The 274,235-nt window shown below is 59.3% G+C and overlaps 11 protein-coding genes and 1 non-coding gene across 31 annotated transcripts in view; 6 read left to right on the top strand and 6 right to left on the bottom strand.

The window, feature by feature from the left end:
- Positions 1-38,471, bottom strand: part of GNB1L (G protein subunit beta 1 like) — a 43,972-nt gene extending 5,501 nt beyond the window's left edge. The window contains exons 1-7 of one of the 2 annotated variants that reach the window (XM_060310729.1): positions 38,333-38,469; positions 20,446-20,530; positions 14,821-14,954; positions 14,325-14,450; positions 10,769-10,931; positions 7,685-7,783; positions 4,282-4,497 (exon numbers count right to left, since the gene is read on the bottom strand). In XM_060310729.1, coding sequence (XP_060166712.1) covers positions 4,282-4,497; positions 7,685-7,783; positions 10,769-10,931; positions 14,325-14,450; positions 14,821-14,945 — 729 coding nt within the window. In that variant the 5' untranslated portion in view covers positions 14,946-14,954; positions 20,446-20,530; positions 38,333-38,469. Of the gene's footprint in view, positions 1-4,281; positions 4,498-7,684; positions 7,784-10,768; positions 10,932-14,324; positions 14,451-14,820; positions 14,955-20,445; positions 20,531-38,332 lie in introns of both variants that reach the window. The other variant, XM_030836426.3, reaches the window with a different exon arrangement.
- RTL10 (retrotransposon Gag like 10) lies at positions 20,465-38,473 on the bottom strand. Its single transcript, XM_030836425.3, has 3 exons — positions 38,333-38,473; positions 34,436-36,817; positions 20,465-20,530 (listed from the first exon to the last, which is right to left on the bottom strand). Exon 2 carries the CDS (start codon positions 36,590-36,592, stop codon positions 35,450-35,452), a length of 1,143 nt encoding a protein of 380 aa, XP_030692285.1. The 5' UTR covers positions 36,593-36,817; positions 38,333-38,473; the 3' UTR covers positions 20,465-20,530; positions 34,436-35,449.
- A 7,319-nt stretch (positions 38,474-45,792) lies between these two features.
- On the bottom strand, positions 45,793-82,595 carry TXNRD2 (thioredoxin reductase 2). 4 transcript variants are annotated; one of them, XM_030836452.3, is made up of 18 exons: positions 82,478-82,595; positions 79,704-79,769; positions 74,945-75,001; positions 74,495-74,636; positions 73,963-74,037; positions 73,345-73,423; positions 72,841-72,903; positions 70,419-70,489; positions 64,804-64,823; positions 64,028-64,119; positions 62,242-62,416; positions 54,467-54,603; positions 52,099-52,194; positions 51,770-51,862; positions 50,368-50,439; positions 50,189-50,286; positions 49,124-49,342; positions 45,793-48,268 (listed from the first exon to the last, which is right to left on the bottom strand). In XM_030836452.3, exons 1-17 carry the CDS (start codon positions 82,554-82,556, stop codon positions 49,219-49,221), a joined length of 1,539 nt encoding a protein of 512 aa, XP_030692312.1. In that variant the 5' UTR covers positions 82,557-82,595; the 3' UTR covers positions 45,793-48,268; positions 49,124-49,218. The 4 variants fall into 4 exon arrangements, with proteins under 4 accessions (XP_030692312.1, XP_030692311.1, XP_030692313.1 ...); XM_030836451.3 differs by having other exon boundaries at positions 45,793-48,272; positions 49,137-49,342; XM_030836453.3 differs by having other exon boundaries at positions 49,137-49,342.
- COMT (catechol-O-methyltransferase) lies at positions 82,494-101,112 on the top strand. 3 transcript variants are annotated; one of them, XM_030836473.2, is made up of 5 exons: positions 82,494-82,642; positions 95,347-95,676; positions 96,395-96,588; positions 96,824-96,955; positions 100,320-101,112. In XM_030836473.2, the coding sequence occupies exons 2-5, from the start codon at positions 95,388-95,390 to the stop codon at positions 100,518-100,520; spliced, it is 816 nt and encodes a 271-aa protein (XP_030692333.2). In that variant the 5' UTR covers positions 82,494-82,642; positions 95,347-95,387; the 3' UTR covers positions 100,521-101,112. The 3 variants fall into 3 exon arrangements, with proteins under 3 accessions (XP_030692333.2, XP_030692334.2, XP_060166368.1); XM_030836474.2 differs by having other exon boundaries at positions 82,500-82,642; positions 95,388-95,676; XM_060310385.2 differs by lacking the exon at positions 82,494-82,642 and adding an exon at positions 90,522-90,906 and having other exon boundaries at positions 95,388-95,676.
- Positions 101,113-102,064: 952 nt separating this feature from the next.
- Positions 102,065-138,061, bottom strand: ARVCF (ARVCF delta catenin family member). 6 transcript variants are annotated; one of them, XM_060310382.2, is made up of 19 exons: positions 137,869-138,061; positions 121,063-121,290; positions 112,656-112,814; positions 112,027-112,547; positions 110,587-111,086; positions 109,849-110,032; positions 108,942-109,059; positions 108,423-108,594; positions 107,908-107,922; positions 106,821-106,892; positions 105,436-105,563; positions 105,060-105,210; positions 104,765-104,963; positions 104,538-104,649; positions 104,347-104,437; positions 104,078-104,131; positions 103,634-103,719; positions 103,043-103,162; positions 102,065-102,679 (listed from the first exon to the last, which is right to left on the bottom strand). In XM_060310382.2, the coding sequence occupies exons 2-18, from the start codon at positions 121,270-121,272 to the stop codon at positions 103,055-103,057; spliced, it is 2,880 nt and encodes a 959-aa protein (XP_060166365.1). In that variant the 5' UTR covers positions 121,273-121,290; positions 137,869-138,061; the 3' UTR covers positions 102,065-102,679; positions 103,043-103,054. The 6 variants fall into 6 exon arrangements, with proteins under 6 accessions (XP_060166365.1, XP_030692289.2, XP_030692290.2 ...); XM_030836429.3 differs by having other exon boundaries at positions 107,908-107,925; positions 137,869-138,060; XM_030836430.3 differs by lacking the exon at positions 107,908-107,922.
- Positions 138,062-141,900: 3,839 nt separating this feature from the next.
- Positions 141,901-167,397, top strand: TANGO2 (transport and golgi organization 2 homolog). Of its 3 annotated transcripts, none has more exons than XM_030836467.2 (9): positions 141,901-141,969; positions 150,258-150,355; positions 156,218-156,306; positions 160,244-160,363; positions 160,757-160,871; positions 161,824-161,894; positions 164,096-164,249; positions 164,632-164,736; positions 165,227-167,397. In XM_030836467.2, the coding sequence occupies exons 2-9, from the start codon at positions 150,300-150,302 to the stop codon at positions 165,345-165,347; spliced, it is 831 nt and encodes a 276-aa protein (XP_030692327.1). In that variant the 5' UTR covers positions 141,901-141,969; positions 150,258-150,299; the 3' UTR covers positions 165,348-167,397. The 3 variants fall into 3 exon arrangements, with proteins under 3 accessions (XP_030692327.1, XP_069903095.1, XP_030692322.1); XM_070046994.1 differs by lacking the exon at positions 141,901-141,969 and adding an exon at positions 145,019-145,039; XM_030836462.3 differs by lacking the exons at positions 141,901-141,969; positions 150,258-150,355 and adding an exon at positions 151,948-154,963.
- Positions 167,398-170,205: 2,808 nt separating this feature from the next.
- DGCR8 (DGCR8 microprocessor complex subunit) lies at positions 170,206-191,488 on the top strand. 3 transcript variants are annotated; one of them, XM_030836442.3, is made up of 14 exons: positions 170,206-170,339; positions 174,877-175,877; positions 176,323-176,482; positions 178,306-178,448; positions 178,610-178,892; positions 180,167-180,364; positions 180,522-180,623; positions 181,183-181,281; positions 182,538-182,620; positions 186,972-187,072; positions 187,303-187,409; positions 188,316-188,443; positions 189,387-189,497; positions 189,792-191,488. In XM_030836442.3, the coding sequence occupies exons 2-14, from the start codon at positions 175,158-175,160 to the stop codon at positions 189,873-189,875; spliced, it is 2,319 nt and encodes a 772-aa protein (XP_030692302.2). In that variant the 5' UTR covers positions 170,206-170,339; positions 174,877-175,157; the 3' UTR covers positions 189,876-191,488. The 3 variants fall into 3 exon arrangements, with proteins under 3 accessions (XP_030692302.2, XP_030692304.1, XP_060167185.1); XM_030836444.2 differs by having other exon boundaries at positions 189,384-189,497; XM_060311202.1 differs by lacking the exons at positions 170,206-170,339; positions 174,877-175,877; positions 176,323-176,482 and adding an exon at positions 176,549-177,391 and having other exon boundaries at positions 189,384-189,497.
- TRMT2A (tRNA methyltransferase 2 homolog A) lies at positions 190,674-196,263 on the bottom strand. The gene is made up of 12 exons (XM_030836449.3): positions 195,988-196,263; positions 195,306-195,871; positions 195,003-195,111; positions 194,578-194,759; positions 194,285-194,399; positions 194,078-194,193; positions 193,890-194,001; positions 193,329-193,451; positions 193,071-193,146; positions 192,684-192,800; positions 192,452-192,548; positions 190,674-192,363 (listed from the first exon to the last, which is right to left on the bottom strand). Exons 1-12 carry the CDS (start codon positions 196,009-196,011, stop codon positions 192,132-192,134), a joined length of 1,869 nt encoding a protein of 622 aa, XP_030692309.1. The 5' UTR covers positions 196,012-196,263; the 3' UTR covers positions 190,674-192,131.
- Positions 196,264-196,534: 271 nt separating this feature from the next.
- Positions 196,535-202,614, top strand: RANBP1 (RAN binding protein 1). Its single transcript, XM_030836476.2, has 6 exons — positions 196,535-196,691; positions 197,757-197,893; positions 199,406-199,563; positions 200,889-201,017; positions 201,677-201,742; positions 202,202-202,614. The coding sequence occupies exons 1-6, from the start codon at positions 196,677-196,679 to the stop codon at positions 202,315-202,317; spliced, it is 621 nt and encodes a 206-aa protein (XP_030692336.1). The 5' UTR covers positions 196,535-196,676; the 3' UTR covers positions 202,318-202,614.
- Positions 201,785-201,910, top strand: LOC115842100 (small nucleolar RNA SNORA77). The gene has a single exon (XR_004035085.1). It is a non-coding gene; the product is annotated as a small nucleolar RNA SNORA77 (small nucleolar RNA).
- Positions 202,615-205,159: 2,545 nt separating the features above from the next.
- ZDHHC8 (zinc finger DHHC-type palmitoyltransferase 8) lies at positions 205,160-220,352 on the top strand. 5 transcript variants are annotated; one of them, XM_060310541.1, is made up of 12 exons: positions 205,163-205,259; positions 205,474-205,723; positions 211,959-212,080; positions 212,248-212,405; positions 212,483-212,655; positions 212,859-212,961; positions 213,393-213,484; positions 213,646-213,787; positions 213,982-214,102; positions 214,176-214,285; positions 215,610-216,610; positions 219,439-220,352. In XM_060310541.1, the coding sequence occupies exons 2-12, from the start codon at positions 205,620-205,622 to the stop codon at positions 219,662-219,664; spliced, it is 2,352 nt and encodes a 783-aa protein (XP_060166524.1). In that variant the 5' UTR covers positions 205,163-205,259; positions 205,474-205,619; the 3' UTR covers positions 219,665-220,352. The 5 variants fall into 5 exon arrangements, with proteins under 5 accessions (XP_060166525.1, XP_030692301.1, XP_060166526.1 ...); XM_060310542.1 differs by having other exon boundaries at positions 205,160-205,723; positions 212,248-212,321; XM_030836441.2 differs by having other exon boundaries at positions 205,160-205,723.
- Positions 220,353-221,042: 690 nt separating this feature from the next.
- Positions 221,043-223,217, bottom strand: CCDC188 (coiled-coil domain containing 188). Its single transcript, XM_030836700.1, is given in 9 exon segments — positions 221,043-221,229; positions 221,319-221,368; positions 221,497-221,554; positions 221,743-221,807; positions 221,898-221,957; positions 222,065-222,121; positions 222,209-222,313; positions 222,468-222,575; positions 222,681-223,217. Coding segments are annotated over 9 exon segments (1,227 nt in total).
- Positions 223,218-274,235: the final 51,018 nt, after the last annotated feature.

The raw sequence follows: 274,235 nt of genomic DNA, 5'->3' as shown, positions 1-274,235 counted from the left end.
ACTGGCATTTCAGGGAGCTGCTATCACTCAGAACTAGTTCTCCAACCACAAATGGATCAAGTTAGAAGCCTAGAAATAAAAAATAACTGGGGAAAGAATCAAACATTTGGAAACATAAAAACACTCTGATCAGCTCCGCAGTCAGAGAACAAAGAAAAATCGGGCGCCCGGAAGTGAGTGTGATGAATCCCGGTCAGAGCTGCACATCGAGCCTGGAGGACTCAGGGGAGGAAGAGAAAGGTAGACGGGAAATGGGGAAAAGATGTTTAAAGAAAACAAACGTAAGCCTGATCAGGAATGGACAGGACAGTCCTGCAGATAAAACAGGGATGCAATCACAAACAACTGAAAAAGGTCAGTGCAGCCAGCACATGGGCAGTGCCCCTGCGGCGACCCATCCAGCCCCTACACGCACGCCTGCCCTGCCTTCCTGCGGCCTCTGTCCAGTGCCCAGGCCCGTGATGTCCCGGGCCCCTTCTCCGTCCATGGCGACCAGCAGCATCCCCGCATGTCCCGCGCTCTCTGCCACTCCAGTGCTCTTGTCCAGAGGAATCCAGGCTCAGTGCCTCCTGTCTGTGCTGCACACAAGCAGCCATAACCCACTCACTGGGTGGGTGCCCAGCACGGCCCTCACCCCCACCGCCCCCTCCCTTGGAAGCTGGTGCAGCCATGCCCGCATGAGAAGGCAAAGCCCACACGTGTGCCCGCAGCAGGGGTGCGTCAGCCTGAGCCCCAACTCATGGGCAAGGACAAGGTGACTCACAGCCCCCGACTCTTCCTCTCCCAGGAACTCCGCCCTGGGCTTGGAGCAGTGGGTGCGCCAGAACCCACTCGGGGCCCTGCTTCAAGGTGGATTTGTTAACAACGGGGATGTTTCCCAGGGAGTAAAGGGCTCCCCAAATCTGCTGTCTGCTGGTGGAGCTGGGAGCCCAGGTGGTGGCCGGGAAGTTGCAGAGCAGCCTGAGCAGTGGTCTTTGTGCGGCTGGCTGCGAGTCGGGTGCGGAGCGGAGCACATCCATGCCAGTGTTGCCACCTGGGAGGGGCTGAGATGCCCAGGACGGCCCAGGGGAAAGGGGACAGGAGTGATGCACCTCCACCCTCGCAGCCCCTCCTGGAAGCTCAGAATCAAGGCACAAGGCCCTTTCAGTGGGGACCTGGACTGGAAGAGACCAGTCCTATCGGGGCCCACAGCACCCATGTATGGTCAAGGCGGCCGGAGCCCCGCCCATGGTGTCCCGAGATATGTGTGTGTGGGGGTGGGGATGGTGGTGTGCCTCCTCAGCTCGGGGCCCCATGGTCTCCCTTGCACCAGCCCAAGTGTCACCAGCTGCTGACACACTTTAGAGGGAAGCCCCCGGCAGGGCTGGGGAGCAGGCGGGCAACGGCCACGCAGCAGGGAGGAGGGGACGCCTGGCCGACCAGCCGTGGGCGTGATGGGGGGGAGTGGTGGTCTGACTCCAGCCTGGGTTGGCTGGGGTGGGGGCCTAGTTATTACTTCAGGGCCTAGAAATACCGCTGGCCGTAAATCAGCCCCTGCTTCAAGGCCGTGGACCCTGCCCCAAGTGTGGGAGGGAGGGCAGGTCTGTACACCACCTGTGTCTGACGACAGCCAAGGCCCAGACCCCGGGCTCGAGGGGAGCAGAGCGAGCAGCCCCTACAGGTGGGTGAGCGTCCAACGTCCTAGAGAGGGTGGCCGAAGGCTCCAGTTACTGCCGCGGCCTCTGGCCAAGCCCGTCTCGGACCAGGACCCTCCAGGAAGGATCCCGGCCACCAGTGGCTCTCGCAGCACATGACCTCAGGTGCCAGGAATGCGCGCGCAGCACGGCCCCATCTGGTTCCCATTACCCTCACTCCACGCAGGAGCCCCATCTGCGCCTCTGCAGCGCCCGCCCGCCCACCCGCCCGGGGAGATTGATTTGGGCTCATTAGAGCTGCTGCCGCGAGGTAAGGCACATCTTTGCCCACGTGGCTCCACGGCCAGCGCCTCAGGGCCAGTTGCGGCACCGAGGGCCCAGGGAGAGGTGCCTGCGGACACTGCGACACTGAGGCCCTCGAGGCCCTGACACCTCCTCCTTGAGGCCTGCGTTCCAGGACCTGAAGGTGTCTGGGCCTCTGGGGACATGGATGTCTCCAGCGAGGCCACAGTGGGCAGTCGGAGGGAGGAGCGGCGCCTCCTAGGATGCACGCTAAGAGAGGCCCTGGCCGCGGCACGGCCTCCACCAACCTCCCGGCTGGCCTGGCCTCCCTATGCTCTGACTTTCCAATTCATATGCACAGTGAACCTCCAGCTCTGAGCTGGAACATGCCCCATAAATTTAAGTCTGAAGTTCCTGCAGCTGTTTCTCCAACAGGCCAGGGGAGACCAGGCCGACCTGGGCCAGGACGGCAGGAGGGGCCTCTTCCCAGGTCCTGGGGGCAGGGCCTGGGGGCACCGCAGTCAGTGGGGCCCTCAGGAGAGCCACCTGGGTCTCTAGGCATTTGCAAAGTTGGGCTGAAGTTGAAGCCACAGCAGGACAGAGCACTGGGCCTCATGGGGGTGGGGGGTTGCTGCCTGGTTCCCACCAGGCAGGAGCAGAGGAGGGTGTGGGGGGAACCCCGATGCCCACCTGGCCAGGCTCTGTGTCCTTGACGGCTCAGAACATTAAGACCCAGCACCACGTGGCTCCGCCCCATTTCTAAAGATGAGCACCATGGTGACTTCCACTCCCACCACCCACATCCAGGACTTCAAGGCCTTGGAGATGCTTCCTCTGGAATGGAGGCTGGAGAAGCTCCACCCCCACAGCCGGCCCCAGCCCCGTAGGGAGGCCTGTTTGACCCCATCCTGCAGGGCCTCTGTGGACTCCCTGGGACACCGGACAGGAAGACGAACGGGAAGCTGCTTTACTGCAAGTCAGGCGAGCGTGGCACAGGCTGGTCTGCAGTGGGGGTGGGGGGGGGCGTGGGGGGCAGGAGGTGATGCCAAGGAAGTTGGAACACCTGCCTTGTCCTCATGTGTCACATGACCCCTCCCTCCCTCTCCCTCCCCGCTCCCCGGGACTCCACAGGGCTGCTCGCCCCTCAGGACCCTTCCCAGACCCTGCAGCCATGGCCACTCGCTCTGGTTCTAGCTTGGTCCTCCCATGGATTGTGCTTTTTAGGAAGCTAGAGCGGTCCCTCCAGCTGCCGCATAGAAGATCTCCCTGCTGAGTCCGCCCTTGGCCCCTAGCTCCTGCCCAGGACCCCTCACCCACCCCTGATAGCCCTGCCCCTTGCTATCCTGCACCCAGGGCATGGCAATGTCCGCTGGGCATGGCAGTGTCTCCCGATTTTCACCCATGCCTGCCCTCTCCCACCCACCCAAGTGCACAGAGCCTCTTCCCTGGCTGTGGGGGCCCCGGGCTGCTGGGCAAGGCCTCCCATCTGGGGAGGGCCCGAGAGATGCCCTCTTCCTGCGGTCTCCTGTCTGCAGGGAAGCCTGGACCACGCAGCCCCTGTAGAGGGCATAGCCACAGGCCCTGTCCTCCAGAGCTCCAGGAGGTGGGATACACAGCTCCCCACTGGGGCCCCACTCCCCCACCAGACCTGGGCTCGCAGAGCCGGCCGTGGTCAGGTCTCAGCCTTCTGAGGCTTCCTGGCTAATGGGGGCGCCCCCGCCCAGAAGCCAGTGTGCACTCAGGTCACCCTCAGGGGGCTGACAGGCACAGGGCACACCCAGCACCTCACTCCCCAGGACCTCACCCATCTGAGGCCTGGCCAGGAGGCTCCCCTCCCGGCCAACTCCATCACCCCCTCCCAACAGGGCTGAGCACTGGGCACCCAGATGTGGCCCCGAAGGGCCCCCAGCCACGTGGGATGGGAAGCCACTGAGCCGTTACGGCCCTCCCACTGCCCCCGGGCAGCTTGCAGACAGCCACAGGGGCCTCACTAAGGGATTTCTCCATGTAGGGTTTGGGGTTTTTTCTTTTTCTTTTTTTTCTTTTTGATTGATCAGTTCCTTACTGACCAAATTCCTCTGAGTTTTGCAAACGGGCTTGCACAGTCCTGGATTCTACATGCCTTTCCTCTAGATGGACGAGACGTGACCGCTATTAGCCAAGGTCTGAGGGAAACCCAAACCCTGTGAATGGCTCACGAGCGCCAGCCCCTCTACTGCCGCCCGCCAGGCCCGCCCGCGCCGGGTCCGATGATTAATTAACTGCGGACCTGCCACAAGTCCTCTTCATGCCTAAATATTGTTCCAGCCCATCAGACTGTTGGTGCAGAGCAGGATAAATGACACCTCGGGCCTGGCCCACTGACCTGCAGGGCCTGCTGCTCATCCAGGCTCCAGACGGCCAGCGCCTTCTCCGCAGAGCCTGAGACGCCCCTGGCCTCCTGGGAGTCGAAGTCCAGACCCATGACGGGCTCCGTGTGGCAGGAGACGCGGCTGCACACTTTCCGTGAGGAGACGTCCCACAGGGCCACTGAGCCGTCCTCGTAGCCAGCCAGGAGGAGAGGGCCGGGACTGGAGTCAGCCTGTGGGGACAGCTCGCTGTCAGCTGGGGGATGCTCGGGGGGCCCGGGCCTTCTGGAGGAGAAGGAGCTTGAGATAGGCCGCCTTCCCCACTGAGCCCTGGGGGGTCTGCACACCCCCAGGGGGCCGACACCCAGACTGGGGCCAGTGCGGGCTGGGTGGTGTGCCTGCCGTCGGGGTCTGGGACACTGGCTGGTCCTCCCACTCCTTCCCACCGGCCAAGACGTGCGGCCACCCCTGGGCGGGGCCGGCCACCTGTCTAGAACTGCCGGCCAAAGAAAATCTCGAGCTCCGTCTCAATGAAAAATGAACCTTCTGTACTTTGTCAACGTCGCCGCGGAAGCCCCCCAACCGTCAAGGCTGCAGAGTCAGCGCCTTGCCGGCCGAGCCGCGTGATGGATGAGGGCGTGGGTCAGAGGGCTGTGCAGCCGCCTGCAGGGGAGCATGGGGACCCTGGGTCGGCCTGGCACCGACTGAGAGCGGCCGCCCCGTGCTTGGTGCCCAGTCCCAGGACTGCCGCCAGGACCCGGCACCTTTGCTCTCCACTGAGCTCCCAGGGCTCAGAAACGACCAAGCGCCCCCTGCCAGCGGAGGATTTCCCGAGGCCAGGAGCTCAGCCGGCGGCCCTCAAACCCTGGATGGCCAGCGGTGAGCACAGGGCCTGGGGGCCGCCAGCAAGGCTGCCTCCAATGGGGACCCGCTGCTGGCAGGCAAGGCTGGTGCTGAGCCGCGTGCCTAGGCGTGGCCGACAGTACCCAGGCGGGCCCTCCTGGCCCACCTGCTGGAGCTCGCTGCCCACCCAGAGGGGCTCCATGCCTAGGTGTTGCACACCGTGAGTGTCTAACATGAGTGGACGCTAGCTACGTCCTGAACCCCAGGAAGCAGAGCTCGCCGTGCTTGGTATGAGGGGTATGTCTCAGGGCCCCGCAGAGTGAGGGGAGCCAGGGGAGCCCCGTACAGATCAGCTCTGGGATCTGGAGGACGCCTCCCACAAGCCCTTTTTTCTGATGATAACATGTGCTCCCAAAAACAAGCAGGAAGGAGGAGTCCAAGAAAGCAGCTGTGAGGAACTTGCCGGGGCCCCCTTGGGTCCATCCCCCTTGGGGCACTGCTGTGTCCTCCCACCAGCTTCCCACCGCACTGCCTGGCCCAGCCTGCTCCCCAGTCCCCACCCTGCATGTTCCTCCTGCATCCAGGGCTCCCCCACTGCCTATGGTCTGGGAGCTCTGAGTGCCTAGGCTGGAGTGGGGGCTGCACACCACTGAGCCCCCTGTGCAGGCACACAGGGCGGCCAGGGCAGGAGCCAGACCAGCCACAGGGCCCCGTGCCAGGCTCTGTCCCTGCACTGAGGCCCCTCCACCTTCTCTCCTAGCACACAGGGTCCCTGCGGCCCCCCAGGACAGACCCTGCAGGCGGGTCAGGGCTCTGGGGCCTCAGTCCTCTGGCGACCACGCCCTTGGTGCCAGGCTGACTTCTGCTCGCTCTGCGTTCCCGTCCCCACCCCAGGTGTGCCAGCCCGAGGCGCCCCCCAGCACCTCGAGGTTCCCTGGGGAGCCCTTAGCTGGGGGCGTGGGGGGGACACTGGAGGACCTGCTCTGAGGGTTGGTGTGGACAACCTCTGACCTCCTACATGACAATCATCCTAACAACACAGGCCATCCACTCTCAGGAGCAAAACAAGAAATCTCTGAATGTTTCAGAAAGGAATCCCACATTGGGCCACTCTGCCACACTCAGATCAATAAGCTATAACCTGGACCTCCAGGCTTGGCGAGGAATAAAGGGACATTTCAAATCAGCATAGTCTTTTCTTAACAGGATGCTTTGCGCTGGATCTGTATCAACTAACACAACTCGATTTGTCCTTCTGTCAACCACGTCAATTACCTTGACAAGTTTGTACATCCCATATCTGCACATTTTTCTGATGGAATTCTTACACGATTAGGCAATGACAGCATCTCCAGGGAGGGAGGGTGAGCGGATGCAGCCCCGTCCCGCCCGGGGCCTGTGAGCACCAGGCCACCTCCACAGCCTCCGCTGCCCCTCCAGGCGCCCCCCCACCCTGCCTGCTGGCACCAGCAGCTTTGCCATCCAGGTGAGTCTCAGAGTCCCCACTTCCTCACGCCCCTCCCCCATGGGCTTCTCTCAGTTCAGAGATGGCAGGGACACCAACTGCAAGACAGGGCAGGGCCCTGGAGGGACAAGAGCTGGGCCCAGGGACCCTGCGGGCACACAGACACCTCCAAACCATGCGAGCCTGGCAGGGTTCGTAAGGAGAGTCACAGCAGGGGCAGGAACAGCCTCCCCCTGGTCCCAGGCAGCCCGGGGCGGCTCTGAGGAGGCACAGGTGAGCTGCTCGGAGCTGAAAAACAGGCCGCAGGCAGCGGTCCAGGACAGCCCTGGTCAGTGACCTGCTCCCCATGGCTTCTGCAGCTGTAAAGACGCTGCCGAGACTCTTTCCACATGAATGCACCGGACCATCTGCTCTGCTGCCCCCAGGAGCAGACGCCCATTTTGAGCTGGTGCTGACCGCTGGGGGTGGGAAGCTGCCCCTCTGGTCAGGAGGGTCCCTCCCAGGCCTCGCGCTCAGCCCCAGAGCCAGAACCCATCCTGCAGGGACTCAGGCCTGTGACTCCGCTGCCCCCCGGCTTCTGCCGCAGCCTCAGGAGATGCCTCCAGACCCTCTCTAATCAGAGAGAACAGCCAAGAAAGAAGGAAATGGCGTGGATCAGAAATTCCAAGTGTGGCCGCAGGGAAAGCCAGCACATTAAGCCCACTCCAGCCTCAACAAGGCAAAGAAGTAACAAAAATTAATCCTGGCGACGCAGGGGCCGTGCAGGCTTGCAGGGTTAGTCAGCACCCCCTCCCGGCCCCACGCCAGGCCGTGCCGGTGAGCAGACCAGAGGGGAGCATGTGGCTCCCCCAGGAGGGGGTTGCTGTCTCCCACACCGCCCTGCGAGGACGAGGACGAGCCCGGCATCCCCAAAGGGTCTGTAGGCGTCCTCGCAGCAGGAGGGCTGGAGGGCTGGGGACACCAAGGCTGAGGAGGACGCTGTGCACACGCCTCCCAGGGGCCAGTGCCCGTAGGTGATGAGGAACCAAGTCCCTAATGGGCATGATTCACACCTGGCGGGCGTGGCCGGCAGGTGTGGTCGGTGGGCGTGGCTGGCGGGCGCTGGGCCTTACCTGCCAGAGCTGCAGGCACATGGGCATGCCCAGCCTGGCCTGTGCCTCGGGCTTCAGGGAGCACACTGACGTCTTGGACGGCATCTCCAGAATCTGAACCTGACAGTAAGAAAACAAGCTGAGTTGGGCCAGAGCCAAGTCAAGTCTGTGCTGCACAAACAGGAGACTCTTGAGGCCTCAGCCCGGCCACTGTGGGCCTGTCTGCGCCTTCGGGAACCCAGGCCGTGCCTCCCGCATTGACCCACGGGCTCCTGGGCTCGGGGACTGCCGGGCTGTGTGGAATGCACGCGTCACTCATGAGTGACTGGCAGGTCCCTCAAGCGGTGTCACTGCCCCGCAGCTACCTCAGGCCTCCTCTGCGTTGACCTCTTGGCCAAGCAGGCGGCCTGGCCCACGGCGCTGACTCAGCTCACTCGGCCTCCCACCCTCCTCCTGGCACTCCTTCCCTGTCGGGCCCCACACGTGGATGACCCTGAGCCCTCCAGGACTGTCGCATGGCACCCAGACCTGCACACCTGGGGCCCCAGCGCCTGCTCCTCCACCGTGTGCGGCCTGTGCTCAGTGTCGCCTGACGCTGACACAGCCCCTCCTGCGCCTGGCTGGGTGACATGTCCCCACCTGGTGGCTCCAGCCACCCTCCTGGGGACACTCCACCAACAACAGTGTGTGTACCGCAGAGCTGCAAGGCACCCCTCGTCGACACGGGGCAGCCCCAGGTTTGCAGATGAGGAGTCTGAGGTCCAGACGTGATGGGGCATCGAGGGGACAGAACCTACACCTGCTGGTCCACTTCTGACACCTGGGGCACAGAACCCCCAGGAGGAAACCCCAGGGTGAACTCAAGGTGTAAATACACAGTGTGGAACGGGTGTAGCCCTGCTGCTGCTCTCACTAACGCACGTGCACATGCGTGTACACACATGCCCACACACATGCACACACAGCCCCCTCCACCGGTATCACATTGCCTGCAGGGCCAGCACCTACCCCAGACACCTCGTTCTCACTGCCCCAAAGAGACGGAAAAGGACCTAAGTGACGTGAGCGTCATCCCGCCATGAATTAGAGGCTGCTAAAAGGAGTTCCTGTAGCACCCACGAAGCTCAGGGGAAGCTCCAGCAAAATGAAGGAGGTACAGGAGGATGCGGTGGCATGGAGTGTGGCCCAGAAGTGACCGAGCAAACCAAAGAGGAGGGGGCCTCGGAGCCCTTCTGTCCCCCAAAGTCAGCGGGAGGGAGGCAGGGGTGGGGACTGGCTGGGCCTCAGGCACCCAAGCCCGTCCCGGCCAAGGCGGGGGACCTAGAAGGTCAAGGAACGTGGTGCTGGGGGCTGGATGCCTGCCTTCCTATTTCTGCTCCGATGCCAGTTTCCTAAAACGTCACTACGTCAGGAGGACAAGCTGCTGGGCGATGGGGGAGCGGGGTCCAGGGTCAGAGAGGGATGCCCCCACCCCTGATCTGGGGGCTCAGGAAGACCCCTCTGGTGGCAGTGAGGAGAGACGCGAGGGCGGGGGGATCGGGCAGAGGTGAGTGGCCCAGAGTGAGGGCGACACCAGGGCAGCCCAGGCCTGGGCTAGGCGCCATGAGAGGGGGCACAGTGCTGGCATCCAGAACAAGTGCCCCTTGGTCCTTGTGGTCCCAGGAGGGGCTCTGCACTCTGCCGGGGCCTTCCTCACACCGGGATGCTTCCACCTGGCATTCAAGGGCAAGTTTTGTTTCCAGAAGGAAAAATGTTTGGTTCGGGCAAGTGTGGCCACCCAGACGGCCGGGCCTGGCTCTGTCTGGGCACAGGCCAGTGGTGCTGATTCCAGGTGGGAACATGGAAAACAGCCCTTTTCCCAGGATATGCAAGGTTCCCAGACCTGTGGCTCCCGGGCAGGGGGGTGGTGGTGTACCAGAAGCTGGGGAGCTGGAGAGAAGCAGAGGGGACGAGCAGTCTTGGGCCAGGCTGGTGGGGGAAGCGGAAGGCAACCTCAGCAGAAGTGTGGTCCGGCCCCCACCACTGAGGAGGCTCGGCGCCACCCGGCTGCTGCCACCAGGAGAAAGCAGAGCCCTCTCTTTTCACGTTAATAAAACTTTTAACAGGTTTTTGGCAAACTGGCAAGAAAATCGCATGTAGCTCCTAATTGGTGACTTAAACGCCATCATGAACAAATAGATGCCTGTTCCTGCCTCATTATTTATGAGCTGAATCTGCTTTAAGACTCACGACTCCTCTTGGGTGGAGGCCAAACTTCCCGGGTGCAAGGCTTGCGTCCCTGCCCAGCCCCGCCCGCCGCATAGGCCCTCAGGGCAGCAGGGGACACGGGAAGGACGGGGCGTGGGCGGTAGGCAGGGGCCTCCCTCCCCCTGCACATGTACCCCAGGCCCACGCCCACTCTCGGCGCCCCCAGGCCCCCACCCACCAGGCCATCCCACTGCACTTGGGGCTCCTTCCCCCACTGCCTCCAGCACCCCAATCCCCCTGCCCTCGGCGCTCCCCGCCGGCACCCCGTCCTGGGCTCTGCTTCCCCTGGGGATTCTGCCTCTTCTGTCCCTGGGGTGTGAACACCACTGTCCAGACTGACCAGTCCCTGCCACAGATCACTGCTGGACACTCAGCCTGAACTCCATCTGACAGTGACCTTGGGGCTCCATCCCACCCACTGCCCCCAGGAGCCCTGTCCTCTGACGGGCCCCGCTCATCTGTGACTGCGATTGCCACCCTGGTGCCAGCCCTTACACCCTGTGTCTCAGCCCTGCCCGAGACCTCTCACGCCAGTGCCCAGTTCTGACCCCAAAAGGCCGCCCTCCCCTGCTGTCCTGACTCTGAGGCCTACCTCGACCTCATGGGGTCTGCCTGGGGCTTCCCTCCATGCCTGCCTGCTCCCAAGGCCCCTGACAGCCTCGGGCCCTGAACTTGTCCATCCCGTGCTGCTCCTGGCTGGGTGCCAGGGCCTCCCAGAGACCTTGGGCCACTTCGGGCCCCTTTCCCAACCCCTAGCGCCAGGGCCACCTCAGGTGACCAGGCCAAGGCTGGCCTGAGGAGCCGCTCGGGGCACAGTATTCCTGCAGCCAGGGGCCAAGGGTGAATGGGCTCACTCACCTCATCGCTGCCTCTCCCCGGCACAGCCAGCAACCAGCGCTGCAGGCCCCCAGCCAGCACAGAGCCCCTGCAGAAGCCCACGCTCTCCAAGAGCACGGAGTCCACGACGGCGTTCCTGCCCTCCGCCAGGTCCCACACGCACAGCTTTAGGTCGCGGCCCTGGCTGCCAAAATAAGAGGAGACGGGCCGTGACCCTCCCCGGTGAGGACAAATGTCAGTGTGTTGTGGGTAGAATGAAATTCTAACCCAAGAATAAAAGAAATCTCCACGAGCTCAGACCCATGAGTGAACACATATATACACAGGGAGGAGAATTCCCATTAAACAGAAGAGTTCCAGTGAAAGTAGAATGCTATAAAAGGAGGGCACGCGGGGCCCGGAATCTACCTGCACCATTGGGAGACCTCGGTGCTGTGTGGATGGATGCCCCCCAGGTAGACCCAGGGCACCCGATCCTGATCCAGACCCCAGCTCTGTCTGGAGAACCGCTGGTGTTGGCAGGATGTGCCTGGACCCTGGGGAGCAGGAGTCATTCGGCCTGAAGCGGCAGCGACGCGGGAGAGAGAGAACGTGAGGCCTCTCGACACCGTGTCTGAGTGGAGCTCAGGAGAGAAGCAGCAGTGGGAACCGTGCTCTCACACAGAGGCGCCGGCCAAGGGCACCCACACAGGGAGGGAGGGCTGTCCTGTATCTGAGGAACCCCCAGAACAGTGGCTCCCTGCCTCCTTCGCCTGGACCCCTAACTGCTAACGCTGTACACGCACCCAGCTGCGCCGCCACCTCCACGCTTTCCCCCACAGCGAGGGACCCTGGCACAGCCCATGTGGGTCAGTGCCAGTCACGGAGAGGCAAGCTCGGGGCCCCGGGACAAACACTGGGCTGGTCAGCGCTCACCAGGCCCTTGGACTGGACGGGCCACGCCTTTCCCTGTCCCTTGTGTGTGTGCGTGTCATCCCCAGGGTGACATTTCCACGTTTGGGGAGGACAGCAAGGGGATGACACTGCACATAAGGCCGACTGCCCACCCTGATCACCTGGACAGAGGCGCCCGGCAGGTGTGTTCACTCAAAGCCCCTCCCCCTGCCGTGGGCACTTCTGGGAAAGACACTGTGACATACGCCACCCTGGCCTCAGATGACCCAGCGCCTCCACCCACAGTGGTGCTGCCCGTCAGCCCTGCAGACGGTCATCTTCCACGTCCACAAGGCACACCCACCAGACAGCGGGCTCTCGCCTCTTATCTCCCCTCCTCCCATCAGTCTGGACTCACACATTCCTGTGTTACTGATGGGTCATCACCCAGAGTTCTCATTGATTCTTGTGCCCTAACCATCCCAGACTGGCCAGTGGGAGCCCCTTCAAGGACACTGGTGGCCTCTGAGCAGCCCCACTGCTGGATCCGGGGGCCCCCAGCACCGGGAGGCCCGGTGGGAGTCTTCTCAAGCCTCATCCACAACAGCTCCAAGTGGACAACCCAGATCTCCACCGACACAGAAAGGTGAGGAATCTGGGTACACACGTCCAGAGGAATAAGACAGAAAGTCCCACACAACACACTGCAGCCGTGCACACCCTGGCGGGTCTCGCAAACACAGAATCAGACACAAAGGAAGCTGCTCCATGTCGCTCCATTTAGGTTAAAAGAAAAAAAACATAAAATGAGTCTATGCTTTTTGGAGATGCATATTCAGACGGTAAAGCAAGAATGAGGTGGAGGGGCTGCCTCCTGAGGATGAGGACAGGCCGCTGGGCGGGCGTGGGGCGGGCAGTGGCTGCCCAGGTGTCCACCCATGATAAGATGGTCTGAAACTCGTCTTATGCACCTTCCTGTAAGTACATCACGCCTCCCAATAAAGGAAGAAGGAAACAAGCCCACCCAGGCAGCTGTAGAGGCACAGGTGCATCCTCAGGGGTACAGGTGTGGCTGGGGTGTCTGCAGAGCCCTGGCTCCCAGCTTTGTCCTCCGGCCCCTTGACATGAAAGGGCACCTTCCCCCTCAAGGGCCACTTTGGAGGCTTGACTTCCAAACACAGCTGGGCCCCGGCCTCTAGTGCAGCATCCAAGCACCTGCGTGGTCTGCGCCTGCCTAGGCGGGGGGCCCCCACAGCGCCATCCATCATGCACATGAGCAGGGTGCCCCTGGAGTTGCCACCCCGCACAGCACCAGCCAGCTCTCCAAGGGGTGGAACTCCCGGCCTGAGGCTCCCCAAGGCCAGCCCAAGGTGCGCAGAGGAGCATGAGGTCCAGAAGGGCTTACACCTCGGCTCAAACCTCAGGAGGAAGTTTCCAGCAGCCTTGTGGGGTCTTCAGACACAGCATCCACTCTAATCATCAGGGAAAGAGCAAAGCCACGTGAGGGTCCTGCAGTGAGGGGTGCGTCTGGGCAACTGGGCAGGGAAGGAGCGAGGCGCTGAGATGGATGGACAAGCACACACGCCCAGGGTATGGCCTCCAGGACTCCTGGGGCCTCAGCCACCTGCAGGGAGCGGGAGCGGCTTCAGTCCCACACAAAAGTGCTTTGAAGCCACTGGGAGCCCAAGAGGCCTTGTTTAATGGGGACTGGGCTCCACGGTGCCCAGGTGTCCAAGCTCCAAGTCTGGAGCAGGAGAGCAGGACCATCTGGGAGTTCTGGGGCAGAGGGCGCCGGGGAAAGCCCTCTTTGACTTGGCAGATTTCTGACGGGGGTGGGAGAGCTGGGACCCCTGTACAGGGGCAGATGTCAGGGCCGCCCCAGATAGCAGTCGCTCTGGCTGCCAGGTGGCCCCCGCTCCCTCCTGTCCGTGCCCTTCCCTCACCATCCCCCTCTCCAGGGGAAGGAGGGAAGCCCCCTGACTTACTCCCTCACCCACCAGCGCCCTCTTGCTGCCTCCTGGCCCACCTCCCACCTGGGGTCCCAGCCCGTCACCTCCACAGGACCCTCCCTCACTGCTACCCAGCCCCCAGACTCCCCAGTCCCGGCCCACCATGGTGTCAACACATGCAATCTCCTCTGCCAGGGGGCCAGACCCCTCGCTCTGCCATCTCCCACCCACCCACGCTGGCAGCCCAGAGTTCCACGACCCTGGCACCTGCACGGCCTCCCAGTCCCCCCTGGGGCAGCCGCACTGGGCAGGGAGTGGGGCCCCATCAGCCTGGGTGAGCTTTAGGTTCAGCTCTGTGCCACCCTGGCGACCAGTCCTTCCTGCCTCGCAGGAAGGTGGCTCCATGGCCAGGGAGAAGGCTGCGCTGCAGAGCGGCTATGAAGACACCAGGGCCCGCGACTTGCAGGAGGGAAGTGGAGGCTCCTCCAAGTACTGGCCCCCAGCCCTCGCCCTGGGGGCCCCAGCAGGCCAGGGTGGGCTCGGACAGAGCCGTCCTAAGCGTCCATCGGGCTCTTCTCAATGGGCACCCGCCCGGAAGGCCCACACACCCGGGCTGCGCTGCCCTCGACAAGTCACCCGGTTTTGCCATTGTTGGGGCCGTTCTGGCAGCTGGGGGAGGCCTTCAGGGCCTCCCCTGGAAAGCTCACGGAACCCCCCCGAAGGCCACAACCTGGCTCACTGCCACCAAGACTCACCTGAGGAGCTGGGGCCCCTGGGGCAGTGTCTGCAGCCAGGTCACACACTGGCCCCCATGGCCATCCAGGGTGGCGACCACCCTCCGTGTCTGCAGGCTCCAGATGTGCACCAGCCCACGAAGGGACCTGTTCAGAGAAGCTCCAGTCAGGCTCGGGCATGGGGGGGAGCGGGCTGGACACCACGCAGCTGGTGGGTCAGGTGCTCCAGCCAGCAGCTCCCAGCTCAGGGGACAGCTCTGAACACATAACCAGGGGACACGTGCTCCTCTTACAGGGAGGGTGGCAGGGCCCTGGAGCCTCTTCTCTGGAGAGGTGGGGAGGCCGCCACTGACAGTGCCAGCTGCCTGGCGCCTCTAACGGAGACCATGTCCCTGCGTCCTCCACGGGGGAGGCCCGAGGGGACAGCGCGTCGAGGGCTCTGAAAGGGCGAGTGCCCGGGTGATGGGCAGCCTGAGCCCCTTACCCCCCGACTTCACCCTGGGCCGGGGGTACTCACCCTGAGAGGAGCAGCGGGCGCCCCTGCCCCTGGGCTCCTTCGCAGAAATGCAGTGTGTGCACCGCCGACTGGGCGCCTCGGAGGACAAACTGGGGGTCTGGTGGTGGGAGCGGTGGGGCTGCCATGCTTGTCACCTGGGGACCGAGGAAGGGCGTGAATGACTCACCTGTCCTCCTTCGGGAAGGCACCAGAGCATCCCTGGATGCTGCCCACCCCGGCACCCTCTGTCCCAACAGGTACTGTCCCCAGGCAAGGGCAGCAGTGCCCACACCCCCCACCAACTTGGGCAGGGTCCTCCTCGTCCCAGCTGTCCACACACTGGGAGCACTCATCCTGCCCTCTGCCCAGGCCTCGCTCCAGCTTCTCCCTCAGGGGGCCCTCCCCAACGAGCCCTCCCAGCCAAGTCAGAGGTGTATGGGGTCCACGGTCTTCGTCACATGGGCTGCAAACACGGCCCGCCGGGTCCCAGTCCTGCTCATCACAACCTCCAACTGTTACAGCCACCCAAGGAACCGTCCGGTGAGCTGCTCTAGGCCTCCCAGGCTCAGGTTCGAAGTGTTCCAGAGCCTGCACGCTGCCACCAAGGGGCAGAAGGGCCGGCACAGGTGTGTGTGTGGGCAAGGGGCGGGGCCCAGTTACCCAGCCACTCCCCTGGAGGGCTGCTCTCAGAGGACAGACCCTTCCTCAAATCACTGGTCCTGTGTGTAAGGCCTGCTGGGCCCACCCACCCCAAAGGAGAAGCTGCCAGGGCCCCCCCGAGCCCACCCCAACCACGCCACCCCAATTTCACAAGCAGCCAGGGCCACGTATGTCTGCCCGCAGGCCCTGGGCCGGGCCAAGGGTGTAGAGGGGACGGCTAGGAGCGGACCCCCCGGGAGCTGCGGCAGCTGGGGGGGGCCTCTCCTGCTGGGCTCTGGGACAGCCCCCACCCAGCCTGCACACAGCAAGGGGAAGGCGCCCACACAGTTGCCAGAGGGGGGAAGTGAAAGGGCCGGAGTGGGCCTTCGGGAAGGGGCTCTGGGGACAGAGGGACAGGCCACCCCTGCACAGGCTCCCACCGTGCAGCCCCCCAACACACACACACACACACACACACGTGCTCACACAGGCGCTCACGCGCACACACACACGCGCACACACACACACACACACACACACACACACACAGGCAGCACGGTGGGCCTGGGCAGCGCCAGCAGAAACCCAGCCCACACCTGCCACCTGCCTGCGGCCTGACGGGCGTTTCCACAACCTCACCGCACCAGGCTAGCTCCCAGGTGATGAAATCAAGTCCTCCTCCACTGTTTTCCCCGGACGTAGGGAATAAACCCGTCAAGTTGTTACAACAGCCGGACGCTCAGGCCAAGACGAAGCCTCGGCAATTAAGGGCTCCATCATTTCAAGCAATTAAAGTAAACACTTTATTTGAAAACTAATTAATTCTAGCTACATATTTTTCCCATGACAATACTCTATGATGACTTGATTTATGACGTCTAATTATTCTTTATTAATCTAATTGAGAATAATCGTATTATCCTATCTCCTGGCACCAGGCCGCCCGGAGCGGTGAGCACGATGGCCGCCCACCGGCCTTGCCCCCCGCTGGCCTTGCCCCCACCTCCACTGGCCTGTCATTCTCCCCCCACCCAGAGGGCAAAGGAGCCTGAAACTTAATCCATGGAGCACAACTTTGGGTTCTGCAAGACACATTCCTTTAAAAATTAAAAAGAGAGACAGTCTGACAGCCTTTCCACCATTGCTACAAATGCCCCCAGAGCCCCCCAGGCCCGGCCCACAGACGGAGGACAGCCGCAGGGTTACTCCTGTGGAGGGGGGACCCGGCCTCCCCACTACCCTGGTGTGGGAGCACAGCGCAGCGTGGGCAGGGCCACAGAGCCTGCAGCTGGCCCTGCCCTAGGGTACCTGCTGCCCTAGGGACCTGGAGTCCCAGGTCCATGAGGGACAAAGTTTGAGCCCTCTGGAGGTGGGTAATCTTGAAGGAGTATCCCCTACAGATGAGGTCCCCGGGGCCATGGGCTCAAGTGTTAGGCTGAACCAGAACCAAAGCTGTGCTCGGAGATTCTAGAACGTCACCGCCCTCAGCTCTCAGCTCCAAATCACACCACCTTGGGGCCCCCCAACTGCAGGCCGTGCATCTCTCAGAAGGACCCCTTCAACCCAGGCCTCAGTGAATTCACAGGAAAAACCCTAAGAAATGCCGGCTCCCAGCCAACACTCGTAAAAGCAGACAAGGAGGCCCAGCCCTGCGAGGACCAGGAGCACCAGGAACCGCAGGCGCAGACCTGGACCCGAGCAGAGCGTTCAGGTCTGTGAAATATAACGCTTCACGGCTTTAAAGAAATAAAAAGATGGAAATGAATGTACAAGCAGAGAGCATCACCTCTCAGATCCGGAAAATGATCCGACTGGGGAAAAGCTATTGGGAGCAGGAGATCTGCTGTGCCTACAGGTCGTTTATGAATCACAGAGGAAATGCTCCTTCATGAGGGGACACCGGGCTGTCACCACTGGCACTGTCCTTGAAGCGGGCCACCCGCAGTAAACAGCCTGCATCACTCATCTCCCGAGGGCCCATCGCCGTCCACCTATGCCAGCAACGTTCGGGAACCTCCAGACATACCCACCAGGGGCCCAGACAGGACACCCAGTTCAGACTCATGGCAAAGGTCAAGGTCAAGAGAAACAGCGAGAGAAACAGCAGGGTGACTCTTCTAAATTCAGAGACTAAAGAGCATGTCGACCAAATGCAACGTGTGAACCTTGATTAGATTCTGATCAGAAACAGGGGCCACAACTGGGGGAATCTGAATACAGGCTGCAGATAATATAGAATTAATATTGCTAAGTTTCTTGGGGAAAACAATGGTATTTTATGTAGAAGAGTATTCTTATTCCTAGGATACAGTATTTTAGAGATGAAATGTTATGTCTGCAATCTGTTTTCAAACGTTTCAGAAAAAAAACCCTCGACCTGTGTCTAGCTACATACAAGTACACAGGCAGAGAAGTAAAGCAAATGTGGCAAAATGCCCGCCATCGGTGAACACAAGTACTCACTACTCCACACTTGCCACAAACCCACACGGGACTTGTATCCAGAATAGATAAAGACACAGGTCAATAACATAAAGAAGCAAACACCAAACGTTAAATGAGCAAAAGACTTGAACAGATGTTTCACAAGAAACATAAATACCCAACAAACATAGGAAGAGATGTTTAACCTAATTAATAATCTTGGAAATGCCTGTTCAACCCTAGCGTGAAATAACTTCACTCCTAGCAGATTAGCCAAAAATTAAACAGCCTGGCAAATGTTGACCAAGATGTGGGGCAACTGGAGCCGTGTACCACATTGGAGGGGCCTATGTGGAACCAATCACCGTGGAAAATGATCAGGGACCACCTGGCACGCCCTATGACCCAGCAACCCCACGCTTAAACACCCTAAAGAAACTTGCACACAAGGACTTGTACAAGAGTGTTCATAGCAGTATTGTGCATAATAATAAAACCCAGAAACAACCCAAATAACCATCAACTGCAGAATGGGATGCTTCTGGCACATTCATATGACAGAATACTCCACAGAACTGAAAATGAATAAACTCCAGTGTCACACAGAAGAAGTTCAAAATCATGATTTTCTTCGAAAGACATTAAGGAAGTAAAAAATGAGGCTAGAAACAAGGATAAAATAGTTGCAACATATATCTGATAAAGGACTCATACTCAGAATATGTGTCAATAAGAGAAACAAGTTAAAGTGATTCCAAAAGGCTGAAATTAAAGATAGACAAAGGTATGTCAGGCAAACGGAAACAGTAAGAAAATAGGAGTTGAAACACTGACATCAAAGTTTAATTCTAGGGACTTCCCTGGTGGTGCAGTGGTTAAGAATCCATGTGCCAATAGAGGGGACACAGGTTCGAGCCCTGGTCTGGGAAGATCTCACATGCCACGGAGCAACTAAGCTCGTGCACCACAACTACTGAAGCCCGCCCGCCTACAGCCTGTGCTCCGCAACAAGAGAAGCCACCGCAATGAGAAGCCCGCGCGCTGCAACAAAGAGTAGCCCCCACTCGCCGCAACTGGAGAAAGCCCACGTGCAGCAACAAAGACCCAACATAGCCAAAAATAAATAAATAAATAAATTTAAAAAAAAGTTTAATTCTAGCTAAAAAGCATCAGATTTGACAAAGCCAGACACTTTCTAATACTAAGCTGCGGTTCACAATGAATGTATGAACATCTATGTACTAAGTAACAGAAACAACACCTTTATAAAGCACAAACTACAGGAGATGCAAAGAGGCACAGAAAAAAACTCACGAGTAATTGGAGAATGTAATATACTACCGTCAGTACAAGTCAGACCAAGTGACAAAATAAGTAAGGAGACAGAGACTCAACAAGGTAAACAGTATGGAACTGTAGGGAACTCCACACTCTGACAACAGACACTATACCTTCTCCTCAAGGGCACATGAATGCATTCTCTGTGATCAAATACTGCGTCACAATTGAAACATCAGTAAGTTCCGCAAAGAAGAAATATTAACATTATAAACAATATTCTATGATCACAGTGCAATTAAACCAAAAAATTAACAAAATAAAAACCAAAAAGATCTTTCCAACTAAAAATTTTTTAAAATTTATTAAATGATTTCTAGGTAAAAGGGGAAATACTTAAACCACAAATTTTTTAAAATGGCAAAACAACATTACATACCAAGATTCATCAGATATATTTAAAGCTTTGGTCAGAAGAAAAATAGAGATTGATATCACTTATCATACAAAAATAGCAAATAAAATATTAGCAAACAAAATACAACATCAAATTAAGAACGTAATACATGCTGACCAAGTGGAATTTATCCTAGAATGCAAAGTTAGTTCAATTAGGAAATCCATTAATGTCATACATCATATTAATAGATTTATAAAGAAAAAGCATATGATTATCTCCATAGATGCTGATAAAGCCTCTGACAACATTCAATACCCATTTTTTTTTTTTTTTTTTGCAGTACGCAGGCCTCTCACTGTTGTGGCCTTTCCCGTTGCGGAGCACAGGCTCTGGACGCACAGGCTCAGCGGCCATGGCTCACGGGCCCAGCCGTTCCGCGGCATGTGGGATCTTCCCGGACCGGGGCACAAACCCGTGTCCCCTGCATCGGCCGGCGGACTCTCAACCACTGCGCCACCAGGGAAGCCCTCAATACCCATTTTTAATTAAAATACTTAAGCAAACAGAAACTGATGGGTTTCTTAAAAATGATTATAATACATACACACACACACATACACACACACAAACACACACCCTCCTTAGTTCTAAAGCCAAAACACATTACTTTATGAAGAAATATCAGAGGTATTTCTATTAAGATCAGGATACCCACTGTCTACAATATTAGTCAACATTGTATGGGAGGTTTAAGCTTATTCAGTTAGATAAGAAAAATCAATTAGAGGCATATGAACTGGAAAAGAAGATGTTAAATTCTCTTCCAGATGACATGATGGTATACATTGAAAGCCCTAGATAATCAATGATAAAACAGATCCAAACATTAAAAGAACAGGACTTACCTGGAGGTCCAGTGGTTAAGACTCTGTGCTTCCACTGCAGGGGTCATAGGTTCAATCCCTGCTCGGGGAACTAAGATCCTGCATGCTGTGCACCATGGCCGCGGCCAAAAAACAAATAAGCAAACAAACAAATGAAAAAACAAACATTAAAGGAAAACTTCAGTGATAGTAGCAGCAAATAAAACTAGCAAAGAGAACTCAACAGCTTCCATGTACACAACCAATAACCCGTCACAGAAAATCCCACTTACAATACCAACTAAGAAGATAAAGTACTTAACAATAAATTTTTTAACTTTTACACATCAAAAGAGATAAAAATCAAAGTATCTTTAAAACACATAAAGTCTTCAAAATTAAAGAAGGACTAAATACCAAATAGAAAATTGGGCAAAAGACATGAATAGACAACTCACAAATAAAGATATGAAAATGGCCCTTAAACATAAGAAAAGATGCTTAACCTCACTCATGGAGAAATGTAAATTAATACCACCTAAAGAGGCTTCTGGTTCTGGCCAGGATGAAGTAGGCTCACTACAGCCTCTCTCCTCTCTATCTACCAGATTGCAACTAAAAACTCTAGACAAAATATACACAGCAATTACTTGAAAACTCTGAAAAGTGAACAATAGCAGATAGACTTTGGAGGCAAGCAAAAACTTGGAGAATTGATCTGAATGGGCACAAGCTTCCTGCTTTTATTTTTATGTCTTGGGGCACTGCCTTGAGGGTGGGTCTAAGTTGCACTGCTGCAAGGCAGTGGTAGCTAAAACTTGGAGAGACACTTTTTCTCTGCACTGAGATTAGTTTAAGTCCTAGATTGAGTTAAAAACATAATATATAATACAAGAAATATAGTCAAAAAGCCAATAGAATCCTAGATTCTAAAAAGTTAGGGTTTGACTCCCTGATGGCCTGTGTTTCTCTTCTCTCTTGGCCCTGCCCCGAGGATGGGCCCTGGACACGGAGCTATGTGGAAGAAGTGACTCTGAGAGACCCCTGTCGTTCTGGTCAGAGGAACCATGGAGAAAGAACCCTGCCAGATCCTATGTGGGTATAAGAATGGCAGAGAGGAGAGAGCTAAAGAAAAAGATCCCTTAATTCTGTGAATGAACCCACAAAAGCCCCAGGCTCTTCTCTGAGCTGCATACATGTGGGATAGACCCAAAGCAGCACCAGCTTTAAGACCTGAACTAGGACCTAAACCACTGCCCAAGTCTCAGGCTGAACCCAGAGTGGCTGGTGAGTGGGACAGACCCAAAGCAGTGTATCAAGAGCCTTGAAAATGGAAATGAAAGTAAAACTGTAGCCCACAGAGGGTGAGACAATCTAACTGGGTTGAATGCCTGTTAACACGAAACTCAACATTCTCCAGAGGACCCAATGTAATACCCGGTCCAGGGTATGTCTAGGATACAACACAAAATTATTTAACACACAGAACCACGGAATGAGGTCAATTCTCAAAGGATACGACAATTTACAGATGCCAACCTCAAGACAGTTCAGATGTTGGGAATATCAGATAAGGGTTTTAAAGCAGCTTTTATGATTATACTCCATGAGGCAAAGGTAAACACACTTGAAATGAATGAAAGAAAGTTCCCAGCGGAGAGAAAAATTTTTTTTAAAAAAGGAAGTTCCAGAACTAAATAATACAATATCTGAAACAAAGACATTCAATAATGGAATCAGAGATGACAAAGGAGAGAGTCAGTGACATGAAGACTGGTCAAAAGAAATTATCCAATATAAGATCAGAAAGAAAAAAGACTGGAATAAATGATTAGAGCATCAGGGACTGCAGAATAATAGAAAAAGGTCTAACATTCATGCATGGGAGTCTGAGGACAAGAGAAGGAGATGGGGTAGGAAAATTACCTGAATAAATAATGCCCGAAATGTCACAAATTTGGGAAAAGACAAAAATGTATAAATTCAAGAACTCAATGAATCATAAGCAGGATAAACTCAAAGAAAACCATACTCATGTCATAATTAAACTGCTGAAAAATAACAGCAGTAAAATCCTGACAGTAACGGCACATTACACATAGGGAAATAATCATCTGTGTGAACGTGAATTTCATATCAGAAACCAGGAAGTCAGAAGACAGTGGAACATCTTTAGAGTAAACAAAAGAACTCTATATCCATCAAATTATCTTTTGGGAATGAAGGCAAAATAAAGGTATTTTCAGGTGAAGGAAAACCAAGAGAATTTCTTGCGGGAAGATATTCCCTAAAAGAAATATTAAAGAAGGTTCTACAGCTCAAAAGAAATATCAGAAAGAAATGTGGAACTCCAAGAAGATAGAGGAAGAGAAATGGTAAACATAAAAGACAAATTTCCACCTCTTAAGTGAACATGTATATTGTTGGGGTTTGCAATCTGACAGCTATAACATGAAGGGGGGAGGGTAAGGGGACCCATATGGATGTAAGGCTTCTACTAACTATTAAAAACATAATATATAAGAGATACAGACAAAAAGCTAACAGAAAATTTAAACAGAGTATTTGAAAATATCCAAATAATCCAAAAGAAGGATGGAAAGAAGGGATAGAGGGCCAGAGCATCAGGAAAATGAGAAAACAAAATGCAAGACCTAAATAGAACCATAAAAACGACTACAATAAACATAAATGCTCTCAACATGCTATTATAAGACCCAACAACTATAAGCTAATTTTTAAAAAGCCCGACTGTAAATTATCTAGAAGAAATCTACTTTAAATATAAAAACATAGAGGACCTCCCTGGTGGTCCAGTGGTTAAGACTCTGTGCTCCCAATGCAGGGGGCATGGGTTCGATCCCTGGTCAGGGAAGTAAGATCCCGTGTGCCACACAGAGTGGCCAAAAAATAAATAAGTAAATAAAATAAAAAAATAAAAACATAGATAAATTGAAAGTAAAAATATAAAAGATATACTATACAAATAACAAAAAAAAAGGTGTAATGGATACATTATTATCAGAGAAAGCAGACCTCAAAACAAGGACTATTAACAGGGAGAAGAAAACACACAATGACACAAGCCATCAATTCATCAAGAAGACATGAAAGTCCTAAACATGTACTCCGCTAACAGCAGAACTTCACAACACATGAAGGAAAAACTGATGGAAATGAAAGCAGAAGTAGACAGATACATAATTACAGCTAGAGACTCAAACTCCTCAGCAATCAACTCAACAAATGGCCAGAAAATAGTACAGGAGACCTAATACTATCTATCTACTGGACTGAGCTGACATGAAGTGAACATTCCACCAACAGAACAACTCATACGTCTCAAATATACATGGAACGTTCATCAAGATAGACCATATCCTGTGTTTTAAAACAAACCTTAAGGGCTTCCCTGGCTGTGCAGTGGTTGGCAATCTGCCTGTCAATGCAGGGGACACGGATTCGAGCTCTGGTCTGGGAAGATCCCACATGCCACAGAGCAACTAGGCCTGAGCGCCACAACTACTGAGCCTGCACTCTAGGGCCTGTGAGCCACAACTACTGAAGCCCATGTGCCACAACTACTGAAGCCCACGCACCTAGAGCCCATGCTCCACAACAAGAGAGGCCACCACAATAGGAAGCCCGCGCACTGCAACGAGGAGTAGCCCCCACTCTCCACAACTAGAGAAGGCCTGTGCGCAGCAATGAAGACCCAATGCAGACAAAAAAAAATAAAACAAAATTTAAAAAAATGTAGAGGAACCTTTGTTACTATGTGAGGTGACAGATGTTAACTGGACTGATCATGGCAATCATCTTGCAATATATACACCTATCAAATCATTATGTTGTATACCTGAAACTAATACAATGTTATATGTCAATTATATCTCAAAAAAGTGTAGAAGAACCAAAAGCGCACAATGTTCTCTGACCTTATGGATTTAACCTGGAATCAATAACAGAAAGACAACTGGAAAAATCTCCAAATATTTGGGAAACAAACAACATGCTTTTAAATAATCAATGGGGCAAAGAAGAAGTCCCAACAGAAATTGGAAAATATTTTGAACTGAATAAAAATGAAAATATAAAATAGCAAAACTTGTCAGAAGCAGCTAAAGCAGGACTTCGAGGAAATTTATAGCATCAAATGCCAAATTAGAAAAGAAGAAAGGGGGAATTCCCTGGTGGTCCACTGGTTAAGACTCCGTGCCTTCACTGCAGTGGGCCTGGGTTCAATCCCTGGTTGGGGAACTAAGGTACTGCAAGCCTCATAGTGTAGCAAAAAAAAAAAAAAAAAAAAATTAAAATAAAGGTTTTCTTTAAAAAAAAGAAAGAAAGAAAGAAAGAAAAGAAGAAAAGTCTCAAATCAATGACCTAGCTTCTACCTCAAGAAACTAGAAAAAGAAGAAAAATAAGCCCAAAGCCAGGAAAAGGAAGGAAATAATAAGGTCAGAAAAGAAATAAATAAAACAAGAGAATTGTAAAACTACAGAGAAAAATCAGCAAAACCACAGATTGGATCTTTAAAAAGATCAATAAAATAGATAAATCGGTAGCTAGCCTGACAACTGAAAAAAGAGAAGAAACCAATTATAATAATGGAAGAAGGGTTATCACTACAGACACCACTAACCTTAAAAGGAGGATAAGGAAATACCATAAATAACTCAGTGCACATAAATACAACAACTTAGATGAAATAGAAATTGAAAACCACAGACTAGGGGGTTTCTAGGTCACCTAGAAGAAATGACCTGAATAGCCCTATAGTGACTAAAGGGATTGCATTTTTAGTTAAAATCTTTGCAAAGAAAAGAAAACTCCAGCCCACATGACTTGACTGGCATATTCTACCAAACATTTAAAGAGAAAATAGCCCCAATTCTATATAATTTCTTCCAGAAAACAGAAAAAAAGGGAACATTTCCCAATTCATTTTGAGGCCAGCATGATCCTCATACCAAAAGCAGATAAAGACAGTACAAGAAAAGAAAACCACAAGCCAATATTCCTCATGAATACAGATGTAAAAATCCTCAAAAAAAAGTAAATCAAATCCAGCAGTATATAAAAAGAATACACTACGGGGGTTTCCCTGGGGGCCCAGTGGTTAAGAATCTGCCTGCCAATGCAGGGGACATGGTGGCGATCCCTGGTCCGGGAAGATCCCACATGCTGCGGAGCAACTAAGCCCGTGTGCCACAACTACTGAGCCTGTGCTCTAGAGCCTGCGAGCCACAACTACTGAGCCTATGTGCAACAGCTACTGAAGCCTGTATGCCTAGAGCCTGTGCTCCTCAACACGAGAAGCCAGTACGACGTGCACAATGAAAAGTAGCCCCCACTTGTCACAACTAGAGAAAGTCCGCGCGCAGCAACGAAGACCTAATGCAGCCAAAAATAAAAATAAAATAAATAAGTTAAAAAAAAAAAGAGAATACACTATGACCAACTAGAGTTTACTTCAGGAACACAAAGCAGATTCAATATTCCAAAATCAATAGAGATAACTCCATCACATTAACACACTAAAGAAGAAAAAACACAAGACCATATCAGCTACACTGATACAGAAAAGGCATCCAGCAAAGTTCAACATCCATTCATGATTTTTAAAAACTATCAGTAAGCATGATCCACAATAGAAAAACGGATAAATTTCATTTCAAGAAAATTAGAAACTTCTGCTCTTTGAAAGATGGTGTTAAGAAAATGAAAAGACAAACTACAGACTGGGAGAAAATATTTGTAAATCATGCATCCACAATATATAAAGAATCCTCAAAATTCATGAGGAAAGCAAAGAAAAAGTAAATAAAAACAGAAAGTAAATTTTAAAAGAAAGGGCAAAAGATGTGAATAAACACTATAGCCAAGAAGATATGCAAATGCCAAATTAGGACCTGAAAACATACTCAGCAGCTTTGGTCATCAGGGAAACACAAACGAAAGCCACAGTCACCTGTACTACACGCTTATGGGAGCGGCCCACATTAAAGACTGACCACACCCCTGGCCGCTGGGAAGCACGTGAAGCAGAAGAACTCTCCTATGAACATACTGGTACAATGGCTTTGGAATAAAGCGTGGCTGTTTCTCCAAAAAAAGTCCCAAACTGGAAACAATCCAAACATCCATCAAGGCTGAACAAACGGTGGTATACCCATACTCAACAACAAAGGGGCACTGATCACGCCTCCCCACGAATCAACCTCAAAATCATATATCTACTAAAAGCAGCCAGAAAAAAAGAGTAAATATTCTATTCTATTTACATAAACTTCTAAAAAGTGCAAACTACCCAGTAGCGACAGGAAACAGATGAGTGGCTCCTGGGGAGGGGCGCTGCAGGGAGTGGGGAGAGGCCTTACAAAGGTCGAAGGTTGGGAGGAAACCCTAGGGATTCCCTAAGGACAGCAGGCACATTCATGTCTTGGGTATGGTGATGCTTACACAGGTGTTGGAACTTATCAAATTATCCACTTTAAATATGTGCACGTTTTAGTGTATCAGTAATATTTAAAAAAACTCAACAGCAACTAAACAAAAGATCTGAACAGACGACACTTCACCTATAAGGTGTACAGATGGCAAATAAGCACAAGAAGACGCTCAGCATCCTTAGCCTCTAGGGAAATGCAAATGAAAACAACACGATTCAAATGAAGAAGACAAACCCCCGAGGAAGCCAACGGCTGCTGAGCCACAGGTGAGGATACAAACTGCACACACGCCCTGGATGACAGCCCAGCAGGTCCCTGGAGCACAAAACAGCCGATCGTCAAGTTGCCAGCACTCCGCCGCTGGATATTTAATCTAGAGAAATGAAAACATACGTGCACACAAACACCTGTACCTGACTGGTCTGTTCTGTTCAGAATATCGCCCGAATGCGAAATGACAAGACACCCTTGAGCAATAAAATAGGAAGAAAGTATTGATGAACGCAACACCATGGACGCCTCCCCAGAAAATCAGAGCGAGTAACAGGCTACATACTGCTTGGCCCTATTCACACGGCATTCTGGAAACGGCAGGGCCAGGTAGACAGCGTGACTGGAGGTGCCAGGGACCAGAGTCAGGGGTCAGGGGTGGGCTCATGACCAAGGGGCAGCGAGAGGAGGGCTCTGACCATGGAAAGGTTTCTGTACATGTGTTGGGACTCCCTGTAAGTTCGTGTCTTAACAATCAGTCCTGATTGATACCGTGGGTCCACAGTGATGAAGGAAACGACTGAAGAAATAGATCAACAGGGAGAGCAGACAAATCTGAGCAGAATTCCAAGTGACCTGCAAGGCGGCGGAGCTGGACCCCCGCCTGCGAGGGTGTGCGTGGAGGTAGCCCTCCTCACAGGGGAGACCCGACAACCGCCACCGTCCAGGCGATCAAGGTCATGCTGACAGCACGTCCCCTGGGTCTGACACGGTGCAATGGCCCTTTATCTTGGAGGTCTTGCTCCTAGAAACCCAGACCCCAGGCTGATCTCGAGAAACACAAACGGCAAATCATAGCGGAGGGTACTCGCCTTGAAACTGTCTCAGGCATCACAGCCCACAGGGGCCCAAGGGGATGTGACCAAGTGTCACATAGTCCTAGCTGAGGTCCTGGAAAAGGACACAAGAGGAAAACTAAGGAAATCGGAATAAGCTCCAGACTTGGGTGGATCACAGTGCTCAAGGCTGTTCATCACGGGACGACCGTGCCGTCCCCACGCACAACAGTCGCAAGGGGAGGGCACCAGCACCTTCCAGGCATGGGGCAACCACTGGGCCGCCGCCCTCCTGGCCATTTTCGAGGAGGCTATTTTTCAAATAACATATATTGAACAATATTTGGGGGCTATTTTTTCTTGACCTACAGTTAATGGTATTTGATTTACCACTAAGGTATTATGAAAACCCAGTTTCCTGTCTAGATTTTTCTGGCTTTAGATCCAATTTCTCATTCCAGTTAAGGTGACTTTAAACAGATTTAATGACAATTTTTAAGTGCTTCTCCTATTTAAAGTGATTTCCCATCCTATTTTTGCCCTAATATAAATAGACTTAAATCCATCAATAGCGCCCCCAACACAAGGTAGTCAGTACTCAGCTAAGCAATTTACTGGTAACTTTTATCATCTTCATGCTCATTGTTACTCCCAAAGCAGAGTAGCACCAGGGAAGGGAGATGCTGACCCAGCAGTCCCCTCTCTCTCATGCGGCACGGCCATTCTAGCAGGAAAACTCTGAGCTGGCCAGTTCTCCAGGCCAGGAGGAACTGAGACCCAGCCCCTCTGCACCTCCCAGGCCACACCTGGACAGGCCATCCTGAGTAGGCCCCGTCGCCCTCCACCTTCCTGATCAGCTCAGACCACAGCAAGGCCCAAATCCCAGAACTGGCCCCTGGAAGTCACGTTACAGACGTGGCGGCCCCAGGGCGGTCCAGGCCAGATCACTGGGAAGCCTCCTGCTTCACAGAACATGGAGGTCTGACCACCACCCCTCCCCCATCTCTGAAACGCAGGGAGGTCCAGGGGAGTCGGCACACAGCGCGTGAGCAACAAGCCCACGACACAGGACAACGCTCTAGGTAGTTAGCCTCTTGTCACCGAGGTCCCTGTGGGTCAGCATCCGGTCCACGGTGCTGGCTCACTGGGTGAGGGCAGCCCAGTGAGTGACACTCAGGCCCCCAGGAGTGGTCCCCCAATAGTAAGGCCGAGGACACAGCCCCCTCCGAGGAGGCCAGACTGGCCCACAATGCTGTGGAGAAGCTGCGGTTCAGGGGTCCAGGTGAGACAGGGGACAGCCTGCTGGGTGACAGCCCTACCCTGTTCCCTGCAGCTCGCTCCCTGGGCCAAGGAAAACGCACCAGCCGCCCTGCCTTCCTGCGGACTGCCACGCATGGGCCCAGCCCAGGGAGGACCTGGCCTCAGCACCAGCCCTGGCCCCCCCTCCCGCCCGTGCCTGCAGAGCCCCGCCCAGGCCCGGGTGCAGCGGCAGGTTTGCCCAGGGAACTCAAACTTCACAAAGAAACCATCTCTGGAGTGGGCTCTGCGTGGCCATTCGGAGTCAAAGGCATGCTTCATAGCCCTCCTGAGCCCGTGCACGGCCAGGGCCCCTTCCCCTTTGAAGCCTCTGGTGAGTGATTGAAGCGTCTCCTTTCTGAGAGGCAGATAGCACAGTGTAATCTGACTCTAAGCCCCGGGATAAAGGTAGTTTGTTTCCTCTCAGCCTTTCTGTCAACACCTCCTCAGTAATTAGCCCTAATTATTACCAAGGGCCAGCCTCCCATTCGGTTATTAAATCAGAAATAGTATCGTGGCCGGGCATCTGTCAACGCCCGGCTGGCGACCTTGGATTCACTGAATCCTCTGTCAGTATCCATGGCTTCAAAGATGCGGATCCTGGAGAGGGGTTCCGGGGAGGCAGCTCCCTGGCCCGGGGAGGGGGTGGGGAGGAGGACGGTGCCACAAGCAGCCCCGTGCTTAGCGGGCCTCAGAGCCCATTGGGGAGGCGGGAACCGGGCACCATCCCTACACTGCCTTCCCCCAACCCAGCCATGCCTGCCTCCCGGGGCCTGACGTGTCCGTGTGTGGGGGGGTGGGGGGAGACTAGGAACACCCTCATAGCCCTTCCCTGGGCCTGCCCGCCTCTGGCACAGCGTCGCCCAGAAGCCCAGGTGGTGGCCTCAGTTGCGCCCGGTTGCGCACGGCCTGAGGCTGGCAGGCCCGTGCTGGCTGTTCTGCACGTGCACGGGGAAGACTCCTGAGCCCAGCCAGCAGGAGCCCCCCGAGTCCCGACTACAGCCTACCCACCCCGCCCCCCGTGCGCAGGGCACCTCCCTGTGAGCCAGAGGGTCCACAAGCAAACTCGGGGATGGCTGTGGACATGAGTTTCGGAAGTGGAGCTGAGTGCTGTGCTCCTGAGGCCCAGGGAGGACAGCCACCCACCCGTCCTGGGCCTGAGCCTCTTGTTCAATCCAAGAGAAGCAAGTCACCTGCTCCTGCAAAGCCTGGGAGGGACGCTGCTCCCTCTGGCAGGATCCACTGCTCAGGCAGCAGCAGCGCTGGCCTCACATCCCTGGGGCAGCATCCTGGGCCCTTGGGCAGCTGCCAGCAATTCGTGTGAAGCCCCTTGGGGGCTGTGAGTGTCCTTTCCAACTTGCCCCGTGTTTGGGGAAGATGGCCACGGAGGACCAGGCTCCTCCGCTGGGGTCAAGGTCCACGTGATATGATGGGTGCCTGGGCAGAGGTGAGCACAGCCCGTTCTCCCCTAAGCACCTCTGCGGCCTGACCAACAAAAAGTATGAAGGGCTTCCTACAGCTGAGGGCTTGGAGGCACCAACTGGACTCCTTAGGATGGGGGGACAGGCCATCATTGCCGGGCCAGGAGGAAATGCCAGGGTGAGGAGCCACTGGTCCAGGAGCTGGAGATGGCAGGAAGGAAGGCCACTTGGGTGTTCTCAGCCGGCCTGCCTGGCATTTAGGGGCCAGGGTGGGACTGGCTAGCAATGGGCTGCCGCCCTGGTTGTTCCCGGTGAATGCACAGAAAAGCTCCATGTTTTACAGGAAGTGGGACCGTTCCCAGGCACCAGCACTGGCCTCTGGGGCCCACTACCGCCAGGAGGGATGGTCCACAGGGGCCAGTTCCCCAGGGCTGACATCAGTGCCCAGATGGCCCTCCCCAGGGCCTGGGATGGGGCTGATGCCCACAGGCTGGTGCCCAGGAAGTTCCCGTGAACCCAGTCCCACTTGGAGAGGGGCCCCTAAGCATGGTGGTGGTGAAGGTCGCTATCACTTGAGGCCTCTCGGGGGCCGATGTGGCACTCCCAGCGGCCAGCAGGTGTCCCTGCACCGTGGCTGCACTTCTGCCACCCGCACAGGCAGGTGTAAGGGCGCGGGCTCACTCCCGACCGCTGGCCCAGGCCGGCACTGCTCAGACACACAGGTGGAAAGCAGCCAGGGACGTCCCTCTTCACCTTCTTACGGCCCCGCCAACAGGGAGACAGGGCACCCGGGGAGAAGGAACGGGCTGTCAAGGGCGCCCTGCAAGCCAGGAGATTCCAGAGTCACGTGAAAGGAAGAATGTTTAAACTTGGAAATATAGAGTAACATCTTCGCACCCTCTGTAGGGGTCCCAGATACAGAACTGGGCACATCCTGCTCGGGGCTGGAGCAGCTCTGCACACAGGGGCGACGTCAGAAGGATGCTCACGACAGCACTGCCCAAGACTGCAAAGATGGGAAACAAACAAACCCATGTCGGGCGTTCTGATGGCCCAGCTGTCTCCCCCAAGTTCCCATGTTGAAGCTCCACTCCTAGCACCTCAGACGTGGTTGTGTCCAGAGGCTTCAAAGAGGGGATTAAGCTTCAATGCGGTCATATGGTGGGCCCTGATCCAATAGGACCGGTGTCCTCATAAGGGGGCGAGGACACAGACACACTGAGGGAGACCGTTGGGGGACACACAGCGAAGTGAGGGGTCTCGGGAGCAGCCAACCCTGCCAACACCTGGATCTCGGATGCCCAGGCTCCAGGACCGGGAGGAAGCACCTCCTGTCGCTTAGGCCACGCAGCCTGAGCAGGTGCGCACGGGCATCTCTCCCCACAGCCCATGTGGCCCCCCGTCACGGCTGCACGGCTGTGTCCTGTGGCTCGGTGCTGAGGGCCCCACCCACTTCGCGGGAGGGCTCAGCAGCTCCCTCAGGCCAGGTGAACGGAGGGGAGTGATGCGCACCACTAGTGGTTCACAGCAGTCCTTCCCCAGTCTCTGCGGTCATGGAGAAACGTAGCCAGTAGAGCCCTGTCGGCACGACCCGAGGGACCACAATGGATGGGGTGGCCACGATGTGGAGGTTCTGTTCCTGCAGCACAGTCGGCCCGCCCTGACCAACACAGCGCCAGCAGCCTGGTGACCGCACTCCTCGCTGCCGGACCTCCAGGCTGTTAACAAGGCGGTGACCCCCACTGGGCACTCACTCAGCCCTACCCCGCCGCCTTGAGGACGGGTGATTCCAATGGCTCATGGTTCAGCCGAGACCATGGAGCGAGCAGCCGCCACCTGCACGCGGGCCAGGGTTCAGCGCGCCCAGAGGCCTCCTGCGGTTCACGGCACCTAGAATGTCTGGAATCACAGCAGAAAATCTGCCCGTACCTCCCCATGGTGCTTTTGTGACTTTTTACCGTTAAATCTTTAATCCACCTGAAGCACGGCTGGCACATAGTGAGTTTCACTGTTTTCCAGACAACTGACCAGCTGCTCCAAGTCCTCTCACTGAATGATCCACTTTACCCCCATTAATTGGAAACAGCCCTGCCAGCGTGAACTAAACCCCTGTATTTATTCGGCTTTATTTACAAGTTCTCTGCTCATCCTTCCATACCAATTTCCACGTCCTTTCGTTCCTGCAGCTTTAAAAAATGTTCTGTATCTCAGTACCTCATCCTCAACACTTCCGGTGTTAGAAGTTTTCTTGGACACGGGCGCTTTACAAACCCTCCCACAGTGCCCATCGTGTCCCAGCTTTAGAAAATGAGACCTCCGGGTATTTCCAAGGGAAGCGAGGGACAGACACAATGGTCTGGAATGCACGCCCCAGCACAGCCCACCCTGAGCACATCCAGCAACCCTGCCAGGCCCAGAGCACCCTCCTCCGGGTGGGCTGCCTACGTGTGCAGAGCCGGGAGTGGCCATGACCCAAGGGCCCTTCTCCTGCCACGCACAGCAGAGCCCCCTCTCCTGGCCCTCTGTGTTCCTTCTCCCCCCAGAGGAGAGCAGCTGGGTCATCACATCTGCCCAAAGGCAGGGCACAGTGCCAGCTAAATATGGGGCAGTCACTTTGCGGAACGATAGGCGCTGCCAGTCTGGAAGGCCAGCGCCCTCCCACCCTCTCCCGACCCCAGGAATGGGTGACCTTGCCCTCACAACTGAGGCCTGCCCTCCCGTCCTTTTCTTCATGGCCAGGGCACACGAACAGAACCCATTTTCCGCAGGTCATCTGTCCAGTCTCTCTCCAAAGCCCCCGGGCCTGCCGTTGCAGATGACCCTCACGAGAGGTATGCTGGACCATAACCTGAGCCTGCAGGAGCCGTCTGGGGCCCGAGGGGGAAAAGGCCCCCAGTGAGACCGGGGGTCAAAACGGAAGATGGAAATCTTGGGCTGAGGGAACTCACTCCAGGTCCACTAAGTGGAGACGGGAGAGGCAGCCTGTGCAGAAGGCTGCTGACTGGGCCACCCGCCCCAGAGGGCAGCTCTGGGGCCCCAATATTGCCAACGACATCAGACCCATACGTGGGCCAGGCCACAGCTGACCAGGACAGCCTGCAGGAGGAGGGCCCGGGCCTGAGCAATAGCATGGGGGCAGCAGTGTGACCAGGCTGGGCTGGAACATCGAAATTCCTCCACTGGATCAGAACCAAGGGTGCACACTGATTTCTTATCAACTTGCTTATTTCACTTTAGGGCTACATCAGCTTCCCACCTACTTCTAAGACTCGCAGCTGTTTTACTTATGAGGTGTCTGTGCCGTAAAATAACTCAGAAATAAAACCACCTGAACCCAGAACATTTTCAAGCAAATTACTAATGAAGTAATCCCAACAATGTCTATTTTACTTAAAATTTACCATTTGCTTATTACTTTCCTTCCTAAAATGACTTTCTGATTGCAGTTATATTTCCACTTCTTTTTCTTTCCTATTCTCCAGGAAGGTGTTTTGTTTTCCCAATTATAGGACCCACAGGGGTCTGAAATGTTTGCCTATCTGTCCCTCGGAGCAGATGCACTGTGCCTGTCCTGTGCTGACCTGGGCTGGAGAAGCCTCCCAGTCAGCTCTGTTACTAGAAAACCCTCCCTGTGCAGAGCAGGTACTCCTTCACTCCACCCTCGGCCCTGGGGACTCACAGCCCTGGTCTGCTGCCTGCTCACTTCACCGCTGGCCTGGAAGATAGTTCTCAAGGCCACACCCCTCCCACCAAGCCTCCCACTCCCACCCATTCAGCCAGACCCTGCAAGGATCCAAGTCCCTGCCATGAACCACACCTGCAACGCTGACCGGGTGCTCGCGGCTGGGCCCAGACTCTGCTCCCAGATGGACAAGGACTCACTCAGCCATGGATCCAACCCATGTTTAATAGCACCGACTGTGTAGCAGGGACACGAGGTTGACTGATGGAGCCCTGCCCTAGGGACTCACAGTCCATCCAGAGGCACAAGTCATTACAGCGCTGGGCGTTGAGTGCTGAAGCAGCCAAGTGCACGAGTGGGCGTGGAGGCAGGATGCTGAAGAGCAGAGGGGAGGGCAGCGCGGGCCAAAACAAGACTAGATGCTAACACTGCAGGCAAATGCCTGAAAGGGAGCTGAGACTGGCAAGGAGGCCCCCACTCCACCCTCCTGCATTAAAGCTGTCCCAGTGGGCCAGGGCTGCTGGTAAGCCCGTACATAGGGAAGCACCCTTCTCTGCCAAGACACCCTCCCACTTATACTGAATAATGAAAGCAGCTGCTTCCTCCATGCAACCTTCCTTAACTTCCAGTCCAGAGGATAGGGGACACAGGGAGCAGAGACTGGGGCAGGAGTCAAAGCAGACACCACAGGAGTTAGATCCAAAAGGGCTGGCACAGCGGACCCAGTCCAGTCCCAGCCAGCACTGAAGGGGGTGGGTTTGGGGGGGACTAGTTACAAGGACTGTACAAACTTGATGGGGACTGGTCTACGCAATTCTTTCCAACTAGCGGGAACAGGCCAAGTGAGAAGGCGCTTCCCAACAAGGTGTTGGGATGCAGCCAAGAGCCCAGTGGGAGGCAGCCTCTGGGCCACTGTGTTGGAGAATGAGGGGCACAGGGCAGAGGCCACTGTCCTGCTGTGCCCTGGGGTGGGAGTTTAAGGGGAGCTGTTTGTGCTCAGACATGGCAGACGCCAAACAAGTCCATCTCCTGCCCAGCAATGGGGCAAGTGGACAGGGCACTACCTGGTGCACCCCATCTAGAGTTAGCTGGCAATACCCCACCGTCCTGACAGGGGGGCCGTGGGGTCCCCTGGTCACGCAGACCACTTCATGACAAGGGGGCACTGCCATACCTGCCCAGGCCGTGTTCGGAATCCAGTGCTGTGGGTTGGTGCGTGGGACAGAATGGTGGCTCTTCTAGGGTGGCTGGGGTGTCCACTGCCCCCTCTGGGGTACCTAAGGATGCCTCCTGGCCTGCCTCTGTCTCAGAAACCTCCTCCTTTGTTTTCTGGGGTCCTGGACCCCCTGGGTTAGTGGGACCTGGTTTCTGGGCAGGGGGTTCAGCAGATTCTGCAACTGCAAGGACAGGTTTGGGGGCCGCCTCCCCTGGCTGGGAAGAAGATGGCCCCACGGGACCAGGACCAGCACTGCCTGCAGAGTTGGACAAGGCAGAAGGTTCCACAGGCCCAGAGCTGCTCTCCATGGCTAGCAGCTGCTCAGATAGAGCATTTCTAGATGTGGAATTGGAACTAGAAACAGTGGGGGTGGCCAGAGCAGCGGGGACAGACCTGGGGGGAGTGCCCATGTTGAGGGCCAAGGCCTCTGAGAACCTAGCTAAGTACTGTCTCACTACAGGCAGCTGTGGGGCCACTGGTGGCTGGCTCGAGGCCAGAGGCAAAGAACAGGGCCCTGCAGCGTGGTACTCAGCAAAGTTGTTTGGGTTTTGAATAACTTCCTCAAGATCCTGGCAAAAAAGCTCATAGTTGTCAGGCAGGGGCAGGTCCCCATCGAGGTAGGGGGCTGCCCACGCCCGGGCTCGGCCCGTCAGGCGCCCGAGGATCTCGCAGACGCGGCTGAGGTTGTCCCGGTAGTGCTCAAAGCGGAAGGACATGTAATCGCCCAGCTGGGCCAGAAAACGGTCCAGCAGCCAAGGGGAGCCATCGAAGGTGCCTGGGTCTGAGCCGGGCACCCAGTGGAAGTCCACCCTGAGGGGCCGCGGGCCCATGCGCATTGCCGGGGGGCCCCTCTCCGCGGGCTTACAGCCCACAGCACCACTCGCTGACCTCTTCTGCTCCATGGTCGTGCGCACACACACAGGGTCCCCACAGCAGGGCCGCTCAATCCAGGGATCCACTAGGGGGGTGTACGCAACCCCAGGAGTGGCCCCGTCCTCCTGCCAGGGGTGTGCATTGGCGTAGTTGGCTGCCGCCCGGATGGGATTGCGAGGGCCCTGGCGCCGGCCATGAGGCATGCTGGGAGCAGACGGGAGCTGTCACGTCAACTAGAGAAAGAAGGGGGAGAGGAGGGAGGGACGGCGCCCAGAGGGTGGGCAGAAGCGGCGCGCAGACACAACGGGACAGACGGTTGCGAAGGGGTGCTCCAGGCAAGTGCTGAGCGGGGAGCTGACCACTGCGGCCTCAGAAGAGCTGAGAAGAGCTGATGGGACTGTCAGACGCAGGCCACCATCCGAGGCGATCTGTCCAAAAACAAGGTGGGAAGAGTGGGAACTAGGCCCAACCACCACCACTGGGCAGCCGACCCTGGGCCCCCACCAGGAGCTCTCCATGCAAGGGGGCCCAGAGGCCTGCCTGGGAGGTCCCAGAAAGCAGGTACATGCCACCTGGGATGTTTCAAGGGCAAGATGTGATGGCGGTGATGTCAATCCCAGGAGGCCAGATCAGGGGGCCAGATCAGATCCCCCTGGGCTTCCTTGGACGGCCTGGATGGCTGTCAAAGAATTTCAGGAGTGACAATAACAACCTTCACTGACAGCTCTAGTCATGGCCAACAATGACCCCTGATGAGGCTGACCCCGAGGCACGGTGGTGAGTAAAGTCACTCGTCTGTGGCCACACACACCAACCAGTTAGTGGCAGAGGCAGCTGACCCCACCACACATCACCACGCCATTTACAAGCTACGCTTCACAGTCCTGTGAACCATCTCCCAGCCGCCCAAGCACTGTACTGTCAGGTGCAGAATGTGTCATAAGATCTTTTTACATCACAGCCCCAGAAGCATGGCAAGCACTACCTGTGTGCCTTCCAGCTTTCCCCCCACCCCCACACCCGTCCTGTGTCTCCCAGACTCATGTCGCTACTCACAGTGCAGCCACCCCCACCCCAAACATATCCTCCCTGCATTCCCCTCCCTGTCAACAGCCCAGAATCCGAACCCGAGTTAAATTTCACTTGCTCTGTCTACTCTCGCCACCCCAAGGTGGTCCCTGCAAAGGGCCTGGAGAACAGTGACCATCATCACCCCTGAGCAGCCCAAAGAAACGCAAAACAAAAAAGGAGGTGCAGTTCCCGTCGGATGCAAGGAGTCCTCCCGCAGTCCAGCCTGAGGGTAGCCACCTCCCCAGTCTCCCTGCAACACGAGGTCCACTCCCGGCCTGCACAGAGCGCTCTCTGCTTCACCCCTCCTGGCGCGATTTCCCCAACAAGCCCTCCACACACACACACACCCCGCCCCCCACTGCTCAACCGGCTCCCACCTAGGGGCGCCAGTCTGCACTCACCTTCGGGGCGGCTTCCCACGTGTTTACCTACCCCCATCTGCGGGAGCTCCTCCAGGGGGCACGGCCTGTTGGTCTTTCCGCCCAGGACCTCCCAGGGCGGCCTGCAGCATTCGGAGCCGCCAGGGGCCCCAGCACCTGCCTCCCCAACCCCCAACGCTGGTGGCGAGGCGGGAGGTGGGGGTCTTCCACCCGAAAGCCCGTCCCATCCTAACACTAAAAACACGCTAAGGAGGCAGAGACCGAAGACAGCAGGTAAATGCCGTCCGGTCCAGTTTCTCACCGAGCGCTGAAAAAACGGTGACCACGAACCACTCCCGCTCCTGCCGTGCGCGCCCGGGACCCCGCCCCGCCTGGCTCTCACTAATTCGGGGAGCGAGGTCCCCAGCCTGCCCGGCGCCGAGGGACCCGGCCCTTCCCCGGGACAGGATAGCGCGCGCCCGGTTCAGGCGCCGCCGCACGAAGCCCACCTACCTGCGGCCACGCGGCGCCACGACGGTCCGGTTCCCTCGACAGCGAGTCCGAGCGCACCTACAAAACGGACGAGACCGGCCGCCGCGAGGCGAGGCCACGGCCGGCGCGGACCGGGGTCGGGAAGGGACGGAAGGGCGTGGACCCCAACACACTAACCCGCCGGGCGCAGCCCGCGACCCCAGCCGCGAGCAGCGCGAGCCCCAGCACCGCCTTGTCGTGCGGCCACGCCCCCTGCGTGCGCGCGGCCGACCCCTACGTCCCCGCGCCGGCTCCCGGAACGCCCCTCGCTGGCCTCCCAGCCGCGCTGCGCCTGCGCCCTGCGTCGTGAAGCCTCGGTCGCGCAGGCGCTTCTGGGCCCTGCCAGCGGGGCAGCAGGACGCGAGGGTTGATGGGAGGGCGCTCAGCCGGACGCCGCGCGGAGTGCCACGAGAGCAGGTGGGGCCGCGTGCGCAGGCGCAGGAAGGGCCGGGTCCGGAGGGCGGGCGGGGTCGCGTGCGCAGGCGCCCGCGGCGCGCTGCGCTGAGGAACGGCTCGGTGCGGCGGGATCGTGGCGTCCACCTGGCTCTAGCTGGGACTCAGGGACAGACGCGGCGACAACTGCACTGAGTTAGTGCTGAGCGTCAGGAGGGATGTTGGGGGCCGAGGGCACCTGGGAGGGTTGGCACAGAGGGGCTGCAGCGTTTCCTGGACGGAGTGCCCGGAGAGTACCCGTAGCTGGAGACCAGCAGGGGCCGGGCGCGTACGTGCGCCCAGGAGCGACGGGGCGGGGCTGGCCCCGAGGACCGTCCCCTGAGGAGCCCGGTTCCCTCGCCGTGGGCGGGCTGGCTCAACTCACCCCTCAAGGCTGGACCCTGAGCGGCTGCCCAGCCAGCGCCCCGGCACAGGAGGCGCCGGTGCGGGGGAGCGCTGTTGCCCTACGTGCGAGACCTCTAGCACCTCGTGCCCCGGGGCCCCCAGGTGGGGACAGGTTGCCAGGGCCAAGGCGGCCGAGGTCACTGGAAGTGATGTAACACCAGCTCCCTTTCTGCCCTGGTCTAGCGACTTCTTTCATGAAACCATCTCTGAAATGTTATCTGCATTTACAGCCAAACTCACTTGCTTTGATCCTTGAAACAGAATCAAAGATTACACTGTACCTTCTCAGGGTTTGTGGGGCTTTCAGCAGCCTCGCCAAAAATAATAGAGGTGGCACCCAGCCAGGAAACGCCTCCTGGAAGTGTGAATGAAACTTGTATTTTTCGGTTGTGTCTTTCCTAATTGACCTGATAATTTAAACTTCCTGCTTCAAAGGAGAAGGGGAGTTCCCGACAGAGTTCCCGACAGTTTGGCAGCTAAGGCCAACTCAGGGCAGTCAGCGGAGAGTGGGCAGCAGACTTGTGCAAAACACCCAACCACACCCACCCAACTGGGCCACACCATCAGAAAATACCTTTTTGGGTCCAAAACTTTATTTTGTTATTCAGGCCATCTTCTATGTATATATATATTTTAAATTGTAAAATATACATAAAATTTATTTTAACCATTTTTAAGTCTACATTCAGTGGCACTAAGTATATTCATATTATTATGCAACCTTCACCACCATCATCTCCAGAACTTTTTCATTACCCCAAACAGAAACTCTGTCCCCATTAAACACTCCTCCTCACCACCCCTTTCCCAAGCTCCCAGTAACCTCTATTCTACTTTGTCTATATTAATTTGCCTATTCTAGGTACCTCGTATAGTTGGAATCACATATTATTTGCCATTTCACTTAGAAGAATGTTTTAAAGGTTAATCCATGGTGTGGCACCTATCAGACTTATTGTTCCTTTTTAAGACAATAATATTCCTTTCTACATATATACAACATTTTGTCTATCCATTCATCTGTTGGTGGACACTTGGGTTCCTCCCATCTTTTGGCTGTTGTGACTGATGCTGCTGTGAATGTGGGTATACAAATATCTGTTTGAGTCCCTGCTTTCAATTGTTTTGGGTATGTACCTAGGAGTGGAATTGCTGGGTCATATGGTAATGCTATGTTTAACTTTTTGAGGAACTGCCAAATTTTCTACAGTGGTTGCATGAGTTTTCATTCCCGCCAGCAATGCACAAGGGTTCCAATTTCTCCACATCTTCACTAACAGGTGTTCTTTTCTTCTTTTTCTTTCTTTCTTTTTTTTTTTTTTTAAATAATGGCCATCTTAATGGGCGTGATGTGGTACCTTTTGGTTTTGATTTGCATTACCCTAGTGACTAGTGATGTTGAGCATCTTTTCATGTGCTTATTGGACCTGGATGTGTGTTTGAACTGGGAGGCCCAGAGGCAGTCGTCAGGCTCTGAAGTGTTCAGGGTTGGTGTCAGGTCTGTGGCTCCCCAGAGCTAGGGCAGCAAGGAAACAGGGACACGCAGCCCAAGAGGTGACGCCAGCTGCCTGAGGACTGCCAGCCTGTTAAGCCTGCCTGTGCTGCTTGCCCCTGGACCTTCCTCAGGGCCCGTCCCTAGAGCCAGCTGGTGGACAGCAGAACCCAGAACCATTCCTGCCATTTCTTTGTTCAAATTTGCTCTGGTCACTCCTACCTTAGTTCTTGTAGTGCAAGCAATCACTCCAGCTGTCACCTAAGTGTCTTCATTTCTCCCTCATTTTTGAATAATATTTCTGGGTTGGCTTTCTTTCTGAATATAGATTTCATTCCATTTCTTCTCACCTTCATTTTTTCGATGTGCAGTCAGACACATGTAACGTGTCCTTATTCCTCCAACTGTTCTCACAGTTTCCTCTTTGTCTTTGATTTTCAAGAGCTTGACTGTGATATGCCTGCCTGCCTGGCTGTTTGTTTTTATGTTTATACTGCTTGAGATTTGTTGGGATTCTTGGATCTATAAGTTGACCCAAAATTAATGAAATTTCAGGTCATCATTTCTTCAAATTTTTTTTATGCCCCATTCTCTCTCTTTTCTCCCTCCGAAGCACGATTATATTAAACTTTATTTCTTTTTTAAAAAAATAATTATTTATTTATTTGGCTGTGCCGGGTCTTAGTTGCAGCACGTGGGATCTTTGTTGCTGCATGCAGGATGTGCGTTGCGGCGTGCAGGATCTTTTAGTTGCGGCATGCAGGCGCTTAGTTGTGGCACGTGGGATCTAGTTCCCTGACCAGGGATCGAATCTGGACCCCCTGCACTGGGAGCTCGGAGTCTTAACTGCTGGACCACCAGGGAAGTCCCTAGACTTTCTACTGTGGTCTCTCAGATCCATATTACCTCTATTGTTACTCTCTATTCTTTTGATTGGACAATTCTTATTTATTTGTCTTCAAGATCATTGACCCTTTCTTTTGCCATCTCCAAACTGTTCTTAAAATCCGTTAAAGTCCATCAAGTTACATTTTCATTTATTCTTATACTTTTCAGTTTTAGAATTTCTATTTGGTTCTCTTTGACCATTTCCGTTTCTCTGCTAAAATTCTCTGTGGTCATTCATTATGGCCAATTTTTCCCTTGAGGACTTACCTATATTTATAAAAGCTGTTTTAATATTTAATTCCAGGGACTTCCCTGGAATCCGCTTGCCAATGCAGCAGACACAGGTTCAAGCCCTGGTCTGGGAAGATCCCACATGCTGCGATGCAACTAAGCCCGTGCTCCACAGCTACGGAGCCTGCACTCTAGAGCCTGTGAGCCACAATCACTGAGCCCGCATGCCACAACTACTGAAGCCCACATGCCTAGAGCCCATGTTCCACAACAAGAGAAGCCACCTCAATAAGAAGCCCGCACACTGCAACAAAGAGTAGCCCCTGCTCTGCAATTAGAGAAAACCCGCGCACAGCAACAAAGACCCAATGCAGCCAAAAATAAATAAATTTATTTTTAAAAAATTTAATTCCAACATCTGGATCATCTTGGGGCTGGTTTCTAGGAACTGCTTTCTCCTCCTGGCTAGGAATCACATTTCCACGTTCCTCACACATCTAGTCATTTTTAGTTGCGTTCTGGACACTGATGGCATTTTGTAGAGCCTTTGGAGTCTGTTATCTTCTGAAGTGTGTTGGCCTTTGTTTCATCAGGCCTTCCACTTTGAACTTTTGGAGGCATTGTTTTATTTTTGTGAGGGTGGATCTGTTGCAGTTTTGCCTTTAGTCCTACACAAACCCGTTAGTCTTGGAACCTAATTTTTTCTCGCAAGGTGTGGACTTGCTGTAGGTTCAGGGGAAAGCCCACAGTGCTTGCACAGCCCCTGTGACTTGGTGGGACTTGAGATCCAAACTCTCTGTCCCCCTGCAGTGGATGATCACTGAAATCTCTGCTCTCTCCTCCTTGAGTCTCGCTCCCACACGAGCAGTTCAGTCATCAACCAAGGATCTGACGGGAGTTTACATGCAGGTTTTCAGGGATTTTCTCCCTCATTTCCAGATGCTCTGGCTGACCCCAGCTGTTCTCTGGCACCTCAAGCCAACAGGACTACAGCTTCCTATTCCCATTCTGGTCACTGGTGCCCTGCCCTAGGGAGGGCCCTCAGGGGAAAAGCATATACACGCAAATCTCACTCAGTACATTTCTTTTTCCAGTGGCTGGATTCTCTCTAGATTTTTATTGCTTTTGGTTGATCTTCAGTGCCTTCAGACAGTATCTTTTCTATTTTGTGTGGAGTTGGTCACTTTTATTTGCAAAAAAGTTAGCTTTATACAAGCTGCTCAGACACCACCCAGACCAGCCCCTCTGCCCCCTGTACATCTGTCTCCAATAGCACCAATCCAGCTATGCCTGCCTGTATTAAGACACACAGCACCTAGTGGAACACTTGGAGCAGACCTGGCCTCCTGCTCCCCTGTGTGGCCCTGGCACATGAGAGCTGGAGGAGGAAAGCTGCAGGAAGTCAGGTCAGCTCTGAGCTGCACCCCTTTCCACGGACACACGGTGTGTGGAGCTCAGACCTTGCAAAGCAGGCTCCTGGGACCTGTCAGGATGGAAAACACAACGTAAAGGCTTCACACCCAGGTTCATCAACAGCTGTGCCTCGAGCACCTACTACACACCAGGCACCATGCTGGGGACAGAGACACGAGGAAGGGAGGCTCCTTTAGGGCAAGAGAGAAACACCATTCCAGGAAGGCTTCCTGGAGGGAGAGCCTTGCACTGAATCATAACCAAGGAGGGGGGCTGGCCAGGCAGAAGGTTGGAGGCACAGCCTGGCAAAGGCTTAAGGGCCAGGCGAGTGCCGTGGGGGAAGTGATCCCACTCTCTGCCTCCCCGCGGCAGGACCTGGTCCTCGCAGCCCTGTAGGGCAGGTGGGGAGGGCCTCCCGGTGCAGTTCCTCGCCCGGTGTGCCCAGGCATGCACCTCTGGGAGGAGGCAGGCGCCGGGCGGGCCTCTGACCTGCAGAGAACGGCTGATGTGAACAACACTCCACTTGTACAATGTCTCCCCTTTGAAAACCAGATACTCCCTGAGCTATGGAAACCCAACTACTTGCTGAGCGTCAGGACGTTATTATTATAATCACCCGGCCCAGTTCCAGCCACCGGGGCAGGACAATGCGCCTTTGAGGCCGCAGAGGGCTCGCCTCCCATCCACCCTCTCCCACAGGCAGGGGCCTGGCTGCACCTTCATGCCCCACGGGGCACCTGGGGGTCTGGGCATCAGTCTTCTCACTTGTCAGGTGGGGGCCCAAAGAAGACACGTCCAGATGTTGCTTCGATTGCCTCCTGTTCTGTCCCACATCTTGACCCTGGTAGCTCAGGAGCCACTTACATCTGCTTTGGGGGAACTTATGGGTATGAAAATTCTTCAAAGATACTAAGACCATCAGGGGCCACTAGCCATTCTTGCCGTCATGGGCTGCATGCCTCGATAACCTAATTATGAAAAGGGGGCCTGTGGGGGGCCATGCCCAGTGCCTGGAGCCCTGGCCGGATCAGTGGCTGGCGGCCAGGCAGGGAGCTGGGCCCTGCAGGCTCCTGACCCCCAGCTGCTACGTAACAAGGCCACAGTGCCTGTTGCTCATGGTTCTGCTTTATTCCCAAGCTTTTGGTGTTACTTGATCATCAGATTTATGCCATAAAGATCCCAAATTTATTAGGAAAATAAAACCCCAACAAACTTAATTTCATGGAAATGCAGGCTGCATCACTGTCCCATGAAACCCTAGAGGCCAGAGTCTCAAGGCTTTAGCCAGGCCTGCCTCTCCTGTTTGCTTCTGCTGTCGCCGCTGGGCAGCCCGGGGGCAAGGCTGGAGCAGGACCAGCCAGGCAGTGAGGGCTCGGTGGTTCCTGAGCTCACCTGCGTTCGTCAGGATTGGGTGTTCACCCTGCGGGTGCCCTGTCCCCAGTGGGGGTCAGCTCCAAACAACAGGCACGCAGAGGGAGGTGGTCCTCCTGCTGCCCACTTGGACGGTGCTGGTATGGCTGCTGGGACCCGGTCTTGGGTTTCAGGATTAGGGACACCCGAGCACCATAAGCCACGTTTGGCTGGGATTAGGCGGGCTCAGCTCTAAGATGCTCTGCTGGCCCTGGGAAGGCACAGGTGCTTGGCTGGGGCCCAGGACGTGCAGGGTTCCCAGAGCCCTCGGGGCAGGCCCAGAAACCCGAGAGATCTCCAGGAGCTGGGCCGCAGGGAGGGCCGGCCAATGGGGAGGAGTGGGCCTGGGGAGAGCAAACGGGGAGAGCAGGAGTCTGCCTCGGGGCAGACTAGGCTGTGCTTCCCCCCACAGACGTCAGACCCAGGTCTGAAGGCCACAGCCCACCTGTCCTGAGGCCGAGCTCCTGCAGACCAAGAAGCAGCATCTATAAAACAGTCTTCTCCCTCCCAGTGTTGCCCAAAAGATCCGATGTGTCAGCAGGAGCGGGTCTCCTGCCGGACCCTGGCTACTCGGGGCGGACAACCCAGCTACTGTCCCCAGGCACCATGGCACCCGCCCAAGGGGATGCCATCTGTGGCCATTGGGATCAGGCATCACTTCCACCAAAGATGCTTCCTGACAGGACTGGGCCAGCAGAGGGATGTGCTGTGGGACCTTGGCACTACAGCAGAGACAGGGCAGGGGACACTCATGGGGCTGTTTGTGATGTGGCCACCTCGGGCCCAGGCACCCTGCTGGGCTTGTTTGCCCCGGGGGTGTGTGGGGGCATCTCCCAACCTGTTTCTGGCAGTGACTGGCCCACAGCGTCCCCCCACGTGCACCCGGACTAGGACCCAAGGGTGGACCGAGCAGGACCGGTGGGCGCTGACCAGAAAGGAGGTGGGCAGTGGAGGTCAGGGCAGGCTTGGTCAAGCTGGGCAGGAAGAGGCCATGGCTCAGGTGAGGGCAGCCAGGGGCCCTGGGCTCCCAGAGGGGCTCAGGGATGAGTGGGGGCAGCCTGGGGCTCTTGGTGGCCTGGCCCAGACCCGGCCAGCACGGAGGAGCCTCTCATGGTGGACTCGTAAGAACCAGATGCTTCCGTGAGTGATGTGAGTGTGGGGCACTGAGGCCTCACTGTGGGCGGTGCCCTGACTGGGGTGGGCCGGGCGCCCAGAGCCTGAACAGGGTCCACAGGGCTCAGTCATTCAGCCTGGTGGCCCTGGGCCTCTGGACAAGCGCACTGCCCAGCCTACTCATGGCGTCCCTCTTGCAGGGCCCTGGGCCACCTGCACCGCGGCAGCTCCTGGAAGCTCAGCGTCAGGCAGTGAGTGGTGGGTGAGGGCCTGCTTCAGGCCAGGACACCAGCCACATCTCTGAGCTGTTGCCTGGCTTGTGGCCACAGGACAGATGCCCCAACCTATGGGCACCACCTGACAATGGCTGTTTCTCACAGGGCAACTCCGCCTGGAGGACCCCTGGCTGGACCTGGCGGTCACCTACTCAGCCAGGCCTGCCGCCGCGTGAAACTATGGCTGAGGCATGTGTGGGGTGGGTGTTCCCTGCTACCCACCCAGCAACACTGGGGGTCACCACACGGCTGTGGGATGCTGGGGGGCACCCACGGCCTGCGGAGGGTGTGTAGCCCTCAGCCCAGCCCTTGAGGACTGGTCACCCTCCCCTGTGTATCCGTCTCCCTGGGGGCCCAGGACCTCGGGGACAGCACCTCAGGGGGCTGGGAGAGGACTGGGGTGGCAGCAGAGGGCTTCCCAACGGAGGGAGAGGCAGGGGAGGGGTGGGCTGGCCCCAGCGGCAGCTCCCCCACGTCACTGCACAACTCGCAGCCACAGATGAGTGCAGGACATCGCGGGGTCATTGTAGGTTACACAGAACAATCTGAGGAATTAAAGTCATATTTTCATTGCACCATAAAAACATGCCAAGGTGCAGGAGGCGGCCCTGGGCCCAGGTGGAGAGCACCTGGCCTGTGGGGTTCTGGCCCCTCCCTATGCTCCCTGGGAGGAGGGATTGGAGCCGGGCTTTGCCCAGGGAGGGGTCTCAGGCCACGCAGTGAGCGAACCTGGAGCCAGGCAAGCCCGAGGGACACACAAGCAGGACAGAATGCCCTGTGCCCAGCTCCGGCCTGAGACCCAAGAGTACAGCAGGTGCCTCCCCAAGTGCAGGGCGGGGGACTGGGGGTCAGCAAGGGAAGCCTGGGTCTGCACACACCACCCCACTGGAGCCCCCAGGGCAGGGGGATGGGGGACATGGCCGGGCCCTTTGTGGCTCCTGATGTTTGGGAACAGGGCCAGGCCCCTGCCTGGGACGGGGAGGGGGTGAGCCCCGCGTGGGGGAGGGGCCTCCACACTGGCGGCGCCCCAGGGCTCTCCCGAGCACCGTGGGGGCTTTGTTCTCCCTTCGGTGGCCACACAGGCTGCGTGAACTGGCCAGAGAGAGGATGTCGCAGGCACAGCTGGATCGAGGCTGCCCTGGGAAAGGGGCTGCAGGGGCACTGACATGGGGCGGCCGCCTGTCAGGTACGTGGGGCTCCCAGCCCGACTGCATCACCCGGCATCACAGTAAGCCGTGAGGCCGCGTCAGGTCCCTTTTGGCCCCATGCGGCCATCCCAGTGTCCAGGGCCCCCCTTCCATCCCGGTCAGCTGACCCCGCAAAGCCCGCCCCCTGCCTCCAAGGCTGGGAGGCCATGCCCAGCGCAGAGGGAACCTCCTCGTGGGGCCACCAGCCGGGCGTTAAACGGGACACGGCTGATCGCACTGCATTTGTCAAGAGGCCTGGCCCCTCCCGGCACTTGGCGTCTCAATGGGGCGTCTGAGGGCCGCTGCACACGCTTCACGCGAGCGGTGTCTGAGTTCCCGCAGGCCCATTAAGGCGCAAAGACATTCCTTTGTTCGCTGACAAGCAGGGTCCCACCCAGGGCTCCCGGGCGGCAGACTAAGTGATGTTTTCTTTGGGAAGACACGAGATTAACCGCCGCTAAAGCCCCAGTACAATACCGGGCCCTGCCCGTCGCTGTCAGCGCCACCTCTCCGCGGTGACTGACAGGTGCTGGGGGCCTCCCTCCCCGTCAGCCTCCATGTGCGGGATTAGCCTGAGCCCAGCCGACAAGCTGGATGGGGCCCGGGAAAGCGGAACATTCGGGGGACAGGGCCTCAGCACCATCCCACTCCTGTCACCGGCCATGACACTGGCAGGTGGCTCTGGAACACAGCCTGCGTTCCCAGGAGGCTCTGCTCCAGGAGGAAAGGCAGGGTCCTCCGGGGCGGGGTGATGGGGAGCCCCCGCACGCTGACCCCAGCACAGTATGACTCGGAAGGGATTCCCTATGGTGACGGATGGGCGGCCACCCCGGGTGCGTCGGGGACATCATGGGCAGGGCACACTTCCGGAAAACACCCTCTTTATTTGTGCCCTGGAAACGCCAGTGAACTCAGACGTGGGCAGCCCGCGGGGGGTTTCTGAGCAAGTCGTCATCATCTGGCATGGGCGGGGGTGTGAGATGCAGGCCTGGGCCATCCCTGCAGGGTGCTCGGCGTTGGTCCAGATGCACTGGGCAGGGGCGAGGCTCACCCGGGCTCGGCCTCCAGCATCCTGCCTGCCGAGGATGGGGGTCAGCATGGGGTGGCCCCACGTTCCCACACCCGCCCGCACACAGGGACTCTCGGGGGACAGAGAAGAAACCAGCCAAGGGGTGGCCCTGCCCCACCAGGTCGTGCATAACTGTTAGAAACACCCTGAAATGATAAAGCTCATCAGAGGCAGCCCTGTCCAGGAGGTGTGGAGGAGCCAGTGCCCTGGGTGCCCCAGGAGAGGCTCTGGGCCTGGCCCACTGATCCTCTGCCGTGGCTTGGCCCCTCACGCCCACCTGTGGGCATCCCGTGGGTGCCCACTGCTCTGTCCACAGTCCCCCGGGGCCCTCGGGACCCCAACCCAGGAGGAGCCGACGGCCAGGGGTTGCCCCTCTCAGGCTGACAGGCGGAAAGGCCCCAACCACAGGCATCCCCTTGGCTGGGGTCAGGCAGGGACTTGCTTATTTTCTCCTAGATGAGTCTCAGGACAAACATCACACCCCGGGGCTTCTGGCAGCCCACTCAGCCCGGCTTTGCAAAGTCTAACAGAACCAGACTGCGGGTGGCTCTGAGCACGAGCCTGCGTCTCCACCTTCTGGGCAATAGAGAAAGGAGCTGGGCTGTTCTGAGCGGGGCAGGTGGTAGGGAGGCCCAATGAGCATTCCACACCCTGAGTCCCCAACCCCCCCGCCCCCAGGACAGGCACTACGGGGTGACCCTGGCCCCCAGACACCGCCTGTACATGAGGAGCAGCAGCAACCCGGCTGGGGTCTGGAGTGCCCTGTGGGGGGTGGGGCCCTCTCGGCAGGTGCAGCTTCTCCTGCACCTGGAGAGCAATTCACAGGGGCACCCTACTCCCCTTAAACATAGGACCTACCTGGCATGCGTACCTGGCTCTGAGCCTCTGCTGAGCCTGGCCGTGGGGGCAGAAGTCATGCTGAGCACCCTGGGTCTAGGGATGGCCGCTTAGCCTCAGCAGCCGGTCACGGTGGGGTCCAGGCCCGAGCGCTTGGAGATGCGCAGCTTGGCCACCTCCTCGGCACAGGTTGGGTGGATGCCCACCGTCCGCATCACCTGCTGGTAGGAGGCCCCACACCTGCACGCCGGGGACAGGGGATTCGGGGGACGAGTCAGTGCAGGGAGGCGTGTTCCAGTCCCCCCGCCTCCATCCTCAGGTGGTAGCACACGGGGGAGAGTTGGGAGGTCACGGTCTCCTCACCGTCCCCCAGCCCTGGCCCCCCTCCTGTCTTCTCCAGCTGGCAGCCAGGAACACCTGCCAACACCTATGCTGGCCCCGCCCCACCTCCCTTGGAGCAAACACCCCGAGCCTGCAGCAGCCAGGCAGCCCCACCTTGGGGCCCACCTCCCACCTGCCTGGCCTGGCCTCCTGCTGCCCCCAGCCCACCAGGCACAGGCCCACTCGCCCTCCTCTCTGAGTTCAGCCCCCTCCCTCTGCTTCACCCCAGCCCTCCTGCCTCTGACAGCCCCTCACCAGCTGCCTGGCCTCTTCATACCCAGAAACCCACCCCCACCAGAGCTTCCACAGCATGGGCCCCGGGGCCCCGCCATGCACAGCCTGCAGCTGGGACCAGCCCCACAGGACACGTACCCCCCGGGAGGCCCTCCCAGCACACTTGATGCCGAGGCCCTGCTCCTGACTGACTGGGCACTCAGCCCCCAACCCTCATTCTGAGCAGAGAAGACCTACTGTGCCCCTCAGGCCTGGCTGGGGACATGAGCCTGTTCCCCCCGGTTGGCCCGGCCAGAGATGGACATGGCCACCTCTCAGGTGACCGACCGGACCCGTCCCATTGGGCAGACACTCTCTGAAAACATGACCATGAGTGACCCTGATGTGGCAGACTTCCAACAGCGGTGCCGCTGACTTTCGGGGGACCCCAGCCTGAGTGTCACGTAACGGCCCACATTCCTGTGGACTTACTTGATCCCCAGAGCAAATCCTTGAGTAACTTCGCCAGCATTGGGGCCAAGGAAGTGCAGGCCCAGCACCAGCTGTGGGGGCTCCCGCAGACACACCATCTGAAAGGCACACGGTCAGCAGGGGCGTGCGCGGCCGTGGGGGCTCTCTCTCATCCCGGCCAGGCCCACGGGGATGCTCACCTTTATGTAACACTGGGACGCATCCCGTTCAGGCACCACGAACTCCAGTGGTTTATAATACGCGTGATAAACCTGGGTGACAAGACACGGATTCCTGGGTCAGCGGCTGCAGCAAACTAAGCCCCGGGGGCATTTTACAGCTCGACAGGCTGTGGGCACGGTGGGGGGTGGGCCGGAACTGCCCGCTCAGCCTGCAGGTTGTGGTCTGGGGCAAGGACAAGGCTCGGCTGGCCTCGGAGGCACCCCTCTCCTCCCGGCACGGCAGCCTGCAGACAGACGCTCTCCCACCAGGCCCAAGACCCCCAAGAACTACAGCAGCGGAACGGGTGCCAGACTGGCCACCCTCTGACTTGCCCCAGAGCCCGAGGCTCAGTGCAGGCACGGGCACCGCCCAGGAGCACAGCCCAGGTGGACGCTGCAGAGAACGGACGGGGCAACCGCAGGCAGTGGAAGGGGGGCCCGGCCGCCCGTCTGGCCTCCCTCGGGCACCTCGGTTCTTGCCGGGCCCTCACTTGAGCCAGCAGGCGGGGCGGGCGCGGCCCCCACCGGAGCTGCTGGACAAAGGCTTTCAGCGCCTGAGAAGGGCCGATAGCGCATTCGGGGCTGCGGCCGAGTAAAAAATGAGCAGAGCCCTCACATGTGCTGCACAGCCATTATTAATTAATGCAGCTTCAGAGAATATTGTTCTAACGAAGACAGAATTGAAAAGAAAACAAACAAAGGGCATTTGGCCATTCAACATTGTGAAACATAAAACAACATCACGGAATGCCACGGACACATGTCCCAGGGCACTTGTGATGAATCGAACAAAAATAGCAAATAAAGTGCCGTTGATGGAGGGAACCGGGGCGCAGGGATGCAGGGCAGGCACTGGAGCCCGGGGCGCTCATTCCCAAAGGGCCCCCGGCCGCTCTGGTGGCCACGTGGGTCCGGTTTCTCCCAGCCCGCCTGCAAGCTGCCACAGCACCCACAGCCCACCAGGCAGACCCCAGAGAAACCCCTCCCTCCGGGGTGGGTGCCTGGGTCTGGGCTGACAGAGGCCCACGAGGACCAGACTCGTGGAGGAGGCACAGGGCCAGGCGGGGGCAGAAGGGCAGGGGTGGAGGCGAGCAGAGGTCGGAGGGCAGGAGGAGCCTTTCAGGTCAAGGCAGACATGCACCCCCCTGAGGTGGGCCGCAGCCCAAAGGTCCCGTCATTCCCGGGGCTGCCCGCCAGCACCGCCAGCCCATCACAGCCATCGTTCCGGGCCCCACGCCCCGCCCTGCTAAGCTGCAGGCCCCAGGAAGCAGGACGCCAACACTCCCGCTTGCCGCAGGCCTCTGTGGGGGCCAGCCATGATGGGGTGGAGGGCCACACAGGCCTGTGTCCTGGCAGCCCCCTCCCTGGGGCCCTGACTCACCTCCACACGCTCCTCTCCATGGCGAGCCACGGCCTCCTCCTCTGACAGCCCCACACAGCCATACTCCAGCGGTGTGAAGACCGTCGTGGGGACCTGGAGGGTGGGCCGGGATTAGGCACCAGAGCGAAGACCCCACTGGGGTACACCGAGAGCGGTAGTTGCAGGCTAGTCCCTGGACAGGCAACCCCCTCTCTTGTTCCCGGGCTGCACCTCACACACAGGTGCACACGCACACGCACATGCTCGCATGCACAGACACACGTGCACCCCCAGAACGAGCTGCAGCTCCCACAGGCTGGAAGTGGCGTCTGAAGAGGAGGGGCACTCACGTTGTCATAGTCCATCAGGTCTGAGGACCGACTGCAGAGCCTCTGGGCTAAGAGCCTCCCGGCCATGATAGCCGTGGGCGTCAGCTCTGGCCGTCCCTGGGAGGTGGGAGCACGGGGTTACTTCAGCTTGACCCTCAGTGGGGGTACCACCTTCCCAGTGGGGCGTCTCCCCCAGACGCATTTTGCCTCTACTTGTCCCCGCATGCTCCCCTCTGTCCTGCTCAGGGGGGAGACAGCTGTGGTCACGGCCCCTTCCCTGGAAAAGGGGGTGAGCCGCTAACAAGCCTGGCCACACCGCCCGTACCCACTTGTGACTTCTCTCAGGACCCCTTCTTCACGTCAGTGCCTTTGCAGAGCTGCCCCCACAACAAAGCTCAAAAGGGACCCAACCACCATTTACCCATTCGCACTAACGGATTCGGGCTAAGACGGGCCCTGGGAGCAGCAGTGGGCTCCGACACACAGCTTGTCTGGCACGTCAAGCCCATTACCGAGCCCAGATCGGACGCCGTTTCATGGAGGCCTCTGCCCCAGGGTGTGTCCTGCCGGGGAGCAGGGGGTGGCACAGCCCCCGTGTCCCCACACGCATCGGCCTGGGGCTGGCTGCCAATCACCCCTGCAGCAGCAGGAAATGCAGATGTTGTTTGACATTCCAGAAATGAATGGAGATCGGCAGCGATAAAGCTGTGTAGGCAGCCCGTGCATTCCACCGGCCTGACTAACTGACTAACGGGGACATAGCCCACACGGCACACGAGGTCTCCCTGAAGCACGGCTTCCCCTCGCCAGACCCCTGGGGGTTAACGCTTCTTGCTGCTCAGAGTGACCTTTCTGAGGGAGCAGGCTGAGTGTTTTAAGACACAGCACTGCCCAGCTAAGCAGCCAGGTCCCCAGGGCAGTGAGCAAGCATGAAGCCTCGTCCACACCAATGGGTCGACTAGGTGGCCAGATGACCCAGCGGGGGGAGCGGCTGGAGCTCTGACGCACCCAGCGGGCTGTCCCCGTGGTCGCGACACAGGGGGCTGTTTCCGACACAGCATCTCATGAGCCTGGGTTCATGGGGGGCTTGAGGCTCAAGCGGCAGCCAACTGGCTCCCATCTGAGCACTGGCCACGGCGGGGGCGGCCCCTCTGGTACAATGGGGACACCGGGGCCAGGCTGTAGTGCAGGACAGACTGTCTCCAGATGAGCAGGCTGGCCCTTCAGGAACAAAGGGAGGCCCAGCCGTGCATGGCCTCCCCGCGCCCCCTGCCCCATCTCCATGTGTGTGCCAGGCTCTCTGGAAGCCCCCCACCTATCACAAGCTGCAGCAGAGGCTGGGGAGGCTGAGGGAGGGGTGGTCCCACAGCATCGATGATGACTGCCGCCTTTCTGACCCCCACACTGAGCATCTCCTGACACCTGAAATAGCTCATCTGCTTGTCACCTGTGACTGTGACAGAACATCACCTCCACGAGGGCTGGGACTTCTGTCTGTTCCTGCAGTGACCCCAGAACCCAGAAAAGTGCCTGGTGCTCAATGTGTGAAGAATAAACATAAACTAACACCACGGTGGGTTTCACAGCACCCCCAAACTCATATCCCCCCAGTACCTCAGACTGTGCCCTCCTGGGAAGTTGGGGTCTTCGCAGGGATAATTAAAGTGAGGATTGACATGAAGTCAGCCTGGATTCAGGTGGCCCTAAATCCAGGGACAGGCAGGCCCCAGAGGAGATGCTTGTGAAGATACCCGGGGCCTCAGAAGCTGGACCTGGTGAGGAGGGTCCTCCCCAGAGGAGGGAGCACAGCCCTGATGCCTTGACCTCGGGTTTTGGGCCTCCAGAACAGGAAGGAACAAATTCTGCTGTTCTGACCACCCAGTTCGTGGCGCTTTGTGGCGGCACCGTGGAGAGGCCTGCTAGGTCTGGGGGCCCAGCCTATGATTGGGACCCTGCCCTGGCTGCCCTCCTCGGGACGCGATGCACGTGTGCAGGACAGGCCGACCGATCCTGAGGCGCCAGGGCTCATAGCTGAGCAGCCCCCGGTGTTTCTGGGCCCTTAAGGGGGGGCCACTGACAGATGCCTCCCAAGCCGGGCTCATGGGGGTCCGGACTGCCCAAGATCAGAGGTAAACCGAGGCCAGGAGGTCGAGGCCACTCCATGGTGTGCAAACAGACACCATCCCTCAGAGCTGACCCGTGAGGAGCTTCACGGCAGGATCTGTGGACGGTGCCCCCTTGTCCGCCCACCCGTCCACAGAGAGGAGGAGCATGGAGGCGGGGGTGATGCCAAGTCCTCCTGGGGCTCAGCGCAGAGCCCGTGTGAGCCACAAGGCAGGGGTACAGGGTCGGGGGACGGGGTGGGGGCAGGCAGTGGCGCAGGCCGTACCTCTGCCACGTCTCCGATGGCATAGATGTGGGGAACGGAGGTGGCTTCCTGGGCATCAACCAGGATCTTCTGAGTGTTGGGGTTGGTACGCACACCAGCCTTCTCCAAATTCAGACCTCTGGTTTCTGGAACTCGGCCTGAAGGACACAAAGAGCAAGGCTGGGAGGTTTTCATTAGTGGTTCTGACCGAGATTCCTTGTTTTATTTAAAACCCTTCTCAGAATGTCCACTTAGAATTGGTAAGACATCAAGCACCAACAGCGCCAAGGGCCTCAAACACGCGCTCACACATGTATGTACGTACACACACACGTGTGTATACATGTGCACACACAAACACCTGCATAGAGACTCAATGAAAGGACGGAGCAGGAATGGGGAGGAAATGGGGTGGATGGAGAGTCAGCAACAAGACCCTCCTAACCACATCCTATGATACAATTTTGTTTCTTTAAATCATATACACAGTTTATACGTATACATATTCAAAAAGTAAAATTAAACGTGGAAAAAAATCCCTATAACGTGTAAACAACCTAAAACAAAGGGGCCTATTGTAACAGAACACGTGGAAAGACAACTCGGGAGACCCTGCGAACCCACATTGGAACTGTACCTCCGAGGGTCACGTCCCCACAAGTGAAGATACTAACAGGTCCTACGTGTCACTCAAAGAGGATGGTTCAAACTCCGTAACGTCAACTTTGAATTGGAAATTCATGATTTTTTAAAAATACAAGGCTCCTGGCTCTGACCACAGAAACGGTGTAGAAGCAGCAGCAACCAAGTGCGATGTGCCCCCAGCCCCAGACTGTGATCCCTAAGCCCCTCCCCGCGGAAGGGGCCGGACTCCGCGGGGCCAGGTACCCCAGGCCACATGGTGGAGTGATGGACAGGAAGGATCAGCATGGCCGCAGGCTCAGCCCGACAGGACCTTGCAGCCTCTGAAGGCATCAGCCCAAGGGGAAGTCGGAAACAGGACCCAGGCCTCACAGACACTGGGGCCCCATCCCCTGTGTGCATTTCCCGGCAGGGGTGTCTCAGGGTCCTCACGTGGTCCCCCGGGCTGGCCTCCGCCCCCACCAACACACCCCTCCTGCAGCTTGTGCGAGGCAGGACGGTGCTCCACGTGGGTTTACCTCTCTCTGCCACCAGGCTGTGGCCTCGTGTCCCCACATCTGGCAGCGGCCGTTCCTCCAGCACCCGTGGCGCACGAGCTGACCCAAAGGAGGCAGACAGTGCGCACAACCTCACCCCCCCACTCCCCGGGCAGCCCCAGCTCCGAGACCTCCAGGGCCTACACTGCACACCCACCCATCCCTGCAGGCAGTCAGCGCACGAACCCTGCTCTTGGGGGAGAGGCCAGAAGGGGAAGTGCCAGGCACTGCCGGCTCCGTGTGCTCACAGCCTGCGCCCCGTCACAGCTGAGCTGCCTCACCACCCTTTCTCTCCCAGTTCAGACGATGTGGCCTCGTCGAGCCAGGGCGGCAAGGGCCACTCTTCCTGCCCGACCCCAGGGGGGCAGCGGGTGGCCCCCGTCACCGTGGCTGGGGGATTCCGACGGCAGGACGCATGGCTTCAAAGGCACAGTTCCCACAGCTTCCATGGCTCAGGCCCCAGAGGTCGGGTGGTGGCTGGTGGAGCCCGGGGAGGGGAGCCTTAAGTCTCCAGCTGCTCTCCTGGCGGGAAGTCAAAACACAGGCTCAGCTAAGCCTGCTTCTTGAGCGGATGGCTCTGGCCTCTGCATTCGGCTCGGCCCCAGGAATCGGGGACTGAGGGCTGGCGCCCTTCGCCGTCAGATTGGACACGGGTAGTGCAAGGCCAGGAGGGCCCCACCTTCTGACGGCACCAGTACTGGCCCTATGGTCCTGATGGAGACCCATGAGTGCAGAGTGGGACCTGCCGCCTGCCCAGCATCCTGCCAAGGTGCCTGGGGACCCAATGGGCACCTGGGAGGGGACTGGACTGTGCTCCCAGAGAGGAGGGAGCTGGCCCCACAGGCAGGACTGGAGGGCATGGGCTTAGTGGGCGACAGTCCCTTATGCAGGGGCTCATAGCTCAGTCCTCAGGTTCCTCCCCAGGCCCCCGGGCCCTGCGCCTCCCGGTGACACTCTGGGCTGGGGCTGGAGAGTCCAAGGGCAAAGCCGGCAGCACTTGGACCAGCTGCTCTGACGCCGGCCATGCTGTCCCAGGCTCTCCCTTGCACCCCTGCCTGGCTGGTCACAGGAGGTCAAGAGTGCTTCCTCCTGCGCCTGTGGTAACCATGGTAACTACACACCTTGCAGATGCCAGCAAACCATATCCCAGATCCCGAAGGAAATAAAGATAAATTTGAAAGTAGTAACAGGAGACGGTAACATATGCTGGAGTTAGGTGGCCTCTGCAGTCCATTTTGAAGCCAGGATTTTTTAGGACGTTCTGCATACATGAACTTGTAAAGTATGTGGGATGTGTGAGCCAAGCCACTGGTAAAAAGAATAAATGGATGGCTCATGGGGGGTGCGGGGCAGTACAGTGAAGAACAGGCCGCATGCAGCAGGCACTCCACTGACGCTTCCAGAATGAAGACTGAAGGAAGGGAGGGGCTGGAGCAGGCGAAGCCCCAGGGGCAGCCGCGGGCACCTCAGGGCTTGGAAGCTGGGCCTTGCGGGTGAGGCCTGGGGTGGGCAAGCCCTCAACAGGGGTCACACAGGGAGGGACAGGCCCACGCCCTCTGCCGTGCTGCCCCCTCGTGCTCAGAGCAGGGGGTCATGCCCTCCCTTTCAGCTCAGGCCCAGAGCCCCAGAGGAAGATGGAGAACGGGTGTGGGGTCCGGGGGGCTACCCAGTGGCTGGTCGCTCGGGCGCCAGCTCAGGCCCAGGCTGGGCTTACATGGCAACGGTCACGTCATCCTCCGACTGCCTCCCTCGCACCTTGTGTGCAGGTAGTGCTCCTCCCACGATTGGTGGAGGCCCGTCCCGGTCACCCTGCATGTCACGGTCACACACTGCCCTGTCCGGCACGCGGGCTGCCTGCTCCTCGCCCTGCACGGGGTTGGTGGGCCCCCAGGATGAGGATGGCACCCTCAGGGGGGCTTCGGGGCGCAGGCAGGGCTGCCCCTCCTCAGTGGCAGTGGGCTCTGCTCATTTGCAGGGCGGTGGAGGGGGGACTGTGAGGATTGAATTTGCGCTTCTTTGACTACTAGTAAAATTCGGTGTTTTTTTGGCCACATGTTAAATTAGCTGTATCTCCTCTTGAGAATGCCTGATACTGCCCTTTTCATTCATTTATACGCATCCTCGTGATTCTCTTCCCTTGAAAGAGTTTCTTCCTTAAAACCCACGTGACTCGCTGCCGTGCTTATTACAAATGACGAGAGCACTAGAACTCCACATACGAGCAGACACCCGGCTTCCTCCTTGGAGGCGATGTCCACACACCCTGCCCTTGGAGCTGCCCCTCGCCTGCTGGCCGGAGTCCCTCGGGGGGACTGTGTGAGCTCCGGTGCCTCGAAGCTGGGATGGCCCTCCCTCCCAGCGCCGACTGCCCAGGGCAGCATTGCGCCCGAGAGCGCTCGATGCGGCCGGGCCAGTCCAGCCTCCTCTGGTCGCACTGGGAGAACCACCAGCTGGTCATGGCTACTTGCTCCTCAGCACACGGGGACGCAGACAACCAGATACACGTCCTCTCACGTGCCCCTTGCCTCCCGTTACAGGAAGACGGGCATTCCCTCCAACTTCATGCCTCCTTGGAGCACACTTCCCGACGAGCAGGGGGATCGTGCAACGAGGGAAGATTTCAGTGCCGGCAGGAGTGTGAATGGTGAGCACAGGCTGTGGTCAGACACTGCAGCGAGGGTGCACAGGCAGCAAAGTGCCGGGAGGCAGGGACCCACCCTGGGCGACCCTCCCAGGGGGCACAGCCAGGCCACTGTGGGGTCCCCACCTAAGAGAACACAGCCACACAAGGGGCTGTGTCCTCGGGCCCAAGGGCTTCAGTGTGGTCGTTGGGTGCTGCTGGGAAGCTGGCCTCCAGTCCTGAGCCAGATCTCACGAGCTCCCTTTTCCCATGTTTGAGGCTCAAACGTGACACAGGTAAACGGCAATGGCTTTTTGCTAAGACAAAGCCTGAGGAAGAGGAGATGGCTTCAGGGGCTGACTCCCCCTGCCTTGTCTCGAGGCAGGCACTCTGGGCCCCGTAACAGTGGCCACCTGGGTGGGCTCTTCCAACTTGGGCAGGGCTCCTGTGGCCCAGGGATGGACGTGCCAGAGCCTTCATCCTTCCCTGGAGGCTGGAGATGCTGAGGGGCCCGGGACCGTTTCAGCTCCTGGTTTTTCCGAGGTCATGGTGCTCTAGCCATTCTTTAAAATAAGAGGAAGCTGAAGGCTCCTGCTCGGAGGTGTCCACTCAGGGCCAGCCAGTCCTGCTCCCACCCCCCACCCCCCCACCACCACAGCCAGGCTCCAGGCCACAAGTGGTTAACTGTGCGGGTGAACACGAGCCTGCGGCAGGCGGGCTGACTGTCTTCACTCAGCACCGTAATCGGCACATCTGCAGACAGGAAATCCTCCTCCTGCGAGTTCCCAGCCTGTTATCTAAGACACCTGGTGTGGGTGGGTGATTCACAGACAAACAATGAGCCGGCCCCCTGCACAGCAATTAACTGCTTTAGCTGCTAATGTGTTTAATCCACCACGTGGAGATCAAGGCTGCACCGAGGAAGAGGCTGGCAGACTGCAGGGCCCACGTCCCATCCCCGCATCTGTGAGCCTCGTCGGCTGTGGCCAAGGCCGTCCACGTGGACCGTCCACAGGGCACGAGGCGCATCTTTCCCTTTTCATTTTTAACACGTCAAGTCCAGACGGTGTGGATGCAGCACTGGCGTCTGGGCAGACCTACAGTCTGCGAGCTCTTTGCCTCCTCGGCCGTGCCGCCCAGGTCGTTGTATTTTGACCTCCAGGATCACCCTTTGTTGCAAGTAGAAATAACGCTTGGTTCAAGGCTTACCTGGTAAACGGGCGGAGAACATTCCCGGTTGTTAAACTGGGAAATGGTTCCTGAATGTTTACAAAACCCGGCGGGAGCAGTGGCCCCGCCAGCACTTGCCCGTGCAGACCCAGGAGGCGTGCCAGGAACCCGCCACCGCAGCGCCGCCTCGGAAAGCAAGGTCAGAGGCCAAGGACTGTGAAAAGCTTCCACCCCCAGCATCAATCACGCCCGGCAGACTGTCTGGGGGATGCTCTTTTTGAAAATACAGAAAACAAAACCAGTTGGGGAGGGCTCCCGGGGCCTTGCCTGCCGCCCACCAGGGTCGTCTGGACGCTGGGAGGACCCTGAGGCTTTCCGAGGGCCCAGCCCCTCACCCTCTGGCTGCTGCCAGCAGCGTGGGCTCAGCTGATGGCATCTGGGTGCAGGCCGGCGCCTCAGTACAAAGGCGTTGGGGACCAAGCGGGAGGATGGGGTGCGAGTAGGAGGGGGAACCAGCCACCTCGCCAGTTAGAACGGATTTTAAATTAATAACAATCAGTTTATGTTTCTGGGTCTGAGTAGCGTTCATCAAAATAAACCTACGTAAGATTTACTTTTACAATTTGGTCAAGAACATTTCCTCTGGTAATCTAGCGGATCTTGGTCAAGAGGCAGTAAGTTCACTCCGGGGCATTTCAGATCTTTGCCTCGTTCCTCAGAAGTGAATTGCTGACTCCTCCAGAGTTTATTTCATTTTCTGATTTCCCACTACTCTAAGCACCGCAGCTTCTCAGAAGTGCACTGCTGCCCGGGCCCACCTCCGGGGACGTGGGGGCCTCGGAAGCCGGGGTGGACAAACGCTGGGGGACAGGCCCTCTGAGGGCTCGGTACACTCGCCGAGTGCTGTGGAGCCGGACAACAAGTTTGACGACCACACGGACTCAGAGCCCAGGCCCAGACTGTGGACGAGTGACCGGGCTCAGCACGAAGAGACCCATGGGCTGGAAACACGGGAGAACGAAGACACTGACCGTCCCTACGTTTAAAATGCAAGTTGACAGATCAGGAAAAAGGGTCCCAAGCCCACGGGCCACAGGCACCAAGGCAGGTGGGTGTCCCAGCAGGTGAGCCCACACGCCCTCGGGAGCAGGACCCGCAGCCCCTCTGTGGGGAGCCCCTCGCAGCGCCTGCACTCTCTGCTCCATCCTCAAAGCCCATTCCTCTCCAGGCTGACCGTCCCAGCCCTGGCAGGGGCCCCCCAAATCCACTCTCCCCTTCTCTGTGGGGGCAGCTGGGTGCAGGGAGGGCCCAGCCTGGGAGGGAGTGTGCCCGACAAGGTCACCAACAAGCCGTTTCTGCATGGCCACACTTGCTTGGCCTTCACCCCCACAAACAGGTGGACCCATGCCTCTCGGGGAGCGGGAGGCAGGGTGGCAGCCAGCCCACGCCTGCTGGGAAAGGCCCGGGGCCTCTGCCCTATCACTAGACACTGCCTTTGCAAATCTGCAAAGTGTGATTTCTGGCAAGGCCGGGAGGACACCCACTCCCAACACGAGATGACCCACAGAGCTGAAGGCAGCCAGGGGGACGCGTCAGAAGCAACAAGAAGCCGGCTAGAAGCTACACGTCTCCATTACGTTCACATCTCCATTACGTTCACGTATTAACAGCAGCTGGCTTCTGCATGCCACTGTCCACAGCAGCATTTTCCAAGACACCCAGAAGATAGAAGCAACCCAAGTGTCCACTGGCAAATGCCCAGATGAGCCTAGTGTGCCATATGCAGCACTGCCCACCTTCACAGGTTATGACACGGACAACCTCCAGGACACAATGCCAGTGAAGTAAGTCAGACACAAAAAGGGAAACACTGTAGGGTCCCACTCACTTGAGGGACCTGGTCATCAGAGTCACAGAGACAGAAAGTAGGAGGGTGGGGACCAGGGCCTGGGAGGGGGTGGGGGGTTATCTGATGGGGACAGAGTTTCCATTTGGGACGATGAAAAGTTCTGGAGATGGAGGGTGGTGTGTGAATGTACTTAATATCACTGAACTGAGCACTTAAAAATGGTTAAGATAGTAAATTTTTTTTTTTTTTTTTTTTGCGGTACGCGGGCCTCTCACTGTTGTGGCCTCTCCCGTTGCGAAGCACAGGCTCCGGACGCGCAGGCTCAGCGGCCATGGCTCACGGGCCCAGCCGCTCCGCGGCATGTGGGATCTTCCCAGACTGGGGCACAAACCCATGTCCCCTGCATCGGCAGGCGGACTCTCAACCACTGCACCACCAGGGAAGCCCAAGATAGTAAATTTTATGTTACTCACACGTTAAAACAGTTTAAAAAAGGTAAAAACTCCGTTATCGTTTGTATGTTATAAACAGCTATCTTGAAGCTACGGTGGAAAACAAGTCTAATTTACTAAAAAAAACACATCTACACCAAGGTTTAAAATTAGTAGGAAATGTACGCGAGGCCTCGATAAACCGCCCATAGGACTAACTAGTCTCCCCGATGAAAACCCAGCTGCCTGCGACCCACCATCCACAGCTCTTCCTTGGTTTTCATTTCCAGTGCGAGGAGCGCTGGGGAAGAAAGACCAGGAGAGCACAGTGTGCTCGGACGGAGGAGGAGCGAGGCTGGTCAGGGCCGCCTCATGGCCTTTATCCAGCCCCCACCCAAGAGCCAGCAGGGTGACGAGCGCCAGGAGTGGCGAGAAGGGGGCCAAGATGCCCAATGGAGGGGAAGGCGGTACGCCTTGTCCCCCGAGTGTGCGTAGGAGCACCTGGTCCCCGAGTGCGCGTAGGAGCACGGGGTCCCAAGCATCCTTACCTACGGCCCACAGGACGGTGTCAAAGGTGCCTGTGTCCTTCTTGTCGGAGGCGAGGTCCACCCAGGTGACCTGGAGTCGCCCGTCTGAGAGCCTCTCCACTCTCAAGGGGGTGCAGCCCCTCAGGATTCGGGTGCCATGAACAGCCATGTGCTCTGTGACCAAGGAAGCCATTTGCTGCAAAGCACAAGAGGACATGCCTTGAGGACCGGGCAGCAGTGGGAGTGTCACTGCTGAGGCCTGTGGAGAGGACCTGGGCCTACAGCCTGAAAAGACCCGGGGCCCCAGGGGAGTCTGTCCAATGGAAGAGGTCAGGGCCCCACGCCTTCTTCCAGGATGCCTCACACAGGCCACCCCGCTCCGAGTGCCCTGCTTTCCACGGAGCTGAGGGCCGAGCCGGGAGAGCCTCTGGCGCCCCGACCCCCTCCAAATCTGAGGACCCAAGCCCCTCGGTTAGGGTGCATGTGATCTCTGGACTCTCTTTAGATGTTAGTTAACTGAGTCTTCACTGAAATGGCAGAGACGCACCCCTTCTCCCGGGCTCTGCCTGCCTGGCCCTCCGGCTGGCGTCAGCAGTGGGGTAGCTGGGAGTGGAGGTGGGCACCTCCGCTTCCCACCAAGAACTGCTAGGGGAGGTGGCATGGCATGAGGAGGCGCTGCAGGGGGTTCCTCCCTCCCAGCCCAGGCAGCTGTGCCCCCAGGGCCACGGTGGGGGCTCGAACAAGCCATCAGGAGAAAATACAAGTCACTGTTTAACTCTCCTGACTCAGGGGCCACCCCAGCATGAGGAGCTTTGTCCGTGCCCCAGGAACAGGTGGGCAGGCTACAAGGCCTCACCTGGAGCCTGCTCTCCCCCCGCTCCCCCGACTCCAGCCTGGTGACCCCACTGTCTCTGTGTGCCAGCCACATGCAGATTCTCCCTCTCCTGCTACCATGACCACCCGCCAACCGGGCTCTCCAGCTCAGCCTCATCGGCCCCCTTCTCCACGTCCCTGCGGGCCTCTGCCTCTCGGGCCCCATCTCCACCTGCGTCCAGCATGAGGCTCGAGGCCTTCCCTGGACATGTGTCCCCGTGACAGGTGCTCGGGCGTGTGTACTGAGCAGGTGACAGGACCGAGGGGTGCACTGCCCCAGAGCTGTGCAATGGACAGTGCCCATCTCTGCAGGGCACCGGGAGCCTGGTGTCTTGACAATGACAACCCAGACCTGGATTTTAAAGTGACATCTCCTCGGAGGGTTTTTGGTTTAAAAAAACTCCACGCGCTCATTATGTGGGCACATCCACCATCAGGGAGAGAGTCTGCACCCCAGGGCCGGTGCTGCCCCGTGCGGTGGACGGGGAGGTGGCGAGGCTGCAGTGGCCTGGCTCAGCATCACGTCTTTCCAGTCCATGGTGGCCGGGCCACCATCTCCCGTGACGGTCACCCAGGGCCTCACCAGCTGCCGCCTGCTCCCTGTCCATGCTACCCTTGGATAGTGGAGCTCCTCGGACCTCAGGGGGCTCAGCGAGGAAGCCAGGACAGCACTTCTGCCCACCGGCTGCTTACTATTGGGTGACCTGACCTCACGGCCCGTGAGCTGGCCAGCGTGCCCACAGTGTCCCTCTGGTCCCTGCCACGCTCCCCACGTGCTGACCCTTGCTGCAATAGGCTGGCAGGTGTTTATTTTGCCAACAATCTCCTCATTCGACTCAAGGGCCAGTTTCTAAAGACTGAGACCTCGCTCCCAGCCCACACCTGCACCTGCCCAGGGGGGCCACAGGTGGAGGGGACACCGGCCCGGCATTACCTGGTCGAAGGCCCGGAGAGGGACACTGCGTATCATGACAGTGGTATCCAGGCCGAGCCCAGTGAGGAAGCCAGCACACTCCAGGGCCACGTCTGCCAGAGCAGGCTAAGGAACGCTAACGGAAGCTAGGCAGCAAGACCCCCGGTGCCCCCGCCATCAGCCCCCGTCTCCACCAGTCCCCAGCAGCCCAGAAGAGTCTCCAACACTGGCTACAGAAACACTCTCCCCACCGCCCCCATCTCTCAAGCACACCTCCAGGGCAAGGTGGAGGCTCCCTTCAGCACCCACAGGCCAGGCGGGTTCTGCCTCCACGGGGCCTCTGTCCAGACTCCCTGGAGGTTAACCAAGGGACCTGTGTGGTGAAGGACAGGAGACGTGCCCAGACCTCAGTGTCTCCATCTTCCTGCAGACACACCCTCCACCCTCCCTGGTGTTACTGCTCCCTCTTAAGGAACCGGCCTGAGTGGGGCTGCTCTCCAGGGAGGACCGTCTGCCTCACGGCTGTGTCCAGCTGCCCAGCCAGCGAGTGACTCAGGAAGAGCCTCCAGGAAGCCCCAGCCTCAAAGGTCAACCTCAAATTGTCCCTCGAGCACAGGTCATCCGCCCTGAGTGGGCCTGTAAGTGCCTGTAAGTGCCTGGTTCCAGGTGGCAGAGGGCAAGCCCCATGAGAGAGAGTGCAGTGACGGGGGGAGGTGGGCCTGGGGCCTAAGCTTCCACTCTCAGGATGGTGAACACAGCTGTCTATCTGTCTGTCACCTGCACGAAGCAAAGGATACAGCTGGCCCCAACCACCAACCTGTAAGAAAGATGGACAGAGAGAGAGAAATTGAGTCTCACACGTGGCAGCCATGATGCACGCAGCCGTCCCTGTTGGGGCTCTGAGGGGGACGGGGCCCTGCAGCCTTCATGCAGGGCGCCTGTCAGCTGACATGTCACTATTGCAGAGTCCCTGCGGCTAACTGTTCAAACAGGCTGTCCCAATGTACAAAACCCACTTCCCAGAGCTCCAGCTGTGAATGACAAACAGAGCTGCTGGTTTGGGAAATTGCCTGGTGGCGAAGGAATGAGTGGCCAGGGACAAAAGAGCACGTCCCAGGGATGGGACTGGAGGCGGGACAAACATGGACGAAGCCCAGTCAGAAGAAGCAGGAGGATTTTCCTTCTCTCCTAAGGAAAGTTCTGCCTTGGGTTCCTCTGGACCTCCTGCAGCCAGGCTGGAAACAGACGGGGAGGCGCCAGACGTGGGGCGGCTCCTGGAAGCCCTGTCTGTGGGCAGAACACTCTGGGACCACGGGGCCCAGGCAGACGGCCCACCCCATGCCCACCCAGCCCCACTGCACACAGGCCTGTGGCTGGGAGAGTCAGCTCCCCGAGCAAGGGCAGCCAGGGAGAGGGACACAGGATGCTGGGAGCCAGCAGATCCTCTCCTGTTATTCAGCTGCACACACTCTGCATGCATACACGTGCATACACACACACACACTTGCACACGTGTACACATGAACAGAACTGAACACAGAGTGGAGACTGCCAGCCCAGGCGGCGTGTGGGTGGGCTTGTCAGATCACCCCTCAGCCTTTGAACGAGAGGAGGTGATGCAAGGATGGATAAGCAAATGTCAGCTCTGATCCCAGCAGGTACTAATGATATAATTCCATTTCAAACAGCGGCACATCTCTGGGAATACTGTTGCCAGTGCCCTGCGGGAAGCAACTGGCATACGGCTTCCTCTCAGGAGCTGGGACAGGAGTGCCGGCATCCTGTGCAGGGTGAGTGGGGAGAGCTCAGCGTGTGAGGCACACACACATAGGCACAATGCACATGTCTGCGTGTGGGTACACTCAACGTTACACAATCTGCCCTCCCTCAGTCTCGACGTGTATGGGGGAGGGGACAAGCCTTTCTTTAAAATATGAAACTACGAGTTACTTAAAATGCAAACAGGCTTGAGCTGCTTTGAACATCCTGCCCCAATGCAAGGACCAATGAAGAGCATCTGTGTGGACCTCACAGTGCCCTGTGCTCCCACTCAGGGTGGCCATGGCCTGGGCAACCGTGACATGCAGGTGCCAGGGAGCCCACTGCCCGCCTGCTGGGCTGTCCTGCTCGTCCGAGCCTTCCTGTCTCCGAAGAGCAGACCCTCTTGGGGGGGGGGGCGGTGGCTGCAGCCTGAAGCCCACAGCCCAGCTCCAGGCAAGGCAGCAACATGGTCTCCTGATTTTGGCAAAAGCATTTTGTTCCTGCAGCCCCTGGGCACCTCCTCAAGCCCTGCAGGGAGCAGGGTAGGGAGGCGGGGTGGGCCCCCCACTCCCACCTCCAGGTCATGGTACCCCCAGCCCCAGGCTACTGGTTCCGAGCCGCCAACAGAGGGCACATCTGGGGGATAGGCACCAGCCAGGCCGGGCCTCAGTGGGCGTCCTTGACCAAGCATGGGTGGCTGAAACCTCAGAGCGGGCAGGCATCCAGTGGCCCTGATGGTCACCTTGGGCCTCATCTTGTCTCCAAGAGGAAAGACGGTCAACAGTGTTGGTTTTCAAACCACCCTGCCCCCAATTCATCAAATAAGTATTATTCTTCGAAAAATGCAGGATTCAAGGTCTCAACCAGAGAACTCCCTTCAAATAGACTGGAGTAAGAAAACAGCAAAAACGGAGCTGGCGCCTGCAGGTGGGGTGCAGGCAGCCCTGAAGGGACGCTGCGTTTTTATTGGCAGGTTTGAAGCTGCAGATGGGCTTTGCCGGCCACCTAGGAGACCCCAGCCTGGGTGGGGCTGAGGCTGGTGCCAAGGCACAGTGCCCACGGCAGGCCCTGCCGGCAAAGGGAGGACCTGGGGCAGCGGGACCTCTGAGGACTGGACACACGGCCTCACACTGCAGCAGGACACCCCACGGGGGCTCCACCTGCACCCAGAGCCCCACTCAGCTGTGTGTGTGTTCGGGGAGCCACCCTGTGTGCCCTTCAGTGCTGCAAACACTGTACTCCAAGGTGTAACTGCCGTGGGATTAGCCTGATCACAGGGCTGGCTCTCTCCTTAAAGTTTGAAGGGGGAGGAAGCAGAAACAAAGCCTTCCTTCAGGCCTTGGAGCCCCAGCTTAAAGAGCTCTCCACCTGCCTCTTGAGTCTGAAGGCCCCAATCCGCTCCCCGGGGGTGCACCCACACAGCGTGGGGGCCCTGCAGCTGTCCCGCCAGCACAGGAAATGCTGGGGCCACAGAGCTCGGGGCCCCCAGGAGCAGCTGGACACAGGATGTCCAGAAAGCACCAAGACCCTCGGGGGCAAAGGCGGGTGGGGCAACAGCGGAGGCTGAGGGCCGGCTCTCCAGGCCTGAGCTGCTGGCCACCCAGTCTCATGCAGATGTCCCTGAGCCGCCAGCCGTGGCCCGCACCCTATCGTGGGGAGGAAGACAGGACGCCACGGAGCCCATGGGCCCTTGGGAGCCGGCTAGTGGAGGTTCCACCGCTGCAGGCCGAGGCCAGGCACACTGGGCACCCTCAGCCGCCGGCTGGCCTCCTGGCCGGGGCCAAGTGGGAAGGTCCTGGCCGGCTTCGGGAGGCCTCCAGGGCCGGGGGCAGCCCTGGGGTCCATATTCATTTCAGCTCCATTTTAAAGGCGAGTTAAAATAAACACGGGGAATATTTATAAGGCAAATAAATCTGGCAGAAACAGCCCCTCAGAGTGTGAGCAGAGGCCCCCCCGGCCCAGCCCAAGCTGATAAAATACAGAAATGCTACTGTAGACCCTCGGGCTTATTTTGACTGCGGGCAGGAATGTAAGGAGTAAACACTGACTCCCGTATCACACTGTTACAACTTGCATCCACAGCTCCGCACAAAAGCTGCGTTTCACAGAAGCATCGTACAGGGATATATCTCCAGCTTAATTTTTAAAAAAACCATTTCCTCACATAAATCATGCTCAGAATGGAACGGGTGACTGATACATTGCAAACACTTTTTTCCTTAAACAATAACATACCTAGATTCCTTCTAAACGAAAGAGCTTTTTTAAAAAAAGTCTTCTAAACGTTTTTTTTTCTGAAGAAAATAAACACTTTCCTGACCCCAATATCTGGGGCTGTCTTCCTGGCCGCGCAGGCCGCTGCCCCAGCACGTGGTCACTGGGGGCAGCTGCGCGGGGCCCCTGCGCCCGGGCCTCCTTCCGGCCTGTGCGGCCTCTCCGCACACCAGCCTCCGGTGAGCAGTGGGCAGTGAGAGCCGCCAAACACCGGCCCCCCTGGAGGTGGACTTGGCTCTCAAAATGTAACGGGGAAATAGCAAACAAGAGAAAATAAAACACACAGGGACTAATTTAAGAAAAGACCAAGATTCAGAAACTGCTGGCCTTCGCTGATGGGCGGAGATTACCGGGCCACACGGGTGGCCTCGGCCAGGCCAGAAGCACAGAGCGGGGAGCCAGTGTCCAGGCGGCCGCAGGTTGAAGGCCATCGGCACCACGGTCTCCACAGTCCACCTCGGAGAGGCTGGCAAAGTGCCTCAGTGACCCAGAGAAATCAATGCGCAAGAAAACTACGCAGGTCTGAAGACCACGCTGGGCACTTGCGCAGCGGTAGGGACCCCAAATCAGCGCCAGAGCAGGACTGGGCTCTGCTTGGAGGAGCTTCCAGGCTGGTGGGAGGGGCTGGTGGTGGACGCATGGGACCCCGTCTCTGCCACAGATGTGCTGCAGACGCCCCAAGGCCCTGGGACCCACAGGAAATCCAGGGCTTTTGTCAAAGATTTTGGTGGGGAAAGGCCCTCCTGAACATGCAATAAATCTAACAGCCATTAAGTGTAAAAGAGCCTAAGCTACACTTAAAAAAAATAAGACCAAAACATTTGTATGTCACATTTGTATGTTACATGAATTGAAAGGACAAGCTGAGAAAATCTGCAATTGTAAACAACACGGGATCTCAGCCCTGACAGCAAACCCGCGGGAAGATAAGAAAGAGAAAAGCCAGAGAGAAGGCCCAGGAGCGAGCAGCCCCCATTCACAGCCACACACACTCACACTCACAGACATAGACACACGCTCACTCACAGACACACACTCACAACTTACACACTCAATTTTAAACGGCCAATAATTACACAAAAGACCACATAATAGCAAATGCAAATGAAACCAGGCCACATTTAACCTACTAGTCAGAGACAAAACAACAAATAACCCAGATACTATGGCGTAAAGAGAAAACGTGATAAATGTGACATCAGGAAAATTAACAACTATTGCCAAGTCGAAGCACCAACCACAGCCTGGGGGCCCTGTGGGAGGCGAAGCGGTGGCCAGGGCCAGGAGCCTGACCGCAGATAGAAGTGGCTGTGCTCCCTCCACCCCCCCACAGGGAGCAGGAGAGGCTCCCTTCCCTTCAGGCCCCATGGAAATGCCGAGGCAGCATCAGGCAGGGAGAGCAGCACAGGCGCCCAGCCGGGACCGCAGTTCTCTACTGTGGACACAGCCCTGACCGTGCACACGACACATAAGAAACACTGAGACAACAAGAAGACGCACGTCGGGGTTTTCACTGCAGCCTTTCACAAAGAGGTGGCCGCGAGTGGTGGGAGGTCACACCAAGCCACCCCCATGCCAGGGGCCGTGCCCAGCCCTGAAAAAGGACACCTCGTGAGGCTGGGATAGCAGGGACAAGCAGAGCGCGGCACGAGCACACGCGCAAGCTCTCACACATGTGCTCACGTGTTCACACACGTGCTCACATGTACACATACATACCCTCACCCATGCTGACACATGCACACTTGCACACGCCTGCCCACCCCGGGGCATGCCCTCGGGCCATCGGCAGCTGGTCCCCCGCAGCCCAGCACTGTGACAGCCAAGCCTCTGTCGCCCTCTGGTGGCCTCTATGGTCCCTGCGAGCATGAGGTCTCCTCAGTGCCCTGGCAGCAGCACCCAGACCCGGACCCCATGCCAGGAGTGAACCCAGCCCTTGGCCACGGGGGTGCCAGTCACGCTGCGGGCCTGGCTTCACAGGTGGGCTCTGGTTTCTGGCAGCCCGAGCCTTTGCTGATTTCAGGGAAGCCCAGGTGACAAACAGATGAAAACGGGGACGTTCAATTGGAGCCGGAGGGGGACCAGGGCTTTCCCCCAGGGCCCACCCACCTACCCGCATACCCAGATGGCCCTGAGGACCCACTGGGACCTGCGGCTCCTGGGAACCCTGGTGAAAACCTGCGCCCCAGACAATAACGGCCACGCACTGTGACTCAGTCCTGGGAGAGTGTCAGCCCCAAATGGGCACAGGGCCAGGCTTTTTGCCCTTCCCTCAGGTAGGTGGGAAAGAATGCGTTACAGAGGGGCAGTAGCATGTGCTCCCCGCCTGGCTGTGTGCACAGGGGAGTGGGGCCCCTTGGGCACCCCCAGGCCTTACGTTTTTCCAGGGGACTCCTTCAGCCAGAAGATGTCATCACTCGTAATCCCGTATTCCAAGGCACCTTCGATCTATCCGGGAAAAGGGTCAATGTGAGGCCTGCGTCCCCGGCTGCCCCCGGGGCTCCCTCTGAGGACGCCCAGTTTGTAGACACAACTGGGCCAGAACCACCTGCCCACATGTGGCTGCACCTCCTCGGGTGCGGCCTCTGGGACAGGGGATACGGCCGCTCCCTTGGGGGCCCGGGGCAGCTGCTCCTTCCTCTTGCTCTCCAGGATTCCCCCCAGATCCAGACCCAGGGCTGTGGGGAGCAAGGGGTGAAGCGGGGTGGGCCGGCTCCCAGGGCGCCAGGCTGGAGGCTGGATGCGACCAACCGGGGGCCCTTGAGGGACAGCATGGTGGGCCCTGTGCCCGGGAGTTGTCCAGGTCACCCCATACCCCAGCAGGTGGGGGACACAGGACACGTCCTCTCTATAGCCCCTGAGAGTCAGATGTGCTGGGAGAGAGGAAACGGATTTCAAACAGTTTACGGTTCCAATTGGCAAAAAAAATAAAGTCAGGAATTTCTTAAGTTTGCTCAAGAAGATCGAAAGGTCTGGATATCAAAGGGACTAAAACACAAAAAGTGTTGGCAGGCTCCGGGGCGGGCAGCCAAGAGCAGAGTGGCCACTGAGCGGCTTCCCCAGGACCCGAGGCTCCCACTTCACCCACCCCCCACCGCCCCTCAGGCAAGCGGACAGCAGGGAGAGGCCGGGCCAGTCTCCTCGCAGGCACTCTGGCAGCCACGTGTAGGGTGGAGCTGAGCTGATCTCTGGGTCCCAGGAACTGACCTCGGCCATCAGGGGCTTTGAGTGGAGCCAATGTGGGCCCAGCTGTGGGTGAAGGATCACTAATGGTCACCACTTGACCCCTGTCTGTGTGGCTACTGGAACAAGAGCCCTCCCCTCCTACGGAGCCACACATCCTGCCCAGGGCCACCTGGCACAGCTGTCTGGTCCCCTCTGGAGGCTGCTCTTGCTGGGCTGACAGCGGCAGGGGCCACGTCACGGTCTGAGGACTGGAGTGGGCACTTGCCTTGGCACCCTCCTAGCTCCTGTTTCCAGTGGAAGCACAGAACTGGACGGAGGTTCAGATTTAAGAGTCTGCAAGGAAGCAGAACCACGCCCTTGGTCCTCCCCATCCACCTGTCTGGGCCTATGTCTGGGTCTGGGGCGGCCTTGAGCACTGGCCTCCAGGCCCCGCAGAAGCAGGTGGTGGGGGCGCAGGCAGAGCGCCCCCCACCAGGCTGAGCACTGAGGGTGGGGAGCCTCGCAAAGACGGGGAGACTTCCTGGGTCTGGTGTTTAAGCACATCTCTGCCCAGTCACTGGCTGGCCACTGAGCAGAGACCTCAGTAGCCTCACAGGACACAGAATAAAAAGTTTACAAAATCGGTCCAGAAAAATCACCCAACAGACAAGCAGCAATAAACGAAATCCCAAAGTGGAGGGAGATCCTAGCTTCCAGAGTGAACATGTCATTTTGTTTGAAATGATCACTTTTCAGTAAAACATCACAAGACACGAGAAGAAACCAAAAAGGATGAACCCCACGCACTGCAGGTGGGGATGTAAACGGTGAGGCTGCCCCCCCGCCCTGGGGGCCTGGGACCTCCACCCCCAGACACCCCCAGGTGTCTGCCCAGGAGAAGTGACAACTCGCATCCACATGAGCTCCCAGCAGCATCACTCATAACAAAGTGGAAACAACCCAGAGGTCCACCACGCAAGCGGACAACAGAATGTCACACCCACCGCGGAACATCACTCAGCCGTAAGCTGGTCAAAGAGGCCATGCATCTCATCCCACTGATGTGAAACGTCCAGAACAGGCAAATCCACAGAGACAGAGAGCAGGCTTCTGGGGCCGGGGGAGGGGGGCAGGAGCGACGGCTGATGGGGCCAGGGTTTCGTTCTGGGCGAATGAAACATTCTGAGATTCAGTAGTGGGACCGACGGGTGAACGACTCTGAATAAACTGGAACTCACTGGACTGCACCCTTTGAAAGGGTGCATTTTATGGTATGTGAGTTTCACATCAACTAAAGAACAAGATTTGGGTTTGGGGGAGGATGAACCAGGCTTAAGTCCCAAAGGCTCCAACATTCTGAGGCTAAAAAGGAGGAATCAACAAGGGAGATAGAGGAGAAGTGATGTGGGGACAGGAAGAGGGCAGGCGGGGGCTGGCCCAGCAGCTGAGCCGCTCTCGGGACTCAGCCAAGTGGGGATGTGGGAACCTGGCTCAGCAGAGGGCACTCGAGAGCACGGGCAGTGGAAAGTGACAGCTGTGAGCACAGGGCCACTTGGAGGACAGGGGCGAGTGGGAGGTGCATGTCACCAGACCATGAACGGGGTAGGGGGGTGGGGGCTCCTGAGGACACTCACGTGCGTGGGGTACCTTGGTCGCCCTCCGGTGGCGATGACAATGTGGTCGGCCGAAAGCAGAGTCTGAGAAGAAACCGAGAAAGCCACAGTCACCCAGGTAACCTGCAGTCCCCATTCGAGGGCTCCACCAGCTTCCCCATCACAGCCTCTGCCCTGCAGTATGGACCCTGTGGCAGCAGCCCCAGACACTGGCAGGAGAGCCTCTAAGTCCAAGCACTTCACAGTTTACACAGGACTGCACGGGTGGTAAGGTCTCCTGGAATCCCCGCAAACCCCTGCAGGGCTGCAGCCGCCCGAGCAGCGGGCAGCCTGGCGTGGTCACTTCCTCCTTCACAAAGAATTAGACTGGCCTCAGCCCAGAGGAACGTCGTATCAATCCCAGCAGCGCTGATCTCCAAGGACAGCACTGAGACCGAGCAGAGCTGAGGTCCACCCACCTGGGCCACAGACTGACCCACGGACTGGCCCGTGCTGCCCCAGGGGCCCCGGGAGGAGGGCGCTCACCTCTTCCCCACCTTTTGAGACACCACAAACCATGTGTGGGTTGACAAAGCTGGCCTTGAAGTTAAAGTACTTCACTTTTCTGCAAAATAAAAATAGGATGTTCAAACATTTCCTCTGCAAATGAGGCATCACCTCAGGATTAAATAGGGAGCACTAGGCAGATGGCTACAATGTGAGCTCGGGCCACCCACGGCTCACGAGGGGCAAAAGGAGTGTGCGGACCCGCACCGGGAAGCATGGGGCGCGGCTGCTGTCTCCCCAGGGTTCCTCGGTACGTGGTGACCACAGCTGCCATGCAGGGGCGTCTTAAGGGCCCAAGCTCAGCCCTGGTGTGTGAGGACGGAGGTGGCCGGGCCTCCCCCGAGGTCAGTCCTGTCACCTGGACACCCTCCACCAGGAAGGGGAGGCCCCCACATGCACCCAGTTACCCTCCCCCCAAAACACCCATGGACCTCCTGCTGGTGAGGGGGGTGCCCAGCAGGGAGGGGACAGTGAGGATAACAGGCACTGCGAGGGGCGAGGGTGGCCGGGCTTTCTAACCCGGGTCTCACGCCTCCTCCTCCTGGGGAGTCCTCATGTGCCCCAGGACCTGCCCAGAGCCTAGCGCGGCGTCAGTACCTGTCCTGCAGCTGGACCCGGTGCCCCCAGTTCAGGGACTTCACGTGGTTTTGAACGGCTTCTGCCATTTTCCCCCTGTTGACACAAAGCACGATGCTTAAAGCCACCACACAAGTGTCAGCTGCGGGTCCCGCCACAGATTATTAGAGGCAAACAGCCCTTAACAGAAATGCCCAGAGGCAGAGGGGTTTCTCAAGGTGGTAAAGGTGATGTCTGTCCCCACGGCTGCTGCCCCCGGGCCAGGTTTGGGGCTTCAGACCGAGGGGCTCCAAGCGGACCATGCGCCACCCGCCAGGCCTGAAGCACTGCAGACTTTGGGCCGAGCGTCCTTCCAGGGGTGTCCTGGGCGCCGTGGGGCAAGTGGCAGCGTCTCAGGCTCCACCCAGGGGATGTGCAGCCCCCACTGTGGAGATCACCAAAAACGTCTCTAGACTTTGCCCACTGCTGGGGGCCCAGAGGTGCCCCCAGGTGAGAATCGCGCCCACAGCTCCTGCGAGGCTGATGGGATCGGCCGTCCCCCACGTGCCCTCACCAGTCGTGCGGGGGCTGGGCCACCTTCCAGCCGTAGTGGGAGGCGTCGCAGATCATGCCCCCTAGCAGCGCCGCCTGGTGCATCAGCTTCTTGGGGATGCAGCCGACGTTCACGCAGGTGCCGCCAAGGCCCCACCGGGTGCCTGGGGAGGTGGGAAGAGCACACAGGGTTCAGGTGAGCCAGGCCAGCCCTGCTCTATAGCTGTTTCCAATTCCTTTTAGTTGCTTTAACTCCAACGCGGCCCAGGTGAACCTGCCGTGTGGACGCGCCGGCTGCGGTTGCATTCAGACTTGGTTTAAATGAGAAGGATGAGGAACCTACAGTGATGGCAGCTTCCCCGAGAAGCAGGACGCTGTCCAGAGACTGGGCAGTAGTCCAGGGCTCAGCCACCCTCTGTATGTGAACCCCCACCTTCTCCAGGACACGTGGCTCCCGGCAGGGGCTGCCTACCTCGGGGGGAAGGCTCCACGTAGTCCACCACAGCCACCTTCTTCCCCAGCTGAGCGGCTGGAAGGACCAGAGAAACAGGCAGGTGAGTACAACCAGGGACTGATTCAGGGTCGGGGACCCCAGGAGCCCATGAGGCCCAGAGAAGGCTGGGGAAGGACCAGGCCAGCAGCCGCCCATGAGCTATGCAGCCGGGTCTCCCACTGCCTCTGCTCCCAGCTATGCTGCCCCTAGATGGGCACCCCGACCTCTTCCTGACCTCAGGCTCTGCACCACCCACCAGAGCAGTGCTGGGATGCGTCCCCCGCCCCCCCGCAACCTGGTTGCAGGTCCAGCACAGGCCCAGGGCCCACCCCAAGCACACTCCCTGGAGGCATCACAGGGAGGCCCCCGGCTCGCTCCCCAGTCCTTCCCTTACTCCTCTCTTCCCCAGACACCATGTGGGGTGGCCCTCGGTCTACGCTGGTCAGAGCCCCCAGGTGGACGTTTGCTGCTTCCTCTCAGGGTGAGGAAATGGAAGCTCGGAGGTCAAATGGCAGGTTCAGGTCAGCCAGGCCCCAAGACCAGGGCTCCAAACTGCACCCTTGCCTGGAGCCCCCAGCTATCAGCAGGCTCCCCCAGCCACAAGCCCCAGGTTCTGAGGTCAGGACTAATCACGGGCTTCCTGCTGGCTCGCCTGTGGCACTGCATCAGCCAGCCCTGGTCCCTGGCCGTGACGGCCCCGAGGGCACGCCCCACTTGTATGTCACGAGCCCACGAGTGTTTGAAACACTACAGAACATGCTTGATTCATGGCTACCAGCTACCAAGATTAGAACCAAATTTTAGAAGTCTTCATTAACAAAACCATTTCATTCAACTGAATCAAGATGGGATCCCAGTGCTTGATCTGAAGTCTCCGGCCAAGGGGACACCTCAGACATAACAACGCCCGGCTCCCAGATCTGATCAGGATGGAGCAACAGGGACCAGAGTTAGCCTCCTGCTCAAAATAACCAAAAATCCTGACAAAATACGTGAAATAATGGTTTCAAGAAACTGAATAAACGAAAACAAAGGCCAGCGATCTCTGAGAGACAGGAAAGGGACGAGGTGAGCCCCGCGACCAGAGAGTCTGCAGGACACAGCATGGAGGGGGCCCAGCAGGCTCTCGGGCTGAGAGTTCCTGGGACAGAGGAGAGAGAGGGGAAAGTACCTAAGGCCGGGACAGTGCTGCTCCCAGAAGCCAGCCTGGAGAAACGTTAACTCCTGGAGCACTGGGTGAGCATTAGGAAGGTCATGCCTCAGCAGTTGAGAATAATTAGCCCCAGACTGGGCACAGCACCAGAGCGCCTAACAAATCTTAAGCAGAAGTCTCAAAAAGATCAAACTGTCTGCAGCTACATCCCAGAACGTGCTCAGAAATATTTCTAGGAAGATAAAAATATCCAGAAACCAGCAAGGTAAAGTCCAAAGTGTCTGGCACTCAAACAAAAATTACCAGGCACGCCAAGAAGCAGGAAAATACAGCCCTTAAAGGGAAAAACAGTCAATGGAAACTGACCAAGAACTGACACCAACGTCAGAATTAGTGGGAAAAAAAGTAAAACAGGTGTTTTAACTGTATTCCACATGTTCAAAAAGTCAAGAAGTAACATGGAAGATAGAAAAAAGGACCCAAGTTGAACTGTAGAGATGAATACTGCACTGAGTGGGGTTCATGGTCGAGTAGACATCGCACACTCTTTTATTAGTGAATTTGAAAACAGGAATAGAAACTATCCACAATGGCAAGAGCTCTCATGAGCTCTGGGACAACCCGGAGCTGCCAGATGCTCAAGTCCCTTATAGAAAATGGTGCAGCATCTGCAGTAACCTTTACCTTAAATCATCTCTAGATTATAACACCTAATACAACGTTAACACTGTGTAAGTAGTTGTAAATACAGTGTAAATGATAAATAGTTGCCAGTATGCGGCAAGTTCAAGTTTTGCCTTTTGGAATTTTCTGGAATTTTTTAAAAAATATTTTTTTGATCTGTGGTTGGTTGAATCTGTGAATGTGGAGCCTGTGGATACAGAGGGCCGGCTGTACTGTTCCCTTGAATTCTATACTCAGAGAAAATATCTTTTTAAAATGAAGGCAGAGTAAAGATGTCTTCAGACTCACAAAAGCTGAAAGAATTTATAACCCCTAGAGCCACACGACAAGAAATGTTCACGGACGTCCTTCCAGTAGGAGGAAAATGATGCCGGGTGGAAATTCAGATCCACAGAAAGGAACGGAAGCCCCAGAAATGACAACCACATGGGCAGATGTGTTAGCTTTTTCCTTATCACTGAAATCTCTTCAGAAGGTCACTATTTAGGGACTTCCCTGGTGGCACGGTGGTTAAGACTCTGCGCTCCCAATGCAGGGGGCCCAGGTTCGTTCCCTGGTCGGGGAACTAGATCCCACGTGCATGCCGCAACTAAGAGTTTGCATGCCACAACTAGGGAGCCAGTGAGCCACAACTAAGGAGCCCTCCTGCCACAACTAAGACCCAGCGCAACCAAATAAATATATAAAAATAAAAACAACAAAAAAATAATCAGTATAAAAAAAAGATCACTGTTTAAACAAAAGTTGTACAATGTGCTGTGGGGTTTGTAACATGTAGAAGTGGAACGTGACTGGTGGGAGAGTGTCTCCTGAAGGGGGACCGTGACATGGAAAGGTGCATGTCTCAAACCCGGAGGCAATGACCTCACCACGTCTGCACGTTAATCCACAATGTCCCAAAGGCCTAAATGTAAGAACTGAAGCTGTGAGGCTCTCAGAAGAAGACAGGCCTAAGTCTTTGTGACCTTGGATCGGCTGTTTCTTGGATGTGACACCAAAAGCACAAGAAACAACAGATCAACTGACTTCATCAAAATTAAACACTTTTGTGCTGCAAAGGACACCATCAAGAAAGTGACAAGATAACCCCTAGGATGGGAGAAAGTAATTGAGAATTATGCATCTGATACGGATCTAATATCCAGAATATACGTGTGTGTGTATTCTCATAACTCAATAATGAAAAGACAACCGAACTTAAAAGTGGGCAAAGGTTCTAAATAGACATTTCTCCATAAATACAGAAATGGCCAATAAACACATGAAAAGATGCTCCATTAACCATGAGGGAATTATAAGTCAACCACAATGAGATACCACTTACTTCCCACCTACTTAGGATGGGCTATGATAGAAAAGACAGTAACGGGTGCTGGCGAGGATGTGGAGAAATTCGAACCCCACACTTCCTAGTGGGAATATAAAATGGTGCAGACACTTTGGAAAATAGTCTGGCAGCTCCTCAAAAGGTTAAACCTTGAGCTACCCTATCACCCAGCAATTCCACTCCTGGGAATCTGCCCAAGGGAAATAAAAGCACACGTCCATACAAAACCTGCAGAAATGTTCAGAGCAGCATTACTCATAACTGCCCCAAGCAGAAATAACCCAAAGATCCACCAGCGGACAAGTGGATAAACACAATGTGGTTCATCCACACTATTCAGCCCTAAAAAAGGAACGAAGTACTAACACACGCTGTATCACAGATGAACACTAAAAACATCATGCTGAGGGAGAGCAAAACCACACGTTTCTATGAAACATCCAGAACACAGGCCAGTCCATAGAGGCGGAAAGGAAACTAGTGGTAGCCTGGTGCTGAGGAGGGGAGGGAGACAGGTGACTACCAGTGGGTACAGAGTACCTGGGGGTGATGAGATGTTCTGAAATTGGTGGTGGTGATGGTTGCACAACTGTGAATATAAAATCCACTGAAATAGGCAGTTTAAATGAATGATCTGTATGGTGTGTGACTTGTACCTCAGTAAAGCTGGGGTTTTTTGTTGTTGTTTTTTTTTTTGCGGTATGCGGCCTCTCACTGTTGTGGCCTCTCCCATTGCAGAGCACAGGCTCCGGACGTGCAGGCTCAGTGGCCATGGCTCACGGGCCCAGCCACTCCGCGGTATGTGGGATCTTCCCGGACCGGGGCACAAACCCGTGTCCCCTGCATTGGCAGGCGGACTCTCAGCCACTGCGCCACCAAGGAAGCCCAGTAAAGCTGTTTTAAAAATATGAAACACTAGGGATAAATCTGACATAAGATGTGAAAGACCTGTATATTGAAATGACAAAATATTGCTGAAAGAAATGAAAAAATACCTAAATGAGAGATACACCACATGACCCAGCTGTTCCACTTTTAGGAGATTATCCAAGAGATTTAAAACACACATCCACACAAAGACACACACACACACACACACACACACACACACACACACACACACGAATGTTCATAGCAGCACTGTTCACAACAGCCAAAAACTGGAACAACCCAATCCACAGGCTAATGAACCAACCAAACGTGGTCTAGACATACAGTGGAATACTTATCAGTAATGAAAAGGCGTGAACTCTAGATACACACAGCAACACAGATGAATCTCCAAATAATTGTGCTTGGTGGGAGAAGCCCGGAAAGTAAGAATACACACAGCATGATTTCACTTAGACAGAATTTTAGAAAATGCAAACTAATCTACAATGAGAGAAGGCAGATCAGTGGTTGTCCGGGGTTGCAGCGGGGAGGAGTGGGCCAAATGCAGAGACAATGCATTCAGCTCGTAGCTGCTCAGGAGGATCCCCACCCAGCCCGGAGAGCACCACTGCCCTCTCCAGGGGACCCGGAAGCCTGGAGGCCCTGCCATGCTGGCGGGATGCAGGACACAGGACACGTACCTTCCTTGGCACAGGCTAGGCCGCCGGATCCCCCGCCAATCACCAGGAGGTCATAGCACTGCCGCCCTGCAGGGGTGAGGGGGAGACGTTGAGAAGGAAGGACCAGGAGCAGCCTGGGGCGCGATCCCCCAGGAGGCCACAGTTTCCAATGTGGTACAGGGTCCACTTTAGGGGATCGGAGTTCCGTCCTGTGATGGTATGGGGTGACCACACATCCCCCAGCAGGCAGGAGGCAATGACGGGGTGCATGTTGTCTGCCCAGATCCCGAGACTAAGCAGGTGAGGCTGGCAGGGGTGTAGTCCCCACCTCCCCACATCAGGAAGGTAATTGAACTGGCAGGACTGCCCTGAACTCAACTTCACCCAACATTCTAGTAGACACGGGATTAAAACGTTTGTCTTGACTCCACCTGTCTTTCCGTTGTAAAGGTCACCCTCTGTCACCAGCGAGGGAGAACAAGGGCGGCCCCTGCATTGGGCAACACGGCCTGGCCTCTCTCAGTGCCCAGCAGGGCCTGGCAGGACAGCGGCTCTGAAACGCCTCTGGGTTCCTTGGAGGCCATTTGCACCCTCCACCCCTGCCCCCGGCACACAGGCCGCTGGAGTCCTTCCTCCCTGCAGAAGCCGCTATCCGTCTCCTGTAAATGCTAGCACAGAAGGCAGGCCAGAGACGACTGAAGCAGGGGGATGGCAAGGGCAGGTGTGTCCTTAGGTGTGGCCAAACTGTGAGAGCCCCGAGCTGGGGACCCTCAGCACCAGGCTCCGGCCTGCTCCCCGTGGAGGGAGGAAGAAATAACAGAAGATCATCAGGACGTGGGGAGGGAGGCAGGGAGGTCAAGGCAGCTAGGGGCTGCATCCAGGTGCTCTCTCATATCCGCTGCTCAGGGAAGCTCTGACCAGGAGAATATCCCTACCTTCCATGGCAGATGCCCATCCCTCCTGCCGCCACTACAGGGTCTAGGCTGTGTCACCCCACAGCCCCACTCTATCAGGCAGAGGGCAGCGCGAGCAGCTGGCCGCGTGGATTGTGGGCTTATCTTTGGCGGTGGGCTCTCCCCACATGCACACCCAGCAGCCCTCTCTGTCTGATAAGCACTTGGCAGAGGCCTCCGTGGGGCCTCTGTAGGCTCCACTGCAGGATATCTGCCTTTAAACACCTGTGGGGTCTGGGTAGCCTGTGGAGGAGGAAGGACTCTGAAGGACCCTAAGACGGGCAGGGAGGGTGCTGCCCTTAGGGTGTCAGCTGGGGACGCACCCGTGCACTCTATGGGGTACCCTGGGGCACCTCACAGCCTGGCTCCCTTCCCCGCATGCAGGGGCTCAGCCGGGAAGGTGTGTCTGCCCCTGTGTCCTGAGCCCACCCTCTTCTGATTTTCTGCTCCTTCCTGAACTCAGTGGCTGGTACAGGGCCTGAAAAGAGCGGAGCCCCGCCAGGACGGCGAGGCCTCGGGCACAGCGTTCTGGGGAGGTGGAGGCCCCCGTGAACCCACAGGCCGCTGGCCACCTCGGGAGCCACCTGGGGGAGCGTCCGCATAGCTGTCCCCCCTGCTCGCTCTCTGCTGGCAGCAGGGGTTCGGGGGCAGGTGACACCAGCATCATGGTCACTCTGGCTCCTGTTCAGGGGCCACTTCTGCCACCCCCCTGCCTGGATGGGGCAGGCATGTTCCTATCAGGAGCTCCGGGGCTGAAGTGGAGGCTGAGGCTCAAAATCAGACCCTGCTGACTAGGTGTTGGCACCGTCCCCAGGCCCTACTGGCTCCTCCTCACCCTGGCCCTGGGGGTCCCCCTTCTGCCCTTGAGCGTGGGGGCAGAACTCTGGGTGCGTGGCCTCCTGCCAGCCTGCATGGTCTGGGCTGTCACAGCAGCTGCAGCATGAGGGCTGAGGGCTTTAATCGTGAAGGTCCTGCCTGACACGTGCAGCAAGGGGGGGCCCAGGGGCCAGCAAAGCCACCAAGAGCAGCCCTCCGTCCCCACCTCAGGAGCTGGTGACCGCCTCCCCAGACTCCGCAGGGCTACCTAGCCCTGCTCCCCAAGGCCAGGGTGGCACACAGCTGGCCAGGGCTGCCAATATTCCTCCCACAGCACCCTATCCGTGAAGAAGCCCTCCCCCTGTCCCTGCTCCAGCACCTCAGCACTCATTCCCTGTGGGGCAGTCCAGGGGTAGGGTCTGGGGGATGGTCCCTGCAGGGATGTGGTGGGGAGCATGTTGTCATGCGTGGGACCGGCCACACTATGGTGGCAGATATGGTGGCACTGTGGCCAGCTCTGGGGGAGCCCCCCAACCGGGAACCACCACCCCACCCCACCCCACACACGCCCTGTGTGCCCAGCCGGTGCTCAGGACCCTAGCAGGCCCAGCACTTGCGGTCATCGGATTGCTGTCTGGTTTGGTCCATGACCCTTGGTGGCTCCAGGAGGACCAGCAGTGTGCTCCGCTCCCCCATGGCACCCAGAGCGCAGACCGCCGGACTCAGCGTCCCCTCCTTGATTCCCTGCACGTGCATCTATTGAGCACCTGCTGTGTGCGCCCACGGGGCCTTGGGGAGGAGGTGGGAGGTCTGGCTAGTGGGGTGCGCAGGGTGCGAAACCTGGTGACCTCGGGAGATGAGCCACCGTCGGGACCATAGGTAATGCTGGGCCGGGGGATCGGGAGGCGGCCACTCTCCCCGCGCTGTTCCCAGCGGGTAAGGGCGCCGGCGCGGACCCCTCCGGCCCCCGTCCCGCCTCCTCGCGCGGACCCCAATCCCGCGCCCGTCAGCCCGCGCCCCGCAGACCTGCCGCGCTCCGCGCTCCGCCCGGCACCGCCCGCACACGCCACCGGAAGCGCCCGACAGGTCCCAGCAGCGCCGCCATAACCGCCGCCGCCGCCGCCTGGGGCCTCGGCCGTGTCGGGCTGCCCGCCGCGCTGCCTGCGCCGACGACCGACGGAGACGCGAGAGGTTGGTGTGCGCGGCCAGGGGCCCACCCGGCGGCGGGGTCCGGACGGGGAGAGGGGCTCCGACCCGGGGCGAGGAGCCTCGAATGGGGGGCGGATCCGGGTGGAGGTATCCCCCTGGGGGTGGGGGCTCCGACCTGGGCGGGGAATGTCCCTGGACATGGGGTGGGTCTCCGGAGGTGAGGTGGGGTCTCCGGACCCTAAATGGGGGGGCGGGTCCCCGGATCTGGGGCGGGGTCTCCGGATATGGAGGGGGGCTTCAACCTGGGGTGGGGTCCCGGGACCTAGGGTGGCGAGGTCCCCGGATCTGGAGTGGGTCTCCGGACATGAGGTGGAGTCTCTAGACCTTAAGTGGGGTGGGTGTTGGGGGGGGTCCCAGGACCTGGGGTGAGGGGCTCTCTGGACAAGCGGTGGGGTCTCCTGACATGGGTGGGGGCGGTGGCACCAGGCTGGTGGAGGAAGGGGGAGTCGTGCTGCAGAGAGAAAGTCCACTTGGGCACAGAGGCCACCACAGGGCTTGAAGACCCCGACCCCAGGCGTGGTGGTTTCTGGGAGGGCTTGGCCATGGGAATGGGTTGCAGAGTCAGGGTCTGACTGTCCTTGGGTCCTCGGAGAGGGAGAACTGTGGGGGCCTGGGCGAGGGGCTCAGCCAACTGGCAGCTCTGACAGGCCCCGGGGTGCCCTGGGGCCTTACCTTTTGTGGGAATGGTGGCCCTACCAGGAAGGGGAAGCCTGGGCCCGGACCTGCCCCAGACCAGCCTTTGAGTTTTGAACAGTGGGATTCCTGCACGCTGCTGCCTCCACTACTGGAGGGGTCCGAGGGGCTTGCCAGGAGAGTGGGTCAGATAAACACAGAGGACATTGGTAATGGCACAGTTGGGGAAAGACCCCAGCACCCTCCAAACTTGCTCAGAGGCAACTGGGCCTTTTAAGTGTGGGTGGGGGGGGGCATCGGGGCTCAAGACTCAGGGGGTGGAAAATACAAAAAGTGCCAAGAGGTGTGGGTCCATGTGATTCCCACCTGAGCTTGCCAACTGGATTTGGACTCCTGCCCTCCTGCAGAAGCTGGGCGGTGTTGCTAGAAGCGATGAGCTTGTCAGGTGGGCACTGTGGGAGGCCAGGGCATTGTAGGGAAGTGGCCTCTAGCTGTGAAACGCAGTCAGTGTTTGTACCAGTCTTTACAGGAGGCCTCTTGGAGAAGAGGGCTCAGAGGGGCCTGGCTGAGTTCTGTCAGGGAGCGTCTCCTTAGTGAATGGTCGGAGCCAACAGTAAACCCGGGTTTTGAGTCCTGAGGCCGGCCAGTTGAGAAGATTTTAGACGTTGAGCTCTCAAGTCTCTAGGTGGTGGAGTGAGGCTGCGGTGGCAGTCCACTAGATTTCCTGGTTTGCCTGTGAATGTTTGTGGTGACGTGGAGACCTCAGAGTCGCAGGCAAGGCTACTTCCATCCGCAGCAGAGCCCGGGAGACGTGGGCATCCCAGTGGGCTCACACAGTGGCCCACATGTGATGGGCAGTGGTGACCGGTTCTCTGAAGTTCTTGCCACCTTATCTCCCTTCAGCTTCCAGGGCTTTTTCAGACCCTGGAGGAAAAGGGCAGCTACACGACACCTGAGTACCAGGATGGTCTGGGCAGTCACACCAGGAGAGAGGGAGGAAAATGGGAAAAATTTATATTTGGAGAGGTGTATCAGATATTGAAGGAAATGGAAAGGCCTGGGGATCTGTTGAATGATGACAAATGTGTAAGTTGGCAGTGCAGTCCAGCGAACAGGTGGATAATAAAACCTCAAAGGCAACAGACAGGACTGGACTCTGATGACCCACAAGGTGTATTATTTTCTCCACTGAGACAAAATTTCTGTCTGTAGTCACTTCCATTTTTGATCAAAGATAAAGTAAGATTATTCTTGTTTACAAAATAGCTCCGGTCTCACTAGATTTGGGCTGATTCTTTATGTAAGTGCAGCAAGAATAATGGTTGACACACAGCCCTTTTAAAGTTTGCCTCGTGGAATTTTTTGCAGGGAATCTCAGATTGGACATTTAAAAGCTTCCAAGACTAGGAAGTCAAGAAAGTGCCAGCAGAATTCACCTGTAGACTCGAGTGAACTCCTCTCTGCTCAAGGTTCCCCCAATATCCCAGGGTTCCTAGACCTGTAGGAGGCGACCTTCCTCGCTCCCTGGGAGACTGGGGACCCTGGATGCCCAGCACCAGGCTGGGTTTTCCCAGAGGGCTTTTTAAGCCTTGGTTCCATAAAGTGACTGCAGTTCCTTAGAACCGTCTGGTCATAGCTGAGTCCATGTGTCATTTTCAAACATGACATTCCTTGGTAATACAACCAATGTTTTCAGTTATGTCCTATCACAAAGAAGACAGAGTCTTATTAAACCTATGCAAATAACTATATTGCCATGAAAATAAGGATACCCAATAATAGTTTCTGATTTTTGGAGGGATCAGGTGCAGAGAAAAACAAATGCTTCAATTTTGTTTACAGAAGTATAACTTACTAGATTGTTATGAGTCATAGACAGCTTAAGAGAAAAGGGAAAGTTTTTTTTTTTTCTCTAATATCCAGAAAATGGGACATTAAAAAGCCAACAAGGGACTTCCCTGGTGGTACAGTGAATAAGACTCAGCACTCCCAATGCAGGGGGCCCGCGTTCAATCCCTGGTCAGGGAACTAGATCCCACATGCATGCTGCAACTAAGAGTTCTCATGCCACAACTAAGGAGCCAGTGAGCCGCAACTAAGGATCCCTCGAGCTGCAGCTAAGGAGCTGGCCTGCCACAACTAGGACCTGGCACAACCAAATTAATAATAATTTAAAAAATAAACAAATAACTCTTAAAAAAGAAAAGAGCCTACAGTATTCTAAACAGAAGCCATAAAAATTATAATCATGCTTTGTCAGTTTACTTAGTCTCATGTAGTTAGTTTTTTTTTTTTTAACATCTTTAATGGAGTATAACTGCTTCACAATGGTGTGTTAGTTTCTGCTTTATAACAAAGTGAATCAGTTATACATATACGTACATCCCCGTATCTCCTCCCTCTTGCATTTCCCTCCCACCCTCTCTATCCCACCCCTCTAGGTGGTCACAGAGCACCGAGCTGATCTCCCTGTGCTATGTGGCTGCTTCCCACTAGCTATCTATTTTACATTTGGTAGTGTATATATGTCCATGCCACCCTCTCACTTCGTCCCAGCTTACCCTTCCCACTCCCCGCGTCCTCAAGTCCATTCTCTACGTCTGTGTCTTTATTTCTGTCCTGCCCCTAGGTTCTTCAGAACCATTTTTTTATTTTTTTAGATTCCATATATATGTGTTAGCATACAGTATTTGTTTTTCTCTTTCTGACTTCACTCTGTATGACAGACTCTAGGTCCATCCACCTCACTACAAATAACTCAATTTCGTTTCTTTTTATGGCTGAGTAATATTCCATTGTATATATGTGCCACATCTTCTTTATCCATTCATCTGTCCATGGCACTTAGGTTGCTTCCATGTCCTGGATATTGTAAATAGAGCTGCAATGAACATTGTGTCATGTAGTTAGTTTTCGTTCTGCTTGATCTTGGGAGAGCAGTTCCTGGGCCCATGGGTTTCTCCACTAGAGTTCTGGGTTCTGGGTTCTGATCCTTAGTCCAGAGGGATGGCGCTGCCCGAGGTCCCTGCCCAGTCCTTCCGCAGGTCTCTGAGGCAGGCCCTTTTTGTTGAGGATGAAGCCCCCTGGCCTGTAGCTGATTTCAAATGCTTTGGAGAAACATCAGAGTGAAACAAAGTTACCTGCAGCTGACAAAAGACTTAAAATGGCTGTGGTTAAAGAACTGATGAGAGGGGCTTCCCCTGGTGGTGCAGTAAGAATCCGGCTGCCAGTGCAGGGGACATGGGTTCGAGCCCTGGTCCAGGAAGATCTCACATGCCATGGAGCAGCTAAGCCCGTGCGCCACAACTACTGAGCCTGCGTTCTAGAGCTTGCATGCCACAACTACTGAGCCCGCATGCCACAACTACTGAAGCCCGCACGCCTTGAGCCTGTGCTTCGCAACAAGAGAAGCCACTGCAATGAGAAGCCCGTGCACTGCAGCAAAGAGTAGCCCCCACTCGCCGCAACCAGAGAAAACTCATGCACAGCAACAAAGACCCAACACACCCAAAACTAAAAACTAAAAAAAAAACAACTGATGAGAGGTCATCATAAAAACACAATTGACAAGGAAATTTGGGTGTTTCTGTAACATACACACCATTTTAAATATTAACTATAATTATGAGTGATAACATTATACCAGAACATATGGAAAACAAGCAAAATTTCTAAAATATTTATATTAATAGCGTTTACCTGTACAAATATAACATATGGAAAGTTAAGATTCACTTCTTATTTGACAGTGCTTCCCATGCAGTTTACCATAACAGACAGACCTAATTATTTTTAACATCCCTTCTTTTACAAGGTAAAAGTACAAACCACTGAGATTTTCCAAGGACCCTCTGGGAAATCCCAAAGCCATTTTGAGATCCAGACTTCATTTAGGATTGATTTGGGGAAGACAGAGTTGTCCCAAATGTCAGAAGGTTTGAACACTTGATTAAATAGGATCCCAGCTCATGGCAGGACAAGACTCAGTTATCTCCTTAACCAAGTGACAATATGGGAGCTCACAAGTAGGAACAGGAGGAAACAGGACTGCAGACCTGGGTTTTTGACCAGGGGGGACACTCAGTTCTCCCGAGTGGCAACTAGGGGTACAGGGAATTATTTTAAGACACAGATTTTTTTCCTAGGAAGATTATTCAAAAGGTAGAGAGAAACCTTTTACAATCTCTTTTTAAAAGCAGACCAATAATCCAAGAAATCTCATTTTAACAGAGAGGAAACCAAGCTCTAGTTTTGTATCAGTATGCTATTGATGGTAAAGCTCATTTAAGAAAACTTCGTATACAAATCCATTTAACCTTAGCCAGCTGTAACCTCACAACACAAAATTCCTTTTCCACAAAGCTTCCACCACTTTCTATGTCCATTCAGGTTTGTTTCCCTCTTTTTTATTTTACTTGAGGACAAAACGACTCTCCTTCCCTAACAAAAACACATCCTACATTCTCTGCATACTTTTCACATAAGAACATATCCTATTTTCCAACTTTGTGTACCAAGTTGTTTCCCTTTGCTTTGTATCTAGTAGTAGTTTTATTCTCACACATTGATTATAATTTTTAACCATTAGCAACCTTTATTTTACAGAGAAAACTAGGAAGTAGGCAGTTGCAAATTGTCTGTCATATCCCAGTATTCTGTAGCAGATTAGCAAATTTTATGCATATAACATCTCGTAATCTGGACGTAGATGCTTTTGACAGTACAAATTGTTTAACTGTGGCAAGAATATGTTTATTAACACACCCAAATGTCTTTAGCTTCTTTGTATCATATAAACATGAGAAGCCAAAAGTATATAAACTTATGCCTAATAATGAATGTTTCAGCACTTTATCTTTTTTAATTAATTGATTGATTAATTATTTTTGGCTGTGTTGGGTCTTCGTTGCTGTGTGCAGACTTTCTCTAGTTGCGGCGAGTGGGGGCGACTCTTCTCTGCGGTGCGTGGGCTTCTTTCTCATTGCGGTGGCTTCCCTTGTTGCTGAGCACAGGCTCTAGGCGCGCAGGCTTCAGTAGTTGTGGTGCACGGGCTTAGTTGCTGCGCGGCATGTGAGATCTTCCTGGACCAGGGTTTGAACCCATGTCCCCTGCATTGGCAGGCGGATTCTTAACCACTGCGCCACCAGGGAAATCCTCAACACTTTATCTTATTTAGATATTCAATGAATATCTGTTATTTAACTTAACTTGGCATAACTCTAAGGTTGCAAGTTACCAAAAAGATTTTGGAAACTGTTTTTAGGCAGACACATTATAAAACACAATTATTATTGAAATAAAGTTTGTCAGAATAGTGACTAGATTTGATTAAAATCAAACTTATGTGTAAAATCTTAAATGTCTAGTGGATAAAATATTAGCTATTTGACCAGTAAACCAAGTAGAATAAAAATGTATATTTGCACTATGTTTAATGTTGACAACTCTAAAGATACACCTGTTTTATGAAATGAACAATATTAAATTAGTTTTATTTAGCAAAGATTTACCAAATTACGGGAACTTTATTTAGCAAAGATTTACCAAATTACGGGAAAAACAGTTGAGTTGGTTCTTATATTTCGGGAGTTTTAGGAAGATTTAATTTATGTAAGTGCTTGTTCCTCTCGAAGCCAATTAGGATAGAACTCCTTTAAGGAATTTTATAACCTGATTTGGTAATACCATCTGGAGGTAGGGAAATATCATATATATATATATATATATATATATAAAAAAAAACATACAATCTTACATAAACATACAGACAGATGCAAACAGGGATGGTTTTCTTTAAAAAAAATTTTAGCTATGCGTCAGGCATAAATACAATTATATAAAACTCACTAGTTTATATAAGAGTTGGACCTTGTCTTTGCTTCGTTTTATATTTTTATCCGAATCGTGTTGTGGCAGGTGGGGCAGGCTAATTACCTGTTCCATATGAGGCCTTAAAGCTTCCCACCAGCATCTGTGGGGACACCTTTAAGACTTTTTCTTCACTGATATATACGTAGGGAGGCGTAGACTAAATGTTTCCAATTCACTTTTTTTTCCTTTTCAGCCTCAAGTGATTGCTTTCCGGGGTCCCTGAGTCCCTTGAGAGCCCCCAGTGGGGCAGGGCCCAAGGTTTCAGGGACTGGGGGATTTTAGGGGCTGGGGGGAGGGAAAATGCTGGGAAGGGACAGAGGGCAGAGGAGGCAGGGGCTGGGGGAGGAGGGAGTGCGAAGGGGAGCCACTCAGACCACCTTATCCTTAGCAAGGATGCTGTGTCGACCAGGAGGAAGTGGGCAGAGGCAGCCCGAGTGCTGCTCCATCAGCGGGGCTGCAGGGAGTCCCCAGGGAGGAGCAGAGTGGCCCTCAAGGGCCAGGAGGGACTCCAGCCCAGGAGGTGCCCTGGCCTTCCCCTGCCCCCTGCTTCAGGGGCAGCACCTGTCCTCACTGTGGTCTGCGGACATGTCTGGAGCCAGAATCACAAGGAAGGGAGATGAGCCTGTGGTCCCTGGGCCTCCGCGTCCCACGGGGTGTACACGAGCAGTGCCTGAGCGCACAGCTTTGCGTGTCCCCGGCAGACCCCCAGCTTGGGCAGCCAGCCCCTGGACCCCCTTCACAAGGACCCTGGCCAACCCACCCTTTTGTCCCCAACTGTTGCCTGTGCTCTGAGGCCTGCCTTCTGGGGACGCTGCGCCCCTCAAGCCCTTTCTCCGGGAGGCTGGCCGGCCCTGTGTGGCTCCTGGAGCCCCCACACAAGTGCCGTATGCCCCCCCCCCCCGGCTGCCCCACGAGTGTGGCTGAGGCCCAGGCGTCTGCTGCTCTCCAGACAGGGGGAGGGCCACCCGGGTGCCACAGCACATTCAGCTCTTTGCAGAGGGGCCAGAGGCATTCCCAGTGTCTTGATGGACCTTTCAGACAAGCCTTGGAACCCCGGGACTGAAGATCCCATGGCTCTGGTTGTCCGTGCCCTGAATGCCGGTCCCCACCTGGGTCTGAGGGGGGCCAGGGCCCTGGCCAGTGTCTGCATTGGGCCCTTAGGGGGATTATCTCCAGGAGGATAAGTGGTGATAGGAGATGAGGGAGGGCGTGGTTTGGGGGTTGCAGGGAGAACACTTAAGAACGGGCTTGGGACTTCCTTGGTGGCGCAGTGGTTAAGAAGCCGCCTGCCAGTGCAGGGGACATGGGTTCGAGCCCTGGTCCAGGAAGATCCCACATGCCGCGGAGCAACTAAGCCTGTGCGCCATAACTACTGAGCCTGCGCGCTAGAGCCCGCGAGCCACAACTACTGAAGCCCGTGTGCCTAGAGTCCAGGCCCCGCAACAAGAGAAGCCACCCAATGAGAAGCCTGCACACCGCAACGAAGGGTAGCCTCTGCTCGCCGCAACTAGAGAAAGCCCGTGAGCAGCAATAAAGACCCAACGCAGCTATAAAAATAACGGGCTTATAATAAGGAAGGTTTGCGGGGTGAGCTGTTGCTGTAGTGGTTTTGGGAGAGAGGGCCTGCCCCTCACCCAGGTCCACGTGCTGTCTCTGGGGAGATGGATGCAGGGTATGTACATACACTGGAGGTGTCGGAGGAAGCTCAGGACAAGAAGGCCTTCCCCTCCTCCCAGAAGCGGGTGAGTGTGCACTGTGGGCGGGCAGCAGGCTGCCGCCAGGCACCCAGTCTCAGGGGGCAGGTGGCCAGAGGACAGAGAGACTGGGAGCTGGGCTGGTTTTTCTGGATCCTGCTTCCTAGTGAGGAGTGGTGTGTCCCTTTTTCTTTTTGGAATAGGGAGGACCAGAAACAAGGTGGCTTGTTTTCTTGGTTTTCCACTGTTTTTACTGTAGTAAAACATACATAAGTTAAAATTTACCATTTTAACCGTTTCTAAGCATACAGTTCGGTGGCATTAAGTGCATTCACATAGTTGTGTAACCATTGCCGCTATTTTCAGCACTTTCTCATCATCCCAGGCAGAAGCTCTGTCCCCATTCAGCAGTAATTACCCTCCTCCTCCCCAGCCCCTGGCAACTTCTGTTCTGCTTTCTGTCTCTGTGGATTTGCTTCTTGTAGGTATTTCATATGAGTGGAAACATTCAGTATTTATCCTCTTGTGTCTGGCTTATATCACTGAGCATAATGTCCTCTAGGTCCATCCGTGATGTAGCAGGGTGTCAGCACTTCCTTCCTTGTGGGATATGAATCAGGGCTGCATTCATCTTAATAGCCAAGTGATGCCCCAGTGTGCAGATAGATCACACTTTGTCCGTTCGTCCGTTTCCATTCGTTCGTCCCTCGGCTGCTGTGACTCACACTGCTCAGAACGTGGGTAGACAAGTGCAGGTTCAAGTCCCTGCTCCTACTTCTCTTGGGTCCACTCCCAGAAGTGGAATTGCTGGGTCATATGGTGACTCTAGATTTAACATTTTTAGGAACCACCAGCTTTTTTCCACAGCAGCTGCTCCATCTTACGTTCCCATCAGCCGTGCACGAGTTTCCGATTTCTCCACATCCCCGCCAACACTCATTATGTTCCCTTTTTTTGGGGAAGTCATCCTAATTGGTGTGAAATTGTACCTTGTGGCTTTGATCTACATTTCCTTAGTGACTAGTGATGTTGGGCACCTTTTTGTGTGCTTATTGGTTGTTGGTGTATCTTTTTTAGAGAAATGTCTATTCATGTCCTTTGCCCATTTTCTAACTGGGCTGTTGTCTTTGAGTTGTAGGAATTCTTATATATATTCAGCATTTTAAACCCTCATCAGATATGTGGTTTGCAAATATTTTCTCCCATCCCCTGGGTTGTCCTTTGCTCTCTAGATAGTGTCCTTTGATGCACAAAGTTTTTAATTTTAATGAAAGTCTATCTGTTTTTCTTTTGTTGCCTGTGGTTTTGGTGTCATGTCAAAGAATCCATTGCCAAATTCAAGGTCATGAAGATTTACTCCTACGTTTTCTTCTACAAGTTTTATGGTTTTATCTCTTAAAATTAGGTTTTGGATGCATTTTGAGTTAGTTTTGTATATGGTGTGAGGTAAGGGTCCAAGTTCATTCTTTCACAGGTGGAACTCTAGTTGTCCCAGAACCATGTCCTATGGAGTGGTCTTGGCACCTTGTAAAACAATCATTTGATCATAGACGTGAAGGTTTGTTTCCCGCCTCTCAGTTCTGTCCGTTTGTTCCATGTCTCTGTACCACAGTGTGTTAATTACTATAGCTTTGCAGTAAGTTTTGAAATTAGGAAGTGTGAGTTCTCCAACTTTGTTCTCTTCCAAGATTGTTTTGGCTATTGTAGGTCCCTTGAGATTCCATATGACTTTTAGGATGGATTTTTCTATTTCTGCAAAAATGCTATTGGACTTTTTTGGTGAGAGTGGCATTGTATCTGAGGGTCACGCTGGGCACTATTTACATCCTGACAATGTCAAGTCTCCAGTCCATGGACATGGGATGTCTTTTCATTTATCTGTGTCTCCCTCAACTTCCCTCTCGCTATCATGATGCTAAATGTGTCACCTGTGGAGGCCTCATGAAGGTCCTGCCTCCTCAGCAAAACCGGATCTCCACGGCAGCCTCTCCCAGGACTGCCCCTGTCCTGAGGCGAGAGCCACCAGGAACAGGATACAGCATCCTGCACAGAGCTTTGCCCCTTCCCCTCACTGTGGTCGGGAACCATGTTTGGAAAGTGCACTTTGCAAGCCCCTTAAAACCTTCCATCATGCGTGTTTAGGACACACAGAAACAGAGGGCTTGAGGGTGCCCCTCGGTCATCGGCTCTTACCTTCTGGCCAACGGCCCCTTTGTCCTCCTCTCAGGGTAACTGGGGCTCTTTATCTCCCACCCTGGGCCCAGAGCCAAGCAGGGTGTTGGGATCCTAGGGTCCCAAGGCCACCGCTGGGTATACCGAGTGACCTCACCGTGGCTCTTTGGAAGGGCAGAGCAGAAGACACTTGGGTACGAAGACCTGAAACAAGAGGAGCCCTCCATGTTTTGTTTCCCCACAGAGGGTTCTCCACGGCCCTGAAGCGCTTCCTCCAAGTGTGGCTTCCTTCAGTGGCTTTATTCTTTTTATTTTTTTTTAATAAATTTATTTATTTTTGGCCCCGTTGGGTCTTCGTTGCCGGGCATGGGTTTCTCATTGCGGTGGCTTCTCTTGTTGCGGAGCACGGGCTCTAGGCACGTGGGGTTCAGTAGCTGTGGCACATGGGCTCAGTAGTTGTGGCTTGCGGGCTCTAGAGCACAGGCTCAGTAGTTGTGGTGCACGGGCTTAGTTGCTCCACGGCATGTGGGATCTTCCCAGACCAGGGCACGAACCTGTGTCCCCTGCATTGGCAGGCAGATTCTTAGCCACTGAGCCACCAGAGAAGTCCCCGGAATATTCTTTCTTATTTTTGATATTTATGTGTAACATTTTTTAGTTTTTTTCATCAACCCAGAGAATAAATCAAAATGATCCAACATCTCACCACCGCTAGTGAAGATAGTCATGATACATAAAGCAACACAGGTGTGGTTAGGGGCTCCTAAGCCCGCAGAAAGGAGCACAGTGAGCAGTTCTGGTCACTTCAGGCCACTCGGCCCCTCCTTGTTGAGTCCTGTCACCTGTCCCTGGAAGAAAGCGCTGTGCCTTAATCCACGGCGCCTCCCCTGTGATTCCCCCACCTGCCTCCTGGGTGGTGGTGCGTCCTGCCCCATGGGGCATGTGCCTCCTTAGCCTGCAGGGCAGTGCCAGGACCAGGGAAACCAGGGAGGCTGTCCCTGGTGTCCGGACTGGGGGACGCTCCAGGCTATGTCTCACTGCCTCTCTGCTCTCACTTGAGGGCCAGGCCGGCCTCCGGGAGGGGCCCACGTGCCAGGACTCTGGTCACCTTCAGGTTATGGTTCCTGCTTAAATTACCTAAAGGCAGGAGAACCCCGCACAAATTCCATCTGCTTTGCTGCTGAGCTCAGAGGAGGGACGTGGTGGGCAGAGCCGTCTGAGGAGGCAGGTCTGGTCAGTGGCCTGGGAGCAGAGCAGGGCGTGGGCCCCACCTGTGTCTTTGTGTGTGCAGACTCTGACCTGCTGACCACGTGCTCACTGTGCCTGGTGTAAATAGGCCATGTGGCCTGAGACCACTCAGACATCTGGATGTCCATGCTCCCCTATTCATCCCTGCTCTGCCCACCAGGCCCCCTCCTCGTGGTCCAGGGCGTTGGGGTTTGAAGCCCTGAGCTGTCCTCGAGGGGTCTCCCCTCCAAGATCCTTGGCCTGCCCGCTTTCCCATGTGCCTTTCCCAATGGGAGCTTCTCGGGGAGCGGGGTCCTGTGTGGCCCCTTCCTGTGCATGACCCTTGCGTGACCGCAAGCCCCGATGGAAGCTTCCCACCTTCCTCTGTCTTTCATCCTTTTCCATTTTAAGGTCTCTGCTCTGTGCCAGCTCAGCCTTACCGTGTCTCAGGGGCCCCGGGCCCCTCATCTGACTGGGACCCCAGCTACCTGCCCAAAGGGTCACTTGCCAGGGGGAGGCCTGTCTCGCTTCCACTGTGGTGTGGGTGGCAGGGTGGCCTTCCTCCTCAAAGGGGAAGAGGGGACAGACTGACCCTGTGTGGTCGTCCCCTACGGGAAGAGCCAATGGGCTGTGCCCTGTGTGCCTGACTTGGGGGCTTCCTGTGTCCTTCTCTGGAAACTCACAGGGCCACACAAGCTCCTGGACTGTCCCGAGTGTGAGTGCCCAAGGGGGCTGTGCGTGAGGCTGGCTTCCCCTGTGCTGTGTAAACAAGCCTCAGGCCAGCTGTGTCCCTTGTCAGGGCTGTCTGGGAAGCCACGGGGCTGGGGGAAGCCAGACACGCCCGCTCCCGACCCCCCCCCCCCCCCCCCCGGGACGCAGCCCCAGCAGGAAGTGGTTTGCAGGTGGGCGGGGCTGTGGCTGTGCTCACCTGGAGCTGGCCACCAGGCATGTGGCTGGCCTCTTGAACCTTGTACCCCCATCAGCACAGGGGGGTGGTGGGGGGGGTGGCAGTGGCAGCACCCCCAGACTGAGAGCGTGGGTCAGCCAGGAGGGCAGGTTACTAACACCGTGGTGACCACGTGCTCCCAGGAGTCCCGCCGGGTAGAGCCCCGCCCATTGCCCCATCACAGATGCTGGAGGCCCCACCCCTGCTGCTGGCAGCTGGCGCCCTTGGCCTGGTGTTGCTGGCGCTGCTGTGGCTGCTGAAGGCCTTGCGACTCTGGGGCCTGTTCATCATTGGCTGGAACGAGCTTGTCCTGCACCCCGTCCGCAACCTCCTCATGGGCAACAGCAAGGAGCAGCGCATTCTGCACCATGTGCTGCAGCACGCTGTGGCCGGGGACCCGCAGAGCGTGCTGGACGCCATCGACGCCTACTGCTCGCAGAAGGAGTGGGCTATGAACGTGGGCGACAAGAAAGGTGGGCAGTGCGACCGGCACAGGTGAGGGTCAGGGGCTGTGCAGAGCCCCGACGCCCACGTCACTGTCCCCACGGGAGGGTGGGACATTTGATAAACCCCCCCTCCAGGAGGTGCTGTTCAGGGGGCCCCTTGCCATCGCCAGTCAGAGGCAACAGCAGAGTCTCCACGTGGGCCCTGCACTCGCAGGCCGTCAGGCAGAGCCAGGTGTCAGCACAGGGTGGGTAGTGGGTCCTTGGCTGTCCTGGCTGGGCCTGACGGTGTATGGAGACCCTTGGACTCTGCCAGGCACAGGCACCAGCCCCCCGGGCTGCCTCCTGACCTTTGGACTCCAGCCTGGGGCACAGGCAAGTGCCACACTACACCCCCTGGAGTCAGGCCCTGGGGACAGACATGACAGCCACTGTCCAGCCCCCTTGGACCTTCTGACAGTGTCCAGCTCAAGGGAGCCAGGGAGGCTCTGAGTGCAGCCTGGGGGCAGAGTGGGGGCTGGACAGTGGTTGTCACGTCTGTCACGTCTGGGGGCTTCCACAGAGGGCAGCTCTGGGTTAGGACAAGTTGGGGGCAGGGAGGAATGGTGGAAAAGAGAGGGAGCAGCGTGTACAAAAGCAGAGGCCTGAGGGGCCAGGCACTGGGAGGGGCTGCTGCTCAGTCAGGAAGGAGATGGGCCAGGACTGGGGTGGGTCACCCCCTGCCTGCTCACCCCACTCCCCTCCGTAGGCCAGATCGTGGACGCCGTGTTGAGGGAGCAGCGTCCCTCGGTGCTGCTGGAGCTGGGTGCCTACTGTGGCTACTCGGCCGTGCGAATGGCCCGCCTGCTGCTGCCCGGCGCCCGGCTGCTCACCATTGAGCTCAACCCTGACTACGCCGCCATCACCCAGCAGATGGTGGACTTCGCAGGCCTGCAGGACAGGGTGCGGCACCATTCCTAGGGTGACAGATGTGGACACAGGTTCCAGGGGCCAGGAGGGCAGGAAGAGCCTGGGCCACACCCCGGCGGCTCAAGGCCACATTTACCCAGCTGGCCCACAGCCCCAGTCCACAGAGCAGGAGACTCCCAAGGCCCCCAGAGGGAGGGGCAGAGCAGGAACCTGTCTCCCAGAAGCCACTTGGACTCTCAGGGGTCCGGGTGGGGGTCTGTTGTTTCAGGTGACCGTTGTCGTCGGGGCATCCGAGGACATCATCCCCCAACTGAAGAAGAAATATGACGTGGACACTGTGGACATGGTCTTCCTCGATCACTGGAAGGACCGGTACCTGCCAGACATGCTCCTCCTGGAGGTGAGTGTCTACTTAAAAAAAATTGCACAATGTGAGAGTAGCAAGTTAAGTTTTATTTGGGGCTACATGAGAGCTGCAGCCTGGGAGACAGGACCCCCGATAGCTCTGAGAAACTGTTCCAAAGAGGTAGGGGGGGAAGGTCAGTATATATGTGATTTTGGTGAAGGGGGAGTACATGCAATCGAGTGCATATTTTTTTGCCAAATGTTTCTGCTAGTCACGAGGAGCAGTCATCACCATGAAGGATTTTAGTGTTTTTCTAGATACAAGGAGATACAAGAATTGGGCTCATAAAATCTTCTCCTGAAAGTATCTATCTGAAGACCTGTTCTGCCAGTTTTTCCCAGAGCACAGAGTGCCTTATTTTAGCTCTCTACCTGAACTCGTTTCAGGGAGTGTTGACAGTCAGCAGCTGCAGCAGTAAATGATTTAATCCTTGTAGAGGTAGATGGTAAGTGCCAACGGAAAATGCCAATTCATAGTTGACAGGAGCCTTGCGCCCGCCTGGCCGGAATGGGCCCTGCCGAGGGCGGCCCTGGGGGCCCAGGAGGCTTGGGCCAGCCTGCCTGCATTTAGGACATGGAGGGGAGTGCGGGGCCCTGGGTGGGGTGGAGACTGGAGGAAGGGGGATCCCTGCAGGGCAGCCTGTGCCGGGGTGGCTGGGAGGGGTGAACACCTGGGGCTGCAAGGGCTTGGGCTGGGGAGGCAAGAGGGAGGCAGCCTAGTGGCCACGTGGCTCTCCTGACTGGGTGGCAGGTGCTGGCCAGGGAAAGACGCGTCTCCTGCCCACCTTCCTCCCCAGACTCCTTGTTGTACGCCCCCTGCGTCCCTGCCCCCCCCAGTGCCCACCCCCAGGCTGTCCAGCCTCAGTGCCAGCTGCTCCTCCGGCACCACGTGGTAGCCAGGGGGCTGCCTCGCACCCAGGTGAGTGGAGCTCAATATTGATGACCACCACCTTGTCCCTCCCGGGCGGTCAAGGGGACACAGCAGCTGGGGACGCTCTGCCCCACCACGGCCTCCAGCCCGGCAGCCACATGGGGCTGACCCTTGTCAGTCCCCTGCTCGCCCACCTCAGCTCCCCCACAGGCCGGGCATCACCCGGCACAGGGGGACTGTGGGCGTGGGGGGCACGGCTGCTTGAGCCATAGCTGGGGCCAGGCAGGACCTTGCACCAGTGGTGTTGGCGTGGGTGTGGTGGGCCTGGTGCCTGGACGTGGCGAGAAGGAACCAGCCCTGGCTGGGGGTGTGTGAGAGGGTGCAGGATGGTCTGGGACTGGGCAGGGTGGGGGCAGTGGGCCAGGGCTGTGTGTGGAGGGCTTGACCACACAGGCAGGGCACGGAGGAGGGCTTCAGGCAGGTGAGGGCAGGCTAGACCTGTCTTCCGGAGAGATCCTGTTGGCTGTGTGGAGTGGGGAGGGGTGGCGGTGCAGGGGACCCAGACCAGGAGCTGCACGGGGACCTGTGCTGGCTGAGAACAGGTGGCAGTGGGGGTGCTGGCACAGAGGCCCTCGAGCCAGAGCGGGGGCGGCTGCAGGGAGCACATCTGGGCACCTGAGCAGCTGGGCCTGCGTCACCGGGAGGGGAGGTTTCAGCAGCTTTGGGGTGTGTGATAATTACGGGGCCTGCATTGATAGAAAAGCAGCAAATATTGCCCTTAGTAACTAGGAAACTAATAGTTTTCTCAGTGCCACTTGTTCAAAGCTGGTAATTATCTCAAAAGAAGAAAAGTTGTGAATTGGGAACGTGCACTCTGAAGCCCTGCAGCTGGGCTCTTCTTGGGCCTGGCTGCTCCCCCTGGGTTGGGGTGAGGGGCTGGCAGGGAAGGTAGCCGTTCAGACCAGGAGCTGCTTCGAGGCGGCCTCGGTCCCCCATTGCTCGGGCCTCTCCACAGGCTGCTTGGGTGTCCTCCCAGCAGGGCAGCTGGCTTCCCCCAGAGCCAGAGACAGACAGAAGCCACACAGTGGCCAGAGTCTCAGCCCAGCCCACACCCTGGGCGGAAGGAGGGAGGGTCAGGGAACAGTGGACCCGGCTCTGGTCCTCTGAATGCCGTTCCCTCCCTGCTGCCAGCACACAGTCTTACTCGGATGTGGGCTTCTGGCCAGAACTCTCCAGGGCTCTGTCCCCAGGCGGGCGGCCCGGCTTTTGCATCCCTCCTCTGTAACCTGTGGGTTTAGCGCCTGACTTGTTGAGCCCACCTTGTCCACCTGCGTCCTTCAGAACAAGCTCCAGCTCGCCTTGGGCGTTTCCTGCCCAGACCTGAGATGCCCTCCTGGGGCTGGGCAGGGCGGGGGTGGGGGGGCGCCTGCTCCCAGGCTGCCCTTTCTCATCAAGATTGCTGGGAAGTTCCTTTTCTTTTTCTAAGAGAAATGCTCCATGATTCAATAGAGGTACTTTGTTCAAATTCTGGCTCATGGGTTGTCCCAGCCTCACTGATCTCACAGCTGTGTTTTCCACTCTGGCCTGAGGGACCTTGGCCTCCCCCTCAGCCCATGGGCCGGAAGGGAGGCAGCCACCACCAGGGAGATTCGAGGGCTGCACAGTGGACCTCGCATTCCTAAGTCACCAGGGGGTGCCCGTCTGTCCCTGTGGTCCGGCTGGCAACTGGCAACTTAAGACACACCTGGGGCCCTTGCTTGATTTTGCTTTCTGTGTTTGGGATTGCTTTTTTTTTTTTCTCACTTTTATTTAATGATCATGTAAAGAAAAACTCTGAGCTACCAACAGAACAACTGGGCTGTCCCTTCACCCCCTCCCCCAGACAAACATTTCCTCTCGAGGTATTTCCTCTTTTGATTTTTGATGTAATCTAAGCATCTCCTCCCCCAGCTTAGAGAGACTGCAGAGGGACCCGGGAGGTCCAGCCGCTCCTCCCTCTGCAGAGCCCAGGCCCGGAACACTGGCCAGCTGCCCAGGCCCCAGGCGCTGGTGGAAATGGGATGCCTCAGAGTGGACCCAAGGGCCAGGCTTGTGGGTGGGTGGGGAGGTGTGCCCCATCTCTGCCCCCCAACAGTCACCCTGGTCAGGGCGGATTGAACCTCCAGTGACCGCTGACAGCAGCCCACACACTGGGCACCAGGCATCTGACCTGGAGGAGCCCCGTGTTCCTGGCACCCGGTGACCAAGGGACCCACTGGCCTCAGTCACCACTGTGGCTTTCCCAATCCTGGCCCCGTCACCTCCTCCACTCACACTTCCAGCTAGTGCTTAGTAAGCACCTGCTGTACTGAGGATGCAGGAGGAGCAAGGAGACCCCGGCCCAGCACAGCCATTTCCTGCTGTGGCTGCTGCCAGTGAGGAGCTGGTGCAGGGCTGATCCAAGGTTAGGCCACCCTCACCTCCTCCAACCGTCCGTCTGTCCCTGCAGGAGTGTGGCCTGCTGCGGAAGGGGACAGTGTTGCTGGCCGACAACGTCATCTGTCCGGGGACACCAGAGTTCCTGGAGTACGTGCGTGGGAACAGCCGCTTCGAGTGCACGCACTTCAGCTCGTTCCTTGAGTACTCACAGGTGGTGGATGGCCTGGAGAAGGTCGTCTACAAGGGCCCGGGCAGCCCTGCACAGCCTTGACCGCCCACCCTGCCCCAGCTCCCTGGCCAAGCTGGATTCTGAAGGGTGTGGTGGCCCTACTCCTAGCTGCCCCGTGTCTGCAATGTGTGCATCTGTCCTCAGTGCAACACCCTCAAGGCCTGCGAGGCCCAGGCCTGCCCGCGCTGGCCCCTGCATGTGGGTCCACCCCAAGCGCTACCAGCTCACCTTGCAAAATCACTACAGTAAATCTGGAAAAGTATCTGACTGTAAAGGCCAGCTCAGGCAGGTGGTGTCCATGACAGTGTCACACCCCCACCCCCACCCCCACCCCCACCCCCACCCCCCAGCATTCGTCAGTCTTCTGATTCAGGAAGTCAGAAGTCAGGGAACTGGGGCTGTGCACTCACACAGCCTGCCCTTGAGGTCTGCCGTCACCAGGTGGCAGCAATGCCTCAGTGATGGCACCATAACCAACAACTCACCCCACACTTCGGACTCCTGAGTTCTTTCACTTCCTTTTTAAGAATGAAATGCCACTTCTTTACTAAAATCATCTGTTAACAATCTTATATACCAATATCATGTTTAAATGATAGTAAAATAGAAATTAAAGATCTAAATATTTAGGTAAGAGATGAACTGAGTGCTTCTTTTCAGCCACTGTGATGCTGCTGCTTTCCCCTGGCGTCCTCCAGCTTTGCACCAAACACAAGCTGCTCCCCTTGGCCAGATGCTAACACTGCAGACTGGCCGCAGCAGTGCCGGAGGTTGGCCTTGCTCAGTACTGCTCCCGTGGCCAGGCCGAGGGCACCTGTTACAGCCCCATGGGGATGTCTGCAGGCTGGGGTGACCCCCACCTGGGAAACCGGAACAAGGCAGTCAGCCAGCCTGCAGGTCCATCTCTGACCAAGCAGGTGCTGGGGAAGGTGGACACGGCCCTACAGCAGTGCCAGATGTGGTCTGTCCAGTGCCCAGCCTTTTGGGGCCCGTGTGTGGCTCTGAGGGGAAGCACCATCCCCAGTCCTACTCGGCCTTGTTTGGGGAAGAGAGAGTAGACTCAGACCAGCTGCAGCACTTCTGCATGTGCCCAGCTGGCAAGGGATGAAGCAGAGTTGGTTTGCATCCACCTAAATCCACAGGTGCCCCCAGCTCTGACCTGGTGCTCCAGCCCCAAGGCCCCCAAGTGGTTGGACCTCTGGCCACCTCGGAGGCTCCCTTGGGCCCCAGCAGAGGGTGGGGTCCTAGACCCCAGGATCACCCCTCCTGGTTGAGGCCCACCTGTGCCCAAGACCAGCCACTGGCCAGGACTCTACCCCAGGCCTCAGGACCCAGCTAACCACCCAGGACCAAGCCCACTCCTCTTTGTGTGTAGAAAGGGGACGCATGTGGGAAAACAACCCTGGGGACTCGGAGCTGAAACCCTGCTGGACACAGCAGACACACACCGAGGGCCACCTCCGACACCCAGCAAACGATGGGAGCAGCTCACGGAGAGAGCTGAGCCTCGGAAGACAGGAGGTTCCTTTGTTGTTTTTTTTAATTTTTAATTTTTCTTACAAAAATTTAGATGTTTACCCATAGTCTTATTTTGGTTTTGTTTTTAATTGTTTTCATTAGTGTTTTTCTTGTTTTTAAGTCACAAACAGCAGGCACTGAACAGCAGTCCCCCACTGCTGCTGCCAAAGGTCAGTCCCAGAGGCGCTACTCAGGGGCCAGAGCCGAGCAGGGAAGGCGCTCCAGGCATCCGGGGGTGGGCGGGGCCCTCCAAAGCCTCTCTGTGGGTCGCCCCCCCACTCAGGGCCCAGGGAAGCCCCTCCACCCTTGGGTTCAGACTCCCTTCACTGAGCCCCCTCCCTGCCTGGCTGCGGGGCCCCAGGGGCCCACCCCCACCCAGCTCCTCAGGGGCCCCGCCAGCCCCAAAGCAAAGCCAGGTGCCCGGCCCTGGGCCCCACCGGGCTCCCACTGGCACACAGCACCATATCAGTAAACTAACTCGCCTGGGAGTTAGAAGCGGGGAGCGAGGGCAGGAGGGCAGGCGTGTCCAGAACCCACAGCTCCAGGGAAAGAGGAGCTGCCTACCCCCGCCACCAGGGGCTCCCAGCTCCACGGCGGGGTCTGCGCAGGCCGCCTAGAGGTCCTTTCCCCGAGGTCCCTTCTTCCGAGATCCGACCCTAAGAGCAAACGGCTGGGCCCAGGCCCTGAGGAGGAAGAGGGGAAGGCTGAGCAGGCCTGGTAGCAGGGCGATGGACGCGTGGGTGAAGGCGGCAGCCTCGGGTGGTCCTCGGGGGGCCCTGTGCTGGGGGCATTGGAAGGTGTGGACCACCCCTGTTCTCACCCCGTGACCTCCAGGCCCTGATGGCACAGGGCCTGAGCCAGGCTGCAGGCCAGGGGGCCCCTCCCTCAGCCCCCAGCCTGGGCATCCCTCCGCTGGGCCTTCAGGCCTGCTGAGCTCGAGGTGGCCCTGCGGGGAGCGTGCGGAGAGTGGAGCAGGCAGGCAGGCAGACGGGATGGAGAGAAGCCCTCACCCAGAGGACGAACACCAGATGAGAACAAGAACGTACCAGGCATGCAAGCTAGACCCAGGAGTCAACAGGCTGAGGCTTAGCGTCCCCCACGGCGTCCACCAGCCTGACTGCGGGTCTGCTGGGCCCGGGAGGAGGAACCTTCCTGCCGGGGTCGGGCTGCAGGGCGGTGGGCAGGAGGGCGTTAGAGGCAGAACAGAGCAGGTTAGTCCGAGCTGGCGAGTTGGGGCTGGGCTGGTCAGCAGGGCAGGGTGAGAGCCGGGGTGCACGCGAGGAGAGGCCTGAGGGCCGGGGGAGCTGAACCAGCGGGGCTCGGAGAGGCAGAGTTGGCACAGAGCAGATGGCAGGGGCTGCCCTGGAGGCAAGACCATGCAAAGGAGGGTGCAGATGCGCCCTCTGTCCCGGGCCCCCTCCCTCCCAGTGGGTGCCAGTTTTTAACCACCTGCACCCACAGGCTGGCTCTGACGTGAGGTTCCCGAGGCAGAAGGGCCACACCCCGAACGGGTCTCCTAGCCCAACTGCCCTGCAGGTGAGCCCCACCCCAGGCCTCAGACCAAACCTTGCCTGGGCCCCTCTCCAGGTGACCCCCGGACACACCACCTCCCTGGACACCTGCCCACAGCCACTCACTTTCAACGATTCCTTCTCAGAGGCCTCCCCTGCAGGCTCACTGCCTCGAGCCCTGCACTCCCTCCGGTCAACGGCGGAGTATCCATCTGTGGGATGGAGGCAGGAGAGGACTCTGAGGCAGGCACAAGGCGTGGATCTCCCTCTCAGCCCAGGATGCATCTGGAGAGGGCCCCCACCTAGCCCGCTCTGAGCCAGGCCTTCTCACGGCCCCTCCCGTGCGGTGGGCCTTGCAGCCTCTCCCCTGTTCCCCACCAGCAACTCAGAACCCTGCAGCTGCCCCCTCAGCTGCCAGACAGGACACCCTGGCTGGGCAGTGACCCCTCCCTGGCTGCCCCACCCCTCACCCCTGAGCACCCCTAAACCAAATCTTTTTTCCAACCACACCTCCTCGGAAGGTCCTCCCCACACAGACTATAAGCAGCCTGTACCTGCACCTGCCCTCACCTGGGCCAAGCGCCTCCATGGGGATCACGTCCCGGCTGCCTGGCTTCTCACCGTCTGCAAGGTACGAGCGGGTGGCTGGCTGGTTGCAGCGGTGGCAGGGGACCAGGGCTGGCCTCAGCCTGGTGCCAAGGTGAACACCACGGGTGGAGAGGATTGGGGAGGGGAAGGGAGGGGGCCATCTTCCTGGAGGAAGGTCGGCCTCCCTCTACCCCTCAGCAGGGTGGAAGGACACTCCTGAACCTCAGGATGGACCCCTGCCTCATACTCACCCAGGCTCTTGTCCACCAGCGGCAGTGTGCTATCGTCCAAGCCTCCGGGACTCGGTGGTGCCTTGGGGCCCTTGGCATTAGCAGAACCCGACTAGGGGGAGGAGGGCACATAACAGACGGCGTGGGTCGGGGTGCTCCCACGGGGTACCCAGCCTGGGCGAAGTGAGAGAGAAGGGCCGGGTGGGCCGAACCTGGAAGCGCGCCTTGGTCCAGCCGTCCCTCTGCAGAGCACCACGCAGCTCCTTGTAACTCCACACCGTCTGCAGCACGTGGGATGCGGCCTTCGCCTCGCGCACCGATTGGCTGCGGTCCGGGCTGGGGTCAGTGTCTGGCCAAGACGGCCCTGCTCTGGCCCCACCTAGGCCCCGCCCCGCCCACCTGGGGGCACCTCCTGCCCACCTAAGCCCCACCCACCCACCTGGAGGCGCCAAGTGCCACCAGCGCAGGCACGCCGCGGGCCTGCAGCAGCGAGCGCGCGTTGTCCAGGCTGTCAGACACGATCTCGTGGATGGTGTTGAGCACGGCCACCACTGTGTCCTCCTCCAGACAGGCCCCGGGCTGCGCAGGTGCCTGCGCGCTGCGCACATTTCGCACGAGCTCGGCCATGGCGTAGCTCCCTGCAGGCAGGGGCTGTAAGGACACTCCGGTGCCGGCAGGAGGGGGGCCGCGAGGAGCGGGTGGCCCGGGCCCCAGACCCCCGTCCCCGCCCTCACCGATGAGGTCCTTGTTGCGCCGGTCCAGCGAGAGGTTGCGCAGGGCGATGGCGACGGCGCGCACCACCTTGTCGGTCTCCGACTGCAGCAGCTCCACCAGCACCGGCAGCCCGCGCTCCTTGCGCACTGTGGCGCGGATGTACGTGGCCCACTGCGGCGGGGGTGCGAGGTGTGCTCAGTGCTGGCCGCGCCGCAAACACCAGACGCTCGCCTACCTGAGCCCTGACCGCTCCTCCTGAGCCCTGACCGCTCCTCCGGCTGGACTGTTCTTCTCCCCCGCCTGACAAAGCCCTCCCCCAGCAGCTCCCCCAGCATCTCCACCGGGAATGCTCCTGGGATTCCCTCGGCCTCCTCCCTGCCAGGCTTGGCCTCTCACCACCCAGTTGCCGGCACTGAGGTTCTGCAGGGCACCGGCTGCGGCCTCCAGAGTGTTGAAGTTCCGACTCTCCGTCAGGAGGGACAGGTAGAGACGCACTACCTCGGGCTGGTACAGCAGCTCGAAGCCTGCGCACGGAGCACCCGCAGCCCACAGTCACCCAGGCCGCCCCATCACCCCCTACCCCCTCCTCAGCCCTCCCAGGGAAGGGCGAGCTGTGGCCCAGGATGGCTGTGGCATCATCAGGAATGTTTAGCAGCAACATGTTCACCCCTTAGCCACCCAAGAGTAAAAAGCCTTCCCACTTCACAAGGCAATCAACCCAAGCTCTGAGGTAGCAGTGGGTTTAGGCGAGGTCATTCTTCCTTGACTCCACTGCCAAAGAAATGGGACCTGCCTGATGCTGGAGCTTCCGGAAGGCCTGGGGTGGGGAGGGAGGCAGTAACCACAGCTGCTCCCCTAGCAACAGGACTCAGACTCCCTAGCAACAGCCCCCCCACCCGTATATAAGGCCCACCCTCCCTGTCAGAGCCACTCAACCACTCCTCGTTCCTCATCAATTGAGGCTCCAGCCTGGCAGCAGAGCCACCCCACAGTGCTCCAGAGAGGAGGGCGGAGCAGCCTTCCAAGTCTGCCCCCACATTTAGGCTTCTGTGTCCCTGGACATTTCCTCCCCTCCCCCGCACGCCCCACGTGTCATCACCCCTTCTCCAGTTCTCATGTCCCATACTCCCTCCACTCCAGCCTCCTGTCCCCCAAATGCTCCAAGCACTTGCCCCTGCAGGGCATTTGCATGGGCTGGTCCCTCTGCCTGTGATGCTTCCCCCCAGACCTCCACGGCTGCGCTGCTGCACCCTGCTCTTGGGCATCTGGGCTTGCAGGGCAGACCTCTCTCGCCCAGGCTGGATTCCCAGTGCACAGAGAAGTGCCACACAGAGTGGGGCTCCGATGGACACAGGGAGCGAGAAGCTTGAACCGCTCCCCCACATGACCTGGGTGATCTTGCCCAGCCTCCCAACTGGATCTGACTGCACCTCGGGGCTCCAAAATCCCTACGAGTGAACCCGGGCTCCTCGGCTGGCACAGGAGGCCCTGCCCAGCTAGGCCTCACTCCAATCCCTGCCAGCCTCTCATGTGCTATGTGACCTGGCAAGTGCCTGGCTCCTCCCTGCCTCTGCGCCCACACCCTGCCTGAAATGACCTGTGGCACAGACCCTGATTCTGAGCCCTGAGCAGGTGCCCAGGGACTGCACAGTCCTCCGAGGAACCCCACACCTGTAGGCCTCAGTTTCCCCACGAGATCCCCAAGGCCCTTCAGCCGTTTGGTGGTACAAAGCTTAACTCCTGGACAGGCCTCGGCCTGGATTCCACCTCCCACTGCTCACCTTTGGCAGCCTCAGTCCGCTTGGGTAGGTCCAGAGTGTCAAAGTTCCGGTCCATCTCACCATCCCTCTTCCCTGGAACAGAAGGGCAGTGGGAGGTGAGGTGGACCCTGCAGGGTGCGAGTATGTGTCAGGAGGGGTGAGGACAGCACCCCCACATCCAAGACTGGGCACTAAGAGGCCTGGGAACAGAGCACTGCTCTGAGTCAGGCAGGCAGCTCTGCCCAAAGGGCAGTGGTGGCAGTTAGGCCTAGGGAGGTCCGAGCCCTGCCTGAGCTGCCAGGACTCATCCTCCATCGGGTGCTGGGAGCTGCACTGCAGATCCTCCCGATGGGCTCCTTGGGCCCACCATGTGTGTGAACTGAGGGGCCCAGGAGCCCAGGCTGGGGCAGGGAGGTGCAGACAGGGAAGCCAAGGGCTGGCAGGGACAGGACTTGCCTGGCTGCACAGTGAGGCAGGGCTGGAGCCAAGAATCCCACTCATGGGGAAACTGGCCCCTGTCTGGGGCCAGGACCCAGCCCTGGGCTCTGCTGGCCAGGAGACCCCCCCCACTCGCAGGCCCCTGCAGCAGCCCCACCTAACACCCATCAGCCTCGGCCTGCACACCTCCGTGAGAGCCAGCTCACCACCTCCCGGCTGCCCTCCCGCTCAGATGAGGAACCTTCCCCTTCCTGGAAGGCAGAGCTGAGTTCAGACAATCAGGGGCCTGCCCTACCCAGCCTCCTGGGGCATTTGCATGGTCCCTCCATCTGAGCCACACCTGGCCCATCCCATCAGAGGGGCAGACCCTGCTCCCCAGTGCCCCTGGGAATGGACATGGCCAGGCCCTATCCACCCTTGGCTCTGAGGTTACAGAGGGACAGCCCCTCGGCCTCCCAACCAGCCCCAGGCTGACATTCCTGCAGTTGTCATGTCCACACAGTTGCCATGGAGATGGCTGCCTAGAGAAGGATCTGGGATCGGGACTTCCCAAGGATGAAAGGTCCTGCAGTTGTCATGGAGATGGCTGCCTGAGCAATGGGGGCGGGGAGGGGTCCCTGGTGCCCACTGCACCCGCCAGGCCTGCACGGCAGGACAAACAGGGACTTACCTTCATGGAACCACTCTTCTGGGCGGCCGGAGGAAGCACAGGAGAGAGGAGAGGAGGCTGAGCGGGCAGCACCCCCATTCCCTCCCAAGAAATGTAGGGCAGAGGGACGGGGACTCTCACCCCAATTACTTTTGGGGGCTGAGTGCCCACAAGTGGGACGGGGATCAGAAAAGGCCAACACAGTGGGGCAGGTGAAGGCAGTGTACAGACCCCTGGCAGCTGCACCCGAGGTAGGGACGGCGTGAGGCAGGGGGGGTGCTGCCCCCTGGGCTCCCCAGGGTCCTCGGGTGTCCTGCCAATGCCAGGAGGCGGCGCTGTCCTTGGCACTTCCAAACTTGGGCCCCCAAGCCCTTCCTGGAGCTGAGGGCCTGGGTCCGGGCACCAGGGGGGACCACTGCACAGGTGGTCCTGGGCACCCTCCTTGGCTCCCTGAATGTGTCCCCGGTGGGTGTGGAGGGCCTTCGGCTTGGCAGGGTCGGGGGTCCTAGAGCAGTACCCCAGTCCCACCCACACACCTTTGGCCTTCTTGCCACCAAAGCAGCCGGCGTCCTCCCTCCTCCGGCGCTGGGCACCCATGGCACTGCCCGGGGGCCTGGGCTCGGCCTCCTGGTACCTGTCAGCCCCCGGCACCTCCTTGTGCACGTGGTAGGAGAGGTTCCGCACGATGCACACGCAGTTCTCCACTGACTGCAGGGAGAGGGGGCTAGGGTACCGCTGGGGGGCACGGGACACTGACCGCTCCCCCAGGGAAGGTGCCACAGCACGTGAGGGCAGAAGGGACCGGGTGTAGGATGGGGAGGCCTGGGTTAGGGGCCCACTCGGGCGAAACCCAGGGAGGGGCTGAGGAAGGAGCGGGGAGCACCTACCACACGCGGGACCTGGTCCAGGGCTTCAGGGCACACCTGCTGCCCTGCACCACACACCCGTCCCCTGTGCCGCCTGGATAGTCTAGGGCTCCTGCTCCGTTCCCCGACCCTTCATGGGAGGCTGCGATACTGACCCTGCCTGGGGCCTGCCAGGGCCTCCCTGCCTACCTTGTTGTCCGTGTCCTTCCTGCCCACGGCCGACTGCAGGGCGTGCAGGAGTGCGTCCACCAGCCCCTCACACTCACGGAGTCGCCGCCGGGCCTCTGCACCATCTGAGCTCACATTCCTGTGTGGCCAAGAGCAAGCCCTGTGACCCCAGCTCCAGCTCCGGGGTCTCATCTTATATGCAGAACGTGCTCTGTGCCATGCCGTTAGGGCTGCTAGCAGATGACAAGAGGCTAGCAGTGAAGGTGAAGCAGCAATGGCCTGACTGCTGAGACCCCAGGAGGGGGCCCTGGCCTGGCATCTGTGTGGGGTGGGGGGTCCCCTGACTCTCAGCTGAACTGCAAAGGGACAGAAGTGGATCCAGACGCCTGAATCTGTGCAGTTCAGGGCTCCACCCTGTGCTAAGGACCCCAGAGGGCCATGGGGGCATATCCTGATGGACAGGCAGGACCGAGGGGACGCAGGACTGCCTGTGGGGTCTCTGCAGGGCCTCCAAGGGTGGTGGGGGGAGGGCAGGGGTCACAAGGAGGTGGGATGAGGCCTCTGAGGCAGACTGGAGAGGAGGATCCTAGCTCCCCTTCCCTGGGGGTCACAGGGATGGGTCGAAGCTGGGCAGGGATGGAGCAGGGGTACATGGGAGGGTGGCAGACATCCAGAGGCTGCCTGTGGGGGTGAGTACAGCCCCATCAGGCACATTCTCGGGACTCGGGCAGAAACTGTGACCTGGCTCTGACGCCGAGGCCTGGGTGGCTAGCTGTCTTCCATGTTATCTGGGACACAGGGACGTGGCTATTCCTAGGACAGCTGTCCCCAGGTGTGCATGCAGGCTCCGGTGCCTGGCTCCTGCCTCCTTGGGTGGGAACAGCCCTGGGAGGCTTCGAGGGGCACCTGAGCAAGGCCCCATGCACACCTCAAGCAGCCTGATGTGTTCTTGAAGACAGTCGTCCACTCAGCATCCCGTGGCTTGGAGTCTTCGTTGGGCTCTGGCTCCCAGCCCGAGTGTGGCACAATGACCTCATGGGTCAGCGTCTGCAGGCCGTGGTCAATGATGACCATCTTCAGGGGTTCGTAGGACGACAGGTTCCAGAGTGTGCCTGCAGGGTGCCATCGACCCGCCAGTGCTGACCACAGGCACTGTCCCCACAGGACCAGCTCAGGACCCACCCCGCCCTCTTCGGGCCCCAGCTCACGCCGGAAGACAGGAGTGACAAAAGCCACAAGAGGCCCTGGGTGCTGCTCTGGTGTGGGTGAGATGCACACGCCACACCGAGAGGGGGCTCCCCGGGGCGGGGAAGGAGCCCCCTAGAGGCCAGGACACATAGGAGGGGCTGGCAGGGAGCCTGGAGCTGGCATGTGCCTTCTTTTCCCCACCCCTTCCCAGCCACCTAGGCAGGTGGGACTATGCTCCTGGGGCCACGCCAAGAGGGGATCATCACATGACCCTGACCAGCCATGGTCCCCACCACTGCCCTGCTGGGGGGGCCAGAGAGGCAGGACCCAGAGTAGTCATGGTGGGGACATGGGAGCTGGCGGGGAGGGGGCCAGTGCCAGCCCCACCTGTGGCGGCCAAGTCCAGCGGTAGAGACCTGACACAGTGCCTAAGCCTGACTCCCGACTGAACCGCGATGCAGGCGGCCGGGCGCCTCACCTGTGACGAGCTCGCGGACCTCGCTGTCCCGGGCAGCCCGCAGCAGGCGCACCAGGGCAGGCACTCCACCGCAGTCCCGGATGGCGGCCTTGTTGTCAGCATCCCTGCCATACGAGAGGTTCCGCAGTGCCCCACAGGCCCGGCGCCGCACCTCCGCCCGCGGGTGGTCCAGCAGGGCCACAAGCAGCGGCAGCCCCCGCAGCTGCCGCACGCGGCGCTTGACACCCTCGTTCTCAAAGCACAGGTGCTGCAGGTAGGCGGCCGCGTTGGCCTTCACGGGGTCCACGGGGTGCCGCAGCATGGCCAGCACCTCGGGCAGCTCGGGGTCCCGCCAGCGCGGCTCCTTGCGGGCACTGTCCACCGAGGGTGAGCGCCGCACTGCCCGGTCCAGGCTGCCCAGGCTGCCATGTTCTGGCTGGGCCAGGGGCGCCGTCGTGGCTGGGAAGGGGGGCCGCTCCTCCATCAGCTCACCGCCATCGTCCGCCACGTCCTCGTAGGCCCTGTGCAGGTGAGCACGGTGCATGACCGTCTTCTCGCGGCTGCTGGCTGGCCTTGCCCCCAAGCGGCCCCATCACACATTCTCCGGGGGACCATGAACCCATGGGGCAGGGCTGAGCCTAGAGCATCGTCGGTGCTGAGGGTCATACCCGACCCAGCAAGAACTAACTCACAGCCAGTGACAGAGCCAAACCCCAGCCAATGTCATCAGAACTTGTATCCCTCCCAGATGGGAGCTCACTCACTCCCATCACCAGGCAGTTTCCCTGACTCCCAGCTAAATGTGTGTCTACGAAACATCTGTCTGGACTGGGGTCCCACCTCCCCATGAGGCCATGTCTGGCTAGTGCACCCCTTGCACATAGCCAGCCTGGTAGGACCATCTGAGGGGCCTCAGGCCACCAGTTCTCCAGGGCACAAGATGTCAAACCCACTTCCTAGGTGAGGGATTGGGGCTGGGGGTGGGCGAGTGTCTCGCCTGTGGCCACAAAGCGTAATCCAGACCCAGGCAGTGGTCATGTTCCCACCTGACAGACAGAGAAGCTGAGGGCAGGGGAGACAGAACCAAAGGCTGCAGAGGGAAGGGAAGGACCGAGGGCCTGGGTTCTGGGTGCTCCTGTGATGGGGAAGGGACTGGGGCCCAAGCTCAGAAAAATGCCCTGGGTCCCTTGGGCTTGTGTCTTCCGGGCCATCTGGCTGGAGCAGGGGCAGCAGGCATGGGCGCGTCACCAGATTCTCTTGCTCCAGACCCACAGGGAGGGTGCCCAGTGCAATCCCACAGCCCAGAGCCCGCCCTTGCCGCTGTCCCTGAGAAGAGCCAAGGCCAATTCAAACTAACGTGTGCGTTATTAACACAGCACCGCAGCGAGACTACCCGTGTGGTACTCTGCAAGGAGTGGAAGGCAGGCTTCCCGGAGGCAGTGACAGCGCATGGGGGCTCACCTGGTGCGCAGGCCCCGCCCACAGTCTGGCCTCCTCCGTGCGGCTGTGCCACAGTCAGCCTCCAGCTCCGGGCCCCCCTCGTCCTCAGCAGCCAGGCTGCGAGTGTCGTCCTCCAAGCCATACGGCTCTGCCTGGAACCGCTCGGGCTGGGAGCGGCCGGCTGGTGGCCCAGGCTCAGGGCCCGCGGGGAAGGCCTCCCGGCGGCTGGGCAGCGTGAAGCAGCCATCACCAGGGCCTGGGCCCAGGGGACCTCCGCGCGGAGGCCGCACACCCAGCCCGCGGGACAGGCTGCCATAGCTGGGGACGTCGCGGGGCTCATCAGGAAAGCCGCCTCCGCTGCCAAGGCAGGTGCGGGAGAGAGTGGCTGCCGGGCCACCCCCGCGCAGCAGCAAGTGTCGGTCCAGGGGGCCATCGGTGAAGGGGCCCAGTGGGTGGCCACCGTCCAGCAGGGGGAGGCCATCAGGGCCCACGGGCACCTGGCGCACTGTTCGAGTGGTCACCGTCTTGACTGTCTTGGTGACCTGGTGGGTGAGGGGGCAGCCTGTGGGCTGGCAGCCTGAAAGGCCAGGGTGGCCTCAGCCCTCCACCTGAATAATGGGTGGCCTGCAGGAGGCCAGGGCGAGGTGTACCTTGGTCTCAGTGCGACGAGTGGTGCCATCTTCCGATGTGACGATGGACACATGGGAGGTGGGGGTGCCAGGGTCCTCCTCCACCGTCACTGTCTCCTCCAGCACCTCAGGCGCCTCCGGCATCATGGCCAAAGAGGCCTGGCTGCCTGGGCTCTGCTCCTGGGCAAGGGGGCAGGTGTTGGTGGGAGGACCCCGTGCTCAGCAGCCCTGGGGCAAGGAAGCTCCTGCTGGCCTGGACGCCAGGAGGGCCTTCTTCCCCTGCCCCAGGGCCTGTCTCAGCCCCGGCTGGTGAGGACAGCAGCACATTCTTGCCTCTGAAAGCCGAGGGGCTGGTCCCCACCCCAGGTCCTCCTCGGGCTGATCTAGTGGATAAGGCCCTGGGCCCAGCGGCGCAGTCTTGGGCAGCCCTGTCTGAGCTGTAAGCCCAGCTGCCACAGCTCCTGGAGGCCCAAACACCCACAGGACGCTCTCCTGACGTCACTCATCACCCCTGCCTGTGCCCTCCCTAAAGGATGGCTCTTTCCTGTGCCTCCTCCCTGCCCACCCCAGAAACCTTGGGTGCAGGGGGTGGCAATTTCAGCATTGTTCACCGACTCCCTGTGGCCACACCGAGGCTCCCACCATCCCCAAGGCCAGCTAGACACCCTCGCAGGACAGAAATACCCAACTCCCAGAATGCCCTGCGCACTCAGAACACCAAAATACCCTTGCCCCTTCCGGCCCAGATACTCTTGGGGTGCTGAGTGGGCAGGGCCTGGCCCTACCTCACTCGGGCCAGTGGCTGGTACCCCTCACTGAGGCCCTGGGTGTCATATCAGAGAGCCCAGAGAGGGTGGATTCAGGCCAATGTGGGCCCAGCTGATCCTTGATGGGAACCCTGGTGTCCCCTCCCCCACACACCCCCGGGTCTCCCCAGCCTTGGCCCTCAGCTCTCAGCCCCCCTTGCCAACATCCCCACAGGCAAGATGGTGCTGGAGAGAGGCTCTTCTAAAGCCCACAGGCCTACTGGCCAGATTCACCAGTGGGGAAACTGAGGCTCAGAGAGGCCAGGCCAGCCCACAGCACAGCTGGGCTGGACCCCTGCTATGCTGAGTGGCATGGGGACCCCAGGCCTCTGACCACCTGGGTCCCCCCCCACCATGCCAACATCCCAGGATCAGCGTCTGGCCAGGACGGGTAGGAGCTGAAACCCAAGCTGCAGTGGGCGGGCGCGGGGGAGCACATTCCCGGGCAGCCAGGGCCGGGTCAGCAGGAGGACAGGTCCTGCTCCAGGGCCCAGGCCCGTGCCTTGTGGGATGGGTCCCCGCCTGGGCCCCAGGCCCCTGAAGCCTGCACAGACAGGGAGCTGAGGCCCAGGAAAGGCCAGCAGCTCAACCTGCATCTGCCTGGCACCAGAGCCCTGCTCTGCTCCCGTCCCCGGGCCCAGGAGCATGCAAGGCAAGGTGCCCAGGGCTGCCCTCGGGGCCTACCTCCCGAGGGCCTCGGGTGTGATGTCTCCCCAGGTTGGGGTCCTGTCCTAAAGGAATGCATGTCCCCCCAAATACACACAGTGCTAAGGTTCTGGGCCCCTGCAGCCTCTTCAGGGGTCCCAGAAGCCTGCACCAACCTGCTGGGAGCATCCCTCAGGCTCTGGTGACAGAGGAAGAGGTCACAGAATGTGCCCCCTCCCCCAGAAGCAGGGCTTCGGAGGACAATATGTGATTTTATGAAAAAGAGAAACTGAGGCCTGACAGAGGAGAAAGGACTACCCAGAACTGCACAAACTGCTAACGGGGGATTTCAGGCATCCACAGGGAAGGGCTTTCAGTCACATGTCACCCCTCTGGGGCGACAGCCTTGGCTGCCGCCTTCTCAGTCCTAGAATGCAAGTAGTATGCCTGTCGGGGACCTGGCCAGGAAGGAAGGATGCTGTTCCTTGGGAAAGAGAAGTAAACTGAGGCCTGGGGTGGGGACACGCTGGTATGCGGCTGGGCAGGGTGGCCTGGCTCTTCTCTGAGGGCACTGGGGAGCTGGGGCGGTTCTGGAGCATAGGTTCAGGGACAGCATGCCCCTGCTGGGGCCTCGGCCGCCCCATCTGCACTTGGCAACTGTGGGAGCAAAAGTGTGGCTGGCAGTGAGCTCTCTGCTCAGCCGGGGAAGCGGGGGAGAAGCAAGGCCCCATGGCTACAAAGCACAGGGAACAGGGAGTGCAGGGAGCAGGACTGACAGGAGGAGACCAGGTTGTCCAGGACACTGCCAGGAGTACGAACCCCTTAGTAGGTATGCATACATTTGCATACATTTAACCCTCTCCGAGAAGAGCCACTACCCCCTGGCCAGGCTTGGGCTGCTAGAGGGTGGCACAGGGGGTGCACATCTTGGACCTCAGTGCCAGGGGGGCCTGGCTGCTGCTTCTCACTCCAGCCTGCAGACACAATGCAGAATTGGGGGGAAGAGGGGATGGGGGTCCAGGAGAGCCAGTGGCCCAACAAGGCCTGGCAACCCTGCAGCATCAGCCACCAACACCCAGCCCGGGCAGCCCGGCAGCGGGATCCCAAGGCCCCAAGAGCCCTGACTGGCAAATGACCTCAGGGAGCTAAAAATGGTGATGACTTCACCCCGGTGGGCAGGGAGGCGGGAGCGTGAGTCAGCCGGCGATCACAGGGAGGCCCGGCCCCCGTTACACACGCCTGGGCACACACATGCAGAAAGGGACCTGGACACACATGTGCACGAACACCCATCCCAGCTCCCCGGCCCAGGCACGTCAGTTCACAGGCTCTCCCGACAGCACCCAGCACCGACATCCCCTCCTGCCTTCTACCTGCGTGTCCAGACTTCCTCAACCACCTATGCAGCATCTACCATGGGAGTCTCAGAGCCGGCAGGTGGGGGACCCAAGGCCTAGGGTAGAAGGAGCCCAAGGTCGACCCCTGCCTTGGGCCTCTGAAATGTCTTTGGGGTGAGAACATGGGGTCACAGACTGACTGACCAGGACACAGTCAGCTCTCAACAGAGGCTGCTGACCAGGCTGCCTGGATCCTCGTCTGGCCTCAAGGCCCTGCTCTAGGGCCCCATGTCCCATGGCCACCTACCCAGGCTGGCCCACCTCAGGAACCCCCAGCCCTGCAGTCCCAGATTTCCCTCATACCCTAGACATGAACAACACCTGCAGCCTCCCCCACACCCCAAATTCCGCCAAGTCCTGTCAACTGCCTTACCCTCCCTCTGCCCTGGCACCATCCTTGCCTCTCTCGCTGGGATGACTGTCCAGCCTCCCATCAGCTCTCCCCAGGGCCCAAATCTGTCCCATGGTCCTCCCATCCATGGTCCACTTGGTCCAGGGGCCCTGGGTCTGGACCAGCAAGGGGCTGCTGTGCACTTCTGGAGTTTCCCATGAGCTCCTGTGAACTTGTGGGAGGGGCCGAGCCCAGGACTCCAAGCAGGGGCGGGAGTGACCAGTATCCCAGAAAGGTGGACCCAACCACTGCTCTCAAGAGGGTCTCCAGAGGCCCAGAGCTGGAGGGCTCTGGCCCTGTCACACACCTGGGCTCAGCTTTCTTGTATGAAGACAAGAAGGACCCGGGGTGTCCAGGCCACAGGACAGGTGGGATAGTGCCAGTCCTGACTTTGTGACCAGATCTAAGGTGTGTGAGGCTCAGAAAACTGAGACATGGGACAAGACACAGAGGGGCCACCCCTGGGCAAAAGCCCACAGCAGCCTCTGGGGGCGCATGTGGGAATGGCGGAAGGAGGGGACAGAGGAAACAAGCCAAGTCACCACTGGTGGGGAGCTGGACTGGGGTCCCAGAGGCACGGATCCACCTGCAATGTCTGCCCTTGAGAGATGAGCACCCATGGTCTGGATCACGAAGAACAAGATGTGGGGTGGTTGTCCCACCCTGTCCACAGCCCCACCAGCACACGCAAGGGATAGATTAAGGTGGGATCCCACCCCTGGCTCCCACAACCCCCTGTCGAGGCTCTCAGAGAGCACGAGACGGCTGCTGCTGGATGAATGAACCGAGGGGTGGAGGAATACCAGCCCCCCATCCAGAGCGGCCATCCTGGATGAAGTCCAGGCCAAGTCAGGCAAGCATCTCCCACCAGGGAGCAAGTCCTTGGCCATTACAGACGTCCTCTCCCTTGGTGCCCACAGTGGCGAACCCAGCCCTGGCTGACCGGGAGCTCCCCGCTCCACAGCAGCAGTCCACCTGCAAGGGCGCAGGCCCAGGATGAATGGCCAAGAGGCCAAGGGGCAGTAGGTGCCCAGCAGACTGGGGGAGCAAGCTTGTGGGCGACGGCAAGGTGGGCCATCACCCACCCTAGCTTTCCCAAGCCCAGCCCACACCCATCAGGCACACAGTGGCCCCACATTCCCCCAGCTCCCCTGAACTGGCCTCTCCATCTCTGGGGCAGGCAGGCACCTAGCTGTCCAGGTGAGCAGGTGTGTAGGAGACCTACCTCTTGCTCCTCCACTCTGCCTCAGTTTCCCCGCCTGTTAGGGGACCCCGCCCCTCTGAGCAAGAGTGCAGGCTGCCCGCGAGCCTTCTCCCATGCTGGTGCTGGGAGGAAGCCCCCCTCCGCCTCCGCACGTGGGCAGGGCAGTCCCCCAGCCCTCTCCCCACGTGCGCTGCCGCGGCAAACCCGGCTTGCATTAAAGCTCCGAAGCTCCTGCGCGGCCCCCAGAGCCGGGGCCCTGTGAATTTGGGGTAGGCCTAGTCGCGCCGCCCTCTCCAGATTCGGCCTCCCACCTGCGCAGAGGGTCTGCTCGGGAAGGCCCTGCCCACCACCCCGTCCCAGGCACCTGTCCCGGGCGCTGGCCCGGGTGCGCCCGCTCCCACCCCTCCACCCGCTCCCCGCACCCCCGGTGGCGCGCTCACTTCGCCGCCCCGCCCGGCCCCGGCCCGGGGGCGCAGACAATAGCCACCTCCGGCCGGCGGCTCCACGAACAAAAGCGGGTCCTCCCGGAGGGCCGGCGCCCCGCCCTCCGCCACCGGCCCCCGGGACAGTGCCCCCTCCCGGGACCAAGTTCCCTCCAACCTGTCTGAGTTCGGCCGGCATCGGGCCGGGCGCGGGGGACGCGAGCCGGCGGTGGCGGCGGCTGGACTGGGTTCAGCTGCGGTGCCTCGGCCGCTCAGCTCGGGTTAGGCGGACTCGCTCCCAGCGGGGCCGACCTGGCTAGGCGCGACCAGCGGCCAATCGGGAGGGGCGGGACGGTGAGGCGAGCAGCCAATCGGGAGGGGCCAAGCTGGGGCGGGGTGGATAGCAGCCAATCGGCTGGGGTCTCACCCGGGAGGGGCGGGGCGGCGGGCGGCCAATTGGGCGGGGCGAAGCCCCGCCCCGACCGGCGCGGAGCGGGTCTTGCCTGCAGCCTTGGGCCGGGGTCGCCCTCTGCCCCTGCGGTCAGGTCAGTCAGGGCTTCCCCATCCCCGTACCGCGGAGGTAGCATTTTCCCGCCGAGTCCTCCTTCCCAGGCCTCGGTTTACCCCCAGTAAAAGAGCCCACAGCCCTACCCCTGCAGTTGAGGAAACAGTTCTGGCAATGCAGGGGCCAGTGTGGCTAAGGCATCCTGCAAGACCACCCTCCTGGCACAAGCTGCCCATCCCGGCTGCGACTCAGTTTCCCCTAGCTGTGAAATGGTGGCCTATAAGAGTATTGACGGCGATGTCGCTCAGGTTTCCTAGATCTGGCTCCAGGCTCTTGCCAACCCTCCAGCACCTCCCCAGTAAGCGTCCCCACAGAGCTCAACCCGGGCCTGCACTGACCCACTTTCTCTTGCGTTCTCCCCATCAAGTCACAGAGGTCCAGGGGTCCCCCATCCTCTGAGAGGTGTCAGAGCAGATCAAAGGGAGGGGAGGGAGCACAACTCTTGGGTGACCCTGGGCGAAAGCTTGTGGGGCCCAGCTGGCCTCAGTTCCTCTCCCTTCCATGTCTTTGACCTATTGGGAAGTGGGAGCTAGAGGGGACGGTTAATCAGGGCTTCTCCTACTATGGTGCACTCCCCACCCCCAGCAGCCTGGCTTGGAGGTGCAGCCACCCTGGGGGTCTGGCTTGGCCAAAGGGAAGCGTAGACACAGGGAAGGGTCTGGGCTGGGGCCCTCTCGGGTCATACCCCGCAAACGCAAGCCAACGGCTCTCACACCAAGAACGAGAGGCTTATGCTCTGGGTTGAACAGAGCTGGGCCGGCCCACAAAGGTTCAGCAGGCTGGGCAAGAGAGGGGGCCTTAGCCTTGGCTTTCTGCTTCCCACCTGCTTCTCCCCAGACCCCACTCCTCTTCTAGGACACTCCATGCACATAGGCCATGCAACCAGCATGCTCAAGCACTCTGGGTGTCCACTGCATGTTCCTCTGAGTCTCAGTTTCCCTTGAGTTGTCCTTACCACTGGACCCCTGTAACTTCCATCCGTGGAGCTACCTGGGGCAGGAGCAGAAGACTGTACCACTGCCCTGAGAGAACTTGGCCTGAATGCTTACATGTGAGTCATTTCTGTCTTCTCCCAAATTTCACCATCTGTTACTGCCCTAGCCTCATCCCCCTCTTGGCCCAGCCCAAAGTTGGCCAGGTCCCTAAAGGTGTCCCCCGCCTCCACACACACACACATTGCTTGAGGGTCAGTCCTGCTCCAGCCAGCCTGCTCCAGGTGTCTGGAGGAGGCGACCCTTTCTGCTAGAGGATGAAGGGCAGGCAGCCAGCACTGTGGAGCAGCACCCCGAGACTCTCGACTCCCCAGCCCCAGCTACCTGCCTTGCCACCAGCCTCCAAGCTGCACAGATCCGGGCTCTGACACTGAGGACCAGGTCCAGGCAGCCGTGGCTCACAGGTGGGTCACTAGGCACCTCCTGCTGAGATGGGTCTGGGAAGCAGGTTTGGCATGGAGGCTGCCAGGCCTGGCCCGCTGGATGTGGCTGCCTCCCCATCAGCCCTGCTAGTCCAGCCACAGCCCTGGGAACACACTCTCTCTGATCTCAGCCTGAGAAACCATCTCCTCCCAAGAGAGAAAACCAAGGGCAGGTCTTGGAGGGCCTTGGGTGGGGAGGGGTAGTGGGCGGGGAGGGTGGTGGCCTGATCTTCAGGCTGCAGCCCTCAGGAGGCCAGGGCAGCTCCAGGCTATGGGAATGTCTTCCCACAGGGGCGTTGACCTTCAGCAGCACCCTCTGGGCTGGAGGCCAGAGCCCTTTCTGGCCTGGGAGGGCTGGAAAGAGGGCCTGGAGCCTAAAGAGTGGCCTTGGGGTCATGGGCTGCCACTGTCCCTGTGTGGCCCAGCGGGCTGTTCTGCTCCCCAAATTTGGGGGTGCAGGCCTCACCCTTTGGAGTGCCTGGGGTCCAGGGGGCCACAGGGGTGGCCCTCATACGTAGACCCACCTGGCCTCAGTTCCAGCCTCCCATGAACTGGCTGTGCGGCCACGTCAGCACCAGCTGGCTTGGAAAGACAGCTACCCAGTGTGTATGGGCCCACTGAAGATGCGCCTTCAGCTCTGACTGTGGACCATGCTGGGCCGTGCGTATGGATCACCCACTGGTAGATGAGGACATCAAGGCTTGGGGGCAGTTACTGGCCAGGTCCCCCAGCCTGACACAGACCACTGCTTCTGAGCCCCAAACGCCCAGGCTAGATGAAGCTAGCGCACTGGGCCAGTCTCCACCAAGACCCGTAACCCCCTCCTTTTCTCTCCAGCCACAGAGGTCCAGGCCGCCCCAAGCCGCCAGCACATATGTGCCGGACCCCCACAGCCAGCAGCCCGTCTGGCTCCCTGGAGCTCTGCCCGTGCCCTGCCCTGCATCTCAGTCAATCACAGGAACTGCAACAATCACAGCAAACTCCCTCCTCCCCCACCAGCACCCCAGGAGCCAGGCGCTATTGCCCCATCTGAAGGTTCGGTACTGGGGCACAGCTCGTGTCGGGAGGACCCCACGAGGCCTCCTGACCTCACTGTACATCCCAACTTCAGAGTTCTCAGGGCCTGGCCAAGAGCAGACTGGGCTCTACACCTCCTGGGGCTGAGCAGGGGCAATGGCCAGTCACCTGCTGGGCTGCAGGCAGAGCCTCAGCCCTGCTCAAGCCTCCCCCGGGGCTGACCCACTGACTGATGCCGGCAACGAAGGCAGAGAGACTCCATGGAAGCAAAACCCTCAGTGTCACCAGGCTGACTGCTGAGCCGCCCAGAACAGACCCTGCCCAGCTGTCTGGGCCCTGAGGGCTCACACAAGTGGAAAGTGCTGTTCTGAGGGTTGGGCTGTGTCCTGCCCATTTGTCACATGATGCCCTGCATACCCAAGGGGGTTGGAATCCCACTTTCTTTCCCTCCCCAGAGGCCCCAGGTCGTGCAATAAGCCACTGCATGCTGGCTTGTGGTCCACCTAGGCCCCTTGATTTTTTCCTCACTTGGCCATTTTCACCCTTCCTGAGTCCCTGGGCTGTTACCTGCAGGACAAGCTGTTGCCAGGCCATCGACAAGGGCTGCCCACTGCCCACGCCACTGCTGCCCATGCCAGGCTGCTGGGCACGCTCCAGCTGCAGGGCAACATGGCGCCGTTCCTGCTCCAATGCCCGTGTCAGCCGCTCGAAGCGGGCCTCCTGCTCCTTCACTGAGGCCAGGATGCTGGCAGCCGAGTGCACGTTGCAGTCCTCCATGACCAGGATGCTGGCTGACTGCAGGCAAAGCAGAGCAAGTCAGGGTGGGGCCAGGGCGGGGGACTGGAGAGGCCGTCGTGGGCCCCCTGCCCACCCCACTCACAGATCACATGACTCACTCCCAGACCACATCATCCAGCTCTCTGGAGAGAAGCCACATTGATTAAATTCTAAATTAAAAGCCATTAATCCAAGGCTGGCCGGAAGCAGCCGGCTCCCTCCCTGTGGTGTGTGGGGCTCTGACCCGGGCTCCCTGCTTCCTGCCAGGCCCAGCAGAACCTCGGACCATGGGTGTCCCAGAGCCTGCTGGGGAGGGAAGGGAAGGGGAGGGAAGGGAGGGAAAGAAAGAGCTGGTGTGACCAGCTCTCAGACCTCCCAGGCCCTCTGCTGTCCAAAGCACATGCCAGTTCACCCCACCCTCATGGCACCAGCACAGGCTCATCTCACTGAGGTGGGCGCTGGGTCCCAGAGAGGGTGGGGGACCTGTCTGTAGCCACACAGCTCGCACGGCAGAGCTGGCACACTAGTTGGCAGGGAGTGAGAAGTTGCTCCGCAGCCGCTGGGTGCCTGGCCACCTAGGCAGGTGCGGGGATGACGCGGGCCTGCAGACCAGTGGTCCCACCTCCACTCCCAGCCACGCTGGCTGGGAGCAAGGGCGGTGTCTACCCCATGCATACAGCCTGGCTGAGATTCCGTGTCCAGAAGTGGCCCATGTGCCTGACGCCTGACCCCGAAGGAGGCTGAGGGCAGGGGCCTGGGCGCCTGAGGCCCAGCATCTGGAGAGAGCCAGGCCTGCCCGGGCCCCAGCCCAGCGCTGCCCCTGTGGGCCCCCAGGGAGCGGGTGGGGGCAGTGGGAGCTTGGCAGCTGCAAAGACGAGCCAGAGCCAGCGCTTTTCCTTACCAGTTGCTCCCTGGCTGACCAGCATGTTTGCTTTTTGTGGGCAAAGAGCAGCAGAAGTATGTGTGCTCAGACCCAGGCGCACAGCAGCGGGTGAGGCGCAGGCCACGCGGGGGCTCCATGTGCAGCACAAAGCCTGACCCAGGCCAGCCCGCCAAGGCCATACCAACATGGGGCCTGGGCATGGCTGGCAGTACCCCTGAAGGGTCAGCTCTGCTGCTCATGGGCCCCTGGGGAACCGGCTGCAAGGACAGAGCCCTGGAAAGGAAGGGTCAGCGCTGGGCTTGGCCATACCAGTGCCAGCTGGGCCAGGGGTGCGGGTGCACTTCAAGGTGAAAGGACAGCACAGAGACTCCCTCAGCACCCGCAACAGCTGGGGAAATCAAGGCCCATCGAAGAGACCAGCGTGGGTCCAGGGCTGGGCTCCACTTCCCCAGCACCTGTCACATAAATGAAACAGCAACGAACTGAATTCCTGCTGGGAGAGGTGGTGGTCAGCACGGGGGTGGTGGGCTGGCTGCAGACCCACGTGATAACATGGAAGGCAAAATATGCATGAATTTTTAAGATGGACCATGAGACTTCAAAGATGCTTTACCCAGCTGATCCTGGGTAGAGGTCGGCTCCAGACTTGCTTCCTCTGCTGTCCCGGGAGGCCTGGGGGCCGCCAGGGAAGTGCCATGTGCGGGACCTCAATGACCCTCTCTCTCCTCTCTGGCCAATGCCTTCCCAGCCTCTGTTCCCCTGCGAGGGCCCCACACTGCCTGCTGGGCAGGCCCCTCCCGCCCCTGCCCAGACCAAGCCACCAGCTTCCTGAGTCCTCGGTGGAGGCCGCTCCTCACCACACTTGCCCGTCACCCATGGGGTGGATTTAGGAAGAGGACAGGGACACATATGCCATGCAGACACAGGCAGCCTGTCCTGGGGCACGTGTCCAGGCCTAGGTACCCCAGGAGTGGCCCCAGGTGGGTGGATGTTGGGTGGATGGAGGGATGGAAGGGCAGGAGACCGGGTGGAAAGGGACACAGATGAACAGTGAGGGGACGTATGGAGGCTGCCAGGAGGGGGCTGCATGGGAGGGTGGGTGGGTACGGAGGCAGCAGGGTGGGGGGAGAATGGGAGGCGGGCAGGAGGAATGAGTGGACGGGTAGTTGGGTGGATGAATGGGTGAGCAACGGTGAGGCTGAGAAACACTCCTGGGAAGGGGCCCCCAAAGCCGCTGGGGCACCACTGTGACCAGCACCCGCTCCCCCATGAGGGTGCAGGCACACGGAGGAACTGAGGAGATGCCCACCCTCCCCCGAAACCATGCCCACACTCAGCATCTTCCTGCTAAATCAGCCGCTCCTCCTCAGAAGGAGTCCAGCCAAACCCTGCTCCAGAAATTATGGGGACAGAGTCCAATCTGGGTTGAGGAATTAGAGGAATTTCCTACGGGTCAGGCTGGCAGGAGGCCTGGGCTCCAGTGCTGACCCCTCGCCGGCCATTTGTTGGTACACTGCCCACTGCCCCAACCTTCACAAGGGGAGGGAGGGGACTGGCTACGGGTGGAGCCTCCTTTCACACCCCTGGCCCCACCCACTTGATGGGGAGGAAAGTAGGCAGCAGGGGTGCTGAAGGCCACCCACCTGGGAATGCACGGTGTCCCCCCCATGCTGCCAGCACTGTTCAGGCCTTGCAAGTGCCCATCTTTACCCTACCGCCCCTGCCGTGGTTGGATGGTGCCCACAGCCACGGGGACAGCTTCTGGCCAAGCCCACGAGGACGGGCACTGTGCCACGGCCAGGACCACAGGGTCACCCGTAGTTGGTGTAATGCGGGGGTCGCAGGGTGAGGGGGGGCTTGGATGGGAAGAGTCCGTGCTTGACCTTAAAGCAGTGGAAGGAACTGCCAAGGAAAAAGGACCAGCTTGCCTTTGTGAGAATGAAACATTTCTAAACATCCAGAAAGAGTGCCACGTGCTGTGGTTGTGGCTTGCTTTTCAAGTGTAGCGAGCGTTTCAGACAGACAACAAGTGGGACTGTACATGTAGACACGGCTCCACTGCTGCGGAAGATGCGTGGGCACGTGGGGACACGTCACACTACTCTCCACTGTTGTGTATGCAATTTTCCATGATATGGGAAGTAGAAGAAAACGACAAAGAAAACGAAAATACTGTCAACATACTGGGATCGTCTTCACAACATCCAGTAGAAAAGTGATATCCTTCATCTATACGGTGACTATATAAGTCAGTAGGAAAAACCGAACCCCAACTCGAGGTGGGAAAAGGTCATCAACAAGGCATGTGGCCCAGAGATAAGGTGCGAAGGATGAGTGTGGAAATGGTCACGCGCGCGCGCGCACACACACACATATACACACGCACTGGAAAGAGGGCGTGTCGGCTGCAGCGGTGCTCTGGGTGGAGGGCTCCTGGCCCACAGGTTGCAGCAGGTCCGAAGTTCTGCACGTACCCATGTTCTAAGAGCTACTGCCTTCGAGAGAGGCAAGTAAGAAATGGGAAAGCAGGTGCCCCTCCCCCACCCCAGCAGGCCAGGCAAGTGAGCGCGAGGCCAGGGAACTCTCCCCAGGGGCTTGGGCGTTGCCGCCCGCCACCTGAGGGAAGCAGCTAGGTTTTCAGGGAGCTGGGAGAACTGTAACAGAATTCAGCCTGGAAACTCAGCCTGGAAACTGGGTTTCCCTAGCAGAGGAGGTGACCCTATCGCCACCTGGACCCGACACCATGGGGGTGGGAGGTGGACAGAGATGGCCCCTCAGTGACCTCCTCCTGCCCCCAAACCGTCCCTGTGGACACCCAGCAGCACCCACTGACCACACAGAGTACAACTACTCTGTGCAGGGGGAACGGTCTGGGCGGTTCTTCCCAAGGGGCTCTTGCCCTGCACTGATGGGGCGCCCTGGGCTAAGGGAGAGCCAGGTCCCTGGCAGCACTGGTCAGCCCCAGGGCAGGAGCCGCTGGACTGGTGGTCCAGGAGGACCAGGGGCTATGGGGAAGCTGATGCAGGAGGCTCGGAGCCAGGTCAAGGCAGGGACACTTCTGGGAGCCCACGGAGCCCGAGGTCTTGGGAGCTAAGGGCCTGGGGCCGGGCCCAGGGCCAGGGCTGGGAAACGGCCAGGTAACTACAGGCTGGACATGGCAGAGGAGGCCTCGCCCTGGCAGGAGGGTGGGCCAGGTGTAGGTGAGCATCCAGCTGCTGCCCCTCGTCAGTGGGGGGTTGAGCCACAGGGAGCCCCCACCAGAGGCCCCCAAAGGGTCTCAGTCTGAGATTCCTGCCACGGCAGGTCACAGACACTTGCTCCAAGTCTCCGGGTTCCCTGCCTCTCTGGGTGGACCTGTGGGATGGCAATGGACAGCAGTCCCCCAGCCCTAGGCTGCCCCTCCTGCACCTGACCCAGATTCCAGCTGCAGCTGCAGTCAGAGGGCAATGCCTGACAGGCTCCAAGTGTGGGGTCTGGGCAGCAAGGACCCACCTCCTCCACAGTCTCTACAGCAGCAGCCAGGCCAGGGGCACCCCAAGGGCAGGGCAGGGAGGGCTGGGGCTGGTGGTCCCTCTGCCTATACCAGCAGCCTACCCACTCCAGCCTGGCCACAATAGGTGAGCCCGGGCATAAGGCTGGGGAACCCCAAGGTGCCCCACTGTGTGGGGTGGGCTGGCCTGTTGCCTCCATACCTCCCCCTAGGGTCCCTTTGGGAGGTGGCTCCCCCAACCCCCCATTCCATCTCAAGGAGAGCAGAGCAGCGAGGGGGCAGTTCTGAGGGCCCAGGCTCAGAGCCCCACTCCACCGTGCTCTGGGGTGGGCACAGGAGCCAAGGCGTTCCTGAGGCGGAGCCTGAGGCTCACAGCCAGGCTGGGACCAAACCCGACGGATCCAACTGGCACCGGGGCCTGGGAGCCCAGCTCCTACCCAGGGGCCAAGGGGTCCATGAGACCCCGAGGACCACCCCCCCACCGAAGGCACAGGTGGGGCAGCTGTCCGGTCAGGCTGAGGGCCGGTGGCCTGTGTGCACCAGTGCCGTCTGCCTGGAACACCCTTTCTCCCTCAAGACGCTGGACCCCTTCTTCCCAGGCCCCCTCTGTCACCATGGTAACACCCAAGCTTCTCTGAGGGACAGAGCCTCTTTGTGGTGGCACAAAGCCCCTTTGAGGGGCAGTGGGGGTTCAGCCCCTGGGAGCCTGTGGCCAGTAAGTCTCTGGGGGGCAAGACGTGGCTCGTCAGCCCAGCCCCCACCAAGGTTGCAGAGCCAAGAAAGATGAAGCAGGAGAGCCTGATGGTTAGGGGCTGAGACACCCACCCCAGCACCACCTGCCCAGCTGCCCACGGAAGGGTCTCTGGGATGAGCCCCAGGGCCCCAGGAGAGGCTCTCTGTGGGGGTCTGAGGACTTCCCACAGCCTTTCCGCCATTTGACAAGAAACATGCTCTCCCTGGATAAGTGGAAGAGGCACTGGCAGTGGGGAAACTCCCTGCCAGACGGGAAACCAGACTCAGGACTGGGTGGGAAGCAGGCATAGGGAGCCCTCAGGAGGCAAGCGGGTCAGATGGCGCGGCCTGGCATCAGGCCTGCTGAGGGGCTGCCCATGTATCCGGGCCTGCCTTGCCCTGCTGCAGGGCCCCCCATCTTCGCCTGCCTGCCCTGGGGGAAAACAGCCAGCCAGCTGGGTGGCCTGGGGTAGCCTTGCTGCAGCCAGGACCTCAGGACAGGTTTGCGCAAGAAGGAACCTCGCTGTGGCTGGGCTCAGTCCAGGGGTTGGGAGATGGGACCCTGAGGGCAATGTGGGTCCAGGGCACAGTGACAGGGACCGAACGCAGAGCTCCCTGCCCCCACCGCAGAGTGTTGCCCTATCTGTGCCCCGGCCCCGCAGTCAGGGAGGCTCACCGCAGCCATGGAGCCCCTCCCCGTCCCAGTCTGCGGGCCCATGCCACTCTGGCCACTGCTGACCAGGCACGTTGCAGTGCCCTCACATGCTGGGCGCCCTGCCGGGCAGCCCTCCCCAAGTGACCTCAATGTGACCCACTGCGGCTTTGCTAACTAAGCCCCCAGGCTGGGGGTCACAGCCCCCGGGTGGCAGCACGAGGCACAGCAGGCCCCAGGAGAGATCTGCCTCTTTGTGGGCAGATCCACGCAGGGCCCGGGGGCGGGGGGCTGCCAAGGGGCCAACCCTGACATGGTAGTGCCCCTCGTGGTCAGCAGATGAGATACCCCTGCACCCCACGGAGGCCCCGTCTCACGCCCCCACACCCCGCCCGCCTGCCTCCCCGCCAGCATTCCTGCAAGCTGCTGACACTTCTGGGCACTGGGACGGGCCTGCACAGACTATCGTCAGCAATACCAGGTCCACCTCCCCACAGATCCCAGCCTGGGCCTTCGCCATCCAGGAAGATGGGGCCTGGGGCTCAGCTTCCAGAAGGAGGTTCCCTGGGAAGTGTGAGAGTGAGAAACTGGTCCCTTGTTCCCTCATCGGGAACAACACCGGGGTCCAGCAGGGAGACTCCAGGCCCTGCAGGCACAGTACCCACAGCCCAGGGGGTGACAGGTGTCAGGAAGACCCTCCAGCTGCCAAGGGTAGAGGCAGGGCAGCTGTGGCCACCTGGCCCTGGATGGATCAAAGGGGAGTGCAGGGAAGAGACCAGAGCATGCCCTGTGGAGGGAGGTTCCATCGTTGCTCCTGAGCCACAGCATCAAAGAGCCAGGTCCCCTCTGGTCTGCCCTTGCCCAGGGTCCTGTGTGGCCTCCAGCACTGGCTCCTCCCAGGGCCCCTGGGAACTCCCATTCTCTCCCAGAAGCTGAGCTGGATGCCAGTCTCTCTGCTCCAGAACCCCTCACCTGCCTGGGAGCCAGCTCAGTGCTCCTGAAGCCCGGGAGTGCCCATGGCACACAGGTCCAGACACCACCAGCCTCCATCAGACAGCAGTCCTGCCTTTTATATGCAAATGATGACCCAGTGGAACTGGGCAGGGGGCTTCACCCCACCCCTACCCAGTGCAGACTCTGGGCCCCACAGTGTCCCTGCCTGGCTCCCCACCCCCCCCACACCACATACCATGACAGCCTGCTGGGAATCGGACTTATCTGTGTGCCCTGCCCCCGCCAGGACGCAGAACACTGCAGCTGGTATGCTGACAATTTGGGGACCTCCTTAAATCCACCCGCAGGCTCACGCATGCAGCCACCCACAAAGTCATGCACACACATCCCCAGAGGCACCCAGGCTGCCCTGTGGGGCCTCACCTGCCCCAGAAAATGGATGGTAGGTGACCTGACACTCCTGACAGGTCCTTGTGCTGGGGGAGGTAGGACTCAGGCTCCTGGGGGTCAGCGTTCTGGGCAGACTGCATTCCTGTCCTGAACACCTGGCAAGGCTGCCCCCGCCAAGACCTGTGAGGCCGGGCCTGCCCTGGCTCCACAGCCTGAAGGTGCCCAGCCTCAGTCCACACCAAAGTGTCTCTGTGACAGGAGTGGGGACCACGGCCGGGCCAGGACCCTGGACAGAAACGCCGAGGCTGCACAGACCTGCCCCAGCCCCCAGGGCCCAGGGCAGACCCTGCTGCCCCCCCGGGACCCAGGAGAGCTGCCGTTTACCAGCACAAACATCAGGGAACAGCTGATGTGCCCTCAAAAGGTTAAAGATGGCCTTGAACTGATGAGCTGGGAACAAACTATAAGGAGAAGGACCGATCATGGGTGATGAGGATCCTGTGGGGATTTGAAGAAAAACATGGCGGAAGCTAAACAGTAGCCGGGACGCTGTCCCCAGGCTGCAGGATGCAAACCCAAGGCAGACCTGCCAAACGGGCAGAAAAGGACACAAAGTTGTCAAGAGGGAAGACAGGAGTGGTGGAAAATGGATCCTGGGAACAAATTCCCCTGGCACAGGAGGTCCCCGAGGGACCCCACAAATGGCCAGGAGCCACCCCCAACAGAGGCCTCCAGCAGGGCTGTCGGGGTCGGGTTGGGGTCTGAGCTTTCTGCCCAGAAAGAAGCTGAGCAGACTGCAGTCATGTCAACCCTAGCCTTTACGACTCGCTCTCCCTGGGCTCTGTGCCCCAGCCTCCAGGCTGCTGTCCCTCCACAGGGCAGGAAGGAGGCCGCCTGGCCTGGCCTGCACCGGACACACCCAAGGCGGCACTGAGGAGGGTCCACGCTGCCACCAAGCTGCCCACATCCCAGAGGGGCTGGACGTTATCCATGCACAGATGTCAGCTGCAGGACCTTGCTGCCCAGCTATCGTCTCTTGTTTGCAGAAGCTCTTCTACAGCGAGGACCAGCTGACAGCTTTGTTAACAGGGTGCTTCCCTTTCTTCCTTAACTTGGGATCTTGAAAGAGTAAACCCAGCTCTGTACTTCCTTAAGGAAACATCGTGCAAAGTTCCCGGGCTGTCAGAGACGATTTGTCACCCCAGGCCTCAGTGTCCCCATCTGCACACTCGGTGTCCCGCAGGCACTGCGGCCCAGGGCTCATGGGTGCAGGTGTCACAGGGCGCCAGCCTCTCCCTGCAGGGCACAGAGCAAAGGCCCCGGAGGACTGGCTGGCAGCCCGCTCGAAGCCTCGTTATCTTGCAAAATGCAGAGAGCAGCAAGTACATTCAGACGAATGAATGGCCTAATTAGGATTTCACGGAGAGTGAAAATATTTTGAAAAGAAAAAGTTTAACTAAAGGCATATTTGAAATACCAAACTCATCAATTGCAAACGACAACCTGGCAAGATGTGCCAGGGGGGCGGGGTGTCTCCTTCTCCCCACCTGACAATGGGCAGCCTTCCCTGTGGGCGAAAGAAACTGGGCCTCAGCCTACCCAAATCAGAGCTGCAGGGGGGTGTCCCCACAGAACAAGACCTAACTCAGGGCGGAACTGACGACTCTGGGTGCCCCGGTGGAAGGTCACGCAGGGACGGAGACGGACGCCCAGGGCCTGGGGAAGAAAGGCCCCTCAGTGGCCTGACAGTCCAGTCCAGGCAGCAGAACAAAGCACAGCAAGCCAGGGAACCGCCAGAAGCTGACTGTGGCTGGCGTGGCAGGGAGAGGCCCCAGGGGTGAGCTGAGGGGCAGGGGCTGCTCCAAGAGCCACTAGGCCAGTGGCCACCTCAGGCTTGCACAGACCACCCAGCACGGCTGGCGTGGCACTGTCCCTCCTGGTGGCCTGGGCCCCGCAGCGCAGTCACACCACCAGCCGGGAGGCACCCTGAGCAAGGAATGGCACAGCCAGAAGCTGGCATGGCTCTCGCACAATAACACAGCGGCCAGCGCGAAGTGTCACCTGTGCGAGCCCCACAGGGCAAGCAGAGCCAGGTCTGAACCCAAGTTCCACCTCGTAGAATGTTATTCCTGAGAAGCATGTGCTCCAGAGTGGGAAGGGGCTGGGGGCATCCCTGGGGCCGTGGTCTTCACTCCTGCCTCTCATGTTGAGCCCCCCTACCCGGGGAATGACCCACGAGTCCAATCACAGAGACCCCTGGATGCCTGGCTGAGAGCCGCCCACAGGCGAGGGCCAGCACCTCGCTCTCTGGCAACGCAGGCAAGATGCTTGCGAGGCAGGTGGACCGGCCGACCCAACCCGAACTGAGACACAAACAGGCATGCGTGTGCCTGGCCCAGTGGTGCTGCCACTGGAGGCCCTGGGGGTGCCAAGCCCATGACCCTAGAGGAAGAGGCCCGTTCACCCCCCACAGCATGACAAAGCCACTCGGGCATGGGACAGCCATGCCCTCCCAGCCACAGGGAGTCACACATTCACAGGCCGGATGCTGCAAAGGGGCCCAGATCACTGTGGGGGCTTCTGAGGGGCCTTCCCACAGCAGGGACCTGTTCTCAGTAACCAAGGAGGCTCAGGGGGGCTGGAGACCTGGTGAAACCAGAGCGGGATGCACACGCGCACAGGCCAGCACACCAGGGGTCCCGGGGAGGAGGCCCCGACTGCGTGGACCAACTTGCACCTGCAGGGCAAGCGCGAGGCCGCCCGTGACTTTTCAGAACAGAGACTGGTCAAGGGGAGGCCCCGACCTGATCTTCTAACAGGGCCACAGGCACCTCGAACCTGAGGATGCGGTATGTCACATTTATAGTTCCTGGTGATAGAAAACATCAGTCAAGAAACTGTTCAGATACAACCATATCAACACAGTTCAGCCCCTGCCTCACATTTATGTCACAGTAAATTCTAGACGGATGGAATCTCAAGTGTAGACGCGGACCTGGAAACACCGACAGGAGAAGACAGATGTGTGTTTATCTGGCCACATGCTAGACAACGCATGGAACAACAGAAGGATTGAAGGAGGAAGAATTCCACAGATTCCACCAAAACGTGAAAACTTTGAACAATTTTTGAACACGAAAGCCATCATAAGCAAAAATTAAAAGGCTGAAGAAAGACGGATGAAGGCAGGACCCACTCTGTGCGCAACTGCGACCCCAAGAGGCCCCACAGGGGCCGTGGCCACAGAGGCCCAGCCTCCCTCAGCCCGGGTGAGGCTGGTGGAACCAGTGCCCGCGAGGCTGTGCCTAAGTGCCTGCGGCAGACACGAAGAGTCCGTTACCAGACTCGAGAAGCGCAGGAGATGGGGTAACAGGAAGAGGCAGAGAGAGAGGGACAGAGAGAAACAGGGAGAAAACGAGGAGCATGAGGGAGGAGGGAGAAACAGGGACAGGAAAAGAGCAGCAAGGGCAGGCCCAGCAGGCGAGGCGGTGGGCAGCCTCCCACAGACCTCATCACCTGCCATTTGGTGTCTGGTTGGCCTGCCAATCTGAGGCACGGTGGTCCATCAGAAGCTTAGGGGGGTGGGGGCAAGCACCTACCACCCTAAGCCCCAGATGCCATGCCACCTGTGCCACCAGCAACACCACGTCCCAAGGCCTGGTGCTCTGGCCCAGCAAGCCCTGGACACAGGCTGAGCCTCTTCATCCCAATCCACAAGGCCCCATGTGGCCCAGCAGTCTGGCCACTGAGATGCTTGGCCAGACCTTGGTCCTCCCACCTGCCTGGCTGGCAGGTTGCCACACCCGAGGTCCTGTGGAACACAAGAGGAAGGAGCAGGTCCCCTGCCCTCTCCTGTCTTACAGCCCTCAGCACAGGACACTCAGGCGTCTGGAGGCTCCTGAGTCTGTAGCCACTGCCTTCTCACCACCACCCAAGTAAGGTGCTGGCTGGGCCAGGCCATCCGTGCTGGACACCCAGGGACACTGAGAATCCACAGGCTGGGTGGGCTGAGCCTCCCACAGAGACGGGGCTGGGCGGGGCAGGGGCAGAGGGCCGGGCTGGGGCCTGGGCTCCCGCACTGGGGCAGCACAAGTGGCCACCACACTCTGCAAATCAGGCAACACAGCAAACTGACAGAGTGGTACCAGCAGGGCTCACTTCCCACCACACAGGGTCCTGGGGACCACAGGGACCACTCAGCCTCCGTCCCTCCTATACTTCCTGGGCACCATGCCTCGTGCCCCTGGAGCTGTGATGAGCAGAGAAGCCCACGCAGCAGGGCCAGCACCAGTGCCCTCGCCATGATCACAGCAGTCACGGCCCCTCCCCACTCCAACGGGGGCCCAGGGTGGCTGTGTGTGCCAGAGGCCATCTGGCCCTTTCAGACAAAGCCTCCTCCCGGCCTCAGTGCCCTCCTCTAGGAGCCGCAGCATGTGGGCCCATTGCCTGTCCTGGCTGGCAGCTCCAACCTCCCTGGTGCAGCAGGGACTACCCTGAGCCGGGAGCGAATCTGACGGCCTGTGCGACACCAGATACTGCCGTGCCAGGCATCCAAGTCAAGGAGGGTGTGAACCAGTCCAGCTAATGTCCTGGTGGGCTGTCCCCAGTGCACGCTTGTCCATCAAGCCAGACGTCCCTCAAGCCTGTATCTGTGGTCCATACCCAGGCCATCGGTGAATTCAAGTAGGGGTGGCAGGAGGCCCCACATCCAGCCTTGTCCAGCCCAGGGCCCTGTGCCCACCCGGGTTGAGGCTGGCCGGAAGCACACACCACTCAGGCCACAGTCCATCCCTCCATGGACCACACCCACCGGCCCACCACCCGTGTGAGGAAGGGACGTCCCTGGAGGAGGTCAGCATGTTCAGACACCCATCCGGCTGGCTCCACATCCTGCAGGGAACCAGAGGGCACCTGGTGAAGCCAACCGGCGGGGTTAAGTCCCTTCTGCATGGGGCCAGAGCCCCAGCTGGACACTGTCATCCCTGACCCAAGGGCGTCTGGTGGTGCTCCAACACAGACTCGCTCCCACATGACCGTGCGTGTTCTCACCCCCACCCCACTGGGACTGTCACGTCTACAGTTTGCATCGGCTGCCATGGTCCCTCCTGGGCGTTTCTTATGCTGTTAACTATCCTTCAAAACCCTGACCATTTTGAGCCGATGATAATGTCTCCCTTCTCCAGAGGTTGGGTGTGCTCTGCTGTGATAAACTCCCACACCAGGATCCCACTGGCCTGTTCAGGGGGTCATGGCCCCCAGGGGTCTGCCCCCCTCACTTGCCCTGGGGCACAGGCTGCCTGCCTCTCCTGAAGCTCCCCGAGGCCAGCCCCCATCCATGTCCCTCCTAGGCCAGCAGCCAGCCTCCCAGTCCTGGACCAAGGACCATGCAGCTTCCTGTCTCGGCCAGTGGTCTGGGGACACGTTCCCTCTCCTTGTGTCTAGGTCTGGGGATGTTGCCAAAGTGTTTGTGTTGTAAAAATGAAAAACAGGGCACCACAGACAGGCTGGAGGCCACCTCCGGCAGATCACAGTGGCAGAAGCTCTCTCCCCTTGGCTCTGCAGTGTTTACCAGGTTGTTCCAAGCTTCTGTCCAACCTTCCTTTGTGGACATGGCTCATTTGCGGGCCTGCAGGTGGGTCTCTCTGCCTCACAGTAGCCCCTTCATCACGGGGAGGGGCTTCAAGTCAGGGTGGGATCATGGGGGGAGATCAAGATGCCAGGGCCAGAGGCAAGGAAGAACGGGGAGCTCAAGCCAGGCGTGTGTGTGCATGCGTGTACACGTGTGTGAGTGAGCACCTGGGAGGGGAGGCGTGGTTGGGAGTCTACCCACCCACTGCACCCTCCCCACCCACAGCAGGACCTGCTGCTCCCACCCTGAGGTCTGAGGCTCAGGGATCAGCTTTTGCTTAGAATGTGATGCTTCTGGGGCACGTCTGCTTTTGGCTTAAACGTTCACATAGACCTTGTTCCATGGAGAACCACGTGCTTTTCTTATCAGTCCTGATAACCACCAGCCTCTCCCCAGTGCTGGCTGTGCCCCATCATCTCGGTGACTCTCACTAGGGGCCTGGGGTCAGCCCAGGACACCATTTTACAGATGGGGAAACCAGGTCCAGGCAAGGCAGTGCTGGGCCAGGATTTGAACTCAGGTCTTCCTGCCCCTAGGACACACTCCCCGCAATCCAGCCACAGGAAGAACGTGGTTCCCGCCTCGTGGGACTCCAGCAGGCCAATAACTCCACAAATGCAGAGGAGGGCCGGGAGTCAATGCCAGTGTCGGGGGCGGGAGGGCATCTGCAGGGCTGCAGGTGGGGAGGGGGCCCGAGGGAGCTTCCTGCAGGAGGGTGGGAGCAGGGGGGCAGGGAGGGTCTGGGGATGCAGGGTGGTGGTGGGACCTGAGGTGGAGTCTGTATCCCCAGGGTGCCTCATCTCAGCAGCACTGTACAGATGGCGGGTGGGGGGAACAGAACCTCATAAGAGCCCTGGGGCCATGGAGAGACAGACGGACAGGTCTGAGATACGAAGGTAGAAGCATTGATGGGATTTGTGCCGAGAGGGTGGGGGTACCTGTCTCAGGGAGCCCTTTCTAGCATCCCTCAGAGGTGGTCCTGGCCAAGGACCCTGCACCAAGAGCCTCGGGGCCAAGGGACCCACCCCCAGCCTTGAAAAGGCCTGCTGTGTCCCCGACTGGGGCAGGAGGCCTCTGCAAGGGCTGGCCAAGAGTCAGAACAGCACAGACCACAGATGTCTGACAGCATGAGGCAGCCCCCATGTGCACAAACCAAGTCTGGCGGAGGGACAGAGCCCAGGCTGGGGGGATGCTGGGCAGGCAGCTCAGGGCCGCAGTGGGTGGTGAGGAGCCCGGGTGAGGGTCAGGCCGGCCTGACTGAGAGCTCGCTCTGCACTCGAGCCTTGAGTCCTGCTCCACCACAGCAAATCCTGACGTGCCCTTCCAGGCCGCTGGTCACTCTGTGCACATCTTGAAAAGGCACCACTTTGGCTGCACCCTTGTTTTACAGAGGACACTGAGGCAGAGAGAGGCACAGCCCTGCGCTGAGTGGCAGACACAGAGACCTTGCCCGGACCACTGGGCAGTGGCAAGATGGCCTATGGGGGCCAGGGAGGTGCCTAGGGCACACGCCCGAAGGAGGACCCCACCTCCACGGTCCCTGCTGGAGCCTGTGCTCAACAACCCCGTCACCCAGCCCTCGGCCTCCCTCTGCTGTACTGAGGCGGTGAGGGCACAGGGTACTTGCCCCTCTCCAGCTCCCCACCCTGAACAGGGGGCCTGGAGAAAGCAGAACTCCAGCCTCCCAGCGGATGCCTTGGCGGGTGCCTTGGGAAGGGTCCCACCTCTGGGGGAAGCTGGGTGGAGCCAGTCTTGCTGGCCATGGCAGTCCTGGGTGCCCTCTGGTGGCTGCACTCAGCTTGTTGCTGCTTTGCTAGAGGCCGCTGGCCCCTCAGGGTCCACTGGGGCGGTGGTGAGCGCTGTGCCTCACACACACACAGCCCGGCTGGGGGCCCTGTAGGTGATGTAGATGTCCACCAGCTCTGGGCTCTTCTTTCCGACCTGTGAAATAGGCTGAGCTGTGCAGCTCTCCCATTTGGGAAGCCCCAGGAAGGAATTCCTGACCCTGAGTCTCTCTTGGTTACTCTCTGATTCTGGGGCTCCTGCAGAGTGGCTGAGGCCTCATCCTAGTCTTGATGGAAGCTGGCAGCAAGGGAACAGATGTCTTCCCCAACCCAAGCCACTGCTGGGGAAGGTCCCAGAACCCCTCGCTGCCTCCCTGGCATCCCACAGCACCCCAGCTCTGCCCCCTCCCTCCCTCTGCTAACGCAGGGCACATGCTAGGGGCTGGCCGAGGCTCTGTTGGGCCTGGTGTCCCCATCCCCCTCTGCGCTACAGTTCTTGGCTCCTCTTGGAAGTGCAGGATCCCACTGCTTGTGGTCCCAGGCCTGTCTCCTGGGATGAAGGGGAGTGAACCCACCTGAATCCTTGTGCAGCACAAAGAGGGATGGAGGTGCAGCCCCCATGGAAACTGGGAGATGCAAAGGGAGCCCTGAGGGGCCACCCTGGGGGAGGCACACAGCCCAGATTGGGGGGCATCTCTAACCTGGCAGGACTGAGGGCTGGCCCAGCTCACACAGGAGGCACCTGGTCAACAGGCACTTGTGCCCATGAGGAGAATGGGGTGACGGCTGTGCGGGTTGTGCTTATGTGACCTCCTCCCCAGGCCAGGACCAGAGTCCTGAGCACAGCAAGTGCTCTGTGCCCAGCCCTGTGCTAGATGCCTGTGGACCTCAGAGTTGGGGGTATGGGGCGGCAGGGAACAGACAGAGTACTGTGGATGGGACAAGGCAAGGCTGGGGGGAAGCACGAGTGCCCAATTCACAGCCTCACACGCTGTGGCCAGACCCCAGGTCCAGCTCGGGAACTGCTGTGGGTCCAGCACTGTCCCAGATCCAGATACACTGAGCCCAGGACAGGTGGGACCTGCTTGGGGTGGGCAGACCTCTGGCAGCCTGGACCTGGGAGTGGAGGTTCCCAGTGCAGCCCTGTGTGTGTCCTCACGGGGGAGGTTGCCCCACAGGTGCTAAGCCGGTCACCATCCAACCCCCTGGGTTCATAAACCCTGACTCGCCGTGTGCCCTGCTCGGTGACTCGGGAAAGGGGTGTGAGTGAGGGGTTATAAAATGAATCGATTCTAAAGAATGAAACCCTTGGGGCAGTTCTTTTCTTTTCCTTGTTCCTAAACACGCCTGGGTCTAAAGGGAAAGGCCGCTGGAGTTCCCAAGTTCCGTTTCCACTGGGACACGTTATACAGACGTTAGAAACGGTGACATACTGTAATAACCCAATATTTAATTATTTAAGATTAAAATAGGAAGGTTGGGGATCTCCGGCTGCCCGCCCAGGGTAACACCACGGCAAACCTGGGCCGAGTCCCACTACGAGTGGAGGGGACACGCCTCAGCCAGGGGACAGGGCGCAGGGGTGACGAGGAGGGGGACCCAGGTTGGGGCTCCGGGCAGGAACCCCAGGCAGCGTTCCCTCCCTCGTCCTCTGGGCGGCGGGAGCAGCGCGGCGCCGGGACATCCCTCGGCCCGGCCGTGCCGGTGCTTCCCGGCGGCGTGCCGCCCCAGGAAAGTTCCCCTGCCCCGGGCCCCTCCAGCCGATGGAAAGTTTCCGTGGCTGAGCGGCGCCAGCTCCAAGCGCCCGGTCGAGCAGGGGGAGGACACGGCTCATGTTGGGCCGCGGTCTGAGGGGCGCGCGGACCGAAGCGCACGGCCGGTCAGGCAGGACCCGAGGCTGCGCACAAAGGGACCCGCCCCCGTCGGTCCGGGGTCTTGCGCACCGCGGCGCGGGCTCGGTGCGGGTGAAGCAGAGCCGGTCTGGACCCCCGACCTTGACCCCTGCCCGGACCTCGATTCGGGCCCCTGCCCATCCCGCAGCCCCGATCCCGGCCCCGACCCCGGTCCCCGGCCCGAGCCTACCTGGAGCGCGGCGTGGGCGGCGCCGCAGCGCGGCCCCCGCCCCAGACGGGCGTCCCCGGGTCCCTCGGCGCGCGGCGTCCCCGGTCGGGCGCAAGTGACTGTCCCGGGGCCTCCGCTCGCACCGGTGCAGGACTCACTCCCCGAGGCCAGCGCAGCCCGTGGCAGCCCTCCGCCCCTCTCGCGGCCCGTGCGCAAAGAGGGCCTGCCGGCGCGGCGACCCTCGCCCCGCCCCGCCGCCGCCAGTGTTTCCATTGGTCGGGAGGCCCGGCAGCCGGCACCGATTGGACGGGCGCGGGGAGACACCGGCTTGCCACTGGGCGCTCCGGCTGTCCGTCTCTGCCGACCACGGCCCCTCGTGGAGTAGCGGAGGCCCGGGCACCTGCCGGGACCTCTGCGGCTGAGGCCCGGGCGCGGGCCGCCCCTTCCGGCGGGTCGCCCCCTCCCGGTCGCCTTGGAGGACGTCCTCGGACCGTCCGCCCCGAGCGGGGAAGGGAGCAGGCCCGACGCCCCATCGCCGGACTCGGGCCGGGTCGCCTCTATCACCACCCCCAGTTCCCAGGTATCCTGCTCCAGCGCCTGCTGTTGGGCCGGCGCTGGGCGCCACGCCCTCCCTTCAGCGTCAGTTGTGTGTATTCCCCACTATCCGCGAGGGAGCGTTCTGCTGCCCTCCCATTTTACAGACGGGAAACTGAGGCTCAGAGAGGTTCTCACTAGCTTTAGGTCACCGGGGCTCCAACCCAGTCCATCTGACTCCGGGGCCTGGGCGCTCTCCCACTCTCATTAACCCCAGGGTTCCCACTGTGGAGGCCGGAGTGGGTGGGGCTGGCAGTTTTTCAAGGGTAGAAAGGGACCCCTCGGTGAACAGCGGTTTTCCTCCTCGGTCAGGGATAACTCGACAGACACCGTGGGCTCAGCCCATCCTGCAGGGCCCCAGGGACTGGCCTCCCTCACGCGGCTCACCGAAAGGCCACAGGTCTGGGCCTGGGGAGGAGAAGTTTGTGTGTGCATTTTCCCCGCTTTCTGGTGTCCATTTCCTCCACCCTACCTGGGGTCATGCAGGATCCCTGTGGGGCTCAGCCACCCGAGTTGGGTTTAGCACAGGTTACATTTCCCTGCCAGGTGGAGAGCAGCCGCCTGGTCCCTGCAGTGACACAGGGCCCACACATGACCACAAATGGGACCACAGCCCTAGGCCAGCTCCAGGTAACTTTGGGGTGCAGGGGGCTCCAGTGTGGATGCTGCCCAGTGGGGCTTGTTTCAGGGGGTCCCTGACCAGTGACCCTGGCTCGTGTGTGGTTCTAAGCCGTTCTTGCTCTGGTTGCACCTGGAGATGACCAGATCCTCAGCTCACCGTATTCCCCAAGGCTGCACAGAGCCACATGGCCCACCACAGTGCTAATTGGGGGGACGGGGGGGGGGGAGAGACATTCATGTCTTATCCACCCACATCAGGGGTCCACTGTGTTCACCCAGAAGTTCCTTGGTCAGAACGAAGAAATGGAAATGATTTGGGGCTAGAATTCACCACTGGTACCACATTGGGTTCCCCTGTACCCTGGCATACATGACAAATCAACCCCCAGCAGCCACTCAGAGCCAGGCAGCCACAGCCAACTGACTGGAATTGGCACTGGAGGTGTCACCAGCACTAGAAGTGACAGCCATTTGGCACCCTGGCACAGGGATATTGCTTGAAGCTCTGGGTGGGCAGAATGAAGGGTCCCTCTCCAGAACATGGCAGACCCTTTCCTGTATTTAGGAGTGGATTTAATTAGCCCGAAGTTCTCTGTGGATCTCTCCAAGGGCATTGGGCCCTGGTCCTCCTGCAGCCCCTCCTCTCATAATGACCTTGTGGCCCAGCACCACCCCTTTCCCACACACTTGCTGATGGTGGCAAGAGGGGCTGGACAGATCTCTGCTGAGAGGGCAAAGGGGAGAATTGTGTACCAAGATCGGCCCAAGTGAGGACTCCCTCCATCCCCCCTCATCCCTACCCCCACCTCTCCTGACAGGCTTCCAGAGACCTGTCTGCTGTCAAGCTGGCTCACCAGCTGCACGGAGGGTCAGGGCAGGCAGTGCCAGTTCCACGAGGACCCACCATGACCCAGGCTGCAGATGGGGGTCAGAAACAGAGTGCAGAAGAGATGGTCTCTACCCCTAGACCACTGCCACAGGGCCCAGTAGCCTGGTCTCCTCCATTTTGCCCTCTCTACCTAGCTTCTGGCCAACTCTGTAGGGACATACCTGGGGCATGTGAGGAAAGCTGCAGGGAGAAAAAGGTTTCAGCCAGATATTAGGAGGAACTTCCCAACAGTTGCAGATGCATGAGATCAAAAGGGTGACCACACAAGGTAATGAGCTCCCCATCTAAGGATGTATCTATGTATGTATTTATATATATTTTTTTAGATTTTTTTTAACGTGGACCATTTTTAAAGTCTTTATTGAATTTGTTAGCTCCCTGACCAAGGATCGAACCTGCACCCCCTGCATTGGAAGGTGAAGTCTTAACCACGGACCACCAGGGAAGCCCCTGGATGTATGTATTTAGAGGTGGGGTAGCAGTGAACCCCTTGTAGTCCTGAGACCACCCCCACCCAGATGCATCTCATTGGGCGATGGCAAGGTGGGATTTAAAGCTCCACGGAACCCAAGCATGGCTGCATCCCCCTTTGCAGGTAATGGGAAGGCACTGCTCAGGAGGGCTTGACCAGTCTGTGTCCCACCCCTCTAAGGCATTGGCCCAGTGATTTGGGGCAGACCACTGCAGTTGCTGCCCCATCCCCCAGGGCATGGTCACTCGCCTCCAAGCCCCCCAGGTCCTGCTTATTCAACACTACTATCTCTTGGCTGGACTGCATGATCCAGCTGCCAGGAGGGGGTCACTGGCACCCACCCAGCATGACTCTCTTGCCAGATGGCAGGAGGGAGGACTGAGTGTCTCACTGGGTCTGCTGCCTGCTGGCCAGGAGTCCTTGGACGTCGGGAGTCCTTGGCTTCTGTACCTGTAAAGGGCTTTTGTTGAGTTCCGGGAGGAACATAGATGAGATGGCAAGAGAGTGGGGTGGAATGGGCCTTTGGGGGTGTCATGCAGGTTTGGGTTTTACTCTTGTCTCTGTTTACTACCAGCCAGGCCCTTGCCCTCTCTGAGCCCCAGTTTTCACAGGGCGTCAGTGCTCCAAGGAAGGATCAGGGCACCTAAAACCTCAACACAGGGCTGTGGAGCTAATCCAGCCACTGCTACTTGCCATCTTCTTTTGACTTCAAGCAAGTGACATACATACTGCTCTGAGCCTCGATGTTTGCATCTGTAAAATGGGATAAATGAGAGCTGTGTCCTGCAACTCTGGGTTTAGAGCACTTAGCACATTGTTATTAACCTTAATATAACTATTTGCTGAGGGCCCACTTTGGAGCAAGCCCTGGGCCTCTCTGCACTCAGACCCCAGACATAGCCCAGAGGCAAATGTGCGCAGGGAGCCCAGTGAACGACTCTGTCCTCTTGCAAGGGCCCGGGTCAGTGCCCCTTCCCAGCCTCTTGCTCACTTGTAACCCGGTGCAGATCGAGCCGGCAGCCCTTCATCCTGGGGCCGGCCCTGCAGAACAGCCTCGAGGTGGGTTAAAGGCTGCAGTGGCCGGTCCAGGGTCTGTCCTGAGTTTGGCAGGGATGTCAGGGGTTAGGGGTGCAATGAGGAAGATGGCCAGTTCAGAGGCATGGAGGGGGCAAGCAGGGCCCCACCAGTGAGCATCCCCGCAGAGCCTCCAGCAGGGCCCAGTGCAGCGCGGGACGCTGGGCGGGCAGGTGACATGTCCTCGAGGGCAGGGCCCAGGGCCGGTGTCTGAACCAGACGAGCTGCGAAGGCTGCAGGGGTCACGAGGCGCAGCCGGGCGCTTGGCGCAGCCCCGGGGGCGGGGCGCCGGGAGGTGCAGCCCGGAGCGATGGTACGCGCAGCCAACTGTGCTCCGGCTCGCGGCGCGCCGCCCCGCCCCTAGCCATGCTGCCCATTGGGAGCGCGCAGACTGTGTGGGGGCGGGGCCTGGGCGGTGGCGGCGGCGCGCGGGCGCAGCACCCGGAAGTCGGCGGCGGCGGCGGCGGAGGCGGTGAGTACGCGGTGGACTACGGGCGGCGGGTGGCCGGCTGCGTTCCCCGCGGTGCTCGGGGCTCGGAGTCGGGAAGCGGGTCTCGGGAAGTGGGGCGCGGAGTCGGAAGCGGCCGTACAGCCCGCCCTGCCTCAGTTTCCCCTTCTCGAGGCAGTGAATGCAAATCCAGCGGCCGGTCCGGGGAGACCAAGCCAACCCCGGCCGAAGGAGCGTTCCTCCCATTCCTGGAAGGCGTTTCCAGTGTCCTCGCCTGGGTGGGGCGTGGGCCCCGCAGGCAGGGCCGGTGTCCCTCGGTGGGGCATACAGGCCGGCCGGGAGCTGCGCGGTCACCGCGGGGCGAGGGTGGGTGGGCTCCGCGGCTGACGGCCCCAGAGCCCTGAGTCACGCTGCTCCCTCCCTGCGCCCTGCTGCGGGTGACAGCTGATGTCTCTCCGGGGAGGCAGCAAGTGCCAGGTCATCTGTGCGTCTGGACACGGTCTTCCTGGGGTGGCTCAGTACTCAGACCTTCCCCCCAGGGCGTCAGGGGAGGGGACTGGTCAGGGCTGCACGCTGGGCAAGGCCTTGTAGCCTCTGGGCTTTAAGATGCCTTCCCGCCCAGCAGCTACCATGCTCGCCTCTGGGCCACAGATTTGACGTGGGCCTTCTGGCCTTGGACCGGTCCCTGAGGCTCAAGCCCCCGTCTGTCCTCCACTGGGGATGTCACATGGTCAGCCAGGCCTGCCGCTGCCATCCTGCTGCGGACCTGCCCACTGATGTTTTGCTGTTGCTGTTTCCATGCGGCAGCTGTGCAGTAATGGTGCTGTATGGGGCGCCTGCAGCTGGTAGTTCTTGGGAATCGCTTTTTGCTGCTTGTTCCTTAGTCTTCTGGGCACCCTTTCACGGCAAGTGTTTGTTGGCCAGATACCGTTCACAGCAAAGAAAACTCAGGCTGAGGGCCAATGGTGTTCCCAAGGTCAGTAAGAGCCAGGGTTGGCCTCTCCTCCTGAGCCCCTCTCCCAAGAACCTTCCTGTGTCGGGTGACCTTTCGTGTGGGGTGGGGCTGCAGGAGGGTGGCTGTGTTGGCAGGTGGACACAGCAGAGCTTCTGTTCCCCCCTTTCCAGGTTCCCAGGGCTCCCAGTGGGCGGAGCATGTTGCCCTGGTGCTCCCACCCCCTTGGACCCCTGACCATTCACTTCAAAAGCATGTGTCCTGCAGTCCTGTGGCTGTGTGTTACTGGTGTGTCTGCAGAATGTAGGCCCCTCAGACCAGGCCACTAGCTGTCAGCTCTGCCCTGCTGCCCAGCCCCTGAGCCGTATTACTGCCTCACGCTTTCTTTGTGTTTTCATTTCTGGGCTGTCACTTTGATCATGTTTACCCTGGGTGTAGTCACATGTGGTGTTGTGGGGACTTATTCCTGTGCTGGCTGCTGCTCTAGAAGGCGCCTCCCAGTCCCACTCGCCTGTCCGTGGATGCTGCTGCTTCTGAGGATGTCAGTAGCCCAGGGCAGGGAGGTAGGCGGGCTGCTACAAATAGGGCCACACTCGTCACTGACACCCCAGATGTGTGAGGACTGGGTCCATCCTTTGGCAACATGTCAGCCGGTGTTGAGGACAGTTTGTTGGTCTGGACCTCGGGGTTTGGTGATGGGCTCTGAGAGAATGAGGTCACCCCTGGACCACTGAGTTCCCTTTTCAGGGTATTGATGAAGCCTTTTTTTTTTTTCCCTCTCAACTTTTTTTTTTAGGTTGCAGAAATAATGGATACACGCTTAAAAGTAAAGAGGCCAGCCCCCACCTCCTGGTACTCAGGGCGGCTCTGCTGGGTCTTCAGGACCATGCCTACTATAAGTATTTGCTTCCACCCTCTTTCAAGGGGCTGGTGGGAATGCCCCCTTCCTCCCCTATTAACCATGTGAGCTATAGGGGCCGCCATAAGGCCGGGCTGGCCCCCGCCTTGTGGGGAAGCTGTTCCTGCCAGGAGGGGCCGGGGTGCGGAGCATCCAGAGCTCGCCGTGGCTCACTGTATCCCTCATCTGTGTTGCCCTTTTGAACCTTGAAGGGACAGTGATACTTGGTATGAGGCTGAATTAGTGCTCCTAAGACATCTTGAAGATCTCAGGAAAGAGTGTCGCCATAGAAAATGTGTCATGGTGAAATGCTACTTATCAGCCAGATGACAGAGCGTAGATTGTGGAGTTCTAGGTCGTGGGCGGGGAGGAGGGCGTGGTGTTTGGGGGGTGGCGGCGGGCTGCTTGGAATGATTAGGATGGCAGGGCTTTCTCAGCGAAGGCTCCGAACAGCGACAATGTGTTCCCATGTGTTTACCTCCTCTGCTGGCAGCCTGGGGGGATGTCACACGTCATTTGTAAAGAGCAGCTCCTGCTGTCCTGCTCTGCCCTGTGCAGGGTGGGTGGGCTGCCCAGCTCCTCTGCTCAAGGGCAGATGGACAGGCTGGCTAGCCTTGACCGCGTTCCTCCACATGTGTGTGGTGCTGGGCATAAGGAGTGGGGCCGCCAACTCTAGGGCTCCGTCACCCCCTGCCCAGAGCCCTAAGGAACAGCCAGAGGAGACTGATTCCTGGGACCCGGGGCCTCACTGTCCCGCTGGCCCAGGCCCCCTTGTTCCTGCTTGCTCGCACGCGTCCCTGCGTTCCTCGCTGCCTCTGGCCAGCGTGCTCCCCTGTCAGACAGAGGGAAGTGCTCCCCGAGGGCACAGGCCCCCACCCCACCCAGCGGTCACCTGAGTGTGTGGGTCCTTGTGCAGAACTCAGGGCAGCCTGGCCGCTCCATCCTGTTCTGAGGAGCTCTGAGCTGGGACTGGATCCGCCTTGCCCGGTCTCCCGAGAATTGCTCTTCCTGCCTCGCCCCTCAGTGCCCCCCACCCAGAGTAGCAACTCAAAGCCAGCGGGGAAGGAGGGCAGGGTCTGTCCATGTTCTCCTCATGGGCAGCTTTCCAGGTGGATGATCCTGTTTTCCCTACCGGAAGTGTGCAGCGTCCAGCTCCAGGGATGGTGCAGAGTGAGCCCAGCATGCAGCCGCCATCCAGATCAGGGTGTGGACACCGTCACTAGCACCCAGACGTCTCCCTGCAGGTCTCCATTGTTCCCTGGCCAGGTGGCCTGCCCTGCTTCTGTACCCACGCATGAGTCTTGCTTCTTCCTTGCCTCGTACAAGCACCGAGTGGTGTGCTCTGATGGGTGGGGTCCCGCTCTGCCCCATGCTGCTCAGGCAGGTGGACACCGCTATGGACAGACAGCCTGGCTTCCAGCTCCGGGCTGTGGACTTCCTCGTCTGTGTCACTTCATGGACACGGGTGCCCCACAGGGTGCCCCACGGGTGCCCTGATCAGTCGGAGTTTTAGAAGCTTCTGTGAAAAGCCAAGAGGGAGACTCACCTTCCAGATACCACAGCATGTGCTGAAGCTCAGGGGCTGAGGGGCCGAGTGGTGGGGTGTCCAGGGCGTGGCCCAGGTGGTGGCAGACAGCATGCCCGTCTGCCGGAAGCATGGGGGTCCGTGGCTCACACCTCCCACATAGGCAGACCCTGGATACATCCTAGAACGAAGCCCAAACGCAACCACGCACGGAAATCAAGAGAAAGGGGCTCTTGCTTTGGGATGAAGAGGGCAAGAGCCATGCAGTACAAGTGGGGGGACTTGCTGTGGAAGGACAGATGGGTTCCAATGGAGGCAGCACAGGCAGAGGGATGGGCCACCCCACCCCAATGCCACCGCACTGTGGGACAGAGGCCCTGGATCCTGGCACGGTGTGCCAGTGGCTGCTGGGGGATGCCAGCAGACCACCTGAGCATCTCCTGCCACTGCGGTGAGGGTGGGGGGAGCAGTGGCGGGTACCCTCGTGCTGGACGCCCCTGCGCCAGACATTGGAGGGAGTCGGCCAGGCATGCTCATCTAAGAGCGTCACCCCCTGCCCAGTGATTCCGCCTCCTGGGTGTCTGCCTGGGAGACAGGAAGGCACCTGTCGGGAAGGTCCTCAGCCTGTTTGTAGAACGTGCGTGCCGGGCCCTGCTGTGTTGCTCTGCATGAGTGGAAGCTGGATGGCAAGAGTGGATAGAAGGCACACGTGCCCCGGGCAGCAGCAGGCAGGTGGGGGACGCCGCTACCCCGGGCGTGGGCGAACTGCACGGCCAGGTGGCAAGAAGACAGGGTGGCGGGGTCCTTGCATGTGATGGAGCAGACATCTGTGGAGCATGTGGAGCCGTGGGCAGGGGCCTTCCTTCGGGGCCTTGCAGTGAGCACAAAATGACATGCCCCCCAACCCTAGTGGTGACAAAGATGGCTTCTCTCTGCCACCAGGCCCAGGGACCCACTGCCACGCCACGTGGGCACCCCGGGCATTTGTCAGGATGTTCGGCCATCTCACAGCCTGCATGCTCCGGTCCCGGGAGGCCCCCTCAAGACTGCTGCCCATGAGGCTTCCCCTCAGCCCAGGCCACCGTCTGGGGTCTTCCTTCCGTGGGGGCCCGTCTGAGGCCTGGCTGCACCCCTGTATGCAAGGCAGTTGTAAGGCAGCCCCCCAGCGAGATACACATGGGCACAGTGATTCCAGGACTGTGGCCAGGACGGAGCCGGTTGCCCCACTGTGAGCTTTCCTGGGGGCTGCTCGCACCTGGGGAGGGTCAGCAGGGATGCTCAGGGGCACGCTGGCTTCCGAGCATTTCCATGACATGGCTGGAGCAGCTCGTTTGTGTGCCAGGGGGTGCAGATGGGCAGGTCCAATGCCCGGGGCATCCTGAGAGCATGTACAGGGGTCAGGAGACCCCACGTGTGCCCACACTATCACCCCGCGTGCAGCCAGCAGGCACCCCCATCCCCCAGAGCCCCCGTGTGGCCTCTGGCACCACCTGAACTCTTGGTGAGAGAGGAGCCTGCCCAAGATGTGCCCGACCTGGGAAGTGGGTCCCCATCTGTCCCTCCCCTGCCCCGTGGCACTGGGGCCTGGCCTCCTCCAGGTCAGTGTGTCACCTGCCCCATCGGGTGGGGGCCCTGCCCGCCTGGCCTGGGTCCCCCACTGCCATCCTGCTTGCCATGGGGCCAAGCGAGGGGGAGGGAGGGAGCCCCCTCACCTGCAGAGGGCAGGCGTGTGGCATCCGACTGCCATCCGCACACCTGGCAGGGTGTGCGCGTCACCTTAGCGGCCTCCACGCCCGTTGGGCCGGCACTGCTTCCTGTATCGCTTGAAGCCGCAGGCTTTGCCCACCTCCAGGCGGCGTCCTCCCTGTGGTCGCTGAGGCCCGTGGGTGAAACTCCTCATCAGGCCCCAGGACCTTCCTGCCCACCTCTGGCTCTGCCTCTGCCTCTGCCTCTGGCCACCCGGCCCTCATGGCGGCCCCAGCAGCCAAAGAGCTCTGACGGCGTGTGGACACCCCGGGCTCCAGGTGGAGACAGGCGGGGCGGGGATGGCATTAGAAAGCCGGCGCGCTTCTGCCCTGGTCGACCCCCCTTCCTCGGCACCTGCCAGCCCAGGTGCTCTTCAGGGTGACTTCCTCCTGACAGGCTTAGGTGTCACCTGGTGAGGAGGAGCGCTGAGTTTACCTGGAGCAGTGGGACCTGTTGAACTGCTCCCCCCACCTCACCTTCCCACTCCATGGCCTTGGAAGCCTTGGGAGCGGAGGGGAGCGTTTCCCAGGAGGGGAGCGTTTCCCAGCAGCGGAGCGCCCCAGGCAGGATACCCCAGTTAGTGCCCCGCTGCAGTGCAGTGGTGGGACAGCAGTGGTGTGTCCAGGGCTTGCTCTGGGAGCCCCGAAAGTCACAGGGGTGTCAGGGAGGATTCGCCAGGCCCCGAAGAGGGTGTTGGAGTTCGGCCTGGGTGGGGGCAGGATGGGAGAAGGGCCCTGCACCCACAGGACCTGCGAAGGAGGGTGCTGGGGGTGGTGGGAGTGAAGCGGGAAGGGGAGGGGCCAGTTGGCAGCGGGCCTGGCTCGAGTGGGGGGTGAGGGATTGGAGAGAAAGGCAGTTCCTGATGGTCTCCTCCCCAGGGGCTGGCTTTCCTCTGGTCCTTCCCTCCCAATGACCGCGTCTTCGCTCTTCACTGAGGCCGCAGCCCTGGGTTCCGCGCCCACACTTCTTGCAGCAAGCTGCCCGGAGACCTCTCGGCAGCCTTTCTCTGACCACGGAGCCCTTCTTGCCACCACCTTCTGGAGGGCTTGTCTGCCACCCACCTGGGCCAGCTAGGGTGGCAGGGTGCTGCAGCCGAGTTGGGGGGCTCTGCATCTGGCCTGTGAGCAGCGGTGGCCGGCGACCTCACCCAGTGCCAGTCATGCAGCCTGGGCTGGGCGTGGGGGGGATGGCAGGCATGCTGGCCTCCTTTGACGGCCCAGAGTAGTGTGTTCCTGGTGAGGCAGCCCTCTGTCCTGGAGGGGCCGGGGTAGGTGGGATCTCAGCAGGGCTTCTCCCATTGACCTCGGCCAGCCTGGTTGCCACAGATGACACATTGCCTGGAGCATCCTTGTGTCTGGGAGAGACCAGCCCCCTCAGGGTGGGGGACCTGTGTCTTCTGTGCTGGACTCCGGTCACGTGGCAGGTGCTGGGAGCCCCGCCAGCTACACGGGACGGGTGGGATGACCCGGCCCTGTGACGCCCAGGGTGCTTCCCATCACCCTGCACTGCGTTCTGGGTGGTTCTCATTCTCTGTGCCTAATCTGCTCCAACATTGCCTGCCAAGTTTTAAGTCGTACTTCCTGGGGCTTCTATTTCTAAAGGGTCTTTCTGGTGCTGGGTGGACCCCCCGTTTACTCTTTATCATGTCCTTTCCCTGCAGATATTCCTGAGCTCCTTTCTCCTGCACTCAGTGGCTGGTTTTTGGGACGTGTGGGGACTACTGCTGGTTCTTGCTGTGGTGCTTTGTTTTATGTGGTTCTTTCTATTGTACTGCTTTTTGTTCTTGAAATTATTTGTGAGACTTCTCGGAAGTCTGTGATGAAGAGGAAAACTTTGGTTTGCCTGGTGCCCAGGGGCACTGCCAGTGCAAGCACCCATCAGACCAAGTCCCTGGACCCCCGGTGTGGCCTAGCTCTGCACATGGAGCTTCTCATGGACCACCCCCACTTCTGTGCGCCTCCCCTGCGGTCCTGGTGTGGCTGTGGATACAACCCCCCCACCCTAGGTCCCTGTCCTGGGGCGGCTCTGGGCCGTGTCTTCTGTCTCCCTCACCCCTGAGGCCACCAGAGCCCGGTTTGCCCCATGGGCCAGTACCCTGAGGCAGGAGCCGCTGCTGTACTCTGCTCTCTTTCCTCTCTGGGTTCCTGTGTTCTCTGAGATGTTGGCTAAATCCTGCACCACCTTGTCAGCTCTTGGTTGCTTTTAATATTTTTCACCTTCTTTCAAGCGTTTGGAGTTGCTTTTACCAGGGAGGTTGCTCCCAACAGTCTGCCTACTAGTATTGGGATCATCAGGCACTCCTGGGATGATGGCCACCAGTGGACACTACCAGGCCGCCCTGGCGGGAACCCAGCCTGTTCCCATCACCTTGGGGAACCCTTCTGCACAGGGCCCTTCGGCATCAGCACTGCATGTGGCCCAGCGTCCCTGGTGGGGGGGCAGCGGCTGGCAGCCCATCTCACATGGTGCATGTCCCCTAGCGCCCTGGGCTGCTGGAGATGGTGCTTGTCACCGCGGCAGCGCCTCAGCTGCACAGCCACAAAAATTGGTCCTCTGAGGCTGTCACCACATCTGTGCCTGGAGGAACACAGGGCTGAATCCTGGGGGTCCCTCCAGGGCCCGTGGGGGCTGACAGGGAAAATAGTGGGGTGAACCCTGACCCTGCCACCCGCGCCAGCCAGACCAGTGAGCATGAGTGAGAGGAGGGTGGGATGCCCGAAGGCCTTGTGCGCTGGGCAGCTACTGCATGGCTCTGAGCCACGGTTGTGTCTGTGGTGCTGGCCTTGGGCTCCGGCCCCTCCTCGGCTTCTCTTTGCATGGTGGCCAGAGCCACCACGCCCGCCCACCCACCATGCGATGCTGGCATGGCTTTGAAGCCGGGGTCAGTGTGGTGGGAACATCCTCCTGTGAATCCCAAGGTGGGAAGTGTTCCATTTCAGACCCCAAAACCAGAAGCAATTGCCAACAATCCAGGGCCAACGAGGTCACAGGCGTCAGGGGAATGTCTGACCAGTGCCCAGGAGCGTGTTTACAGGGATGGGCGAGTGTCAGGGCAGCCGACACGCGGTCTCCTCGTCCAGCGAGGGTCTGGGTGTTGTGAGCCTGTTCCATTTGGGCAAGGGAGCTTTGCAGGTTTGGGAGGCAATTCTGTCGTCTGCCATTTACTCAACTAATTTTTCCTTCTCCCGCAGACCTCGTTACCCCGTGTGAGCCAAGCCACCCCTTGGGGACCCATGTGCATCATCTTCTTTAAGTTCGATCCTCGCCCCGTTTCCAAAAATGCGTACAGGTAACCCCCTCGTGCTGCGTCTGCTATCCTGCTCGGCCTTGGGAACACGCCATCCTCAGTGCCTGTTTGGGCTCCATGTGCGGGGTCGGGGGCAGAGGCCAGGCCCTGGGACACACTGCCCGGGCCCTGCCCTGCCCTCTCCCACAGTGGCCACTCAGTGTGGGCAGGGACCCTGAGTCGATGTGCAGAGATCCTAAGACTGAGCCGCTGAAGGTGGCCATGTGGGCAGGATGTGGGAATGACGTGGGTACAGCACAGCCCTGCACCTCTGACTGGGGATCAGGTGGCAACAGAACAGTGGCAGGGAGCGAGACCTGGCTTGTGGGGCTGGAGCCTGTGGCCAGTGAGCAGTCTGGGTGGTGAGGGCAGAGTGCAGGGGGTGGGTCAGGGAAGCTGGGGGACCAGCTGGAGGAGGCAGGAGGCTGAGGCCAGGGAGGGGCCACACGGTCTGGTTTCCTCTCCTCCCCATGACCCCTGGCTCTGGACGGCGCCCCTCCATTCCCCGGCACCCTGGTGGGAATCCACCGACATTTATCCACATGGAGAATGAGGCTGGGATGTGACCCTCAATCACAGATGAGCCACTAGTGCGACTGCTTAAGAAGTTTACATCATCTCAAGATCTGGAACATTTCAACTGGCTTCTGGGATTCCGTGCTACCTGATGTGTGGCTGAAGTAACTCATTCCAGGCTGGGGAATGGGGAGAAAGGGGTGCCCAGTGTCCCCTTCCTGCAGAGGAGTGGGCAGCAGGGCCATGCTGGGGGCCGGGAGTTGGCCCTGAACAGCCCCTGACAGAGCATGCCGTGTGAGTCGGGGTACAGCCAGGGGACAGAACCCCGGAGCAGTGATTCGAGCAGGGAATGTCTAACTCGTGGAAATATAAACTGTTGTGAGATCGGGGTGCCCGAGGCAGAGCCTGTCCTTCATCCTTGGGCTGAGACCCAGACCTTGTTGGGGGCACAGCCGTGGCATACCGGGCGGCCGGGAGCTCTCTGGGCACTTGCTGGAAGTCTGCCCGCTCTGCTCACGCTGGCTGCTGTCGGGCGTTTGTTGCTGGGGAAGCCGCACCCAGAGCCTGGGAGAGAAGCCTCTCCCCCTGCAGCGTCCCTCCAGCGCCCTCTGCTGACAGAACTGGACCCGCAGCCACTGCAGAGCCCCCAGGAAGGGCGGGAGTGGGGCTGAGGCAACAGGTGGATGGATCACTGGCGCTGTCGCCTCCTGCGCTGAGAGTGGCACTCCTTCCTCCTGACAAGTGAGGACACGCAGCCTGATGGCCACCGAGTCCATGGCTGCCTTGGTTCTTACGGATTCAGCCAAGCCCTGAGGTCACCCCTGTTCTCCTGGGAGGGAGAAGGACGGAAGGGACGGGGAGGGGAGCCTGCGTCCTGCCACGACCTGCCTCTGACAGCTCCAGGGCTGGGACTCGGTCTCAGCATTGATCTCAAATGTTGTCCTAGCCTGATGGCGCTGGAGGTTGAGAGGGACTTCTGGCTCCGGGGTGGGCAGCTCTCACGTGTGATGTGGGACTAGGATGGGAGGAGTGGGGGTGGGGCTGCTGTGGGAGGGACACTGCAGCAGGGCCGTGAGGAGAGCCTGGTGAGCTGACCCTGGGCCCATCGGAGACCAAGGAGGGGCCCCCAGCTCCTGGAGTGGGGGGGGCAGGCTCAGAGCCAGGAGGCCTGGATGTCCTCACCTGGGCTCCCTCCCACCTAAGCTGTCACTGCCCTGGCTGGCAATGCAGCAGCTTCTATCCCCACCCCAGTGCCCATCACTGAGTTCACTGCCGGCCCCCCACCCAGTGATGTCAGGAGAAGATTTGTACTTTGTGTGTGTTTGTGGTTAAGTATACATGACATAAATTTACCTTTTTTTTTTTTGCCGTACGTGGGCCTCTCACTGCTGTGGCCTCTCCCGTTGCGGAGCACAGGCTCCGGACGTGCAGGCTCAGCGGCCATGGCTCACTGGCCAGGGCCCAGCTGCTCCGCGGCACATGGGATCTTCCTGGACTGGGGCACGAACCCATGTCCCCTGCATCGGCTGGCAGACTCTCAACCACTGCGCCACCAGGGAAGCCCAAATTTACCATTTTAAATCGCAGGGCTCAGCGGCATTAAGCATTCACACTGTCATGTAACCGTCACCAGAACTTCCTCATCTTCCCAAACTGACACTCTGTCCTCAACAAACACTGACTCCCATCCCCCTCCCCAGCCCCTGGCACCCACCCTCCTTCTTTTTGTCTCTATGACCTTGGCTCTTCTAAGTCCCTCATGGAAGTAGCATCATATGTTTTCTTTTTGTGTCTGGCTTTTTTTCACTCAACATAATGTCCTCAAGGTTCATCCACATTGTAACATGTGTCAGGATTTCCTTCCTTTTTAAGGCTGAATAATGTTCCTTTGTGTGGATGGACAACATTTTGCGTCGGCGTCCATCCTGTCAGCGGACACCTGTACTGTTCCCGCTTCTCAGCTGCTGTGGACATTAGTGTACAAGTACCTGTCCCAGCCCTCCTTTCAGTCCTTTTGGGTATATACCCAGAATCAGAAAATCCTGGATCACACGGAACCGCCAAGTTGATTTCCTCGTGTGTCTTCTGATGGCTGTGCCAGAGGCTCCCTGCAGCGTTGGTCCATGTCCTCATGTTGGGTGGTGGAGTGGGTCTTTGTGGCGCTTCGTCGTCATGCATCATTGAGACTAGGTCCTCTCCTCACAGCCGGAAAGGCCCAGACCCAGGGCCGCCGTCCACTTGGACACCGCTGCCCACAAAGCCTGTCCGGGACCTGGGACCCACACAGTCCCCTGCTCCGGCACCTTCGACATCACACCTGTTTTCACCTGTGTTTGTGAGCTAAGGTCACCCGTGTCAGTAATGCTCCAGGGTCAGCTGATTGCAGAGGACTCTTCCATCTGGGTCTGTGGCCATCCCTGCCGTGTGTAAGCACTGATCTACACAGATCACCTCTGCCCTGAAGGACAGAGTGGGACATCCTCACTCTGATGCTGTGGGCGGTGCCGCTCCTGGCTTTGTCCTTTCCAGTCTCACGGGAACCTGTTTTCTGGCCTCCCTAGAATTAGTTCCTGAAAGATGAGGCCAGCCCTGCCAGCCCCACCGTGCCTGTGGGGTTCTTGAAGCCTCTCTCCCCTCCTTGGGCTGCAGCCAATTTAGAGCGTGTGTCCTGTGGGCTATTCAGCCAAGTGCCCTCGTGGGTGTGGGAAGGGAAGGGAGACAGCCCAGTGTGGCCGGGAGTACATGTGAACTGCCTCTGCAGAGCAGCTCCAGGCCTGATGTTGGGCTGGGCCGTGACTGTCATGGACCCCTCATCTGCACCCCACCCCCATGTCACCAGCCCACTGCCCTCCATATTGGGGCGCCCATCCCTCCAGACGTGGCAGCCCTCCCCCATCATATCCCACTGCCATGTCCCCCCAGACACTGCCCAGCATGATCCCCCAGGCACCCTTGGGTTTGACCTGCCTTCCAGGCTGCATACCTGCCCACCCACAGGTGCTGCGCCCTCCTGGGGTCACCCCTGGGGGATCCCGGCCTCTGCACCGCACCCCCCATCACGCCTGAGGTTGCCCAGCACTTGGAACCTCCATATTTTGCCGACACGATGAAAGTTCCAAATCAGGGGACCCCGAGTTCATGGGATGGGGATGTCCTGGGTGGGCCTGACCTCATCGGGGTGGCCTGCAGAGGGACCAGCCCCTCCTCAGGGAGTAAGCTGCTGCCCTTGGAGGGGCCCGTGGCCAGAGCTTGAGGGCAGCCTCCAGGAGGCGAGTGACCTCGGCGCACGGCAGGCGAGACCAGGGCCCCCAGTCACATGGCTTCAAGAAACTGACCCCTGCAACAGCGGAGACGCCGCCGACCAGCACCTGTGTCACCCCGGGGCTGAGCACCTGGCCGAGATGACGGGTGGGCGTTGCTTTAAGCTACCGCATTTGTGTAGATGTTTGGCTGCATAGAAGACCAGCATACTCCCGTCAGTATGGTGCTGTCATGGCTGTCACGTCACCACCCTCTTTGTCAAAATGTCATTTAGACCCACAGGTTGATGCTTTTACTGGCTCCACCTGGAGGGACTGCTGGGTCAGCTGTTGCCCTTTGGGGTGGCTTCCATGGAGGTCGTCACTACTGGACACTTCACTGGACCCTGGCCTGTGCACCCGTCACTGCTGCCAAACTCCCCCCGGCAGTGTGCAGACCCCTGCCCTGACTGTGCCCAGACCCACCCCTCAAATGGTGACAGACCCTTTCCATGACTGTGCCCAGTGGGACTCGGAAGTGAGGAGTGAGGGGCTTCCTCTCGCTTGGAGCCTCCACGTGGTACCATCATGCCCACCAGCAGTTCGGCTAAACAGTGACTCTGATGAAAGCAACCCAGCGCTTCAGGCTCCTAGCGATTAGCAAACATCTCGCTTCTTGTCTACAAATGGGCAGTTGGAGTAAGAGGACAGAGGCACTGCTCTTTCGCTTTGTTCTTTTCCCTAAGTTTTCCTTTCTGGAGTCTTCACAAGAATGGGAACCAGAAGCCACGGCACCGGCCTGGTTCGGGCTCAGCCTCCCGTCCCCTGCGACTGCAGGGGTCAGGCGAGCGGGCAGGTGAGGGGCGCTGGGCACCTGAAGGAGGATGCTTGATCCTGGCACAGGAGCCACTGCACCCTCTGGGGGGCCCAGGCCCCGCAGCCAAGTCTCCCCATGCGGGGAGGGGGGGCATTGCGCTGTCCTTCTCCTGACTGCTGGTTAGCCAGCTTCTGCCAGAATGGGTCCCGGACTGGGTCCCAGGGGGACAGGGCAGACATGGCAAGGGGCCATGGGGTCCAGGTCAGGGCCTGGCAGCTGGAGCTGCAGAGGATCCTTCTGTGAGCGGCTGCAGCTTGTGTCAGGGACAGTGAACCCCCCCGCCCCCTGCACCTGAACCTGGCGCAGCCCTAGAGCCAGCTGTGTGGAGGGACAGCCAGGTCACAGGCTAGACAGGTATCCTGAGGGTGGTGAGGCTCCAGGGTGGTCCCTGGCAGTGCCAGCGCCTGTGGCCGAGGTGACGTGGGAGGCACAAGTGGGGGGTGACACGTGCACACAGGTGAGAGACTTCCAGGGCCCTGGGGTGCCAGCACTGGTTTTGCCTTCAACTTTGTGAGTGTCTTTGTTAATTCACATTTTACCACAAGCCGATATTCATGAAATCAATGAGTCGATGCAAACAGTACTTCTGAAGACTTCTGAGGATCTAACCCCTGACTCAGCGAACTTGGTTTCAGACCCACTGTCGCCCCAGGTGCCGTGCCCACCTGCGGTGCTTGGAGGGTCCTTCGGTGGCCACTCTTAGACCCCGGGGTCTTCGGGACCCTGTGGGGTGACCCTGCCCACTCAGTCGCCGTCTGTGTTCATAGTTATTTTAAATGGCAGAGCTGACCGAAAACTTCGTTTTCTTACCTCAAAACCAGGGCCCTGAAAACATCGATGTCTTTGCTAATTGCCAAAGAAATACTTGTTTGATTCATAATACAAAACACTAGTGAAACACAGAAAAGTCCTCACTCGCTCCCTCCCAAAGACATCCCAAAGCGCGGGATGGAGCAGCCCTTGGAGTCCCTGAGCCCTGGTGGGAGGCTTACAGGGTGTCCCTCAGGGGAGGGACCGAAAGGCAGGAAGACACGCCCGCCCAGCGCCCTGTTCCGGGTGGCGGAGCCAGCAGGGCTGAGCCGGCAGCCACCCATCTCCTCCTCCCAGTGGGGTCCCGTCCTCTCTGGGACTTGCCCAGGTTGCTGCCTACCAAGGTGCTTTGTCTTGGTAACGAGAGGAAACACGTGACTCTTCCACATTCACGCGAGACCCTCAGCCGTGCTCTCTCCTCAGGCTCATCCTGGCCGCCAACAGGGACGAGTTCTACCACCGGCCTTCCAGGGCTGCAGACTTCTGGGGGAACAACAACGAGGTCCTCAGCGGTGAGTGTCCCCGCTGTCCACCCAGCACTGTCCACTCAGCTTCACGTGCCCGGATCCCCGGGGGAAGCAGCTGGAAGGTGGGGGTTGTATTTGGATCCACCATCCGCTGCGGTTGGTCTCGTGTGAGGCATGATTTCAGACCGGTCACCTCGGAGCATCATGGTTATGCGTGCACGCGTGTGTGTGTACATGCATGTGTATGTGCATGTGATTCTGTTAGACACATGCACCCCTTGCCCCAGGGAGAGTGGCCTGAGTTTGGGGAGCAGAGGCCCGGCTGGCAGGGCTGGGGGAGCCGATGGGGAGCCCATGGGGTGGAGTGGAGGTGACCGCACCCTGCCTGCCCTGCCGGTGGCTTCCGCGGGCCCCTTGGAGGGAGCAGCTCCTATTCCTGCAGGCAGGGGCCACTCGGAGGACGTGCAGACAGGTGTCGGCCGGGCCAGGGACCCTCTGCCTGCGGAGCCTGGAAGCTCGTCTGGAGCATCCACGAAGTCCTCCAGTGTGGACTGGGGTCGGGCAGTGGTGCTGCGTGGGAGGAGGATGGGAGTGGGGAGACCAAAATGGGGGTCTGAAAGGAGGTGGGGAGAGCTGTGAGCGGGGCCCTCAGGGTGGGAGTGCAGGAGGGTGGGAGTGCAGGAGGATGAGGCTGGGTCTCGGCCTCACCAGAAGCTGCTCAGGAGACCTTGGATACCTGCTTGCTCGGGAGTGCGGGGTGGGGCTGGCGGGGAGGCCCCCGCTGCCTGAGCTCTGGGCACAGCGGTCATGTGTGTGGGGACTTCAGCCAGGCTGGCCATGGCTCCCCCAGAGGTCCAGTGGCAGGCCTGCTGGGCCACGGGAGGGGGTCCTAGGGGAGCCTGTGGGCATGGCCAGGACCATCCTGGGCTAGGACGGAACAAAGGGATCGTGGGGAGAGGGCAGGCCGTGTGTGTCACTGCTGCAGGGCACGCATGGGAGGCTGAAGTGGGGGCTGCTCAGGACGGGTGAGGTGAAGGGTGAGGAGCTGATCCTTCGGGAGGGAGGCAGGAGGCACTGCTGGGGCACTTTGTCGATGAAGACATGGAGGCTCAGACGAAGGGTGAGCCTGCCTGGGCCCCTTGGCTGTCCTGGCCCCTGGGTTCCATGCTTCCTGCCCTGGTCAGTGCCCATCCCGCTGGGGAGCCCCAGCCACTCAAGTCCTTCACCCTTTGCAGTGGTTTGGAGGCGGCCCCTGGTGCGTTGATACGTGTCCTGCCAAGCGGGAGGGTGGCCCTGCTGCACCGCAGTGCTGGGTGGGCCCGTGGCCACCACGCCTGGCTCAGGCCTGGGAGACCCCAAGGTCCACCCCCTCCCTCTGTCTGGCATCGCCCAGCGTGCACAGAATTGTAGCAGCAGCGTCAGCATTGCTGGGGACTTGTTAGGCGTTCAGGAACCTCTGGGTTCTGTTTCTTCAAGTCCTCCGTCTCCTGCTGTCTCTCCTCAGCCCCCCCAGTCACACGTGTGTCAGTTTATCTGAAGTGATCAGTGCCCTTCGGTTATGCTTGGTTCACTTAAAAGCCCTCTGTTGTCCCTGCTCCTTTTTAGGTGGTTTCTATTGCCATATCCTTTACTCACGTTCACTAACCTTTTCTTCTTTAGTGTCTAACCTGCTTCTAATCCCATTCTGCATATTTTTCATCTCACACACTGTAGTTTTTATCTCCAGAAATTCCACCGTGGTATCTTCCTTGTCTGGACTGTGTTGTTTGGCCAGATGTGGAAGCTTCATTCACTTTCTAGTTGTTGGTTTGTCAGAGGCCTCTGTGCTCTGGATGTGGATCCTTTGCTGGATAATTGTGTCACTGTCTCATTTTCTTCATGATGTCCTTTGGTGAGCAGAATATTTTATTTTAATGAAGTGCTGTTTATCTTCTGTTTTGTGACTTGTTCTTTTTGTGTTTTACCCACAAAGTCTTTGCCTATCGTGAGGTCGTAAAGATATTTTCCTCTGTGTGCTTCTGGAAGCCTCCTGATTTGGGTTTATGCTTAGGTCTGTGATGTATCTCAAATTAAACTTTGCGTGCGGTGCAAAGCAGGGACTGAGCCACGCCTACCTCTCCGGCTGTCCCCACAGCACCAACCAGTGGGCCTCCTCTGGCCTGTGCATGACTACGGCAAACTGGCTGAAAGTCAGTTGATCACATCCGTGTGGGGCCGTTGTGGACTCTTGTGTCCCACTGACATGGCTCGGGTGCTGCAGCCTCTGAGCAAGTCTGGGAACCAGCTGAGGTGAGCCCTGTGGCTTTGCTGCTTGTTGGGACTGCTGTGGACGTCCTGAACTTCAGGGCCAGCTTATGAATTTCTATAAACACCAGCCCACAGGGTCTTCACTGGGATCATGTCACCCTCTTGGTCATTTGGGGAGAACTGTCATCCTTTTTCTGTTTTGTTTTATTATTTTTTTATTGAAGTACAATTGATTTACAAGTTTGTCTTAATTTCTGCTGTTCAGCACAGTGATTCAGTTATACATACATATGTGTATATTCTTTTCCATTATGGTTCATTATAGGATCTTGAATATAGTTCCCTGTGCTGTACGGTAGGACCTTGTTGTTTATCCATCCTATATGTAATAGTTTGTATCTGCTAATCCCAAACTCCCACTCCATCCCTCCCCTCCCCCCCTTGGCATCCACAAGTCTGTTCTCTATGTCTACGAGTCTGTTTCATAGATATGTTCATTTGTGTCATATTTCAGATGACACATACAAGTGATATCATATTATATTTGTCTTTCTCTTTCTGACTTATTTTACTTAGTACAATAATTTCCATCCATGTTGCTGCAAATGACATTATTTTATTGTTTTTTTTATAGCTGAGTAATATTCCATTGTATATATGTACTACATCTTCTTTATCCATTCATCTGTCAGTGGACGTTTAGGTTGTTTCGATGTCGTGGCCATTGTGAATAGTGCTGCTATGAACATTGGGGTGCATATATCTTTTCGAATTAGTTTTCTCTGGGTATACGCCTAGGAGTGTGATTGCAGGATCATATGGTAGCTCTATTTTTAGTTTTTTCAGGAACCTCCATACTGTTCTTCACGGTGGCTTCACCAATTTACATTCCCACCAACAGTGTAGGAGGCTCCCTTTTCTCCATACTCTGGGAGAACTGTCCTCTTAACCATGTGAGCTTCCCGGGCAAGGAACAAGACTCCTCCTTTAACTAGGTCTGCCTGACGTCCATCCCTCAGCACACACATCTTTCCTGTAACATTTTCCTAAGTGTTTTGAAAATCTTTCAGTGCTGTTGTAAATGATTAATTGAATTTTCATTTTCCAGTTCTTGCCAAGTATTCACTTACTCCAGTAGGTTTTTTTTGTAGATCCTTTTGGATCTTCTTCACATACGATCCTATCTTGTACAAATAAGGACAGTTTTGCTTCTTTCAGATCTTTGCAGCTTTTAGTTCTTCTACTATTATAACTTATTACTGTTATAATAATAATATGTTAATGACTTAGCTATTTTCACTCCAGTTGTCAAGTGAAATGCCCCTCTGGCCTGGGAAGACACTCTCCTGGGGCTGTAGTGGCCTTGCTGGCCCTGCGGCGGGGCCCACGGTTATGGAGGGTTGCAGCCTGCGGGGCTCCTAGTGAAGGGCCCGCCGAGGGCTGGGTCCTGCCTAGGGAGGACAGCCAGTGTCCCTATACCTGATCGGGATGCGGGGCTGGGGCCTGGCGCAATTTCTGCGATGGAGCTGGTGCTGTGCCCCCAGCCTGATGCCCACCCAGGCACCAGGATGTGTGGTGCAGGGGCCGGGGGTTCCCAGGGGCATCAGGTGTTGTCCCGGGAGAGGGTCTCTCCCACATACCCATGGTCCCCAGGGGCTGCCTCAGACTGCGGTGTTCCAGCCCCCGTTTCACCACAAGGGCTGCTGGGCTGGTGGTGACACTGTTGTTGCCGCAGGGCTGGACATGGAGGAAGGCAAGGAAGGCGGCACGTGGCTGGGCATCAACACGCGGGGCAAGCTGGCGGCACTTACCAACTACCTGCAGCCACGGCTGGACCGGGACGCCCGGGGCCGAGGTACGGGGCGGGGGGCGGGGCTTCCTGGGCACCTGGAGGGATGGGAGGAGTGACGAAAGGAGGGGCCCTGAAGCCCCCTGGCTGGCAACGCCGGGAGCCACCCTTGGCCTGGCCATATGGCTCCCACTTGTGGCCATGGCATGGCTCCCGACTGCCGTGTTGTCACTGCCCATCTGGTAGACATATACTGTCCCCACTGAAGACGTTTCCCCTCGTGCTGGACTTCCACGTCGGGGCACAACAGGAAAAATTTTCAAAATCAGAGTTCTTGGTGCCGACCTCCTTGGCTGCCGGGTCGCTGAGGTGTGGCCGTCCCGTGGGGGACCGTCAGTCTCCCCAGGAGAGGGGCTCAGTCCTACTGCCCCGGCCATGGGTGTGTGTCCCCTGATGCAGGTGAACTCGTGGCTCAGTTTCTGACCTCAGACATGGATAGCTTGTCCTACCTGAAGAAGGTCTCCGCAGAGGGCCACCTGTACAACGGCTTCAACCTCATAGCGGCCGACCTAAGGTGGGTCTACCGGCTGGGGATGCAGCCCCCAGGCGCCGCACAGGGCCGGGTTGCAGGCTTGGCAGGCAGCGGGAGCCGGGGCATCTGTGGCAGCCTCTCTGGGGACATTACACCTGGTGGGCTCAGGGAGCGTCCCAAGGGCCGAGCCCCTCCCAGATCCACTGTCCTGGGGACTCAGGGATCCAAGCTGGGGCAGTGTGAGGGCCGCCAGCTCCTGCTGTGGGAGCTGGAGTAGGGCCGGGGGTGCACGCGGGCCAGATCGGTCCCTCCGTCTCGTCTCCTCCCCGCTTCTGTGGCTGAGGAGCCCGTTTTTGAGCCATACCTCACTTGCCCTGTGGTCTGGTGGCAGAGGTGCCCCGGTGGAGAAGGCGGTGCAGGCACAGCTGGGTACAGAGACCCCGGGCCCCATGGTGGTCGGGCACTGCCGAGTGCTGGGCAGAGTGGGTGGCAAGGCTCACGTTGGGTTCTGCAAGGGGCTCGGCAGACGGCTCCTGGGGCAATGACGCTGTCCATGCCACCCATGGGCCCTGTCGCCAGAGGATATGGTGGCCGGGAGCTTTCTCCGCCCGGGGTGGGGCAGACCAGCTGGGAGCAGGGCAGGAGCAGGGGCAGAGGGGCCTGTCCTAGAGGCGGGAAGAGCAGGTCCCCCAGGGAGGTGCAGGCCCTCGAGTCTAGGGCGCCTGCGCTGGCTGTGAGATTCAGGAGTCAGGTTGCTGGGACTCTGCAGGAGGCTGGGGCCACGTCGGGAAGTGGCAGTTGGGGTGTGGCCAGGCCCATGTTGGCACACACAGAGATGCTGGGCAGGGTGGGGGGCAGATAGCTCAGCAACAGCGGTGCCTGCACGGATGGTGCCACCCGAATGCTGGGGCCCGGGCTGTGGGGCTTGCCAGGCAGCGAGGGTTGGGGACGCCCTGTGGCTCCTGTCTGACCCTGTCTCCCCTCTGGTCCACAGCACAGAGAAGGGAGATGTCATTTGCTACTATGGAAACCGGGGGGAGCGTGAGCCTGTTGCCCTGGCACCAGGTGAGGCTGCTCTGGCGGGTGGCACAGGGTGGGGCTGCTCCTGTGGGGACCCCAGTACTTTCAGGGACCGGGTCCCTGCTGATTTCCCTCCTGGTGCTGTTTTTCGGCCGTTCGTGTACCTTGTGCCCAGTAGTGGCCATGGCCTCACCCGGTCCACATGAGGCTGCACACAGGTTAGGTTGCCTTCCCCCTGTACTGAGTCCCTGGCTGTCTGGAGAGAATTGGAAGCTAAAAGGCACAAAAGGACGCAGAGACCTTCCCCCGCAATTCTGTGGCCTTTGTGGAAGCATCTGGAAACCACCCCATAATGCCCTCAACTGTGACTAGAGATGCTTCTTTTCTGCTAAATTGCTGCTTAGAAGGAATTCTTTTGAACTCCATCCTATTTCATCCCTGAGCCAGCCGCGCCTGATCCATGTCCCTTAAAAAAATAAACAACAGCTCCATTGAGACATAACCGCGTGTCATACAGTTCACTCATTAGAGTGTGCCTTCAGGTGTTTTACTCTATCTACAAAATGGTGCAACCATCACCAAAATCTAACTCCAGAACATTTTCATCACCTCACCAAGAAACCACACCCACTGGCACTGTCCCTGGCCCCTAGAAACCACTAGTCTCCTTTCTGTCTCTGTGGATTTGCCTATCCTGCACATTTTACATAAACAGATGCAGACAATATGTGGCCTTTTGTGTCTGGTTTCTTTCCCTTTCTGTAATGTTTTCAAGGTTCATCCATGCTGTAGCGTGAGTGAGGGCTCCATTCCTTTTTATGGCTGAATAATATTCCATCGTGTGGATTTTCTGCCTTTTGTTTATCCATCATCCACTGAAGGACACTTGGTTGTATCCACCTTTTGGCTATTGTGGAAAATGCTGCTGTGAACGTTTATTATGTTTTTGTGGGGAAACGTTTTCATTTCTCTTGTGTGTGGACCTAGGAGTGGAGTTGCTGGATCATAAGGTAACCATTTAACCTTTTGAGGAATTGCCAGACTGTTTTCCAAAGCAGCTGTACCATTTTATTTTCCCAGCAGCAACTTATGAGGTTCCAGTCTCTCCCCATCCTCGCCAAGACTTGTCACTGTCTGACTTTTTGATCGCAGCTGTTCTGGGCTATGGTGCGGTCTCACTGTGGCCTTGATTTGCATTTCCCTGATGGTTAATGACGTTGAGCAGCTTTTCATGTGCTTGTTGGTCATTTGTGTATCTTGTTTGGAGAAATGTCTATTCAAGTCCTATGCTTGTTTTTAAATTGGGTTGTCTTTTTGTTATTGAATTGTAAGAATTGTTTTATATATTCTAAATACAAGTCTCTCATCAGTTACATGATTTGCAAATATTTTCTCCCATCCTGTGGGTTTTTCCCCTTTCTCGTTGGTCTCTTTTGAAGTACATCATTTTAAATTTTGATGAAGTCCAGTTTTATGGGGGTTTTTTGTTGTTGCTCATGCTTTTGGTGTCACATCTAGGAAGTCATTTCCTAATCTGAGGTTGTGTAGCTTTTCCCCTATTTGGTTTTAGCTCTCATGTTCGGGTCTTTGAGACGTTTTCAATGGACTCTTGTGTGTGGTGCGCAGTGGGGGTCCTGCTCTGTTCTTTGCATGTGGCTGCCAGGTGCCTGATGGATACAGTGTGGTGATGCCGTGGCTGGCGGTGTGACTGTGGGCCCCACAGTGCCAAGTGGCAGTAGTCGTGTCAGAGTTGGCCCGGAGTCCGGTAGCAGCAGAGGGTAGTGGCTCTCTGTCCTTGGTGCATCTTTTCAGGCCACATGGCTCTGGGTTGGCTGCCCCTGCTGCCTCTTTTGAGAAGAGGCTCTGGGGGCCTTTCCACCTTGAGACTGGGACTCTTCTTGAGAACTTGTCCTGAGAAACTTGCTCTAAGCCCCTACAGCGCCCCCAGCCAGGGACCTGGCCTACGCCTCGGGCCGGCCAAGGTCAGCGGGCTCCCTGACCCCGGCTGACCCCGGTGGGCCGCCTCCTGGCCTCAGGCTGTGGTGCTCCCAGCCTTGACCTTCTCAGGTGGACCCCCACGTCGGGCTCTGCCACTTATGGACGGACCTTCCTCTGCTGTTGATTCCGATCACCCACCCCCAAGGCCTGGCAAGTTCCTGGACGCATGTAGAGAAGGGGCGGGTGGGTGGAGTTCCAGCCAGAGTCCCCCCCACCTCCCACGCTGGCCGAGCCAACCCCTCCTGCAGGGACCTACGGGCTAAGCAACGCGCTGCTGGAGACGCCCTGGAGGAAGCTGTGCTTCGGAAAGCGGCTCTTCCTGGAGGCCGTGGAGCGGGGCCAGGCGCTCCCCAAGGACGCCCTGGCCGCCCAGCTTCTGGACGTGCTCAACAATGAAGAGGCGTGAGTGCTGTGCCACACACACACACACACACACACACACACACACACACGCCCCCGCCCCCCGCCAGCTCTGAGAGGTGGCTACTGTCCTTCCACAGGGCCTGCACGGCTCTGACCGGACAGAGCCCATGAGCTCGTGTCCCTGGGCCTTGGGAAGCTCCTGGTGGCCCCAGCACAGGGACTGGCCCCCACAATGGAGCCCTGAGTTAAAGGCTAGATGGAGGTTCGAGGCCTTGACCTGGAAAGTGCCCGGAACAACCCTTGTGGTTCCCCCAGCCCCTCTCTGAGGCTGGTGGGCTCCTCAGGCGCTGCAGGGCTGTGGCTGAGCGTTGGCGGGGATAGGTTTGGGGCGGCCGGTGGTGACCCCTCCTCTGTCCTTCAGGCAGCTGCCAGACCCAGCCATTGAGGCCCAGGGCAGGGAGTACGTGCAGCCCATACTTAGCAAGTACGCAGCTGTGTGTGTGCGCTGCCCGGACTACGGCACCAGGTACGACGGATGGGCCGCTGGTGCGCCCTCCTGTCCCTGGAGGAGCCCATCTTGCCCAGCTCCTCCCCACCTCCACCCTGTCTAGAAGCCATTGCAGGTGTCTGGGCACCACCCCAGTGGTGGTGCTGGGAGCCCTGGGGGTTCTGAGCAGGGAGGTGCCTGGTCAGCCCAGGGCCTACCCTGCTGAGAGTGGTGGGCGATCAGGGCTCATGCTGCAGAGGGTGGGCAGGGTGGCCTGGGGGTGTTTCAGAGGGGAGGTGATAGGACTTGTGGGCAGGGGCCTGCAGGACCTGCGGCTCAAGACCCTGATGCCTCACAGGGGACCCTCTGCTCGCCGAGACAGAGGCTGCTGCTCTTTGTGACCCATCTCGAGCCAGGCCAGTGCCCAGCAAGGCCCCTCGCACCTCTGGTCTGATCCATTTGGGGCTCTGACTGGCGTGCAGGGGTCCAGGGGCAGCGGGCTGAACGCAGGCCCCATGCTCTCTTTCAGAACCAACACGGTCATCCTTGTGGATGCAGATGGGCACGTGACCTTCACAGAGCGAAGCATGCTGGGCACGGACCCCTCTTGCTGGGAGACCAGCACCCACGAGTTCAGGCTGCAGAGCTAACCCCCACCCGGGTGTGGCCGGGGCTCCCGGGAGGCCCTGTCACAGGTACTGCCTGTGACTCGGCCAGCGTCCCCCAGGGCCAGAGCCCTCTGATGTGTGTGAACTGTTTGCATCCCCATGTCAAGCTCGGGGTCCAGCCTTATGACAGAGGCCCATGGCCAGGTGTACGGCAGGCCCAGGTGTGCTGTGCCTCCCCCGGCCCATGCACAGAAACTCACACAAGGCACACGTGACGCCCATCATGCATGCGCGCACACGTTACAGGCAGTAGACGTGTACACACGTGCTCAGACACACACACGCTCCAGGCATGCACCCCCCATGCGAGCCAGACACGCAGAGCTGTGCCTCTCAACACCCACACGTGCTTCTGGCCAGTGAGTCTTGCTGTGATCCCGACAACAAGAGTGGATGTCTGTTTCAAAGCGGCCCCTCCTCTCCTGGGCGTAGCCAGTTCCTGACCACCAGCCCTGCTCTTGGAGAGGACACAGGCCACATTTGAATGAGGAAAACCTCCTCCATAGCAGAGGCACAGGCCGCTGGTGGGTCCGGTGGTTCTGTGGGTGCCGAGGGGTCCTGTGCATGGAGCTATCTTGTGAGGGAGCATCCATATGCAATGGGCCGCCTCAGCAGGCTCTCAAGCCTCCACCTGTGCAGGGGGATCATGGGTTCCGGGCAGGCCCATCTCAGGGAGGGGACACAGTTGCCCCTGCCATTTCCCTTCTCCTAGGGAGTTAAACTTCATAATAAGACTCTGTACTTAAATGTGAGACGCTGATAATAAAACTCTGAGGCCGTGGTGAGCCAGTGCATTCCAGGCCCTTGACTCTGTGACAGGATGACCAGAGCTGCTGTCCGGGAGCCCCCAGGAGCTCCTGGGGCCCAGACCCCGGTGCAGGGCTCTTCCACATTTCCCTTTTGCTCATGGCCTCCTGAGCACTGTGACGGAAGCCAGGAGTTCATCCGGGTGCAGGTGGGAGCCCCGGGGAGCCGTGCACACGGGCTGGACCGTGGAGGCCAGGGGATGGCAGGAAGGGCTGGGCTTCGGGTAACAGAGCAGGTGGAGTCTGTCCTACCCCAGGGCCCTTGTTTTGGGCAAGCACCTGGAGCTCCTATCCCCAGCTGGGGCCGGGCATTCGGGGGTCCTGTGTCCAGTGCTGACACTCAGGCTTCCCTCCGCCTCGGCGGTCGACCCAACTTGGCCTTCTCAGTGCAGTGACTGCTCGGGTGGGCTGTAGACCTTGATTGGGCCCAACCTGCCTCTCCATCCCTTCTCCCTTCCTGCTCACCACCCCACAGCCAGGCATGAAGGGGCTCCCAGTATGATGCAGCCTGTGCCCCCCACCCACGTGTCCAGCTGAGCCATGGCTAGCCAGGCTCCCAGCTCCGGCACTGCCAACACCCTCTGTCTGCTTTAGCAGGCCACCCCGCACCATGGAATGGACCAGGTCCCCACACCAGCGCCTGCCCTGGCCAGGCAGGTCTGCCCTCGTGGGGCGCCGCTGGACTGGGTACAAAGCCATCTGAAGAGCCTTTCAGATGTTTGCCGCTGCCCCAGGGACGGGCCTGCACAGGAAAAGCTTCCCCACACTTGTCATGGTCCCCTCTGCCCCTGCCTGCCCTGGGCTCCCTGGCAGCTTGGAGCCCCTGAGGAAAGGGCAGCCCAAGACTTGTTTCTATTGTTATGGGCTGAGTTGTGTGCCCTCTAAAAGATATGTTGGACCCCAGCAACCAATACCTCAGAATGTGATCTTGTTAGGGTCTTTCCACAGGTAATCAATCAAATGGGATCGTTAGGGTGGCCCTAATCCAATATGAGTGGTGTCCTTATAGAAAGGGGGAAACGTGGACACAGGGACAGACAGGCACCCAGGCAGACGTCTGTGAAGACTGGAGCTGGGCTGCCTCACGCCAAGGAACCCCAGAAGCTGGGAGAGAGGCCGGGACACGTCCTCCCCTGGAGCCCTCAGAGGGAGCAGGGCCCTGTGACACCCTGCTCTCAGACGTCCAGCCTCCAGAACTGTGAGAATAAATTTCTGTTGTTTAAGCCCCTCACTTGTCGTACTTTGTTATGGCAGCCCAAGCAAGATTAAAAAATTGTGACCTTGCTTTACACACAAGGAAACTGAGGCTTGGGGAGACACAGTAACAGCCCCTCAGTCCCCAGGTGGGTGGGGAGGCAGAGCCACGAGGCCAGGAGGGAAGAGGATGAGGGCGAGGTGGTCCTCAGGGTCCTGCCACACCCGGCTCACCCTGCTGCCTGGCACCCCTGCCTTCGCCTCACTTGCCCTGGCTCTTGCCACTGCTCCTGCTCCAGGGCCTTTGCTCTCGCTGTCCCCTCTGCCTGAAGGGCTCCTTCCCCAGACACCGAAACCGCACTCCCCCTCGTGTCCCGCAGGTCTTTGCTGAAGTCCCGGGCAGTCGACCTGTCTAAGGCAGTCTTCCCTCCCTTGGTCCCTGCTCTGCATTGCTCTGTAACAGAAAGCGCTGTCTGATGTGCTGTGCATTTTGACTGTTTCTTCTGTGTCTTCCTGTCGGAACAAGAGCTCCAGGAAGTCGGGACCTTTCCTCTCTTGTCTACCCCTGTATCCTGATGCCCAGGCCAGGTAGATGTTAGAGCTGAGGATGACAGTGCTGGCCCTTCCCAGGCCCCATTGGCTCAGGCCAGTGTCTGGAAGTGAGGTCGGTGCTGTAGGTGGGTTTGGGACCCTGGGAAGCTGTCTCCTAGAATTGCTTTTGACATGCCCAGAAAGGCCTCTGTACTTGTCACCAGATGCATCTGATCCCCGAGTCCCCAACATGGGTCTCTTCTCCTGGGCAGAGACTCTGCCCCTTCCCAGATGAGCTGCTTCTGTTCTCTGGCTCCAGGATAGCCAAGCGGAGGTGTGCAGGCACAGAGGCTGGAGGCGTGGAGCTGAGCGAGGCAGAGGCATGTCTACGAGCACACATGGCCAGCCTAGGGACACAGGAGACCTTGGGTCTAATCCCATGCGGGCCTGGGCTCCTGGCCTTCTGCCCACAGAGACCGCCCCCCCATCCCCCCATCATCCCATCTTTTGGTCTCATCTGCCAGCAGATGGCATCATCCACGCTCTCCAGAGGGAAAGGTTTCCTCCCCCAGCTTGGGCTGGAGTTCCAACTTCCAGGTGTTGATCTTTGTGACTCCAAGGCTGGAGCCAGGTGGGGATGGTGGGGAGGTCCCGTGGTAAGGTCCTTGTCCATCACCCAGTTGGTGCCAGGCCGAGTGGAAGTTGGCTGTAGTGTGCAGGGCTGTTTCAGGTCTGACTGGGGTAGGCAGGGTCCCCACCTCACCAAGCAACAAAGCGTGGCGAGGTGGCTAGTTGGAGGGTGGTGTGCTGAGGCTTGGGGAGACACAGTAACAGCCCCTGGGCTGTTACTGTTACAGAACCCCATGGGCTCTGACTGCACTGGACAAAGTCAGCAGCTGGCTGAGTCCAGGAGCCAGAGGCTCGGTGTCCACTGGGGTTCCTGGTGCTGTCCCCTGGCGCAGCCTGACAAGCAGAGGGGCAGGCAGGGAGGGAAGGGCCTGGGTAGGCCTCCAGCTTAGTCACCTGCAGCACCCCTGCCCCACTTTTTTGTAGGAAATGATTTCAACTTGCCACAAACTTGAAAAAAATAGAACAAAGAATCCAATATCCTTTGCACAATTCCTCCCGACTGTAACTTTACCTAACCACAGTAAACTGTATTACAACCATGAAATTAACATTGACCTTTTCTGAATTTTACCAACTGTCCTGCTAATAACCCTTGTCTGAGTTCAGACCCCTCATCCCACTTAGTTGTCTCTCCTTCAGTCCAAGACAGCTCCTCAGTCTGTCTTTGACTTGAACAATCCTGACACTTTCTGAAAAGCACTGGCCCGTTTTTTGGGTAGAAGGGCCCTCCTATGGGTTTGCTGGATCTTTTTCTTCACGATTACATTCAGGTTTTGCCTTTGGGGCTTTAATGTGGATATATGTCCCTCTCAGGAAGCCGTCCATACGTCCCTTTACTGGTGCTTTTTTCATTTTTAATCGAGGCATCATTAACACACAAAGCAACACACGACTTTCAAGTGCATCCTCTGATGTTGGTCGTGTGCACCTTAGGTCACCTGGTGAAGGGGTCTCCCAGGTTATTTCTTGAAAAATCACTGTATTCACTTTGCCGTTAGTGAGAGTCTGGGGCGGGTGGGAACTCTGCAACTCTGCCAAACTGACAACCCCGTCTGTTTCTCATTCTTTGCCCTCTGTCTAGCACCCCTGGCTTTTGTCTGCAGCAGCCACCGTGCCGGCTGCAGACGGGAGAGCGTGTTCCCGGCGTTCCTGGGAATTCCCGCCTCAGCAAGAGCGGTCCCTGCTCCACGGCTCAGCACCTTTGTCAAGGTTCCTCGCGCAGGATCAGCAAATGGAAAAGTGCCAGACACTTGCGCACACTTGTCTTTTTTCCCCTAGTGGTTACGTTTAATGCTTTTAAATGGAAAACGGGTGATGTCTCTATGTGTACGGTCTCGTCCTCACCGTGCACACAGGAGAGGCTCCCTCTACCCCCGGTTCCCGGCGTCCTCCACGCTTCCCCGTTCCCGGCGTCACCCGCGCTCCCCGTTCCCGGCGCCCCTCGCGGCCGCCGTCCTCCGCGCCGCGAGCCCCGCCCCGGCGGCGACCGTTAGCGCGGCCGCGGCCTCAGCGCCTGGTCCCGCCCACGTGGCCGCGCCATTGGGCCGCGCGCCGTGGCCGGGAGCGCCGCGCGCCGCCGATTGGCTGCCTCTGCAGCCCGCTCTGCGGTTCCCCCAATGCGGGGCGGCCGCGCGCAGGATTGGCCGCGCGCGCCAAGGTCCGCCCTCCGCTCGCCCCGCGCGGCAGGCGGGTCCCGCCGACTGGAGAGCGCTCGCGCGGCCCTTCTGGAGGGCGGCGGCGGCGGCGGCCGGGCAGTAGGGATCTCCGCTGCAGTTGGGCTGCGGGCAGCTCGCGCCGGCCGCGGGCGCCGGAGGTAGGTGCGGGGCGCGAGGGGCGCCCCGCGGCCGAGCGGGCGGGCGGGCGGGCGGCGCTGCGGCCTGCGTGAGGCGCGCCCTTCCCCTCCCTCCCTCCCGGGCCGAGGCCGCGGGCCGGGGTCGAGCGGGCGGGGGGGCGCGGGCGGGCCTGGCCTCTCGAGTCCCGGCCTTTGTGAAGCATCATGGCCACGGGCCTCGGAGCGCTGGCGGGGGGCCCGCGGGGGCCGGGGTCTGGGCTGGGCCGGGGGCGGTGGCGGGCCCCGGGCCGGGGGGCGCCGCGCCGGTCGCTTTCCGCCCGGGCAGACACCGGGGTGTGAGGAGGCCCCTCGTCCCGCGTGCCCGAAGCCGTAGATGGCTTTCAGGCGGGAAAGGTACCAACAGGGGCGGTGCTCGCCCAGGACCCTGCCGGGTGTAACACAGTTTGGGAAATCTGAGAAGTCGCCCGTCTTCACCAAATGCTCACGGACTGAGTGTCACGTAGGTGATCAGGATGTGGTTTTGTCGTAACAATGACCATGATAGAAATAAGTGGAAGGTGGCAACCTGTTGACAGAGGTACCTGTCAGGTGTCGTCCGATGGACTTGGGTTGCTCAGGGTAGGAACTTGATTTGTCGTTTGCATGCTTGCATGTACCTTGTTACCCGGTGCACGACAGTCCATTCTGGGGCTGGGGACTGTGCCAGGCCAACCGCTAGGCGGGGATCCTGTTTCCTGGCGGCGGTAGAGTGGGCCAAACCCTGCTACAGGCGGTCACCCACCAGAGGGAGTGAATGGCCAGTCGGCAGTGCCGCCTGTAAGTGCGGGATGTGAGGCCGATGGAGGATGACAAAAGGACGGGATGAGGTCATACTGCTGCTGGGTTGGGCGGGAGGCTGCAGCGCCGAGAGGCTTGAGCGAAAGGCAGCAGCCACAGCGCTGGACCATCACAGACGGCACCTCCATGCCAGCCCAGCAAGCGGACTCCAGTGAAGGGCACTGTCCAAGCGTCTCGGTTTTACCCTGTGTCGGGATCCAGGGGAGCCTGCTGCAAGTCTGCTGCTGGCTTATGGTCCACTTGGCAAGCAAGGTTTGCATCCGTGTGTGCAGTCAGCTGAAGCAGTAGTGAGGCCGATGGCAGGAGAGCCACCCTTTGAGCCTTTTGTGGCCAGCCACTGTGCAGGGCACTTCCCAGGGGTTTTATAATCTAACCGTGACCTTGGGGGTACGAAAGTGAGTCTGACTGGTTTGCCCAGTCTCGGCTTCAGGTTGGAGCTGCCCTCTACTCCTTGGTGATCTCGTCCAGTCTCCTGGCTTTAATGCCGTCTCTCCTTGACATCTGCATCTCCATCTCCAGCCCTCGCCTCCCTTCTGAGCTGCAGCCTTATGCCTGTGGCTGCCTCTTCCACATCCCCCCGTGTTACTTTGATGCCAAGTAGCCATGTGTAAACCTAAACTGTGATCTTCACTCACCCCAAACACTCCCCATGCTGCCTTCACCACCTCTGCATGTGACATCTCTGTCCTTGAGTATGGAGTCACTCCTAGGCCTCCATGCAACCCTCAGGACAGTTTCTCACCACCTCCAGCGTGACATGCTGGTCCAAGCTCCCGGTGAGCCTCTTTATTCTTTTCTTTGCTCTCACCCTTGCTCCTCCTACTGTCCACCCACCTGGGGTTTTTCTGGACCTACAGTGTTTCTTTTAAACTGCAAGACTGTAATCCCGAGGCAGTACAGACTGGAGCCAGCTTACCTGGGTGGTAAAGCAGCTCCACCACTTTCTAGCTGTGTGACCTCGAGCAAGTTGCTTCATTTCTCTATCCTTAACTTTTTCTCACAGTGCTGTGTGAGAGCTGGTGAGTGACAGTACCTAAAGTGCTTAGAACAGGGCTTGCCTGAGGGTTGGTTGCCACTGCTGACCTTGGATCATGTGACCTCACCGCTTGAACCCTCCTGTCCAGTGGCCCATCTCTCAAGATAAGAGCCAGAGTCCTGCTTTCCCTCGCCCTCATTGATCTGGCCTCCTCTCTCCCCACTGGGCATACTGCTGTCACCTGCCACCCCACGCTCCTACCCGGAGGCCTTTGCTCTTCTCGCTGTTGCCTGAAATGTCCCCTCCTCCCACCCCAGCTACCCACCCGGCCCACTCCTCTACCTTCAGGTGGACGTTGGCTGTGAGGCCTTTGCTGCCCACCCGTTTTGAAGCTGCCTCCCCTTCCCCAACTCCTTGCTTTGTTTTTTCTTGAACGGTTCTCAGTTTTTCTTAGTTGTTACTTGTCAGTCTCTCTGCTAAAACGTGAGCTCTGTGGCCAGGGGTTTTGTCTGTCTCATGCCCTCAGCATCTAAAATGGTATGTGTGTGCCACCTGGAAGGTATTGATAGGTACCGACAGGCAACAGGGATGGTAAGGAGCTTGCTTAGGATGGCCTGCTGTGGAGCCCTCAGCATGAGCTGCTGCCCCTGGGGCTGGGCAGCTTCCCTGAGCTCCAAGGACCACACTTTCCATGGCTTCTTGGAGACTCCACTCTGTGCAGCTCTTCCATTCTTCAGTTTTTATCATTCTCATCCTGGCTTCATGCTGCTCTTAGCCTTTGAACGTGGTAGCAGGTGTCCCCGTCCTCTGCCGAGTGTGTCTTCAGTGCCCCCCGTCTCCTCACATCTCTTCATGTTAGCCTTTTTAGCCCCAGAATCACGAGTTGGCTCTTGCTAGGGTCTCTGCAGACCTGCCTGGTGCCAAGGGGTTTGGTCCTGGTCACATCTGTGTTCTGTAGCACTGGGTATGCTGACCTTCTGTCCTTCTCTGAAACGATCTTTCTTGGTGCCAGGAGACTGGCCCTACTCCACTCAGTGTTCCTCGTGTGTGTCTGGCTACAGCCTCCTCAGCGATCACTGCGGTTCTGAGTCTGTCATCATTTGTGTGCTATGTTTCCTTGGTCCTTAGCACCTTTGACAGACATACCTGTGTGGGAGGTATTATGTTAAATTCCCACTGAAATCAGAAATGTGAAGACATCTTAGAATCTAGGAAATAGATTGACAGTCAGTGGTTGTTGCCCTGTAGTTCATGGTAGTGCCCCCATCAGAGTAGGTAGTCTTTGGGTAGTTGTTGGATGAATTAATCAAATCTAAACAAGTCTCTGGTTTTTATGTTATGTCCCCTTCAAAGTTCAACCACCACGCTCTGTCCCTTCACTGTAAACTTCTTAAACATGTGGTGTCTGCTGTTTACTGTTCTGTCTGCAACCAGCAAGCTGCCCCGAGTGGGCATGGGCACGCACATGTGTCTGCATCCGCGTGCATATGGCATGTTTGTGCGTGTGTCTGCACGGTGTGGGGGTGTACATGTGAGCACATGCGTGCGTTTCTGCACGTGCTTCTGCTCTGGTGGGTGCCCTCCCTCCTGCAGGCCCCTGTGTTTGGATGGCCCCCTGCCCTGCCTTCTCAGCCTTGTGTCTTCCCTTCCGTTGTGCTTCTCCAGAGTCGCGTCCTCAGCCCTCTTCTCGGTCTGCATTCCCTCTCTGGGCGGCCTCTCCTGCGGTTTGGGTGACCACCTGGCTGATGTGTCCTGGCGGCCTCAGCCCCGTTGGCCAGGTCTGCCCAGAGGCTCGGGGCGCCCTCCTCTGCAGGCGCTGCTTGACTGTCCCTCCGGGGAGAGGCCTCGTTGGTCGTCAGGGCCCCCTTGTCCCAGCTCTCCACCTCTGCCCACTCAGCAGTGCGGTCAACTCTGTGTCTCTGCTGTTCTCGAGGGCACGGGCACCATGCCTGGCGCAGCTGTTGGCCTTCCTTCTCAAGTAGGGACTGAATTGTGGCCTGAGGGTCCCTTCACTCCCGGTGGCTTCTTGTTGCCCCCCAGGATGGAGCCAGGCTCCGGGCGGCTCCCAGGACTCCCCGTGCCTTGGCTCCAGCTGTCTCCTGCGGCTCCCCCGACCCACTCTGGCTGGGCTCCCTTCCCTGCGGTCACCACCCCTACCTCTCCCGGGAACAGAACCACGCCACCTCTGGCTCCCCCAGCCCGCTGCATCACTGTCCCCATCCACGTGCCCCAGGGTCCCGGGTGACAGAACCCCTGGCCCTAGTGCCGCAGAGTTGAGCCGAGGGTCTCCCGCTTGCCCTCTGACTGACGCGGCCCTCGCAGGTGAGTGGATCCATGTCGCTCTGGTGCTGGAGGGAAGCCGCACACCTTCTGTGTGTTCTGGAAAGGGCAGCCTTGCATTGCATGCTGGCTTGCCTTGTAAAAACTGAGTTGGGGGTGCTGCGGTGAAGTTTAGTGGAAGATTTTTTTTTTTAATCCTTTTTGAGCCTAAACATAATATGGTTTTTGTGTTTCTCAAGTTGGAATTACAGTGGACAATTAATAAAGTATTTAATTTGGGACTTAAGGTACAATTTAGGTTCTGAAGAAAAAAGTAAAGTTCGATTGTTTTGAAGCATAGAAGGTTCTCTTTTTGGGCAGCATTCTTTTTAAATTTTCACTGCTCTGTCAATAGCACTGGGCTCTTGGTACCAGGACGCGGAGGGCTCTGTTGCGTTGTGACAACGCCTTTACGTCTCTTTGCAGGTGGAGGAAGACGGGTGCCCCTCCGGCTTGAGGACAGACTCGCTTAGTCGTCAGTCATTTAAGCTGAGTGCATTGTGATTTCCAATAATTGAGGCAGTGGTTCTAAAAGCTGTCTACATTAATGAAAAGAGCAATGTGGCCAGCTTGACTAAGCCGCCAGCGTGTGCAGCGCGGGCAGGACGGCACCCGGGTCTCGACGGACTTGTGCATGTTAGCTGTGTAGATTTATGTAAGGTTTTTTAAAACTCTGGTCTTTTAAAATAGTCTTAACCACTTTTACTATGGAGACATGTGAGAGCCCCTCTCCTCTCCCGCGTGAGCCCGCAGGAGGAGCGGTGATGGAGAACCAAGCTTGCCCCCTCCGAGCACTGCCCCGTGGACAGTCTCCACCACCTCCCCTGCAAACGTCCAGTGATGCAGAGGTAATGGACGTTGGCTCTGGTGGTGATGGACAGGCCGAACCCCCTGCTGAGGACCCGCTCAACTTCTACGGAGCTTCTCTTCTCTCCAAAGGATCCTTCTCTAAGGCCCGCCTCCTCGTAGACCCGAACTGTAGTGGCCACAGCCCGCGCACCGCCCGGCACGCACCTGCGGTCCGGAAGTTCTCCCCTGACCTTAAGTTGCTTAAGGATGTAAAGATTAGCGTGAGCTTTACCGAGAGCTGCAGGAGTAAGGACAGGAAGGTGCTGTACACGGGAGCGGAGCGCGACGCGCGGGCAGAGTGCGGTCTGGCCCTTAGCCCTGTCAGTGGAGACGTGCATGCTTGTCCCTTTGGCGGGAGTGTTGGTAACGGGGTAGGCGTAGGGGGTGAGAGTGCGGATAAGAAGGATGAGGAGAATGAGCTGGATCAGGAAAAGAGAGTGGAGTACGCAGTGCTGGATGAGTTAGAAGATTTTACTGACAATTTGGAGCTAGATGAAGAAGGAGCAGGCGGGCTCACGGCTAAAGCGATCGTGCAGAGAGACAGAGTGGACGAAGAGGCCTTGAAGTTCTCCTACGAGGTATGTCGGTGTCCCCTCCTTTGGAGCACTCTTAGCAAAACCCAAAGAGAGGTGTTTGGGAATCGCAGCATCTCTGTAAAGCTGATGTTGCAGAGGAAAGAACACCCACAGGAGGTGGAAACGTAAATGTGAAAAGAGAAAGCCATCAGGAGTCCAGGTTTTCAAACTTTGCTAATGAAAAGTTTGGCTGACAGGTCTGCCTCGTACCCTTGTCCCAACTGAGTTGGAAGGAGCTGCTGGCCACGCTCCCTGGTGGCACGCACACCTGCCTGAGCGTGTGCTTCAGCTGGCGGTTTCATTCCATTTGTTTTTCAGATGATCACGCAACATAGAGGCACACCTAGGCCCCCGAGAGCGCCTCCTTTCTGTGTCGTTGTCAGTGACACTGTGACACTTGCCTGGAGGGCACCGGGGGGCTGTGGTGTCTGAACAGCATATTTTGCAGGATGATTTTGACAACGATGTTGATGCTCTGCTGGAAGAGGGCCTCTGTGCTCCCAAAAAGAGGCGGATGGAGGAGAAATATGGAGGAGACAGCGACCACCCATCAGACGGAGAGACAAGTGTGCAGCCAATGATGACCAAGATTAAAACAGTGCTCAAAAGTAAGTCGGGCCAGGAAGTAGCGAGTGTTCACGGGACTTTGCATGTATGGGCATGAGAGCCCTCGGTGTCAGGCAGCAGGTGTGTGTCTGAGGCCAGGAGGGCCCTGTCTGGTGATAGGAAACAGACAAGATGTGAGGACACACCCAGATGCATGATGGCCCAGCTGCAGGTGGTGCAGGTGCTGTGGAAACCAGAGCAGCTGGGCTTGTGCGGCGTGGTGGGGAGAGGCCTTCTGAGGGGGTTGGGCAGATCCCTGGGGAGGGGGCATCCAGGGTTATGGATGCTGGGCCCAGAGGCGGTTGCTCGGCATGGTGGCTGGTGATGGTTGCAGTCCGGGTTCTAGATTCTGTGCCAAGTGTCGGGGGAGCCACTGGAAGCAAGCAGGACTCGTTCCACAGTCTGGTCTGAAAGCACGGCTCGCGGTGCACGTGTGACTCCTGCACTTTGAGTAGAGGTGGAGGGGTCGGAGACGCGGTGGGGAGCGGTCAGGGGGTGCCCAGAGCTGGCCCGTGCAGCCCCCCTGCTGATGCGGAGAGGTCTGAGGGGTCTCCGTGTCTGTTTCTGTCTTGGCCTGGAGGCACCTCTCAGTGTCTAGGTGGAGGTGTTAGGTGGGTGGTGGAAAGGGGCTGGAGGGACACAGGACTCAGGCACACAGGTTACATCTTCTGCTGAGCACCAGCGCAGGTGGCCAGCGTGATGGGAGGAAACCGAGGGTGGCCGACGTACAGTCTCCTGGCTGCGGAGCGGACATGTTGGCAGTGCTGGGCCGCGCGTCTGCCAAGTGGGCCGCAACAGGAACAGTAACAGACTATGAGATGCACGCGAGCTCTCCGGGCAGCTGGGCCAACTCTGTGACAGCTCACTATCGCAGACATGCCTTGTCCCATGATGTGCTCAGCTTGAGCTGTGTGAGTGCCTCCTTCTCCTTACTTAGCCCATAGCTGGTTGCAGACAGCTCCCAGCCCAGCCCGCGGTGGGCATGGGGGTGCCTGACGGGGTCTGTGCGTGTCCAACCTCACATTCCCTCCCAGGGCCGTCCTGACACAGGTGTCTGCTGGTGTTGGCCACGTGTGGGTGTCAGACCTGGCACAAGGGTGTCATTCCCTTTTCTGTGAGAATAGCTGGTGCTGTTTTCATCTCGTATGTGTCTTTTTAGATTTCACTTGGTTTTTCACTTCCATTTGTGAATTTTTAACTTGTTCCCAATACCTGTAAGAAAAGTAAGTTTTACTTAAGTCTTTGCCATGTGCTTTTTTCAGCAGCCAGGGCTGTCAGTAGCAGCTCGAACAGCACAGGCTTGTCACCTGGTCACAGGGAGCAGTGATCCACAGATGTGCAGTTACTAGCGAAGCCTACCCAGGCCCTGCGGTGCCTCTGGCCACACCTGTGGGAGGCGGGCGGGGAGTCAGTGTCCACGGTGCTTGCCAGCCGTGGAGGCAGAGCTGTGGCGAGGCCCTGTGTCTTGCAGAACCCTGCTCTAGGCTCCGAGGCCTGCCTGTGCCGTTCTAGGCTGGGGAGTATAGCAGTGAGCAGGGTGGACAGCTTCCTGCTGCACGGAGGGACTTGGAGCCTGTGGGTCACACCCAGAGGGACAGGCACAGCAGCAGAGGGAGAGCAGAGTTTTGCAGGTGGGGCTGGGTGGGACTTTCTCTAGTGGAGAGCGGGGTGTTCCCCCCTCCTACATTTTAGAGGTTCTCTGTAACGTTGGGTCCACCTTGCTGTTGTTTCTGACACGGGTTGTAACTTTGGAAACGTCCTGACAGTTCTTACTCAGTTACAAGTGTCTTTAAGTGATTGCAGGGTGTTCTTGTCTTCTGTGCAGGTCGTGGCCGTCCACCTACGGAACCACTGCCGGACGGGTGGATCATGACGTTCCATAACTCCGGAGTCCCCGTGTACCTGCACCGAGAGTCTCGGGTGGTCACCTGGTCCAGGCCATACTTCTTGGGAACGGGAAGCATACGGGTAGGGGACACATCAGTCATAAATTTAGTCTCGTAAGTTGCAGGAGGAGCATGCATGTCTGCCCACGTTGCATTGCAGCCAGACAGGCAGGTGAAAGGCACCGGACGTTCAGATGTTTGGGGCCATCCTTGTAATCTGTGTTGCAATTTCACTGTCCACAGAAACATGACCCTCCTCTGAGTAGCATCCCCTGTCTGCATTACAAGAAAATGAAAGACAATGAGGAAAGGGAGCAGAACAGCGAGCTCGCCCCCTGTGGGGAGGTGTCTCCCGCCAAGCCCCTGAGCCGATCTGCAGAGCTGGAGCTCCCCCTGGAAGAGCCCGACTCCTTGGGGGCTGACTTGGGGCCCCCAGATGAGAAGGATCCACTGGCGGCCGAGGCCGCCCCCGGGGCCCTGGGGCAAGTGAAGGCCAAGGTGGAAGTGTGCAAAGATGAATCAGTTGGTAAGTTTCCAGAGTGAACTTGGTCCCTGAGGAGGAAGGGACCTGTCCGTGCTTGCCTGTCCACTCCCGCATGGCTGGAGAGGCCGTCTGCCTGAGCTTAGGAGATTCTGCCTGCTGACCTCTTGCTCCCGACCCGCACACTGGTGCTGCCCTGCAGATGGCCTTTTTCTCTGGTCATGTTCGCGATCTTTCCTCAAGTCTTGCTTTTCATGAAAATGGGACATGCTCGCATGGAGTCCTGGTGTACCAGTGCGCAGAGTGGGCGTCTCCACCACGTGGTGTGGATGCCACCCCCTTCTCAGACCCTCAGTTGCTCTCAGGTGTGGGGCGTTCCTCCCTGTCCCTCCTGCATCTCTTCCATGGTGGCAGGCTGTCTTAGCCCCCATGCGTTTTCGGGGTCTCTCACTCTGCTACTGCCCGGCCTGTCTGGGAACTCCTGCATGTGAGGGGCTGGGGCTGCTGCTGAGGAGGGGGACAGTGGTGTCTGGCTCCCCGTCCCGGTTAGCTCTGTCAGCGGGTGGGCTGTTCTCGGGACACAGCTGGAAGGGAGCCCTCCCTGTAAGACTCTAACTTGGCGGTCTGCCTCTTCACACCGTCCTTCCGCACATGCAGGACACACCTGAGTGTGCTCCTGTTTTTCTGAAAACAACTGCCTCCCACCTCTGACCTCATGGCTCTTGTTTCCAGACTCGCTTCTCTGCACTCATGTGTAAAGAACTATGTGGTTTTGGTTTGTCACTAAGTGTGCAAGCACGTTGTTCTGTAGCTCACGTGGAATCTCAGGCATCTGCCTGGTGGGAGGAGGGGTGCAGGCAGGGCGCCAGCAAGACTGATGGGAAGCCCTGGGGTCCTGGGGGAGAGGTGGAACAAGTGCCATGGCCCTGAGCTGCCTACTTGCTGCAGGGCGTGGGGGCGGCCATGGTGGGCACGTGGTGCCTCGGCTGCTGCTGGCCGTCCAGCACCTGTTTCCATGTGGGGAGAAAGGTCCCAAAGGCTGGTTGCGGTTGGCTTTTTTTTTTTAGATTCGTTTTTGTTTTTTTATTTTTGTATTCTTATTCTTGTTCTAAACAAACTAAAGGACATGCCAGAAATTTGTCCCTAGGGGACCTGGCAGGGTAATTTGAGCTGGCAGAATGAAGGGGCGTGATTCTTTACTTCCCTCGCCCTTGGAGAGGAAAGGGGAAGGGGGTATCGTGTGGCTGGGACCTGTCCTGCTCACCGGGTGGAGGGCGTGACCTCCACCGTGACTTGGGTCTCTGGTGAATCCCGTATAGACCTCGAGGAGTTTCGGAACTACCTGGAGAAGCGCTTTGACTTCGAGCAAGTTACCGTGAAGAAGTTCAGGACATGGGCTGAGCGTCGGCAGTTCAACCGAGAAATGAAGCGAAAACAGGCTGAGTCAGAGAGGCCCATCCTGCCGGCCAATCAGAAGCTCATCACTCTGTCTGTGCAGGACGCGCCCACGAAGAAAGGTGAACGGAACTCACAGGTCTGATGTTCCTGGGATGTGTGCTCCAAGGGTGCTGCATCGGCCTGTGTCTGCCCTGCGGCGCAGAGGTCCTCTCCCCGCGGGCTGGGGTGTGGTCACTGCAGTCCCCGCTGTTGCTGAGACGGCCCCTCTTGTCACAGAGTTTGTCATCAACCCCAATGGGAAGTCGGAGGTCTGCATCCTGCACGAGTACATGCAGCGCGTCCTCAAGGTCCGCCCTGTGTACAACTTCTTTGAATGTGGTGAGTGTGACCTTCCCCATCTCACTCCTAAAGCATCAAGCACGTCACTGGGGTCACTGCTGGGGAGGTGGGAGCTGACTGTCATTCCCCTCTGCTGGGTAGGAACGAGAGGGGAGGTCGAGGGGGATCAGATGGTCACCTCCCCGCACCCCCTTCCCACTGCGCCTCCGAGGGTGGAGGGGCTGCAGCCCTGCAATGGCCACAAGCTGTCCTCTGGCCGCCCGCATCACTCCTTAGTGAAAACCAGAAGCTCAGCGTCCACTATTGTCTTCCTGCTTCTCTGGCTCACAATGTCTGCATGCCACCCCTTGCACTCCTCCGTCCATCGTTCTCAGACGTTGGTCCCTGTCCCCCTCGACTTCCTGGCCATGCTCTCTGCCTGCTGACTGTCCCTCAGCCCCACCCCAGTGCCTCAGGGACCCCCCCACAGGCCTCTGCCTTCCAGCAGCAGCCCTACCCCCACCTCGTCTTGTCTGTCAGCGCGAGCACATTGTGTGTGTGCACGTATGCTTTTAATGTCTTGGCAAGTGTGTTTTAAAATGGTAATTTTAATTTTAAGAGAACCCAAGTGAGCCTTTTGGTGCCTCGGTGACCATCGATGGTGTGACCTATGGATCTGGAACGGCAAGCAGCAAAAAACTCGCGAAGAATAAAGCTGGTAATGTGCCTGCTTGGTGTCAGAGACCCGTGTTGGCCCACCAATGGCTAGGGAAGGCTGTGGATGGGGCAAGTCTGTTTTATTTATGTAATCATCTACTTGGATCTTTTTAAATTATGTACTCACTGGAAAAGATTCAAATAGAAAAAGTAAAACGTGAGAAATGAAAGTAGAGGCCCTTTTCCATTCAGATGGCTGGGCCAGCGCCTCCCGCCCTGTCCCCAGCGCTCACAGATGCTGGTTGCTCTGTGCTGCCTGAGCCCAGGGCACCGTCTGTTTAAACCCAGCAAGGCAGGGGTGTGCTGAGAAGGAGAACAGGTGGCATCTTCCTCAGGTGGTTTTGATGTCCATGAGGACCATTTTTCCAAGTCCTTCCAGCTCCAGACTTGGGACTGCCACTCCTGGAACACAGCCAAGCAGGCCCTTGGGAAACCTGGTGGTTTTTGGTGGAAGTCTGATGCTCCTCCTGCCCGTGTCCTGCTGCTGGCTATATTCCTGGCACTCCTTGTTGTTGGCATGCTTTTCCAGAAGCCGCTTAGCCCCAGCACCAGGGTTATTTGGCCTCTTCTGGGGAGTGGGCCACATCGCAGGCACGTGATGGATGCACCCCGGGCCCTGGCACCCCCATCGCCGCGTTGTCTTCAGAGCAGCTCTGCCTCTTACAGAGTGCGGAGCGTTTATCGCAGTCTCACCGAGTCTCGGGTTGGTGGAGTGTCTGTGCTCCGGGGCTCAGAGTGCCCCTGGGCCTTGCTCTCTTCTGGTGGTGAATGCCGAGGGTGATGGGACCCCACCTTACTGTCTGGCTGACCCCGTGTGAAGCTTTGCTGGGTTCACAAGCTCTGCCCGATCCCCAGGAGGTCTCCTGTCAATTTTAGAGAGATTCTCTCCAAAGGCTCTTCCTCCTTCACAAGTGGGGTGTTCCTGGGGTCTCGGAGCAGAAGCCTGTGAGGGTCCCATGGTGGGTGGGGCCATCGTCATGGCGCTGGCGCCTCGCCTCCCACCCCCACCCCATGCTCCTCCCCACGTGCTCTTCGTTTTGCACCCCTGTTCATGGGGTGCCTGCACTCGGCTTCTCGCCACCCCTGCGCTCGGGCCTGCAGGCGCCTCCCCAGAGTGTCCTTTTGGCCCAGCTGCTGCTCCCCACCACACCCTTTGCCTGTGCCTCACGTGCAGGCCCTTGGGGCTCTGTCCCCGGGGCCCAGGCTCCCTCGGCCGTGGGGACCCCACCCTCACCCTCAGTGTTCCTCTTTCCACAGCCCGGGCCACGCTGGAAATCCTCATCCCAGACTTTGTTAAACAGACCTCTGAGGAGAAGCCCAAAGACAGCGAGGAGCTGGAGGTGAGGGTTGTGAGCCCACCCTGGTGTCAGACTGTGCTTGGGTTTAATCGCTCAGGTGCCAGGTGCTCCGTCTCTTGTATTTCATCAAAGAGGAGACCTGCTTGTCTTTGCAAGCAGAGGAAATGTTCTTGTCAGAGAATTCTGTCCTTGTGTCTTGCCGAGGGTTGTGAGAAGCTGCGGGTAAATGTTTCGGAAGGAAGCCATGCTCCGCTGACAGCAGATCCAAAGTGGAGTGAGCCTTTGAGGCAGAGGCTGCAAAACCTAGATTGTTCTTTATGTTAAGAACCATTTAAAACTATTTGTAAAGTTTTTTGGGTAAATATGGTCCTATGGTTATTTGTAGCAAGGGCTTCTCACTCTGAAGAATGCATTCTTTTTTATAACACCATAAATTTTTCCCTTTTAAACTACACAGTACAGTGGATTTTTGTACATTCAGAATACTTTCATCACTCCAAAAAAAAACTTTGTCCCCATTAGCAGCCACCCTCATTCTCCCCGTTCCCAGCCCCTCAACCCCCAGCAGCCACTCATTTACTTTCTGTCCCTGGATTTGCCAATTCTGACGTCTTCTGTCAGTGGAATCATACGATGTATGTTCCTTTGCGACTGGCCTCTTCCACTTCACGTGCTGTGTGAGCTGTGAGTATTATCAGATTGAGGACATTTCTTCCACTCCTGGTTTGTTGACAGTTTTTGTTAAGAATGGGTGTTGGATTTTGTTTTTTCTGTTTCTGTTGAGATGATCTCGTGGTTTTTGTCTTTGACTTTACTGATGTGGGGGGGTGTTTCATTGACTTTTGAATGGTAAACACACCTTGCATTCCTGGGATAAATCCCACTCAGTCGTGGTGTATAATCATTTTTATGCGTTGATAGGTTTGGCTCACTGGTATTTGTTAAAGATTTTTGCAGCTGTACTTATAAGGGGTACTGTTCTGTATTTTCTTTTCTCGTGATGTCTTTGGTGTTGGTATCAGGGTAATACTTGCCTCATAGAATAAGTTGGAAAGTGTTGCTTCCTCTTTCATTGCAAAGGATTTGCAAAGGATTTGTATTAATTTTTTTTTTTCTTTACGGTACGCGGGCCTCTCACTGTTGTGGCCTCTCCCATTGCGGAGCACAAGCTCCAGACGCACAGGCCCAGCGGCCACGGCTCATGGGCCCAGCCGCCCCGCGGCATGCGGGACCCTCCCGGACCGGGGCACGAACCTGTGTCCCCTGCATCGGCAGGCGGACTCCCAACCACTGCGCCACCAGGGAAGCCCTTAATTTTTTTTTTTAAAGATAAACCACACGCTTCCTTGGTGGTACAGTGGTTAAGAATCCGCCTGCCAATGCAGGGGACGTGGGTTCGAGCCCTGGTCCAGGAAGATCCCACATACTGTGGAGCAACTAAGCCCTGCGCCACAACTACTGAGCCTGTGTGCCACAACTACTGAAGCCTGTGAGCCTAGAGCCCGTGCTCCACCACAAGAGAAGCCACCTCAATGAGAAGCCCGCACACTGCAATGAAGAGTAGCCCCCGCTTGCCACAACTAGAGAAAGCCCGCACGCAGCAACGAAGACCCAACACAGCCAAAAATAAAAAGATATACCATGCAAGCACAATATTTATTCCTTCATTTATTTATTTATTTATTGGCTGCACTGGGTCTTCGTTGCAGCACACAGGCTTCTCTAGTTGTGGCGTGCAGGCTCTGAGGTTTCAGCACACAGTCTTAGTTGCTCCGCGGCATGTGGGATCTTAGTTCCCTGACCAGGGATCAAACACACGTCCCCTGCATTGGAAGAAAGATACTTAACCACTGGACCACCTGGGAAGTCCCGGTATTAATTTTTTAAACACTTGGTAGAATTCACCAGTGAAACAGTCCAAGCCTAGACTTTGCTTGGTTTTGAAGTTATTTATTTACTGATTCAATCTTTTTGCTTGTTATACATCTTCAGATTTTCTACTCCTTCTTGAGCCACTTTTGGGATTTTGTGTCTCTCTAGGAGTTTTCCCACTTGATCTAGGTTATCTAATTTATTGGCAAATACACATTCATAGTATTCCGTTATGATCCTTTTGTTTAAACTTTTTTAAAATAAATTTATTTTATTTATTTTTATTTTTGGCTGCATTGTGTCTTCATTGCTGCACGCAGGCTTTCTCTAGTTGCAGCCAGCAGGGGCTGCTCTTCATTGGGGTGCGCAAGTTTCTCATTGTGGTGGCTTCTCTTGTTGCAGAGCATGGGCTCTAGGCACGTGGGCTTCAGTAGTTGTGGCACGCGGGCTCAGTAGTTGTGGCTCATGGGCTCTAGATCACAGGCTCAGTAATTGTGGCACATGGGCTTAGTTGCTCCGCGGCATGTGGGATCTCCCCGGACCAGGGCTCGAACCCGTGTCTCCTGCATTAGCAGGTGGATTCTTAACCACTGCACCACCAGGGAAGTCCCTTATTCCTGATTTTTAGCAGTTTGAGTCTTTCCTTTCTCTTGGTCGGTCTGACTAAAGGTTTGTCGATGTTGTTCGTCTTTTCAAATATCCAACTTCTGGTTTTGTTGATTTTTTTTCCTATTGGTTTTTTATTCTCTATTTATTTCTGCTCTTGCCTTTATTATTCTTTTTTTCTGCCAGCCTTGGGTTTAGTTTGTTCTTCTTTTTCTAGTGTCTTAAGATTAAGGTATTGATTTGGGGTCTTCTTTTTAAATATGGAGTTTACAGCTATAAATTTTCTTCTGTGTACTATTTTGCATCCCATAATTTTGCTTTAATATATGTTGTGTTTCTTTTGTCATTTGTCTCAAGGTATTTTCCTGATTTCTCTTGTAATTTTTTTCTTTAAACTAGCGGTTATTTTAGGAGCATTTACTTTTCATATATTTGTGAATCTCCCAAATTTCCTTTGGTTATTGATTTCTAACTTAATTCCATTGTGGTTCAAAAACATAGTTTTTGTGATTTCAGTCAGTCCTTCTAAGTTTATTGAGGCTTGTGTTGTGACCGCCTGAGAGGATGTGCATTGTGTGTTTCTGAGTGGAGTGAACAGGCGTCTGTGGGTTGAGCTGGTGTGGGGTTTGCTGTTCTCGTTCTTGGTGGGTCTTCTGTCTGGACTGGTGTTGAGTCCCCAGCTGTTACTGTTGAATTGTTTATTGCTCCCTTCACTTGTCAGGTTTTGTTTCATGTATTTTGGGGCTGTTAGGTGTGTATGTGTTTGTGATATTGATATAAAATACACGTTTGGTCTTTGTCCTTGGTTCCTGGTGGGACCTTCTAACGTAGTAAATAAATTAACGTTTGGTTTTTGTCTCCAGTTCCTGAAATAGTTCCAGTTGATAAAAGTGAAGGGAACGTTCTATTCTAACCCCTTCAACTACGCCTGAGTTCATGTTCAGGAGGTGAATTTTGGAAGCCCCGAGGATGGGGGTGGTTGCCAGGGGAACCATCATGTAGTCGGAGGTTGGACTTCCAGCCTTGTCCTCTGCCTCCCCCAGTGCCCGGGGAGGGGTGGTGCTGGGGGTTGGGTTCATCCCTCGTGGCCAGGGGTCTGAGCAGCCTGGCTCACACAGCGATGCCTCTGCAGACACCCTGACTAAGGGGCTCGGGGTGCCTCTAGCTGGCGGACCCATTGAGGTGCTGGGGGGGCGGGGTTGTGCTTAGAGGGGGATGATTTCCTGCTTGCTGGAACCAGGGCCTCCTCCTGATGCTGGGTGGGGAGGAAGCCCCCTCTCTGCCAGAGCAGCAGGTTCCAAGGCTTTTATATGAAGAGGGCAGGGCTGTGGTTGATGCTGCTACAAGCCGAGGGGCCCTAGAAGCTGGACAGTCTGGGAAGGGACCTCTCTGAGAGGCCTCAAAGGAGCATGTGGTTCTCCGTTATGGCCAACCCGGGAGGGGGCCCACACTCCTGAGTGGGAGCCGGGGGCCATGGGGTCAGAGCGGCCTCTGGGCTGGCAATGCCCCTGTCACCAGCTTCCTTTTTCTTCCCTGAACCAGTTGGGCGTCGCCTCTTAAGAACCTTGGTCACGTTTCTGTTCTGCCGTGTCTGGTCACTTTCTCTCTTCTATAACCTCACTTATGATGGTTTTCAAGCTTTTTTCCGAAGGTTGTGTGTCTTTAGACTTCTGACCGGTCGTCTGATCAGCCTCTGATTCAGGATGGGCTCCCCAGGCCAGCGGCAGGCAGCCCGGCCCTTGCCATTCCTCGTTTGTGTCTCGGGCATCTGGGTGGGGAGGTGTGGGATGTGGGATGCAATGTCTCCGAGAGGTAGTGGTGGGGGCAGGAGGCCCCAGGGGAGGCGGCAGCACGGAAGCCGCTTCACGGGGCCACGGGAGTGGCCAGCACTATGACCGGCTGCTTCATTTTGTAGTATTTTAACCACATCAGTATCGAGGACTCGCGAGTCTACGAGCTGACCAGCAAGGCTGGACTGCTATCTCCCTACCAGATCCTCCATGAGTGCCTTAAAAGGTAAGTGGGGGGGGGCGCTTCCCTGGCCATCGGGCATGGGGGCCTCTCTTGGGTGCCCAGCACCCTTCCACCCAAGGGGCTGGATGGCGTGTGGTGGGAGAGTCCCTCCTTGGAGCAGCGGTTTGGGGAGAAGGGTTGGTTCTGTCTTGATGGGCCCTTGGAGGGCTTTCTGGAAGCAGCCATTTCCTCCCCGTCAGTTGATGTCACCTACTGTCTGTTTTCTCCTACAGAAACCATGGGATGGGGGACACCTCCATCAAGTTTGAAGTGGTTCCTGGTAAAAACCAGAAGAGTGAATATGTCATGGCGTGTGGCAAGCACACAGTGCGCGGCTGGTGTAAGACACACACCCCTCCCCCAATACACCCACACACAGGCTTTCAGTGATCCCGAGGACCACTGCCCTGGCATCAGCCGAGCCTCAGTTGTATGCTGACTGCCCACGGTTGTGCCCACAGCATCCCATGTCCACATCTGAGTCACAGCTGACCTGAGTGCAGCTGTGGGTGTCCAGTCCCCGGGCTGGTCATTTTGGCTGGGCTGTGTTGCTCCCCAGCGGCTGCCACCACTGCCCCTGTCCAGCCCTCGGTCCCTGTAAAGGGAGCAGGAGCCTCCTAAGACAGCAGCAGAGCCCCCCGCAGGGCCCTCTGCTGTTGCTGGGCACCAACTGTGCTCTTCACCTAATCTGGTGTTTGGTTATAACCTTACTTGCAAAGAAACTTTGTGTAAACTGTAAACACAGACCAGCACTGGGTAAGTGAGAAGGTCATGACCAAGCAGGCCCTGGGTGTGCCCTGTGCCCTGCAGACACCATTCCTTGCTGAGGCCAGCCCTGAGCAGGTGGGCAGGGCATAGGATAGATCCCCCATCTGAGCCAGAGGCCCTTGCTGCTCTCCAGGCCTGTTCTGCACCCTGGCCCCACCTTCTCTCCATCTAGAAACGTCCCTAGCACAGGATGCCCTCTGGATGCTCCCCCACCCCTGTGTCTGCCCTGCAGGTGCGTCCTCTGTGTCAGCAGATGTGGGCTGGGGGCCGGGAGGCCTCATAAGCTATGGCCTTGGGTGTGTCCTGGCCTCCCCGAGCTTCTGATGGGCTGTTCTGCAGGATGGGCCGGGCTGAGGTGCTGTGCCCAGTGCAGCGGCTGCGCCTTCTGCCCCCTCCCGTCGGGAGCACCCCTGTCTGGACGAGGTGGCCTTGTGGATGGCTGGAATCTGTGACTCCCTCTCTCTACATTTCCTCTCAGGCAAGAATAAGCGAGTTGGGAAACAGTTAGCTTCTCAGAAGATCCTTCAGCTGCTGCACCCACACGTCAAGAACTGGGGGTCCTTGCTGCGCATGTATGGCCGTGAAAGCAGCAAGATGGTCAAACAGGTAATGGGGTCCCCTTCTGGCACAGGGGGCGGGGGGCAGAGTTGGGCTCTGGCTGCATGGGGAGGGGATGGGGTGTGGGCCAGGGCTAGAGGGAGAGCGAGCAGACCACACACAGACAGCTCTCCCTGGCCACCAACTTTCAACGGCCCATGTGTGTCATCTGTTTTGTTTCTGCTCTTTGGGCCAAGATCTCAAGATTTTAGCCAATACCCTTAGGTTTTTGTGTTTGGGGTGGAGAGAAGTACAGGGAAGCGAGGTTTATGTTGACTTTTTCCCTGATGTTTACAGAAACGGTCTGGGTCACCAGCACCCCTGTGAGTGGTGGGTGTGGAGGGTGGGGACTGTGGATGGTGACCCCCAGGCCGTCAGTGAAGAGCTCCTTGCTCTCGGCCTGACAGGGTGGGTGAGGGGAGGGGACACTGGGCCCCGAGGTGCTTGGCCCTGTGTTGCTGAGCCTCTGCCTTCGGGTCTGTGCTCTACTTCTGTGCATTGTGCTGGGCTGTGAGTGAGGGGAGAAAGCCTGCTTGGGCCCGTAGTGGGAGCCCCCTGGAGCTGGCGGGCAAGGGGTCCATCCAGAGGCAGGGGAGTGTGGCACCCACGGCCAGCAGGGATCTTCAGATATGGCTTCTTCACCCTGGACGGGCCTGCAGGGAGCTCAGCGTCTGGGCCCCACAGGCTCCCAGGGGCCGCAGTGCCGGGGCAAGTTCTGTCCTGCAGTGTGCTGTCCCCCCGGCTGAGGCTGTGTCCTGGTTGCTCCTGCCTGAGGGCTCTGGGCATGTCGAGTGCCTGCTCAGTGGCTATGTCAGAGGCCAAGGGGGCCGGGGGAGCACCCTGCGCAGGAGGCAGTGGCAGAAGTGGGGAACAGCTGGCAGGCAGCCATCCAGGCGGGTCAAGGGAGGGGTGACCCCAGACGGTCCTGCGAGCGGGCTCTGCTCCCCAGGAGACGTCGGACAAGAGTGTGATCGAGCTGCAGCAGTTTGCCCGGAAGAACAAGCCCAACCTGCACATCCTGAGCAAACTGCAGGAGGAGATGCGGAGGCTGGCGGAGGAGAGGGTGAGGCCTGTCCGCATGCTCTCAGGCTGTGGCAGTGCTGGAGAGCTGGTGGCCCTGGCCTCCTGTGCACTGATGTGGGGTCCCTGTAGGGCTTGTCGGGGCAGCTTCAAACCCCTGGTGGCTGTGACCTCCTTGACCCTCCACTCCCGGGCATGCGTCTTGATGCCCACAGAAGTGCCAGCACGTGGTGCTTTGCGATCGCGCACATTCTGCAGCCCCGCCACCGGCCTTTCGCCGAGGTTGGGCTGCAGGTTCCCATGTCGCCTACATCCCTGACCTTGGCTGTTCTTCCAGGAGGAGACGCGGAAGAAGCCCAAGATGTCCATTGTGGCATCTGCGCAGCCTGGCGGCGAGCCCCTATGCACTGTGGACGTGTGATGGCTGGTGGTCCGGGCTCAGGGGCTGCCAGCTCTGCTGCGGGGGAGACCTGCCCTCACTCTGCAGCCCCGGGTCTCCAGTCCACGGTCCCCTGCCACTGCGTGTCTGACAGCCAGGTCCACGCAGCTCTTCCTTGGGGGCTACCCACAGGTCTGGGTGGCCATGTTAAAGCATCGACTCAGCCTGCCACACAGGTGGACACAGAAAGGTGGGAGGTCGCCATGGACCTCTGCTTGTGTGGACATGCTGCAGACTGGTGTTATGAAGGTTTTCATGAATTTTAGTATGTAACAGGCGCTGACAAGAAATGATAGTTGGATGACATGAAATGAGAAAGCCCTGCGCCTGGTGCTCCCACGGGCACCGTAGGGACCTGGCCAGAAGATGCACGCTGGCACCCCATCCCCTTCCCCGCCTTCTGCGTTTTCCTTTTTTCTCCGAAAAAGTTATAGTTAGGAAGGAGTATTTCAGACCTCTTTGGTTTAAAATAAACACAACTTAGTATCAGAACTATTTTTCAGAGGCTGTAGGCAAACCACCAAGGTGATCATTCTTTGCCTTGAAATGCATTGCCCGTGACGTGGATGAAGGCACCTGTCCCTGCCCAGCTTGCTGCCCCTGCCTGGGCTGGGGGGTGCAGTCCATTCTTCTGAGTAAGTCTTAATGCCCCCAAAACATGCCTTCTTAGACACTGAGGCCCCTCACCTTCGCTGGCCTCTGGCAATTTTTTACTAAATTTTTGCACAGTCAAGTCTGTCCACCCATCAATTTTTAAAGCTTTTATGATATTTTAGCGTTTGGAAAGAAACTTTTACAGTGAGAGTAGAAGATAGATTTGGAATCACGTAGCAGATGTGAACGGTTAATGCATTTTAGCTCGTGGATTTGAGAGGAAACGAGGACCCTCAGTGCAGTGTGTTCACATGCTGGTGCTCCTGTCCAGAGCTGGTGCGAGCATGTTGGGGCGGCACTGGGTTTTGAGAGCAGCCGTCTGGTGCAGCCAGGTGACTAGGTGGCCCCTATGGACAGGTGTGGGGTAGATTTGTTCCCACTGAGTCCCAGCAGTCCAAGTTGGTTGTGAGCCGTTGGCTCCCCGCCCCTGGCATCTGTTCAGGGCACCGTGTGCTCATGGCACAGTGCTTGACACCTCCCCTGTGGGTGGTGTTTTTACAGGAGACAGTATTCTCTATGCCCTGCCACCCACCGTGACTGAGGTTGGCGCCTGTGCCGACCTTTGTAAAAGAGAGTCCGCAAATCGAGTTGCTATAATTACACACTTGCTTCTGTCCTGCCCCGTCTGTAGTTGTGAATAACCATTTGACTATAACTGTTTGCCCTTAAAACAGTCAGATGCACCACCTCGAACCAAAGCTTTGTGCACACTGGAGGCAGGTGAGCCTCACTGAGGCCTCCCCGAGTCCTTCCTCTGTCCCGTGTATGGGTGCAAGTATCCTGTGAACACAGCCGTACTGAGGGGGCAGAGGGCAGGGGGAGCCTATGCTGAGGCCACTTTTGAGTGGCCACCACCCTTTGTGTACCTCCCAGGTGGCAGCTGGGCCATGGCTATAGGGGTGAGCCTTGATTGTCTGAAAGCATAAAGCAAAATGTCCAAAAGGAAATGGCTGGTCTGTCTTTCTTCTGGCCATGGGGTGGTCCTTAATTGGCTAGAGCTGCCCTGAAGGCCAGAGCAGCTGAGCGGTGTCCCAACCCCACCCCTAGCTCTTGTGGTCACTGGGAGGTATGTCCCTTTGGGGATGGGACTGCAATGAGGGTGGGGAAGGGCAGTAGGGCAGCATCTCGTTCTGTGCTCCCCACACCATGTGTACAGTTGGCCCTTGGCCACAAGGCCTGTGTCTCTTGTCAGACAGCAGGCTCTCTGCTGGGACACTGGGACTTTTGGCCACGCGAAGAGCTGGGAGAACTGTTCCAACTGGGCCAGTTCTTATGAGCGCTCCTGGCCCTGCCCCGTTGCACCTGTGGTGAGAGTAGAAGAGAGTCCCTGTGTGCCAGGCTCTGAGTTCTTATCACAAACATTGGTAGTTCAGCACTTGTTTATTCCAGCCCTTGCGGCCCATTTTGGGGGTGAGGGGAGAGCAGGCCACAGGAGCCCACGGGGACAGGGGTTTTGTACCCTCTGTGGCTACTGCCTGAGTATGCCAGGCCGGGCAGGGCAAGGACTTGGGGAGCCCCAGGATTCTGCCCATGATGCAGTCTGGGTGCTGTTCTGGAAAGGCTGGTTTCTGCTGCCCCAGAGAACTAAGAAGCAGGGGAGGCCCTGGTTTCTGGTGGGGTGTCACCTGGGGGCCCTGGTGGGGGCTGGACAGGAGGATCCTGGGGCTCTAGGGCCCCCATGCCATTGGGGTGCTCCACTCTCTCAAACAGGATGAGCATCTCACAGTGTGGGGTCTGCGGGAACAGGTCCACGGCCACAGCCTTAACTGGCCGGAACGGACTGCCCTTCACCCGGTTCGACGGGGCCCTGCAGAGGCTGTATGGGAGGGAGTGCCATGGTCAACTGCGTGGGTACAGCAGGGTCTCCTGGGGTGAGGCCCCATCCACCCATGCCCCACACTCACTCCACAAAGTTGCCCATGGCTGCTCGGGGGTTGCAGGAGACATATAGGAGTCGCTTGAGGTTCTCAGCTCTGCGGACAGCCAGGATCACTTTGGAATCTGGGGAGGCACAGACCCCTCAAGGGAGAGTCCCCAATGGCTCCCCCTCAAGGAGCGGACAGGGGCCCGAGACCAGGCAGCCTAGTGGGCCACCCTCTGCCTCCCCACACCACCCCTCAGGTGGACACCACTCACGTAGACCGGCGCGGGGTGGGTCCAGGATGGCCATGAGCTGCTGGGATGCCAGTCTGTTCACCAGTGCAGGCACCAGGTCCTCGGCCCTCCCGCAATGGAACTCAACGTTGCTCAACTCTGGAGGTGACAGAGCAGCAGCCCTACCATGAGGCCCGGGACACCCCCCAGAGATCTGCCCGGCCATGTCCAGAAGCCCCCAGAAGACACCTCAAGAAAACCCTTCCCTGCGGGGCAGCCCCAGGCATCGTGGGCGCACAATAGGTCCGCACAGTAGGGGCCCTTTCTGCCCCCACCCCGTGAGCCCTAGGAGCCACTGGGTGGGTCCCAGGTGCCCTGTGGAGGGACACACAGGGCCTGCCACCCACTGCGAGGCCCGCTGGCTCTCACCGTTGTCCAGGGCATTCACCCGGGCGTCCTCCACAGCCTCCTGGCACAGCTCGATCCCCACGACTCTCTTTACCTTCTGGAGCAAAAACAGGGCAGACTGATGGCACCCCTCCCCACCCCTGGATCTTCTGGGGGGCAGCGGAAGAGGACCTGGAACAGTCTGAGGTTATCTTAGGGGAGTCATGACAGACAGGACGGGTGATGACACAAGGGTGGGGTGGGGGAGAGCATGCTCTTGACCGGGGTAGGAGGGCTCACCCGGGCCAGAGCCAGGCCGATGGTGCCGGTGCCGCAGCACACGTCCAGCACTGTGCTCCCTGCGTCCAGCTGGGCCCAGTCCTGGATGAGCGTGTAGAGCACCTCAGCTGCAGGGGTGTTCACCTGGGCGTGGGTTACACATCAGAGCAGCCTATCCGCTGCCCACCAGCCCCCCAGTGTCTGCATCCCCAGGCGCTTGTGCTCTTGGTTGCCCCCCTCCCCGACTCCCTTCTCCACCTCTAACTGCCTGAGGGCCCCAGGGCCCCTCCGTCCACACCCTGTCTCCCGGCCCAAGAAAGCAACTCAATGCTACCCCCCTCCCACCTCCTCGAAAGCTGGACCCATGGGACCCCTGCAGCAGCTGATACCAGACCCCACCAGTGCCAAAGCCTGGTGTCGTGCCCACAAGCCACCCTCCCACAGGGTGGTCACCAGGGTCTAGCGAGTGGCCACGGTTAGTAGCCCTTCTTCCAGGTGGCCGACCTCACAGCCCTGGCAGCTCCCTGCCTGGATGCTCTCCCCTCTCTGCTGCACCAGCCCGGAGCCCAGGGATCTGGTCACCTGGAAGAAGGCGTGAGGGGAAATCCGGAAGGTCAGCCCCAGCAGGTCCTCGCGGATGCACTCGTCCCCGGCCACGTGCTCCAGAGGCAGGCCCTCTTGGCTGGGGGTCTTTCTGTGGGCGGGAAGGTGGGTCTATTGGTGTCACCAGTCCTCGGAGAAACCCACCCAGCCCCACCTGGACTACCTACCGCTGTCCCTCCTCCACGAAGTAGAGGCAAGTCACCCCGCTGGTCTTGCCTGACCCCTCCATGAAGTGCTGTGCCAAAGAAGCCTTCAGCCCCTCCAGCTCCTCAGGGCTCAGATTCTGGAGCAGGCAGTAGAAAAAGCCCATGAGACTGTGTCGAAGTCTGCTCTGGCCCAGACACCCCTCCCCCAGCAAGCCACCCGCTTGAGACCTGCGGGTGGAAGTAGGCAATGGCCATGGCTTGGCCACGGCGGCTGATGCGCACGGTCAGCTGCTTCCAGTGACCCGAGTATGTCTCCGGGTCATACGCCGAGTAGGGAGTGGACCTGTGGGAGCCACAGATGGCCCTGAGTCCCTGACATCTGCCGACCAAGATAGGGTGAGCAGCATCCCTGCTCTCTCCTCCAGCCACACCCACCAGACCCCCCAGATAGGACCCAAGTCTTCTGCTCCCAGACTGCCTCGGGATGTCCCGAAGCCACCAGCCCAGCCACGTGTCCTCACCGGATGAACTCCTGGAAAGCCTTCACCACCTGCTTGGTGGCCCCAGGGATATGCACGGTGTCGAAGGGGGCTGCCACAGCACACGTCCCGCCCTTGTACTTGCCAAGCCGGCAGCCGACTGTGTTGTCTTCCCCATCCACCCCAACACCAACAAGAAACTCACATTTGTTCCGATACTCGGTCTGCAAGGAGAGAAGGAAACAGAGATGCCCACCCTTACCCCAGCGGTCCAGCACTCGTGCACGGAGGGTGCACAGCAAAAGACAGCAATGACCAAGGCCCTGGTTCCCCCGCAGGCCCTGGCAGCCCAGGGCAAAAAGCTGACAACTAACAAGCACTTGATGAGAACCATAAGCAGAAGCGCAGCAGAAAGAGAGATGGAAGAGCCAGGAAGGAGGAGCTTCTGTGAGAGCAGAGGCCCTGACCTGCTGAGGTGATGGCCGGACCCCCTCCAGTGGGCAGCAGGCCTTGTTGTGTTTGTGCCTCTGTAAAAGCAGCCAAGGGAGCAGGGCGCGGTTGGTGCTCCCGATTTCCCTGCGGGGCAAAGGAGGGGCAGAGGTCAGGCTCCAATTGCCCAAGCACCTGGGCCCCTTTTTGGGACCTCACTGTCCCGACCGGTAACACAGAGTTTTTACTGGTTGGCTCCCCAAAGGGGTATCTGAGCAGGCTGAGCGCACAGGGAGCCGCCGATGGGCGCTCTGCCCAGGAGTGCCTGCACCCACACTCACTTGGCAAGCTTCTGCAGCACCTGCTCACACTCCAACCGCTTCTGTTCAAGCTGCTCCGCGTAGGGCATCGTCCAAAGAGGGGTCACCACATCAGCAATGCACGTGGCGGGGGTGGTAGGCGGCTCCCCTTGGTCCTCCCGCTGCCTCTTCCGGGCCAAGGGGTCAGCCTTGGGCCTGGCGAGGCGCACGCTGAGCGGCCGGCCCTTCCACAGGGCGCCGTGCAGCACACACAGGGCTTTGTCGCGCTCGGCGGCGCTGCGAAAGGTCACGAAGGCGCAGGGAGGCTGCCCGAACAGCTTCGTCTTGTGGGGCTGCAGCCCGAAGCGGCCCAGGAAGCGCCGGACGTCGCTAAAGCTGGCGTGGCGCGGCACGTTCTGAAGCTCCAGCTTGAAGATCTCCGAGGTGAACAGGCCAGCTCGGATGTAGCCGTAGGGCCCCGGCTGAGCACCCGGTCCCGCGGCCCCGGCCCCCGTGGCCTGCTCCTCCCCCTGATGGGGGCCCGGGGCGGCGGGGCTGCCCGGCGCGCTGGGGCCGTCCTGGACGGGGCCCCCCACGCACGCCCGGCCCTGCGTGGAGACAGCAGACAGGCGGGCTGGCTGGGGCCCGCGCGCTCCGAGCCTCTCCCTCCCCGTCCCATGTCACCACCCGCCCCCGGCTCCGCCAGGGTCTCCCTTCACCGTACTTCGCCGTCGAGCTCGTCACCCATCGTCCGCTCCGTCCGCCGCCTCGCCCGGGGCCTGGCACACGGGCGGCGAGCGGAGAGCGGCTGCGACTCGGCGAGGCCGGCCCTGCTCCGGCCCGGGCAGGGGCGGGACTCGTACCCTCTGCGCTCAGGTCCGGGTCCCGGGCACGGGCTGCGTAGCCAGCCAGGCAGGGTCCCGCGCCCGCCGCTCTCCTCGCCTGCCGCTCTCTCGTCAGCCGGCGCGCGCAGCTGAGGCGGCGCGTCTCTATCGTCCCCGCTTCCGGCGACGTCATCGCCACGCGCCGCTAGGACCCCCCAGCACTGTCCGCAAGCTCTAGGGGCGCGCGCGGCCGCGGACGGAAGTGCGCGCGAGGGCCGCCGGGAGTGCGCGCTCCCCGGCCTCCGGGCGGGCCGGGCATGCGCTGCGGGCGTTTTGGCGGGAAGCGCGGGGCGGGCTGGACAATGAGAGTGTCCGCCGCCTGAGCCAATAAAGCTGCGCTGGTTTTGAATCGCGGCGCGTTTCCCGCCGCCGGGGTCAGGGGTCGGGGTTCGGGTCGCGGGGCGGAGGGAAGAGAGGGCGGGCGGGAGGTGCCGGCGCCAGACGCGGAGGAAGGAGCTGCGACCAGTCGCCGAGAGGCCGCGGAGCCCGCGACGACCGAGCCAGCCGAGCCGCCGCCGCCGCCGCGCCCATGGCGGCCGCCAAGGTGGGCCGGGCTGGGCGGGCTGGGCCGGGGGCCGGGCGGGCCGGGGCCGCTGCCGGCGGCCACGTGGGAGGCCCGTGCCGCCGCCAACCCCCGCCGGCCAGCGGGCTCAGGCGCGGGGCCGCGTGACCTTGGGGCGGCCGGGCCTCGCTCTCACTCCTGGCCGCCGGGCCGCGGGCAGGCGCAGGCCTCCCGCTCGATCCCCGAGGGCCCCGCACCGAGACGGCCCCCGCCCGCCCGCGGCCCGCGCAAAGCCCCATTCATCCGGTGCTGGTCCCCGAGCCGCCACCGGCCTCCGCTCCCGCGCGGCCCGGCGGGTGGCCTGTGGCGGCGGGGGCCCGGGGGTGGCCGTGCGGCCCGGTGCGATCCGGCCGAGGAGTCGGCGAAGGCCTGCGTTTCTGGGCAGAGCCCGGGAGCTAAGTCTGGGTGTCTTATCCTCCCGAGTTATGGATTGCCAAGCCACGTGCTCCGTGAGACAATCTAAAACATGATCCTTTGTGCTCTACAGTTAGTTCTTTGTACTGGATTAGAATTCTGTAGCTCTTATGTGAATTCTTTTGAATTTTAAACGTAATTTTCCCAACCTAGGTATAACTGCCGGCAGAAATGTGAGTCCTGTATAAACGCTAGCACATCCATCACAACTTTTTTTCCTCTTAAGCAAGAACACAGATTTTTCTCAACCAGTAAAAACTCAAAGGGTTGCTTTGTTTTAACGGTAGTGTTTCTTTCTAGGCCCTCTTTTCTCCATCATCGTGTCCTTAGTCTGTGCGTGGCAGTACCAGCATCTGCATCTTGCAGATGAGGAGCCTGGGGCAGTTTCTCCCCGGCACTGGGAGTTTCAGGGTTTAGGGAGACCAGTCAGTCTGTGCAGGTGTGGTTGTTGCATCTGGGGGAGGGTGTCGGAGTCCGGTGTCTCACTGCAGATCCCAGAGAAAAGCTTTGGGTTGAAAGGCTTTTTTAATCCCTTGCTTTGTGGTGAGGCCCTTCACTAGTGGGGATGATGGCTGTGGCCACTGGTGAGCTCTGGCATGGCCAGTAGGGTCACATCTCCACCCTCCTCCACAGGACACGCACGAGGACCACGACACCTCCACCGAGAATGCCGACGAGTCCAACCATGACCCCCAGTTTGAACCAATAGTTTCTCTTCCTGAGCAAGAAATTAAAACGCTGGAAGAAGATGAAGAGGAGCTTTTTAAAATGTAAGTAAGTTGGTGTCTTTTCAGAAGTAGGCATTTTTAGTATAAGATAGTAACTGGTTTTTACGGGTGTCAGGATCTTGACTTGACCTTTAACCACACGGAGAGTTTTGTGATGGCTACTCCCATGTGGAAATCAAGGCTGTTGTTAGAATCAACTTATTCCTAGGTCCTGGGTGTCCCTGCTGCCCTGAGGCCAGTCCTGGGGAGGGCATGGGCACTCCCAGGTGTCATGTTACCACTGCTCTGTCCACAAGGGACATCTCCCCAAGACCCCTGTCCTTGCCACCCTTGCCTCTAAGACTCTCTCAGACCCCTGCCACTGGTTGAGCATTGGGTCTTTGCTATTATCTTTTTTCCTTAAATGTGGGGGTATTTTGAAGTTTATGAATTGCCAATTCAATACTTTTAGTATACAAAACAATGCCTGGAATTACAAATGAGAGTGGGCGGTGCTATAGTCATTAAAGTTACTCTTTAAAAATCATACGTGATTCTTGGTGCTTTCAACAAGAAGCTACGGTGGCCGTGTCACTTTGAAGCAGTGGTCACAGAAGCCGTGCATCCAGATGTGTGCAACAAAGTGACGGCACCGCGCGGACACGCAGGATCGCAGGAGACGCTAATGTAGCTACAAGTTAGTGGAAATCAGGGGGAAGCAGACTCTCCACCCATTCAAATTCTGTCCAAGATGCCAGGTTATGGTTTGAGTGCTTTGCTGTGGGTCAGGGGAGGGAAGCAGAGGGGATCCCAGCACTGCGACTCCTCCCTCTAAGGCAGGGAGGCTGGAGAGACCAGCCCCTCCCCACCACTTCCAAGGGCCTGGGGAAGGAGAAGCTGTCTGCACCCCTTGAGTCTCAGAGGGTGCTGGGCGACTCCATAAAGACACTGGTTTTCTGGGTCTCTGATCTGCATAGAAATGTTGCTGCACTTTCTGGCATCCTGAGGGGGGTGGGGCCGTCATGATGGGCCTGGGGCTTCTTCCTGAGGATGCATCTCCCTTGACAGAGTTGAGTTCGGAGAGCAGAGTCTTCCACAGGAAAGGGACCGGCTGAGCTGGGGTCCTGTGGGGAAGCAAAGGGCAGGGCTGCTCTGGACAGGAAGGCAGGCTGTTGGGCCAGAGCCTGGCGGCCTGAGCAGAGGCCTGCAGTCCCGTCTTCCCAGCAGAGGGAAGGCTCCTCGGCTCCTGCCTACTTCCGTGCTGCCCTTGTGGCGCCGGGGACGCCAGGGAGCCCCCCGTCCCATGATTGCAGCCTTGCCCAGGACGTGGTGGGCTCTCTGAGAGATCAGGACTTCCTGTTGGAATACGTTGCAACTTCTAGGAATTTTTTTTCTTTTTTTATTGTGAAGTAAAAACCTGGAGTTTGTTGAGCCGCCTCACTCTTTTGTTGACATCTTGACTTGTGGTTCTGGGAGTAAAAAGAAAGGCAAGGGTGTCTCGTGATGCCACGGGCGCAGGCTCATTTGTCCCCTTCCGTGCTTGCCTAACCCCTCGCTCAATGGCTTTCCTCAAAGGCGGGCCAAGCTGTTCCGGTTCGCTTCAGAGAATGACCTCCCGGAGTGGAAGGAGCGGGGCACCGGGGACGTCAAACTGCTGAAGCACAAGGAGAAGGGGACCATCCGCCTCCTCATGCGCAGGGACAAGACCCTCAAGATCTGCGCCAACCACTACAGTAGGTGGCCCCGGGCACAGTGTGGGGCGTCCAGGGAAAGCCACCTGCAGCTTGGCTGGCGAAGGGGTGACAGTAAGATTCCCCCCATTTCAGTCCCTTGGTTATTGGGCTGCTCTGGAGCCGCGAGTGTGTGTCTGGAAGCAAAAGTGTCCGGTGGGGCAGGGCCCCTCCTCTGGGCACACAGGTGACCCTGGCAAGAACCAGAGGGAGCAGCCCTGGAGGGTGATGTGGCCAGATGAGCATGGAGGGCCCTCCTGGCGCCACAGTCCCCCTGGCCTTCACGAGCCAGACTCCATGTCCCTGCCCCATGGTCCTCCCACCTTGCCCAGGCCATCGGCTCTGGCCTGGTCCTTGTCTTCCAACCCAATTTGAGGTGTTTCCCCGGGGGTTTTCCCTGACTCCCTGCTTTTCCCAAAGCCAGGCCAGTCACTGGGTTGTTTGCTGTGAGCTGCAGGTGGGTCCCAGGCCTGGTGCCCTGTAGGAATGCAGGATCACTGGGTGTCTGTGGGCTGGGATGACGTTCTCGGTTTAGAATGTGACGTATTCCTGGGGCTGGGCATGTCCTGTATCTCAGGAGGCTTCTGCCAGGGCCGTGGGGTGAGCGTGGCTCTGGGGTGCTCCTGTTTCTTGGGGAGCTCGTCCCCCTTGAGTCTGTGCGAGGTCTGAGAAGATGGACAGCTGTGCTTATTCCCGGCCGTGGCTCAACCTTCTGTGACATACGAGCAGGTCACGAGGCCCTCAGTGTCCACTTCTGGTGGCCTCGTTCCCCGTGGTGTCCCTGGACAGTGCAAGGCTGAGAGTGGTTGCCCTGGTCTGACCATGGCCTTCCTGGGTGATCACTCCACTTCCTGGCTTCTGCCGCTCCCCACTTTCTGTGGGCCAGGTCCCAGATGGAGTGGCCAAGCATGGACACAGCCACGTGGTGGGTGCCCTTCACTGGAAGGGCTGGGCGCACCAGGCCTTGTGGCCTATGTCTGCGCTGGGTCTGGGGGCTGCTCAGACAGGGGCAGGGCCGTGGGGCTGGGTGTGAGCAACCATGGTGGCATTGGAGGCCTTGGCTGAGTTGGGATTGGAAACCCTCGCTGAGGTGTCCTCGTGGTCAGGGAATGGGCCACCCTGTTCCCAGATTCAGGGCAGTCCTGGTTTTAAGTGAACATAGGATGTTTTCAGAGGTTTGGGTAAAATCCAGACCCCACAGGACTTTGTCTGAACCTGGTTGGCAAACCCCAAACCAGGCCTGTTTTGCCCCAATTCGGGCCTTCAGGGGTCAGGGTGGGTGGGCCAGCTTGACAGCTGCACCATCCTCATGGGGCTTCTCTCTCCAGTCACGCCAATGATGGAGCTGAAGCCGAACGCAGGCAGTGACCGTGCCTGGGTCTGGAATACCCACGCAGACTTCGCCGACGAGTGCCCCAAGCAGGAGTTGCTGGCCATCCGCTTCCTTAACGCCGAGAGTAAGCAGGCCTGGGCCAGCCTGCCGCTGCTTCTTAACGGTGTAGCGGTTTGGTTGCAGACGCCAGTGCTGTTGCTTTCCTGGGAGAGTTGACGGCAGCTGGGAAGCGTGTGGTGGGGACTGTTCCTGCCCTGCCTGATGGGCCCTCGGGGAAGGGATCTCGGTGCCCTCGAGGTCTTGCCCAGACTCTTGAGTCCATGACAGTGTGGTTCCTTTGCTGAGTTCACAGGGGCCTGTGCTGGCAGTCTGCCCAGGGCCGACCTGTTCTCTCACCGTGGCCTGAGTGCCAGCAAGGGCAGTGCCCAGGCAGACCTCTCCCCTGCTGGGACATCTTTCCAGCTCGGGTTGTCAAAAGCAGCACCCAGTGGGCCCTGGGGGGTTGGTTGGGTGCTGGGGCTCAGCACCCCAGTAACTGAACATCCAGTGCTGAGTGGACCTCGCCTCTCCTCTGGGAATGGGGCCTGCAGGAGCAGAGAGCAGAGCGCCTGGCAGGAGCAAGGCTACCCTGCCCTGCCCAGATGGGTGCCAAGTCAGGCAGGGAGGTGGAGGGTTGGGGCAGCCTGGGATAGGCCTTATGAATCTTGGAGTTTCAGACCCACCAGGACACGTACTCCTCACTGCTCAGGGACCTTAAGGGGGTATCTTTTCTCACCTCTGCAGATGCACAGAAATTCAAAACGAAGTTTGAAGAATGCAGGAAAGAGATTGAAGAGAGAGAAAAGAAAGGTGCCAGATGCCCATGGGGTGGCGGGCGCCCGGGGGGGCTCTGCAGACTCACTCTGCACCTGACTGCAGCCCCAGGCGGGTGCTTTTTCTGTCTGCCACAGCAGCATTCCGGGAGGTTGTGACCACTTTGACCTGTTAAGGGCAATGCAGCCACCCCGGTACACGGGTGCTTTCTGAGGGGCAAGCCAGCCACTGGGGCCCCGTGCACGTGCTTTCTGGCCTGGCCTAGCAGCCAAGTCACGACGTCTCCTGGAGTCTCCCAGGGGCTGCAGGGGCTTGGAGAGGTCCTCGTGGTCACCTGCTTAACTCAGGGCCCCATGCTGGTCGCCAAGCATCCTGAGTGGGGTCCCAGGCGTGAGCACGTGTTTACCTGGAGGCACACAGGGAAGTGGTCTGTCCGCTGCCACGGGGCTGGGCAGAGCGGTGATTCTTTCTTACTGCGTTCCTGTGTCTTGGCAGGATCTGGCAAAAATGATAGTGCCGAGAAAGTAGCTGAGAAGCTAGAAGCTCTTTCGGTGAAGGAGGGCAAGGAGCCTGAGAACGAGACCAAGGAGGTGGCTGAGGAGGAGCAATGAGTCGGCTCCTGTTGTGTTCTTTCTCCCTGTCTTTTCCCTTTTTCTTTTTTTAAATTTTGCCCTGCCCCCTTCTTTTTGGTTTGTTTTTATTCTGTTTTGTTTTTACAAGGGACTTTATATAAAGAACTGACTTCCAACATTCAGGTTGTTTTTTTCTAAGTTTTTGCCGTAATGAAGACGACTTCAGAAAATCCATTACCCAGTCGTGAGAATGTACTGTGCTAACTTTCTTTTCCATAGTGGAAACACTTATTTATAGTCATCAAAATAGCAAATAAACAACACGTTTGAAACTTGCATGGAGGCAGGACCATGTGTGCGTCGGCCCCATCCTGGGACAGTGGGTTCCTGCCCCGTTGGCTGTCACACACGCTCTGCTGTGTGGCCTTTGGGCCGCGGTGCGTCTGAGCTGGTGCTGGTGGGGCAGGTGGCCTGGGGAAGCCAGTGCTGTCCTGGAGACCTAAACAGCCCTGCTTTGCCCCATGGCCAGGAGCAGGGAGGTTTTTTCCTGGCCTTTGGGGGAGAGAGGAAGCCCACCAGGTCCCCTTGGCTGCGGCACAAAGAGACCTAGTGGGTCCCCTGCCTTCGGCTGGGCATCTTTCGTTGGCCCTCAGTCCTGGCAGAGCCACCCATCCACAGCTCGCACATCTGGCCTGGTGCTGGGTGCAGGCGGGGCTCAGCCCCACAGCCATCCTCGGAGAAGACCTGTCTACGTGCTCCTGGCCCTCCGTCTGGGTGGAGGCTGGGGACATCTGCAGGAGCTTTCAGTAAGGGAGGACTTCAGGGCTGCAAGCGGGTTAGTGCCATTTGGAGTTTGTCCTGTAAGGCAGGTAGGCCTAAGCAGCAGAGAGGTTCTCCAAGCACACGGTCTAATGGCCTGTGTCCCGGGAGACCACCCGGGCTCGGAGGAGCTCCCACAGGGGAGGGGAAGGAGCCTGGCAGGAGCCGACCCTGGAGCACCTATCAGAGGCTTCCATCATGGCCTAGCCCTGGCCTGTCTTCCCTGTGTCCTGTGTCCCATTTAAACCTCACTTCCTTGGCACCTCTGGTGGAGGCACCTCCAAAGGAAGCCAAACTGAAGACCTCGCTGGCCTTGGTCACGTGCTGGCATCCCAAGCCCTCGCTTGCTTGCCAGGCACCTGTGGTGGTCCTTGCCTCCCAGGGAGGCCCAGGGAGGGACATGGAAGCTTTTGCACCTCCCCATTTCAGTCGTGATGCTGGTGGAGGTCACGATGCATTGACCGGAAAGGCTGCTGCTGGGCCGTGGTCCTCCAGGGAAGGGTGGTCAGACACCCCTGCCAGCACAGAAGGGACGTGGAACGTCTCTGCTTTGGGCTGTAGTACATGGTGAATTCCACTTGCTGTAAAACGCCAGGCTGACTTCCCGCCTCTTGGGTGAGGAGATGTGTCTCCAAGGGGGGAACCCTGAGCGGGGCGGCCCCTCAGGGTGGCTGGGGCACAGCCATGCTGTGACCAGGCTGCACTGCAAGGTGTGGCAGCCAGGACGATCGGGGACACTGTGGGGGCTCCTCTGAGCCCCCAGCCAGTGTATGTCCAGGTGGACTCCCTGAGGCGAGGGGGTGTGTGATGGGGTGTGTGATGGGGTGGGGGTGGGGCGCGAAATGGCCACTCTGTTCCAGGTCAGTCCCTTGGCCTGCAGCTCAGGCACTCTGCTGTGCTCAGGAGAGGACACCTGGGCCATGGCCTCACTGGGTCCGCCCCACCCGGGACCCCTCTGCCCAGGCAGTCGGCAGGGACCTCTTCAAGGGGGACACATGCCCTTCCTGCCCACGCCCAGCGACAGGTGCTTACTGCACAACTCTCACCCCGCACAGACCTGGAGGCCCTCTGGGGGCCTCCGTGTGCTGGGCCACAGAAGAGCTGGAGCCAGGGCCAGGCCCAGGGGGTGGCGGAGGGCTACAGTGTGTCCTCAGGCCCTGAGGCCACCAGAGGCTGAGGCAGCCCGGGCAGAGCAAGGAGGTGTCTGCTCTCCGCTCACCTCTGGGCCCCGGGCCTCCTGGGGTGGGTGGGCTCCCCGAAGGGCAGAGGCTGTAACTGGGGTGGTGGGAGGAAGCCCATTACCACCTCTGCTGTCCAGCAGCTGCATTAATGCCTCTGTTCTGGCCCCCAAGCCCAGGTTCCTTTCTAACAGCTCACGGCCCTGCCTGCTGGGCTAGGACCTTAAGGCGAGGTGGGGTCTTCCAGTCTGAGGAGTCCAGGGCCTGTGCAGCGTGGCCCAAGGAGGTGGCCTGAGGAGGTGGCCGCTGGCCTGCGCGGGGTTCTGGCTGTAGAGAAGCAGATGCCCAGGGCCAGGGAGGGCGAGGGCCCCACATGGATTCTGACCTGGGGAGGGGGCAGATGGGTCTTGGTTTCAGAACAGAGGACCCAGGGACCGGTCCTCACTGTGGAGGCTGTGGTCCGCCCACGCGCGGCCCAGCACTGCGAGGCTGCTGGTCCACCTTAAGCGACAGCAGTGGCGGTGCTGGAGGGGTGGGATTTCCTGCAGGAGGTGGGCCCGCCCGCGGGCCTATCCCAGGCACGGGCAGGGTGCCCGGCCCTTCCTGAGGGGCACTCCTTTCTGTCCTGGGAGGCCTGCAGCCTGGGCTGGGATGCAGAGGGACCAGCAGACCCGCCCTCCTTACCCTGCCCGCTGGCCCTGTGGCTCAAGGGCTGTGAGGTGGGCAGGGGATAAACAACCAAGGTGCCCCTGCAGTGTCACAATCCCCCACTCTCATAAATGCTGCGGGTGGGGTGGGGTGGGCGGGGTGTTCCTCCAGATGGGAGGGGCCAGGCCCTACCCAGGAAGAGCTCCGAGGTGTTTAGGGAAAGATCTGTGCAAACAGGGACCCGGAAGGGACCTACATGCTCCAGCGCCGCGGCCTGTGGGCTGGGGACAGGAGGCCTGGCGGTCGCCGTGTGTACCCCGGTGGGCAAGGCCTCAGGTGTGCGGCGGCCGCATGGCCTCTGAGGGTCACGGGCTCCCAGCCTGGAGTTGGAGGAGAGGCCCCGCTGCGGGAGGGTCCGCCGCCGGCTCTGCCCCGAGCTCAGAGGGAGGAGGAGGAGGAGGGAGATGGCAGGCCGGGCAGGTGGGAGGGGCCGGCTGTCGCGAGGGGCCCCGCCCGGCCCCACGGCCCCTCACCGCTGGTCCACCTTAAGGGGCGCGCTGACATCAGCACGCTGTCTCCGCCGCCGCCCGGGAGGTGGGATTTCCTCTGCTGCCACCGCTGCTGCCTGGGTCCTGCCCGTCCAGCCGGCCCCGCCCGCCCGGCCCCGGGGAGGGATGCGGCGGCGCGGTGCCCAGGATGCCCCGCAGCCCCGGGACGCGCCTCAAACCCGCCAAGTACATCCCGGTGGCCACGGCGGCCGCACTCCTGGTCGGCTCCAGCACCCTGTTCTTCGTGTTCACGTGAGTCGGCCGCGGCGCTGGGGCCAGAAGGGGCAGGGCTGCGCACAGCGGTGGACGCGGCCTGGAGGGACCAGGGCCGGGGTTGGGCTGGCGGGCTGGGCTGGGTTGGGGCACCAGGGCCGTGGGCAATGTGAGACCCCACTCTGGACCAAGGCTGATGCCACGAGCGTGCCCTTCCTGGGGTGTCAGGGACAGGTGAGACCTGGGTGTGAGGACACTGGTGTCCGATGGCCACCCTGTGAGCATACCAGGCAGGCCCTGGGTGCGAGGCGCTGGCCCGGGCAAGGGAGTGCGTGCGGGGGCTGCCCAGGGTGTGGCTGCAGCCCTGCCCTCCCCACGAGGGGAGGGGGGCCGCCCAGAGCCACCAGCCCTCCTTGCTAGGAGCCAAGGACGACTCTCAAGTGCCCTCCCAGCCGTCCGGCCCCAGGCCAGAGCCAAGTTCCCGCGTAGGTGTGGCCTGGCCCGGCTGCCACGTGCCTGCCCCATGGCCACCACCGACGCTGGCCTGGCAGTGCCCTCTGCCTTCTCTTGACCTCCTTCTCAGGAAGGTCCAGTGGTCACAGCTGGAGGCCCAGGTCAGGCCACACCCAGGGACACTGGCCTCAGTGGGCGCTGGGACCCTTGAGGCAGAGGGCAGGTAGGTCCCGGGCCCGTGCAGACCAGGGCAGACGCTGACCACAGTTCCCTCTGCATTGTTGTGCCACCCCCCTCCCCAGGGCTCCTCAGGCACAGGGAAGGGTTGGGGACCCCAGGCTTCAGCCATGCAGGTCTGCGACCACCTCCTGCCACAAGTCCCAGGCTGGGACACAGCCAGGTCACCAGAGTAGCAACCACTCTAGCCTTCCTGGGGACCTGAGGCTTGGGGTGGCCGCAGCCAGTGGGGCATCTGTTCCCAGGCGGGGGTGGGCAGAAGCCAGCCGGGTACCCTTTCACCTTAGCCGGGGCGAGGGCAGCAGCACAAGGATGGAAGGCTGCATTGAGCACCTTGGAGGTAGACGAGCCCCGACCTGGAGGCTGGGCTGGGTGGGCACCACAGGCTGCCAACAGCATGTTTAAAAAAGGCCTGTGTGGACAGGCTTATTTCTGGCTTTGGCGAGCAGACTTGTTCTTGTCACTCAGATGCTGCTGGCTATGAGGCTGTGGGCAGCGGGCGCGGGCCGAGGTGGGATGCGTCCCGCTGAGGCTTCTGGAGGGTGGGGCCTGGGCAGGGGTCTTGCGGGAGTCTGGGCCCTGCTTCCCTGCAGCCTGGCCTCCACGTGCTGGTTCTGGTTTCTCACTCCCCAAATGCAATTCAGCATTTGTCCTGACTTTAAAAGGAATATGTGTTCTCTAATGAGAACTTGTGAAACGCTGGGGAAAAGTTCAACAAGCAACTGAGATCAACCCCACCCCAGGGAGCTCACCCACCTCCTCTCCCCTTAGGTGCACACAGGCCCCCTGAAGGGTGCTTGTCCTGAGCCTTCCCTTGATCTCAGAGGGTCCCTACTGTCCTGTGAACTCAACCTGCCCTAGGGGCTGGGCATGGAGGCTGCCTACCCTCCCTCTGCTCTCACTGCTGGGGTTCTGGGTTCTGGGTTCAGTGATCCAGCGCTGAGAGGTTCGGGGTTGCCTCAGGGCAGCACAGGTGTGCCCTGCATCCTGCCCTGAGTGACTCACTCTGCCTGAGAGACCATGCGGAAGATGGAGGTGCAGGGGTGCTAGCCGGCGTCCAGGTGCAGCAATCATCTTGCCAAGGGACCCTCACTCGCCCCCTGGAACAGGGATCCCTGCACCCCACGGCCACATTCCTTGGCTGAATGGCCATTGAGGACCCTGGCTGGCGCCCAGCCCAGTTCTGAAGGCATTGTAGTTCCTGAGGGGGTCTGCTGGGTAGCCCAGGCCCAATGACACCACCCACAGTGGGCTGATTCCGGGTAAGCAGGGGGCCAAGCAGTTCCCTTCTTGGGACAGGCCTCTCGTCACCCCGGTACCCACACCTCTGCCCTGTTTCTGATCCCAGGCCCACTGCAGACTCAGACACCTGCTCCTGGGCCCTTCCTACCCTGCCCTCGGGGCCCCACAGGATTCTGTCTGCTCTGCTCCTTGGACTTCACTGGAAGCTGAGTGGTCCCCGGCGCCCGCTCTATACTCAGTAAATATGAGTTGCTCCTTTGAGACAGGTCCACGTAGGCAGCAGCTCCGGGTGTCACTCAGGGTGGGGAGCCCAGGCCTAGAGGACCAAAGACCCCTCCCTTGGGCCAGCTCTCTGAGGGGCTCGGCCAGCAGGACATTCAGACATGTCACCAGGAAAGGCTGGGGTGTAGGGAGGAGGCCCAGAGCTGGGGGTGTCCCCCCACGAGGATGGGTAGCATGCCTCAGGGTAGGTTCCTGGTGGCCCTCCTCCTCCAGGAAGCCTTCCTGGGTTCTTGGTACAGTTCTGTCCCCCTGGACCCCAGAAGGCTCAGCGTCAGGCCGGGTCAGGTGCTGGGAGGTGTCCGAGAGTGCCGAGGCCAGGTCTCTGCCCCTTTCCCTTCCTCCTCCTGGAGCCACCTTACAGAACGACAGGGACCCTGTGAACATCAGAGGGCCAGGGCTGCTTGGTGGGATACCCATGCCTGGGGCCGACACTGGGCTGTCTTGTCTCTGTCTGGGGCCAGTGGGCTGACTTCTGGGATGTCATGGCAGGTGCCCAGGATGGGCCTGAGCCCTCCCTATGCTTAGAGGCCCAGTCAGCCACAAGGCCCAGCCTAGGACAGTGAGAGTTCCAGTCCAAGACCAAGCCAGCCTGCGGCGGGCCTAGGTGGATGGAGCCGCTGGCAGGGACCATATGGGGAGGGGGACACTTGGTGTTAGTCCCCTGCCAGGACTTGCTGTGTGTACCCCTGGTCCCCTGAGCTTCAGTTTCCCCATCCGCTTGGGTGTCTGTAGGGTGGGTGCATGTGGCCAGAGGCCCTGCCTGGCTGGACCAGGCAGAGTAGCCGCAGACCCTCTGGTTCCGGGTGTCCCGTGTGTGAGCTTCATTAGTCAATGTTAATGAAGAACCTGATTTAAGTGAAAACGTCTGAGTTAAAATTTTCCATTCTGCATTTAGCCGAGGCAGCATGCTACGCTGCAGAACCCCATCCTGCTGGGCGGTGTCTCCCGCCGGCCCAGGTTGGGCCATGGTGGAGGCTCAGGAGGGGGGCCGGCCCGGGGGAGGGGCCTGCAGTGTGTCTGCCACCAGTGGGCAGTGTACAACCCCTGCCTGGCAGGGCGAGCCTGGAGCACACCATTCCCTGGGAGGGGAGTGGGGTGTCATCCCTGAGGGCAGAGAGGTGCTCCTGGAGCCTGGCACAGACTCAGGCGGCCGGAGCAGTGCTGCCTGCCAGGCCTCGCCCACGGAGCTCGCGTGTCCTCACACATCCTCACACTTGCCCAGCCCACAGGGAGCTGAGAGATGTCCAGAGAGGGCTGGGGTGTGTGGGTCAGTGGAGGAGGGGCAAGTCTGCATCTGTGTTTGTGTGTGAATGAGGGTACAAATGTGCCATTGTGTGCACGAGTGTGCATATCCATACACACGTCAGCACACACGTGCCTTTTGTGTTGATCACATGTGCGTGTGTGTATGCATGCTTGTGCAGTATCCACACATGTACGCCTGGAGCATTGTGTGTGTCTGCATGTGTGCTACACACGTGTGCATGCATGGGTCCCTGCATGTTCATGTGGATGTGCGTGTGTTCTTTTGTCTTCTCCCCTACTTAGCCGTTCCTGGGCCCTGGCAGCATTGGCTAGTGAGCTAGTCCTTGTTGGGCATGACCCAGGCCTCAGCCCCTCTTATGGCACAGCCTGGGGGTAGAGACCCCTGGGGTGAGGATGGGGGGGCAGAATGCGTGCCAGTGCCTGATCCTGGGTCTGAGTGAAGCCTGGGGGGCTGGAGGTGGTGAGTGGAGGGTGCAGTGGCTCAGGTCCCAGTCAGAGAACCCATGCCCTCCCAGACTTGCCCAGCACAGGCTAAAGCCCCACCCTGCCCTCCCTGGTATGTGCTGCCCACGCATGCAGTGGGTGGGTGGTGTCCACCCTGGGTAGAGGCCGTCTAGAGCCTCATTGCAAGCGTTACTCCATCACCTTGCAGCTGCTGCTCTCCCCAGCCCCAACTGTGTCACTCAGGGTCATCAAGGCCCAGGGAGGACAAAACAGTGTGGGCCTCCGGGGCGGGGGTTCAGTCCCTGCCTTGGGTGACAAGCCCTCAGATACCCTTGATTGTAAAATGGGGATGACAGAAGCGCCGCCCCCCAGCCTGAAGGGTGGGATGCATGGTTCACTGAGCAGGCCGGTGGGCAGTGGGCTCTCAACATCTGCCGGTAAAACTTGGAGGGCGATGATGAAGGGCCGTGCTCGGCCCCCGTCCCACGTCCTCCCGCCTTCAGCGCCCGCCTGCCTGCTGCACGTGTCTGCATGTCTGTCCGTTCTCGGCCGGTTCCTTCCTCTCGAGAGCAGGCTGGCTCCCCAGTGTGCGACAGTGCAGGTGCCTGAGAGCCACACTTTCCTTTTGCACAGACTACATGGTCAGCCCTCCCAGCAGGCGCGTGGGGAGCTGGCTCGCAGCACCAGGGTGGGTCCGCGGTGCCCACCTCTCCCAGGTTCTGGCTGTGCCTGGCTCTCTCTCACCTGTCTTAACCGGCATCTGGGCTCCTAGCCCCCTCCCACCCATTTGGGCAGACCATGCCTCAGGGACCCACCGTCATCCTGCCAAATGACATTGGATCGGAGGTTACAAACATACATTGAGCGCTGTCTGCACGCCAGGCTCCAGCGTGCAGGGGTGGGGAGTATGGAAGGTATCTGCTCTGGGCCGCCTGGTCAGGGGTGGTGGAGGAAGGCCTCCTGGCAGAGGACCCCGTGTCCTCAGACTATGCATCACTTCCACGGCGGGTTCTGGAGAAGAGGTAGGGGCAACTCACGGCTCCCAGCCTGCCGAGTGTGCTGCCTGCCGTGGGAGCGGAATCTTTAAATAGCCTCTTGCTTTCCACTAAAAATAGAGAAGTTCCGCTACCATGGAGGTGGTTGCTGGGGTGGCAGGGCTGGCTCCTGGCCAAGGCAGGCGTGGGCACCAGTGTGGCCGGCATATGCCATGGGGGCGGGCAGGGCCACGGGCACGACTCACTCTGCAGGTGGCCACAATGCCCTGTCCACATGGTCAAGTCTGGTGTAGGGGATCCCCACCGGCCCCCCAGCTACACAGAGGGCCTGAGTGCGGGGAGGGAAGCAGACCCACTGGGTGCCCCCTGCTTATCACAGCAGCCATGGGAGAGATGGTGAGCCTGAAGCCAGAGGGGCTTCGTAGCAGCCTAGTGGGCGGAAACCCACCACAGAGTTGGGGCAGGGGGTCACAGGCCATGTGCCTGAGGACTGGTGAGTCTCCAGTCCTGAGGAAGATGCTCTCTGTGCCAGAGTGTCCACCAGGGAGGCGTGTGAGACCTTTTCAGGGAGCCATCAATCTGAGAAGGCTTCATGGAAGAGGGGGCAGCCTTGGAGCCAAGTGGCGAGGGGTGATGAGAGATGGCGGAGGGGTGGGAGGCGCCATGCTTTTAGTCTCCAAGTATTTTGCACTGCCCTATGGAGAATAAGGTGACAAATTAAAAAGAAGAGGCAGCCTGGGTGGGGATGCACCCAGGGCCCAGGCCCTGAGACTGCACCCCTCAGGGAAGAGCAGGGAAGAACCCCCCATGCATTTACCGACCGAGGATTGGGGCTCCCCACACCACACCCCAGAATCTCCCTGGCAACAGGATCCTGCCAAGCTGGGGACAGGTCTGGGTGAGGCCCAGGACTGGCCTGAGCTGCCCGGCAGTTCACTGGCCTCTACCCGTCAGAGCACATGGGCAGAGCCAGCTCCTTTCCCATCCTGGGTTCCCACCTCCTGTCTCCTGTCTCCCCATCAAGGGCAGGGGACCCGGAACGATTCCCAGCTGGGGCAGGAGGACGCGGCTTGGCTCTGGCCTATGGGCCTCCCTGAGCCTCAGTCTGCTCAACGGGGGGTTGAGCTCCTAACAGGCGCTCAGGGGTGTCTGGGTCAGGGCTGGCACACACGGAGCCTGTGCACAGCCCCTGAGGGTTGAGTAGAGAAGCAGTGGGCCCGTGGCAACAGTGGTCTCCCTGACTGCCATGCTGAGCGCTGCACGCGTGTGGCCAAGCCTAATTCCTCTGCCCCGCGTCCCCTCCCCACACACCTGCCACACCCCCAGACCCAGCTCTGCACTGCTGTCCGACACAGGTGCCCATGGTTGACACGAGCTGTGTCCCCAGCCGTTCCTGTCTACAATGGCATCCTCTTCCTCTTTGTGCTGGCCAACTTCAGCATGGCCACCTTCATGGACCCTGGCGTCTTCCCCCGAGGTAGGGCCCTGTGCTGGGGTAGCTCATCTGGCTGACTTTCGCTAGAGTGTGAGTGGCTGACAAAAGAGAGTCTGGCTGGGGGCGGTGTTGGGGGTGGGTGGGAAGGGCTGGCTGGAGAGGGGCTCTCCTGCCAGGGAAGTCACTTTCGTGCTGCCCCCGACCCACAGCGGATGAGGACGAGGATAAGGAGGATGACTTCCGGGCCCCGCTGTACAAGAACGTGGATGTGCGGGGCATCCAGGTCCGTATGAAATGGTGCGCCACCTGCCACTTCTACCGCCCGCCGCGCTGCTCCCACTGCAGCGTCTGCGACAACTGCGTGGAGGTGACCGCCTGCCCCGCCCCCAGCCCACACCCTCCTCCCCTGCCCGCCGTGTGCCCTGACGCGCTGTTCCTGCCCAGGACTTCGACCACCACTGCCCCTGGGTCAACAACTGCATTGGGCGCCGCAACTACCGCTACTTCTTCCTGTTCCTGCTGTCGCTCAGTGCGCACATGGTGGGCGTCGTAGCCTTCGGCCTGGTCTACGTGCTGAACCACGCCGAGGGGCTGGGCGCCGCGCACACCACCATCACGTATCCTTGGCCTGACCACAAAGGCGGTGTGGACCGGGGACGCTTCTCACAGGGGAAGTCGAGGCTTGGAGGGGTGGGTCGGCAGCCCAGAAGTCCCCAGGGAGTGGGTCTCCTTCCCTGAGCGGGCGGTGGGGAGGGGCGGGTAGTCTGTCCACAGGTGCCTGCTCCATCCTCACCCACGGCCGTTGGCCTTAACGGGCCAGCATGGCCGTCATGTGTGTGGCCGGCCTCTTCTTCATCCCTGTCATCGGCCTCACTGGCTTCCACGTGGTGCTGGTCACTCGGGGCCGCACCACCAATGAGCAGGTGCAGACCCTGGGTGGGGCCATGCAGTGATGGGGCTGGGCATGGGAGGGTCCCCGATGGGCTGAGCGAGGAGCCAGGGCTGCACAGGGACTGGGGTGGGGGGGGGCGGGGCAGGGCCGGGGCCCTCGGCTGATGTGCAGCTGTGGTAGGGGAAGCTCTGGCCCTGGAGACCCCAGGTGGGGTTTGGCATGTGGGGTCTCACCTGCCCTGTCCCCCTCCTTGCCCCCATCTGTAGGCACTGCAGCCACCAGTGAATCAGAGCCCAGAAATTCCACAGCAGGGGCAGACCCTGGTGACCTGGGTTGGGGGCACCCCTGGGCTAACCCTGCCCAACTCACCTCTGCGGAACCCCTGCTGTCCCTGCCTGTCCCCCTGCCCTCCTTGGCCAGACCCTGGCTGGCCAGGCTGGCTGAGGGGTCCCATGTCCACAGGTGACGGGGAAGTTCCGTGGGGGTGTGAACCCCTTCACCCGCGGCTGCTATGGGAACGTGGAGCACGTGCTGTGCAGCCCCCTGGCGCCCCGGTGAGGCCCGGCGGGTGTCCAGTGGGCCTCCTCGGGGTTTGGGGTGGGCAGCCATGGGCCCTCAGCCTGATCCACTTCTGCTTTTGGCAGGTGGGGTCCTGCCCTTGGCATGCATTCAGGCCAGGTTGCCCTGGCCACTGACCCCTCTGGCCCTGGTGCAGGTATGTGGTGGAGCCGCCCCGGCTGCCGCTTGCCGCTCGCCTGAAGCCGCCCTTCCTTCGGCCGGAGCTCCTGGAGCGAGCCGCACCACTCAAGGTCAAGCTTAGTGACAACGGGCTGAAGGCTGGCCTGGGCCACAGCAAGGTGGGGGCCCAGGGGTGGGGTAAGGGATGGGGTGAGGTGGGAAGTGGTCAGGTTGGAGGGGGCCTAAGAGTAGAAGGGGGAAGGACTGGGTGGAATCGGGGAGAAGTCTAGGTCCCAGGCCTCAGGATGGAGTCCCCAGTTAAGCCCTGCCCGTGGCCTGTACCCTACACACCACTGACCGTGCCCCCTCCCAGTCCAAGGGCAGCCTGGACCGGCTGGATGAGAAGCCGCTGGACCTGGGGCCGCCGCTGCCCCCCAAGGCGGAGGCTGGCACATTTGGCAGCGACCTGCAGACCCCACGCCCCGGCAGTGCTGGTGAGGCGGGGGTGGCCAAACGGAGGGAGGGGCACAGACTGATCCCAGTCTGACAGTGGTCCATCTTCCCCAGAGAGCGCCCTGTCGGCGCAGAGGACCAGTCCCCCGACACCCGCCATGTACAAGTTCCGGCCCGCCTTTCCCACGGGTACCAAGGCGCCCTTCTGTGGGCCGGGTGAGCAGGTGAGGAGGCCTGGCCCTGCCCAGAGGTCCCGAGGTCCCGCCCCGCAGGCTCCACCCAAGAGCCCCCCCCCCGCCCCCCGGACCCCGGGAAACTCCAGAGCCCCGCCCCCAGACTTCGCCACACCCTGGAGGCCACTTCCCAAGGAATCCTATCTAAGGCCACGACCCAGGTCTCACCCCTGAAAGACCCGCCTGGGTCACAGAGGGTGTGGGCATCCCAGCTGGGGCTGGTAGAGGGGAGCAGGGCCAGGTGTCCTGGGAGGGGCTGGCACAGGCAGTCCTAGCCACCCAGCCCTTGGCCAGTGTTGCCTGCTGGCTCTAGGCGCTGCCCCCAGGGGCACTGTGTGCCAGGATGCCTGGAATTCCACAATTAGTCACTCTGTAAGGTCCTCAGGGCCCTCGGGAAGGCTTCAGAGGAATTTGAGATTGTTTGAGGAAGCACGTTTATTCTCTGCGTTCACGTGGAGCAGCGGACGGCCTGAGCAGACACCCAGACCCCTGAGGTTCCCAGGCTGCCTGCCTCCTTCATGCCACCAGAGGGCAGGCCCATGGCTGAGCCAGCACACTTGGACCAGCCCCTCTCTGCCAGGGAACTCCCTCCAGGACTGATATCCTTCCTGACCCTGCCTCTGGGGCCTGCTGGTCAGGGCAGTGAGTCTGGGCCTCCCTGGCCAGTGTCCGGTGGCCCTTCTTGGAATGAGGGGGCTTAGGTGGGTTGCCTCCTTCCTGGGATTGTCCTGGGTCCCATGGAGGGTCCGGCTGGTTGGCCAAGTGCCCTGAGGCCACATTTGTCCCCACCCATGCGCCTTCTGGGTTTTGAGGTTCTGCAGGCTCTTGTCCCAGTCCAAGTCTGTGTGCCTGGAATCATGGAGAATCAAAAAGGCCCCTCTCTGTCACTGTGGCTACCCCCTGGGCTGCTGGGCTCTGAGGGCACTGCCCTGCTGTCTGCTTTGCACTGCCCGCCCAGACCCTCAGCCGTGGGCTGCCTGGGAGAGGCCCTGGGTCACTGTGTGGTTAAGTCTCTCTGAGGTCCTGATCCCAAGCCTGCCCCAAGGCCCCTTCCTCTCCCTGGGGAGTTGGGCTGGAGCAGATGCACAGCCTTCCCTGGAGAGATACTGGGCCCCCCGGCTCTGCTCCACCCTTTCCCCGCTTCCCTCCGTGGGGCGCAGGGGATAGAGAGCTTCTGGGAACAGCTCGTCGGTTGCACCTGCCGCCATCCCTGATGCCACCGGGATTGCAACTTCCTAGTGGGCACAGAGCACCTGGTGAGCGGGCAGGGCACGGTGGGTGGGCCAAGATGGATGTGCGCCATCTCCCCCTGCAGGTCACGGGCACTGACTCCCTGACGCTCGGGGAGGACAGCATCCACAGCCTGGACTTTGCATCCGAGCCCAGCCTGGATGTCCCTGACTACCCGCCCAGTGGCCTGCATGCGGCCTACCCGCCATCCCCACCACTCAGTGCTGCTGACACCTTCTCAGGCGCCTTGCGCTCCCTGAGCCTCAAAGCCGCCAGCCGGCGGGGCGGGGACCACGTGGCCCTGCAGCCCCTGCGCTCTGAGGGTGGGCCCCCCACGCCCCACCGTGGCCTCTTTGCCCCCCACGCACTGCCCAACCGCAACGGCAGCCTGTCCTACGACAGCCTGCTGAACCCTGGCTCTCCCGGGGGCCACATGTGCCCGGCCCACCCCTCAGCTGGCGCAGCCAGCTACCGCTCACCCTACCTGCACGCGGGTGCAGCGGGCGACCCACCACGGCCCCCGCCCCGCAGCTTCAGCCCCGTGCTGGGCCTGCGGCCTCGGGAGCCCTCGCCTGTGCGCTACGACAACCTGTCCAGGACCATCATGGCCTCCATCCAGGAGCGCAAGGACAGGGAGGAGCGTGAGCGGCTGCTGCGCTCTCAGGCTGACTCGCTCTTTGGCGACTCGGGCGTCTACGACGCACCTAGCTCCTATAGCCTGCAGCAGGCCAGCGTGCTGTCTGAGGGCCCCCGTGGCCCCGCGCTGCGCTGCAGCTCCAGGGACGACCTGGTGGCCGGGCCCGGCTTCGGGGGCGCCCGCAACCCCGCGCTGCAGGCGTCGCTGTCCTCGCTGTCCAGCGCCGTGAGCCGAGCGCCGCGGACCTCCTCTTCCTCCCTGCAGGCAGACCTGGCCAACAGTGGCGCCCCGGGGGCCCGGCCTGCCAGCGGCTCGCACAGGTCGCCCGTGCGCCAGGTCCCTCCGTCCCCACCTAGCACTCCCCGCTCGCCCTCCTACGTGGGCCCCAAAGCCGTCGCCTTCATCCAAGCGGAGCTCCCAGAACCGCCGCCCTCGCTGTCTGTGCAGAGGTGGGTGCTCAGGGTGCGGTCAGCTGCTGGGCACAGGGCAGGTGTCTGGCTGCCTGCAGGGCCTCTTGGCCAAGCACGTGGGGGCTGCCCAGGAGGCCTGAGGCTACCTAGGGGGGTGGGCCTCACCCACCTTGGAGGATCTTGGCGGCCAGTGTGAGGGTAGCCCGGCTCCAAGGGCGCCTTGGCATGTCCTGGGACCAGGGGCAGGAGAATTTGCATCTTGAGCCCAACACCCACACTCTCCCCTGGCTGGCACAGACCCAGCATGTGGGGGACCCTAGGGTTCTTCCTCTAGAGATGATGCCACTGTCCATGCCCAGAAGGCCAAGTCTGGGTGACCCTCCTCCCACAGCAAAACATGCCACTCTGGGCACCACGGTCCTGGCCCTCGGGGGGCACACAGCCCCAGGAAGCAAGGGCTTCCCTGCTCAGAGATGGGCAAACTGAGTCTCAGAAGGGCAGGCTGGTCCCAGGCCCACGTACAAGAGCTGAGCAGCTGCTGGGCACGTTTGCTCACCAGGGCTTCACCTGGCTGCCGTGAGCACAGGCTCAGTTGACGAGGAGGTTCCTGTTGTGCGTGTGACAGGCCCAGAGGGGGCAGCTGTGAGGCAGCCCAGGGAGGGAGGGGCTCCTGCCTGCATGAATGCTGGGCAGCGAGGTCCATGCTACTGGTCAGTGCTGGGCAGGCTGGAGGGCAGAAGGGCAGCCCCTCGTTTCCCTTGGAGGGAGCAGGAAAGAGGCCACATCGTCACTGCTGGGCTTCCCAGCTCAGGGCACCAGGACAGGGCAGGGTCTAGGGACTCGCCTGGCCAGCATCCACCTGGCGTCCCTGTGTTCTGTGGTCTGTGCCGAGAGGCCTGGGAGGGGATGGCAGCCATTCTGACATCTGTCTGTCCTGTGACAGCACGGCCCTCCCCTGGCAGGTTCTGCTCCCCCACCCATTTCCGTGTGGGACCGTCCAGGGTCAGAGGCAGGGGCTGCCCAGTGCTCCGTCTGTGTCTGTGTCCTCTGTCCTCTTGCCTCCGCTGGCCCCTGTCCTGCCATGGTCCCGTGTTCACCGTGTGTGTGCGTGTGTGTGCTTGTTTTGATGCAGGGACCACCCTCAGCTGAAGACCCCCCCAAGTAAGCTTAATGGGCAGTCCCCGGGCCTGGCCCGCTTGGGGCCTGCCACCGGCCCCCCAGGGCCCTCCGCCAGCCCCGCCCGGCACACGCTCGTTAAGAAGGTGTCCGGCGTGGGTGGGACCACATACGAGATCTCGGTGTGAGGACTGACTGCCACCCGTCGCCGTGGTGCCATGGGAGCCAAGACCCCCCCCCACAGCGGCTGCCCCCCTCCCAACTTCTCTACCCCGGGAGAGGAGGCCCAGGCTTGGTGTGGACGCATCAGCGGGAGGAGAACTACGCCTCCACGGGCCTATCCCTCGTCCTCAGCCCGTGCATCCACTCATCTGCTCACCAGGGCACGGCTGGGCCAAGGGCCATGAGGCTGCAGGATCTGCGTGTTGGTGGCCCTGCTCCCGCGAGCTGGGGCAGCAAGGGGGCGTGGACTGCACAGGTTGTCACCAGGCCAGTCCCTACCCACTTCCCTTACACATGGGTCACTGTGGCCCAGAGATGGACAGAGAGGCCTGGGCCCCTGGCCGTCCTCCCAGACCGAGGGCCCCACCGCCCAGCTGCTCCTAACCATTGCCTTTCAGGGACCCGCTGGAAGCTTGTAGCTTGGCAAGGCCCACTCTTCTGCAGGGAGTCCAGGCCCGGCCCACAGGCACCCAGCTTCGGGACTGCTCTGGGTTCTGACGGACAGGTGCACAAATGGACAGACGGACGGACAACCAGCTGTGGGTGGGGTCCTGGCTCCGTGTGTCTCGTCTCGCCCAGCTGGTGGGCGCGTCCCCGTGTCTGTGCGCTGAGCTGCCATGCCACGTCCCATGTGTTCACGCTCGGGCCCCCGCTGCCCCCACTGCCCGGAAACTCGCTTTAATTGAAGCCTTAATCTTTGCTTTATGCTCTTGTGGGAGGTGATGGGGGCAGGGGGAGCGGGCACAGGAGGCCGGATGCCGCCACAGGGGGCCCACGCGACCCCGAGTCCCCTCCCTGCAAACTGGAGACCCCCACCCGAGGCATGCAAAGTCCAGGCCCTGCTGGAGCCTGGGCGCCCACGTGGAAAGCACATCGGGGAGGGGTCGGAGTTTTGTCTGGCGCCAGGGACCCGAGAGTAAGCACACGGCAGCGTCCGCTTGCGTTGTGTCTGTTTTATGTTTTTATATCTACATCTATATATCTATAATTTTATTAAAAAAAGAAAAAGAGTCATTTCGATCCTTTCCTTGAGCAAGGCCAGGGGCTCCGGGCGGGGGCAGAGGGCGTCAGGCTCCGGGAGAGGTGGTGGCAGATAGTCTGGGCGTGGACGTTCTGCGTGGGCGTTTCCGTGGACTTAAGCCAAGTTGGAGGCCTGGGGGGTGGGGGCTGGCCGGTGGTTCTCTGGCTGACCAGCGTGAGGCTTCCCTGGGTCTGCATCATCCCTGGCAGTAACAGGACGTTTGGAGAGAAGCTGGGACTGCAGCTGCCCCAGGGGCCCCGGGATCCCAGGAGCAGGGAGTGCCTGCCCGTCCTGCAGCTGCGCGGACTGGAACTCATCTCCCGTTCCCCCTGCAAGTGTCCGGGGTGGGGGCGTCGGGAATCCACAGCTTTTCAGGGGCTGGGGGACCGGGGCAGGGGCTGGCCATGTGTGGGAGGCCAGTGGGTCCTCAGACCCTGAACCGGGCAGCTCTGCCCCTTGCTGACCTCCGCCTTTCTGCTTCTCTCTCACGGGACGCTGCAACCCGCAGGGGGCGGATCGGTACCTGCAGCCGTGGATGGGGGCGGCGTGGCCAGCCCAGGGTGCCCCCCGGCCTGCACCTGTGCCACCTCGGCCTCCCGGTGGACCGCCCGTCACTGCGGGTCCCCTGGAGCCCGGCCACTGGGGCGCCCCCCCGGGGGGCGGTGTGCCGTCTACACTTGGCCGCCTCCAGCCTCTTCCCCAGCCTCTCAGGGCCCGAGCGGGACACCAAGTAGAAGACTCCGGGGCCCAAGAGGCCAGGCTGCCGCGGACCCTAGGGTGTGGGCTGGGCGTCCCGTCTCCACCAGCGGCACCTTGACTGACCCCGAGCCCACCAGGGCCCGTGACCCTGTGCCCTCCCAGCTCAGGAAGTCCCCACCTGCTGCAGAGGGTTCGAAACCCTAGGTGGGGGCCCTGGAGCTGCTGGGACCAGCACAGCCTTCCCGGGTGTCACCATCACCTGATCCCCCTGCCTGACCAAGCACTTTACACGCCACTTCCTCCCAGGGAGCCCCGGCCTCTGTGGGTTGGGCTGGGTGGGGGTCTCAGGTCGCCCCTGCAGGTCGCTATACTCCCCGCTCCCTGCACCCAGCACATGAACAGATGCCTTAAGCTCCTGGAGCTGCCAGCTGGAGGAGACCCCAGCCCACCGGCCCTGCCCGGTGGTCTTCACTCCTTCACTCTGAGATGTTGCACCTGGCGAGCTCAGAGGGCCCTGCCACCCCCAGCCTTGCAGCCCCCAGCCGGCTGGGCCTGGACGCTCGCAGGGGCAGGGCTGGGCCCTGGCCGTCCCCTCTGCCTGGGCAGCAGCTCTGTTTCTCCCACTTGGGGGTGAGCAGCCACAAAGCTATTCTCTATTGTTCTAAAAGGTATTGCCCCGCCCCAGTTTAATGCACTAAATAAAATTTTTGGTGTTTACCTCCATGGCTCTGTCCACCAGCGTGGTCCCCCTGTCCTCCAAGCCTCTGGGAAGCGCCAGGAGGCTGGACTGGACAGGGACCCTGGGGTGGGGAGGGAACAGGAGCCGGGGGAACGGGTGGTGGCTGGGTGGTTTGGGAAGGGGGGTGGTCAGCCAGACAGGGACGTGGCTTATGTGAAGCGACAGCAGAGCCACAGGCTTATGTGAAGGGTCCCTGATCTCCGAGGTCCGCCAGTCCCAGGGATGAGGCCTGAGGGTCTCACTTTCAGTGGAGCCCCTTCTGCACACCCTCTGCTCAGAGCCCTTCTGGTGGCCAGGGCGGTCTGGGGGCGTCCTGTGGAGAGGCTGCCCTGGCAGCGGATGGGGCTTGGGGGACGAGGCAGGGGCGCCACTGCAAGTGGGACCCTAGGGACCAGGCAGGGACCCTCACTGCAAGATCCGCCTCAGAAGGCGGCAAAGCCTCCTGTGCCCCGCCCCCATTTCCATGGAAACAAGTGCACAGGCCTTGTGTCACTACTATATGTCCAGTCGCAGGCCCAGTCCTCAGGACAGACCCCGCCTCCACCCTCCTCCAAGGCTCTGGGCTGGGACCGGTGCGTGGCAGTGCCATGGGTGGGGGCTGGCACGGCCGCTGGGCACCCTGGGCCACACCAGCCGCCTTGCTTCCTCCTCGCTGGGGCTGTTGGGCCTCCGGCCTAGAAGGGCAGGAAGTCGTCCACCTCAAGGCGCAAGAACGGGCCCAGCAGGGTCCGGAGCTTCCAGACGGTGGCGCGGCTCAGCAGGGGCGGCACCAGCCCCTCGAAGGGCGCGGGGTCCACCATGTACACGTAGGCGGCGGTGCAGGCTAGCAGGGCGCCCAGCAGCAACCTCAGGGCCAGCAGCCTGTGGACGGCTGTGGTCAGGGGGTGGGGGCACCCAGGGGACAGTTCCTGGGGACTGGGCTCTGCCCCTGAGCTTGGACGGCCACCTACCAGAGCTGGCCTTTGAGGCCCTCGGAACATCCCAGCTGAGGCCGCGCCTTCTGCGGGAGAGGGGCTGAGTCAGAGCGAGTTCCTGCTCTCCCTCAGGACAAGGGTGATTCTGGTCACAGGGATCCTCTCCAGCTCCCTAAGCGGGGCCTCCAGGGAGAGGGTGGGGTGGGGGACTTACCCCTATGCACGCCATCTGCTGCTCCTTCCTGACCCGGCTGCGGCACTGGGCCCGTTCCCTAGCGGGGGTGGGGGGGGACAGCACACAGTCAGCGCCACATGTACCCCCCACCTCAGCCTGGCACCACCTGGTCTGGTGCAGGGGAATTGGGGAGGGGTCAGGGATTGGTCCACCCCATCCTGACCTGGACACCTACCCCCATCCCGGCTCAGCCAGGCCCCGCTGGCTCCCAACCCTGCACATCACCCCAGAATCTCCAGCTGGATGTCCTCCATCTGGTTCAGCACCCCCCGGATGTCCTTCTTGAGCTTCTGGGGGGCAGAGAGGGTAAAGCTGGTCCCCCAACCCCACTGCCCCCACCCAGCCCCCTCATCCTCTGGGTGTTGCCTTTAGGAACCTACCAGGAGCCCGGTGGCCTGGTTGTTCAGGGCCATGTGTACTTCGGCCACGCCGTCCCACACCTGGTGGAGGGTGGAGACTGGGTCACGCCCCAAGGAGCGGGACCCATGCAGGATGCACATCACAGGTGGCTGCCCCAGCGCCCCCTCCCACCCTTGCAGGTGGGCACCTCGGTGATGGCCATCTTCTTCCTCTCAAAGGACAGTCGGATCTGCTGCAGCTCGTTCTGGGGGAAGGCACAGTGTGGGCAGAGGGAGGGCTGGCGGGTGGTCAGCTCCTTCCTCCCCGCACGCCCCCGGCCTCCGGGGCCCACCTGGGACTGCTGCACGAAGGACTCTTTCCCCCGGCACAGCTCCTGCTGCAGCAGCTGCAGAGGGGCCCTGTCCTTCAGGGGCCGGGCGCTGGCCTGCTCAAGGGGCTGCAGAGGAGCCGCCAGCTCAGCCCCAAGGCCATCAGCAGCATCCGTGGTCAAGGACTGCTTGGGAGTGGGGTGAGGGTAGCGCATGGAGTGGCAGGGAGCTCCCCAGAGCCTCCCATCGTCCTACTGGGGCCGCACCCCGCCACGCACTCACCCAGGTCAGGGCCATGCAGCTCAAGTGCTCCGGGCACAAGGGCAGGAACTGCTGCCCCGGCCCCAGGAGGGCCCCCAGCTGCTCCCGCAGGTCCTGGTTCTGCCTTTTCTGGGGGTGGGGGCAGAGAGATGGGAACAGCCACTTCGCAGGCAGGAGGTCGAAGGGGGCGGTGGTGGAGGGCTTGGGGCCTGGGAGGGCTGGGAGCGCACTCACCAGATTCTGGTTCTCCTGCTCCAGCTGGAGAAAGGACTGCTCTGCAGGCCCCAGGAGCACGCTCTGGAGCTGGGAGGGGGCTGCCCTGGGCGAGGCCCGGGTCCCTGCCCCCGGGGTCAGGGGCGGGCAAGGGCAGGGTCTGGGCCCTGAGCTGGGCCCCGCCCCCTGCGTGGGTGTCCCCTGCTCGCGGCCTGAGTGCAGGGGACAGCCCCACCCCAGCCCCGTCTCTACTTGTCCTTGTCTCGCCCCCGCCGGGTGGTCTCGTGGCCTCTGTCGCTGCATCTCTCCCTCTTCAGCTGTGATAAAGTTCCCAGGTACCTCGTCACCGACCCTGGGCCCCCCACCCCCTGTCCCCGGGGCTGGGAAAGGCCTGGCAGACTCCACTGAGTGGGTGGAGCTGAGAGGCGCCATGCAGGGCCACCTTACAAACCCCTGGCAGGGTGGGTCCAGGCATCCTCCATGGCTGCTCGAAGCTGGGGGTTAGGGGCACTGGGGGTGGGAGTGGCCACGGGGTCCCAGGGTTTTCGGCCCCTCCATACCTCCCTGTGACCCCTTCCTGACCCCAGGTCTAGGCTTTGGCCTGGCCTGAGCTGCCACCCTCTTACAGATGGCCCTGTGAGCCATCTGCCCCTTGGGACTAGATCATGAGACACCTCACAAGTCTGAGGGCCCTCTGGGTGTCATGGCTCACAGGTGCCTCAGGGGCACCTGTCACAAAGGCCTGGGCATGGCCAGGGAGGTCATAATGGGCTGGGGTGGTGGTCAGAGCAGGGCTGGCAGGGCCCCTCCCACCGTGTCCCTGTTCCTCGAGTAACCTCAGGGGGTCACCCCCTCTGCATCGTCCCCACCACACCCACCTCAACTATTTTCTTAAAATGTACAGCAGATCATGCAGACACATGGTTAGAACAAAGTCAAACAACAGGAAGTGTCCAGTGTGACCCTGCCCCCAGCCTGTGATCCCCGTGGCTGAGACCTTTCTGGAGGTGGCCGCACGTCTCATGGTCTCTCTTCACACAGAAGAGATCATCCTACAGCCTGGGCTTTTCCCCTAACGTATCTCCAAGTTTTTTTAAAAAAATCATTTATTGAACATTCGATGGTCCTGCAAGGACTATTATTATCCTCTCCCTGTAGGCGGGGGACTGAGGCGTGAAGACACTTGCCCGAGGCCATGGCCTATTCAGTGATGGGACCAGAGTCCAGCCTGGTCTTCACCACTTTAGGGGTCTTTTCAGTGACAGCAGAGCGTGCCTCCCATGCGGAAACAGATCCAGCCCCCGCCCCACAATGGTTTCTCCTCCCTTCCTACAACATCATGTGGTGCTATCTGTCCCACCGCACCCCCGCTGCTCCTGGAGCCCCTGCCTCACATCCTCCTCTTTCTCAGTTCCCTCCCTTGTTCTGTGGAAGCACATCCTCAAGCAGCGTCCTCAGAAAGGTGGGTCAGTGGAAACCCGAGTGCCTGTGTGGTGGAAACAGCCGCAAATCCCTCCTGTCCCCGGGTCCTTGGCCCTCTGCAATGTGACCCTGGGCTCTGGGCTAGCCTGGGGGTTCGCTAGGGCCAGTGGAGTCTTACCAGCAGAGACCTGAACAGTGCTTGTGTGTTGGGCTGTGACTGTCTTGCTGCTCTGGGGACCCTCTGTGGTGGGAGGGGGGCACGACCTTGCTCTCAGATACCAGGTTGTGGGGAGGGAGGCTCTGGTCATCCCAGCGGGTCCCCAGCTGCCAGGAGCTGGGTTGAAGAGCCCAGCGAGACCACAGAGACCCACCACGTGGGGCCGGCCAAGTCGCCAAGGCCCGACTGACTTGTGCTTGTTTTAGCCTCTGAGATTGGGAGCCATCTGCCCCTTGTGACTAGATCATGAGACACCTCACAAGTCTGAAAGCAACTTACTCTGACCTCACGCTTGTTGGCTGAGTTTGGGCAGAGTCAGCTCGGAGGGCATTTTCCCACAGGAATTCAGGGGCTCCACAGTCCCTGGAGCTGCTACCCGCAGGCCGTGCTGCAATCGTGCTTTAAAATTTCAAGACATCTCCATTGTTCTTTGTGTTCCCTTATTCTTTTTTCAGAGCTTCCTGTTCTGTTTTAGGGATAACGTGGATTTTGCAGGGAGGGGAACTTTTGCTTCCTGCTTTTTCTCTTTGTGGTTCTTTTTTTCTGTTTGGTAGGACTTCCTATTAGTCCCTGTCCTCAAATGTCTGGCTTTTCTACTCCTGTGCATAGGGAGGCAGGATGGAGCTGAGGAGTTCCTCTCCCCGTTAGCAGCCGGGGTGTCCCAAAGTCAGTCCCCTGGAAGGAAGGCCTCCTGCCTCTGGGCAGACATCTGGAGAAGGGGACAGCTTGGGGAGTTTGCCTGGCAGTCCCCGTGTCACCTGCCGTCCCTCACACGTGCTGGAGGCCACCCCAAGCCGTCTCCTAGCCAGCCCAGTTTTTATGCCCTGCCTCGTCCACACCCAGGTGATGTCAGCCCCTGTCCTGCTATGTCAGCCCCCGCTTCCCGCTTCCTGTCTGAAGAAGTCTGTCAAAATCCCTTATCTGCTGATGGTCTCACTCCTGTCCTCTTTGTAGGACAGATACACTACAGGGGCTGCTGGACGGGGGCCACCCACAGAGGAGGGGGCATGCACAGCTCACAGGCTGTGTCTAACTGGACACAGGTGGCCCAGCCCCAGGAGGTCACTCTTTTTCTAGGGTTGCATCTGTGAAGCATTAGCAACAGGCTCTGGCTGGGGATGGGCTGGGAAAGATGGGCCTGGAGCCCCACTCAGGCATCAGCGGTCCCCTGAACTCTCCCCTGAGCAGACTCTGCTTAGCCACCAGGGGAAGAGGGGGCCTCTGGGGTGGGGCGGGGAGCGGCGCCCTGTCAGGTGCCAGCAGGTGCCTGGGAACGTTAAATGGGGAGAGGGGATCTCCTCATGGAGACTGGGGACCCCCTGTAATAACAGCAAGGACAGTGGCTGCAACCCGGGAACTGCTAGCAGAGGCCTCAAGTCTCAGGAGCCAGGCAGGGCACCCAGGCGGGGTGCAGGAGGGGGTGCTTGGGACACCCCATGACACAGGAGCCTCGGCCCCACCCACCGTGTCCCGGCCTGGAACCCCATGTTCCTGGATGCAACCTTTACCCTGGCTGCGCCCCATCTGGGAAGTTTGCTGGTGGCTCACAGCCCAGCCCTGAAGAACCCAACACCCTGAAACCTTCCTCACACCCTCCCTGTGGTCCTTGTGAAGTGCCCCTGAGCTTGAGAATGGCCCAGAGGGTGGGGGGCTCTCAGAGGGAACCTCAGCTTTGGTGGCATTTCCACAAATGGGGACAGGTAAGGTAATGTATGCGGGGCACCCTGCAAATCCTTGTTGATTGGGGTGAGGGTCTGAACTGAGTCAGGGCTCCAGGATGGGGTCGGGGAGAGTCTGCATCGTCAGATTTCCTTGCCATGGCGGGAAGCGAGGCTCAAGTGCGTCGTGGAAAGAGCCAGGCCAAGGCCCTCCTTGTCATGCAGTGTGCACCTCCCTGGACACCAGTTGCCATGGCAGCCGCTTCCTGCCCAAGTTGCCATGACGCCCAATAGCCTCAGGGAGCCTGAGCCTGTGAGCAGGGGTTGGGCTTCGGAGGGAGAGGAGGTGTGGAGGCCCGCGCCCTTCCTGCTCCTGCCAGGACTCACCGTGGCCTCGACATTCAAGGTCCCACGCTTATTTCTAAAGCTGGGAAACAGACCTGGAACTTGGGGTCCCTGGACCAGCCACAGCCCCTCAGGAGGAGTCCCATCTGTGTATCCCCTAATCAGGGCCCTGGTCCAGAACCCCCCTCCAGCCCTCAGACCCTCAGGCCCTGCAGGCTTCCTGGAGCAGCCCCAGGCTGGGGATCACCCCCTTCTCTGGGGCTTCAGGTCACTCTTGGGATCTCACCTCCTCCCAGGGCCTCCCAGTTCTCCTGTGCTCTGAGTTTGTAGCAGACACAGATGGCCTGAGGCTGGGACCCATGGGGCTCTGAGGGTGGTCTTGTGCCCTCTTGGGGCACAAAGGGGTGGTTAGGCCCATAACCAGGAGGACAGGTCCACTGGGTGTGACTGCATGAGGGTGGGTGGCCTGGGGAGTGACCGCCCCAGCCCAGGGCCAGAGCGCAGGCACACTGCAGGCGAGTGGTCACAGGCAGCTGAGCGCTGGGCAGCTCCCTCCCCTCCCCAGCCTGTGGGGAAGCCCTTCGGGATGGAAAACAGGCTGGGGGTGGGCCCTGGGAATGCGTGAAGGTGAAGGTGAGAGGCGGTGCTGGGGGTGGGCCCATGGGGTCCTCCCACAGTGGTTCTATTTCAGAGGCTGTGACTGAGCAGCTCCCAGGGCATGGGCTTGGCGGGCCATTTGTCTCGCCTCCCTCGGTGACTCTTTGGGCAGCTGCTGCTCACATTTTCTATTTAAGAATCAGAGGAGACTGTGCATTTGAGATTCACCACGAGATAGTGTCAAAATGTTTTTTATCATAAGATCTACAAATAATTTTCTGACAAATCTATGATACCGTGTATGTGTAATGTAAAGTCACAACCATGGAAACTGTTACTTTGGAAAACTATGCCTGAATCTAGGTATGATTGGAGCTTTAAATTTTTTTCCTGCAATAATGCTTGTTACTTGTTCACTTATTTTGTCAAAAGCAGAAAATCAATAACTGATACTATAGATTTAAGCAAAATTTATGAGAAAATTATTTCAAACTAAGGCAATGCTCTCCATGAGCCTAACTTTTATCTGTAAATTAGGAAAGACTGTTTTGGTTCAATCAGTGATCAGACCCATGGATCATTGGTGCAGGAAAAAAAAAAAAATCAGATGAGATAATGTCAAGGAAAATACTCTCTATAAATTACCATCAGCCAGGGTGCTGAGGGCTGAAGCCTGGGGAGGTGGCTGTGCTGCGGCTGCAGGGCCTCCTGCACCCCAGGGTGGGTGAACTGGGTGTGCTTACCCTGCCTAAGCCCAGAGATCCCCCCCAAGAGGGTCTCACCCAGCTAGGTTCACCCCCTTTTCGATACCCCCATGCCCATCTGCCCCTGCTAGCCCAACAGTGGTGCCCGGGAAGCCAGCATGGCCAGAGCACCTGATGGTCAATGCTGGACTCACCTCACCAAGTCCATACCACGGCCAGAATCCAGGACATCGGCCCACCCCGCTCTCCACCCTCTGCCCCTAGCCAGCTCTTGCTGGGCCGTGAGCTACTGGGTCCATCCCTGAGTCCAGGCAATGGGCCCAAAGGGGCTGAGTGAGACTGGGGGTAAGGTGAGGGATGGAGACCTCGGTGGCAGGTGCTCCCTCCCTCTGAAGGATGCTCCATCCTCTCCCGGCTGGCTCTGTGTAGGTCCCAGGATCCACCACTAGATGGCGCCAGAACGCTGCAGACGGGCTGCAGGCTTTGGGGAACCCCAAACCCAGGGCAGGGGCAGCCCTGGGCTGAGGAGGAGCCAGGGGTGGTTCCACTGAGGCCTAAGCTTCTGGCAGTGCTGGGGGAGAAACCCCCTCCCCACTTGGATCTGCAGTTCTGTGGGGGTCTGAATGCCTCCTGCTGGTTCCATCTCACTGTTCACACTGAAATAAATGACCCTGGGACTCACCCCCGACTCCTTCCGGCCCCTCGCCTGCTCCCTGCCCAGGGTCTGGGCTCCCAGAATGGGGGAGAGCCTTCCCCAGTGTGGGAACACCACCCCCAACCCTTGCTAGCAGCCCTGGGCTGGCCACATGATGCCTGGTTGTCAGTGGGCAGCCAGAGTTGGTGAGGGGGGTCCCAGGTTCAAGACTGTGAGGCCTTGGCTAGAACGTGGCTCAGGCGCTGGGAGGTGAGAGCCCATCTGCAGGGGGCAGGCTGGGGCGTCTGGCACCCTTAGGGGGCCAGTGCGGCAGGGGCAGGTTGTGGTCACCTGCATGGTCTCCAGGGTGTCTGGGAAGCAGGGGGACAAGGAAGGAGGCGGAGGGGTTGGGGAGAAAGAGCCCCCACTACCAATTGTTGCCTCAGCCCCCAAGGCAGCAGTGGGGGAGGCAGGGAGGCAGCGTGAGACATTCTTCCTAAGAAGGCCCCACGTCAGTGATAAAGGGCAGGATCACCCCTTGCTGATGTGCCATGAGCCGCCCGCCATACAGGGAGACGTTCATTTATCTCAGGAACTGGGCGCAAGTTATAAAAATGGTAATTTCTTGGAGATTCAATTACGTGTTTTCACTGTTACCCTCAGTAATCAAGGAAACGATTTTTAAAGGAAGTCTGTGGGATGATAGGAATCTGGAGGGGAGGATCGGGCCAGGCGTTCGCTGGTTTGAGGACCGGGAGAAGGATGGTATCTGCTGCGGGCAGGTGGGCAGAGTGGGGCTGGGCTGCTGGCCTCAGTCTTCCACCCAAGATGGGCCCATCTGGGACCCTGCCAGCCCGCAGCAAGATGAAATGATCCTAGGGCTGCCGAGGACGCCCACTCCCCGCCCAGCCCCTGGGCGGGACTCGTCTGTCTCCCAGGGCCTCTGTGGGAACAGAAGTGGCTACTTGTGGGGTTTGGGCTTGATTTTCCCCCAGTGATGTCTTGACTTTAAATAACAGCTCCAGGATTAATGGTGCTGGCAGCCAACAGCTCCAGGTGATTGGAAAAGGGTTTTATGGCCCCTCGGGTGAAATTGAACTTGCTTCCTACGTGTTTCTGAGGTGAGATCGTCCTCCCTGGCAAAGGCGGCAAGTTTCACGCTAATTACAGCGGCTCATCACCCACGCTGCCTGTGGTCGGGGCTGGGGTCACTGCCAGGTCCCCCTAATCTCAGCAGATCCTGGTGCCAGTTCTGGGGAGGTGACCTCACCCAACCAGGGGCCAGGGAGGGGAGGCAAGGCTGGCCCAGCCAGTCACACCAGGGAGGGGGCTGGAAGGAGGCCCCAGCCTGTGGGGTGGGTAGTCTGGGCTCCCTCCCACCAGGCCCACAAAGTGGCCCTACCTGCCAGTGGTGACCCTGACAGCAGGGGGGGCGGTGCCCAGAATCCAAAAAGGGGACTTTTCCCAGAGTAATCACCTTTGATTCACTTGCAGTAAATACTAGGTTATTTTTTTCCTTTCCAATAATTGAACTTATTTATTTTTAACTAAGATTAAATGTTGTCTGTCAGCTCAAGATATACCACTGTGCTGTCAGGTCTGGTCTAGGCTCTCTTACCTGCTGCCTCTAGGGACAGCCCACAGGCAAGGATGGGGCCAGTGGCTGGGGTGGGGACAGTGGTCAAGACATTGTTTGTCTGGGAAACTCTGGGTCCTGGAGAATCAGTTTTCATTACCACTGCTGTCGCCATGAACATGACCATCATTATCATCATCTCTACCTCCACAGCTGCCACCATCACCTCCTCCACCATCACCTCCACCCTCACCTCCACCACTACAACCACCATCACCTCCACCACCACCACCACACCACCACCACCATCACCTCCACCACCACCACTACCAACAATACCACAACCGCCACCACTACAACCACCATCACCTCCACCACCACCACCACCACAACCACTACAACCACAACCACCATCACCTCTACCACCACCACCAACAACACAACCACCACAACAACCAACACCACCAATACCAACTCCACAACCACCACCACCACCACCTCCACCACCACCACTACCACCAACACAACCACAACCAACACCACAACCACCAACACCTCCACCAACACCAACACCTCCACTACCACCACCACTACCATCACCAACACCACCTCCACCCCCACCACCACCAACACCACCTCCACCAACACCAACTCCACCACCACCGTCACTTCCACCATGACTGCGATCACTGCGCCTGTGCCATCAGCACCACTGTCACAGCACCGTGTTGACAAGCCGATCGTGGGTTCAAGCCTCCATCAGTCGGCACTAATCACTCCAGCACAGGCACCTTTATGTGGTTCTGATCACACCTGAGGGGAGGTTGGATGTGGTTGTCTGTGGGGGACATGTGGAGCGGGAGAGAGGCAGGCTTGGCAGATCTTGAAGGACTCGGGCTTTGGGGGACCCCAGCCCAAGGACACTCCCAGTGCCCCCTCCTGTCTCAACACTGACCCACATTCTGTCTTTGGCCACATGGGGGCAGAGGAAGTGCTAGTCCTTCTGTCCGTCCACACCCACGTCACACAGGCTGGCCTCCCCAGGGCAAAGGAGGCCTGGACCAGATGCCCAGCTGTCCTCTCCTTCAGACCCCAGCCAGTGCTTGGGGAGCCAAGGGGCCGGGCTCTGGGCAGAGGTGGCCCTGGGCGAGAGAGCCAGAGCTGGACCAGTCTCCTGCCTCTGAGCTCGGTTTGCTCATGTGAGATGGGGTGACACAGTGCCCTCTATGCAGCAGGCCTTGAGGGCAGGGTGGGAAGATGCCCATGAAGGGCAACAGGAGGGGCCGTGGACCAGCATTAGCCAGCGGCCTCACTGTGTCAACTTGCTGAGAACAGCGGGAAGTAAGCGGGGAGCTCGCACTCACTGTGGTTCTAGGTCACTGGTGTCACATAATGTTGCCGCACACTGCCAGCTCTGTCCCCGCTGGGATCCCCAGCACCACTGTCCTGCCCTCAGAGCCGACACACAGCGAGAGAGGCGCAGCTGGTGGCTCCTCCCTGGTCTGCTGGTCACAGGGCTGCAGCCAGAGTTCCTGGGGACACTGGATGGTGGTGGGGCTGAGTGGTCAGTGAGGCCTGCGGGGACACACAGGCCTGGATTTGACCTGGGACAGCAAGGCCCTCAGTGGCACCTGACCTGTGATGGGCATCCTCCTGGTTGGCCTTGGTGCCAGGGCCTCAGAGAGGCTGGCGGGTGTGGGGTGGGCATGGACACCAGGAGTGGGCCACTCTCCTGTCCAGGTGTTCGGGGGCCCTAAGGGGAGCTTGGGAGGGCTGGGTCACGCCTGGGGCCCAGGACACACGCGTGGGGGAGCAACCCTGCCAGGGCGGCGTGGGGGGGGCCCCTCCCTGCCTCATCCAGGCAGGGGGGAATATATCGAGGTGCATTAAACCTCCTTGTGCTTGGGAAATATTATTAACAATCAAAGATCTTAAGTCTTTGCGACACTCCCGATGACCAGAAAATTAATATAAGAGCAGATAATAATTACTTAATGATTAATAATTACACTTAATAGTTTTCAAAGTAATTGTGATAAAGAAAAAGTTAAATGAAAACCCATCAGAATTGCTGATGCTCTGCACACTGCAGGAATCTTGGTGCTGGGGTGTGGGGGAGGGGTGGACAAGTCATCTGGGCCACGTATGGTTTCTCTGGACCCCTGAGCGGCCCAATTCCCGGGCCTGCACCCCAGGGCTGGATGTTACCCACACACAGACGGTGAGGACCCCACACTCGCCTGCAGAGAGGGATGTCTTGCCCAATCACTGGGCCTGGTGGGTGGAGCCTGTCTCCCTCCCTTGGGTGCTAGTGGAGTGGTTACAGGGTTGCCTCAGTGAGCCCATGAGTCTCTGCTCTGTGCCTATAGGTGTCCTGGGTCTCAGGGCTGGCAGGCAGGGACATCCTCTGCCCCCATTGGCTGATCCCTGGTCCTCCCATGGCCTGTAGACCCTCTGGGCCCTGGGAGTACCCCTCTGCTATCAGACTTACCCTGCCATCTCCTGGATCAGCCCACCAATTCTCACTAAAGTGTGAGTGGTTGCTCAGTGCTGCCCTAATCCTCTAGGCCTGCAGTCTCATGAAACCTTCACCTGAGGGAGAGGAATACGGCAGTTCCAGGCAAAGGAGGCCTGGTACTTGCTGCCCTGAGTTTCTGGACTATCTCAGCCCTGGACAGCATGTCAGGAAGACCAGAGCCCTGGTAGGGGCAGGACCTGGGGACCTGCTGCCCTTCATGTCAGTCATTTTTTCTGATCTTGGTTTCTGGCCCCACCTGGTGAGACTACCAGCTGACAGCACTCTGCAGCCCCCTCACCTTGGCCTCAAAGCAGGACCACCTTAATTATGCCCCTCCCCCAAGTCATCACAGCTCCCAGAGCTCTCAAAGCCATGTTGTGCCCTAGCCAGGGCCAGTACTGTCTCTGCACAGCCTGCCACAAGGCGATGGTGGGACAGAGAGGTCCCCCAGCTCCTGCTCTGGGCAGGCAGATGGCCACTTAAACTGCTCTTGCAGCTTTTGTGAGGGTTTTAAGTTTTTCAAAGCACAAGTTAGGAAAAGGTGGCAGCTGGAGGAACGAAGAGAAGATGGCAGCCCCACAGGGAGGGCTGGGTGGGGACCCCTGTCACTCAGCACAGACAGACAGTCACCACACGCGACAAGCAGACAGATGCGGTCCTGGCATTGGCTTCCGCGTCCCCCGCTGTGGAGCGCTCCCCTCCCTCATCAGCCCTGTTCCAAGGGCACCCCTGGATGGGTAAACTGAGGCCCCAAGAGGTTCAGGGCTGCCCAAGGTCCCAAAGGCCCTGCGCCCAGCCCAGGCCCTCATATTCAGACCCTCTTGACCTCTGGCCTGGGGTCACTGCTCTGAGTGTCCCTCAGTGTCCCCTCATTAGGCCCGTCATGGTTCCCTCCTGAGTTCAGCGGCTCTGAGGCCATTAGTGGGATCGCAGCTCCTCCAAACTCAATTGCTCATTAAGGCTCCTCCACGGGCCCACCCTCCTTCTGCTCCTGGCGAATGGCCTTCCCAGGGCAGGCGTTGGCTGTCCACCCACGCGAGCACCCAGTGGCCTTGGCCCTGACCCATGGGTGACACAGTGGGGTGGGCGAGTCTGCCCACCACCCGCCCTTCCCGCCTCTGCCTGTCACCACCCCACCCCCGACTCCTTGCATCAGCCGGGAAGGGACTGATGACCTTGGGCCGGGCTGTCCCAGGATGCACCCCAACCAATCCCAGGAGCCAGGAGGGGGCTGGGAGGGGCCTGGTCCCAGGCTCTGCTCTGTAGTTGGGGCTGCCTACCCCGGGTCTCAGTTTCCTTGTCTGTGAAGTGGGTTTGGGTAGCCGTGAGGCACTGACCTTGATGCTGAAGTTTCTGTTTCCCAGAGTCCTTGGGGCCCAAGCCGTCCTGAGGGCAGCCTCCACGCAGCCCTGGGGCAGGGGTCCCCAGCTTCCCTCTCACTGTGAGGAGACCGAGTCCCACTGTGGGCCCAGGTCGGAGCAGAGGCTGCCTCTACCCCCAGGGGAGGGGTGGACAGTAGGGGTCAGCGCAGACCCCTAGGGCAGAGGACCAAGGCCATACTCGGACACATTTGTTGTGGGCAGTGTCTGTGCTGTGGAACCCCCCTCGGCTCCCCTGCTGGGGTCAGAGGCTGGGGGTGGGGTGCTGCCCACGGCTGCCCTGGCCCAGCAGCAGAGGCTCAGCTGGTAAAACGTGTGGCTCAGCCAGAGGCAGATGGAGCTGGGGGTCCCCAGGGCAATGGCGTGGGTACTACTTGGGCCCCTGCCCCGAGGCCTGGACACCACTGGGGTCCTCGGTGCTCAGGGGCCCACCCCCCTGCAGCCTGGCGGACGCCCCTGAGGGCTCGATGACTCCCTGTTAGTCTTCAGGGATTCGGAGTGAGACTGGTGATTCAGTGGTCTGCCTAATTAGGCCTCCTCATTAATAATCCATTCCTGCTAATGACCTTCTCTCCTCCATGACATTAAAACTGTCAGTGGGCTGGTGGGTAGAGGGAGGCAGCCAGGAGGCCTGGGGTCCCCCGGGGTGGGGTGCTGGGGGAGGCTGGGTGGGGCTGTGTGCGGGGTCCCTGCTCCCGGCATTGTCATGAGACGCTCTGGAGGGTGGGTGGGGCTGGGCAGGGAACCCAGGTGAGGCCTCTGCGTCCTGTGGTCAGCAGGTGTGGGTTGTGGTCTATGGCTGGGGTGACCCAGGCCCTGGGGGCAGAAGCCTGGGGATGGTGGAAACGACAGGGTGAGGTTTGGAGGGAAGGAGGCTTGGAGCACATGTTTGGGGCAATCCCATGAAGTGATGGATAGAAGTAATGGCAGCCCTTCCTGTGGAGCGGGGCCTGGGCCACGGGGCAGGGGACAGATGAGGAAATGGGTCGGGTGGGGAGGCACCCAGCACCGGCCACTTCCTACCCACCCAGGCTCTTCCCCCAGGATCCAATCCCCACCAGGCCAATTCTGCCCACGGGCTGAGAATCATAGCAGATTGAGGACAGAGGACACGGTGGCTCTGGGGGGGTGACAGGTGAGTCAGGCCAAGGCCCAAGGACGCCCAGGTGCCAGCCCTGCCCACCTCTGGGGCAGGCCGGCCGCAGTCCTGCTCCCACCGTCCCCTCGGCAGCACAGAAAGGAGTCCTCTGTCAGGTACAGTCACAAAACTTCGAAGACTTAATTAAAATCAAGCTCCAATTACTCAGATGTCATTGACTCGGGTCTTGACCGGTGGGGAAAATATGATCATCATTATGGGAAACGTCGATATTAGGCCATCAACCATTCTTCTCCACACAGAGCTGGCCAGGGCCCTACTGCGCTCTGGCCCAGGCCACTCAGCCCTGGCTCAGAACCCCCGTCCGGGCCCTTCTGGTAGGGATGGCCCTGTCACTCCCCGGGCTGGCATCCACGTCCATGCCCTGCTGGCTGAGCTCCAGGCACTCACAGAAACGGGAGCTGCTGGCCGGCTTGACAGTTTCTGAAAAGTGTGCATCTTGGGGTGGCTCCATGGAGGTGGCTGCGGTCTTCTTGCTGTTGCAGTGAGGACCCCTGGCTGAGTCTCACTGGGGTCCACGGCTCCTGCCCAATCAGCCCCATGGCCTTGACAGAAACCCCTCTCACTCAAGTGGGTTTTGAGGCCTGGAGCCCATTGGGCAGCAGCTGTCCAGCGACCTGCATCGGACACCTGGGCCTCTGTGCCCCTTAGTTCAAACCCCTGGGTTCAGCCTCCGCAGGGGAGCGAAGATGGAGAGCAGGACACATCAACAGAGGTAGATATCCAGGAGGAAGGAGGTGACACTGTGTGGGGCTGGGAGAAGTGGCTTAGACCAGGGACCCTTGGGCCTGTCCTGGGGCCGAGGGGCAGCATACCCATGAGGCCTCAAGGGCAGCCCAGGGCAGAGGGAAACCCCGGGAGACAGTCAGGCTGTGGGAGAGTAAGCCACCTAATCTAGTTTTCTGTTTTTCCTTAGAGAAAGAAATATAAACCCTCAACTCTCCTGCCCTTAAAATAAAAAGTCAGCTAAAGCGCTTCTCATAAATGCAGCAAATACTCAAGCCTCGTGCGATTCTTGATCAGGTGCTGGGGGTGAAGGCTAGGCAGGGGCGAGAGGTTGGGAGGTGAGGGGACTCAGGCAGAGGGAGATGGAGGGGACTTGGCCAGTGCTGGCTGCAGCATCCGTGTTTTGTCTCTGTGTCCCCTGCCCCCTCCCCAGACCGCATGTGGCCCTGCGAGGTCAGGACACGAGGCTCCAAATGGCCTTTGACGTGTGGGCCATGGTGGAGATGATTAGAGGACGCTGGGCTAAGGGGGTCGAGAGCTTGCGGGACGAGCGTGGGGCCATCCCTGCTGGCCATGCTTGGCCTCCCCTGACCACCTGGCCACAGCCTTTCCAGCCGGGCCCCGCCCGTGTTGTGCTGAGTCTTTGTTACTTTAATTAATGCCCAGCTTCCTGACGCCTAATTAAACTGGAATCGCTCCATGTCCATGCGTCCCATTAGATACAAGTTAATGCAAGCGTCGCTGTGGCAGTGCAATGAGGCTGGCCTGTCCCCGGGGAGGGGCCCAGAACACAACGGGATGATGGATGGCGGCACACAGGGAGGGCACCAAGCCTGGGCCCGGGAGGGTGCCCTTCACTGGGCTGCACATGTGGGGGCCCAGCCCGAGGGAGCCTGACCCCCTTGGGGCCCTGGGCCTCCAGCTTCCGCCGCCCGAGGGGAGCCTGGTTTCTCCCTGCTGACACTCTCTGTTCTGATTACCTGAGAAACTCGTGCCCATGTAAGAAAAATTGGAAGTGCAGAAACGTGAGAAAAGGGAAACTGCAAAAACAGGTGCCCATTTTCCTGCCTTGGGCTCCTCTGCAGCTGGGGCTGGGGGCTGGGGCAGGGGTCCCAGGAGTGGGCTGTGGGCACAGAGGCTGGTAGGGAGGAGCCCTGTACCCCAGGAGCTGGCCGTGCCAGAAGGACCCCTGGGCAGGAGGGCAGCAGGGCCGGGAGCAAACTGGGGGTCCGGGCTCCTACCCTGATGGCCTCGCTGACCAGGGCAGCCCTTGTGAGGGCTCTGTTAGGGGCCAAGGGGCGTCCTGCCTGGTTGGTCTGTCACCCCTGAGTCTTGGTTCTGTTCCAGGAGGAATTGGGTGAGGTGAGGAGTGGACTAGAGGAAAGGCCACTCTGGGCAGCTCCATGGAGGTCATTACGTGGGCGCCAACTGTCCTCAGGTCTGGGCTCCCACATAGGGCCTGGGGGACCCCCGAAGTAGGGACGGCCCTGGCCGGAGGGCAGAGCTCAGGGTTGGGATAGCTGCAACAGTGGTGGGGTAGGCACAGGTGTGGGGGCCCGGGCTGGCATCAGGCTGGTGGTGCCACAGGGCTGGGCACTCCCTCTATAGCTCGTACGCTGTCTGGTCCCCTCCTGAGGCCAGGGCCATGTCCACCTTGCCCCTACAGTCCTTCAGTGTCCAGCTCGGTGCACATGAGGGCTGGGTGGGCGTGTGTCTTAGGAGATGTCCCATGTCCCCAACCCAGGGACACCCCATGGCTTGGTGTTCCTGCCATGTTCCTGCCCGAAGGACTTGGCCCCCAGAGCCCCACTGTGTGTTTGGCTCTCCAAGCCCCTCTTTGGTGCTGTGGCGTTGCTGCTGTTTGCACAGAGCTAATCCGGGGCATGTTCGTTTAGTGAGATTGCCTCTGCCGCCAGACGCGAAGCAGGGAACGTGTGTGTGGTGGCCTGAGGGTAGCACTGCCCGCTGCCCGCTGCCCGCACCCTGCAGCCAGCCCGGAGTGCCGGAGGCACGGTCCTGAGGCGGCCACCACAGTGGGTCACTGGACCCGCACAAGCGGGTCCCTGCCCAGTGGTCCATCACATCCAGCCCTTCGTCCAGTCTCCGTGGTTCTGAGCTGCCCAGGGAGGGGCCTGGCCCTGGGCCCGAGGTCAGAGGAGCAGCCCCCTTCCCTGGGGGAGGGTGACCCAGAGAAGCCTGCCCACTGGCAGGTACGGGAAGAGTGGGAGGTAGCAGATGTGGACTCTGGGGACCTGGCTGTGGGGAGGGGCAGTGCCAGCCTGTGGCCAAAATGTGGCCCTAGAGCCAGGGACAGGGCTCACCTCCTCGCTTTGCCGTTTATTTACAGGCCGGGGGACCTTGGGCAGGTGTGTCTCCTTTCTGAGCCAGTGGGTGAGGACCAGCCTCTGGGATGATGGGCCACATGCTGGCTAAGCTTGGCTGCCCGGGCATCCTCGGCAAACAGCAGCCGGGCAGCAGGCGTTGAAGGCAGCCGGCCCTGCCTCTGAGCCCAAATCCCACTTCAGCACCAAGACCCCATCTTGGCAAGGGTTCACCTGCTGAGGTCCTGGGTTTACCACACACCTGATCCACTCAGGACTAGGAGGCCCTGGGCTGCTTCTTACCCACAGTCTTGGGGACGTTTCTGTTCATTTTTTTCCAGAAAGGAGCTAACGAGGGCATCTGCCCAGAACCTCGGGAGCTTCCGTTGGACGAATTTTCCAGGGGTCTGGGGTCCAGGTGGGCCTCTGCCCCTTTGCCTGCCCCGGCACTCTGGTCTGAGGCGGGCCTGTGGGGACCCTAGGAGGTCCCTGATCCTCCATGACCTCGGTCTTTGTTCCTCCCTGGACCCAGGTGGCCTGGGATACCTCTGACCGCAGATGGAGGGTGGACGTGATGCTGAGCTGGGCCCTGGGCCTTCAGAGCCTGGAGCTTCTGCCTCCTGCTCTGGGCCTCGAGCTGCCACTTAAGGAGTCTCACCACTGGCATGGCCACGTGGAGACGGGCGACCTGCTGAGTCCGGCCAGGCAGCCAGCCCGCCAAGGCCAGGAATGTGCTGAGTGGCACCCAGGGACCCAGTGGACGTCACACAAAAGGGAAACTCAGCCCCCACAGCCCAGCCTGGATTCTGACCCCTAAACTGAGCACATGGGAGGCATGGGGTCTGTCTGTCACCTGTGGAAGGTAACCAGGCACAGCCTCTCCCCTTTCCTTGACTTCCCCTCAAAGCCTGTGGGGAAGTGACTGGTCCAAGGGCTGAAAGCCCTTTTTCAGGAGCCTGGCCTCCTGAAAAAGTCCCCAGTCAGGCCGGCCTGGGGGTCCAAGGGGCGTTGGGGTCAGGGTCTGACTCAGAGCTCCCTTTCTAACCCTAGTCTGGATCCCATCCAGCACCGGTGGCACAGAGGATGGTGACAGATGCTTCTCACACTGGCGAGCTCCTACTTATGCCTCAAAGCCCAACTCCACAACTCCCCCCATTGGGGCATCATGGCACCCATGCCTTCCTCTGCTACAGCACCAACCACTCTGTGGTTTTAAGTGTTTAAGGAAAGTCCTGTGCAAGGTTTAGTTGACCTGGTCTGTCTGCCTGGGAGGGTATGAGCTGCTCAGGGCGCTTGGGTCCCCTATCTTGCCAGGCACACAAGGGACACATGGACGAGAATACAGAGTGTGCTGGTGAAGATCCTGGTCGGGGCGGGGGGACACACCAACCCCCTGGGAGGGGCAGGGGCTGGCGGGGCTGGCGGGGCTGGCAGGGCACCCGGCTCCCACCCTTCACCTCCCGTTGTTTTAATAGCAGCTGAGGAGAAAACAAGGACTTTCCAGCCGGCACAGATACTTCCTCCTGCGCGTTTTACAGTCCACGGCTGCTGGGAACTCTGGGCTTCTGTCGGAGCTGGAAGATTCATAGAATATGCCTGAGTTTTTATGTTCAATGATCCCAGTCCCCATGGGGGGCCCATGAGCTGCCCTGTGTACCACCCAGGCCCCTGATTCTGTCTCAGCCCCATCCCCACCCTGGCCCCCACCTGCCTTCCCAGGGGCTCTGGTGAGCTCTGAATGCTATACCTGTCCCATTACCCCCCCACTTCTCTCCCCTGCCGTGGGGCTGGGTGATCTCCGCTGTTACAGCCAGGGCTGGGGGACTTGGGCCCGGGGGTGGGGGGTGGGAGTGGGGGCTGTGCGCCCACCAGGACCCATTCCTCAGGCTCAGCCTCCCTGGGCCTCAGCTTCCTCTCCTGGAAAGAGGGTATATGAGTAATGTGGTTGCTGAGAAAATTCTTGTCCAGAGCTTGGCACTTGGAACCGTGATGGGGCTGGGCTGGCGCCTCGGCGGGGCCCCCCAGCAGGCGGAGGGCACGGGTGCAGCTCATCAGTTGCGGCCTCACGTCCCTTCGTTACGGTGCCAGCAGAAGATGTTCTCTGATTAGTCCGCTGAATTATGAATTAGGTTCCGGGTCCCTGTGCAGCTGTTCCCGGCTTGTCATCCCCACCACTTTATTTCCCCATCTGCTTATAAAACCAGGAGCGCCGTCCTGCAATAAACACTTCAAACGCTTTTTTTAGGGGCTAATTAATCGTGTTGCATTTCTCCGACACAGCAGCAGGCTGGACCTGCTCCGAATTCCCAATGCCGGCACAGCTCACCGAGGGTCTGGGGAGAGGCTGGGGTGCCTCAGGGCCCAGAGCCTGGGGCTGCAGGTGGCCTCCCCAAGTGCATGTCCCTGTAGGCAGCACCCACCCCTGTTCTGGCAGGGTTCTCCCTGCTCCCTGTCCCCTGGACCACAGGACGTCCCTCCCCTCCAACTCACCGTGACACATCCAAGGTCAAGTTCATGCTCCTCCCCTCCCCCTGCCACTGGCAGTGCAGACTCTGTGGCCCCCAATCCTCCCGCCCCCGACAACATCCAAGCCCCTTCGGCGCCCATGCTCACGCCTCCTGCCTTCGTGCATTCCATCTCCCTGCCCCAAGCACCCCCGGCCTTCATCAGCTGGAGTTTCTCCCACCCCTAAGATACTGTTCCCACATCCCCCTCTTTAGTGGAGTCCCCCTCTGCTCTGCGCTTGGAGGCCCAGTACAGAATGTGGTGGAGGAAGTTTAAAACAATGACATTAATAAGGAAACAAAATCACAATTATTGAGTTACAAAACAGGGAGCTCTGAGGCAATTAAGTTATAGCAACCATTTGACTGTTCCTGATGGCGGGGGAAGGGGCTTTTTTTTTTTGTGGTACGCGGGCCTCTCACTGTTGTGGCCTCTCCCATTGCAGAGCACAGGCTCCGGACGCGCAGGCTCAGCAGCCATGGCTCACGGGCCCAGCCGCTCCGCGGCATGTGGGATCCTCCCGGACCGGAGCACGAACCCGTGTCCCCTGCATCGGCAGGCGGACTCTCTACCACTGCGCCACCAGGGAAACTTGGAAGGGGCTTTTTATTGAGATGATTCTCACGGCGGACTCTGCATTGCTCCAGTAAGATGTCTGGGTGTTAAGCCCGCGGCCAGGCGCCAGGGTCCCCATCCAACCCCTGTGGGACCCGGGAGGCGTCCTTCCCCAGGCCAGGAGGGCTCCCGCGGGTGGTGTGGTCATGCCCTTCGGAGCTGGTTCCTCATCTTCAGATGATGGGAAGGCAGGGCCTCGGCGGTGTTCCCCAGGAGAGGGTCCTGCTGTTCAGAGCACAGGGCCTGGCAGGGGCTGAGCCTTGGTCCCGCTCGTCTGTTGGGCCTCTAGGCCCAGGGGTCATGGGTGCCCGCCCTCACCTCAGTCCACACCACAGGGACCCGGGAGGGCTTTGCTCCTTTGACCGGCGAAGGAGGCCGAGGCAGGGGGAGGCCAGGAGAAGGCCGGGCTCCCTCCCCATGAGCCCCAGACCCCTCAGGCCAAGGGTGCAGGGTGACGGAGCTCGGCCTGGGAGAGGTGGGCCCCCGGAGACTTGAGGGAGCATGGCCACAGGGGGACACCAGGACACGTGAGTCCTTGTACACGCAGGGAGCACGCTAGCCGCTGTCTTGCTGTGGATCCCCCAGAGCGGCCCTGACCCCAGGCTAGTGGCAGGGGCTGGTTTGGGGGCAAAGTTGGGTGGGGCAGGGCAGGGCTGGGGGGACAGAGAGGCCCACTGGAACTGTGAGGCCTGGCGAGGACCCCCTGGAGGGGATGTAGACTAGCGTCCCGCTGGGCCGGGCTCCACTCAGGACACTTTGACGGGCTGTTAATCTTTATGCCTCCATTTAATTCTGCGTGTCATTCCCTGTCAGCCAAGCCCGGTGGCTGGGATTTACACCCCGAGTTACAGGGCTCAGACTGGTCGGAGGTGAAACAATCACCCATCAATCAGCATTGACTGGCTCCCTCGGGGCTGACGGGTGCGGAGGGGAGGGCAGGTGTGTGGGACCCCAGTCACCATCTCTGGCTCCATTTCCGAGAGGCTTTGGGGTCAGCGGCCCGGCCTGGAGGAGCCTGGGGTCTGCACTTGGACGTTGTGGATGTGGACACTGTGACACAGGAAGCCCGTGTGTCCTGTGTGATGCTAACCCTAACCTAACCACCCAGGAAGCGAGGTGTCCAAACGACAGAGGGGGCCTCGACTCGCCTTCTGAGGACCAGCACGAGGGATGGGAGCTACTAGGTGGGGATGGAGCCCCAGATCAGCTCCTGAACCCCTTGGAGATATTCTGTGCCTTGGTTTCCCTCCTGTGAGCTCCGGGCAGTGGAGGGTGGAGGAAACTGGGGGGCCCCGTGGAAGGTGGGCTATGCAGATGCCCAGGCCAAACCTTGCAGGGATCTTCCTGGGGAATGAGAGGGGCAGTGACCTGGGAGCTCAGAGGGAAGAAGGGCTGCAAGGTGTTGGGGTGAGGTGATGGGTGAGGTGAGGGGTGAGGTGAGGGGTGAGGTGAAGGGTGAGGTGATGGGTGAGGTGAGGGGTGAGGTGAAGGGTAAGGTGAGGGGTGAGGTGATGGGTGAGGTGAGGGGTGAGGTGAGGGGTGAGGTGAAGGGTAAGGTGAGGGGTGAGGTGAAGGGTGAGGTGAGGGGTGAGGTGAGGGATGAGGTGAGGGATGAGGTGAGGGGTGAGGTGAGGGGTGAGGTGATGGGTGAGGTGAGGGGTGAGGTGAAGGGTGAGGTGAGGGGTGAGGTGAGGGGTGAGGTGAAGGGTAAGGTGAGGGGTGAGGTGATGGGTGAGGTGAGGGGTGAGGTGAAGGGTAAGGTGAGGGGTGAGGTGATGGGTGAGGTGAGGGGTGAGGTGAGGGGTGAGGTGAGGGGTGAGGTGAGGGGTGAGGTGAGTGATGGACATTCCCACACCTCCCAGTCTTGTGCTTCGTCCTCCAGTGTGAAGGTGCCTTGGTTTTGGGTCCCTGGAGGGGCTGCTCTGGGCACAGGGGTTGGGGGGCAGGGCTGCCACTTGCCGTGGGGGAGGGGCCTTAGGGCCCCCTGCAGCTCTGGCCCAAGAAGGCAGTGGCTTCATCGCACTTGCACTGGCAGACCAGCTGGGAGCCCCTCTCCCAGGTGCCCTGTGTCATGGTGCCTGCTGTCCCCTGGCCCTCCCCCCGCCCCTGCCACGCCCAGGCAGCTGCACTGACATTTGGAGCCCTGGGAGCCTGTCCGGAAATGTCAGGCTGGGGGCAGGGGGCTTCGCCAGAGACCACGGGGGTGCTGCTGGAGCTCTGGGGCCGCTGTAGTTGCTGAGGGACCAGGCCCGTCCCCATGGTTTTACTGCCCTGCTAGGCCTCTGGTCAAAGAGTGAGGGTGCCCTGGGGCTGAGGCGTCTGAGGGAGGCCTATTGGTGTCACCGAGTCACCGGGCCCCTTGCTGTCAGGCACATGGGGGTTGTGACGAGGGGCACCGGGGACCGTGGGCTGCCAGGAGGCAGGTGGGAGGGTCTGTGTTGGGAGAGGGCAGGGGCGGTTATGGGTTGGGGGCACCGGGGGACACAGTGACAGGGAACCAAGCGCCCCGGGGAGGCCCCTGCAGGACAGAACCGCTGTCCCCGTGCTCTGCTGCCCAGTCTGGCCGACCAACCCGCCTGCACCGCCCCATGGCCGCCACCTTCCTGGCCCCAGCGCCCTCCCTGGAGGCCCTCCTGGAGAGCCCCTTGCTCCTGAGCCCAGGGAGGGCCACCCACCCCCGGGCCACGGCCCTGGTTGGGAAGGGGCCAGTCCCTGGCAGGTGGCTCTGAGGAGGCTTCCCCATGGGGCCGGCTCAGTGATGAGGGGCAGGACCTCAGCCCACTGTCACCATCATGGTCCACGGGACCTCCGCGTGGCCCTTCTCCCTGGAGAGGCCAGGGCTCAGTCAGCCTGTGACCGCGGGCCCCTCCTCCATGCAATGGGTTGTGTGGGCCGCGCTCTACCCCTCCCACTCCTACTCTCCACCTCTCACTCCTCTGGGTGACAAAGTCCCCTTTTCCTGGACTCATGTGTCCACCCTAGAGAGAAGCCTGCGTCTGCTCAGCCTTTGGGCCACGTGGGATCTTCCAAGTGCATGGACACTGTAACGACGCTGACCTGGGCCCGGTCCCGGCCAGCATGCTTCCTGTGCACCTGGCCCTTTCCGTACCCCCGTCTGCCTGCCTGCCCCATGGCTGGGGACAGCTGCCTTGCCTGTATTGCTCAGGCAGGCTGGCCATGTCTGGTGGGGCTAGCCTTCAAGTCCAGCCACTCTGAGATGTGCTGGGCTCGGCCTTGTGTCTGCCCCATGTGGCCCCCGGCAAGTGCCCCCCGTCCCCCATACCGAGCTGGCCCAGGCTCTGCCCCGGGTCAGACTCGAGGGTCCCTCAGGACAGTGACTGGCTCCGAGTCGAGCTGAGCCTGGCCCAAGGTCCACAGCCAAGGCCCAGCCCTCTGTGCAGGGCCTCTGGGAGGCCCCTGGCCCCTTGAGGGCTCAGGGTTAGGCAGGGGGGACAGGTGGCTGTTTTGAAGTCCCTGGCACAGGATCGCACCTGGGGTGCCAGGTGCACAGTGGGACAGATGGCTCTTGGCAGGACAGGAGCCCCCACCCTTCAGGGCCAGCTGCCCCCTGCTGGCATGGAGCACAGCTTCCGGCAGACCCAGAGGGGTCAGATCCCGCGGTGGCCAGGATACCGGGGATTCTTGGTGCCGGTATCTGGAGCTTGATGTGCATGTAGGGTTGGGACCCAGGAGTGCAGGGCTGCAGGGGAAGTCCAGGAATGCACAAGTGTGTCTGTTTCCTCCATGGGGTCAATTCCGGGCAGATCACCGGTCCCCAGTGCCTTGCCGACACTGCCCCTGGGAAGCAAAAATTTTGCTGGCTCCGTGCCATCTCCCACCACATGGGGCCATCACGGACGCAGCCCCCAGGTGCCCTTGCCAGCCCAGCAGTGCCTTTGGGGCCTTCACCTGGAGCATCCCTTGTGGGGCCCATCCCAAGAGGAAAGACTCTGCAGGGAGTCCTGAGGTCTGGGACTGGACCCAAGGGGACGTGAGTCCCCGTGGGGTGCTTGGAGACACCCCAGAGGCCCAGCTGGCTCCTGGCCTGGCAGCTCCATTGCACTCTGGGTCCAAAACCTGACGTCCCCAATCCCAGGAACACCTTGGAAACCACGTAAAACAGTGACAGGCTGCCAATTGTTTGAGCAGCACACAGCGGCCGGGGCCAATTAGCTGAGATTCTCAGGGGCTCCCATGGGCTCAGGGCTGGGGTGGGGAGTGTTGGCCCTGGTGCCACTCCACCAACTGGGCCCCATTGACTCCAGAGATAGAGCCTGCCACCCAGGAAGCGACTCCTTGCAGGAGTGGGATGTTTTTTCTCTCCTTTTTTGGTTCAGATAGAGGGACGTCAGTCGAGGTGCTGAAAAGGCCTGCAGGGAGCACACGGCCAAAGGCTGGAGCTGGGTAGGGCCACCTCTGGGCACAGACACAAGGCACAGAGAAGTCCTGCAGGGGACCCCTTAACCTTGTTTAACCCAGAGTTCCCCGAGGGACCTTCTTCCTGGCTCTGCCCTGGTCTGTGTGTGGATGCTGCCAGGCTGGGGCTGCCGTCTTCCTGCTCTGCCCTGGGCCTTGTGCAAGGGCTTGGGGTGAGGCTGGGACTGCCCAGGACAGTGGGAGGTGGGGATCCCAATCCCCAGACACGTCCTCTGAACTGGTGCCAAGATTAAGTCATTTCATGTCCTCACTAGACAGTGCTTGCAGGAGCTGCCCGCTTGGGTAAAGGAACAGCTTTCTGACCCTCCTGTGGGGCCCCCCCATGCGTCGGGACCAGTGCCCCTCCTGGCACTCAGCTCTGCGTGGAGCTGAGCTGCCAGATCAGGGCTGCAGACCTGCGGGTCCAGGCCTCGCGGGGTTTCATAACATGTTTTGTTTTCATTCTGTTTGTATGGATACCTTCTATTTGTCGCCTGCAATGCTTGTTTTCCATTTCCAGTGGTGCTGTAAGATTTCCTTTCAAAATATAATCATTTAAGTAAAAAAAAATCCATTTGAAGGAAACCCTCCAGTAAATAATAGTGAAGCAGGCGGGCAGGTGCAGGATGGAGCAGAGTGTGGTGGGCCTTGGTGGTGGGCAGGATGAGGGTTGCAGGCAGGGAGGTGTTGGGGAGAGGGTGGGGAGGGATTGGGGACCCCCCTGTTGCTGCCTGGCCAGCTGGGCCCCATTGGCCACTGTCCTGAGGCCGTGGAGCCGTTGGCCGTTTGCGTGTTGAAGTGGCCGTGGCCATGCTTGTCCAGCTCTGGACTCCCCTGGATCTCACACCCACTTGTGCCCTTAACTTGTGTCTAACTGTACTTTTTTTGCCTGTTAACCTTCCAGCATATGTATTCATCAGGAAGGTGCCCAGGAAAGGAGTGTTTGGGGGAGTCTAGGGTGCCCTGAGTCGGCAGGGGGCTCCCAGAGTCCACCTCAGTCGGGGCCTTCTGCGCGTGGACTCACACACGTAGTGGAAGGTCCCGCCTCCCCACACACTCCCTCTTCGCAGGGGTAAACTGAGGTCCAGGGTGCTGCCCCTGCCCGAGGTATGTGGCTCGGAGGACAGGCCCTGACCTCTGTTCACCAACCCCCCGACCGAGGGCTTGCGAGGCTGTGCACAGGGCAGGCCATCCAGGAACTGCTTGTTGGGACTTTGTAGCTGTCGCCCTGTTCTCCCCACACTTTCCTGGCCTCTGGAGCAGAGGTGGGGTGGGTAATGAGGTGCGGGACGGGCTGGACCTGTCACCAGAGGTCACGTTGTCCAGCTGGTGAACTCACACGAGCAGGGTCCAGGATGGACACTGTCGGGGCCTGGACACCCCTTATGGGGGCAGGAAGGGGGGCCTGGCACAGTTGGGGCATCTGTGGGGCATCTGTGGGCCTGGGTCTAAGTCCTGACCCGGCTGCCCCTTGGCGAGGACAGGCAGGGCTTGGCCTCAGTGTGCCCAGCTGTCCCCTCCGCCAGGGTCTGTGGGCGTGGTGGGCCGGGGCTGCAGAGCCCAGGGGACGTTCACAAGAAGTGGGCTGGGGAGCCCTGGTGGCACTCGGCCCCGCGCCCTCTCTCCGTACAGACAGGATGAGGGTAGTGGTGGGCTCTGCAGCCGACTGTCTGGGCCTCACTCCCTCACTCCAGTTGTCCCCCCCATCCCGCAAGGAGACCCGGCCCAACATCCTCTTCCCACCAACTGAGGGGTGACTCCCACTGGGACTCGTGGGTGAGACCCACTGTGCACCCCCTATCCAGGCCACGCCCTCCTGGGACACCCTCCCCCAGCCCCATCACCCGCTGCTCCGTCCTGTGTCAGACCAATCCTGGGGTCATTTCCGGGATTTCATGACAAGACGGTCGAGCAGGTGTTGCCAACCAGTCGACCCCAGGCCGCCCCGTGGGGCATCCCCCGCAAGCAGGGGCCTTTCCAGAAGGTCATGGACTCCCGACCCAGCTGAGAGCACTGCCAGACAAGCTATAATCCCTGGGCGGGGGCAGGGGGTGAGGGCACCAGGGGTGGGGGCACCCAGGGGCTCCCTGCGAGCCAGCCTGGGAACCAGGCTGGTGTGAGGTTTAACAGAGGGTGTGTTGTAATAAAGAGCAGGAAGTCACTGGCAACCCTGCCTCACCCATGCCCCTCAGGGCCCCCAGCCTGCCTGACCCCTCCCCATAGGGCAGACCCACACGTGGCCTCTGGGGCAGGCACTCTGCCTGAGGCTGTGCTGGGCTCTGGGCGTCTCACAGAACAGAGCTCCTGAAGACCCAGCCCAGAATCCTAGGACCACCCCTCCCATCTCAGGGCCTGGAAAGGGTGTCAGGCGTGTGAAGCCAGGCAGCCCGTGAGCATCTAGTGTGCCAGGCTCTTGCAGGTGCATGGCCTCCCTGTGAATCAGGCCTGGTCATCCTAGGTGGGGTGGGGACACAGGGGTCCCAGAGGTGCTGGGTGCTCATGGTGTCCCATTGGGGGTCCAGGGCCCCTGTGCCAGACCGAAGGTCACCCCTGGGCCTGGCTGTGTGTCCTGGCGTGTGAGCTCTGAGCACTGGTTGGGCCTTGGGAAGGTAGGGCTTCCCAGGGGCAGGGGCCGGCTCTCAGCCGGATGCGGCCCTGTTTCAAGCCTGGATCAGCCTTGACCTTCAAGCAGGTGTTTCTGCGCTGCCCACTGCCTGCCTCCCTGCCAGAGGCCTGCAACCACCTGCTGTGTGCCTACCTTTCACTTAAACCTTAGGATAGGGCGTGTTGTCAGCCCTGGGCCACCCCCCCACCCCGTCCTCCCCCTCCCGGCCAGGACACTCCTGGTCCGACCTCCAGCTGCCACTCAGGGTCTGCAACCCAAGGGCCCCACCGAGACATAGGGCTTACTGTCACCACCTTGGCTCCCTGAGCCCTGGTCAGCCCAGGGAGGTCTGAGAGGGACCTTAGTGAGTGGATCCCAGCCCAGCTGTTTATTTCCCTGTGCAAACCTGTCCCTGCAAACGCTCAGCACCCGCCGCGGGGGCAGTGGGCAGGGGCAGCAGGCGGTGGAGTCTGTGGGCCGCCCAGAGGCCTCCTGAAGCCTCACACCCCGGCACACAGGAGCCCTGCTGCCTCACCTGGCCTCCCGAGTCCCTAGGTCTGCCCTCCTCCACAGGCCCCTGACCGTGCCCATTGGCCTCTCCCGGGTCATCACCACCTCCTCCACGCTGGCCTCTGAGGCTGATCATATGAGAATTAGGGGCAGAAATGAAGAACAGGCTTCTCTGGGGACAAGGGTTCAGGACGCTGGTCTTGGTCACCACTTTGGCTGGTGGCCTTGGGATGGTCAGTGCACCTCCCCGTAAGTAGGGCCATGAGGACTGTCCTGTCTCAGAGACCATGTGAGCCCCAGGGGAATGAGGCAGGGGACACCCCCAGCTCTGCCCTGCACGTTTGTGTCCTCTATCAGTGGCAGCTGCCTCCCCTGGCACTCTCCCTGGCCCCAATCAGGGCTGGCCAGACACCCTGATGGGCTCTGTTCCTGCTTTGAGCCCATGTCCGTGGTGGTCCCTGCTCAGTGCGAGGGGGAGGGAGTAAGGGTCCTTTCTGGGGATGCGGGGATGCTGCTATCAGGCGAGAGAGTGAGATGCTAGTCGGGGCCCTGGGGACACACCACATGACTGGCTCTGTGGGAACCACTGGGCAGGTCACCCAGCCTCCAGGGTCCTCATGCTTCTCTGCCAGGCAGTCAGACACCGGGCCTGTTGTCCAGGCTCACGCATGGGAGCAGGCCTCTCTGAGGGACCGGGAATGATGCCCTACAGACAATATTGATGCTGTTTCCTCCCTAAACAACCAAATGCCAGATATTAGTTCCAGCTCTGCTGGAAACAAGGAAATCGATGCCCAAAGATCAAGGAGCACAGACCTGAGATGCCCTTCATGGTGGCCTCCCGGCGGGAGGCAATGTCAGCGGGAGGGTCAACAGAGCTCTTGACAGGTGGACCCATCCTGTCACCGCCCCTCCCCCAGCGCAGACATTCCTGATCAGGCTCCGGGAGGTGGGGGGCCCGGCTCCCTCTGCACCGTGAGGTTGACTCAGCTTCCCCAGAGGCAGCAGTGGGACCCCATCCCAGCACCTTCTCACTCCAGCACGGGGCATGCCTGGGGCATGGGGCATGCACCTTCCCACCGGCCTCCTCCTGGGAATCTCCTGCAGGAGGTTCCCAGTGCTCCTGGGCCCATGGCTTGCTTGCAGCTTCCAGGAAAGGCTCCTGGCCTCCTCGGTCCCCTGCAGCCCCCACGCTCCATCTAGGACCCCACCTCTGTGTCCCCCCGCCCTGCCCCCCTGCTCGGGAGCTGGTGCCTCTGTCAGAAGTGGGAGTGGGTGTGGGGCAGACTCTGGCTGGCTGGTCAGTCAGCCTCCCGGTGCCTGGCGCCCAACGTGGAACCAGGGAGGTGCCAGCGGCCTGGAGAATGAGGGCAGTGGAGCCTCTCGGGCACCCTCTGCACCCTGGGGGTGGGCAAGCCAGGCTCTGAAAGGTGGGGGCCTGCATGGAGTCCCCCAGCTTGTGAGTTCTGTGAGCTGAGTGCCTGCTGGGTGGTGTAGAAGGAATGTCTCTGTCCCCCTAATGCAAGTGTTAGAATCCTAACCCCCAGGGCGTGGTATCAGGAGGGGGGGTCTTCAGGAGGTGATTAGGTCATGAATGTGGAATCCTCATGAATGGGAGTAGTGCCCTTAATCAAAGAGCCCCAGAACTCCCTTACCCCTCCTGCCATGTGAGGACCCCGTGGGGACCTCTCACTAGACACCCAATCCGCCTGTATCTTGATCTCAGACTCCCAGCCTCCAGAACTGCGAGAGATTCAGCCCCATGGTTGATAAACTGCCCAGTTCCTGACATTTTGTTATAGCAGCTGGAATGGATGGAGACAGCGTCCACTGTAAAACGGGGATGGGGTCGAGGGCATCTCCTGTAGACACACAGCAACGCTGGGGGTGCACGGTGGCCCGCCTGCCCAGTCCCCCTGCTGCCCCGTCCAGCTGGACTGCTGCCATCTCCCAGGGGTTTCTAAGGCCCCCATCTTGCCCAGGCCCCTCCCCATCCATCCTGAGACCTCCTGGCCCCACTTGGGCGCCCAGCCCTCCTTGTGGGGCTGCCTCTTGCGGCCCTGAAGACGGATGCTGCTCCACCTGCACGGCCCCTTCCTCTGCCCACAGCGGCCCCTCGGTCCCAGCATCCCTGGAGTGGGGTCCCACCTCCCAGGCCATCCTGGCTGTGCTCCCAGCCCCTGCCAAGGAGGTGTCAGAATTCCTGGCTTTTTGGAAGGAGTCCCTGAGTACAGCTCTATTTAATCTGGAAGGCTGAGATGCTTGGAGCACAAGCAACAGGGTGTTAATAATAATGGGCCAGCAGGTAGTGGAGCTGGAGATTTGCCCCCAAGGACTGCACAGAAGGAGGGATTTGGCACACACTGGAAGGAGGTGGGAGGGAAGGGCAGGGCCTCTGCTGTGACTGAGACTGAACCCAGCTACAGAGCAGATGGTCTGCCGGGCTCTGGCTTCCTCCCTGACTTTCATCCTACTTTAAAGATTGGCCCGGGATCAGAGGAGTGCAGGAGTGGCCAGGGATGGGCTTCCTCCTCCAGGAAGCCTCCCAGAGATGCCTCCAGACCTGGACCTCCAAGCTGCACAAAAGAAGAGTTTATTCGGGAGACACAGATTGTGGTAAAACAGAAAGAGCTTTCTGGGAAAGCGAGAGGGGCTTATAAAGGCTAAAGCCTTATGTGCTCTGACATAAGAGCCCCTTTGTCTTTAAGGGGTGGCTGTCATGAGTTGTTTTAGGGTAAGTGTCCAGTAAGTATCTTGAGTTTCTGGCAGATGTTCTGGGTGCTGCATTGGGACAGTAAGCGTTAGAGACGTCAGATTCTACCCGCCTGAGACGGGCACTGCTCGCACCTCCTCCATGGCTCTTGTGGCAACACCGACTGTGCCTTGACTTTCCTTCCACACGTCAGCCTTGGGAGGGCAAGGAGCGCACCGTTCCCAAGAAACTGCCCAGTGCACGCCATCTCCTGAGCAGCCCCAGGGATCAGGACTCCAGGATGTCTGAGGCTGCAAGAGGCCTTGGTTCCTCAGAAGCTCATGGGAACAAGCAAACAGCCCTAGGGATCGGGACACCAGGATGCCTGAGACACAGTGCCCGTGCTCCATCCCTGGGTGTGGGCAGGGCAGGAGCTGAGGTAGGCGAGGCCTGCCGGGAGGGTGGCCACTGGCTGGCTGCTTGGCCTCCATTCATCAGCCTGCAGCTCTCCTACCCCAGCCTTTGAAGCTGCAATAAATATTGATTCAGGCAAATCGATGTGTTTCTGAGGACCCAGCTCGATAGCAAAGTTACAAGGATCAGGGCAGTCATCCACTCACTGAGTGTCCTCGCTGAGCCTAGGACTGGGGGAAGGGATGGGCAAAAAAGTGCTGTCCGCCCATCCAGGGGCCAGTGCCAATGGCTGGGTCCACCTGAGGGGAAGGGAGGAGCTTGGCAGGTACCGGCCCCTGGCCCTCACCTGGCCAAGGCCGAGGGGCCTGCTTCATGCCACCCCTGTCTGGGTGTCTCCCGTTGGTACCTGAGCAGGTCTGTGCTTGGTGGTTGAGGGTCTAGGCCACAACAGAGGACCCTGCCTCAGGGCTCTCTCTGCAGCCTCTGCTCTCCTTCCCTTGGTGACATGGCCCCCCACGAGAGCGAGCTCACTACCTCACAAGCTGCCTCTTCCATCACTGCCCGCAGCAGCGCCTCATGATGGACCAGGGCCCCAGACGTGGCACCCCTTCCCAAATGCACACTCTGGGGCGGGGGGCAGCCTCTGCCTGCTCTGGCCCCTCCAGCTCTGATCACTTCCTCCCTGAACCAGTCTGAATCCCCGGCTGGCCCTTGGGGCTCCCGGGGCCCTGGCCACCCCTCGGTACCTTTGCATGTGCTGCTCCCTTGGCCTGGAGCTCTCATCCCCCCCCATCTCTCCCCACCATTCAACACCTCCCCCTCCTTCCTCTGAGCTCCGACCTGCCTGGAACTGGGGCCCAGACCCTCAGAGGATCCCCTCGGAGTCTCTCCAGGGGGGAGGCGGGGAGGACTAACTCCAGGCCACCTGGGTGGGTGGGTGCCTGGCCCTGCCCCCATCTGTCTCAGGGACATTCCTTCCCTCTCCTCCCCACCGCCCAGGCATTTCTGTGTCTCCAGCCCTCTCTGCTTCCTTCCTTCTCCTGGGACCCTGAGGCTAGGTCAGGTGCGCTCTGGCGGGCGGCTGTATTTATGAGAATTGGGGAAATGCAGATGTGATGTTTCCAGCTAATAGAACTGAATCACTCGCGCCACCCCATTAGCAAGGAACCCGGCCCGTGTACATGATGCCCTGCGCTGCCAAAGTGGGAGCCAAGACAGCGGTTTTATGACCCCATAAAACTTTGGGAGTTTATTGCTATTGAACAAACATGTAATCCAATGCTTCAGGTTCAATAAATGTAGCCAACGGCATCCCGAGCCGGTGGCGCTGCGGCTCCCACGGCCAGGCCAGGCTGCCATGCAGGCCGAGCACTGAGACACCCAGGGGCTTTGGAGCTGGTCAGTGATTGGTTGGCTGCAGGATGGGAGCAAGATTTATGGTGGCCAGGCCGAGGCCTGTCCTTCTGCACCCTGAACAGCCCAGCGGTGGGGCAGAGGGGAGGAGCAGCACGTGGGACCTGGGCTCTAGGCAGAGGGTTAGCCTGCAGCCCCCAGGCAAGGGGCTGGTCTGAGGGTGCTGAGGTAGAGGCCACAGCAAAGGGAGTGTGTGCGCCCCAGAAAGAGGTGGGCCCTCCCCTAGGAGGGAGGGGCAACAGGACAGGCTTGGGGAGGGGTCAGTGGCTATGTCTGACACGCCAGAGACCCCCACCCACTCCCCCATCCAGTCACCTAGCCATCCCTCCGCACACGTCTGTACATCCACCCCTCCATCCCTCCAACCCTCCACCCGTTCATGCGTCAACCTGGCCATCCCTCCACACAGGAAGGGCCACTGCAGGTGAAGGCTCAGCCTCTCACCACTCAGGACGCTGACGTCCCACCCACTGAGCCCGCCCCTGTGGATGGTAGATGGGGCCATTCTGTGCTGCCCGGAGGGCGGGCTGGTGGGCCAGGGCTGGGGCGTTGGAGGGGCTCCCCTCTGGGGAGGCGGGTGTTCCCCTGGCTCCAGGGCACTCCCTCCTCTGAGTTTGCTTGCGTCCTTTGTGCTCCGGCTTCGCTTAGGCTCGTGCTGTGTCAATGTTTCTGTCACGTTAGCATCAGAACTTTGCCGGATTCATCTCTTGCCTTTTCAGCGTATGGCTCCGTCTGAGCCCCTGAAAGTTTAGCTCCCGGTGTCCCTGCCTTTGCTTTTAGGAAGTTCTTCCCACTGGGGCACTCGGTCAATATTTGTCTGTTGGCTTCAGCTCCTTTCAGTGGCTCCAGAGCCTTGTCAGCGGGCAGCCCCCATCGCCACCCGAGACTCAGGGGTCCCCCCTCCCAGTGGAAACTTTCCTCCACAGCCTGAGTTGCAGCTACTAAGGGGACGGATGCACAGAGCAGAAGGCAGGTGTGGAGTCAGGACTGAGGACGGGGCAGTCGGAGCCAGGCGGCTGGAGGAGAGGGTGCTGGGGCGAGCCAGGGATGCCACAGACCCTTGGAGCCACAACCGCCACGGGGTGGGCAGGACTCGGCCAGGTGGCAGGGGGTGGACGGTGCTCTGTGCAGGCCCATTTTGTCCCTGTGTCAGGTGTTTGGGACACCTGGAGTGGGGGGAGGTGGCGGAGCTGGGGGGCTGGACAGGGAGCCATTGGAGGTGGATGGAGGGAGAGAGGGAGGGCCCGAGGCAGGGGGCCAGTTGATGCTCCTGCGTGGCGTGGCTCCCTTGGCCTCTGCCCCCTTTTGTGAGGACCTGAGGGTTTCTGGGGACAAGACCCTGACTTTGTTTGCAGCCGATGGAGGCACAGCTGGGTGACCATCCTTGCTGGAATCCCAGCTCTGCCTCTCGTGTATGGTGCCAGCCGAGCCTCACTTTCTGCACCCCCATGATGGAATGAGCGGGCATTGAGGCAACTCAGGATTTGCCCAGCCCGGGGCCTGGTGCACAGAGGCATTCCCAGGATGTTCTGGGAGGACTTCCTCCTACCAAGGACTCCTGAGGCCCCTCTGTCGTAGGCTCCGTGCTGTCCAGGCCGGGGACAGTCTCTAGAGCCTCCACCCTCTCCTTCCGGTGCTCCCTGCAGTGTGGCTGGTGGCAGACACCCATGCCTTATCAGCGCACGTCCTCCTCCCCGCTCATAACTCAGCCCCACGCAGCTCAGGCTCCCAGCCGACCTCGGCAGGGTCGTGGGGCTGGCGGGGGCAGGGCCTGTGGAGGCAGAGCAGGAGGGAGGCCTCGTTCCTGCCCCTTGGGGGGCCACGTGTGGGGGGCCTGGGACACAAGCCTGGACCCGGTGGGCTCAGCCTCAGCTGATGACAGCGAGAGGGATGGCACAGCTGCTGTGGCCCCTGCGAGGAGTGAGCTCAGGACATGGACCAGCCCCCAAGAGGGAGCTCCATCCCACAGCCAGAAGGAGTCTTCCTGGGGACGCTGCAGAGATGCCTGGGGACAGGTGTTACCAAGCCAACCAGGGTGCAGGGGGCACAAGGCGTGGTCTGCGCACGGCCTGGACAAGATGGGGCTGACATGGTGGACTGTCTCGTCTTTGCCCACAAAACCCATGACTCAGGGTCAGGTGGAGAGGCAGGCCTGGCCGGTCACAGAGAAGGAGACTCAGAATCAGGCTACAAAGTCCCATGAGTCCCCAGTGTGGCTGGACGCTGGCTCAGATACCAGCACTGTCCATAGTAACAGAGGTCGGGGCCTAGAGGGAGGGAGGGGACAGGTCTGCTGGGTGGAGAGGGGCCTGAAGCTGCGGCAGAAGCAGGTACGAAGTGGTCTATACCTAAAGCTGGACATGGGCCTGGTGGCTGCCTGGGCCAAAGGGCGGGGGAAGAGGAGATCTGCCCCTGTGCGGTGGCCGGTGGCAGGGAGGCAACCCTGGCGGGGGGCGTGGAGGGAGTAGGAGGCTATCGTGTCCGATTGGCTGTGACACGGGACTGTGACAGCCTGCCGGGGTACCCACCCCAGGGGTGTGAGATGGCCAATTCGGGAGCCAGTGAGCAGGGCAGGGTGGCCATCCGGGGCTGGGGGCTGGTTCTGGGGGCCCCTAGCCCCCAGCCTCTCCTCATTCAATGGCCTTGTGGTTACAGCTGAGATGCAGCCCCGTTAGCTCTGGGGCAGGGCCAGAGCCACGTCTAGAGGATTAATGGTCAGAGAGGAGGGTCTGGGCCTCTTCCCAGCCTCCCCGAGTTCATTATCAGTCTCCATTAACTCTCGACCTGTGGCCAGCAAGGGCTCCGGTCACTCATTACCGCTAATTGTCGGGACTGGGTGGCCCCTCTGGCTTCTGTCACCTGGGCCTCAGCCCCTGTCCTGTGGGGGTGGGGAGGGGAATGCGGCGCCTTCAGCAGCCCAGTCGCCACCTCCGGGCGGCCAGGCTGCTCTGCTCAGCAGACGTTTAGGTCACTGGCCTGGAATCACCAGGACTCGGAGCCTCTGTCTTGCCTTGAGCCCAAGGGGTTTAAGAGTCACCCCCTGAGTAGAGGGTCCGTCGGGAGGGGCTCTGAGAATGGACCCCACCCCTCCCCGGCCCCCCTTGTCCTGCCTTGCGACTGCCCCCCACCCCGGCCCATGTTCCACTTCCCGCTGGGCCACCCCAAGGCCAGTGTGGGTCAGGGGCTGTTCTGGCTGTGTAGGGGGTGGACACAGCTGAACCCCCACTGACATAATCATCCTTCTGTTTTCATTGGGATACATGCCTGGCTGGAGGTTTGGGGCTGTGAATGGCCCCCCTCCCCGCTGCCCAGGCAGCTAACTATGGTGGCATGGCAGATGGCTCTGCTTTTGAAAGGCACGGCCTCCTCCCTGGTGACCCTGCCCTGGGTGTGGCAGAGGGTGTGCAGGGGCTGCCCAGGCGTCCCCGCCCCTGGCTTGCCTCTTAGGCTGCCCCGCCCCAAAGAACTCTCAAGGTCCTCCCCTGTGAGCCAGGCTCCATGACTCATCCGGAACGTTCCACTGGCTTGGATTTAAACACAGCTCCTGAAACTTGGGGATCCCGAGAAGTCACCCTCGCAGCCGAGCGCAGCCATGGTGGCGGGCGGACTCTCCTTGCCATGGCCCAGGATGCATCTCCTCGCGATGAATGATGGGTTTAATAGCAGAGGGCCAGCAGGCAGCCCGGGTTCTCCGCTCTGGCCCGGTGGCTGGGGCTCCGGCTGCCCTCACCTGGCGACCGCCTGCTCCCTGTCAGCCGGGGGAAGCAAGCCGAGAGGAGATTTATCTTCCCCGACTATACGAGGTACTAGCAGAGAGAGGCTGAGAGGCAGGAGCTAAATAATTGATGACCTGGCTCTGAGGGCTCAGAGAGGCAGCCAGGCCGGACGTGAGGTAGAGTGGTTGGGCGTTGACTGCGGAGAGCTGGGAAACCAGCCAGAGGGCTTGGGGACCCCGAGTGGGGGTCCAGGGGTCACAGACGCCTTGGGACGCGTGTCTCCAGGAACAGAGCTCAGAGGATCCCGGGGTGACCTCCCCTCCCCACTCGCGCCCGCCCACCCACCCTGCAACCTCGCAGCTCCGTCAGCCCAGTGACCACCCTGACGGAGGCCTGGATGTGATCCCTGCCGGGCCCCTGGACACTTCTCTCAGCCATGTGAGCCGTGGGAGATGACTGGAGGGGGCTGTGAGGGTGGGCTGCGGTATCCCTTAGCACCCCTTTTCGGGCAGCCTTGGCCTCCCTCTGAGGAGACCACCCTCCACCACTGTGCACATCTGTCCTCATCGGCATGCACTCTCTCTCCTCTGTCTCTGCCTGCCCCCCCACCTCCTGCAGCCTGGGGACCATTCCCCTGCCCAAGGGCAGTGAGCCCCCAAGGAGCCAGCGGGTGGGGATGGGGGCCGAGCTTAGCTGCCAGGACCTGGGGGCAGGAGCCACACCGCCAGGACCAACAGGCCGCCGGGTCGGAGCCCAGGCCACACTGAGCCACTTTCTTTCCTGGTGACAGGGCTGTCTGTGACCACATGTTTGGCACCCAAGGTGGAATCCTCCAGGAAGGGGGGCTTGCAAACCCACCTGCCCTCCCGTCTCTAGTTCACTTTGCTCTCCCAAAGCCAGCCGGGCTGTTTACAACGGAGGGATTTTATTCACATTTTTATTAAATAAAAGTTTGTCAACCTCCCTCCCGGCTGGCCTGGGGTCAGGAGGGGTTGCACAGGTGAGTTATTTCCTATGGCAGGGGGCCGGGGAGGGTGAGGCCAAGAGATCCCCCTGGGCGTTGCTGCCAGGATCAGCCAGGAGGCTTCAAGGACCCCCAGGCTGCACCCGGTGCTGCCTAAGTTTCCCCTCCAGGCCCAGGCCTGTGTTCAAAGCCCCGAGACGGGGTCTGGCCTGCGGGACCTCGGCCTTCCCAGATGCTGGAATGGATGTGATAATAGAACACAAACCACATTCCCTCGTGCCGGGTCCTGGGCCCTCCAGAGGGTCACAGGCACAGGAGGGGACCTCAGCTGCTGCATGTCGACCAACTCCCCTTCTCCTGGGGGCAATCCTGGCCCCAGGTGTGGCCTTGAGGGCCGGCAGCTCTGACTGACAGTGCCTGCTCCCTGTGGTCCCCAGAGCTGAACCAAGCGGAGGCAGACCATGCCCTTGACTTTATTTTCATTTAACACCTGTTTTAGTGCCGTTTCCCCGTCGGATCCGCCTTCACGCAGCATGGCGCCCTCTTGGCCCAGCATAATCTGCACTTGCTCAAATATAAGCAGCTTTGCCGCTTTCCAAACACAACTAATCCACTTTGGGTTTTGGGGATTGGAGGTGGACAGCGCCGGCCAGCAGACCACCTGGGAGGGGGCGGGGCCTGGGTTGGCATGAGTCCCCTCCCCATGACTTGACAGCGGCAGAGGACCCCTGTGAGGATGCCCTCGAGGCAGAGCAGGCCTTCCACCCTGTGCCATTGCCCCCCTCATGTTACCGTCCCTCTGTGTGCCTGCCCTGAATGACAGCGAGCATGGTGCACGGTGTGTCCCTGCGGCCTGACTGCTGGGAGACCAATGCACCCCTTTCCTGAAGGAACAGAGGGACCCAGGATTGGGGGTAGGGCCTGTGCGGTGGGACCTCAGCACCACGGGGGCCAGGGCAGACACCCCCTCAGCCTGAGACCCCAGCTGACTCACCCACTTCTGCCAGGCTTGGCCTCTGCCCCCGGCCCACCCAGCCTAGCTGGCCATGCCTGGAGGACACTGGGTCAGGCTCCAACTGGGGCCTTCGAGGGCTCTCTTGCTGGGTTACCCACCCGTGGCAGAAACGACAAAACTAACCAGAACACACACAGCCCCCAGGAGACGGATTCAATTCAATTCCACAAATATTGACCGCCCTCTAATCCACTGCCCCTGGTGCCAGCTTGTTCTTCTGAGGCGCCAAGCGTGGCAGCCGAATCAACCCATTTAATCCAGGCCCTGACGATGTGACAATATTGCCGGGTCACGGTGAGGGAGCTGAGGCCTGGCCAGGCTCCTGGCAGGTGGGGCTGGAGCTGGGGTCTGACCTCTGTGCCAGGTCAGTCCCCCACAGCCATGGCACGTGCCTCGGGAGGGAGGGGGGCTCCGGCCACACAGGGTGGGTCGGGGACCATGCTGGGGAGGGGTCGGGGGCTCCGCCTGGATCCTGGGGGAAGCTGGGTGAGCCCCTGCCCAGAGTCCAGGCCCGCGTGGGGCACCTCAGCAGGGCTGGGTGGCTGGACAGAGACCAGGACGAAGCCAGCCCTGGTGAGGGTCCCTTCTCTGCTGCAGATAGACCCCGATGTCCTGGGCTCACGGCTGTGCTCTAGGCCCCTCCCGCCCCTGCTCCTGGCAGCTCCTCTTCTCTGGGCCACTCACCTCTGCCCCTCAGACGTTCTGTCCAGGACTTGCATGCTCTGTGTGGCTTCCAGGCTTGAGGTGGAGGGGAGGAGGCCAGAGAGGGGCTGAGAAGGGGACGGTCCCAGGGCCCAGCACCTCTGCTGGGCCACATGTGAACCCCTTGTGCCTGTGGGGGCTCAGGGCTGGGACCATGGCAGGGTGGAGTCTGACCCAGGTCTGCACGGGGCCTGGGGTAGTTTCCCTGTCAGATGTCAGCCTCAGCGCCCCCGACGCCACACTCTGGGGCCAGCCTGAGCAGCGTCCCTGAAACACCTGAGCAGAGGGAGGGGCATCCACGTGCTTCTCAGGCCCTGCCACCCTCCTAGCTGAGGTTGAGGCGAGTGGCTGGAGTGGCCCCTGCAGGGCGGTGAGCCCTGGACCGCTAGCACAGCCCCAGTCACCTCGCAATCCTAACCTGGCAGCCACTCTCCGCTGGGCACCAGGAAATTCATCAGAAAAGGAACTGATGGATTAAAGTGGACCCAGGAGAATTGATTTTTTCCCTGGGCACTTAAACGTTGCTCTCAATCAGGCCATCAACTCCTAGGCAGGGGCAGCCCTGGGGACAGAGGTGGGGCCGGGCTGCAGCCCAGCCACTCTGTGAAGTCCCTTCTCCTTTGGCTGAGCGGGGACCCCAGGCCGGTCCCAGCCCCTCTGAGCCTCGGTGGCCTTGGTGTAACTGGGTGTGTGTGTGTAGGGGGAGACTCACCATTTGCTCACTCACTGACTCACACACGTGCCAGGCCCTGTGGCAGAGGGTGGTGATGATTTTCCACGGGACGCACGGCAGCAGCGTTGACAGCCCAGCCGGGTGTGCGGGGCCTCAGCATGGAGGGACCCCAACACACCCCCTCTGCCTGCTGCTCTGCGGCCCCTGGCCTGGCCCTCCCACCCCTCTGCGCTGTGAGGCCCTGTGTGGATCGACTTAGGCAGGGCAGCCACCCTCTGTTTCCTGCTGCCTGAGCCTGAAAATATGTCTGGGACCCCGTGGCACTTCAGCTGGCCCTGGGGCTGTGGTCGCCAGGCTGGGGCTCAGGACGGCTCCTGAGCATTTTCTCCACTGTGCCCTACCTTGGACCCTGGCTGAGAAAGAGGGTGAGCCAGCACTGGGCCTGGTCTCCGTGCCATCCCACTCTGGCCTGACCCCAGGAGGCTGTGAGGGGCTGGGGAGGCAGCAGGCGAGTCCTCAGGAGGCTTGGAAGGGGCCGCCTGAGAGGAAGGCGCTCCCGTGCCCTGTGGTTTGGGGGCTGTTGGGTGGTGTCAGCACGACTGACCTTGGTGACTCTGAGGGTTAAATTCATCACTGGACACTCCCCAACACACTCTGCCCCTCAAATAAAACCCTGGTGCCAGTTACCCAGCCATCAGCCCAGGTTTCCAGGTACAGACCAGGTCCATCTCTAAGGGTCTGGCGGGGATCCCAGGGAATGTCAGTTATGCCCAGGCCTCGGTTTCCCCCTGTATTCGGCAACCCGACCAGCAGAGCGAGCATAGGGGTGTGATGAAGCAGCAAAGCTGTCCGAGCCCCTGATTAAACACCCAGGCTGCTGACCCTGGCCCAGGGTGAGACAGAGCCCCCTGGGCACCGCCTACCCAATGGTCTCTGGCAGCTCCTCCCAGTTGTCATCAGGGGCGGCTCAAAAGGACTGTGGCTCCTGACCTTTCCCAGTGGCCCCATGGATAACAGGAGAAGTGCTGACCCAGGAGGGCAGAGGGCATGCTGAGGCTGGGCTCCCTGGGATGGGGTACCAGTGTGGAGCTGCCCACTGCCCTGCTCCACTGTGTGGAGCTGCTCAGCTGCCCACCTGAGCCGGTGCCCAGGATGGACGAGAGAGCCTGAAGTTGTAGGTGGGCAGCTGTGGGGGTCCCCAGACCCTGATCAAACCCAGTGCAAATGTGGTAAACAAACCTGTTTGCTCGGCACCAAGGGCTTGGGGCCGCTGAGGTGTGGACAGGGGCTAGCAGGTGAGAGGTGGTAGGGGGCTCAGGTCTGAGCAGGGGCTGCCCTCAAGATGACCAGCCATCTGTCTCTGACTAGTGTAGGGTACAGAGCTGGCCCCGCCCGGGGTCAGACAGCTCTGGAGGCCCCCACGAGACCAGGCGCATCTCTGCCGGCTTCCCTCCTGTGCACGTTCCCCGAGTGTCCCCTCCGCTCATGGCTGCTCTGGGGGACCCTGCCTGAGACAGCCAACCATCAGCACGGTCCCAGCCTCCCTGCCCAACCCACCCCTTCCCCATCTGCCCTGCTGGCTCGGCTGCCATGGGGCTCCTGCCCAGTGCATGGAGAGGCTGGGCTGCCGCCGGCTGAGGAGGAGACCTCCTGGTTGGGCCTTGGCCGTGGTCAGGGCTGTGGCCTGGGCCTCGGGAAAGCTGGCCTGCCAGGCCTGTCCCTCCATGGCAGCATCTGGCCCGGAGGGCCTCCCAGCTGCCGTCCCTCTCAAAGTCATCTCAGACTGGCAGGCAAAGGCACAGAGGGCCTCAGAGTCCCCAGACTCCCGACCCCAACCAGCCTCTCCCCAAACTCAGACCTCGAGCCCTTGGGCAGGGTCCTCCTGGTCCCCCAGACCTGCTGATGAGGGGGTCTGCTGCCTCTCCCCGTGGCTGTGCACCCCCAGGCAGGGGGTCTGAGTACAACTCCCCCCTGCACTCTGTCCACCTGACGGTGTCCCTCTGTCTGACTCCCTGTGCCTGGGCCCCACGGTGGGTCGTGACCCATGCCCTGTCTTGGCCCAGGACCTCCCCACCCAGCATCTCCTCCCACCCTCTGGGGTCACTCATCACACTGTTACCTCTGAATCGGGTGTCTTCCAGGCCTTTAGGAATCTCAGAGGTGAGTTTCATGAGGGGAGGGGCTTTGCCCCCATCTTGCTGCCTGTCTCTGCCCTCTGAGTCCCACGGGGCAGAGCCCAGGTCCTTGCCTGCCCCATCTCCCCCACACACCCGCCCGGGCCCCAGTCCAGGGAGGTCTCCAGAGGGCCCAGGATCACGGCATCCGGCTGAGCAGGCATGCCAGCTGGCTGCCAGCCCCACCCAGGGCCGTCACCCAGGGCCTCTCGGAGGGGAGGGGAGACCTGGGGTCCCTGGGCTGCAGGGGAGGGTCTGGAGGCGAGGGGGCGCTGTGGCTGCTCACCTGACACTTGGGAGGGGGCACTTGGCAGCAGCTCCCGGGGGGACACCTGCCTCTGAGGGCCAGGGAGGGTCTGTGCAAAGAGTCTGAGAGAGAACCAAGGACAAACTGTGCTTGTGCGTGTGTGTGAATCGTGAGAGAGCATGTCCGTGTGCACGTGTGCTCGTGCACGTGAGACAGTGAGCAAGACAGTGTGATGAGCGTGTAAGTCAGCCTGTATTGTGTGCAGATGTGAGGGCCATCCAGGTCTTACATCTTCATGGCCTTGGTCTCTTGGGAATGGACTCTGAAAGCTGAGCGAGCCCGTGGGATAGCCGAGCCCCTGGGCTGTCTTAAGGCCAGAATATCTGGCTCCTGGCCCTGTAGGACATGCTCAGGAGGACAGGGGCCTCCAGGTCATTACCAGCTTGGAGCAGGGCGCGGGCCTCGGGGCTGGAGGCCACACCCCTGCCCTCCACTGGGCCTCTTGATAACCGGTGACTCGCAGGGAAAGTGCCAACAGGGTGGACCTGCCACAGGTGCCCTGTCCACACCCCACAGAGGTGGCTGCCATCTTCCCTGTCCCCAGAGGGCAGACGGGGACTCCCCTCCACACCTGGCCCCCCAAGGGACACACAGCCCAGGGCCTGTCCACCATCTGCAGAGCAAACAGGCACTGAGCTGAGCTCACTGTGAATCTGGGGTGGGGGGGGCGAGAGCAGCCGCTGGGTGGGGGTGTTTCACACACACAACATGGCTCCGTGAGCCAGTGGGTGTTGGCAGGCACTGGCTCAGCCGGCGGGAAGATCTCAGTCCCGAGGTGCAGAGCCTGCAGCTGAGCAGTGCCTGGGGGCCAGGAAGGAGGACCCTGTGCTGCCAGGTGGGATCATCAGGGCGCCTCACACCGGCCTGACTGTGTCTGGGGGGCTCGGGCCAAGGTCTTGTGTGCACTTGGCTTGTGTGTTTGCTTCCGACGGCCCAGCTGGGACAGCCTGGCGCAGCTTGCGGCCTGCCTCGCAGCCTAGACACCATTGCTGACCCTCCTCCCCACCAGGCAGGAGAACTGGACTCCCAGCCAGCTGTGTCTCTGGGTGCCGGGGGTGGGGGTGGGGAGAGAGCGCTGTCCCTCCAGTTTGGATGTCCCCCGCCTGTGCTCGCACGCCCACCTCCGTCACAGCTATTCCAGCAGATCCTGGCAGGTGCCGAAAGCCGGGAGCGGCTGGCTCCATGGGCGTTTTTGGAAAACGGCCGCTCGAGGCGGGGCTGTCTGGCTGGGGGTCTGCGCCTCGCCTCTGCACCCCCAGGTTCTTGGCTCCCCCTGCAGCCTTCCTGCCTGGCCGCCGTCCGCCCTTCTCGGTGCAAGATTTTGCGGTGGTGTCTCCTCACCAGCTTGTGTCTCACGTAGGGGATGTTTCCATTTTTACAGCAGAAAGCAGCAGATCCAAGTGCCGAAGCCGAAGCCGAAGCCGGAGCACAGCGGCCCCCCTGGGAGCTGCTGCCACGTCAGGTGCTTTGGGGGGAGCGGGCTGCTCTGCCAGCCGCAGCCCTAATTGCTGTCACTCGGGGAGCCAGCTCTAGCCTGGGGGGGCACAGAGTGACGGGGACGGGGGGTGGCAGGGGCTGGTGGGTGGGGCCCTGAGGCAATCTCGGCCCCTGGGGGACTTGGGCCCCATGCTGGTCCTGGGGCAGGGGCTTTGCGTGTGGGACGCGTGTCAGGTGGGCTGCCTGATGGCCCAGGCCAGGAGGTTAGCCCAGGTGGGTTGGAATCCTGGCACCATTCCCGCCAGCCATGTGGCCCTGGCTCAGATCCCCCTCATATCCTGTCTTCGGGCTGCTGTGAGGAGAGACCAGGACGGCTGGCTGCGGCTCGTGGTAACCATGCAGCCATGGTTGTTACCAGACTCTGTTCTGTTGCCATATGTTGCCTGCAGCCTCTGGCAGTGTCCCCAGGGGTGGGGGGGACACGGTGTCCTCTGTCACCTCCCAACCTTGCTTGGGGCTGGTCTGCCAGAACACAAGGCTGTCGGAGCACAAGGATTGTTAGGAAGACCCAGGGCACAGCAGGTCCACGAGCTTGATGTCTGAGGGTCTCGCAGGTCGGTGTGAGCTCCACTCTGCTCCTGAGACGTAGAAGGAAAAGGATGGCAAGGGCAGACGGGACACTGGCGATTCACCAGCCAAGTGATGAGAAGTCTTAGGAAACGGAGGAGTATTCAGCTTCACCCTCATGAAAGCCATGTGCCTGGGCACAGCTGGGTGCTGTTTGGCTCATCAGACTAGTGGCTGGGGGGGCACTGCTGACCCTGCAGCCCCTGGGGCATTGCCAGCACCGCAGTCCCACAGGGGACGGGAAGGGAGCCAAGGGCAAGACTGGCCACGGATGCTGGGCCCGGGGAATGCAGGGTGGGATGCTGGGCTGTGCCTCCACCCTGCCCTGTGGCTGACCACCCGGATGTGTCCACAGGCTCCAGACAAGGAGGAGAGGGTAGCCTGAGGCTTGGGGCCCAGGTGGGTCAGCATGGGGAGGCGTGTCCAGCCTGGCCCTGCAGTGCCTGCCTTTCTGCAGGCCTAGTAGGGACTCAGGACCACTCAGCTTTAGTTGTGTGGCCAGGGATCTGACGGGCCGGTGCTCAGTCAGCCAGAATCACAGCTATGTGCACTTTTGATTTGAACGGCAAGAGGATGGTCTCGGGGCTCACAGCAGTGCCTGTCAGTTCTCACGTGCGGCAGGCTGGATGCAGAGCTGTCCACACACACACGACTGGGACCAGAGCAGGTGCACTGGCCCCGGGTCCCCCAGGGGTCCACAAGGGTTTGGAACCGAGCCTGCGGGTAGCTGGGCACGAATCCCACTGCTCCCACGGAGCAGCCGCACTATCCGGGGCCTCACTGCCTGCCCAGCCTCAGTGTCCTCCTGGTACCTGCTCCCCCAGGACCCTGCCAGGGTGACATGTGTGCAGTTTCTGGATTTTCTGAGGCCTCTCTACAGCCACTCTTGTCTCCGCAGGTAAGGGAGCCTGCCATGGGTCATGAGCCTTCCCAGCCCTCCCTGGGGCTCTGAGAGCAGGGGTCCCATTTGAGGTTCCACAGCAGCTCCTGGCTCCTCGGTCAAGACCCCCATCGTCGAGCCTCAGTTTCCCCTCATTAAACGGGGCATCATCACTGTGTGCCCTCCACCCTCTCCAGGCTTCTAGCTTCTGCCTGTCCTGTGTTGTCACCCCCAGCAGGCAAGGCGCCCATCTGGGGGTCCAGGACCTGCTTCACTGGTGGGCAGGGCTACTGTCTTCTGAGGTGGGGTCCTCCCTCAGACACAGGATGTACCTGTCCTTCCCCAAGTGACAGAATCCGTAGCTCAAGTGCTTCCCAGGGCCTGGTTACATCTGCCTGTGCTGTGGCCTCAAGCTTGGACTTGGGGTGTTGGATGAGGGGGCCCTGCCTGGCCTCTGTCCTCTTGCACCCGGGCTAGGCAGGGCGCCTTGCCAGTGCGGGGCTGCCTTGACCTCTGCCCACTTAGGAATCCGTTCCCACGATGCTCCAAGTATATGATGATACCAGGACCTGGGGACAGAGCCTCTCCTGGGGCTGGTCCTCAGGGCAGCCACCACGGTTCAAACGTCTGCACACCCACACATGTTCGTTCACATGCCTGTTCACACACATGTGCACACACGTGCATGTACACGCACACACAGGCACACACACTCACACACACGAGGGGCTGGTGGCAGGAAGGTCAGATGGGAACACTGGCCAGCGGTGCCCAGAGAAATCAGGCCTGGTGGTGGGTTGGGGCTGGCCTGGGCTGGCCTGGGCTGGGCCCGGCCCTCCCTCTGCCCTCCCTCTGCCCGAGGCGGTCTCTGCGGAGGCAGGGAGCCCATAGGGTCAGGATTTGGAGTCCGAATCAGGGATTTGAATCCCATCTTTGGCCTGGGGATGGCAGGGGTCCTTCTGCCTGCCCAGCAGGGGCAGAAGGCACAGAGGAGGTGCCTCAGGCCTGGTGGAGGATCCCCGAGCTCAGGAGGGGCAGTGTCTGCGGATGGACCTGGCCTGGGCCCAGCGAAGCCAGGGCTCTGAGGGCTGAGTGCCGCTGAACACAGAGACCCCTGGGCCACAGACTCAAGGGCCACCCCAGGAGTCGGACCCCACTGCTTGTCCACCCAGCCACCCTGTAGGTAATGAGGCCAGTCAGTGGGGTCTCCCTTGTGCCCACCAGGCCCAAGGACATGCTCAGCTCCTGGAGGTCCACCCAACAGCCTGCCCTCCTGGCCAGCCTCCCTGCACTGCGTCGGCTGTGCTGCAGGCGCCCCTCCCCCTGCCCAAGACCCCTCATGGGGACTGAACCACCAAGACGATGGCTCTGAGAGGCTGCCAGGGGCCAGGTCAGGTGTACCTGCGAGAGCAGCTTGTCCCCTGACCTCTCCTGCCCACTCACAGCCCGGCCTCCCTTCTGTCCCAGCTCTGGCCCAGCCCCACGCTGTCCTTGAGCCTGGGCCCTGGGCATCCCCCACCTCCTCGTCTCAGCCCACTGGGGCTTCGGGCAGAGTCCCCTGCTGTCAAACATGCTCCCATCCGGCAGCCTGAGGTGAGGGGGGAGCACATCCACACTTGCTCCTGCCCACCTCCCTCCCCAGCCCTCGGCCCCCAAGTGCCCAGGCTCTGCCCCCGAGCCCCCATTGGCCCTGGCTTCTCTGATGACTGACTTTCCCACCGATTCCTTTCGGCTCTGCCTTGGCTGCTCCACCCGCCTGACACTGTGGTGGAGACAGATTCTCCCGCCTGTCAAGCCCAGGATGGGGAGGCCCCCAGGGAAATCGAGGCTATATAGCCCCAATGGTTATTACTCTACTCAGCCCACCACGTCCTTGGCCTCAGAGACGCCGCCTGTGCCTGGCAGACATGGGAGGACCAGACCAACAGGGCAGCTGATTGGCGTCTGTCCCTGGAAGGTGGGGCGCCCAGGGCACATCATGGCCTCCACTCCCTCCCACACACAGACACCCTGCCTGGCAGAAGTCTGGGTGCCTCCAGCAGCCCCACGCCCACTGGCATCTGTGTCACCCTGGGGAGCTGGTGGTCCCTGGGAGGCCCCACCTGAGGGAGGAGCTGCCCCGGAGGGATGGGGCCCCCCATGCCCCTGCCCACCCCTGCACCTGGCTGACCCGAGAGTCGTCGTGGGCTGCCGGTTTCAAATGTAGGTCTTGTTATTAATATTATTCAGGCATGGCAAAGTCAACAGATCAGGAGACGGCCATCATTGAGCAGAGAGTTGTTACTCACAGATCCCAAGAGGAGGGGCTACACCAGCTCCGGGGGCCACATGGGGAAGCTGCAGGGTCAGTGAGGCAGAGGGACGGGGGAGCTGTGGGCAGGACCCTGTCTTGCCGCTTCTGAGTGAAAGAACTGTGAAGCAGGTGAGCAGGCTCAGGGTCAGCTCTGGGGCACCGGCCCTGGGTGACTAGGGCAGGTGGGAAGTGGCCTGGAGTGTGGGAGCCCTGGGGCGGGGGAGGGCTGGGGGTGGGCTCTGGATCGGCTGGTTTGTATATGAAATGTGCAGACCGGGGCACGTTTGCTCTTTCCCAGGGCTGGGAGCTGGCTAGCCCGGGGCACGGGCAGTCCCTCCAGGGTCAGCAAGGACCAGGATGACAAAGCATCAGAATACAGAAAATAAGGACTTCCCTGGTGGTCCAGCGGCTAAGACTCTGAGCTCCAAATGCAGGGGGCCCGGGTTCAATCCCTGGTCAGGGAACTAGATCCTGCATGCCACAACTAAGGCCCGGTACAGCCAAATAAATAAATATTTTTTAAAAAATACAGAAAATAAAAGGCATGGAAAGCCAAGGGCAGGGAGTGGGGGTGGCCAGCAGTTGCTGACACCCAGGCTCCCATCTGCCAGGACCCCAGGGCCCACCCTGGCTGCCTACCCCACTGAGCCACCTGGGCCTGTCACCCGCTAGAATCCCTGAGGGCCAGCGACCTGTTTGGGAAGGGGGGCAGGGCCTCACGAGGACTGGCCCCCTGTTTCAGGCCTGGTACCTCCTGGCAGCCGGCTGACCTACCTTCACGTGCTTTCTGGTTATTGTGGCTTTTCATTACAACTTTTGTTTGAGGAAATTTAAAAAGTATGAGAGAGCTTCCCTGGTGGCGCAGTGGTTGAGAGTCCTCCTGCCGATGCAGGGGACATGGGTTCATGCCCCGGTCCGGGAAGATCCCACATGCCGCGGAACGGCTGGGCCCGTGAGCCATGGCCGCTGAACCTGCGCGTCCGGAGCCTGTGCTCCGCCAAGGGAGAGGCCACAACAGTGAGAGGCCTGCGTACCGCCAAAAAAAAAAAAAAAAAAAAAAAGTATGAGAAGGAGGAGCTGTCCCCTCGGAGGGCAACTCTCTGATGTGGGGCATTCCTGCTTCTTGGCCCCATCTGTGTCCCCCTGAGAATGTCTTGTCTGCCCCATTAGTCACTGTGTCCCGGAGCCTACCACGAGTGTGGCCGCAGAGGCCTCTCAGGATGAAGCCCCGCATGTCCCCCCACCAACCCCGACTCCACCGCGTGGGACCCTTCCCCACGGCAGTGCAGGCAGTGGGGATGGCGTTCCGAGGGCTTGTCCCTTCTGAGGGTGTCCTCCTTCCAGGAAGCTGCTGTGGACTGTGGTGCCAGGTCCGCTTTGGTCTCCAGTCCTGAGGGCCCCGTTTCATGCTCTCCCCCTTCAACTGAGATGACCCACGTGTTGAAAGATTGCGTAACCAGGACATTTTCTCTGCAGGTGATCCCGCGCAGTCAACCTCGAATGAAGCATAGAACTATTTTTACGTACTTTAAACGTTAATGTTTAAAATACATACATACAGACTTACAATGTTGGGGGTTTTTTGGAGGGAGGACATTCCTTTTTTCTTTATTGTGGTAAAATACACATAACACAAAGTTTACCATTCTAACCTTTTTTTTTTTTTTTTCTTGCGGTACGTGGGCCTCTCACTGTTGTGGCCCCTCCCGTTGCAGAGCACAGGCTCCGGACGCGCAGGCTCAGCGGCCACGGCTCACAGGCCCAGCCGCACCACGGCATGTGGGATCTTCCCAGACCGGGGCATGAGCCCGTGTCCCCTGCATTGGCAGGCAGACTCTCAACCACTGCGCCACCAGGGAAGCCCCATTCTAACCATTTTTAAGTGCACATGCACAGCTCAGCAGCATTGACATTCACACTGTCCTGCAGCCATCACCTTCGTCACATCCAGAACTTTTCATCTTCCCAAACTGAAACCCTGCCCCTGTTAAACACTGAGTCCCCCTCCCCTCCCCCAGCCCTGGCAACCTCCATCCTACTTTCTGTCTCTGTGACTGTGAAGACTCCAGGGACCTCATACGAGTGGAGTCATGCAGCATTGGTCCTTTGGTGTCTGACCTATTTCACCCGTCTGTTTCATGCCTTTTTGCTGCCTGGCACCTGGGTTTTCTGGGTCCTGCAGCCACGGGTGGTGAGGCAGACGGATGTCCTGCTCTTAATTTCGAGGACTCAGGTCTCGGTTTTCAAACACACACCTGCCTCTCTGGTTCTTCAATTATCAGGCATGTGTAATGAGGCGATTCTTGCGACTTCCCACCTTGCAGACTCTGGAATGACATCCCAGACAACATCCGGATTGAGCCGGAGTCCCTGGGCCCGGCACCTCTGCAGCCCAGCTCCCGAGTTAACAGAACCTCTGAGCTGACTCTCGTGGGCCAAGAGCTCAGGCTCTGCTGTGAACCCCCCAGGCCCAGGGATGTGTTTCAGGATGGTGTGGGCTCCAGGCGGCCTCAGGACACAGAGTGCCCGAAAGGTGCCCCCAGCCCCTGTTGCCACTTCCCTCCACGGTCAACCTTCCCGACTAGTGGGTACCCGTGGCCCCAGAAATGCCAGGCTTGTACCTCCAGACCAGGTGGAGAAAGGGTCTCCACCTCCTGCTTCAGTGTGAAAAATTCCAGGGAAGCATCTGACTCGGGGCATTTACTGCTTCTTGGCCCCGTCTGTGTTCCCAGCCAGCCTGGCTTGGGTCATATGACTCTCCCTCCACCCAGTCACTGTGAAGTGACCAGCAGAGCAATGGTTGTGGCTGGGCTGCCCCCTGCTGTCATCCCCTCGCTGGCCTGTGCCCAGCCGCATGCTGGCTCTCCCAGGTTCCCACCAGTCTTTCCTCCTCGAGCCTCAGGGCCACACAAGCCGGGCCAGCCCTGCTTCCTCAGCTGCCACCCTCTCACGTGTGGGGCAGGCCTGCAGGGATGGACCAGCCTCCTGTTTGCCCGTCGGGACCAGGCTGGGCGCCTGGAGCCGCGTGGAGCCCTTGGCCTGCAGTGCGGGGCCCGGGCTGCTCCTCCTGCCACCAACGGGTCCAGGTCGCCTCATTACAACCAAGTCGGCACCTGTTTTGTAAATTATGAACATTTGTGAGTGTTTGGGGAGCCCTGGTGTGACTTTGGCACGTGCCATTGATGATTCGGGGTTGGGGGGCATGTGGAAACGACAAGCCTTATGAATGCGAATCCACTGGAATGCCCCGTTACGGAGATTTACACTGATCCTTAAATACTGGAGATTAATTTTTTGAAAACATCTATAAAATAAGAGATTTATACCTAAAACAATACCATACACTATGACAGGAAGGGATTAGAGTCAATTTATTCACGTATTAGTCAAAAATTCAATTTCATATATTGTGAAGAAAAATTAAACCCTTTCTGCATTTTATTACAAATTATGTATTCTCCATATATGGAGATAAATAATTGATAGAGTTACAAATACTTAATCTAGAAAATATTTATTAGGAACAGGCAACTCTTTTTTTTTTTTTAATTTTTGGCTGCGTTGGGTCTTCGTTGCTGCGCGCAGGCTCTCTCTAGTTGTGACGAGCAGGGGCTACTCTTCGTTGTGGTGCGCGGGCTTCTCATCGCGGTGGCTTCTCTTGTTGCAGAGCACGGGCTCTAGACACATGGGCTTTAGTAGTTGTAGCACGTGAGCTCAGTAGTTGTGGCTCATGGACTCTAGAGCACAGGCTCAGTAGTTGTGGCTCACGGGCTTAGTTGCTCGTGGCATGTGGGATCTTCCCGGATCAGGGCTTGAACCCCTGTCCCCCGCATTGGCAGGCGGATTCTTAACCACTGCACCACCAGGGAAGCCCCAGACAACTCATTTTTCATGTGTTTTCTTGAGGACAATATTGCACACTTTAAAAAATTAATGACGACTTTTTGCAAGAAAAGAAATATCTACATTCTAATTCTTTGGTTCAGCATCATGTTCTAGCTAAGGATAGGGAGCTGGGCAGCAGGATGAGGGTGTAGGCTGTGATATCCACCCCTTGACTCCGGCTGTGGGCAGGCCGAGGGGCTCCAGCGTGCTGGCACTCAGCCAGCAGAGCCTCAGACCAGGGAAGGTGCCTTTGGAGACTATTCTGCTGCCCGAATGCTCCGTGGTTTGTAGTTTAAGAAATCAGTGTTTCTGACTGAATCCCCGAGAAAGCATCAAGTAATGGCATTTGAAGATTGACTTGCAGAGCTGAGAAATCAACGCCCGCGGACTCTTGGCCCAGGATCTCACGAAGCTGAATCAACCAGGCCACCAGCTCCGGTCCCAGGCTTGGTGCGTGTAGGAAGGCAGGCCTCACACGTGGCGTGAAGCAGGGCTCGCCGGGGGGCCAGTGGCCTCACATCCCCAAGACCTGCTTGGCCCACGCTCCCCACACGTGCTGTCCTGCCAGGAGATGCCCAGCCCCCACCTGGAACTCTGCTGGGGCCACCCGGCCCTGGGCTCCCTCCACACGCCTATCACCCCATCCCGGGCCTGCAGTGGGGGACGTGAGAGGAACCGGGGGGGCTCTGGGAAGTGTGCACCTTTCCCGTGACCTCTGCCCTCTGCCCTCTGCCCCACTGTGTGCTCAGGAGGCTGGGCCAGTGGGGTGCGGGCTGACATTGCCCCTGTGTCAGGCCACCTCAGAGAGCCTAGGGATTGAATAAATAACTGCCGTGTTTATTAAAGAATAAATTTGGTGCCTAACGGAAGCGCTGTTTCTATACATAGAAAAAAAGATTTAAAATAAAAACCAAAAGAGTTTCAAAGGTGCTGTGGCATTAATTATTCATCTCTTGCTAATGAAAACATACATTTGCAGGCAGCATGCCCCTCATGGGGTCTCAGGGCTCCCAGATAAGCCTGGCCAAGGGCAAGGGCCCTGGGGCGATGGCCGCGGTGTGGCAGACCTTTTGGGGCCGGGGCAGGTGGCCTGAGACTCGGTGTCCCCTTGTGTAAAATGAGGGGACCAGGTACCCGCTCAAGGCTGTTTAGTGAACACCTACTGTGTGCCAGGCACGGCTGCTCTAGCACTCAGGACCCAGCAGGAGACAAAACAGACAGCCTGGCCTGGAGGAGTGAACAGTGGGTGCTGGTCATCAGGATCCCCACCCTTCCACAGTCTGGTCAGGGAAGCAGGGAGGGGTCTGACCTGGAGGGGGAGGAGGGAAGCGGGGATGAAGGCCGGTAGCTTCGTCCTGATCACATGATTCAGCCCCGAGGACAGTTGGGTGAATGTTTCACTGAGCTGGCCCAGCTGGGCCATGGGGCTGCGCCTCTTGAGCGAGAGACTGACCTCACTGAGCTGCAGCCCAAGGCCCTTCACTGCTCTGCAAGGCCCAGGGGACTGTGGCTGCAGTCCGTGCTGCTGGCCTGCCCATCAAGTTACCCCTCATGGGCTTCAAGTCTGCAGACTGCTGGCCGACCAGCTCGGACTTTTGCCTGGGAGGGGGCGTTACACCCGTGCCTCCCCTGGCAGCCTCAGACCCTGCTTGTCACCTGTTTCTACGTCCTGTGCTTGTCCCTTGTATCCATCAGATGGACGTGTTAAGCTGACAAATGTAACAAACAGCCCCAAACCTTAAAGCAACAGAGGATGGTTTCCTTCTCACATGAAACCCATGGTTGGCGGGGGACCCAGGTCTACATCATCTGTTGGCCCAGGCTGACGGGCAGCCACCACCCGGGACGTCACTGGATCCCGGCCGAGGGAGAGAGGTAACCTGCAGGCCTTGCACGCAGCCCCGATGTGCTCCACCTGCTCCTGCTCACAGATTGGCCAAAACTGCACACAGGGTCACCCTGTCAGAAGGGCCAGCCTCCTGGGCAGGAAGGTGCTGATGGGAAATGCTTGGGGAGCATGACTCTGCCCTCCACAGGCCACACAGCGTATCCAGCCCACCTGGTACAGAGGGTGGACCCAGGAGGCCCCGGCTGCAGTGGCCAGCAGGTACTGACAGAAACCCCAAACAAAGCTGGGTTCAGGGCCCTCCACGGAGCCCCCACCTGTGGGGCCCTGGAGCTCTTGGATCCTGCTATCACCTAGGGCAGGAGGATCCCTGGGGATTTGTTTTTTTTTCCCATTCATTCATTCACAAACACCCCTGAGCCCCCAGCACCACGCAGCCTGCGCTCACACTGGGTAGGTGGGTACCCTGGAGGATAGAGGGTGCTAATCCCATTGGCCACCCCTCTGGGCCAAAGGGCCTGGGGGCCAGAAGAGGAGCATCTTCAAGCTGCACTCACAGCACAGGCGGTGCAGGTGGTGTCTATGGTGACGGCTCCCTGTGGAGATGAGATGTGGCCTTGGGCGGCAATGG

Source organism: Globicephala melas, chromosome 13, assembly GCF_963455315.2.
Source record: "Globicephala melas chromosome 13, mGloMel1.2, whole genome shotgun sequence".
Taxonomy (NCBI): Eukaryota; Metazoa; Chordata; class Mammalia; order Artiodactyla; family Delphinidae; genus Globicephala; species Globicephala melas.
The sequence above is the reverse complement of the archived record's forward strand: the minus strand, read 5'-3'. Positions and strand labels throughout refer to the sequence as shown.

Excerpts from the sequence above, each read along its gene's own strand:
- DGCR8 (XM_030836444.2), top strand. The coding sequence starts at position 175,158 with ATGGAGACATGTGAGAGCCCCTCTCCTCTCCCGCGTGAGCCCGCAGGA. Across the intron at positions 176,483-178,305 it reads GATTAAAACAGTGCTCAAAA|GTCGTGGCCGTCCACCTACG; the intron begins GTAAGTCGGGCC and ends TCTTCTGTGCAG. Across the intron at positions 188,444-189,383 it reads GCAGCAAGATGGTCAAACAG|GAGACGTCGGACAAGAGTGT; the intron begins GTAATGGGGTCC and ends TCTGCTCCCCAG.
- TANGO2 (XM_030836462.3), top strand. The coding sequence starts at position 154,731 with ATGAAAGCAACCCAGCGCTTCAGGCTCCTAGCGATTAGCAAACATCTC. Across the intron at positions 154,964-156,217 it reads GGGGTCAGGCGAGCGGGCAG|GCTCATCCTGGCCGCCAACA; the intron begins GTGAGGGGCGCT and ends CTCTCTCCTCAG. Across the intron at positions 160,872-161,823 it reads CTCATAGCGGCCGACCTAAG|CACAGAGAAGGGAGATGTCA; the intron begins GTGGGTCTACCG and ends TCTGGTCCACAG.
- ZDHHC8 (XM_030836441.2), top strand. The coding sequence starts at position 205,620 with ATGCCCCGCAGCCCCGGGACGCGCCTCAAACCCGCCAAGTACATCCCG. Across the intron at positions 212,656-212,858 it reads GCCGCGCACACCACCATCAC|CATGGCCGTCATGTGTGTGG; the intron begins GTATCCTTGGCC and ends TTAACGGGCCAG. Across the intron at positions 213,485-213,645 it reads TGCAGCCCCCTGGCGCCCCG|GTATGTGGTGGAGCCGCCCC; the intron begins GTGAGGCCCGGC and ends GCCCTGGTGCAG.
- TXNRD2 (XM_030836452.3), bottom strand. The coding sequence starts at position 82,556 with ATGGCGGCGCTGCTGGGACCTGTCGGGCGCTTCCGGTGGCGTGTGCGG. Across the intron at positions 75,002-79,703 it reads CCTAGCCTGTGCCAAGGAAG|CCGCTCAGCTGGGGAAGAAG; the intron begins GTACGTGTCCTG and ends TGGTCCTTCCAG. Across the intron at positions 74,038-74,494 it reads GCCCAGCCCCCGCACGACTG|GGGGAAAATGGCAGAAGCCG; the intron begins GTGAGGGCACGT and ends TTGTGTCAACAG.
- RANBP1 (XM_030836476.2), top strand. Across the intron at positions 197,894-199,405 it reads GAAGAGGAGCTTTTTAAAAT|GCGGGCCAAGCTGTTCCGGT; the intron begins GTAAGTAAGTTG and ends CTTTCCTCAAAG. Across the intron at positions 199,564-200,888 it reads GATCTGCGCCAACCACTACA|TCACGCCAATGATGGAGCTG; the intron begins GTAGGTGGCCCC and ends TTCTCTCTCCAG.
- RTL10 (XM_030836425.3), bottom strand. The coding sequence starts at position 36,592 with ATGCCTCATGGCCGGCGCCAGGGCCCTCGCAATCCCATCCGGGCGGCA.
- TRMT2A (XM_030836449.3), bottom strand. The coding sequence starts at position 196,011 with ATGGGTGACGAGCTCGACGGCGAA. Across the intron at positions 194,194-194,284 it reads TTGCCTACTTCCACCCGCAG|AATCTGAGCCCTGAGGAGCT; the intron begins GTCTCAAGCGGG and ends TGCCTGCTCCAG. Across the intron at positions 194,002-194,077 it reads TTCGTGGAGGAGGGACAGCG|AAAGACCCCCAGCCAAGAGG; the intron begins GTAGGTAGTCCA and ends TCCCGCCCACAG.
- COMT (XM_060310385.2), top strand. The coding sequence starts at position 90,826 with ATGGATGCAGGGTATGTACATACACTGGAGGTGTCGGAGGAAGCTCAG. Across the intron at positions 95,677-96,394 it reads GAACGTGGGCGACAAGAAAG|GCCAGATCGTGGACGCCGTG; the intron begins GTGGGCAGTGCG and ends TCCCCTCCGTAG. Across the intron at positions 96,589-96,823 it reads TCGCAGGCCTGCAGGACAGG|GTGACCGTTGTCGTCGGGGC; the intron begins GTGCGGCACCAT and ends CTGTTGTTTCAG.
- ARVCF (XM_030836429.3), bottom strand. The coding sequence starts at position 121,272 with ATGGAGGACTGCAACGTGCACTCGGCTGCCAGCATCCTGGCCTCAGTG. Across the intron at positions 110,033-110,586 it reads GGTCCGCGAGCTCGTCACAG|GCACACTCTGGAACCTGTCG; the intron begins GTGAGGCGCCCG and ends GGCACCCTGCAG. Across the intron at positions 105,211-105,435 it reads TCAGTGCCGGCAACTGGGTG|TGGGCCACGTACATCCGCGC; the intron begins GTGAGAGGCCAA and ends CCCCCGCCGCAG.